At 39.7% G+C, this 238,925-nt stretch overlaps 7 protein-coding genes and 2 long non-coding RNA genes across 14 annotated transcripts; 5 read left to right on the plus strand and 4 right to left on the minus strand.

Annotated features, from left to right (window-relative positions):
* The first annotated feature begins 4,763 nt into the window (after nt 1-4,763).
* palmdb (palmdelphin b) lies at nt 4,764-10,812 on the plus strand. Its single transcript, XM_044338912.1, has 3 exons — nt 4,764-7,060; nt 7,138-7,229; nt 7,602-10,812. Exons 1-3 carry the CDS (start codon nt 4,846-4,848, stop codon nt 7,683-7,685), a joined length of 2,391 nt encoding a protein of 796 aa, XP_044194847.1. The 5' UTR covers nt 4,764-4,845; the 3' UTR covers nt 7,686-10,812.
* Nucleotides 10,813-12,674: 1,862 nt separating this feature from the next.
* Nucleotides 12,675-34,085, minus strand: frrs1b (ferric-chelate reductase 1b). Of its 3 annotated transcripts, none has more exons than XM_044340445.1 (17): nt 33,384-34,085; nt 32,519-32,613; nt 31,700-31,894; nt 31,463-31,614; nt 30,217-30,311; nt 28,869-29,004; nt 27,795-27,983; nt 26,049-26,147; nt 25,799-25,946; nt 24,733-24,846; nt 23,913-24,028; nt 23,668-23,754; nt 15,619-15,716; nt 15,397-15,455; nt 14,403-14,546; nt 13,536-13,603; nt 12,675-13,400 (listed from the first exon to the last, which is right to left on the minus strand). In XM_044340445.1, the coding sequence occupies exons 2-17, from the start codon at nt 32,541-32,543 to the stop codon at nt 13,308-13,310; spliced, it is 1,818 nt and encodes a 605-aa protein (XP_044196380.1). In that variant the 5' UTR covers nt 32,544-32,613; nt 33,384-34,085; the 3' UTR covers nt 12,675-13,307. The 3 variants fall into 3 exon arrangements, with proteins under 3 accessions (XP_044196380.1, XP_044196379.1, XP_044196381.1); XM_044340444.1 differs by having other exon boundaries at nt 32,519-32,668; XM_044340446.1 differs by lacking the exon at nt 33,384-34,085 and adding an exon at nt 33,005-33,246.
* A 1,914-nt stretch (nt 34,086-35,999) lies between these two features.
* Nucleotides 36,000-42,369, plus strand: LOC122972118 (CBY1-interacting BAR domain-containing protein 2-like). The gene is made up of 9 exons (XM_044338890.1): nt 36,000-36,370; nt 36,514-36,748; nt 36,825-36,893; nt 38,334-38,435; nt 39,971-39,976; nt 40,101-40,205; nt 40,309-40,422; nt 40,787-40,993; nt 41,945-42,369. The coding sequence occupies exons 1-9, from the start codon at nt 36,351-36,353 to the stop codon at nt 42,116-42,118; spliced, it is 1,032 nt and encodes a 343-aa protein (XP_044194825.1). The 5' UTR covers nt 36,000-36,350; the 3' UTR covers nt 42,119-42,369.
* LOC122972119 lies at nt 36,656-50,395 on the minus strand. Its single transcript, XR_006399640.1, has 5 exons — nt 50,262-50,395; nt 42,901-43,097; nt 41,932-41,992; nt 40,763-40,891; nt 36,656-36,865 (listed from the first exon to the last, which is right to left on the minus strand). It is a non-coding gene; the product is annotated as an uncharacterized LOC122972119 (long non-coding RNA).
* Nucleotides 50,396-52,843: 2,448 nt separating this feature from the next.
* arhgef4 (Rho guanine nucleotide exchange factor (GEF) 4) lies at nt 52,844-191,794 on the minus strand. 3 transcript variants are annotated; one of them, XM_044339539.1, is made up of 16 exons: nt 191,364-191,794; nt 184,142-184,171; nt 121,153-125,994; nt 120,594-120,671; nt 118,490-118,762; nt 117,960-118,089; nt 73,473-73,624; nt 61,709-61,888; nt 61,072-61,272; nt 59,714-59,893; nt 59,291-59,523; nt 58,138-58,267; nt 57,894-58,025; nt 56,467-56,710; nt 55,594-55,671; nt 52,844-53,026 (listed from the first exon to the last, which is right to left on the minus strand). In XM_044339539.1, exons 1-16 carry the CDS (start codon nt 191,553-191,555, stop codon nt 52,869-52,871), a joined length of 7,233 nt encoding a protein of 2,410 aa, XP_044195474.1. In that variant the 5' UTR covers nt 191,556-191,794; the 3' UTR covers nt 52,844-52,868. The 3 variants fall into 3 exon arrangements, with proteins under 3 accessions (XP_044195474.1, XP_044195475.1, XP_044195476.1); XM_044339540.1 differs by lacking the exons at nt 117,960-118,089; nt 118,490-118,762; nt 120,594-120,671; ... (1 more) ...; nt 184,142-184,171; nt 191,364-191,794 and adding an exon at nt 111,835-112,436; XM_044339541.1 differs by lacking the exons at nt 73,473-73,624; nt 117,960-118,089; nt 118,490-118,762; ... (2 more) ...; nt 184,142-184,171; nt 191,364-191,794 and adding an exon at nt 68,262-68,670.
* Nucleotides 86,388-88,678, plus strand: LOC122972435. Of its 2 annotated transcripts, none has more exons than XR_006399747.1 (3): nt 86,388-86,472; nt 86,889-86,996; nt 88,157-88,678. It is a non-coding gene; the product is annotated as an uncharacterized LOC122972435 (long non-coding RNA). The 2 variants fall into 2 exon arrangements; XR_006399748.1 differs by having other exon boundaries at nt 86,926-86,996.
* Nucleotides 191,795-204,789: 12,995 nt separating the features above from the next.
* Nucleotides 204,790-210,520, minus strand: chchd7 (coiled-coil-helix-coiled-coil-helix domain containing 7). The gene is made up of 4 exons (XM_044340314.1): nt 210,180-210,520; nt 207,644-207,703; nt 207,439-207,537; nt 204,790-205,966 (listed from the first exon to the last, which is right to left on the minus strand). The coding sequence occupies exons 2-4, from the start codon at nt 207,695-207,697 to the stop codon at nt 205,862-205,864; spliced, it is 258 nt and encodes an 85-aa protein (XP_044196249.1). The 5' UTR covers nt 207,698-207,703; nt 210,180-210,520; the 3' UTR covers nt 204,790-205,861.
* Nucleotides 210,521-210,835: 315 nt separating this feature from the next.
* plag1 (pleiomorphic adenoma gene 1) lies at nt 210,836-231,568 on the plus strand. Its single transcript, XM_044339936.1, has 3 exons — nt 210,836-210,967; nt 221,589-221,945; nt 222,155-231,568. The coding sequence occupies exons 2-3, from the start codon at nt 221,698-221,700 to the stop codon at nt 223,344-223,346; spliced, it is 1,440 nt and encodes a 479-aa protein (XP_044195871.1). The 5' UTR covers nt 210,836-210,967; nt 221,589-221,697; the 3' UTR covers nt 223,347-231,568.
* A 2,853-nt stretch (nt 231,569-234,421) lies between these two features.
* On the plus strand, nt 234,422-236,798 carry mos (v-mos Moloney murine sarcoma viral oncogene homolog). The gene has a single exon (XM_044340451.1). The coding sequence runs from the start codon at nt 234,834-234,836 to the stop codon at nt 235,848-235,850; it is 1,017 nt and encodes a 338-aa protein (XP_044196386.1). The 5' UTR covers nt 234,422-234,833; the 3' UTR covers nt 235,851-236,798.
* The last annotated feature ends 2,127 nt before the right edge of the window (nt 236,799-238,925 follow it).

Here is a 238,925-nt window from a genome sequence, read left to right on the forward strand (position 1 = left end):
GAATGTGCCTACTGTGACTGTTCCAAAGAGAGATGTGGAGAAAGAGGAAAGCAAAAGGATTAGAAACTTGGTGGAGAGTGGATGGGTGCTGGCAGTATTTGATGTTTGGAGTCAGCAGCTACGGGTATCCTGTTAAATACTCCCAGCTTTGGAGTGAAAAGAGCCGACAGGCCTAGGGAGCTGCTGGCTGACACTTGGCAGGCAGCAGCACATGACCTCAGCTGCAGGGTGATGTGGATTCAGCCACGTCCTCCATGGAGTGGCACAAAATATCAATACCCAATCCAATGTTTGTGTTGATCAAAGAATATTCAGTATCTACCTCAGAATTTCACAGTCATCATTTAATTGACCCAACAGTAAATCACAAAGAAACTGTCATACAATTTGCATCACTGCTTCAATGCAGTACCAAGGGTGCAAATCACCAGAGCTCCCAATTCCCTCTGCATTAGAGCACTTATATACTCCATTTTAACAATGTGAACAGGTAAACAAGGGCCAGCAATATAAGCGCCATTGTTAACAGTTTCCTGCATACTTTGTATACTGGTAGGATTAAATAGCAAATTCTGTTTTGTTTTGTTCTGTATGTGTATTCCTATTGAGTTGTGTGTATATGTACAGTATAAAGGCCCATCTACTGATGGGTGCTGCATAGCAGCTAAGCTGTGTGTGGTCTATGCTGTGCATTTACCCCTATATAAAAATAAACATTGAAAAGATAAACAACACCAGTATTTCATCCAAGAGAATATCTAACTTTGCATACTGTAAACTATATGTTGTATCACTTAAGGAAGTTAATATATTGTTAACGTTGAGATCACAAAAACAAAAAAAAAACATCAGTGATCAGTCAATCAATCAATCAATTTTTATTTAGATAGCGCCAAATCACAACAAAAGTCATCTCAGAGTACTTTTCACATAGAGCAGGTCAAGACCATACTCTTTAAAACCTCAAGCAGAACCCGGCTCTTGGTGGGCGGCCATCTGCTTTGACCGATTGGGTTGAGAGAGAGAAAGAAAGAGGGAAAGGGGGAGGGTGGGCACAGAATAACAACAATCATAACAATAACAACAACAGCAGCAACAGCAACAGCCAGGGAAGGATGCCAACAGGACTGTGAAGGACCGCGAAGGCTCGGCTCGGAACCCAGGGTTTCCTGTGAGATGAGAAAGTACAAAAAACTCCAAGGAAGAGGCAAAGTTATTGACATGCATTGATGTTACATGAATGCATACAGATGGAGAGGAGGAGGAGGAGGAGGAGGAGCTCAGTGCATCATGGGAAGTCCCCCAGCAGTCTAGGCCTATAGCAGCATAAATAAGGGCTGATCCAAGGTGAGCCTGGTCAGCCCTAATGATGACAAGCTCTGTTAGTTTCACTCCACAGCTTTGCTCCATTTGTTTGCCTCTTATAGATGTAACAGGGTCTATATAGTCATAACTCCAGTAGTGTATATGTTTAATGGCTCACAGGTGCTCTCTCTCAGTTCAAAAAGGAGAGATCAATTGGAGTGTATAACAGTATTTATTGATGTTAGCAATAGAAAGAGTTTTGGCGGTTAGACTCCATTAATGTGAAGAATCTTCATAAAGCGAAGGCCCAAATGAGTATAGGAGATAGGACAGGATCCCTCTGTATGTCTGAAAGTCAGAATGGCAGAATTACAGCAATATTTAAAGAATGACATCTGGGGACTGATTGGTTTGAAGAACGCAGGCAGAAATATCATTGGTCAGGTATGATGATGTCAGAATCGTGAATGAAGGGATTCTGACAGCGTGGGAAAGTGGAAGTGATGGAGAGAAATAGAACAGGGGGAAACAGACATTAACCCATAGTGAAATAAAGGTGGTACGAGGGAGGAGATCTTCCTTCTTGAACTTTCGCCAAAGTTTCATTAGGCACTGGTAGCATTTTTTTTTTAAACTTTTATTCATTCAGGGGAATTTCACTGAGAGCAATGCTCTCTTTTTTAGGACAGCCCTGATCACATTCACACATTCATACCTTGAGGGTGCCCAGTGCAACCACAGTCTGATCTGCTGGCCACTGGAGTAACCTCTACTGGAGTTAAGGTCTTGCTCAAGAGCACCTCAGTGGTGGTAATGAGGGAGGGGCAAGCGCTTCTTCTTCACTTTCCTGACCCAGATTTATCCTGCCGGTCCCGGAGAATGAACTGGCGACCCTCCATTCACAAGCTCACTTCTCTAACCTTTAGGCAACTAAAGGCTGCCTCAAACTGCCTTGAACTCCATCAGGCACTGGTAGCTGTATAACTTATAACTGTATAACCAGCCCAAGGTGCGTTGTTGAGTTGAACATAATTCCTGTCTGGATTATATCGACTGGCAACATTATTTTCAGTCCAGTCATTCTTATAGTGCATGTTGTAGGTCAGAGGTCAGAGTGGATGGTTGGGTTTACAAAGCACAGACCTTTCACTGAGACCATGGTTCACGCCTTGCATTTGATTGGGTTTAGACTACTAGAGCATTTAACTTAGTGTTAAGTAACATTGGTGGTTTTGATTAAACAGTCAACACATCTCCTCCTGAACCAAGTCAACTATCTCCTCACAGATCTACTTTGGCTCCCAGCAGATAATTAGGAGAACATTTTTAGATAAAGCTGTCATGTTTAATTGAGCTGTTGTAAACTCATCATAATCTGCAAGCTTGTGTATGTGTTCCACAGTACCAAACACATCTGCTGTTCTCAAAAGTAAAGGCATGAATGAGGAGAAGTTTGTTATAAAACTGTTTCAACTAAGAACGGTTTTGGAATGCTGATGCAAGCAGCTACCAAAATACTAAATCACAGTATGTGCTGATGAAAACAAAGACCATGTCCAATGTACACATACACATACTGCAAATCAAGAAACGCATATCACTTACTATCCATGTAGTGCTTTATGTTAAAGTGTTTTCACTACTTGACCCTACAAGATAGACCAGATTTCATGCTGCAATCACAGCATTTAGCTTGAATGAAGGTACTGTTCAGCAGCCTTTGTGGAGCTTCTGACTGATTGCTGTCAAAATACCATTTCAGTCTTTACAATGTCTTTGTTGATTGCATAAATAATCATTGAGTTATGGTGGAGAGAGCTTATCAGTTAGGGCATAAATATTGTTCATTTGAATTTGCCTGTATATATGTGGATTATTTTGTCAGTGTCCTGTGAAAACCATGTATCTCCAAAAAAAACACTTTTCATGACCTTAGAAAAACCGTTTTACATACTGTTAAATTTGGAAAATAATTTAATACCAAAAATATCAAAGAGTTCCAATCTTGCTAAGTTTGTTAAAATAATGGATACTTTTAGATATTAATCATATTTATTTATTCAATAATATTATTTCCTTACCATTTTCTTGTTTATTGTGTTGGATTTGTCCAGAGTTTGATTTCAATTACTGGGCATGGGTCACTAACCACTTAATTTATTTGAGTTTCTTTTTATTTTCTTACATTAGTTAGTATCTGTTGGTATGTTGATGTACAGTACCTCCTCCAGGAGTCACTGTGGAATGAAGACAATGACTTTTGCAAGAGGTGTCACTGTAACTGTGGTGCAACTGTGATGCTGTCATGTTAGAGCTATAACATATTAGTGATGCATTAGTAGCATGTTCTGCTGGGTGAAAATTAAACTTCAAGGTATGTAGTCGATGATGGTTTTTATGATGAGTAGTAATAGTAATTTATATATCTGTGTGTGTGTGTGGATCGTGGGACTCAGCTAATCATCTGCAGGGACACTCCGACAGCATGTGGGAGGCAGACCCACTCCTGCAATCTTATATAAGAACAGATATAATGCCATCTAATTCAGCTTTTGATGTGCGTCCTCTCTTTCTGCATATAACCCACTTGGGGAAACATTCACTCAGCACAGCAACGGCAAGCACAAACAACATAGAGACCAACCCCCCCCCCCCCCCACACACACACACACACACACACACACACACACACACTCACCCCATCCTTCCACAGATACATCTGAAGTGTTTCTCCGCCTGGCAAAGAGTATTTAAGTGTTGCCCATGGACAACTTCAAAGTGCTTCTTGCACTTCAAGGGTTGCTTAGGAAGATTTGCCAAAGTCACATTGGTGTGATTACGTTCACAATAACATCCTGGAGTGTTATTGAACCAGTCCAGTGTTCTTGTCTGCAGTGTTGATTATGAAATAGCAAGGATGATTAGCATTGTGACAAGTTCTCTGCTAACAAAAAAACCCCAAAACAATCTGACAATTCAGGGTCTTTTTTGTATGTTTCTGCTATATTCTTTTTGCATTAAATGTACATATAATCAAGCTATAATGTATTGATTCCTCTAATGTGCTGTGTTATATAGAGTGCAATATTGCACACTTATCGAAATAATAGGGTTGTCTTGTGGCTGAGTGCACTTCATCTGCTTCTATCTGTTAACATGATTATGTCTTTTCTGTTTATTTAGAGGGGTGTCACACAAACAAAATATGGATTTGTCATAAGGGAAATAAAAAGACACTGTAAACAGTGAGAGACATCTGAGGAAGGCAAGGTTAAGGAGCCTGCAAATAATGCAGGTTGAAGTAAGGATACTGTGATAAAGCTTATACTGATTCCTATGCACAAAAGTGACCAACTAAGCTATGCATTTAGCAAAGGCACACACTAACAGTTCCCCCTCTTCCTCCCACAAAAATGTCTTTTATGAATTTTCCTTTTTCTCTCTTCTCAGAGAGCTACCTCCTTGGAGAGAGAGGCAGATGGAAAAGAACTGAACGAAGGTTGCACCACAACTGAGAATCACAACTCCTTCACTGTCACCATGGAAACCACTGAACAATCAGAGCTGGCGATGGACTGTGAAGTGGAGGTCGCTGTGGCTGATTCACCTGAGCAGGGGAAGGTTTTCAGTGCATATGATGAACAAGGTTGTTTTGAGACAGATTCATCAGATTCCCTGGGGGAAAAGGGAAAGCTTGGCACATTATTAACTGACCTGCCAACCAACACAACTGAGACTGACAAACCTGACTGCTCTGAGACCAGTGTTTGCACTGAGATGCCTTGTCAGGATCAAAAGGAAGCTTTGATATTAGAGCCAGGGCATGAAGAGCTAAACAGAAATGAGTCAATCAACTCATCTGTGTCTGACACACTCTCCAGTGCTGACAGTGTTTATGAAAATGAGGCTCATCATAAGAAACAGGACACGCCAGAACAAGACCCTGAGCAAGAACAAGACCCTGAGCCAGAACCAGAGCAGTACCCTGTGCCAGAACATGACCCTGAACTAGAGCAATACCCTGAGCCAGAACAAGACCCTGAACTAGAGCAATACTCTGAGCCAGAACAAGACCCTAAACTAGAGCAGTACCCTGAGCAAGAACAAGACCCTGAACTAGAGCAGTACCCTGAACTGGAGCAGTACCCTGAGCCAGAGCAATTCCCTGAGCCAGTGCAAGACCCTGGGCTAGAGATATACCCGGAGCTAGAGCCTGAGGCTGAGGATAATGAGCCCAATCCCGAAGATGTTGGCTATCAAAATCTGGCAATAGACACAGAGGAAGACCCAGAGGTCCCTGAACCACCTATTACAGAGGAGTCGATATTAGAACAGTGCATTAGAGAAGAGGCTATGTCAGATGTGTCCAATGAATCCCACCATGACCTTGACCCTGATGAAATGGACGAATGCCTGAGAGTTGAGATTGCAGCAGCTTCGTCAGATAGTGAGACAGACGAAAAATGGAGAACAATATTTTCCTCTTCTATAAATAGAGAAGATGATGACTCATATCTTGACAGTCTTCAGTTGAGTGCCCAGGAGCTCTTTGTCCAGAAAGTTGAGGTGACAGACTTTGAGGAACAAGACAACAATCACTATGAAGAGGTCCAACTTGAGATTCCACAAGTTGAAGAAGTGCTGGAACAGCCTGATGATATAGTTTCTTTCTCCACCCCACCACAGGATGTTAAATATAACCTTTTAGGCCTTCAAGGCTTGTCCAAAATCTCGGAAGATGAGAGTGAAAATGGGAAAGATGCCAATCATAATGACACCACCCACCAACAGCATTCCCAGCACCTCATCTCTGATCCAAACAAAAAGCTACCTAAAGACTTCTGTGTAATACAGGAGACAAAGAGTGAGAATGTTAGCACAGAGCATGTGGACTTCCAGCTGGCTCGTAAACAGTGGCGGGAAATGGAGGAGCAAACCAAAAACAAGATTATCTTACCTACAACCAAGCAGCCCAGCTTCCATGGCAGCCACAGCTTCATGTACACGCCGGTCCGCAACATTGAAAGAACAAACAAGAAAGCACATGAACTGGAGAGCTTGAATCTGGTTGGAGATTATGCTCACACACAATTCAGCCCTTGTTCAGAAGATTCTGGCCTGGATGATTCCAGTTATAGGTCCCCTTATGATGACCCAGAAACACCAGTTGAACGGGAGATTCGCATATCAATGGAGAGAGAGGAGAACTTAAAGAAAGAGAGAGGTCTCTCCAGGATGGGCAAGTCCACTGATTGTGCTCCATCACGAAGTATCCCCAGATCCATCAGCACTCCACTGACGCCATCATTCATCATCACCTCCTCACCCACAAAGGAACCACTGAAACATGAAGTGTCAGCAAACAATGTTATCATTCTCGACCCTAGCAATGATTTCACCTCCAGCCCCAGACATGGCAAAGACAACATGGCAGCTCGGTCCGATGAGTGGCGTTCTGAGGAGAGCAGCTCCAACCTCATCATCCTAGAGACATCCAATCTGATTATTCGCAGTGCCTCTGAGTTCTCTCTCAACAAAGCCTGTGATCAGCCCCAGGAGAAAATGTTCCTGAACAACCCCTTTTTCAAGCTGCGTTCAAGAAGCCAAATATCACTGGTGGATGAGGAGATTAAGATGGTGAAGCAGAGGGAAGAGGAGCTGAGGAAAGAGAGGGCAAACCTGTACGGCAAAGACAGGTTCAACACTGACAGGATGTTGTCAAACCACATGGACACTTTAGCATTTGACAATTCAGGTATATCTTTGTATATAGTCAGTATATAAAATACTGACCACAGAATACATTATTGACATATTTGTCTTTGTTATTAGTTGATGTACCAGTGAAGTGCAAGTCCTCTCCATCATCACCAATGAAGACAGCCTACAGGATGGATCGTTCTGCTTTATCCTGCGATCACAGAGTACGTTCTAGCTCATTTTTCTTTTCGAACTTCCTTTTCCTATTTCAGTCTAAAGAACTGCAGTATGTTTTGCATGATACTTTATGAAAAATATTTCCATAATAAGTATTTATCATTTAAATTGGTATCTTTCAGTTGTGTGTATCTTGTCTTAATATACAAAAAATGAGGCATTGTGGCACAATGTAGCCTGATAACTCTGAGCTTACCATGCTAAAGAGATTTGCTCATTCCACCCTCAGTCTAATAACCTGAGAGAGGAGGTGGATGTGGAGGTGGAGGTGGAGGTGGAGGAGGAGGAGGAGGAGGAGGAGGAGAAGGCGGTGGAGGAAGTGCTTTGAAAGCAGGTAAACAATCAGCTGTCTTTTTCAGTTTCCAGAGGTCTACACTGGAGGAAGACGCAAGAGTGCCATGGCTCTGCGCTGGGAAGCGGGCGAGTTTACAAAAAATGACTGAAAAGGAACAAGTCAACAGTATGCCATAAAAAGGCATTGATTGTGAGTGTTATACCATTCAAGTTAGATGCAATGTTGCAATTGTTTGTTTCATGTTGTGACATAATCTAAACTCTCTGCTTCTGTGATGCTTTGGGCAAAAATAGCAAGACAATGAGAATGTTTGTAACCCCACTGAAATACTCACATTATTATACCATGCAGATGGATAACACTTGATTCTGGTGGGAGGGTGGTATTATTTTCCCACACAGCTCTCACATGTCCACATCAGCGTTTTAAATCAACATCGATAGCTGGAAGGCTGCTGGTTTCAGCTCTGGCTACAGCTTCTTCTACTCGTTGGAGTAGCAAAGTAATACAGTGCCAACACACTCTTTCCATTTAAAAAGCATATTCCACCAAATAATGAACTAACAATTTGGAATTTGGATCTGTGGCAAGTCACCATGGTTTAAATGAGATAATCCATCCTGATCAGTGCAGTTATAAAAAAATAACGCACTCCACTGTGGCAAACTCAAGTTATCAGCTAATTTGTCATGCAATAATCTTTAATAACTGCATGTATAATTATGGATTATGCTTTTCATATGGATGCATATAACATTTTAAAAAGGTCCAATCCTGAAGCACAGAAAACAAAACAAAAACAAAAAACTGCCAGTAGAATAAAAAGATTTTATAGTCTCTTTATTTCTGATTGGGCCTTAAGTAGGGTACAAGGTTAGTATCAAAGGATAGGTTTTGATTTTTTCAGGTCTATTTTATTACCATATTTACTAGCCATGCATACTGTATGTTGAAAGTGTTATTGGAACATATCATTCTTCTCTCTATACTGGCTGTGAAATGATTCCTTCATAGAATGACTACACTGTAAGAAGTAGGGATCAAGAAGTTCAGCGGAAGCTAATATGTGGCTTTCGTAGTCTGAGATTGACAAATTAAGTGGGTATCTTCAGCCTAGGCAGTCTAATTAATTTTATGATGAACTAAGATTTTACAGTGTGTCCTGGTCTTGTGCAGAAGTTCCCTGCAAGTTCTCTGTGTGCAGAGCTGCCAAGTCTCACACTTTGACCATGAGACTCATGCATATCAACCAGTTCACACACTCACACTGAGAATCCCAAAATAAGTAAAATTGCTTTTTTCTCACCACACATGCCTTTTCATCTTTTTTTTCCTCCAATGTAAAATTTTTGATTTTTACCCTGTGCCTAGACCACAAGCATAGTGTGAGCGGTGCATTTAGCAGAGCAGCAGCAGCAGCAGCAGCAGCGAGTGCTCCGGTGTTCAGGTGCTCAGGCGCTCAGAGCCCAATACACAATGATAAATAGACTTTCAGATAAGACCCCTCCAGACCGGAACAAATTTCACTCCAAGCAGAAGTCAAAACTTGGCAGGCCTGTCTGTGGGTTTATAACTATGAGTGACACCTTTCATATTATTCATAGTCATTTGATCCTTTGCTAATATAAAAATAATGATTGATTAATCAAGCCTTAGGTAACCGACTTTGGAACAACACCAGCAACAAATCTATCTGCAACTGCACACTACAGAAGTATCTCTCGACTCTGGCTCACCAAGGAACAGACTGGGAAATATAAAGCAGGAATTTTGCACCAAAAAAGTCGGCGAAAATATCCCGTTCACTTTTTGTGTTTGGCTGAACTTTAGACTGCATTTTCGCACAGAGTAATGACTGTAGATTTTGTCCTTTACAGTTCTTAAGAGGATAACTTCACAAACAGTACATACAGGAGGAATGATTACAATGACCAATAACTCTTTCAAAATAGATATGGCATGTGGCTGTTGTATGAAATCCAAACTTATCCTTTACATAAAAGCCGACAGTATTCTGACAGTAAACTGAAAGTATTTGTGAGACAGGTTTTTTGCTGATGCCTGAATGTTAGACAAATGTATTGTTGAGTCAACTCTTTGCTAAACCTTTCTTGACATTATAAATGTAAATCAGATTTGAAAACATATTTTGATGTTACTGTATGTCTTTATGAAGCAAATGCTACATTGCTCAGTGTATATTAATTGTATTTTCGTACTATGCTTTTTTGCTGCAAATGATATTTCAGGGTGAGCTGGATGGGCATTAATCAGCACATTATAAAAAAAATAAATTATACTCATACCTCATTACTGTAAAAAAAAAAAAAAAGTCCATCAGGCAACTCGTATGATGAATGTCAAGAATTTATTGAGAATAAAGATAAACACTGATTTCTTTTCTCTGTTTTATCTCTCCCTGACTGATACATAGAAACATTTGAGTTGTCTGCCTGAACTAGTTCCAAATTATTTTCTATGACCGTGGGACAATCCATACCAAGTAAAGGTATTTGTGAACAATGCTGTCACAGTGCTCAAAACTAGTGGACCAATGAGACTATGGGGAATGTGGACTTACATTGTCTGAATTCTCACATCAGTGCTGTGGAAACTCCAAATGATGAAATAGTTTTTACAAATTGATATATTTAATTCTCTATACAATAGCATTATGAATGGCAGTTCAGTTACACTATATAGAGTGAAGCTACAGTATAATACATATTTGAAAATCTGATATACTTCTTGTAAATGTTCAAATTCTGACTTTGTTTTCCAAAATTCAGCAATTATTTCCATTTTTATGTAACATGGCATTTGTAGCCCAGTATTCATTTTGGAACAATTTTCTTTGTGTTTCCCCTTATTATGAGTTTCATGCCCACATACAAGTCATTTCCAAAGGGAATTTTCTTAAGTATAAACACTGGTGTATGCTGATTTTGGTAAAGAAGAAATGTTTATTTACAGCCTTGATAATTCCAGCTACTCTGAAAAGCAGCTTATAAAGAGCTTGGTACTTTCTTGATGTTAGATTCGGCTGATCTTAAACAGCATTGTTTTACATTTCATGTTTGTATGCTTCATTGTTAAAGTATAGCTTACAAATCTCAAGAATTGCTTGCTGATGTTTAAACATCCTGTGAAATGACCTTGCCATGGCGTTTTGGGCTTATTGAGCTCTTTATGACTAAATATGCAGGGACTTTTCACTTTGTATTACTCATGCAAGTACTAAAGAGATAAGTGCAACAATAAAAGATGTATATGAAGAATGTTGGCTAGTTTTATTTGTTTTGGTAAAGGGATTACTTATGTAAAAATGTTAGATAAAAGTAAAATGTAGCTCAGGTGCTGCCTTACATTTTTAAAGGGAGGTGAAGAAAAAGTGTTATATATGATGATGATGTTAGATGATAGAACTATTAAATGAAAGAACAAATTTAGGATACAGAGTAAAGTGCATCAGTAGCAGAGCCCTTAAACTAACAATAAATTACACTTTGCAGCAAGCATTATTAAGTTACATAAAAACATATGCCTATAAACAACATGAACGACACAAAAACACATATTAATGTAATAGGAGTGTCAGTAGAGTTTTTGCACAACGCATACTTCACATGCACACACATACATCCAACAAGTCCTCCAAATTAAATGACCAAATAGGTTGTTTGACCTGCACTTCAGAGCGACACACAGAAGCATTTTCAGAACATTTTCTAACCAGGCACCTCTATCAGCAGTCATCAGCATGACAACATCATCTGTCTGTGTTTTCCAAAACCGTTATATATCACTGTTAAAAAATAATGATGTGACAACGCTGGTTAGGTTAAGGCACAAAAACCACTTGGTTAGGTTTAGGGAAAGATCATGGTTTGGGTTAAAATGATCACTTGAAACATGGTGTGGGTTAAAGTTATTACTTCCTTAAAATTAGGCAACTTTTGTTGTCATGGCAACAGGACACATCATGGCGATCATAGTTATGGTTTTAAAAAAAACTGTCCCAACCATAGATGTATAATAACAGCTGGATAGGGGCGCTGCCGCTCAGCCTTGGAGACAGTTTTTCCCAGTGGTCACTCGCAGTATTGCAGCAAAAAATCCCCCTATGGCCCAAAAAGCATTTTCCCCATAGAATACCATTGTAAAAAAGACGTCGGTAAAACTGACGTCTCGAACACCTCGAACTGCAAACAACGTCAAATATGACCGGGTCATAATTACTACAGCCGCAAGATGGTGTCTGTCACTCAAACATTTTTGGCGACTGACATTATAACCCATTGTGTTGTTTTTTCGGAGAGGACAGTCTCCATACAACACTTTACTGACATTCTCCTCTGCAGAGTTGCAACCATCAGTGAGTTTGTTGTTGTACTCACTGAACCGCATTCTGTGAGTCTGTGCTCTGCAAAGTCCTCCACAATCTGTTCTATGTTCAGCTTCTCCGCTCATTCATTCTCAGTGCATTAGAAACACAGTCCATCAGCCTCTCTGATCCCACTGCACTCCTCAAAGTTTTCAAACAGTTTGATGTGAATGAGCTCATCAGCTGTAACAAGGACTAACAGTCAAAAACAGCTGGCAGGTCACATACCTCACTGATGGTAGAAGATTCACAGCGATCATAGAAGTCACTACAGGAGGATCCACCATGAGCAGGCCAGATAGACCCAGCATGCACCTGTGGGTCACCCAACCCTGTAGGTGTATTTGATTTGGGTGACTTGATATGATGAAGTGAACTAATGGCATCATACTTAATTTTGTTTCATTTTTGTGTATTTTTTAGACAGTCTACTATTAGACAAGATATGTCAGAGAAATCATATAAGGAGAATTTACTGAGTGCAGACAATGAGGATGCTTAAAGTGACTACAAATAAAATAATTGCCAGATTTATTCTTGTTTGTTTGCACCCATGACAAATATAAAAATAAGTAGAAAAAAAGAGGTGTAACATTATTTCAAAAGTTCAAATACAAATAAAAGGCTAAAACACCTCTATTCTCAATGATACTGCTTCATGACCAATGACAGATAACAGAGGCATACTCGGCACTCATCTAGGATCCTCTCTGAACCAACTTAACACACATCTGGAGGTCAAAAGAAATTTTATTAATAGTTTTCATTCTTAAATTTGTGAGTAGCAATTTGATAAATACGGACCTAGACCTGCTCACTGACTAAAGGAACTAGCAGTAATAGTGAATGAACATACTTATTTGGAGACAGTAGGTCAAAGTTAGAACAGGAAGTCTGTATACTGTGATGGATGCTTACAACAGCTTGGTTAGTAATATTACTGTTCACTTTTGTTTTCTCTTCCAAATAAGTTTAGCTAATATGTTTGTTGGACTTCTTTTGAACGTGTCAAAATCAGTGACACACTGTTAGCTCTCAGTAATTAACTGGTAAGTACAGAATAATTATTCACAAGAATGATTGACAAATGTACAAAAATAAGACTCAAACTCCATGAAAGCAAATTTATCCTTTAACTTTGTTAATTCAACCCATGTAAAGTAGCTATTTGTGATCAAACAACACCATGTTATAAATAAGTTAGAAACAGATTTTCATATTGCCACTACATAACACACCATAGTATGATACACATGGACTGAAAAAAAGTAATACGAGGGCAATCTTCATAGTGAAGAAAATATTTTTTAATAACAGAAATATATTCTGTATATACAACAATCACAAAGCATTCTCACAGATGATGATCACATGTAGAGAGAACAATTACACACAGACAATAGCTTTTATAAATGCAGCCAGGAAGCCTGTATTTCCTATTAGGAAAACCACTAACACCATCTTCTTGATTTTAGAAATCTGAAAGAAATTGTATAAAAGAAGCAACAATGAGAGGAGGAGGAGAGATGAAGGAGAGGAAAAAACAACCCCAAAAAACAACACAATGAATAATGCAAGCGGAAATAGAGAGTAAAGTGTGGCTTGTAGTCTCACCTCTTCATGCTGCTGCCTCTCTAACTGAGCAAACAAAATGTTCTCTTTGTCTTCACTGTTGCTTTTTCCTGTGGATACATACACAATAATTAGTCAAATATATTTGTTGGATAGAGAATAAGATACTATAAAAATGACACATATTGGTTTAGAGTCCAAATAAAGCAATTTCAGGAACACTGCAGAGCAGAGAACTTGTGCATCAGTGCACCACTGATAGTGAAAGTACACAGTCTTCCTTCCCACTGCTGTCTGATGGAAGGGTTCATTTTAGGTCTGTCATTAAAACATTCATACAGAGGGTTGACATTTCCAAGCTATTTAGCATTCACATTCACACACACCCACATAAATACACCCACCTCTGTCACACACACACACACACACACACACATACACACACGCATCATATTCATTTGTGGCTTTAGTCATAATGCTTTGGAACAGAACAATTGATTTTCTCGCTGCAGGCAGCAGCAGCACTCACTGCTAATTGAAACAAACATGTAATACCAACTGTTTACTCCAGACATGAAGAACTAATCCACAGCTAACAGGAGAGAAAATTAAACGTATATATTAATAAGCGCACTGGTGGCATGAGTGTATTCCACGAACACTATCAGCGATAAGTGTGGGTGAGAAGCCAGTGAGGGATCATGTCCCCGTACTACCAAGGCTGATTGGAGTGCTTGCATCATCATGTGTTAAAGCCCAGTCACACCATCGTTTAAAACAGCATCGACCAGCGATTAAATCCAAATTGAGTTCAGCTTTGACAGAATGCAACTCAGTCTGACAATCAGACATTTCATTTTGAGTTCATTTCTCAGCCTGACATCGTGCACCAACACTGGCCTGTGGTACCTTTATTCCTGAATTTGCAGGAGGGGATTAGTAGCAGCAGGTCTGCCAGCACAATCCACAGCAGCCATCCAGTTAGCACTGCAGGAGACCAGGGGCTAGGTAACAGCAGCGCCTGCTGAGCAGCACCCAGGAACACACACAACGCTGAGAGGGAGAGAGAAGCAGTCAGTGTTCCACCTGGAATTTCTATTTCAGGCAGGGAGGAAGAATAACATCATGGAACACACTACACATTATACTGTATTGTGTTTCATACAGAAACAGAAACAGACTAAATATATCACGGCATAAAAAATGTTCCATAAAAATAAGTCTTAATGAGACAATCATGACATGATAATTATATTCTATATTTTTCATATTATTAAAAAAATCTCATGTTTGGAGCCAAACCAACAATGAATTAATTAACAGGTATTGTGTGTGTATCAAAGCCTGATATATCTTGTGATATCTTCTCGTGCAACCTCAGTTGTTGTCCAAAAACTATTAAAACACATTAATGAGCTACAGTGATGTTTGCCTTCATTACTATGAACACACACTACAGTTTATTTGACTCAATCCCACACACACCGTCCTGTCCATATTCACTATACTGCAAATATGATAAGCATTTCACCAATACATGTACCTAAGTGGCCATAAATCAGATTTACATGTTATTGTGCATAATTCATCCTTACAAAATGCCAAAACAGACCCTAAAATATAAAACCTCCCAAAATAATTGTATGTGCAACTATGATTGTTGATGTACAGTGTAATGTTTAAGAGGCCTGGCTATTGTTGGACACTTGGGTTTATGTTTGAAATAACTAACATTCATCATTTATAATAAATAAATAATAATTGTGCCAACATATACTCCATGGATATATAACAGATCATGGCAACAAGTCTTCATGTCATCATTGACACTTTGAGCAGCAGCACGTTGCAGCAATCACATACAATGTCTCTAGAAAATAGACTTTCTAATCACTCTCCTTACCAGCAAGTGTCTGGGTAACAGTGCCTGCTCCAAAGTGTAACCAGCTGAAGATGATCCTTCTGCAGATACAAACAGACAGGACCTGACATGATTTCGGTTGCTGTGGATGAATTTAAAAATCCTAACACTGCCTCTCGCAGGACTGAATAACCATAAAATCCACTTATTTGAGACAGTGATGACCAAGTCATGCAGTTATTAAAATCTGGTTTGAGGTCTTACCGGGGGGACTCCGGGGCTGGTCGGAGCATTGCCATAATTGGCTGGAGGACAGACAGAGCCATGACAGTACAGCCTATGTAAGGATGAGAGCCTGCCAGCTGCAGAGTACAGGAAAGACGAGAAAACACAGAGGAAGAGGAGCTGCAGTGAGATCATTAGAGTTGTTTAAGGTGATGTGTGACAAGCAAATACCAACAAATGCTTGATGCACCTGCTGTTTCTACTACATTTACTATTACTGCTACAGCTACTTTAAGAATGATAATTGAAATAGCTGAGATGTGGGAACATGGTGACATTGTGACATAAATCCTATACCGGTCAATAAACACAAGTAATCAGACAATCACACTGGTTTTCTCTTCCAACAATGTGTTGGTTTGTCTCTCAGTACTTTCTGACTTCTTTACCCTGTCTGTCTGTTGCACTCAGCCCCAAGTTCAATAGTTCCTACTGAAGATGTAAATATTTTTTAAAAAAAGCAGCTCACAAATATATAGTTTTATTTTTTAAAAAGGCTCTTTAATTTTCTAAAACAACATTTTTCAAAGAGAAGGAAATAGTACTTTTGATGGGAACTATTTTCAGTGTCAGATGAATCCACATTTGGTGCTCTAGTGAGTATTTGTGGCAGCAGGACGGTGTGTGTGTGATGGAGTCAAAATAAATTACAGAGTGTGTGTGTTCACTGCGATGGAGGAACATGTCACTCAGTGCGACAGTGTGGCTCACTGATGTGTTTTTAATAGTTTTCGGACAACAATGGAGCTCTGTGGCACAGAAGAGTAAGATATATCAGGCTTTGATACACACACATTACTTGTTAGTAGATCAATTAATTGGTGGTGTGTGTCTGCACGAGGGATTCAAACAGGATTTGATAACAGTTAATTTGCTGAAATGGAAACAAAAAGAGAACCAGGCTGGAGCAGGAAGGAAACTATAACAATTAATGTTTGGTATGAGACACAGAAATTTGCGAGTGACATACATTCCCTGCCATGCTTTATCCTGAGAGAAATGATCTGGGTTTCCAACTTTGGGTCAGCATGGGACTAAGGAAAGTTCTAGACTTGTATAAAGATAAGATTTTTATGACATTTGCAGAACTTGTGGTGAAATATGATATTCCTAAAAAAAAAATTATTTTTTTCTTTTTTTAATATTAACAGCTAAGGACCTTCCTCACAGCTGCCCATAACCAAACTTTAACAGAACCCCCTCTGTCCACTTTAGATAAAAATAAATAAGATCTCAACCCATTGTAATGGAAAGGGCAGAATTTCAGCTTTATACAATATGCTAGTGTCTGGCTCAACTGAATCATCTGTGCAGAAACTGAATTGTTGGAGGGAAGACACCCAGGAGGATATATCACTGGATCAATGGAGTAGCATCTGCACTAAGGCTCAGACACAGGCTGTGAACACTTGGTTAAAATTATTACAATGCAACTAGTTAATACGAACATCTGCAACTCCTGCTAAGTTAAATAAGTTTAATAGTGCAAATTCAGATGTGTGCAATCAATCTTAAGGGACTCTGGCCCTGTTTACACCTGGTATTAACATACATCTCCACATGCCTCTTGAGTGACCACTTATGATCAGATCTCACTTCCCTGCTCTATATGCAGATAAAAATCTACATCATTTCTGTTTGCAAAGGTCAAATTCGTTGTTGTCTTTAACCAGCAGGAGGACCGGGGGTCAGTGTACCCTCCGCCCAAAGCTGTGTTCAACTTGTTTGATAACAGGATAAACAAATATACAATGCATTGTGTCCCCTCAAGATAATCAAATCAGGTATCCTATTGATTTGCTAGTAGCATCACGTCTGAACATATATATATGTATGTGTATATATATATACACACATACACGCACGCTGACAGGATGGGTCAGGATCTAATGTTAATGAATGTTCTGTGTTCTACACATTCAATAGGTCAGCTTACACACACACAGTCCAGCTTCATACTGTTTGGAGTAAAGCAGTTTGTCTTATTTGTTTGTCTTATGCTGATGTTGTTTTTCCATGTAATATATTATACATTTTCGATTAAAAAAGAAAAATCAATAAACATATTGTTTAAAAAAAAAAAGGAAACTATGTGGTCAGTTGCAGACTTAGCAAATGATTGGCTAAAAATTCTGAATTATACATTTTGCTCCAGTTATTATTCATCATGATCAAAAATATTTTGTACAGTCACTTAAAAACAAGTCTCAGAAGGTGTGTGCTCACCTGTGTTTCTGTACAGCACTCATCTAGGATCTACTCTAAGTCAACTTCACAGTCCTCTAGAGATCTTCATTCATTTTTAACTATTTTTCAAAAAAGGATAAACGCTTTATTTGTAAATTTGCAAGTGGGAGTAAAATTGATGTAGTTTAATAAATACAGCCCTGGATTCCTGGATATACATACTGTATCTGAATACACTGAGACATGAAGATGGTGGGGAAATTGTAGATAATGAAGAGATCAAGAACAGCAAATGGGTTTTTTAAATGATAGTAATTTGACTTTAAACAGTACATAAGCAACTTTTTCAGACCTAATAAGTTTGCAAAGCTCTGTGAGGAGGAGCAGACACAGCAGGAGGAGAAGCAGCAGGTGGTATGTGAACATCACACTGTCACAGCATCAGAGACAAGACATAACAGAAGAATTAGGAGCAGTGTTTGAGTGAAATCAGTGTCACACACTTGTGGTCATAACCACTTAACAGCCAGTGCCAGTTAGTACAGAATAACAGTCTTATGTCTGAAAAAACACATAATGCACATTTAAAATCTATCTATCTGAACTCCAGAGACAGCAGAACAGCAGGATGACATCATTAACCAAGTCTGTCTCCATGTGCTCTGAGAATCCTCCGTGCTCCTGCAGTCTTTACAGCTACTTAGTTTCTGTTGGTGAACACTGGAAATAAGTAACACAAGTAGGCACTCTGTCCATACACTGCATGTATTTGTATGAAGACAAAGCCAGAAAATGGCACAGACATGAGAATGAACAAACCATGATTCAATGTTTGATTACACAGAATTATTGAATAACTAGAGTCTTCTGTAAAAACACTCTTAGATTTCAGGATCTTTCCAAACATTTAATCATGTTGGAGCAGCAGCTGATGATTTATTGGTACTAGATTTTGTCAGCATTTCCTGATGTTATGTCATGGAAAAAGACAGACACCTAGAGGCCACTGCAAAAAACTGCCAACAGGGTCAGGAACAGAATGATGGACAATCAACAATAAGTGAATGTGGAAATATTATGTACATATCCAGGTCTATGTTTTTAATCTGGGGCGCTACTGGAATATCTTTGCATAATTTACAGTTTAAAACTCTTTATTTAACTCTCTATTTAACTGATACTGGCCCTTTATGCAGACCCTCAGTTCAGCCTCTGTCTGAAACAGGCAGTTTTAGCTCCTGTCTCCTTAAGGCCCCCCTCCTGATGAGCCCACTCTGTTCTGATTGGCCAGCTTATGGAAGTTGCGTCACAGCCTGTCAGGAGGCTACGTCACCAAACCATGGAACAAACAGTAGTAGTAGGATTTCACTACTTTTTCTCATTCTGTACTCAAAATGTTAACCTCTCAAATACATCCATACATCTTCGAGTCAAAATCCAATCCAAAATATGAGAGTGGACAACACAAACAACATATGGATAAACCTTAGCAACAACCATAGCAACCAAGACTACAGAGTATCCCCATAAATAACCACATTTATGGACAACAGCAAGGTAGAAAAAACTGTTGCAAATGAGGCCTTCAGGGCCGGCTGAAGCCGTGACTTTTGACTTGCAAGGAGCATTTCTTCATACATTAACTTCAGGTTTTTGAACTTTGACCATGTTTAACATAGATGACATCATAACAGTATATGAAAACCACAAAAAAGCATAATATGTCCCCTTTATGTGACTGAAATACAGAAGGGATTCAGTGTTCCAGGTACAGACATCATCAAAATCCTAACATGCTAGTATGTATCAAACTGCTGAGAATTACCCTTCAGAATGCTCTGTAGACTCAATTTAGGAGAAAAAATGTATTATAAAATATAAAAAAGATACATTTATCAAGTGTGTGTGTGTGGGTGGCATACCTTTAAAACAACTACTCTGACTAGTTTTACTGGAGTATGTGTAATCCTGACACAAATTATGAATAATGAAATATTAAAATAAAATTAATAAATTCAGAAAGAAAGAGAAGAGAAACAGAGCAAAGGGGGGAGGTGTGGGTGTCTTTGTGCATGTGTGTTAACAGAGAGAGAGAGAGAGAGAGAGAAAGGAAGAGAATGAGAGAGAAAGAGAGAGAGAGTTTGAGGGTAGTTTCTTAATCTGGGTGAATTTCTTTATCCTGATGTAAAAAAAAAAAAATGCATTTCAGTCTCTTAACTGGAGTTCTTTTGCAGTCTCTTTAGGCATTGGACTATTCAGGGTGCTTGGTCTGGCCAGTGTTAATGCTGACACCTTCACTATTGAGAGGTGAAAAAGGTCAGTTTATCCTGAGAGACGTTTTAGAAAAACAAAGTTTGTGACATTTCATTAAAAAACAGCAGGACTTGTACAGTAATCTAAAATGAACTTTTTTGTGTTTTCTTGTGTTTGCATCTCAGTCAGTTAACCTTAAAAGACCTATACCCTGACAAAATCACAATTAAGATTAATAACAATCATAATTCTAATTGACCTCTCTTGTGTGGCCAACAAGGAGGACTATTTCCTTATTATTATATATATCCTCATATGAGTTATATCGGTGGTCATATTTGAGTCATGCACAATAATAATTCATAATTCCCTCTTAAAGCTTTAATATGTAACTATTCCACATTAAAATGTCTAAAAACAATTAGACCTATGTTATATATTTTGTTGAGTTGTGTACTTACATTATCCCAAATGTTTCCAACGATTTTCAAACACAGAGAAATCTGTAATTTTAATCAAGGTATCGGACCGTTTCATTTGGTCGCCTGTCAATGGTGTCATACCTCCTCTACCAAAGAGTAAACACGCACAAGATGCATGCGTCGGCATTGTGTTTGTCCACTACAATGGCATCTACCAAAGAGTAACTTACACACAGGCAAGATAATACATCGGCGTTGTGGTTGTTCGACAGAAACTGTTATAAATTGACTTTTATTCAGTTTTAAGTCACATTTTCATGATAAACGTTTTATTTTTTGGTTGTCTTCACTATATATTTTTACCAGATGAAGGATTTTATTGATCAGACATCTGGATCTTAAGTGGACAGAGAAATAAGCTGGGCAAATGTTAGCAGCAGCTCGGCTAACAGCCCCTCCAGGAAGTCCAGTGCTCGCCGAATATCATCAGAGAAAGATTGATTTTTTAGGTGAAACCGCTTTATTCAGTATTTTTACCGATTTTAATCTGCATGTACGTTTGTTTTTGGAGAGGATGAGATCCCTGCGGATAATTCAGCTGCTGGTAGAAACCTGCCGAACATCTGGATCTTAAGTAATAAGAGAAATAAACCAAACAAATGTCGGCAGCAGCTCAGCTAACAGCCCCTACCGGACGTCCGGTGCCAGCCAAACAGCGTCAGAGAAACACTGATTTTTTAAGTGCAACTGCTTTATTCAGTATATTTACGGTTTAAATCTGTGTGTACATTTGTTTTAGGAGAGGAGAAAACATCCTGAATGATGAACACTGGAGTAATCCTATCCCGGAGAAGCTGGTTGTTTAACAATGAAGACAACAACTCCCATGATCCCTTGCTACTTAACACCGTCATCACACTCCGTCTTTTGTTATTGTTTTGATTGAGAGACGCTTTGTGGCTGAAATTACATACATATTGTGTGTTTAAAATCATAAAACCATGTGTACACAAATTCTTACCGTATCATATTGCTTCAATAAAGAGCTGGAACACAACACAGAATATATATGTGATATTGTCATACAGTGTGGACAATAATTACATTTAAAGGACTCTAATTTAAAATTCAAGGCTATATTTTAGTATATAAGAGATTAGTTCTTGTTTTAGTGCTACCATATTTTTTCAAAAGTAAAGAGCAGTCAGATCTCTAATGCTCAGTATCTCAAAAACCAGCGTCTACATAGAAAGAAATGCATAATACAAAGCTCAAACTTATGTTGAACTTTTGTGCAGCTGCCTTAATGACCCAGATTCTTGAAAGTCTGTATTAATGCTGCGCTTCTGTTACTTTGTCCAATTGCAGTCCGGCACATTTGCAGGATGCATCATCCATCCATACCTAAAACATTCACATCACCTTTATGATGAAGCAGTTGAGCCTGTGGACAAACTAGCAGATAGTGTTGTTTGTGTCCGTCCTGAGAGCTCAGGCTTAGTGGTGAGTCAGAGTGAACAAACTCTTGGATGGCTTCAACACTGTGATGCTCACACTGCAGAACAGCATGGGACTAACGTGGCTGAGTCATTCACACACATACTCACCACAGTGCAGCTTGAGGAACACACAGAAACACTACAGTGTTAGCTACATGTTAGTTCACAGCAGAGGAAGCTGAATTACAGGAAAGCGTTCCTCAAGACAGATAAAGTTTGATGTGTTGAAGGAAGCTAGCTAAAATGACTCTAACTAGCTGGATTATTAGCTAATTTTTTAAAGCAACTATACCCTCAATATGCATCTAAATCTACCTCTAATATTAAAAAACACTTTCATGCAGGCTTCATAGACATTGTAGCTGAAGTATCATGAATAGAAGATGATCCAGATATGGAATGGAACTCACTGTTGTTAATTTCATCTATTTTGATTAAACAAAATCAAACTTAAATAGTTAAACCATTTAAAGTCAAAACAAAGGAGAAGGAGTTCCCCAGTCAAACAATGAGGATTAGTGAATTATTGTTAGGTACGCATATTCACAGCTCATCCACATCTGTCTGGCTGGTGATTGGTCCACTGAATGTGCTGCTGCTCTGTCCTACTCCATGGTCAGTCTAGAGAGCCACTTTAGCTCTTATTCAATGAGAAATATTGGTGACTCCCTCCAAGGAGAAAAGTTAAGGTCTGGTCAAAAAGTTGCTAGATTTGTCGCTAGCCGCGTTTTGAAAGAAGTCACTATAGGGTCTTAAAAGTCGTCAAACCTAGCAAGAAAGTTGCAGAGTTGGCAGCACTGCAGTCAGCCATGGTTCTGTTTTTAATACGTTGTGGGGCAACTGCTACTAGCTGGGAGGGTAAACATACAAAGTAAACCCAGAGTCTTGGCTATTTTGCCAAGGTTAGGGGGCTGCAGAATTTGACTTAACTGAAAATTCAAATCCACATACTAGCAAGTTTTAAGCACAAAAGGCTGTTTTTACAAACAGTATGTGCATTGCTCTATGTGTATGTGTATTGCTCTAAAAATCACCTGTACCATATCAACATGCCAACAACAGTCTCTCTTTAAGAATGTGGTCACGCTGTATGGATGCCATGTGAGCCAGAACACCTTCACCACACCATTAGAGCCCTTAATATCAGGGCTACAAATGTATAGCTTGTCATGAGGGTGGCCTTAGACAAAAGGTAATTTGAGTCATTAATAGCAAAAGGGCTCATCCACTGGGAAATATGAACATGCAAAGCAAATGTTATGACAATTTAGCTGTTCGATAATGAGATATTCTCTGTGCAAAGCTGATCTGGAAAGGTCAGGATGTCACAAAAACCATCAGAAAACTTTTTTTTGTTTTAAATTCCAGCAGGAACCTCCTGCTACTGCAAAGTGTAGTTTAATGTTTTACAACATTTTTTTCTAGTAGTTTCCCTCTATGTAGTAAATGTACTGCCCAAAGCTGTACACAATCACACACACAGCTCCACAGACACAAGAACGAGCCATGATGACACATGATGTGTTTGTGTGGGACTGACACAAAGACACAGAGCAAACAATTTAGAGAAGCTAAGAGCCAGCTAGACAGATGGAGGGACAGGTGGAAAAGCATGAGGGGGTACAGTACACACACACACACACACACACACACACACACAAACTTACCTTACTCCATCCTCTCCTGTATATAAAAGCCAGAGTGATGGCCACAAAAGTTAGGACTACAGCCAAGACCATCATGGTTCGATGGAGCTACAGATATATATAGAGAGAAATAGATAGAAAGTAGAAAAATAAAACAATTGTTTATGAAAATGATGTGACTTATTCCTTTGATAGAGACATTTCAGAGTGTGTCACATGTTTGGACGTCTTAAAATTCACTGTAACTTACATACTGGTCCTCTCACCTGAAACCAGAGCCGGTGTCCCAGCAGAGTTTTTTCAGGCCAGAGGTGTTTGTAGTGGCGAGCAATGAAGACAGCTGTGCTCACCATCCACATCCATGCTGTCAGCATGAACACACCTGAGAGGACAATGGTACACAAAAAAAAAAACCTTAACACTGCGGTCAACACACACAGTGGTATGGATAACTTATCTGTAAGTAAGATGCAGTCTGTTTGATCACATACAACATTCCTCGTAGAATTGGTCAAAGGTGTCATGTTTGTCTGTGGGAAGTTCTTCATTGGAATGTATCCTAATTAGAGACTTTAGATTCCAAACAAGTAAAGAAGAAACTCCACTGATTTCCCATATCATGTCTTTCCAGATGTTGGGGAGTACTACTGCATACATGAACAAAGTAGTTTAAAGACTTATATTTCTCCAGAGGGAGCTGTGTGAAATCTGCTAAATTACCTCAAGTCACTTGAGTCAGCGTTGGTTGGGGCTGACAACTACAAGTTTGAAAATGATAAAAAATCTGAGGGTGTTGAGTTAGAAAGAAGTGAGGTTAGCAGACCTCTGTAGTTCCACCTCTGCTTGAGGCTACATTAACCGCCACTAACATAACACACCCCAGTCTCTGACTGAACCATTAGTTGTCAAGTTGCATTGTGGGTAATGTAGCCACCAGATTTTGACAGGAAAAAGAATGCACGGAATGAAAAACAATGGTATCTCCGGTTCTGCTGCATCAATATTGATCTTCATGAGTCTGAAATGGTAGACTGACCAATACTGGAGCCATTATCAGTCTAATTGTGAGCATGTTTGTCAACCAACCATGGAGCTTGATCAGCAGGGGGGAGTGGGATCCGCCAAGATCCTCTGCAGGTCCGCTGATCACTTTCTGATTGGTGGAGATGAGAGGCTGGCGATCATGTCTGTGGATAAAACCTGTGGAGGACGATGTTTTGTCAACATGGACTTTTCACTATTTACACTAAATTTAATTTTACACACAAAAAGTTGGATAAAATAAGATTCAGGTTCAAATCAGTTCAAGGCATTTCTTTTCAGAAGTTGGTTGAAGACATAGAGGAAACAATGTATGCTATTCACAGCAGTGTGACTCATGCCAGTATTCTCACTGCTGGCATGACTAATCAGACTGAAATACTCATGACCCACAGAGTGAACAAGCAAAACCACCTCAACCTTACTCAAAGTGTCTCTATGAATACAACACCTGAGCAGAGCCAGCAGACCCAGAAATAGAATAGAATAGAATAGAATAGAATTAAAGTGCTTTCAGATGGTCTTTGCTCAATCTGAACAGGTCAACAAATGGGCCTCCAACCTTTAATTTGCAAACCTACACCTAACCTCGGTTGAATATTGGTGCTTGTCCTTGCTGAACAACAATTATTAGGGGTGGGATCTTCATTTAAATTAACGTTAACCACTGAGGCACCATATTAAGTATAGTAGAGTGATTTAGTATTGCACTTCCATAAAGTTGGGGGACTCACAAGAGAAACATTTTTAAAAATAATAGTCAACATTTAGAGCAGCAGAGGGCATTATGCAACCATTTTCACAGGCTGTGTAGTCCTCCTTGTGACTAGTAAATTGATCTCTGTGTGTAAAATATGAGGAGTGTGCACTGTTGTACACTGCATCATGCACTGTATGCAACTGAATACAGTCCATGAATATCATGAGTCAACATTCAAACAAGTGCAGTAGTTATCTCAACAAAAATGAAACATTTAAGTATAAGAGTATGTATTGAAGGGTATGCAGTTCTATTTTTCTGGCCACTCCAATGCATCAGACTGGCTGTTGATATAAATGATTGGCCAATTTTATATCATATCTGCAAATTCAAATATCAGTCTTTTCTTACCCTGGTGGGATCTACCGTGTGCAAGAAACAGGAAGTAGCTCTTGTTTAAGTTGAACCTGTTCTCCAGCTGAGGGAGGAGGATGTTTCTATGGAAACAGCACTGGATGACTCCATCAGCCAGCCTCCAGGCCCGACCCCACAGAGCGTCCTGCAAACAGAGAGGTCAAAACTAGCGACTGACGGTCTGTTAAACCATTCATGCGTTGATGATGATAAGACACATGTCCAGAATAAGTGTTTGAGAATGTACCTCTGTTGTCAGCTCAGGTTGTGTTCGCCCAGAGACATATGCAGCACTGATGGTTACTCTGCTTCCATCCTTCACACACAGATAGACGTCATCATTCCCCTAAAACAGCAACAAAACAAACATATCTGTGAAACCTGCAATGTGGGTAATGCATTTCGACATTTCAGACATTTACTTTTTAGTTCCCAAAAGCTGTTTCTCGTACTGTAAGAAAAAGACCGATCAGTTCATAGTACAGTTACAGTTAACAGCACTGTTCAAAATCACCATGAATTCTTCTGAACATTACAAGAAAAAAACAGAAAGAAAAAACGACCTTGTCCTAATATTGGAGCCTACTATCTATAGTATATAGACAATAATCAATGTAGACAATATGTATTTATATACTTAATAATTGAAAGTGGAGTTTGCTCGGTTTTTACAGAGCTTGGTTGTCATCACATAACCTATGAGCCTTCAGTGTGATAGCAGGTGTTCATATCTAAGTGGAGATGTTGTGCCCTGTCGCTGTTCAAAGGTGGTCTCTGTTAGCCAGAAACTTTTCAGTAACCAGTGGTGGAATGTAACTAAGAATATTTACTCAAGTATTGTACTACAATTTTAAGGCACTTGTATTTTGAGTATTTTCATTTGATGCTACTAGATACTTCCATTCTACTACATTTCAGAGAGAGATATTGTACTTTCTACTCCACTATATTTATTTGACAGCTTTAGTTAGTTTTCAGATAAACATTTCACACAAAATAACATAATGATAAGACTATAAATCACACTGCATTATTTAAGATTAAACTAGTGGTTCCCAAACTTTTTGGCTTGGGGCCCTTATATAAACACTGTGTGTGTATTTATGTCTCTTTGTCATGTTTCAGAATTGTATGAGTTGTTTGCAGTTCCACCAAAGATAAATAAATGTTTGAAGCCCAAAGAGGTAAAACTCGCTAATATTTCACAAAAATTAATCCAAATTTATTTAGCAGAACTTTGTTTTTTCTTCTTTCCTACCCAATCTATCATCAAGACCTCTCAGATTTATTTTATGACCCTTCAAAGTAGTTCAAACTGCCTCCATCTCAAGCTGCTACAATAATAAAATGCTGCTTTTGCACTGACTCATCAGTATTAATAATCTACTTTGTTAAATCATTTAATAGATCATAACTTCATCATAACTTTTACTTTACTATTTTAAGTTAAGTTAGCTGGTAATATTTCTATACTTTTACTTAAGCAGGATATTAAATTCAGGACTTGTAATTAAGTATTTTTACAGTGTGATATTGATACTTTTACTTAAATAAAGGATCTGAGTACTTCTTCCACTACTGCCAGTAACAGTGGTGAACAGTGTAAGACTTTTTATAGATAGTCTCCTCATTTTAAGACAGTGCAGCAGGACAATACTATTAAACATAAAGCCAAGTCTCCTCAAACTGATTTTAATACTGTATTGAAACAAATGACAACCAGTTGTGGCAAGAAGGAAGGAGAAAACACATTTAAAAATCTAAATCACATCTTTGAAAAAAATGTTAGCAGTAATGGAGAGCATGGGTCGCTTGAAATAAAAAGGCAGCAAGATGTAAAAACCCTGGTATGAGTAGTAGCCTATGGTACACTGGACTCTAACATTCAATTTTATGCCTTTTATTGCCCCTCAGTTTGAGACAGCTACCACCATCTAACATTTCTGGTGTGTTCAGTGTTCTTTGAAAAACTACATGTCATGATGAAACCCACCATCCATTTGTCCAGAGACAGAGCGAAGGACACGTAACCTTCGGCAGGCCCACTGAGTTCAAACATCACACTCCTCTCTTCTTCATCAGTGGTGAATGACAGGAAGAAACAGTGGGGGTCAGACTCTGGGTCACAGCCCATTGGGTCTCGGAGGCAAGACTTAGTATGGCCACAACCCTCTGAACTAAACTGAGGAGGAAGAAGACAATAGATGCTTTTAAATGTCAATTTTTAACGAATAAAATTAATTTCACGTCTCTGTGTTGTGGAGGCAAAAATTTCACAGACAGAAATCTAAAAAACCTGGACAAAAACCATCTATCGAAACAAGATAATACAACTACATGGAAGAGAAAATTTGCTTTTTTGTAATTTGGTTGAAGAATTTTCCCTTGGATGTTTAGGTACATGTGGTCAACTGAAAGGCTAAAGCCTCGGTCAGATCTGAAAGTGACGCTACAAGATTCATTCACTTGTTCTCACAAAATAGGTAGTGCTGGAAGTTTAATGATGTGGTGATTACTTGTGGGGCTAGCTAGGTCAGTTGCCATGTTAGTGAGTTGCAAACCTAGGAGAATCCCCTCCCTCAAACCAAAGCCATGTCATGCACCAAACTCATGGCTCAACATGTGTGTGTGTGCTAATGACCAAAGAGAAAGCTCTGTTTTCTTTCTGTGGTCAGCTCCCAGTTCTTCTTTAAAATTTAACAATCTCTGTAGTTCGGTGTGTAGTTTCACACTTTTATTCCAGTTCATACCTCAGGTGTCAGCCTTATTATGATTTAGTGAGCTGTGTTAAGTTACTGCTGATGTAAACCAATCATTTCCTGCTGTTGCTGCTTCACATTAAAGGGTACTCCACCACGTTTCCACATAAGTGTGTGTTTCAGGTGTTGGGGAGAACTACTCCATATGTGAAAAAGAGTTGTATAAATCATTTTGTGTCTAACAAGGTCACTGTGGTGTTTAGGGTTATTATTCCATGCCTTAACATTATTATTTGTTGTCTGAAGCAAACATGCTGGACATAACACCTTTCACAATCATTATTGTTTACTTTCTCTGTGACACTGACCGGTGTGGAAAGAGCAGCAGGGCTGGTGGTTTCAGCAGGAACAGCAGTGGTTGGAACAGCAGTCGCTCCTCTCAGAGACACCACAGGACCTGCAATCTTCACCCAGTACACCTTATACTCATGCACCACAGTCACACTGGAACAACAAAGCAAACACAAACCTTGAGAAACTGAAGTATGAAATAGGGTAGAATATCATCAGACAGACTGTTGTAGTGTGAAGAGAAGTGTAAACTATAGCAACAAACATATATGAAAAAAAAAATTGATTAATGAAATCAGGTTCTTCATCCTCACAAACATCAAGTAGCATTACAACAAAATGTTGCATTTTTGGTTGTTTTAATGAGGTTTAATTCAATTTTAAAAAGTTTTACCTTTAAAATGTAGTTATTGGATACACCTTCATTGTGACTTTGTAAATAGTGTTTGTATCTACTAGTGTTGTATTTTCACAATTAGCAGCATATTTCATTCACGAAAATCATCCACAGCAACATGGTTGACTTGGCATTCCTTTAGCTTCAAAGCTTTCCCTGCCCCTCGGTAAAAATCACTATCAGCAGCATCATATTTAAGAAGAATCTCCATTTCTTCCAACTTCTATTGGTAAGACACAGCTCCTGATCTATAGCGGCTGTGTTACGCAGTTTAAAAGAAAATGGATGTATGCTGTGAAGTAACCTCATTAACATTTGTTTATTTGATGTTATTATATGTAGATTTTTGTATGTGATCATAGTAAGCATCTGTAAAATTATTCAAATAAAACTCTTTGAGTTTTTGTTTGTATAAAACTCTAACAATCTCAGTGAAAATTGGTGCAGTCTGTGTGTTGCTCTCAGTTCATTCATTCTGAGAAAGCAGTGTGCATTGTTGTTGACCACATTGTGTCATTTCTTGTTCTGCCACTCGGTGACACCATAGTAAGGAATTTCAAATCCCAAACACACTATACTGTATTGTAACACTAACACCAACCTTTTACTGACTTATTAGAGCCCCTAAGAGTTCATTCTTTATTTTTTGACCATAAAAACTGAAGCTTAATTCAGATCATATTTGAAAAGTTTGACTTGGATCAATGTTTGTCTTTTATTGCTGATGTAGATCAGTAAGATAGTTAGATAAAAAATATAGGGCTGTTTTACTCCTGTTTACAACCATTACTGATGTAAATAACCATAAGAAAACATTATGAAATTGGAGTCAGCTGTTGTCTAGAATGTATTAAAAGAGCTTCCATTCAATTTGGCAGTGATAGTAGGTCCCAATTTGTTTGAAAATCACTAATGATGCCTTTAAATAAAACGATGGCAGAGGCAGTTAACCCATTCTCAGTACTCACAGAAACTGGACTCTTTGTGGAGGGCTTTTTGGAGACTCCCACACAGCCTGAACTTGAGTCTTTCTGGAGCTTCTTCTATGGCTCACCCCAGATCCCTTCAGCACCACAAACACATAGAACAACACAATGTTCATCCATACTGATGTTGGAAAAACTGTGAAACTGTCCTTTAACAGCAATTTTAAAAATGTAGAAATGTACATTACACTGAATGCCTCATGTGTTTTCAGCAAATTAAAACAGGTGCAAATTATAAAACCAAACAGGGAGGCCTCTTACTAACATATGATGAGATATGCTAATAAAACAGGGGAAATCAGAAGTAAAGGCCCATCTCTAATATAAACCGGTTTCAAATGAAGGCCTGGTGCTCAACTGAGGTAAATAATGGCCCCAGCCACTATCTGGTATTTCTGGTATACTACTTTGTATAACTAGGTGTGCTTGATGTGCAACACCTAAGAACTTAAATAATCCTGCATACTTATGTGCCAGAATAACCCACCAGGTGACCCCAGCTGAAAATGTATCTATGGAACTCTGTTGACCCCTTGTTTGCTTAAAATCTCCCTCTACTCATAAATGTGTTTTTCTTCTTGTTCCTTCAGTTGGATGTTTGAGCTTCACTGTGCAGAATGATGTATATGCAGAGTTTGAAACTAGAAGACTGTTATTACATTCATCTGCTGAAGGAGGAAAGTTTCTCAGAGCCCATTAAATTGAGTTGAGTTTAAGGGGTGGGCCTACAAGCATGACTTGTGACATCACAACTAGTTTGTAGCCAATCATAGTCCAGTATGTAACTTACACATGTGTGATGTAAAAACCTGAAGCCTGCAGTGCACACACTGAGAATGGACTTTGCCATTAAGTATGAGACATCTTGTGTCCAGCAGTTCAACTTTTGAAATTAACAATATTTGCATATTTGTAGATTCTGGACTTTTCAATGGGAGAAGGAGGAGATGGAATTTTAATTTTTTAAAATATGGCTAATTGTGCTTCTTTTGTTTGAAAACATATTAATTAAAGCAAAGTATTTTTTATATATTTAGCTAACATTCTGCTTTAATGGTGCATACTGACAAACATGCAATAAATCTAATTATCACAAAATAACTGACACACAATGCAAAGTGGGGCTTGTGTGTTTTGGGCAGTTGATAGTGTGAAAAAGACTCTTCACTAAATCTCCAAACAGTTAGTGAAAGTAACAAGATGTTTAGGAGGGTAAACTCCTGTGTACCTGAGTGTGGCCACACTGTAGCAGCTGGGACTCATGCAGGTCAGTCAGGATGAAGGACCCCACTGCTGGAGAGTGAGGTTTCCCAGCATCCCGAGCTTCCATCAGGAACCCCCTAAAGAATGTGTGGTTGGAGGAGGCCACTTGTAAAGATACTGTGGATGAGGAACGAGAAGATGAGAGATGACAGCTAACGGGTGAAATGATGTGTCACCGCAGTGGAGTGTAAACCTGGAGTACCTGTGATGTGGTCACCAGGACTGAATGACGATTTATCCACAGTGATGCTGTATGGAGGAGGGTCAGGGCTGGGATCATGGCCATGCTGAGGGACCATATCTCCACAGGCAACACTCACTTTCCCATTACTGTACCCTGTGACTGGGTCTACACACCCAGTCAACACCACCAGCAGAAAGTATGAACGCCACATTGCTAAAGCAAAAGGAGAGAGGAAATACCCACATTTATTAGAGCACCTCTACTCCTCTAAAACAGTCTTCACCAGAAAAACAACATGATTGTTCAAACACTTAAATTAGTTGTTTCCATTTTCCTAAGAACCAACCTCTTTGGGAATAATGACTGTTCTCTGTCAGAAGCAGAAATGGTGATGTTAATATGCTACAAAACTTCTTAGGGATGACATCAGGATGGATGGATGTCCAGCTTATCTTACTTAGCAGCATCCTGGTTGCCTAAGAGTTAAGGTTGTCTCCCTGTGTTTCCTGTCATCTATCTTCTATCCAATGAAAGAATGAAATGCCCCCCACAAGAATAATAATGATAATAATAATAAACAAAACTTTGACACCAGAGTGCACTGTTTGCACACTTCCTACCAACAGTCAACTTTGATTTCAACTTAACCAACCCTGAACCATAAAGGTGGAGGATCAGAAAACATTCATATGGGTCGTTTTGGGGAGCAATTGTTTAGAAGACTTATTAAATCCTTTTTAATTATGAACTGTGTTGAGTTTCATCAACGGGGGGAAACTGAGCCTAAATATTCATTGTTGACCTTAAAACAAATATTATAAGTCAAGGTCCACTTACTACTTAGCTTTCTTGTCGCCTTCATCAGGAGAAAGCTCCGGAAGAAATTAAATGAAGCCTACGAGCTAGTTCAGGCAGTCAGCTTTAGTCCACTGCTACAGTCATGTAAAACAAAGGTTTAGTGCTGACAAATGTGTGTGTTTTAATAACCTATATGAAGAAAGAGTTGCAAGTGTTAAAATTATAGCTCATAAACACAAAGATTAAATGGGATATAACAATATAGAACAGAGGTCCTGTACTAACAAAACAACTATAATATCAATTCTTTCACATGTAAAAATCACATAAAACACAAAAAAGATGAGTGAGTAAATACAATAACCTGGTCCTCTACAATGGCAGTAAGTATAGAATGAAACAGATATAGACTAACTGTATATAATGTATAAGTAATAGTGTATATAATGGGAAAAATAAGAATAATAATATTCAAATACATGTCATAGGAAAAAAGCCTTCAAGGAAAAATTAGTCAGTATGAACCTCCAACATGCAGCTGAGTCACTGACATTATTTCTGTGCAGACAGCAGAGGGAGGCTGGACACAGGCTGACACACTGTCATCAGCTCCACTACAACATAATCAGTAAACTACAGATCAGACCGAGTTCAACAGGCCCCAAAAGATAACAAACCAGTCAAGTCAGAGTCAGTAGCTTCATGTGAAACCAAAAGCTGCTGTTTAGAAAGAAACTGTTAACTGATATCTTTGCTTCCACAGTGAGAGATGAGAGTGGGTGCCAAGAAAGTGAAAATAAGTTAGAAAAAAATAACTAAAAGCAAAGGCATAAAGTTGTTTACTTGTACATGAGTTTCATTTATGGTTGAATAAATAAAAGTAAATAAAAGTGTTTGGGCTTACCTCCACCCTGTGCTGACGGTGTCATAACCCTGAAAGCAGATGGTTGTGTTGGCCCTCAGAGGGCAGGGCTTCCCCACCGTGAGCCTTCTGCTGCCTTCACTTCCCATGGAAGAAAATTGGACATGTGAGTTCTCTACTAGGAAAACATTTTCCTCCAGGTTCCTGATACTTGGGGCAATGATGGAATCAATTTCTCAAACTTTCTGATTTCAAATATATCCAGTAAGTGACACATGAAATAAGTATAGGGAGTGATATATTCATTTCAATACTTTTATGGTGACAACTTAAAAGATCATTGTTGGATACAAGAGCTTGCTACATTTTTGGTAAATGCTTAACATTAGAATGTATGCCTCTCTCAAAAACATGAACTTTAAGGTATCATAATTTATCTCAAGTGAACTAAAAAGTAAAAGACAGAGAAAAAATTATGCTTTTGTAAAGTAGAAGATTTGGAAACACTTGTTGCTGTTGCTATGGTAATGGTTATTAGTAATTCTACTTGATAGACAAATAATGTAAATTGCAGATGAACAGGTTTACGCCAAATTATTTAGACTGACTGTCACAAACTGGCTCAGGAATGTGACAAGGACAGAGTCCACAGAGGAGTTTGTTTAAAACAAATGTTCATTAAAATTAAAGCTAACACAAAACAATAAGGTGTTTAGAACAAAGTGCAAAACCAAAAGAAGATGATACAGGGTGGATATCAGCAGGAAGAAGGGAGAGAAAGAGTGACCACATGGGCCAGTTTTTATAGCTTGGCAGGCCCAGGTGAACCATATTACACTGACAACCCTCTACTGTCAGCCAATATCCAGAGGACAGCCTCTGAGACAGTGGGAGGGGCATCACACTGACATGCAATATAAGTTATGAATATGTAACAGAAGAATAAGCAGCGCTTGTCACATTTCACTGATTTTAAATTACGGGATTCTTACTTTATTCAGCAAAGTTAGTCCCAATGAGACTTGAAGGTAAGGAGAAAAAAGATGCAGTTATGTCTCATTGGGACTAACTTGGCTGAATAAGTAAGAATTACCTTTAATTTAATGTAATTTTTGTGGCTCAGAACCATATGTGACAGACATTGATGGCAGTAACTTCATTTTAGCGATTTTATACTTAGTTTCTGACTAAAAACTGTAAAAAAATAAAAATAAAAAAAAAATCATCATAGATGTTCATATCTCTTGCGTTGAATAATAAAGTGTCTCAATATGAAACATTCATTCAGTTACATTAGGAATAAATGCACTTACAATACCTCAGCTTCATATTTAAACGATTTTAATCTTAAAGAATCATAAATTTGATTCTGTATCGACTCTGGCCTAATATGAAACATTAAAATTGTTAATAAGTATTATTCAACTGTTCCCACCGCATATCATCAATGGTATCAGTCCATTGCAGCCTGGCTGATTACACCTGTTAGCATTCACTGATTACACTAGAGATTACACTGGACTGCACTTGACTGATCATTACAAGGTAAAATCATACATCACACTCATGGTCAGGATATATACAAGTGTAAATATGTAATAGCTTAATATGTGTGAAGCAATTAGTCATTCATTTTCTCGATTCAACTGTAAAACTAGTTCTTTGTACATTTTATTTTCTAGTTGTACCAGTAACAGTATGGCACCAGGGGGAGGTATTGCTATGTTGATAACATGCATGCACTCAACTAACTTGAGTTAGTTTGATATCTGGCAGTAAAGCAGGTGATAGTTGTGTATGTGTATTGTGTTAGCTGACCTTGTGCTGTAAACAACTGTTCAACTTAGAACTATAAGAAAACACATAAAGTTTGTTGTTTCCTGATAAATGGATATCATTTTTTGTGGCTTAAATTACAATGGAGTCCAAATGTGGAAACTCATTTTCACATATTCACATAAGCCTAAATACACAACATGTGTGTCTTGCTGTTGGCCTCCTCAAAGCCCTGCTGCTTTGCAACTTAGTAATATATAGTCATGTATTGGGGCCCGACGATACATCTTTTTCTGCCATGACAGTAGGTCACATCTGAATTCCTTAGTAACCAACTTACTACCATTACCAAGCTAACCACAGCTGCTGTTGTCCCTCAGTGAGGGAGATGCAAACCTTTCACATCTATATTTCAAGCCCACAGATGGAGAGAGTGTCATACCCAAGAGACAAAGATAGATTTATGGTGATTATCGACAATTTCAGCACTGAAGTGTCCTCCATTTCTGTGAGTCACTCTGTTGTATTTCTTGTGCATAATATGCATAATAACTTACTTCTCCAAGGAAATACTTAGAATTTTTGTCTATATTGCTTCCTGCCAAATGCCTGTTTCTGGTGCACTCCTTTTGCTCTGATACATAATTTATATATAGATGGAAATGATGGTGAAAACATTACAAATGTTGGGTGACAATAAAATGCTAACCAGCCCTTAAATAGGTAAATACTTAGAAATTGGTGAGAAAATGATGAAAATGTTGGAGGTGGGGGACACTTTGACAACTAATATAAGATAATATAATATAAGATTCTATATTCACATAAATATTCTACACATAGTGATTTTAATGTAAGTTTGCTTTTTGTTATTAAAACACATAGCTCGTCACATCTGTTGTGTACATAATATGAAGAATGAAGCGACATGGTTGACAGACTGCTTTTCCTTTGTAGCTTTTTTAATGCATAACTTAATGCAATAATTATATTCTTGTGAAGGGAGAAACAGAATGACTCAGAGCATAAGTGCTCCAGGAAATCAATAGATGCTGTACTGATACTCTGCTGCCACTGTGTGGCTAACAGCATCACTTACACTTCCAACATAGGTATTACACCCATCTGTTGTTGGTGCTTCCATGGCAACGGCTCTCTGTTACCTGGTGCAGGTGAAAAGCAGCCGAGGCAAACAACAACAGAGCAGGGGAGCTGTGGAGGAGACGACATAACATGAACAGCCTCTTCTCCAGGTAGGATTTTATATTTCATTGAGGCTTCTTCACATTGAGGACAATAAGAAGTCCTGTGCTCTGTAGCTTTGGCAACAATATTCCTGACAAGCTATAAAGCTACCACCAAGTGCGCCCATATCCTGTTTCCTCTTGCTTTGTAGAGACGTCCAGGTGAAGAGCATGGAGCAGACAGTGAAACATGCTGAGAAGCACCTGGGGAAGATTTGCTCCCTGCTGGCTTCCTACACCAGGAAGACAGCCAAGCTCAGAGACAAGGCCGACCTGCTGGTGGCTCAGCTGTTTGACTTCTCCAGCACAGAGGACCCTGAGCTCCAGGTCGGCCTGAAAAACCTGGCTGAAGACCTGGCCATGGTGCAGGACTACAGGCAGGCTCAGGTTAGGGACACTGCAGTTATCCATGCATAAATGAACTGTATCTTCAAATTTGGTGGCTGTCACTTTGTTGTTGCAGGTGGAGAGACTGGAGACAAGAGTCGTTGTTCCTCTAAAAGCCTATGGAGACATTGTCAAAAATAAAAGGGTGAGTTTGGACAGATATGTTCTTCTTACTAAACACACACAGACATGGCTAAAAAAAACAAGTACAAATACCAACAAAGCCTCCAACACACTATGTTGTGTCCTTGCCCTCTTAAATGAACCATAATGAGTATTTACTGAATATTGGATTTTTGCTGTTGATGTTGATTCAGAGTTTAAAAATATCAAATAGTAATATATTGGTCAACTTAACTTTTTTTTTTTTTTTTTTTTTTTGCTGACTTCGTGGTCTCTTACTGACTTTTTTTCTTGTGTCACCATGAGGTTAATATTTTTGTTTTTTAGTGAGATGTCTCAACATTTCACTTGATGAAATTACTGCTTGATTGCCATGTCATTCATGTTCAGGATGAGCTGTAATTACTTTTGTGATTCCTTAACTTTTCATTGGCCAACATTCTAATTTGTTCAATACTTTGATTGATGACCAAATACTTCATTCCCATCAGCTTCAGCTGTACTTAGTCAGCTATGTTTGGTGATACTTAATATTAGCACGTTTAACTAAGAGGGTGAACATGGTAAACATTATACCCGCTAAACATCAGAATGTTAGCATCGTCTGTTTGAACATGTTAGCATGCTGATGTTAGCATTTAGCTTATATCAGTGCTGTGCCCACATACAAGCTCACAGAGCCACTAGCATGACTGCAGACTCTAAGGGGGATATTTAGTAAACCCTTTTTAAGGCACTGAACAGTCAAATGATGTGTTCTTATTTATTTAAGGATCCAGATTTCGGGCTGGCAAAGTGGCACAGTGGAAAATTGCGTGTTTGATCTCATCTGATGTGTATTTTAAGGTGCAAAACATGGGAGAAGGACGTTGAAATGTATTCAAGTATTTGTTGCACCCTATTCATCACCACAGACTGACCTCTACAGCAGAGAAACTGCGTCTGAAATCTAGCATCTGGGAAAAGCAGGTGTAAAATCTGTGGCATTGTTTTATCAGACACACAAAGTGGGAGAGAGACTATAGCAAAGAGAAACAAAGAATGAGAGAGATGGAGGGGGAGAGAGAGACAGGTGCAAAATAAAAGTTGCATTATATAGTAACTTTACCAGAGCTTTCTGCTCAGCACCATAACAAAGGATCTTAGATCAAGTCTTATTTAGCAGTGGGCCACATTGTAAGGATTCTGGATTGCTCTTGGTCTGGCTCCTTGCCTGGGACCAGCCTTGGGTCACCCCATCAGGAGCTTTTGCCCCAGACTACACACTTGACTATTGTGGAGGGGCTTGTCCACCCTGGCAAACCCCTCCACAAAATTCAAGTGGTGATTCTCAGAGAGGAGGTGAAAGTAAACATACTGTATATCATTTTGGGAATTTTATTAAATGACCAATGCTATCTTTTGTCTTGTCTGGAATGTGTTTTGTGTGTTGTGTAAGCTGACAGTATATCTATCATTCCAGACAGATCTGAAGAATTTCAGCACTGATCTGAACAGAGAGCTGAAGGAGCTGCAGAAACTGGAGAAACTTCGACTAAGGAACCCAGCAGATCGACAGAGCATTGTATCCTTCACATATAAACTCTTTTCACTATTGACTCTTTCCATCACCACATACTTATAAGAAGTTTGTTATTTTATTATCATTATTTTATTCATCAGAGAACGTTTAAAACTCAACAAACCACCAATGGGTCGGTCAGTACACACTCATGCTATGCAGCCAAACATTGTTCAAACTCACAGAATTTTATTTAAAATTTATCATTTAAAACACATCAGGCTGAACTTTTGAGAAAATGTGTCCAAAACATCTAGAATATTTCCACTTGATGAAGTTATAAAAACATGGTCATTTAGTGTAAACATCACATAGGTTCAATGAAGAACTGAAACAAACTGAAACAGAATATATATGACAATGTGGAATGAGATGTTTTTTTCCAAATTTAAAGCCACTTAAGGGAAAATAAAAGCAGAAAACTGTATGTTAAGGGGTTGAGGGAACACTGTAATGATACATGCTGTGGTAGAAGTACAAGTAAAAGTCCTGCATGCAAAGCCTTATTTAGGTAGAAGTTCAGAAGAAGTAGAAAAAATATACTTAAAGTATCAAAGGTAAAAGTTGAGTAATAATGCATGCAAGAGAATGATGCCTGTGAGTAATATATTATTACATATGATGTTATTAGATTGTTAATAACATCATATGTAATAACATCAATTACACTGAGTTAGAGTTAGGGTTAGAGTACCCTTACACAACACACAACACACAAAACAACGGCCAACAAGACAAAAGATAGCATTGGTCATTTAATCAAACGCCTAAAATGACATACAGTATGTTTACTTTTACCTCCTCTCTGAGAATTGTCACCTGAATATTGTGGAGAGGTTTGCATACCCCCATGACCCTAGCAGCTGTGATGTCATGTTGTATAAATGATGACATTTCTCCGGAGTAAAGGTAGAAGTTAAGTGATGTTATGGTGCTGCAAAACCGCAGGGAGTCAGGGTGTGTGGTTTGCCTGTGACTCATGTTTGTATCCTGTTTCCTATCAACAGTCAACACTGGTTTCTTTCATCTATGTTAACCAGCTTTTGGGCTTAAACATATTCAAATCTTAAGTATGACAGTGGCTGTGGCAGTTTTAAAAATAGTCCTTTGTAACATGTTTGGAAGGCACTGACAAATGATGTTGTGCTGATTAAAGCCTGACTGATTAATTGGCTAGGTACCCTAACTCCAACTTCATCAGTGTGTAAGCAGAATTTAAGCTGTTACTGTAAGCAGTCGCTGTTGTAGCTGCTGGAGGTGTAGCTAGTTTGGACAACTTTATATAGAGTTAGCTAGTTTAGTCCAGTGGCTCCCAACCAAGGGGTCGAGGCCCCTCCTAAGGGTCACCAGATGAATCTGAGGGGTGGAGAGATGATAAATGGGATGGAAAAGTCATCGTAAAGCATGAATGTTATTTACTGTTTATGGAACAGTGTAAGTTATATTACTTTCACAATATTTTGGGCATTATACATTAAAAATGTTTCCAACTTATACACACTTATACTTTAGAATATTTTCTTAACAAGATCTCTCAGTCTCAGGTATGTGAATTCTTCCATGAATTTCTTGAATATCATCACATTACTGAGCCTTCAAGCAGCACAAGCAGACTGTGAGGTAAAGCTTTGTGTCCTGTGTTGGCTGTCGATGTGTTTTGATTGACAGGCAGAGGTAAATGCCCAGAAGGCTTCCAACAATGCCCAACGCAGTTGCAGACAACTGGAGGAAACCATCACAGACTTCCAGAGACAGAAACTAGAGGATGTCAAAGTCAGTCACACACAAAAACACATACACGCACATACACACACATTCCTCAGCATTAAAGCGTCAGTGTTGAACTGACAGCAACCATTGCTTTGTTCCTTGCCAGATGATTTTCACAGACTTCATCACAGTGGAGATGCTCTTCCATGCTAAAGCACTGGAGGTCTATACACACACATACCACAACCTGGAGGCAATGAACACTCAAAGGGATCTGGAGGTAGCTTATGCTAATGACAATAATATACATATAATACAACAATATGTGATTACTGATGTAACTGTATTCTTAAAACAGTTCTACAGAATCCAGATTGTCCATCCATTAGAGGTGTATATTTGAACTTTGGACAGAGTCATGCTAGCTGTTTCCCACCATTTCCAGTCTGACAGGCATGAGATTGATATATTTTATTGATAAACAATAAAATACATGTTTTATACAGTTGGTCACAGGGTAAATTATGAAAACAGTCAGAGATCTCAGCATCCAACAATTAAATAAAAGAGAAGATATGGATAGGCTAACAGCCTGAGGATATTGTAGTCATAGGTCTCACTTCCATGATTGCTGACCTCCACAGCTGTTCAGTGGAAGGATCAAGATGTCTGACTCTCTGGCTGGGCGCCTGGAAACTCCTCTGAGCAGTCACTCTGCATCCTTTACGAACCGCTACCCCAGTCCTCCTCTGGCCTCCCCCAAAGGACAAAGTTTCAGGTCAACACTGGCCTCCACCACGAACCCTAACCTCAGACAACAACACATCCAGTACCCAGACACAGCCAGGAGGGTAAGTCCTCATGTCATTTATATGCACACGAGTATCCCGGTTTCAATTCTTATCCGGGTTTTGATCATATTCTGGATATGGCATTTACATGGAACATTAGAAATCTGGTTACTCATATGCCTGTATAGATGATTCCAACAGTATCCAGGTTTTTGATCATCTGCATCCTGTTGTGTCTTGATTCCTGAACATCTCAGCCATTAATTTCTCTACCAGCAAGGAATGTTGAGAAACCTGGATCAGGTGTTTACAGGCCACATTATCCTTGTTTCTATCCATAGACTGTATATTCTGGATGAGTGAGGTGGTATTTCATTGTAGCCGGTTTGAAGCTCCCAGTTTATGGTCGCCATCTTTTCCATTTGGACCGTCCAAATAAGGAGTGCGAGGTGTTGCCTTTCACACTCTGGAAACATGCCCCGCTACCTCGGACCCAAGCTAAAACTATCTTGGGTCACCAATCACTGCACACTTGGGCTAACATTAGTTACTTCAGCTAAATTTTTAACAGGGCAGAAATCATAATCAAGTAACATTAAACTTAGTGAAATATTGCGACAATAGTGCGACCATAATTACTTGTTACAAAAAATTGCTCACTCAGTATTTCTAGAGAGAAGTTGATACTTTTCGAATGGAAGTCAGTTGGATCAGCTAGTGGCTGTCGGTGGCAGTTTAAGGTACTTCAGTACTGGTTTCAGCCTCAAGCTGAGGTAGTTGCCACTTGTTTCTATTGGAGTACTCCAGGTAGCATATCCAGGTTTCTCAAAACTAGGATAAGGTGTTTACATGTGCAACACATAACCTGGATGCTCCAAAAACCTGATAATATCCAGTGCCAATGAGAGTGCTTGTTCCGGAGAAGAAAGATACTGCTCTGATTGAAGGTGAAGCCCTGTCACAAAACTCCATTTTTCAGTGAACCTGACAGTTCTTACCTTTTACTTTCAGTCTCGCAGCACCCTGCAACGCCAGAGAGGCATAGAGGAGGAGGAAGAGCTGGAGGAAGAAGAAGAGGATGAAGAAGAAGATGAAGAGGAAGAGATGTATGAGTCAGAGATAGAGGAGGGTCAGCGAACCAGCAGGCAGTCATATGCTGTTCAATATGCCCAGATGCGCAGATAAAAATAATAAAAGTAACAGATCATGGAGGGACACTAACAGCAATCACAGACACAACTGCAAGCACACAGTGCTGTGAAAGTGTAGAGGAAAACATTGTGTTATTATGCTTCTATTCTGAGATGAATTCTGAAATGTACTAATGATGTTAAAAAAATAAAAATGATGCTTTGTTTATACAGTATTTGACATATATTATATTTGCTTATGGCCTGTGGAGGAGCGGAGTCAGCTACAGAAATAGTAAAATAAACGTGGATGCATCAACTTAATTTGAAGTATGTTTCATTTTTTACATGAAGTCTTGTGAATTGAATGAATGTTTGCCCCATGTACTGCATATCTGACTTTAATGCAGGAGACTGAAGTTTGTGTCCTATTGCCAACCTGCTATTAGTATTTGCTTTTTTCATTATTTGTAGTCACTCTCTCTCTAATATTAACCGTAATGTAGTTGCCATGCATAAAGAGGATTTTAAAAACATTGACATTGGATATAAAAAATGCAGTAACAATGTTCTGTTTATAGTGCATTACCAGATAATGTTGCTGCTACTTTACTTAATTCAAGCAAATGGAACCCAATGGCTGTCCGTAGATAAGGGAAAAATACATCCTTCATTACCATGAACACGCACACTCCTAGTTTTTAGTAGACCCTTTACCCTAATTATATATCATGTTATAAACCCACCTCTTTATGGTTTGTAGTTACACAAATAATATATCCTTTCATCCAGATAATCTTATCAGGAGCTGATGAGCAGTGAATAGTACCAACTTACATCCCAGTGCTGCAAATGAAAGAGTTGTCAAGCCCCATCCCACTGGCCTACTTCTCAGGTGTGTTTGAAGATCTCCAGTTTGCTCCACAACATGAGCAAAGAAATGTCTTTGTCACAACAAACTGCCTATTCCTGTTATCCTCTTGTTATTCAGCTCCAGCTATCAGAATCTGGATGGTGTGGTGAGGAACTCAAGCCTGTCAAGTCTCCAGAGAGAAGGCAGATGATACAGTGTCTCAGTCAGGTATTTTGTGGGGGCTGAATCCTTGTAGATGACGTTTTGGGGGGTTTCTAATTTACATGTAATCAAAGTTGCCTTTTATGACCACTGACTGTATATAAATATGACGAAATGACAGCTCCCCAAAAGTAAAGCTAAAATATCTTGATCGCCCCCTGGTGGCTGGCTACAGTATAGGTCATAAATCCTGCCCCCTCCATGTTAGCGGATGGGACATGAGCCAAACTAAAATATCAAAGTACATGTCAAATACATTTTTCCCAAAGATGGTGTCTGTCATTTTAGATAGTTCTTATCTCGCTGACATTTGTTTAAATGCTCATTTTTCTGTTAAGTTTAATTTTAATTAGTTATTTGATGATATAAAAAAGCATGTGTGCACTGTGCAGATTCTGGCTCCAAATGACATCACACAAGCAAGATGGCAGCTCCCAGAAACTAGGACGTGGAGACGCATTGTCTGTATTTATAAACAATCAATGCTTATGACTAACAAACAGCAAATGTTGCTACTTTTTCCACAATTTGCCCTGAATGTATAATAGCATCATTTTCAACATTCAGAGCAGGGAAAATCACATTTTTATGTGTTTGGGGATTTTTAAAGACCCTCAATCTGAAATTACTCAAAATATCATTTGGTATATAAAGTGGTGTCTTTTGAGGAATCCTTCAACAAAGAGTACAGTCCACTTCAACCTTTAGCCAATGGACTGAAGTTAAGTTAGTTAATGATGTGCCTCATAGCCCTTTAGCTGTATGCAGGACAACAGGAAGTGTGTACAGTAATTTACCGTAGATTAAAGAGCACCTTTGATTTTTATTAATTTAATAAGGTGCATTAACATGCCAACAGCCTACACTGGTGGAACAACATCACGCCACCAAGCCCTTATGCCCAAACCTGCAATAAATCCATTTTCTATAGTCCAGCTCTTAGCAAATATCAACTGGCTTCTTCTAGCCTCACTAGAATCAACCAGAAAATAATACAAAACAGTGAGTGCAACGATCCACATAAATGAAATAACCTGTCACTAATGATCATTAACAGCAGCATCACCAAGGCAACACAGATATGCATAAACAATATAAACTCCACAGTGGCTGCAGCCTACACACATACATATTAAAACAGAAGGAGTCTGCTTACACACTGCGTATAAAACAACACACACACACACACAATGCGTTCTATAGCAACGTACTGATTGTTGACATTCTCCTCTGGAGAGTTGCAACCATCAGTGAGTTTGTTGTTGCTGTACAGAAGACAACAAGATGCTATAAAACAGCAACAAAATAGGCATTCTCAAGACAGTGCACTTAGCATGCTAGCTGGGTGGTGCATAATATCAGTGACTAATGAAGAAAGATGCAACCTTGACACAATAATACTAACCTCAACCCACAAAGACATTATCACATTGTTGTACATTCTTGGTTCTGTTCACCAACTGCTGGGAGGCAGAGCCTTCAGCTATCAGGCTCCTCTCTTGTGGAACCATCTACCAGATTCAGTCCAGGGTGCAGACACCCTCTCTATGTTTAAGAGTAGGCTTAAAACTTTCCTTTTTGATAAAGCTTATAGCTAGGGCTGACCAAGCTCACCTTGGTCCATCCCTTAGTTATGCTGCTATAGGCCTGGACTGCTGGGGGACTTCCATTGATGCACTGAGCTCCTCTCTCCTCTTCTCGATCTGTATGTATTCTTTTACCATTAATGCATGAGCTGGGTTCTGCTTGAGGTTTCTTCCTGTTAAAGGGGACTTTTTCCTTATCGCTGTTGCCAAGTGCTTGGTCATGGAAGAATTGTTGGGTCTCTGTAAATTAAAGAGTACGGTCTAGACCTGCTCTATATGAAAAGTGCCCTGAGATGACTTTTGTTGTGATTTGGTGCTATATAAATAAAATTGAATTGAAAATTGAATGTTTTGCAGATGACTCATGTTAGCTGAGTGCAGAGTGGCACCTTGCTGTTCATGGAGACAAGTCTTCCTGCAGCCACGCACATTAGCAGCTTCCCTTCTGCAGCTGCTGATTTGGGACCTTTCTTTTGTTTCATTCTCATGTGGTTTATATTTCATGTGATGATTATGTTCATACTCTGATGAGACTGGAAGTGTAGTGGAGTACAACACTTGAGATAAAAAACAAGTCTTAAATGATGTATTCATGTTCTAAAACACTAAACACTGAATATATATTTACCAACATGACTTTTTATATTAATTTAAAGTGTTTCTTTAATGTAAAGTATAATCAATTATCATCTGTTAAACCAACATCACTTTTTTATGTAGGACACAGTGCACTACAAGTACACACAGTGTTGTGTTAAATCAACCTAACCTCCTCAGGTAAATCTGACACTACTGAGTTATAAAGCTCTGGCATACTTTGTTTATCCATTTTACATGTCAAACTTATTTTTGTACACAGATTTCTGTTATATAAGTAATGTATTTTGTACATCCCTATACTTGAGCAAACCTAATCTTTTATGTACAACATTTACTACAGTTTTTTTTTAGAAAGCAAATGTGGCAATAAACAAACAAACACATTTCTTCACACATCACAAAATATCTCTATTTGGTCTAACAATATTGCACAACCATTGACTCTAAACTGTGAAACTGTGAGGTTTTGAACAAACTTTGGGTTTTCTTCCCTCCATAATAAACTTTTCCAGAAAAAAAAAAGAATCAGGCAAAAACCCCTCAGTGCGCATATATACAGTAGGGTCCAAAAGTCTGAGACCACATTTAAAATATCTCATATTTCACATAAACCTGGACATAATCAGAAAGTTTAGGGATTCAGAAACATTTTGATTTTTGTTTTTATTATTGATTTGATTTATTGATTGGGAGAGTGTGCAGTTTTAAACATTAAAGATGCACTGCAATGGACTTAGCTCAAAGCTAATTTGCATCCGTAGTCCCCCACAATCAAAACATACGAAAGCACAACAAATAGTACAAAGCAAAAAAACCACACAGAACACACCATACAAAAAACACAAGAAGTTATGTCATGTAAATGACGAAGAAATATTTAGGATTCTGCACTATTTCTAGGTCAGCAATCAAATTTAAGCAAATTTGTGGCACTGACCTACTGAACTCCTACAAAAGGACAGATTTCCTTGAGTTGTATCCCTTCTACTGAAGCATGCGTTCAGATGACACTCAAGTGGATTTGATCTACTCATCAGAGGCTCGTTCAAGTAACAAAATACAATTTTAAAAAAGAATGAATTCAGGACAGGGTTACAATTGATTTAGTTTGGGAGGGGAGCTGCCAAGCAGCCAAATGTTAAGATATGTGGCAACTAAGCTCAACAGTTAGGTTTCATAAAGACAGCTTTGGTTTTAGCTTGTTCATAACATGTCAGTGTGTGGAATTTCATAAATCACATACCTGGCTCACTTCAGAATGCTGGCCATCTTCCCTAGGAGACTCGTATCATTGGTGTGTCATGAACCACTTCATGTCTCCTATATGCACATCTTTTCCATTTCCATTCTCAACACCTCCCTGTTGTTCTTCTTAACATCTGAGAGAAGCTCCACTCTCACTCTAAAAGCTCTTATCAGATTTTCCAGTAGAATAAGAGGGGCAGTAGTTCACTTCAGAGCCTCTTGGTTTGCAGCGCTTGATTTGCCCTCTGGTTTGTGCTTGACCTCATGTGAGGACACCTAAACTTTCTCAGGTAGTGCTGTAGATTGCCAGTTTATTCTTCAAGCTAGTTTTCCATCCAGTATATCCAGTGAGGGAGCCTTTCTCAGTCAGACAAGGATGCTTTGAAATGAGGGCCTCTCCAACTGTTTTAAACTCTTTGTCGGTGAAATAAACTTTGTTCCAAACTATTTCTTGCACCAGGCCTTCAAGAATATTTGACTTCAGTTTAGGATCTGGAGTAAACAGCATACAGCAGAGAATGTTAGGCAAAAACTCTCAGAGTTAACATAGCAGTACAAATACACCCAGAATGTGGAGAGAAAATAGGCATGATGATACACAGGTAACCGGAGTGACAGACTACAAAGACAAATGTCTTGAAAAAATAAAAATCAGCATGTACATTATGTTATATCTTTTTGTATAGCTTCACAACCAAACTTGAAAATATTGCATGTATGTACTCACCACTTTGGTGGTAAACCAACTCTGATGATATGCCTTTTTAAGGTCACCATCTGGCTTGATCCAACCATGTAACAGGCCAGTGGATAGGTGTCAGTGATTTCACTCAGTGCCACAAGTTTTATTTCTCTAGACGGTGACACACTTAATTTAAAGGCTGTGTTCACCGTACCACCCACACAGCACTTTCGCAATGAGGAATCCCAAGGCGTTCCCATGCCAGAAGAGATATGTAATCCCCCCAGCGTGTTCTGGGTCTGCCCTGGGGTCTCCTACTAGTTGGACATACCCAGAACACCTCCAGAAGGAGGCATTCCAGGAGGCATCCTAACCAGGTGCCCAAACCACCTCAGCTGGTTGCTTTTGATGTGAAGGAGCAGCGGTTCTACTCCAAGCTACCTCTGGATGTCCGAGCTCCTCATCCTATCTCTATGGCTGACCCAAGACACTCTCCGTAGGAAACTCATTTCGGCCACTTGTATCCACAATCTCATTCTTTCAGTTATAACCCAAAGCTTGTGACCATAGGTGAGGGCTGGAACATAGATCGACTGGTAAATTGAGAGCTTTGTCTTCTGGTTCAGCTCTTTCTTTGCCACAACGGTCCAGTAAAATGCCTGCATTACTGCTGATGCTGCAGTGATCCGCTTATCAACCTCACGCTCCATCTTACCCTCACTCGTGAATAAGACCCTGAGATACTTGAACTTCTTCACTTTGGGCAACAACTCACTCCCAACCCAGAGGGTGCAGTCCACCTTTTTCTGGCAGATGTGTGTTGATATGAACAAAAAAGTCTTTTATTAACTAAATTCTTGAATGCACATAAGTGACAGCTGAATATGGACATCTCTTTTTGTGTCTGATTATCTTGTATTGAATGCAATCTACTTTGATGTACGAGTCATAATTGTCCTAATTGTGCATGGACATATAGAGTACATACATGGATAGTGGACGGTGTGTCCAAAATGTGGGTGTTTGAATTTTTAATGGATAAGTAACTCAGACCTACTTGCAACAGCTACGCTGTCGTTTGAGGACTTATGGTGACTCATGTTGCAGAGAAACATTCATGGCTGCAAGCATGTAGGCTTACTTGCTTTATGTCAGCACATATAATATATAGTAATCAGTTAATGACCACATGAGACCTCCACACGGGTATCAAAACCAAACATCACAGCATGATACAATACGGCCAAATAAAACACGGCACAGTATACTCTGCACAGTGATGTATTAAAGTATTAGCCTATATTCTATAGTTATAGTTTTATAGTTCTATATTCTATAGTTCTATAGTATTAACACAAATAGGACATGGGTAGGTAAAATAACAAAACAGCCTATAAACACACAAATGTATGAGCATTAAATCAAAAACAGAGAATGCCAGGCTGCCTACAAGGTGTTGAGTCCTCATCAACAACAGTTAAAGTTACCCATCACATACAGATGAGCACAAAAATTTCTCGGTACAATTAAGACATCTAACGCAAGAAACACGAAACAGGAAGTTGTTGTAACTCGACTTTACATTGTCCATTCTGCCCTGAATTTCTCATACTTGATAAGAGTCCAGGCCTGAACATGTCAATATTGACCCTAGTCATAGCACCACCTACTAACAGCAGGACATCAACTTTATGTGACACAAATCATCCGATTTACATTAAATTTTTGTGAGCATTCTCACTTTACTTTTAGTGCCTAAAACTTTTGCACAGTACTGTGTAGCCTATGTATATTCATGTCAGTTTCCCTCTGGTAAATGTATTTGCTGCATTAATATTTGATTTATGTAGTAGTAGTATTGCCTATGGGCCTAAATGACACATGGCATGACACAAAATTTAGAGCTGTGTCAGCTGACCTCGAGTAGTGATAGCATGGCTCCCCCTCACTCCAACGCACGTGAGGTGTGAGGGCCCATTTATCACTGCTGGGGTGTTCAGATTTACAGAGCCAGCCCCAACATTCTGTTTATATGATGAGAAAATCATTTTCTTTTCCAATGTTTTTCCCTACATTGCAACCTGCTGCTGTAATTAATTAAAGCGAAGCAAACTTACAGCAGCAACTGAGCTGAATTAGACAGATTCTGGCACACCCACATTAGCACATTATAGCAGTCTTAACATATTGCCTCACTCATGAAATGTAGGGCTATTGTTGTGTCATAAAACACATCATCTTCCCCTTTCTCTGTAAGGTTGATGTTATATTTCATTAGTATCGTCCTTTTTTCAAAAGGTTAATGTGTGCAGACTATGGATGTGGATGTGGCACATGAAGCCAAAAAAGTTTGAGTATAAAATGACCAGATCTTCCACACAGCTTCCACATGATCTTTGGTGTTATGCGGTCCATAAAGCAAGCACACTAGTGTTTCATTTACCCCCCCTTCCAACCGCATGCACACCAGAGACCGAGCCGGTTCACTACCAGTTTAGCCCTCTGCTAACTTGAAAGGGAATAAACCAGTTCAATCATGCGGCTCTTATAGACTTTCCAAATGTGATTGGACCAAATGGATCAAATTCTGATAGTGAAACGAGTCATTTCACGGGGGTTGTGATGCTCAAAAAACTGTATCCACTGTTTTACAGCTGCTCCTTTTCCCAAAATTGTGTGTGTGATACCTTTAGCTTATCCCTCTCCCCACACTTGTTAGGTTGTTTAGTACGTTTTAAGCCACTACCCTTCAATGCGGATTTGAAAAGAGCAGTTATTCTAAAAATTTTCCAACTCCAAAACACATGCCGTGCACACAGGGTGTTAATACACAGAAAAAGATATTTAAGGACTGCTAACATTAGCATAGCTAGTGAATGATAGTCAGCACTAGCATTAAGATTGACTGCTTTGCATGATATTTCTGGCAAATAAAAACCTAAACCTTTTACACATTGAATGTAAACAGACTACCTCTAACTGTGACTGACATTTGATAGGTTTCACTTACCTTCAACATGTAGAGCACTGTCCAATTTCACAGTAAATCTTCCAAACCAAGGGTAAAGATGGCGGAGTGTGTAATTCCACAGCAACAGTTTTCTGTCTGGAGACTTGATACTCCTATTAATTACCTCTAATCTGACTCTGAATAAAATCTCAAATGATTATTGAGTGAATTTACATGTACACTAGTATCCCTGTATTGGGTCTTATCCTGGTTTTGATCATTTTCTGGATATGACATTTACATGGAACATTAGAAACCTGGTTATTCATCTCCCTGTTCACATGATTCCAACAGTATTCAGGTTTCTGATCATCTGTGTCCAGTTGTTTCTTGACTCCTCAGCGTCTTGGCCTCTGTGTTCTATACCAGTAAAGAAAGTTCAGAAACCTGGATCAGGTGTTTACATGCAACAGTATCCTGGTTTCTATTGGAGTACTCCAGGTAGCATATCCAGGTTTCTCAAAACTAGGAAAAGGTGTTTACATATGCAACACATAACCAGGATACTCCAAAAACCTGATCATAACCAGGATACTAGTGAGGATGTAAACACACTCAACACACTCATTTTTCCTATAGTCATGAAATCTCATGAAAAGACCAAAAGCTACCATGAATTGATCTACTAACAAGTAATGTGTGTGTATCAAAGCCTGATACATCTTATTTCTCTGTGCCACCGAGCTCCATTGTTGTCCAAAAACTATTAAAAACACATCAGTGAGCCACACTGTTGCACTGGGTGACATTACCATGAAGACACACACTATAGTTTATTTAGACTCAATCCCACACACACCATCCTGCTGCCACAACTACTCACTATAGCAGCAGATGTGGATTAATCCACCGTTGAAAATGGTCCCCAGCAAATGCACCATTTCCTCCTGTTCCTCCTAACATTTGTTAAAAACTACAGAGATCAGCAATTAAGGAAATAACTGAGCCATTTTTAAAATTGAAACTATATATTTGTGAGCTTTTTGCAGTAGGAATCAATGGGCTTGGGGCTGAGAGCCACAGATAGGGTAGAGAAGTCAGAAAGTATCGAGAAACAACCTAACACATTGTTGGTTCGGTGCAGTCCCTTAGTTGCATCCTGTGTTAAACCTGCCGCTGAACTGTTGACAGAGCAGCATTCTATTGAGCTGTCTACTTGAAATAAAATGATAAAACAATAATCACCCCAACTGATGGCTGTATTTGTCAGCTTAGGAATGTTTAATATTCCATATCCTCAGAAGCTAAAACATTTGAACATAAAGGTAAAAGGAGTACATTTCACTGAATGCACTTACAGAGCGATACCACTGGGCTGCATTGATCTGAAATGAGATTACTGGAGACCAGATACACAGAGCATGAATACTGGATATCAGAAGTACAGGTAGATAAAAGAATGTGTGTGTGTGTGTGTGTGTGTGTGTGTGTGTGTGTGTGTGTGTGTGTGTGTGTGTGTGTGTGTGTGTGTGTGTGTGTGTGTGTGTGTGTGTGCATGTGTGTGTGTGTGTGTTCATGATGTTGTCAGCCTGGTAGCACAATGAAACCTCAGTTCCTGAATCTGGTTAAATATAGCAGGGTTCTTCAGAGATAAAAAAATAGTCTTCACAGTATTTTTTCATCACATCCATGCATGTCATTGTAAGTCATCCATGACACACTTCAAATGGCACTTCAAAAAAAAAAAAAAAAGAAAAAAAAGAAAAAGGAAAAGAACAAGTTGTTTACTTTCATTGACATGGTAGGTATAAGCAGGAGTCGAGGATCAGACTCGAGGAATGTGTGTTGCCGGAGTGCGTGGGTTGCTGCTGTTTGTTTGGAAGAATAAAGATCCTAATCTGCAATGAGTTGAATCTTCTTTGGGCTGCATTTGATGTCTTTTTATCAAGTGTTTGCACAATACCACAAATGCACCAGAGATATACAGAGAACCAAATCCTGGCGGATGGAGATCACAAAACACTTAAAACCCAGCTGAAATGATCCTAAAATGATTCATCTGCACAGAGAAAAGCACAAGAAACTTAACCCCCCACCACACCCTCCCCTCCCCTCCCCGAATTTTCCCTTTTTTTCATAAGCAGACACAGAACAAACAAATATAAAAACAAATCATCTGGCACTGTGAACAGTTGGCATCTGTCAAATCATAAAACAACAGAACAGTGGAAATAAACGACACGGTCTTGTCGACAGGCAACGTCTTTCACAGAGGCAGCACAGTCAGGAGTCCCACGGTCACTTGCAGCAGTACAGTAGTAGTATTAGTACCAGTCGGCGCTTGATTGAAGGTGTAGTAGTAGTAAGTTAAGCTAGAGTCCACTCTCTCTGTTTGACTCAGTGTCTCCAGGAGACCATTCTCAAGTCTGATTGTTAACCAACCTATAAAGTGCTTTCAAAAAATAACCTCCTCCTCATCATAATCATCCTCATCTATACAATAAATCAGTATATCAATTAATGTTACAAGTAGGAAAGAAAAGAGAGGAAGAATTAAAAAGGGTCTATTCAGGCACGAGCAGAGAGCTCTTCTCTTCCGCCTCCTCTGTTCCTTCTCTCCACAGCTTTTCTCTTCCCTTCTGTTTTTTTTTTTTGTGTGTGTTTTTTTTACTTCTTGAAGGGTGTCAGTCTGCCGATGTTGTGCCAGAAGGTGGAGGTTTTGCGCTTAGGCTCAGCCAACATGAAGACCTGCTGCTGGGGCAAAGCAGTGGGGAGGGAGGGGTGTTTCTGTCGCAGGAGGAAGTCATAGTAGGGTCTGGTCACCGCTGATGAAGAGGAGATAAACAGAGAATATTATTACTAATAACATTCTTATGAGACTTCAGGCACAGCTGCATTCATGATAGTTTTCAGGTGTGTATTTATTAACAGTCTCTGAGAAGGAAATTGGTTGTAAAAGACCGACTTACCACTCTGCTGCTCTCACTTCCTCTTTTTAACACAAAATACTGTTTTCATTGAGTAATTATTTCCAACTGCTTCTATTTTGCTGGGGGGGAAGTTTCAATGAAATGCAACTATTTCTGCTGATGTGGGAGGGAGGGTTGCTTTCTTTTAGCTGCTGGAATGCTTTTAATGTGAAACAGGAAAGATGAAGTTTTGAGCTTCACTGACATAAACCAACAACAACAAAAAACTACAGCAAAGTAGAATTCACTGGAATTAATTATCGAATGAAAACAGTATTTGTGTTCAAAAGAGAATGTGAGAGCAGCAGATTGGTGAGTATGACTCATGATACTCTGCTGCACTGAGGGAATTAGTGCAGTGGAAATAATTTATCAAGAATTTATCAAGACAACAAATAAATAAGTAATAACATTACGAGTACTAAAAGCAGTGTGCATATAGTACATTAAGAGCCTTTTAACACCTGAAAGTCTGAACCAATGTTCATGTTTTTGTTACATTGTATACATTCGCACCAAAGAACTTTACATGAAATACCTACATCCTGTCATCATCACCTATGTGGGCTGCGTCTCCCTATACTTGACTTGATTGGTTTGTAGACGGGCGTTCGTCTGATGTAGACATGTTGTCAATTCGGTGGGTAGCCCTCTATCACAGTTTGAATCATTTTGTTGCCACTATAATAATATTATTATGGCATTACTTCATCTTCACGTGTCCTCTCATATCCTCTCTCTCTCATCTTCCCCAAAAATACCATAGCATTTTTATGAGTTTTTTCTAGCTGACTTTTAATAACTTCATCGGACCATATTTCCATTAAAAACTTGGTCTTCTCCTCTCCCCATATGCTACTGCAGCTTATTTTTCCTTTTTCCCGGTTCTGACGATAGCCTGCTGGAACTTCCTGTGATTGGTCCGAACCATCCAAAAAATATTTTCACACTAGAAATGAACTGAACCATGGTTCAGTTTGATCCGGACCGAAACCACCTCCTTTCGTCAGACCAAGTTTCAGCTGTTTGGTCCGGACCGTGGTCTGGTGGAGGTTTTAATTTTGGTTCAGATCAAACTGAAAAGTCTGAAAGTCCAGACCAAATGAGGTAGTTGTGAAAGGGCCCTAAAATAGAATCACACCAGAAAACAAGGATGCTTCTTACAAAAGAATAGTAAAAAAAAAAAACAAAACCAAACAAACAAAATGTATCACATAAAATATTTTTTTTTCCTTTCAATTTTTAAATCCAATTACTTCTGCTCTGCAGTTTTATGTTTGCTGTTAAGCTTCTATCAGTGAAACGTAACACTTCCTGCAGATGTCTGACGTTAAAAACCAGAAAAGGGGAGGATTATTTCTCTTGAGCTGCTGAAATGCTTCAGTCTGATAATCACACTGAATTGCCATTTTGTTTTCACTTCATTATTCTGTCTGACACTGTGTTGTTGGCCCGTTTCTGTTTAGTCCTGCATCTGTACTGCCTCTGTTGTTTTCAGTCAGCACAAGAACTGCTGGGAAAAACTGAATGCCAACTGAATTCATATGAGTGCAGAAAAGTTATTATTTCTATAAACTGACATACAACAACCTGTATAGCTGCATTAGTTTTATCCTGGCACAGGAAGATGATGCCCTCATACAAAAACTACACCACATCATCATCATCATTTCATTTCATTTTAGATCAGCTTCTCTGAGTTTCTCTTTTTAACAGAAATACTCTTTTGACTCACCGCTTATTTCCAATCGCTTCTCCTTTGCAGTGTTTTCTATCACTTTTAAGCTACTGTCAGTGAAACTCAACACTTCCTGCAGATGCCTCATATTGAAAGTCTACTGGGAAAGAGGAGCATGATTTCCTTTCAGCTGCCGGAGTGCTTTTAATCGTAAATATCAGTGGAAGGAGTGTTGACAGTGATGGAAAAAACAGCAAAGTAGAAGCAGTTAGAACTAGAGAGTGAGTGTCATAAAAAAATGATATTTCATTTTAAAGATGATCTCTTCCTTGCTGAGAGTGTGTAGGAAGCTTCATAAATAACTCTGCTGTCCTGCTCTAAAGGAGGAGGAGTATTTTTAGTCATAGTAGACCCTTTACTGTGATTCCTAGATGCTTGTAGAATACAGGTCCTGGCGACATACAAATTCAATAAAAAGTGCCGCTGTATGCATTATAGATCAGTCCTCATGCATCATACATAGTTGGGTGGTCCAGGCAGAAAAGGAGGACATCTTAAATCTGGTATAACACTGAGACTTTAGATGATCTGAGGGTTATTATATTCCCTGACATGGGAAAATAAAACATATGATACAATACAATAAAGAGGAAGACTCAGGTACAGGTGTTTAATGCTTCATCTGCAACTACTCAAGTCTGTGCAATCCAATGATTTGCCACTCTCTGAATTCTTGGGTGCATACCTTTGGGTTTCCCAGCTGGATGGCTTTTACAGGCATTCAGCATGGCCTGTTTCTTCTGGACCTCTGTGAGTGAGAAGCCTGAGAAGCAAAAAAGAAATATTTTTTTCTTAAACATGGAATCAGTTAGAAATCTGTCATCTGTGGTGATATTTGTCTTAGGGAATTAATTCAAAAACAAGGTTAACATATGATATGAATGATAAATAATAATTTATCAATGTCCTGGTGGTAATATGACATTGTGGCCTTTAGTTTCACAGCAGTAAATTGGCAGTAACAGAGGATAATGCTGTGGTTTTGTGTGCTCTCCAATCAGTGCTGGGTGTGTTAAACCTGATGTAGGTGTGTCATGAATATTCCACCTACTCTTCACAGTTATCTGCAGAGACTCTAGAAAGAACAAACCATATAATTTTAGAGACTGTTTAGCGCTGACTGCCACAGTCTGATAATACAGAACAACAGCACTCAGGACAGAAGCCTGGCCATGTGTAATGAAGGGAGATGAGGTGGAATCACTGATTTTCTGCTTGTCTATTCTTTGGATCAGCATCATAGAAATCCACTGCTGGCAGTCCTACATTTCCTACCACACCGCCAAGTAAGCATGTTTAAGTATTAATGCAGATGTAGTCGAGGGAGCAGAAAAGAGGGTGGAGATCTCATAGTAGTTTATAGAACCAGCTTGGTGGTTTTAAGGGGGGGGGGCGAGGCTGAGAGGTTAGAGACAACTTCAGCTGTAGTATCTTGAAGATCACAGGCTCCAGAAATGTGTGCTGTGACATGCATGTGGGCTTTCACGGTGTTTTTTCATCACTTAACCAAAAAGGGCAAACTATCAAAGCAGTCTTTTTCTGCATAAAGTATTCTGACCTGTCTCGCGGTCATGCTGGACCTGCCTCCTCTCGTCAGCGAAGGCTCTGAGCCAGCGCTGTTTCTGCTCGGGCTTCTTGGCACACAGGAGGTGGACCTCGTCACCGGCTAGTGACCGCAGCTTCAGGGTGTTTTTCACGCTGATGTTGAACTCCTTCTCTTTGCCGTCCTCCACATCTATCACCTCCATGTGGTCCATGTCCATCCGACCCTTGTAGTACAGCATGTCCCGACGCAGCAGGTCCTGTAACGATGAAGGTGGTGGATACACCCATATTAAACACCTGACTGCTTTCAGGTGCTGCAACAATCAACATCGACTGATTGACAGACAATTGATCATGTTAATAATAAATTATCATATGATAAAATATAAAGTTTGGGATCGTAGGCTGGATTACTGACCAGGAACCTGTTTCCCTTGAATGATAAAGTGTTTCCAAAGTTTTGATTGGTACTGTAAAGAGGCTAAGATCATCTCACCCTTACTGTGTGGCAGTTAGTTTGTTGAAATTTGATTGCTTTCTTCCTGAGTTTTACATCAGGTTTTCTTTCAGTTATTTGTTTTCCCTCAATAGATTTATGCGTCACCACAAGCTATGACTGATTGCTGACTAATACACAGTGCACAAAGTTTTGAAGACATGGAGGGATCTTTGGGTTCATTGTTGCTAGTGTGTTAATTCAGCCCTGGCCATTGTGGCTGCTAGTTAAACTAAGACATATTGAAAAAGTGCAGGAGTCCAGGCATGTGTTTATTGGGATACCCAAGCAGATATATAGTACCAGTCACAAGCTTGGACACACTTTCTCATTCATTTGAATGGAAGTGTGTCCAAACCTTTAAAATGAATGTAAAGGTTTGGTACTGTAATGGTACTGTAAAATGAATGTGTTTCATCTGTTTCAGCTCTGAGGTCATGCTGAGGTTTGTTTCATGTCTGCCCAGGTAGCCTAACAAAAGGAATATTTGAGCTACATGCTGTTATACAAAAAAGTAATTTTAGTTCACCACTATGGGCTCTCGTAACTTGTATTCTGTCATTATTTTCACCTTTTTTTGCATAAATGTGGGCACGAATAAAGTCTACATTGATACAAATGTGCGCCTTGCTGCTGTTGGGTGTTCATGTAACTGTGGTTGATTAGCAGTAAATGCTCTGTCTCTCTCCCAACATAGCCACCTTTGTTCATATCTCACAAATGACCTTGTGGCCCCCTCAAAAAGTATTTTGCACACACCTTGAGGGCCCCACCCATCAACTGAGAAATACTACCTTAAACAAGCCTGGGAGGAGTCCAACTGTCTTATTTAAATTAATCAAATATCCACAGTTAAATACTTCAGGGTCTTCCTCCATTGGAGGATGGAGGAAGAGGGCTTCTCCCATCCAGTTATCAGTAAATTGTGTAAAATGCTGAGGTACCTTTTTGCAGTACACCATCTGATGGTCAAAGAGGAAAAACATTCTCTGTTGACTCTTGGCCTGAGGCTGGGACAGTTTGGTCAACTCCCCCGAGAAGATGAGATCAGAGCTCCTGCTGAGCACGTCTTCACCCTGCACACACACACACACACACCGCTGTTACTTGTTATTCAACCCTGTTGCTCTTGTACTGGATGTTACGAACTGAGAAACCGTTTTAGAATAAATATGCCTAGTGCCACACCTCCCAGTCCTCTATGGAGCTCTGCCATTGGGCGATCTTGTCGATGTTCTCAAGGCGCCGTTTCCTCTCGTTGATGAGCCTGGCCACATTCTTCATGGCATTTAAGGCAGCCTCCACATCTTTGTAGTCCCTAAAGGTCAGACAGAGGTATGCAGTTGGTCTAAAGCTGACATTTGAAAGACATTTTGACTTACTATACCTACTTGACTGGCAGGAGAAGTTCAGTTGCTACTAATAACTGAACTAAAGCTAAATGGAATACAGGCATCACTGGTTTTATTATTTATACCTGTTATTTTCTCTGTGTCTTCTGTGAAAAATGCCTATAAAAGTACATTCAACAATCCAACAAACACTTTCAGTGTAGTAACACACTGTAATGAAAGCAGCCTAATAATCTAAACTTCACTTCAACACCAAAATCCATGATACTAATCCTTTATGCTACAACATAAATATGTATATATTATGACTATAATAAGGTCATATTTTGTACCCAAGTTGCTTATATATTATGATAATGGAAGCATCAGGAAGCACAGGAGAGGTTGACCTCTTAAAAACAGAATTTGAACCAACATAAGATTTTTTGTGATACCATAAGATAATTTATTAATGAATGATATATTGATGGAATTTCCCAAATCAAACATAATAAAAGTAGAAAAGTGTTTCCAGATTTTGATTTATTACTTCACTGGAGTACTCCTCCATGAGCCCAGGAATGTATTATTATATTATTATGTAATAATCAGCATTTGGCAAGTAGCTATGCTGGTTATTTTTATTATTATTATGACACATCATAGGTGCTAATTGTATGTTTATAGACAGCAAAACTGTAAATACTTTGAAATATGTGGGCATATACAATGTTTTATATTCGAATATTGAATTATTGAATTCAAACATATCCTCTGAAGTTATATATTCATATTTAGACAAGGTCTACATTACAAAAAATAAATCTTAACTCAAGGTGCACTTTCTTTCTAAAATCTAGAATTTTACACTCAACATTATTGATATCAACTGCATTCATCCATGCTGACCATGATACAGCTAGCTACCTCTAGAGAAAAGAATGAAAATGATCAGCACATGGGTACACCAACTCCCCCCTGCATGAGCAGCTAGAAGAGTTTGCAGTCACCTGTGCTGTGGATTGGTGTATTTAAGCAGCTCAGCCAGCTGCAGTGGGTACTTGCAGATCTTCTGAACTGGGGTGAGCAGGAAGCCATCCAAAGAAATGTCAATCATCTTCTGGAGGAGTCGGCACGCCTCAAAGAAGAACACGTACTTGTTGACCTTCATGAGCTTGGAGAGCTGGACGCAGGCGTTGGGATGGTTGTTGCAATACTCAGAATAGATCTGGAAATCTGTTTGCTACATGTCACAACCAGACATACGAATTGTTATATGCAATTGTTTGGGTAGATTATTCAACCAAGAGTTAAATGTGTGCAATCACAACAATGTATGGTAACACTAACACCCCTGACATCTTCATAAAAAGCACTACTGTAAAATTCCTCCTGTGGATTCAACTTCTTCTGACTTTTAAGACTCTGCTTACATGTTCAAGGAAGCAGCAGCCGATCTCACTGAGGTGCGGCTGCTCCTTGTTGAACTTCTTCTCCAGGCCTTTTAGGAACTTCCTCTGGAACCGGTAGATATCTTCAATGTTGCCAAAGATGGTACGAAGCTGCTCCTCATTGAACATGTCCGTCCTCTTGCGGCACTGTTTGATGTAACCCTGAGAGAAATTCAGGCAGGGTCAGAACCTGCTGCACAAACACTGACTTCTAAGTTTTATTTAGTTTTCTGATTTTTGTAGACAATAGGCAAGAGCATGACAGAACATGACAAATATGCAGATTTTAATAACAATAACAGTACAATGACAGATATGGGGAGGAGACAATGTCCATTATTCTTCCTAAATGAAATCATATATTCTATATGTCCATTACCACAGCTTTCTTGTTGTTGATTGTGTATGTCTTTAAATGTTGCTACAATCTATTTTGAGCAGTGTCATTTTGTTGGCTACTAGCTCAATTGCCAGTAAGTCCATTTCACATTCACTCTTTCAGTTATCCATATCATATTCCGTAACAGTCTTTGTCCAGTTAACTGCTAGAAATGCAGATGTAAGGCACTGTTTGTTTACTTTTGCTTTATATTCTTTTCAAGTTAACATGTAGCTGGACAGAGGAGAATCTGTCCAATTAACCTGAATGCCAGTAGATCTTTCCAGAATCTTTTGACATCAGGGCAAAGTCATATTGAGTGCATGAGTATGCCAACATCAGCCATGCCAGCACATTTCTCATACAGTCTGGTTCATTTTCTTTAATCTACATGGTGTTAGACAAGCTCCATGTACAGATTTGAGTTGCATTATACATCTTACATCTTACACTGAAACTGACTTCTGCATAAACTACCCAATAAGCTGTCCCCAACAAGATGTCCTTCTGGCAGGTCCATTATTTTATACATAACTTGAGGAGTTAGAGTTTACTTACCAAAGGAAGAAAGGAGGCTGTGTTTAAAACAATTAGTGTATTTACATTTAGTTAAAAACCTAAATTGGAAGAGATATAACTAGCCCTCTGTTAGTTATCTGGGATGTTTGGTAGACAGTATGTAGGGGGAGCATGGCAATGAAAAGAGACAGAGAACAACAGAACCAATGTTTTGAATTGTAAAGTTAATTTTTTTGATATTGATATTGGCATTTCTGTGTCTTACTAGTGTAAGTAGAACAGTGGTTTGAGACCTGTCAGCCAATCAGAAAAGAGTATTCTCTGTGGCCATGGTACAGGAGTGGGTTTAATAGAAGTAGTGCATAATAATAATAATAATGAGTACATTCTGTATTTTAGAGAGCAGTGAGTTGCAGTTTTATGTGTATCTTAACAACCAGACCTCGCAGATGTCTTTCAGGTGTTTGATGTAGTCTCTCTCTGTGCTCATAATCTCATTGATGACGTTGGTCCTCATCTGTTCCTTGCAGGGTAAACCAGGTCCCAAGAGCAAGCCTAGGCCTGTCCGGTCCTCCTCTCCAGCCTGCGGCTCCTCCAGGTGAGCTAGATACTCCTCCATGGGCTCATCCTGGTTTACACGCAACTGACAAGGACAAGGACAAGTGTAACATTCATTGTCTGACACAGCTTCACTCCAACAATCAATCCTACACCTCTTATTAATTCTCTCCACAAAAATCTAATGTTAAAGGCAGTTCCTTTTTTGTAATAACCTCTGGCATATAGCTGTGCCAGTGATTTATTAGGAGAAAAAAGCACAAACATTTTGAGAAGCTATATTCTGTCTAGGCTTTTTTCTTTTGTTCTTGAAAGGAAAAGTCAAATTTTAATGAACATCCACAAAAAAAAAGCCAAATCCCTAATTTTGCAGATTACAAAAAGGTTCATAACAGGTTGGCTTCATATAACTCAGTCTGCCAATACTCCACCAGCTGCAGCCATTAATCAAGCAGGGTAATTAAAAACTGTATGACTGTAGTGTGTGTGTGTTCCACTAGCCTGGGCAGAGTTTGTCTCACCCGTACAAAGCTGGCAGGGAACCAGCCCTCGCTGTCCATGATGCGACCCCACCACCACTCCTTGTTGGTGGCATCCACTACTTCGATGACATCACCGGCCTTAAAGCCCAGCTCTTGGTCATCCATGGTGACGTGGTCCCAAAGGGCCTCCGCGTACACCACACTGCCATCGCTGATCAGCTGCAGAGGAAGCACCACAGGAGGAAAAGAGGTCAGGCTTCAGTTCAGATTATTTCTAGTTTCAGCATGTGGAACGACTTTATACCAGATATATATATATATATATATATATATATATATATATATGCTGGCTTCATCTATCTCTTGATGGCTTTTTGTCATTCAGACAGAGGTTTCTTTAACATTCATGTTCTTTAGGGCTTTATTCAGACATTTACAGAAAGAGGCACAATGCTTGCGTGATGTGAGTGGGAGCTGAAAGTCTTAATTAATTATCATAGTTAGCGTGAGGGATGCTCTCCATCGCCCCTCACAGTGAATCCACTGACACATTTTCACATCACTTTCATCATTTAAAGGTGGGTGTGTAGGATTTAGTGGAATCTAGCAGTGAGGTTGCAGATTGCAACCCCCCCTTTTGCATGACAAAAGTGACATGGGAACTTGGACAGTTGGACAACATGGGAAAGGAAAGAAATCAAAAAAATATATCTGAATGGTGTGTTAAAATACATTCTGTATATAAGAAACACTGTTCCATTACTGATGGCTAGCTAATTGGGAAGTTGGCTAAGTGCAACTTGAAGCTGAACATGCTTTTGAAATAAAATTTGCATATATTTAATATCTGCCTGGAGAAAGCTGAAGACTTTGTACCACCTGGAAGATTGAGATGAACCTTCATATATTATATTAAAGGGTGACATCAACATCATACACATAAAGTACTACACAGCCCAGTAATTCTATCACAGCCACAAACATGTAATGCAATGTGTGACAGAAATAAGGGAGCCACCCAAAGTTGGAAAAACGAATGCAATAATCATGCAAGTACTCAGAAAAAACAAACAAAGAAAAAAAGGTTGGTTTGGATGGTGGCATGCTCTGACACAGCAGCTTTGTCTGTCTATTATAGCTTTTACAGTTATTTATTTTACTCTTTAATAAATCTGTCTTCTTTTTTCTTCTTCAGTGTTTCTTTTTAGCAAGTTGCACCATCTTGGAACAAAACTACTGTTTTGTATGAAAGTATATTGACAATAAAGTTGATTTGAATTGAACTGAATTGGAGTAAGCAAAAAATTAGAACATAAGAGAAACATTTTTGTAGTAGTGACATTTTTTTTAAATTTAGTGTTACAACAAAGTTACCAAATTGCTATTAATCAGTGCACATGTCATATGTCTTCTTGGCACAAAGTATTAGTATTCATATTTAGTATTAATATTAGTAAGATTAGTCAGCATACCGCCAGTGCAGTGCCTTGGAATATAGTATTAACTTGTGTTAGTACCAAACCTGGTTTTGGGACAGTGAAGGTCCATTTAATGTCATGAGGTTAAAGGGAAGCCCTCAGTTCAGCACACATATGCTAGCAGCATACTACTGTTCACTGAAACTTTATTATTTAGTTTAACAAGCAGGTTAACAAGCAGGCAGTGGTGAGCAGACACTGATTGCTGTTGAAGTCTGAGTGCAGCATGAGAAATCAATGCGCGGTAGACGAAGACTAGGTAGACTAAGATGGAGACAGAGATAATGTAGCAGGAAGAGGAAGTGGGAGAGACAGAGGAAGAGGAGGCAGAAACAGAGTAAGACCTGGAGGAGATGGAACCAGTGTTATTGATGTAGACAATGCAGTGGTCATATTTCACACTGCCTCATACACACCGCCAGTTGCACTGCGTCAACATGGCCCCAGCCCCCTCAGAGACCATCCATTATACTGTTCAGCCTCTCATTCCTGCAGAGGCAACACTAATCCTGCTGGACCATCAGCCCAGCATCCCTCTGCTCTGCAGGATCTGTTCCTGGAGCTGGATGCCTTTCACAACACCTTACCAGTGTTGTTAAAGACATACAGTCATTTTATTTCTCTCTCTGTGATCTGGTTCTCAGCTCCACTGATCCATCATGGCGATGAGGAAAACAGACGATGTGGCTGTTGCTAAGCAACACACCCACACATCGTGCTTCTCTGCTGTCTTTCTCTCCAGATTGCTCTGTGACTACATGACGCCACAATATCCCGTTATTAAATGTTACGATAGTAAACAACTAAATACATCTTGATGTAAACAGGTCCAAAATCATGACATTGCTCATAGAGCTCGTCCTAAGAGTCACCATGGCAACAGCAATGGTAAATTATCACACACACACACACACACACACACACACACACACACACACACACACACAAGCAGCTGTGTCCCCATCACCTTTCCCCCTGATCCTGATGTGAACAGCTGAGTGGGACATAAACAGGTCTGGCCCTGAGGGGATTGTGCTCAAGAAAGCAGGGCTCATGAACTGGTTTAATTCATATCTTAGTAACGTAAAGTCAACTGATGTATTTAAGTAATGTTCTCAAAATGCTCTTTATAGTAGAATAACTAATGACAAGACAATGTATGACAAGTTGTCCCGTTATGAGACAATAATGCACACAACTGTACTGTAGGGGTGACGAGTGCCATTAACATGAAGAAGCAGAGTGGCGTTTCCTCTGCAGCCACTTACCAAAGGAAAAAAGAAAAGTGTGTACATTTTCTTTCACTTTAAAGCTGCTAAACATTTTATTAACACTAGAAACACAACCATGAGATATCATCAGCTCTCCAGGCTGACCTGGAGCACAGACAATTTTAAGAGACAACTGTCTTTTCTCTTGATTTTAATGTGACTGTTTCCTGTTTGACCAACAAGCAGAAAACTGCTCTTCTCCAGGAATACAATCTCAAGCAACATTAAGCACGTGAACCAGTATGACAGGCATTTGACTTTAACAGCCCTTATTTAGCTAAACTGTCACAACTGTTGCTATTGTTGCTATACTATAACTGCAGTGTATTCTTGGCAGTTTCATTTAGAACATCAGACAAACATCTGTGTGAGAGGTGTGCCATTATACTGTATGTTACAAGAAAATAAAGGAGGACACCAGGCAGTCAATCAGGGTTAAGAATTATCAGTGGCCATAAGTTCAGCATAACATACATTTCCACAGCACTCATTTCATCAGTACAACAAAGTCATGTTATACTCACCACTCACTCTCTCTCCTCAAACAGATATACTGTTTTCATTTGCTTATTATTTCCAAGTGCTTCTATTTGCTGTTTTATGGAATGCTGTTAATCTACTGTCTGAAATCTAACACCTGGAAATGCTTCATATTAAAAAGCCTACCAGGAAAGGGAAGGAAGAATCAAGGAAACAGGTAAACATGAAGGAAGTATTGCAAATTAAACGCCACCCAATCAGAAAACAAGGAGGCTTATTACAAAAGAATGATCAAATATACTAAACAGAGGAAATTATAATAAATGTCTCTGATATAAATCTGCTTCAAATAAGTTCAAATGAAGGTAAATAAAGGTTCTGCCCACAAATAATATCTCTACATGTAAACTTTGAAAAGAACAATTAGTGGTTTATTGATATTCATAAAATGATATTCATTAATCAATAATCAATATTCATTTATCAATAATTTGCCCGATAATATCTCCCATTATGAGCATAATTGATGCATCTGTTATTTAAAAAATGTATTTGTGTTGATGTTATTTATGCTCAAAAATGACACAAAGAAACTATTTTGACACACAAACACACAATATGTAATTTCTGCCACTAGGGGTCTCTCAATCAAAACAGTAACAAAAGACGAAGTGTGATGATGTGTGAGTTAGCGTGGGATCATGGGAGTTGTTGTCTTCATTGTTAAACAACCAGCCTCTCCGGGTTAGGATAGCTTCAGTGTTCATCATTAAGGATGTTTTTACCGAAAGCCGAATTATCTGCAGAGGTCTCCTCCTCTCCAGAAGAAAGAGATCTGGTGATTAAAACAGGTAAAAACACTGAATAAAGCAGTTTCACGTAAAAAAAAAATCTGTATTTCTCGGATGCTGTCTGGTGGACACAGGACGTCCGGTAGGGGCTGTAAGCTGAGCTGATGCTAATGTTTGCTCAGCTTGTTTCTCTGAGCAGGTCTTTACCAGGAGCTGAATTATCCGCAGAGGTCTCCTCCACTCCAAAACATACATACATGGAAATTAAAACTGGTAAAACAGCTGAATAAAGCAGTTTCACATGAAAAAGTTTCTCTGACACTGTTCAGCAGACACAGGGGCTGTTAGCCAAGCTGTTACTAATGTTTGCTCTGCTTGTTTCTCTGATAACTTAAGACACAGACATTCAACATGTTTTTTTATCTGCAGCCGAATTATCCACAGAGGTCTCCTCCTCTCCAAAACAAATGTACATGGGGATTAACACCATAAAAACCCTAAATAAAGCAGTTTCACTTAAAAAATCTGTGTTTCTCCGACGCTGTTTGGCAGAAAGAGGATGTCCGTTAAGGGCTGTTAGCCGAGCTGATGCTAACGTTTGCTCAGCTTGTTTCTCTGATAACTGACTAAAATCCTTAATCTGGTTAAAAGATACAGTTAAAAATAACCGAGATCTAAAAAGTTTAACATAAAAATGTGGCTTACAACTGAATAAAAGTCAATTTATGGCAGGCAACCACAATGGCGATCTATTATCTTATATGTGTATACTCTTCGGTAGACGCCATTGTGGCGAACAACAATAACGCCAATGCATGCACCTTGCGCGTGTATACTCTTTGGTAGACGGGGTATGACACCACTGACAGATGACCAAATGAAATGGACTGTTACCTTGATTAAAATTACAGATTTCTCGGGGTTTGAAAATAGTTGGAAACATTTGTTTTAATGTAAGTCCACAACTCAACAAAGTATATAACATAGGTCTAGTTGTTCTTAGACATTTTAATGCAGAATAGTTACATATGATAGCTTTAAGATAATCCCATCTATCTATCTGTTAGAAGAACCAGGCTGGAGATAGAAGTGTACGGGAGAGGACTGCAGTAGATCCATTCAGTCAAAGTCATCTCGTTTATTTCCACATGGAGGTTACTGTGACAGTAAACTGTCTTGACTTTAGCTCTAGTCTCTCATTTCAAATTCTGTATCCTGAGATATCACCTCTGTTTACCTGAACAAAGTGCTATACTGCAAACTAGTTTAGCAACAGCAGCTAATGTTAAAGTGCAACAACACTAGCTTCTATTACTGTAGTGATGACAACGAGACAGCAATGGTTAGCTGAGCTGGTACTGGTTGGCAAAGTTATTATATTAACTTATATCACATAATATATTACATTTAATTATTATCATGATTATTACACAAGTCAATGAGGAAATGAGCAGGTCAGATCAGCACACAAATCCATCATGTCTATTCAGTTCTGTTGAAACTGTTCAGACCACATTCAGCTAGTTACCTAAGAGCTGAGGAGCTGTAAGAGGGTCGCCACAGAGTGTGTTACATCACCTGAAAGCTCTCTTTATACTAGTGTGGATTTTAAAGGGTCAGTTCGTCCAAATTATGTTTTCATATTCTCACTTTACTCATGTGGTATCTATCCATGCATATACTGGAGTTTTGGTTTTATATGTCGAGGTTTTGGGATATCTGTCTGTGAGATTTCCACCTTCAACCCAATACACAGTAAGAGAATGGAATTTGGTTTGTTACCTAAAGTAGTGGCCCCAACCTTTGTTGCTTACTTGCATTGAGTTATTATCAGTCTAATAAAATTCAATACATTTTCCGATTTTTCCTAATTGTTTCATTTCAATACATTTCAGAGGCCTATAAGACTATACACTACTGTACTACACATTAAGAAGAAAAGGAAGGATTAGAGAAAACTTGAGAAACTAAATGTTATTTTGTAGCAGAATTTTATTTTTACTTGTTTGCTACACCATTAATAACCTCACAACCACTTAGATTCATCTTGTGATTCCTTGGCGGGTTAGGGACCACCTGCTTAAAGCTGCACTCATGAATATTTCCATATTAACAATGGATGAAATGACTCTGCGTAACGTGAAAGGTGTCACTCATAGTGACAAACTCAGAAAATTTTCACAAACTCTGCAGTTCCCCTCAGCTCTACAGAGCCTTTGAGCCTTTTTCCTTTCATTGTTTTGGTTTTACGGCCCACAGCTTCAATGTTTGGTTCAGTTTCAGCAATCTCATCAGCATTGTTTCCAGCAGCAGCAGCAGCAGCAGCAGCAGGCGGCAGCTGTTTTTAGTGAAAAGGCTCTGATAAAGCCACTGTACACTACCTGCCCAGCAGCAAACAGCAGACAGACACAGTAAGAGACTAGCTAGTGAACACAGTGGAGCATTAAGCTGCTAAAGAGACACATATTTTGGATCCTGTGCTCATATAGAGTTTACATGTTTTGATCCACACACATGTACACACATCAGCCCACCTCACACTAAATGATCTTGCCTCTCCTCCTGGTTGTACCTGTGTTCTGCTGCTGCCACGCTGGACACCCATCAATCCCAGCAGCCCCGCTCATCAACAGGGCAGTCCTCCTCTGCTCCGGGTCTCTCTTTGTTTCAGTTTTCAAGTCTTTTCCTCCACTAGAAACATGTGTTATGTGTGTGTGTGTGTGTGTGTGTGTGTGTGTGTTTGTTTGTGTGTGTTTGTGTGTGTGCGTGTGTGTTCTCTACTGGAAGGCCAGAAGGAACATGAGCACCACGTTGATGATGATGAGCAGCATCATGATGAGGAACACCACAACCTTCTGTGTCTCTGGGGGGAGGTTGCAGCGCAGCATGGTGTTGAGGAGTCCCATCCTCTGCCTGCTCCACCTCCCCGAGCCACTGCCACGAGCCATCAGTCCCCTGGCCTCCTCCTCTTCCTCCTCCTCAGCGCCGCCGCCCCTCCCCCGTCTCCTTTCCCTCAACGCGGAGCCTCCACACCAAACCACGTCCCCTCGTCCTCCTCCTCGAGTATCTCCGTCGCTGTTTTCTAGCACTCCTCTCCTCCTCCGCTCGGCTCCGGCGGTCGCCTCCTCTGCTTCTCCTGCCACTTTGCCGATGCCCAGCGGTGCCCCGGCCTGCCCGTGGAGGCTGGGTGCCTATTTGTGTCAGTGTATGTGTATGTGTGTGTGTGTGTGTGTGTGTGTGTGTGTGTGTGTGTGTGAATCTGCGCGTTGTGAAGCTATTTGTGTGTTACGTGCTGTGCATCCCCCCTCCTCCTTCACTCCCTTTCTCCTCTTTGAGAAACAGGCACCTCCCCTCTCTCTTTCTTCTATGTGTCTTCCACCACGTTTAGTCTTTCTTCCCCCTTTCGTTCCTCTTGGCTCTCTCTCGGTCAGGATGTCAGGATGAAAGGCGGAGGACAGGATGCTGCGTCTCTCCTGTTCAGGCTCATGCCTCCCCGTCTTTTCCTCGTCTCTTCTTTTTATTCCTCTGTCCTCTTGTTTTCCGGCCCGCTCTTCTCTTGCTCTACCCTACATACGCTGAGTCGTTTCTACCTTGCATGCAAATCGGCCATTTGTTCTCCCTCTGGCTTGCTTTTCTGTCTTCGTGTCTGCCCACCTTTTCTCTCCGTTAAGAGCTCCTGCTAAAATGGTGCTCGGTGCTCTGCCTGGAGCTGTGCTGCCTCAGCCATCCATCTAACTACCAGGATCGCCCTCTTTTTTTCTTTTTTTTTTTCCCTTCCTTCCCTTCCTTTTTTGTGTGCCCACCCTTGTATAGCCAGCAGCCAATCAGGATGCAGAGTGTGTCAGCGTATCCTGGATACGAGAGTGGTTGAGGCAGGGCCATAGCAACCACTGAGGGGGAGAGGGGGGAGTGGGGGTGGGGTGCTGGAATGAAAGGCATGGGGAGGGGGGGCGGTGGAGACCATGCAGAATAATGGACCGATCCCAAGGGAAATGACTAGTGTGTGTGTGTGTGTGTGTGTGTGTGTGTGCACATGTGCAGGGGTGTAAGGTTGAGGTGGTTTCAGAAGGAGGCAGATAAAGCCATTTCCTCCATTCATATACATTCATATCCATCTCGCAAATAACACATTATGATGAAATTGGTTATTGTGCTTTCCATAATAATAGTAGTCACAAAACATTAAATATGACTTCATGTGTATCTGTCCAATTACGTTTGAACCCTAAACTTTGGGCACTATGTGTTAAAAAGGCTATATCTCCCACATAGTTGTATACACTGATCTCAAATTAAAGCTGAGACTTGTCACTTTAATGTAGTATCAATTACTTTATTTACAATGGAGTGTGCTGAAGCACAGAGCCTGAAGAACAAAAAATGTGTAACTGTCCAAATACTTACTGTCTTGACTATATATTAATGTTTCCTCTATTTTTTCCTTAATGCCTCTCTATTACAGTGGATTATCAGTAGCATTTCCTATGATTATCATACCTGTGTTTCAACTAGCTTGTAGCAACTAACCTGGTGAAGTCAGTGAACCACTGTTTTCCCAGGTTCCACCTCTCCATGGACCTGACCTCAATATGCAGGTGGAATCACCACAACTAATCTACAACACACTCATTCATTTCCACATGAAGCCAAGACAGCATGGAGCTGACAGATGAAAACAGTTGAAAATGCCTATGATTTCCCAGAGCCCGAGGTAACATATTCAAACCACCAGTTTTGTTCTACCAACATCCAAAACTTAACAATATTCAGTGTTCAACAGACATTCAGGAAACAGATCGAAGAAGAAAATCCTCACAACCAACGATCCACACAGATCTCTTTATAAGCTGCTCACATTTCATCAAACCTTTGTGAGTCTCCTGTATGAGGCCAGAATACTGCTCTCTGTGCAGTAAGGACAATCTGCCAGAACCACACAGCACCATTTGCTGACACACATTTTAACCCCTGCTGTCTCTACATAACAGGCAGTACCACACATCAGTCACCCACAGGATGGCGGCAAAGTGCTGACTCTGTCTGCCAAATACTCAAGAAGAAGAAGAAAACTGTGAGGGAGAGTGGGGCAGAGGGAGTGGAAGACAATAACTCTAAGGGCCCTATTTTATGCCCGGCGCAAAGTGGCGCCAAGTGCAGCGCAAGTGTCTTTGTTAGTTTCAGACTGACGCAGTTGTCATTTTCCCGTCCAGCGACCACGTTGTTTAAATAGCAAATGCACTTTCGCCCATCAGAGCACCCATGGGTGTGTTGGTAAAAAAAATGAGGTGTGGTCAGGCTCGTTGTTGGCACATTGCTATCTTGAGGCAGCAGAGAGTGATTGCGCTATTAACCAACAAATACCTGGTCTGAAGTCAATGGCACAGTGTTTCACTGTTATTTTGAGGGCGCATTATCATTATAGTAATATGCACCTATATAGGCAGGTGCACAACATACACTCTGCTTGTTACACACACAGGAGCGCAGCAGCGCACAAACATGCAATCAGCATATTTTAAAAAATACATGTCATCATGGTTAGGCATAATATATATGAGGGAAATACATAACAACCCCTTAAAACCATGCGCCTGGCACATCAACCATTTTTCCTCCATTAAAATAGCAAAAGTGGATTTGGACACACCCTAAATGCACTTGCGCCATGTGCTTCAGACCATGCACTTTAGATCGTTAACATAGGGCCCTAAGTAATTGATTTCATGCCTGAAATCACTGACAGGTTGAAACTAGCATGAAGGTGTATGATTATTTAAAATCAGATGTTGCTGAAAATTAATCAAACCTGCTAAATCACAGTGACAGAAAGCTACATTTTATGTTTAAAATCACCAGATCAAGACTGGATGGGAAATACATGATTTCAGTTTGGTCTATTTGAATCTAAACTTGAAGTCTGGGCAAAATGGATCAATGTGAGTGAGCCAACTCTCCATCTATTGCTTACATTTATCAGACTTCAGATATGGTGGGTAGTGTTTTGTATGAAGGTCCTTAGTGAATATTGCCTTTATAGACCACATGATGGTGTTATAATTAAACCTCCATGAATGGAATTTGTGGCCATTTGGGGGCAGCACAATACACTGTAAACACAACACTGACATATTATCATCTTAATAATATTATCTAATTATTATCTTAAAGTTCTGACAAACAGCTTAGCTAAAAGTTGCCACATCCAGCAAACACAGAGCAACATTAGCTTTATATTATAGCAATACAACATTAGCAAACAGCTCCCTGCTGCTGATGGTAAAGAGGTTAATGAGAACACTGAGACTAAGCCAAAACAGTAAATGTGCTGTAAAACTGAAACAATGAGGTGAAACACAATAAAATGCTCCTTAGAACTGAATGGAACTCCAGAATTGGTGAAAATTCTCAGTTTTCCATTGTTAATGAGACAATATTCATTAGCACAGCTTTAAGCAGTTACATATTTAAATGAATAAATAGTTACCAAATTATTTGGTGATTGTAAACTGAAGGCGGGGCGAGTAGCCTGCAGTCACATAGAGGGACCACACGCATGAAATTGTTAAAATGGGGAAAATGATGCATAGTGTCTTTTCTTGAAGGCATTCATGGTGTTGCATTCGTTGTTGTGTGTTGCATGTAGAATGACAAAAGAGAACTTGAGAGAGAAGTTCAAACCCCACCGTCTTTCACAGCTGGCCAATCCCTGTGTGGAGGGATGTGGTTGTCGGATTGTCACTTCTGGAAAGTTACAATAATTGTCTGACACAGCTGCTGTAATATCAGTAGACTGAACTGATATGGGAAAAACTTGCCACGCTTGTCAAGAAAGAGTAACACAGACATTTCTTGGCCCGAAGAGGTTGCTACAGTATACTGACATCTCAACTATATGGTTGACTGTTGGTCCCGCAGTGCAAATACACCTGTAGATACAGATAGTCAGTGAATTAAGATGCTTTACTGAGGTGCTGTAAGAGTGCATGTATCTTCTCTGTAAATCACATTGCACTGAGCTTGTGCCTCAGCATAATCCAGTGTAGGTATCCATGACAACCAAATAACCCAGCAACCTCAGAGCTTGTTGTTGCCACCCCTCTTAGCCAAAAGGCAATGAGAGCCATTTCCAGCGCTCTGCTGAGGCCGGGCTCTGTTTCACTTGCTACCACTGCATTTGGACTGCATATGCCCAATACAGTATTTCATAGTTAGGCTTCTTACTTTATGTCCTGTCACTTCAGTTCACCTTACCCTGTGACAGTAGTGGTTTAAGGACAAGCTGGTTCATATCTCATATAGAATTTTAACAGTCCTCATTAACAAAGCCCAACATCTGCAGACAGGCAAGTCATTGTTCCCCTACAGTTGGAGAGAGGTTTAGAAGAATTTGTGGTATTTAGTCACAACAATGAATCAATTTATTTTGTTCCCTGGAGGGACTGAGTCCACCAGTTCTGCCCCTCTGTCTCAGTGGAGACTCCAAATTGTTTTTTAAGCTGCAGTAATTGTTTTGGAGGAGCATGTCTTTCTGTTGTCACAGCAACTTTGCCCAACAAGCAGCAAGACGTGCCTCTCTGTGGTAGACTTGATAAAGACACTTATGCCATCAGGATCATTTGAAAAATAATATAATCACACAACGCTACATATAGCTGTTTTAATCTTCAATTTAAACCAAATCCCTCAGGTTTGCAGGCCAATCACACTGTTTCTAACTATAACCCTGGTGAAACGCATTATTTGGTGGTGGGATGGGGAGATTGTAGACTTTAATATTGCCTACCTCATTGATAGCAAGTTGTTCTCCTCCACCTCCTCCTGGATGTCCAAAGCGGTGTCCAGAGCCACGGAACTCTTCATACAACAAATCCTCTTCACTGCCCAGCTCATCCCCAGCCCCCGCCTTCTCCGACGCCCCGTCAGGAACAACCACCGCTGGACGAGACATGGAGGGAGGGGGAGAACATAGGAGAGACAAAGACAAAAAACAGTTTGATGGACTGACTCACATATGTGTTTAATTAAGCCTGGAACCTGGTGCGAAACGAGTTGATATATTGCATTCTCCATCTGAGCGAGTCGCTAAATGAGTAAGCAGGTGGGGGATCAATGCTAGTCGGCATTGTCCTTATGATTACTATATATACTACACTGTTCACATACATAGGATTTAAATTGGACTATTTCCCAAAAATATCAGAAAAAGTACAAAGAGTTAGTACTTTTCCAATTAACATTATTCTTAAAGAGAAATTTACAACAAACTCTCATACAATGACACAATAAAAGCCATAATAAATATCAATAGATGAATCAGTAATGAAAAGAAATGGTAGCAGTGTTCATAAACAGCAAACATAGCTGGGATCAGAGTGAACTTCCATCAAATCAGAGGAGGCATGATTTATAGCTAAAATAAAAAAAATTGGCTTTCACCTAAATAGGCCTCACCATGCTCAATAAAAGTGTGTCATTACTGTCACTCCCTGGCTGCTGGGACAATCAGCTCTGAGTGACAGTGACAGTACAGCTGAGCTTGGGGTGGGGGTAGACACCCAGTGGCTCTATGTTACTGTGCCATCAAATAACCAGAGCACATTGACCTAGTCAGGCACACTGGCTAACACAGGCTGTGACATCATCTCATCATCTGACCACCCCCCTGCTGCTGGACAGGACTTCAGTGTCTTGGTACTGTATGAGCAGGGGTAATGCACCCTCTTAACTTAATTAATATCTATTATTTTTTTGTATTGAACAGACATCAATCACACTTCCCTACCGGTCCTCTCAGGTGACACAGTTTGACCTGAGTGTGACTGAGTGACCAGACTGTGATGGTTGGCTAGCCATGTTTTGGGCACCTTGAGATCATTTTGGCTGCCTTTTGTGTTTGAACTGCATCCCAAAAAATAATCACCCCCTACTCACGTCAAATAAAAACAGGCATGATCGAGATTGAGAGGACACTGAGTACGGTAGACTCATGCAACGACAGATCACTGATGATTGACAAATTCTTACATAAGGACACTGTTCATGTAAGTGAACACTTATATTAATGTAACATTATCCAAAAGACTTGAAGATGATACATTTTTTTAATATAAGTGTACTTTGGGGTTCACCTAAACTTAAGATGATAAAACAGAACACTGTATTTTAGGACTGTTAATAAAGTAAAGTGTTTACTATTGTCTAGAAGCAGACATATTTGCAACCAAGCTGCAGTTGTGTGTGCTACAGTATTTTGATAAATTATCATCATATCCCACTTCAGACTTTATTATTTTATATGAGCATACATTGAACAGACAAAAAACAACTGTCCTAAACAAAAAAGGCTACTTTTATGACAGTTCAGCAGATTTGAGGCTCTGATTGGGCTATTCAAATCTGGCAACACTCATTACATCATAATCAAACAGCATTCAAATCAAGTATGAGGTCAGTTGTGTTGAACATATAGGGGATAAGGATTAAATAATACCAAGTTGGTTCCTGAAAATATTTAGTAACTACTCATCTCTATGTAAGAACTAGTTTGAGCGGTGCAACCTGTTTTAACTGGAAATCTCCACTTAGTAGATAATCACATCTTGACTAGGCTGAGTTCAAACTTGCTAACAGTGCTTACTGACTCTTGAACATCATTCCAGGGATTATAGACATTTATAGTCTTACAGCATTTGTTGCATTGTTGTCAGGGGTCTAAGAGCACCCAGGGGTCAAGCAGCTCCCTGCCATGACTCATACAAATGCTTACAAGTTGTAACCATGGAGATCTTTCCCATCACTACCTTGCCTGGTACATGAACTCATCATGATCCACTAGACTACACAACATACTTTGGACTACGATGACAACAAGGTACAAAACAATACACTTCTTCAGTGTACAGGTTTGATGTCAGATATTATCATCAACATCTACTCCACATATCTACCGTATATGATGGATATAAACTAAATACTTGTGACATAAGAAAAATTTGAGATAATATGGGCATAAATATGAGCGGTCTCATTCCATGATATTATCAGGCTTCCACAGACCAGGCTTTGTGTTTCCTAATCATATTTCTAATCACAGAAACATCCTCTGAAGTGTCTGAACTCACACTTTTTGGCTACCTGGCTGATGAGCTAAAAATACACTCGCTGTCACACCTCATCATAGGCGTCACCCTCAGCTGCCCTGCCGACAGCTGTTGCCAGGGAGGACGTATCCGTGGTGACAAATCACCGTGGAGACAGAGAGACGGATATAATGAGAAAGCACACAGAGCCCCTTGGGCGATGAGGAAAAGATGCTCTTGGAAAACAAGACTCGGCTATTAGAGAGCGCACGTTACATGCGCCGAGGGGGGGGGGGGGGCGTGTTTTAAAAATGAGTCAGACGCTATTTTTTTTCACTTCACTGAACGAGGACAATGAGCAGTGCTCCACAGTCAACATCTGCCACAGCATACTGAAAGTATTGTGCTCTTCTGAACACATACAGCAGCATCATACACATCATATAACACTATACAACATTTCCATCACTGCCAACATCAGGACCATGGAAGTTGCGAATGCTGCCCTCATGGGGGCAGTGTAGGACCCCCTGACTGGTGGTGTATGACGCTGTGGAGGAGACAGAGATGGAGGAGCTCCAGGTATTGGGTGGCCTTTATTCGTGATTTTCTGCAGTCTGGCTTACAGCGGCATGGAGGGGTTAGAGGAGGGACACCACACGAATTCTCTGCTTTAGGGCACCTCAACAGCAATGGCATCATTTAAATATCATTCACTTCAAATTTTATTTGTAAAGCACCATTTCATACAAAAGCAGTTCAAAGTCCTTTACATGATAATAAAACAAAATGAATGAACACACATATATATATATATATATATATATATATAAAACAATATAGAGGCCCAGGTAGATTCCTTTCAGGTAATGCTTTACTGAATAAAATGGTCTTTACTTTGGAGTATGGCTAAGATGAGCAGGCAAACTGTTCCATTCTATTTCTCTCTAACCGGACATTGAAAATGCTCTGGGCACATGGAGGAGATTGGTGCCTTGTGACTGGAGGGATCTGCTGGGATTGTGCACTGAGAGCACTCATATGTACTGTGGAGCTTTGTATACCAAAATGAGGATGTTAAATTGTATTCTGAAAGCAACGGGTAGCAATTGGAGGTTTCAGAGGACCAGAGTGATATTTTTGTCCTGGTTAGAACTTGTGCAGCTGCGTTCTAAATAAGTTGCAATATATGAGTCGGAAGGCCCATAAACAAGGGATTGTCCGGCCTGCTGATGACAAATGCATGCATTTCTCTGAGTTAGATTGGGGAAGAAAATATAGATAGATTTTGAAAATATTTCTTAGTTAGTAAAAAGTGACTATAAGCTTTGTTCATACACACATGCACATTTCTATAGGTACTATAATCTGTGAGTATGTGTACATAAACATGTTCCACACATGCACACCAGAAAACAAGATGACAAGAACATTGTAACATCCATTAAAAGATAGATTTGAGATCAAAATATTTTTTGGCCAGCCTTTAAACATTAAAGGACCACTTTCTCTATCTATCTGAATTAGGGATATAGTGTGAAAAACAACAACAGTTTTTTTTTTAATGTTCCCTGTGTCTCTGGGGCGCAGCTGCAAAATCTGTTGTTACTCCAGCACCAGCACTGTCATTTGACACATACAGTGGCATACAATAGTTAGGGAGGGAAGAACTACAGGCTATTGGGAGTGGTGCCTTCAAGGACGATCAAATGTGGGTCTCCCAAAACACTCCGCCTACCATGTTACACCAGCGAAAGGGAAAAGTAAACACTGAAATATCGTACCACTAAATAATTTTAAATATCAGTATATTTGGAAGAAAACTAGTTTCATAGTACAGGCCAAATATCTAGCTGTGGAATCAGACACAACACAGTGTGGAAGAGGAAGCGACCACCGGACTGGAGCTACGTTGCAGCAGCAGGCACCATTTTCAAAAATAATCGCACATTTCTACAACATAGGTGACCTGGTTTTAAGAGACCATCATATTCACAGCAGTGAATTTTCCCTTTAACTGAGAATCTTCAAAATAACAGTAGATAACAAAAACAGAAACAGCGAAAAAAGACACAAAATACAATTACAAAAACAAAACCTACTGCATAACTACAAAAAACTCTTAAACTCTTCAATCTTCATTCATTCATTCTCACATGTTTTGAAAGTCTCTTTCTGTTTCCAAAGGAACTTGATATCTCTTCCTCTCGATCCAGGATACATAAACTAAAATAATCAAGCTATTAAAAGTACATTGTGACATAAGGCCTGTCTATAAGACAGTAGCACAATATTAACTGACAATGCAGGACCTGCCTTATAGTAGGTGATACTATACTTAGTACTACTTCAGTGCCACAAACTTCCTAAAAAAATCCAATTAATTAAAAGAAGCCTGAAAAAAGAAGAAGTGAAGCTTGGGCTTTAGGGCAGTTGCCAAGACTGAACCACTGATGAATCAACACACTTTATAAAAGAAGTTTAGAAGTTGCCAGTTAATCTACAATTCCATCATAACAAAGCAACACTCAACTAACAGCTGTTGATGACAAGCACAGCTGTTAGATGTTCATGAATTACAACACTTAGTAGTTTTTTCCTGGCACTTTTAAAAATGTTAAGAAATTAACATTTCCAGACATTGCCATTCACCACAGCCCCTTATATTTAAAAATAGAGATGTTTTGCTCTCCAAACTGACAGGGTTACAACATCATTTCTACATTTAACTCATGCCTGAGTGATCTTGTTTTAATATTATATTTCTCATTGTGATTTATTCAGGCTAAACCCTGCCATGTAGCTAAGGCAACTAAACAATTTGATGGAAGGCTTCCTCTCTACTGTACTATCATCCACAGAGAACAAAAGCAATCAGTGTCACCTATTGAACAGCAGCAGCTTCATACAGGCCACCATGTCACTCACAGCAGGGAGGGAGAACTAAATTGCACTGCTTACTGTTTGCTTCTCGCTCGGCTGGTCAGCCTGTCCTTGAGAAATGTGTGTGTGTGTGTGTGTGTGTGTGTTATGACTAAGATGCTGATGTGATCACAGAACAGAGCACTGATTTAAATGGGTTTTGTGTGTGTAACCACAGTGAGCTGAAGCTGAGGCAAAGCATGTTAGTGTGTGAGTTTGGACTGTAGCATTTAATCATCCTGAGCCTCTGGATGTGGGTTAGCCATATTAATGGATCAGATTTGTCTGCATGGAGAACATTCAATACTCACTGGCACGAGTGTGCCTGTGTGTTTGTGTGTGTGTGTTTGTGTGTGTGTGTGTGTGTGTGTGTGTGTGTGGTGAGTTGAGGAATTCAAGCGTAATGGTTGCATTTTCAGTGGTTGTGTGTGTGCTGCTGGCAGCAGCGTGGCACGTGTCTACTGGCAGCACGTGACTGGACAGCCTTGTACGACTGGCTGCCCCCAACCACTTGGCCTGCTAACCGGGACGATGGAGAGAGGGGGAGGGAGGGTGGATGGATGGAAGGTCACAAGGCTACATGTTAGACTAAACTAACTTTGTGCTGTTTTATATCTCTACCTAAAAGGATAAGGCTGACAACATTTATCCTTGTCAACAAATCTCATGCAAAGCTAAATCGACAATGAACTGATCTATTAACAAGTGAAACCACTAATAACACGTCAAAGAATCACACTATTGCACTGGATGACATGTTCCTTCATTACCATTAACATATAAAGTCCTCCAAATGTGGATTACTCTGCCACTGAAAATACTGCAGTTTCCTACAATTGTACCATGTCCTCCTGTTTTGAGTTATGTTTGATAAAAACTACAGTGACCAACTGTTTTGGGAAATTAAAGACCCTTTTTAAAAATGAAAGCATATATTTGTTTTTAAAGATTTCCATCTTCAGGAGGAAACAATGGGCCTAGGGCTGAGAGCCACAGGCAGGATAGGGAAGTCAGACAGTGTTGAGAAATGGACCAAGACCATGTTCAGACACAGATTAAACAAACAAGATACACTATGTGTTAATTAGATGTTGTGTGGGGTTTATGAGTCCACCACCGTATTTGACACACAGATACGTATGAGATTGATATTCATTTCACTCAAATATATCCCCATGTTCTAAAGTAGTCGTTTTCTCATTGGTCTTCACTGGACCTGACTGAGTGAAAGTCCCGGCAGTGAGTTTTCTTTTTCTGCTGCTCTTTCCCTCCCTGTCATTTCATACTACCTCACTCTCTCCATACAGATTTTCTATCACTCTGAAATCCCCTTGTACTGTATCTCATTTCCCACTTTATGCTTTACCCACAGTCATTTGCCTTTCATTGAAAATAAGCATGGAATATGGGCTGGATGGTTGTCAAAACACTGTTACATGCTTATCAGTGCCTGACACATGCTGCATATGTAGTGAAGTGAATGTAATGGGGAGTCAGCCTGGGAGCAGTCCCGGTCCACAATGTTGCTGTTTCAGACACGATCCCCAAAACAACTACAGAAATGCTACTTGATGCATCACAGATCAGACTTTTAAGACGTCTAACCTTGCATGCTACTAAAAGTTAAAAACAAAATGAAAGCAACGTGAATTCCTTCGGTCTGTCATAGCTGTCAGATTTTATGACCATGATCTAAATTCAAATATGCCAGTTTATGACACCATTTGGTAGGTCTCACAAAACAAAGGGCTGTAAACCAACATGCCCTTACACTCATTACTAGATTCTTACTCAGATTTGCTCAGCACAAATCAAACAGGTTAGAAACAACCACCCAGCTTATTTGTTTGGAAGAGAAAAGAAAGGGAAACTAAAATCACGACACAAACTGTCTGTTGTAAACATCCATCTCAGTTCACAGACCGACTCCCTGCTTCACCTTTGACCTGCTGTACTACAGCTCATTTATTATACTTGAATACATTAAATCTAACCTGATGCGCCAGATGGTTTGTTACACAGAACCATCTGAGGAGCCATCGTTGGAAACTGATTGGAAAAGGGTAGGCGATTTCGAAAAACACTTGGCAGGCACGATGACTGTGAATCAGCATCAGCATTGTGAAGTGCATAACTTGAAGCCTGACAAGATGGATTCTCTTGTGATCTCGTAATCTTGTGATCTCGTGAATCCTGCTGCCTCGCAAGGTAACATTAAATCTGATATGTTTAAGAAACAGTTCAGTAGGGAAACTGGGTAAAGTGTTACATGTGTCCTCCACTCAGTGCAGTGTAATACTACCACTGCTTAATACTTCTGTTATAGGGAATGACAGATTGGAGTCAGGCACCTTGCCAAACGTTCCTTCAAGGTGACAGAGATGCCTGCCGGCCAGTGCCTCAGCTGCCACTTCCCTACAGCTGAGTGGGCAGGCTACTCACACTCTTAACACACTCCACACACACACACACACACATTCATAGATGAACTTTTCCCCTTTTACTCAAACAGCAAATCCATCTATCTAAAGTGAGGAGAAGAGGATTCTTTGATACCTCAGGGTTTTAATCTCAAGCTTCAGTTAATGGGAAGGGATGAGGATTTTTTAAGTGCTGAAGGTTGTAAGTTCACCTCTCCACAGGGACCCTGCTGTGCCCTCAGACCCACATGTGCCAACGTGGATAAAATCCAATTAGAAAAATTGATTTTCGCCACCTTGCTCCTCCAGGAGTGCAGTAACAAAGCTGAGCAAATTTGGAATTGGAAAATAAGGTGGCTGAAAATGCAAGAAATTTTTCATCATGCATGGAGATGTGATGAGGTAATGTGTTTACTGTGAGAGCCAGCAGCTGGAACACCTGTGCACAGACAGAGGGAAGAAATACGTGTCTCTGCAGCAGAAGCTATACACACACAAACACACACACACACACACACACACACACACACACATACACACACACACACACACACAGGAGCTGTCACTGGATCCTTCAGGGTGACCTTGAAGTGTTTCTCAACAGTGCAGATAAATTAAAGGTAAAGTTCACTCTTAAACTCTGTTTGTAGCACTGTGCTGTAGCTTCTCACGAGACACCAAAAGCTCCATCATATAAACATAAAATAAACACAAATACAGACATAAAGACCAATGTGTAAAGAAAACTCATTTACATAGACCAGTATCTCAATGTGAGACCAATTAAAAATGACAGGTCAGTTGGGGAGGACCTGCCTGCTGAGAGCATCTTATCAGTGAGGAGGAGGATAGAGAGAGTGGGTGCAGCAGGTTCAGGGAGTACTTGGGGCCAGTGTGTACAAGGAGTGGATGATGAGAATCTCACTCCGACTTCTGACCATAACAGACACTGCTAATGCAACAGAGGTCAAAGGTCACTGACAGGAGTCAGAAGAAAGATCAAGGAGGACATTCACATCTGACACCAGAGAGCATCTTTGAATACAGACAGGAGTTACCATCCCATCTGATAACATCTGAACCATCTCCATAACAAATAAGCAAGCTTCATCTGCTGATAAAGACAGAGAGATACAGTTGAAAGCTCCAGAAAAAGCTGGGAAGTGCTAACATTATTTTGTTGTGTAAAATATGTACTCAATATGGTAAGAAGTATTAAGCACCCCCATTACTAGATGTCTAGTCTCCCACACTGGACTGGAATGACATCTGTACTCAGATATTGAACTAAATAATAATACATCTTAAATGAATAATAAAACTAACTGAAGAGTCTTGGGCAAGGAGGAACTTTTCCTGTATTGATGTGGACACCAACTAGCAGATATTGTTGAAGCAGGCCAGTTTCAGCACCGTTTATAGACAAATACACAAGTCTAACAAGCAAGTGCAGAAACCCAGGAGAGGTAGCAAGGCTTTTAGATAATCACATCTGTGATGTGGAGGTCTGGAGGAGAGACACTATCAAACAGACAAGGAGGGGTCTCACATGGACATTTTCCAATTCCAAATTTCTCCCACTGTGGCCATCTCCTCCTCCATCCAATATTCCCCACATCTCTCAATTTTCTGTCATCCTGCTGCCACCAGCTGGGCCTGACAACCCACTTGTGTTTTAGTCTGTGACTGTTGGTGGTGGTGGGGTGGGGGTAAAGGGTTGTGGGGGTGTAACTGACTAGATCAGACTAAACTAACATCACATTTCAAATTCCTCAAGCATACAATTTTACCTGCAAGTTTTTGGGACAATTTCTCATATCCTTTTCTTGTGAATATTTTGTCCCTTGTTGAGTGTAGCTTTTTATCAGGCAGTAGCCTTCTCTTGCCAGCAACTGATCATTTGAAGCAGCCAAGAGATAAATCAGATCAGTAGCATCCATGAAAATGGACATTTTTTTACTCTAGGAATTCACGGAATTAACACAGATCCAGCTACATGAAGAGACATGTCATAACATGCAATCACCTGTTGCCAGAGCATAGACCACATCTCTATCTGGTATTCACATGTAATGTGTATCTTGATGTGTTACCTGGATATTGAATACTTATCATGTTCCTTTCCATTGACAACTGGTATCAAGAGTTCTTGTTATCTCCACCGAATGACCAGAGCTAAACATGCAAATATAGGTCAACAAACATGGTGCATCTCAGGTCAAGAAAAGTGTAAGGTGAGGGTCACATGACACATAGAGACAGCTTAAGGCTTGCTAAGAGCACTAACATTACTGAAAATAATCAGAGCACTGTACCTGGCTGAGTTCTGAACCCAGTGTACATCAGACCACCTCTAGACAATCCAATCACATTCAGCTTACAACGTATTCTGTGTGCATTTACACCAACATTAAGATGAGTTTTTCCTGATAAGATATAGATATGTAGTATCCTAAATAGTGGTTTTAAACTTTGGGGGAATGCAGGAACAGATCTACTTACCTGCCCTATACACTAATCAAGTTTTTACCATAGCTTACCCTTTGCTAGAATGAGGTTCATTGGGTCGGCCTGTTGCCTCTCACTGAAAAGACTATTTTTTTCTCACAAGTATTCCATGCATGTTTCCACACTTTTTACTCATGGTGGGGAAATGTGGGGAGTGCAGAGGAAATTATTCATAAAAAGTCTGATAGCATTTTCAGAAGCTCATCAGGCTACAAGTACTTACAAACTACTTACAAATTTCATTGCTGAGAAACTGCTATCCTGCCACCAGGACAAATAAATCCCCTTACCAGCAGCACCGCTGTTGGGACACAGGCATATTTCTACATTTCATGCACGTTCCAGAATCCTGCCACAGGTGCAGGGGGGTGCTGAATTAATGATGAGACTGCAGTCTCACAATGTCCACAGACATTTCTCTTCTTTTTCCTGTATGGCCACATGTTTTCAACACTCAGTAAAGTGACAGGAGAATTTCAGGGGTATAAGAATCATGTTGATGTGACGTTCTGAAGCTAAGTCCTGCCAAAACAACAGCAAAAAGCTATTTTGGGGGGTATTTCATCATTCCAATTGCTTTTCTGTTCCTTTTATTCATCTGGGATGAATATGAGTTTAAGCCACCAGGGTTCCCATTATACTTTGGGTGCTGTAAACTGGAATTACAATGTTGCCAAGCAGTCAGTCTGTGTTAGGCTTTGGTAAAGCTTGAGCACAAAGACTATTCTGTTTTGTTGAGGGAAAGATCATGGTCACAGTGAAAAGAAACCAACATTGACTGCTGGTAGGAAAGAAACAAAGCAGTGTCCCATGTCAAAGTTACACATTTTGTTGACTCATCCACTGCAGTGCCATGCTACTTCCAACACATAAACACATGTCAAAATAGAATAAATGACTGAGGCTGTTGTGTCAAAGGTTACTCCACCCTGTAGCATGATTGAGCGTATAAAGCGTACAACCAAAACACAACACAGTAACGTATTCATCAGCTTATGCACTAGGAATTCTGTGATGTGAACTGGTTTCTGGATGGTAAAACTACAGAAGCAGGAGACATGTGGTAGCTCGTCCATCGTACTGTTAGGGGGATGTCAGAGAGGCTGGCTGGAGGAAAGTTAATAGGTTCTCTGTTGTGGCTGGCCACATCAAACAAGTCCTAAATCACAGAGAGTAGGATCAATGAGGATCATCAGCACAGGCACCAGTATTTCTGTGTGTATTGATCTGCACCAAAATGACTTTTGGAGGTGCAGCCACATACACACAGACACCACAGCGAGCTTATCGGCTTCACTGTCGCTGTGTGCACTGAATGTACAACCAACACTGGGATACGCAAACACACTTTCATATTTGGGTTTGGTCCTTTGTAGGCACAATGAGAAGTGAGTGGCTGCATTTTTTATAACTGCAGCTCTGTAACCATATGGTGCAGTACTGATGCCTGGTTGAATATATCCCAGTGGTGCTTATTGAAATTCAAGGCAGACTTTGTATGAATTGTGTTCGGAAGAATTCAGCCAGTCAGGCCTGAGGGGGATGATAGAGGGAGGTGTGAGGAGAGAAAACACACACTCTGCAGTGTAGACAGGTGTGAAGATGTTACTGAAGATAAATATTATACATCATGAGGTCTCTATGCTAAATGCTAAATCTTAATATTGTACTCAGAAGGAAGCAGGATGCCTTTTCACATGCACACATATTATACATGTATTGTAGAATAGTGAGTGACAATCATATGTGCCACTGGCAACATGAACACAGATAAAAGGAAGCCGCATTATGGGGAGAATACCATGTTTTCTATGCTTTTAAAACACTGCAGACATCATCGGTCTATACTCAGCACAGCCTGAGGTGTTATTGGATATGAAAGTGAGGCACTCAGACCAGTGACTCTGACCTCTATAAAACAATAATAATCAACTTTATGTAACTTTCTTCTTTTTTTCCAGACAGAAAACACAAGGGAACAAGACTAAGAGTCTACAGCCATGCTAGCAGCTCTGTGAGACTGCACTTATGCAAAGTGGTGCTTTGAGCTACATGCTAACATGCTACATTTGGCAATGCTAACATACTGATGCTAAGCAGGTATAATGTTTACCATGTTCACCATCTTAGTTTAGTGTGTGTTAGCCTAATAACATTGTTATACACAGTTTGGTGCAGCTGAGGCTGATGGGAATGTCACTAGTTTTGCGGGTATTTGGTCATAAACCAAAGTATTGTACAAATTAAGATTTTGATCACCAGTGATTACAAGGATACATAATTATTAATAACCATGTTATGTTCAATATCATATCCCATCATGATTAAAACCAGACACTGGTGTGTATTTAAACAGACTACCTGACAGATGATGCTGATGACATGACAGACTAGAAGTTAGTGAAACTGATTCATGATTATTAGTTAAGATAAGTTTACTTATAGGTTTCATTGTAGAGACCATTCTCTACACTGCTAAATACATCACAACACCTATTAAGGTATTCAACTGAGCAAATTTTATCTACTGATGAATATAATAAGAATATTTCGACAGCTGTGGGAAAAGCAATGAAGTGGACCTTGTGTTAAGATTATTTTGTCAAAGTATTGAGTAATGTTTCTTACATGTCTGTATCCATAACCTCATGTCACTAACTGATAAAGTCAGTCAAAAGCATATGACTGTGAGAGGTCGTTTTTCTCAGTCTAGTCAGTCTCTTAATGCCTCATGTTCAGAGAGAGAAAACTTGACATGACATGGTCAGATTAACATAAACCAACTTGGCTAACTCGGATTAAGCCCATGGGATGTGGCTGAAACCTCCGGTAAAACATCTATTAAACTGACTGAGTGAGTAATTTTGCGTCACACAACTATTTTCCAGTTAAAGAATGAACCTTTAAGCTCAACTTGGTTAATGTTCTAAATAAAGGTTTAAGTGTTGCACTTGAGTTAGCTTGTTCATCCTGCTTCCAGTCTTAAAGCTAAGCTAGGCTATTCACATCCTGACTCCAGCTCCATACTTAACACACAAACATGAGATTGATGTCAATCTTCTCATCTCACTGCCAGAGAGAAAGAAAATTAGCGTAATTCCCATGTTATATCTAATTTATATTGAACTATAACTTCAACAAAGATATATTGAACATTAACACAAATTAAAAGCTATTACATTTTTCAAAAAATTGTTGGCCTTTGAAAACCACTTCCTGTTGGAAATTCAGTTGTATATTTAGAGTCTCCTGTTTATGCATTTGTTTCAGTTGTTTGTGTCTTGGCATTTCCTTGACTCTGACACAGAGGTCAAGACAAACTTCTGATTCCCTGCGGCTGCTTCACTGTACCCAAGATGGACAAACACAGCTGCAAAGGTCAGATTGTGATTGTAGGATGGAAAAAGATGGTTAACTGTTCAGCTAGTCCTCCCACTGGGAAGGGGTGGGACACAGCGAGCACACCGCGAAAACGCTGACAATAAAATATGAAAATAAAATCTGGGTGGTAGTCTGATGATGGAGAGATGGCCTCATTTTCTGCCGATAACAAACAAGCAGCGGAGAAGCATCTGTGTCAGCATTTTCTGCCTCATTACTGTTTCCCTCTGACTTGTAGGCTAAAACTTAGAAACAATCATCAAACAAGGAACAGAAATAATAGCAGTCCATAGGCTCAATGGCAAACAGACAGCAGATTTATGAGGATATATCAGAGGGTTTTCTTAAGTGATTCATGAAAACAGAGCATATTTATCTCCAGTATCATCTATCTTTAACTCCACTACTGTTTCTTGTGCTAACAGCCATTGTAATGAACAACATGGGTGATACATACCAATAATAGTGTTCCTGCATGGCTGTATCATGGGTTTCAGTATATAACACTTCCTCTAGTTGATGGATTATTGGATTGGTATGTTGGCCCAGAGAGCCAAGATACTCAGTGAGACATTTTACAGTGAAAAACAAACAAAAAACAGAGGCAGACAAACATCTGCTCTCTGTGAACACCATACTGTACCAAAACTGGTCACAGCATCCACTGGGAAGAGTTCAAAGGTCATTGACTAGAGAAAGATCAAGGAGGCTCTATAAAAACTAGTAAGTGGACCTAGAATTCTGATGATACAATTTCCCAGGTCAAGAATTAACTTTTCTGTTCTACTCCCAGTTCCCAGTTTGGCAATGATAGCAGGCCATCATGTGTTGTGAATTTTGGTGGTGCGCTGACTCTTTTCTTTACATTTATTTCATGGATTCCACAGTCAAGTTAGTCAATACAAGGAGTGGATAAGATGGATAGAATTCTCTATCACAGCAGATAGAATCATCTCATGCTTTATATCATCAGATTGCCCAGCCTTGCTTAAAAGTCTTAAATAAAAAGTCTAGATATAATGTGTTTTTGAGACTTTTGTCCATTTGTCTGCCCTGTAGTACAGCTTCATATACATCTGTCAATCATAAAGAGCCCTGAATTCCTCTCATGTCATCTTCACTTGTTTCTCTGCTAATTCATTTCCTTTGCTGGACAGCTAACCAGCTCCTGACCATACATGGCTGCAGTGAGAGGGACAGCTTCTGATACTGTAAGCCTCGCCCAGCGGCTCTGGATTTACCACATACTGATGGGATTGCTCACTCCACCTCCAGACCTGCTGGCTTCTTTGGCCCTGAAATCTCTCTTCCACCTTCTCTGTGCACTGAGCCTCCATCCTCTGCCTGTGTGTCTCCTCCTGTGTGAGCAGTTGTCACTCCTGTCTGACTCACCTTCATATGTTCACTCTTCATAGCAGTCCCTTCTAACTCGCCCCTTTTACTCACTTTGGGGCCTGTGCACCATTTTAGAAACAGCCCAAACACCACCACCATTACCTTTTACAATTCCAGCTACTCAGAGAGGGAGGGCTGTGCTCTGAACACACTGAGCACTCAGCCAGCATTTTCATTTTCTTCTGAAGCCGGAAAAACAAAGGAAACCATATTATATTGGTTCTTTCAGATTATCTTTGTTATGAAGATGCTACAAAATAACAGGAACACCTTACAATTTAATGCAATATCCAATAAAAAACCCTGCAAATGTATATATTGTCTGCTGCTTGTGTTTTGGTTTATTGTAACTTTTATTTGTTTTTAGAAGCTTTTTATGTCCTTTTCAAAGAATGGCATAAATGTATGTATATGCACGTTATTGACATTAAAATACTATATTTTATACAACATACAAAAAATGAAAAACACTATCCCACACATCCAATCACAGTCATTCTATAACACCATATACATTTACATAAAAAATCTGATTAAAACATCAGCTACAATTGTCTCTCCTTCAGTCATGAAGATATTCATTTTCAGATATAAATTTTCATTAATCGATTATTTCCAATCACTTCAACTTTGCTGTTTTTTCCATTGCTGTTGTCAATGAAACTCAACACTTCCTGTACATATTTCAACTTAAAAGCATACCAAGAAAGGAATGGTGGTAAATTCACAGTGGCAGTAGAAAGTTGAACTGAATAAATAAATAAATAGTGAATGAAAACAGTATTCCTCAGAGCAGCAGGATGGTGAGTATATTATGGCATGAGTCTTTTATACTGATGAAATTATTATTATATATTATTATACATTATTATTATTCTCTCCTTCCAGGATTTCACTGAATTTTTTTGTGATTATTGCAGTCACAAATGTTTGATTTTGCAGTGGTTTTTCTCAAAAATTAAATTAAAAGATACAATTTCAATGTTTTGTGAGCTCTTTTCATGGTAAAATTGCAGGAATTCTTCTGACTAATTGAATCAAACCTCATTTGGGAACATTTGGGAATCGGTCTATAGCATCACTTTTGTTGGCAGGTGAGATTTGTCCATCTTCCATGTGCACTTGAATCCTTAATGCAACAATTGGTCCAAAAACCAAGCGGTCTGTAGAATTGGCCATGACATGCGCAAAAGTTTACTGTCGCAAATTACACAGAGATTTCTTGAATTTGTGTTAATTATTGTGATTGCTTTAGAATACACAAGGAGCATACTGGAGTTGGGGTCATCATTAACAGTGCCATTAATCATTATGTAATTTATCAATGAGTGATTATGTTGTGTGATGAAAACATGCTATTTCATTGATTTTGGTACATTTGGTTTGAAGCTTGTTTTTGTGGAAGCTGGAAATACTGACGCTAGTCTAAGCTAAAAGGTTCAGACATGCAGATATAAATCTACATTACATTACACAACAGAGACAGCTGTTTAAATAAAAGTCAGTGCTACTTTCCTTCCTAGAAGAGAAGAAGACACTCCCTGCGCCTTGATGTGCCAACTGTGCTGCTGTTAGTAACACCTGTCAGCTATCCTCAGCTGCTCTGTGGGTGTGTTTCCAGAGGAGATCTAATTAACAGTGAGCGTTTCGCTGTTGATGCCTTACAAATTGTTCATTATTTCCTACTACTGTCACCAAGATATAAACACACTCGTTCATATCAGCATTAATTATATGAACTCACATGGTCCTTAAATAACAGTGACCTGATTCAAAACTCATAACATGCAGGATGTCAGTGACATCACAGAGCTGGTGTTCATCATTCTTGGAAAATACATCTTCACAAAAGTGCAGGTTTATTTCCTGGCAGCCTTTCAGTGGAAGCATTCCAGCTGAATAAATGATAAGGCTGACAAGTGATTACTTCCAGGTCTGAATGCATGCCTTACATGATGAGTCAGTAGCACACACACATAAACACAGAGACAGCAAGAGGATCTCTTTAGCAAACTTTAAGAAAACTGATTAGCCAACCCCACATGTTTATATTACTACACTTGAGAGAACCTCCTCTATTCCTTCATTTTCCAAGCCCTTAACCCTTTCCCTAAACTAAATTAAATCCACATTTCACCCTCAACCCTTAATCCAAATCCTAGTTTAAACTTCTGGAAGTGAGGAACAGCAAAACTTTCTGGATTTTCTAAATCATTTTTGCAAAGATACCAGGACCAAGTAACAAAAATCAGTGTCTGCACACTTTCGACAATTATGGTAACTGTGCTGAAGAGCTACATACACACAGAACAACCAACCACAGGAACCACGGCAGAGGAAGAGAAAGTACTTTTAAGGTCAATTAAGGTAAATTACCAATACACATCAATTTCAACACACTAGGCTTCAATTCTCACTATGATATGTAAAATACATACATTTAAAAAAGAATAACTTAAAAAATACTATACAGTGACATAAGGGAGCCGATATGTACAGAAAACATTATTTCTCATAATGACAATTAATGTCAACAATCCAGTGACCATTCACAGTACAACACAAGAAAAACTTATAAAAATAGAAAAAAAGAAAATGCTCTTTGAGTATAGAAAACCCAATATATATATATTTTTTTTAAGTACAAAGAGCTTATTATAACCAAACTCCAATCTAATGCTAACAGAGACTGTTATCCAAGAGCAAATCAATAAACCAATCAAGAAAGTAACACAATACATTAGATCATAATTCTGGAGACTCGTGTAAATCTTTTGGAAATACAGTGTGAAGGGTGACAATCTAAAAAGCCTCCCTGTATCTGGCTCTCATAAGGACAGACATGTACACACAGGGAAGCTGTGGATGGAACAGCGAGGACACAGATGTGCGCTGGTGGGGAGTCCCTGGTGTGCTAGGTTATTACTGCTTTTATAAATAGAAACAGTGGGACAAGTTGTCCTCCAGAAGTGAAAGAGACCCCCACCCTCTCAGCCTGAAAATCCACCCGGGGGCAGAGGACTGGTGGGAAACCAGGCTGGAATGACCCTTTTACTATCCCCTACCCCCTGGGCCCCGAATCATCCAGCACAGTTTTAGATCGACGTGGTCTGGTGAGATTTCATGAAATGAGCGGAATGTGTTTAAAAAATGCTTCATAGCGTACAGGATGTTTGAAAATTCAATACATTGGACAGTAAAGGGTGAGGAGGTAAGGGACATTGATGAGCAGTCACATTTACTGTATCTCTAACATGGAAGAAAACTCTGAATGGAATTAATATTTTCAGGAAATTCAACACAACACAACCTTCAACAAATGCAGTTTTCAAATTATTTTTCTACATAACAATGATCTCCATGTTAGGGTTTGTGCTCATTTCACAGTCTTTACCATTACCTTGTATACTTTGGTAACTGAGCTCTTTTTTCTGACCTTGTGATCAAACATGTGGTGCCCCGTGTGGAGCTACACATCTCTGAGAGTTCAAATCTGTTGTAAATTGAACTTGACTTATGCTGAATTGATAAAATGTGTTTCTGACTTTATATATACAAGAAATCAGCATGTTGAGACCAAACTATGACATGTTTGCTTGGTACAATATAGATTCAACTACCAGCTCTGTTACAAAAACACTCGCTGAGTCTGTACAGTGATCAAACTACTGTTAGCAATGTTGACATTGTAGCCTTTAGGTCATGCTGCTATAATGTGAATGTTGCTTAAAGGTGTCAAAAAGAAGAACTTATGTATGAACAGAGAGCAGATGCCACAAAAAAAATAAATCACATAGCAACACTAGAGCTAAAGCAGTCTGACCTACAGTATGTAGCAAGGAACAGGTTTCTAGTCTCCATCCTTTGTATGATCAAACGTGTAAGCTCTCTAGCATTTACTCAAGGTGAATCTATGTGTAGTTTATGTGTATATCCTGCATCTGTGTGTATGTGTGCATATGTTAGAGAGTATGGAGATATTATCCCAAAGAGATGAGCCATGAGGGAGACAAACAGACAGAGAATCCTCACGAGAAAGCAGAGTAATGTGTTACTGTGAGCTGTTGTGTCCTCCTTTCTCCTCATATTAACATGCATCTCTAACCAGACTGTACCTACAGAGAATTTACCTGGATTACATTTACAACTGCTAATAAATGCACTTATTATACACATTTTTTGCTTTTCAGTAATAAACATTCACATCCTAACACTTTGACAATATCTATATATTTTAAGTATATTTTGATGTCACAGAGTTTCCAGATCACAGTAATTAACCTGATAAAAGTGACCAAAACCAAGTTGTAAAAACCAGGATGATCCTTTAATGTCAGGAGGAAAGGTCTTCTAAAACAGCCGATAGTGTATCGTTGTCAGGATAGAATGAATAAAGGGAAATGGGTCAGGGTGGAAGCACAGAGGTAAAGAGCTGTGTGTGTGTGTGTGTCTGCCTAATGTGAGAATTATGTGTGCTCTTATTATGTGAGTGGATGTGGAGAGCACGTGGCAGGTCTGATGTTTAGGCAACAGTGGCTGGGTTATCTGAGTGGAGGGGATTTCATCCACGTTGAGCTTAACCTCTCTGCTGAAATAACAGTGTGTGTGTACACATCCTCACATGCACCAGGATTAACAGGCCAAAGAGGAGTAATTACAGCCAGTGAATGACATTATGTTAAAACACTGCAGACTGAAGCAGATCAGCTTCCCAAATAAATGGATGATGATCTTTTCAATGGTTCATGTCTACACCGTCATCTTTTACCGTCCCTCAACTCTGAATGTGATGAGACAGAGACAGAGAGGACTGACTGAACTGACTGAAACTTATATTCCTATCGAAACATCTGGGCATCTATACAAAGAAATTAGTATTTGTAGGAAAGAGTCAAACACATATTTCAATACATTTGCCACCACAGAGCTTCCTTTCTTATGTGAAAACATCACAGTACTTTCTGTACGGTCAATTACAGATTGTGAAAGAATATAACCCTCAGATTAGTCTCTTTACATGCCTTTTGTTTAGTCTTTTTGGTGTGTGCAATGTGGGATGTCTCATGTCTCTCTCTCATGTGACCCACATTATATTTATATGTAGGCTCTCTTCTGTCCACAGGCTCATTAAGGGAAGTAAGCCAAAGTAAACATCATTACTGTGGTGGATTCTCATCTGTAAACTGTGTTATGCTGTTACTGTACAGGATTAGAGCTGCAACTATTAGTCAGTTAGTAGCCAACTATTAAATTAATCGCCAGCTATTCTGATAATCGATTCATCGTTTTTGAGTCATTTTTTAAAAAGAAAATTTCCAAATTCTCTGATTCCAGATACTTAAATGTGAAATATTTTCTGTTTTCTTTAGTCCTCTATGACAGTAAACTGAATATCTTGTGGACTGTTGGTCGGGACAACAGTCCACAACCCAAAGGAGACATTTGAGGACGTCAGCTTGTGCTTTAGGGAAACAGTGACATTTTTCACCCTTTTCTGACATTTTATGGAATTAACAACTGATCTATTAATCGAAAAAAAAAAAGAATCGACAGATTAATCGATAATGAAAATAAGCATTAGTTGCAGCCCTATACAGGATTATCACTTCAAAAATGAGGCCTTTATCTGACAGTTGACAAGGAAGAGAGACAGTAAGTGCGGCGCAGAGATGCAACAGAGACAGAGTGAGCACATTATATGTGTCTTTAACCCTCAGGTTCCCAGGATGGCCAGGATTTCATTTTTCTGAAACACATTTAGTCAAGTTTTGCTGAGAAATATACCCAGTAGATCCTGTTTAACTGCTGCTATTGAAAAAGTCATCAAAATGCATTTGGAACAAAGGTTCTGTATAATCAGCGTCTTAACTGAGCCAAGATTTCACCAAGATTTAGCAGACATCTAAATGTCTTTTCACCTACAAGTTAATACCAGCTGCTCCAACAATAAGCTTCAGCAGCAAAATTCACATGCCTCTGCTCCATGAAGTCATTTTCATTTTAATTCCTCTCCATGAAGACCACATGCTCCATCCAAAAGGAAACTAACTCTCTGCATAGAAGAATATTTGTATTTAATCCGGTATTTCATCCGCTTTTTTAAAAGAAATCATGGACTGCAAGTTGACAAATTCTGAAACGTGATACCACTATGGTTTAATCACTACTGCCTACCTATTTACACAGACTACCTTCACCTGTGATCAATCCAAACATCTGTCCTTTCAGTGTCTAGTCAAACTAGTCCATTGTTTAGTGATGTATAAATTAATCTACAGCCTCTAAACCTGAGCTAGATGCCATATTTGTGTTCTGACAAATCTGACTGCTAAAAGGAAATGTTTGAAGCTGAAATGCTGCAGTTGTTCATTCAGTAAAGGAGAACAATGGACACACAGAGAATACATTAACACCCACACATGAAAGACCATACACGCAGTAGCTAAAGGACAAGACAGGAACATAATCTCATACACCTGGATGTACAGGTTTGCAGAGGAAGCAGTTACCACATGTCTGAATCATCATTAAATCATGGGACTCTAATATAGTGCACACATACACTACACAAATGAGAGCTACGTTTATAGCCACTGTGCTGTAGACACGGGGATGTGTGGACTCTGCAAACATGACTGATCTTCTCTGATGAGGACCAAGTGAAGTGAGGAGGAATGACAAAGATGTAAGAGGGAAGAGAGGGGAGGAGTACAGAGAGCGTGCGGGGAAGTGCCAGGCTGAGCAGAGTTCCTCCTCTGGTCTCTGTGTTTACAGCCATACATGGCCAGTATATGAATGTGAGCATGTATACAGTACAAGGACACCAACACACTGACTGCTACTAATGGAATGAACACACACACACCCCTCTGCAGGTCTGTAAAAACCTTGACGTCCCTCCTCCTCCTCCTTCTCCTCCTGCTGCTGCACACCTTCGTCTGCATTATTATCAGAGAAACTGGAGGCAGGGAGGGAGAAGAGGAGTGAAAGAGGGGGGATGGGCGATTGAAGGACAAGAGGAGGAAGAAAAGGTAGACTAAAGCCCCTCCACACATGGAATCTGTAACACTGCTGGCTTCATCTATCTGTTAAAGTGATGGCATTTGGACTTCAAACACACTGTAGGTCTCTGATGTTGTCTCTGTGTGTTCCTCAAGAGCTTTATTTAAACATTGAAAAACCGTCACAGAAAGAAAGCAGTGAGAAAGTAATGATGCGAAGAAATAAGATTATTAGAGTAGCATCAGCGATGGATTTTAAATCATTTATTTTGCAGTTCAAGCCTTAATCATTGAACATTTTGAGTACCTTGCATCTTGTATCTTGCATTTTGCCTGTATTTGACAGTGACAGTAGAGACACAGACAGGAAATGCTGGGAGAGAGAGAGAGAGCAGTATAACCAGCCAGTGTTAACATGGTCGGCCTCAAACTCTCACTTTACTTGAATCATTTATACCTTACAAAAAAAGCACATATAAAAGTCATGTTTGCACATGAGAAACCTATATGATGCCTGTATGATAATTCACCACATGTGAAATGCTGTTTCACATGAAATATCAAATATAAAATTGATGTTGTCACATGTAAAACATCACAGGTGCTTATAAACTGCACTTATCACATGTGAAATTGTGTTGCTCACAAGCTAATCAAGAAATGTGTGTTCTTTGGCTTTTTGGGTTTAGAATACAGAGTTCAGTTCTACAGCAGCTAAACATCAGTAAAGATGACAAGGTTGGGTTTCTCACTTCATTCCTGTTTGTTCACAAGCTAACAGCTTCAATATGCTTCAAGCCCCTTCAACTTTCTGAAACAGTCATACTAGCCCACCTTACACAGCTTTATCTGACAACTGTCCTTCTCTTTTGTTCACTGTGAAGGAAAAAGTGAATAAATACACTTTTACAGACTGATCTGACATGAAAACAACCTCCTCTACAACTTAACATTTGCTTTGGTTTGTGGATTATTAAATTAAAGATTTTATTTTCTTTTGTGCATAAGAAATGATAATTAAGTAAATTAAGTCATTAGTTTATTAAAGTGCTTTTAAGAGTAGCATGATGAGATCTCTATTGATGCTTTTGTTGCTTTTACATTAATGTTGCAGCATTCAAATCAGGCTGGAGTCTGTTGGATTTGTTATGTCAGTGTTATTAGGTCTAACCTTTGAAACTTTTATAGAAAAGTGAAATGTATTAAAACGTGAGAGTGAGATGTAAAGATGTGTGTCTGAAAGGGACTCAAGACAAGCTGTGAGTAGAGAGACAGAAATGGGAGATGCAGAGAAGTAGAAAGAGTTAAACAATTCCCAAAACCACTCACACTCCTCCATACATTCATCTGCTCTCAGCCTTTGTTTTTCACCTGCTTTGAGTAGCTCTTCCTCCATTCAAGCATCAATGAGCTCTTTCTTCCTGCTGATCAAGAGATACCATCTTATCATGTGGTCTGCTTCTAACATGAAGGATGTTACTTCTCTGACCACAGCTGATGGATATATTTGTATTGTTATTTGTCATACCAGATGGCAGAACAGAGAAACCTGCATTCAAACCTGTGTATGACAGTCTAAGATACCATGTTTCACCTTAAAGGACAGGCTCATAGTTCACATTTTCAAGTGTGTCACCTGACTGTTGTTTTAAGACAGATTTAAATTGTGAACCTGTCCTTTAACAAAAGGACCATGACAATCATTTCTTCAGGATAATGAATACTGAACTTATATCAGCAGAGAGATATCCTGATGTTTAGTCCCTTGTGAAACACTGGAACCTACATGTCCCACAATGAAGCTCAGGGAGGGCAGCTGCTGCTCTCATAACGGTTATCATCATCTTATGATGGTTCAACTTTTTCAACTTGCTGCCATGACCAGCCATGTGACCATGGCAACCACAGATCCCACATTGAAGGCAATGATACAGCAACTGATTTTACTGAGTTTTCTGAACGATACATCTCTGCACCAGCAGAGAGCAGGCAGATTAATAAAGAGAAACAGTTTTGGAGCAACATCAGCTTCAAGGTCTGATGATCCGTTCTGAGCCAATAAACCATGTTTATGACACTAACATAGATGGCAAAACTATATCAAAGTTGTTATATTGCTACCCTGCATTGTGCCCTGTTGCCACTGATTCAAAACACAGGGCATCAACGTAGCCAGGCAGCCACAAGTCTCTGTCTGTAAGCACCTTAAATGTGTAGTCCTCAAGCCCAAGCTGAGATAACTAATGACATCATTATGACATCATCAGTGCTATTTTCTCAGACTTGACAAAGCTCCTCCAGAGCCACAGAAAACATTATACAACTGTTTTCCCAGGCTGCAGGCTCCTCATGGGTAAACTGATCTTCATGTATAATCAGTGGAATTCAGTCCATATTTACAAATGAAAGATTCTCAAGCCAGACTTATCAGTGTTGTGACATCAACCCACAAACAGAAGGCAATGGCCACACTAATACCCATCCAATCAGACAGACACTACTGCCAGACAGGCTGGCCTGGCTAATTTAGTAAGGGTCAGCACCTTGAGGTGTGATCATCTTGAGTCTGACAGGAGCAGGGTCTTATCTTACATACCAAGCATTCTCAAAGTCGGTCTGCCTTCTGTTTTTAGGCAGGAGATCAAATGTTAAGGAGAAGAGTCTGGAGCTATGTGAAGGAGGCCCAGTACACAGCCAGGTGATTCATAAAAACAAAGGCCAAATAAAGAATGATATTCTTAATTAAACAGACCAGATTCTGAAATAAGGCAGAAATGTCACTACACTGTAAAGCTATCACTTATGAAGCCATGGCTTGGACCTAAATTGTAAATGACCTGTTTTCCTCCTCTTTCTCTGAATCTAAAGCAGTTTTATGTGCTCTGTAGTCACCTTAGTGAAATGGCAAATGGTAAAGGCATCAGTATAATTCAAACAAACCACACAACCGATGTATTTGTCATTTTTCATGTGTACAGAGTGTAACACCATGGCTGCCTGTGAGTAGAGACAGTCTGAAAGGGTGCACCATTATCCCTTTTGTAAGATTCATTGCATCTCAGCAATGACAGCACCTTGCAATTGACTGTTGCCTTTTGGAACAAGGATAAACACTTTGCCTTTGGCCATGTTTGGACATCAATGTGTATGAACTTGTTTACTTCAAGCCCACCCCAGTTTTAACATTCATTGTAGATTCATCTGCTGTGAGCAGAGTGTCTGACATGTCATGAAAAGATAACTGACAACATCTTACTTGAGCCATCACAGCCTGGTGTGTCTAAGCAGCTATGAAGCTATATAATAGGTAAAGAATCGCCTATCCCATGAGTTTGTAAAGGAGAGAGACTACAGGCAGGTAAAACAGACTGAGCAGGGACAGAGAGAGCACATTACTGAAAATCTGACTAACAGTGAAACAGAGGCTGCCCTTGTGGCAGGCAGAGAGCAAAAACATTCAATAGCTGAGAGTGATACTGACATTGATCTGTACTTCTTGAGAAGTTTGTCACATCAGCTGTCCCAAGACGAGTAGCAAACCAGAGTATAGTCTATCAATAGGGCTGTAATTGAAGAGCAGACATTAAAAGTGAAACAGGGTCTGAGGGGCCAGGCAGCTAAGGACAAGACAGACAAACAGGCAGAGACATTGAGAGAAATGCCAAATAGATATAGACAACAAAGTACATATACCTGAGTATATGATTGTGTCTATGAAGTAGAAAGTGATTATAAAGTAGGCAGAAGATGGTGGGAGCCAGAAAGGTTACCAAGCATCAGCAAGAAGTTGACTTTTGGCAAAGGAGGCAGCTCAGTGGATGAGACAGAATTAAGGTTGGAAGAACTGAACATTTGCCTTATAGCATTGCAGAGACAGCATTTCAAAAACATCCACTAAAATTTGTCAAATCACCCTTCAGCATGGGGAAGCCAGTACTCTGAATGCAAAGAAGCAAGAAGTAGAAGTCACATGGAGAAGATGCACAGAGGTACAGGAGAGTAGGCTATCTATCAAGAACACTAAAAGGGTGTCATGCTGCAGACATGCAGGAGCCAGAGTAGGCTCCAGATCAGAGAGAAAGCAGCAGGGATGCTCATGTTGTGTCATGTATGCTTTAGTATCCTGCCTTATTCAAACGTGTCTGACCATGAACTCCATGTTCCACTTATGTTGGTGGTATCTAGCCTCACAGTTTCTGCGTGACTAGATACAACTAGAACTAGATTTCCCATGCTTTGAGATATAACAGACCTCACTGTGGACAGTTTTAATGGAATTACTTTCGACAGAAGAAATCATTCTGATAAAAAAATGTTGGCAAAGAGTTCAGTGGATTATCCAGAGTAGCAGGGACACTGGTCCTGTAAATAAATGATGCAGTTGATTTTTTCAATGCTGTGAACACCACACACTGAGTTACATTCACCACCTGCTGGAGATCTCAGACAGAATGTGGAATAATACCAAAACTATCTTTATGGTTGCATACTACTTGGGGTGAGTGATAAAATTGTTTTGTTTTTTGTTCATAATTTGGGTGAACCATACCTTTAATATCCAAACCAAAACTATTCAAACTATGATTTGATATTAACCGTGGAATGGATCATTACAGAGATTTCTCTCCTCTGTTTCAAGAGAGGCGACTGCTCATCTGGACTTTATTACATTATCTACTATCTTACTATCACATCTGTTATCTATCATATTTGAGTCAGTCAATTTAGCTACTGCATATAATTTTAATTTTATTTGTTTATTTTACCTAACTCACTGTTTTTAAATTTTGATTTATGTCAAGTGGCTGCTGTAACACATTATAATTTCCCTTTGGGATGAATAAAGTTCCCTCTCTCTCTCTGTCTCTCTCTATCTCTCTCTATTGCTCTCTCTCTCTCTCTCTCTCTCTCTGCCTTGACTTTGCAACTTTGGTGCTGACTTAACATTTGTTCTGTAAATTGGGTTTTAGCTAGACAAAATGCTTTGGTTAGTCATTGTGTGTCTGACTCTGAAGAAATGAACAACTAAGACATTTCATATACTGTAGTAGCATCTAATGTTGGACTGTCTCCTCCTAATTTTCTGTGCTGGAATGCAGGTTAGAAATCTCTTAAACACCAGTTATGAGGTGTAAACTGCAGCTTTTACACCTCTGTGGTGTTATAATCACATGGTTTTATTGAGGCATTTCAACATCACGTTGTTGACAAACCTGTAAAGATAGCACTCTGATGTCTGCTTTTCCATATTAACTGGAGAGGAAGCAGATTATGACTTCCCATCTGACCAAATACAGTTATAATGTTAAAGTAATTCAAATTCATGCAAGGTTAATAGCACAAAATGCTGAATAATTTAATGTGCTTGTACTTGTACAAGTCTATATGTACAGGTCCAATCTAAACACAAGTACAAGAAGGCACAATGTGAGGAATAATATCTCTAAGTCTTACAAGTGTTGTTTGCAATTGTGGATAATTGATAAAAACTCATAAAAGCTCAGTGGACTCAAAATGTTTGATCCCTAATGAATCTTTCTCTACAGCATGGAAAAAAAACCTTTTAAATATGGGGTCCTTTTTGAACTATCTTGGTCCAGAGAAATATTATTAGAAATATTATTATTCATTGCCTGTCTGGGCTTGCGTGGACAGCCAAGAATGACTGATGTAGTTTATCTACACAAATTCTTTATTGCTATTATTTCATAATTCATAATTTCATAATTTCTACTGTTTGATTAGTCACTGACTTTTATTATTTGGAAAATATAGCTTCTTGTTTAAATGTTTTGTGTTAAGGCTCTCTGCTTCCCATGCAAGTTATCAATATATTGTTATAAACCTGATGAAAACTTCTAAATTACAAAAAAGAAAAAAAAAATCACTGTCTTGGTTAATTTCAGCCATGTGCTGTGAAACATCTGTTCGGCCATTAAAGCTGCAGTAATCAGTACAGTTTATATTAACAGTGCATTAAATGATTATGTGTGATGATGAGAGGAGTCACATATTGGGTTGAACCCACAGAGAATTATCAGCAACTCAGCAGTTTCCCTCAGCTCCAAAGAGCCTTTAAGCCTCTTTTAGCTCTTATTAGTTTTGGCAACTTCACTGTTTTGGTTCGCTCTCATCATCTGCCGTTTCCAGCAGCAGCAGGCAGCTGTTTTGAGTGAAAAATCTCTGATAAACCCACTCTACACTACCTGCCCAGCAGCAAACAGCAGACAGACACAGTTAGAGACTAACTGGTGAAAAAAGTGGAGCATTTAGCAGCTAAAGAGACACATTTTTCTCAAGAGTTGGTGGAGACCAAAACAGAGCTAAAAGGCCAGTGAATATTGGACTTATATTCAGCAGGTGGACACAAACACAACTTGATAATGAATGATTATGTCTGTTGGATGTGTAAATAGGCAACTGTTTGCATGTTCAACATAACGACTTTATAAGGTGTTACATGAATGTTGTGTTTGTCTGATAAATTGCCTCAAGTGATGTCACTTGAGTCAGTGTCAGCTGGGTTTGAAGACTACAAGTTTGAAAATGAAAGAATGTGGTGGAGTTAGAAAGAAGTGAGGTTTCCAGTCCTCTGTAACTGATCCTCATCTCTGCTGGAGGCTACATTAGCCGCTACTAGCATAACACACTGGAATCTGTACGGTAACGTGAACTAAGTTGCATCATGGGTAATCTAGGCGCCAAGTTTTGATGAAGAAGAGGAATGCATGGAATGAAAAAGAAAAGCAATGGACATTAATTTAACCTGTTTCCCCTGATCATTCACAACGACTCACAAAGGCAACACTATTAAATCTTGGCAGTTGATGTTTAGGAATGTAACAAAAAGTCATATAACGAAAGTGTGAAACAAATTAGGCCCTACTGCTCTCAATGAGTACTGCATAATCACTGAAGACAAACATTAGTGATACTATGGAGATGCTTTAGATAGGAAGAAGAAAGAAAACAGGGACAGAGAAGAAGCCTTGCCTTGCTATAAAGCAGACATGAAGGACCAAAAGGACCGTCTAAGTGATGCAGCTGGCAGCTATAGGCATTTGTCAACCTGTAATTTAATTGCTAGCCTCCCCCCATCTTTCCAAACCCAATCCTCTCTCTGCTGTCTCTCTGCCTCCCTGTCATTCAACACGATTGTGAGCAGCCAGCGTGCAGGCAGCTGTACCATCAAACCTTGCATCACCCTGCTCTGCCCTTCCCAGCGGTGACGGGCAGAGTGGCATCGAGGCGAGAGTGAGGGACGGATGCGATGAAGAGAGAGTCGCAGAAAGAGAAAGTACGAGAGAGTTTCAGCCTCAGTTCTTCTCAGCCTGGGGGGGTTGGCTTGCCCTGCCATCAGAGGAAATCTATTTAAAGGAGAAGTCTTCTCACTATACGCCTGCCAATGAGAGAGCAGAGACAGGGAAGCAATCTTTTCTTCCTCCTCTCCTCTTTCTCCAGCAAAGACAAAGAGAAATAATTTTAGCTTTCTGTATAGTTGGGGTGCTGCCAAGCCAGCCACAGGGAGGTGGTTGATTACACATTGTCTGTTAAATAAAGTGTTTTAATGCTGCATTAGATGTATGGAGGCTGTAACATGTGCCACTTAGTAAATGATACACTGGGAATAACTAAAGACTCAAAAGACCAGACTAAAGATTATCTATTAAGTGAAAAGATAAGAGTCAAAAGACAGAAATGACATCTGGTGATCCTTGATCTGATAAAGTTTTAACTTTAAATGCTATGCTGTGAAACTATGGGACATGGGGAGACAATCAAAGTTGGAGGTGCTGAGAGAAAATGATTGTATATGGTGATGTTATATCAAATGCTGCACAACATTCAGATAAAGCAAGGTTTTTTCTGAGTTGCCAAAGCAATAGTACACAACGATGAAGAATGAAAATTGTAAAAAGTATCACGTATCATAGTTCATAAAAATATAGTGTAAAATGAGAATGCAGCCCTACTTCAAAAACATTTCAAGGAAGTAACTGTTGTTATTCTATATTTCTCTCATTGTTAACAAAACAACTAACTACCTAACTAATCTTTCTCTCAGTACTTTCTGACGTCCCTCCTCTCTCTGTGTGACTCTCAGCCACAAGCCCACTGGTTCCTCATCTTTTTAAAAAAAAAAAAAAAAAAAAAAAAAAAAAAGCTCCTAACTCATTTCCTGAAGCAGCTGGTCACTGAAGTTTTTAACAAATGTTGCTCAAATAGGAGCATTTCATGGGGACTTTTTTCAGCAGCGGATGAATCCACATTTGAAGATAACCCTTCAGCTTTTTGGATGAAAGGTTTAATGTTTTCTAGAAATCCAGTTGCCTTTAACTTAGCCCTTGCAGATACAGATTTGATGATAAATGAATAAGAAAAAACTAACATAAAAAATAACATACCTTCCTTCCACAAACACTAGAAGGCATATGCTACCCACAAATTCCCAATTTCTTTTTTTTGTACATAGCAGGGGTGCTGCAACAACTCTTACTTTCCATATCCATGATGCAGACCTGCTTTTGAAATGTAGAAACTGAGTCACAGCGCAACAACTTCAACAGTCCACCACAGGTTAATGGCAAACAATTCACCTTCTAGTACAGCAAGGCCTGTAACATAAAAATATGCATGATCACTGAAATGACTCCACACAGGCATTACCAGCTACTGATGTCATCTGAATGTATTCACATTAGTCCTGACACAGAGAAGGGAAACAGCAAAAGTAAACTGGATACTATACATTTAATCATTAAATCCTATTAATCATAAATCATGAACATTATAAATCAATTTTAAAACAATGCATTGCAGTAATCCATATCCAACAAATTATTCATAATTTTGAAAAGGAAAAAACACTCTTCCAACATTTCCCATATAATTTACTGTTTAATCAATCATCATTGAAAGAAAAACCACAGGAGACCATTGATTTGTGGAAAAACCTCTCACTTCCATTGCAACATGAAATCATGCGCCCCTAAACGACAACCACCACAGCATTCCATCTCTTTTATGGAACACGCTGTGCTCCTCTGACATGACGTAATGGGCTGTTTGGAGACAACAGTGCCATTAAGCCATGCTAATTGCTCCCAGCACTTTAGATCACCCTTCTGTTTTGACACTCAGTGCAGGGACGACTTTAACTCTGGTATATTGATCATTGTCACACACCGGAAGAAGAATACTGTGCAATATGGATTCTGATTGGTCTTCAGAGTGATTCTTAGTGTCAAGCCTGTTGAAAGTTGAGCTGCAATAGCATATTATCAAATTGAGATCCAGCATTGGATCTGATTTGGTTTACCTTTTGACACCTGCCAGAAACTAGTTATAAATCATTTCAACTTAAAGATCTGTATCATCTTTTGTTGTCTGAGAGAACAGAAACACTTTTGAGAGGTGGCCTACTGAATGTTCACAACCTGTGGCTACAACAGGAAAATCAGATGAAGAGCATCTGATTTTTTATTTTTCGAATTTTATTGCTTGGCATCATTATTATTATTATTATTATCATCATCATTTTTTTTTTTTTTAATTCTTGTTTTGATTCTTGTTATGTTATTTAAGTTAAAAAATAAGTACTTGAAAAGTACAAAAAGTACTTGAAGATTCTTTTTGATTAAAAAGATAGAATTCTCTATCTGCCATACAAAACTCAAGTGTTTCACTTTAGTTGACATGCTAGCATTAAAGGTACTTTCACATTGCTCTTGTGAATGCTCACAGCAATTGATGATGGTTGAACATTTTTCAGTGTGTCGACACAACTCGCCGCATGACCATGGCAACCAGGGAAATCACGGAGAAACTACACAGGCGTTGATTTTTACTGGTATCTGACTTCTCTGGAACATAACCAGCAGGGATGTTCCTCCCCAAATAACAGTGTTATGAAAATCTTTCTTTGATGCAGACTGCTGTTGAGTTATGATAATGGGTTTGATGATGAATGTACTTCACAAATGGATAAAACCAAGAGAATTATTGCATGAGTTCTGCTCATCTCAACAAAGTAACTTAAGCAGAGGTAGAGCATGAAGATGCCTCAGGCTTAATGGCTGTTCCACAGCGACCTATTTCCCAGAGAGCCCTGTGCCTCCCTTTTTTGTGATGGATGCTTTCAGACATCCTTCCCTCCTCCCCTCACTGTTTCTTGCCCCACAGATGAGGACAGTTGGCAGTGTGTGTGTGTGTGTGTGTGTGTGTGTGTGTGTGTGTGTGTGTGTGTGTGTGTGTGTGTGTGTGTGTGTGTGTGTGTGTCTGTATGTGTGTCTGTGTGTGTTTGGGTGGCACAGTGTGCTGCACATTTGCCAGCTGGCCTTGCTTTAATTCACACGCCCACACAGAGGCAAGTGTTAATACAAGCATGGACCAGTCACAGACATATTTCCACACACGACCTCATCACGATGGCATCATCTTGATTACTTTTATTGTGATTAGGGCTGTGCAGCACAGCCTCTTAGAGGAGGAAGTAACATGTGTAATGGTGGTTTGGGGTCAGGCAGGACACAACACGCCACTGCTGGGAGAGAGTAGCGTCATGCTGTATGATGGTAAACGAATGAGAATGAAGTCTAACCATGGGGTGAGGAAACAGTTCAAATGTCTGTGGACACCCCAGTCCACATATACTTAAGGGTCTTGGGCTGTTGTTCATGGTGCGGTGTCTTAGTTTCAGTGATATTATGGCTGAAATATTTAGGTCTCAACTTTGTAGACTGTAGTTTGTTCAGTTGTCCACATACATACTAATACTAAATCTGATTCTGAATCTGTAAATCTCAATGCTACAACATACAATGATATTTTACACGATAGTTTTATTCCATCTGTGTGTCAACAGTTTGTGTTTGACCCTTTCCTGTTTCAACATGAATGAAAAAGACAACGGGCCTCATGCAAGAACATTTGCTCGAATGCTCAACTTTTTTTCTGTGAGGTTTTCTCATACAAGTGTTCCAAGTCAAATGTAGGAGACACCAAACAATTAGAAAATATGAATCCAGCTAACATGTCTTCAGAGCAGCTCTGCACTGTGACAGAAATAAAGAGAGAGTGCTTTGACATGAAGTTAGATGCTAAAAAAAACATCTTTATAAAGCAAAGAGCTGCGTGATGAGAGGTGGTCATGTGACAGTCATGTGACAGAGGAGAGAATATTATAGCCTAAAGTAGGTGATGTTACACTGTCAGCTGCAACACAACATGATACTGGACAGAGACCTGCGGAGAGACGCAGGCAGCTGTAGGAGAAGTTTCCTAGCAACTACTGAAATGTAGAAGTTGCTGCACCAAAATATGGCCAAAAAATCATAAAATCTGCAAACCTTTCAGTAAATTGGCAGCCATGATGATGATAATATGGTAAAAAGGAATATTAATTTTTCACTACGTTTGTTCTGATAATTTCTGTATTAGATTTTACAAACCACAAATGTTCTTAAATCACTCATATGTGCATGTTGAGAACAAATCTACTCATACGACTGGTTTGTGCATGAAGCTCAATGTGCACAAAGCCAGCTCTGTAAAAACGGTGTTCCCAGTTTGGTGTGGAAGAACTTGACTGGCCGGCACAGATCACTGACCTGAGTGTTGGATCTCACTGATGCTCTTGTAGCTGAATGGAGCAACTCTCTGCTCAAGAAGTCTGTTGGTTGTGTCTGTTCATGTTCTTAAGAAAACAGTATTTGAATGCTGAGCAGAGTTGCATTCACAAGATGCTTCTGTCATTAAAATTAACCAGCAACACAAATGATAAGCAGACATGGACATTATCGAAAGGTAAAATGCTTCGTAAGAACCCCATCACAACAAAATTTATAATAGTGAAATTTCAAACAAAATCAATTCATCATATTGGAATCATCATGATCAGTGAATTAGCTTGCAGAGGCAAGGTACATGTTTGCAGTGATTTTATGGGGAGTTCAACTGTTTGACGTGAACATTACACCAATTACAAAGCATTTTGACAGTGCTAACCTTTGAGGAAGCTGTCATATTAGTTGTGTTGCACAATCAAATTGTATATAATCCTGCACTGCTCAATGAGCATTCATTTTGCCACAAACAAAACCAGCTGCAACCAACAGCAAGACCTGCAAATAGTTTTGTGAATGTTTAATTTTATGAATTTTGCTTTGACACTTTCTGGTGTGACTAGGCATTAAGGTTGCAGTTGGGCACTTAACAGTGATGACTTGGATATTGGATCTTCGGAGTAGAGAAGTTGTGGTGATTGTTTTGCAACGCCTTCTAGTTGCCAATAGATCACCTGGTGCCCATTTCAATTAAACACTTGAATGCCCAAAACAGATCTGAAAGGCTAAAGGACAGATTTGTTAGTATAGACCCAGGAATGATGAACAGTAGAAGAGCATCCTCAAGACCCATTTTCCTCTAACATGAGCAATGATGAGGTCAACATCAGCAACAGGATAAAATAGTATGTGCTTCTTCCATTTATTTCATGAGTTCAGTAGAGCAGAGTGTATGTGCGTGTGTGTGTGTGTCTGTCACAGGGGCTCAGTGTTGTCCAGGAGACAGATGTGTTCTTGTCACTTTGCCAGCACTAAATGGAAGGACTTTCATTTGCCCCAGCTCCCTCCAAAAGAAGAAAAAAAAACAATCCAACCTAAATCAGATTAAACTTCTCTTCTAATTTCCATCTGAGGAAATCTCAACCCCAAACTCTACTTCACTCCCTCTCCTATCTGTTAAGGGCAAAAACAAGACAGCCCAGTGCTGCTGTCGCTCTCACTCTCTGTATACCCACAATTCTCAGGACATTACGCTTAATTTGTAAAGTTGCACGTGCTGAGGTTAATAAATCACTGTGCTACTTCCTATTCTGATAGATTTGATACAACAGGGATTCAACTCATATTCCATTTCATGATAACAATCATGTCAAAGTTGAAACATGCATCAGTAAGCAATTGCATCACTGTTGATAGCACTGTGACATTACAGTTCTGAATGTCTTCAATTCAGCAGTAAGTTTGTTTGTGGTTTGAACTTTTCAGTTCAATACAAAAGGCCCTAGCCTGTAGAAGTACTGTTTATAAGGCTATTAGCTTAGCTGAGCCACCTCTCTGCAGCAGAGTTATTGCATTGTATTGCATTAATTGTTTATGTGGTACTGTTTCAGTCACTGACACTGATGATTCAGTAAAACCCAGTTCAGCTTGAGGGTTTGATGTTTAAGATTTGTCGTATACAAAATGTACTCAACAATTCTCTAATTTGGGTGACTACTTTAGAATTTACTGTACCTTTCATGGCACAATCTTGGTCATGTTGATCAGGGTTAAACCTTGACATGATGGTGGCACTAGATGAAGTCAGGGAGTCACGAAAATCATTAGGAATCATCCTCTGAGGATCATCCTCTCTGCCAAGATTCTCCTGGACCAATTTGCTGGACTGATGGACCAAATAACTGACCGACCATGCCCTCCTCAAAAGGGACATATTTTGCACATTTCCAGGTCTATATTTATATTTTGGGGCTCTACTGGAAAATCTTTGCATGATTTACAGTTAAAAAATCCTTATTTATCATTATGCTAGCTCTTTATGCAGCCCCTCAGTTCAGCCTCTGTCTGAAACAGGCCATTTTAGCTCCTGTCTCTTTAAAGCTCCCCTCCTAATGAGCCCACTCTGTACTGACTGGCCAGCTCCAGGGGCTGCATAAACAAACAACAGTAGCACTGCTTTTACATCCATACATCCAAATACATCCATACATGTTGGATTCAGAATCAGATCTGGAATATGACAGTGGACAACAGCATAAAGGTTCAGCAACCAAGATTACAGATCAGACAGCTGTTTATGGACATGTGTGTCGAGATGATGTTATTTAAGCTTTGCATTCACTAAGCATTCAGGGCATTGTGAAAGTATGCAGTGTAGCCATTCAGAACAGGTATAAACACTTTGCCTTCAGGCATGGTTGGATGACACATCATACAAACTAGTTTATTTCAATCATACTGAACCCTTTAAGCAATTTGTTTAGTATTAGGGAAAGGTCAAGATCAAAACTGCTGATAAGAGACAGAATGCAAACATTTTTGATGATCCTCCAAGGTTTTATGCTGCTATAACAACATTACACTACTTCTGCCTTTGCTCCACCACAAGAGGTCACATGCCAGGAAAAAGTTTTTGAACAATGACTAATGCTGTTGTTTTTTGGGTAAGAGCAGTCTCCAACCTTGCCATTGGAGGATTACCACTTCAAGCCACAGCTTCAAACACAGCTTTCAGTGTATCATTGATACATCCAAATGGGTAGTTCTAATAGGTAGTCTCTATAGGTTTACAAGGCACTGAGAGCAGATAAAGGTTGCTGTGTGGGAGTGCGTATGTATATGAGAGAGAGAGAGGCAGTGAGAATATGGCTGCCCAGAAAAAATAAGAGAGAAAAATAGAATTGATCAAGGACATATTTGTATATATAGTGTATTGTATGTGACTACACACATTTCTTTTTACTTCCAAGTGTGTGTAATGTTTGTGAATACAACAGCATGCCAGCACATATGCTTCTCCGTCCACTTCTGACTGAGCAACAAACACTTGCTAATGTTCCAATGGCGTTGTATCCGACCCTCCTCCCACTCTACTGTACATTTTCATCCCCCACCCTCCTTTTCTGGAATGTACACACTCCATCCTTTACAACTTCAAAACCACAGCTCAACACACACACACACACACACACACACACACACACACACACACACACACACACACACAGCCTGACTGACAAAGCTGCAACGGCAACAACTGGGAGACATGATAAAGCTAATATGATGCCATTGCAGCGAGGCAGATCCTGGCTAAATGCCACAGTGTTATGAGCTAATATGTCTCCCCTCCACTGATTTTGCTGCTCCAAGCTTTGCATCTTGCAGCGGTACACAGTCCTGAGCTGATGGGTCAGTTTCTCTTCTGTTCATCTCGGTATTAATTCAGCAAGCTGCAGTGAACACAGTCCCATGACAACAAAAATTGGCAGACAGGTAACTCTGGTTAGTAGAAAGTATGCATATCAATTATGAGATGCAAAGGTACATAACCATGTATGTATCCATGTATCCATGTACACAAACAAACAAGATAGATACAAGCAAGAGGACATCATTGTAAGACAATACAACACTCCCAGGCCTGCAGCCAGTGTCCATGAGAAAACACTGCTGCTGATAAACAAACCCGAGGGTGCAGTATTACACATTAGAAAAAAAGTGTTGTCTATTGACCTAAGTAGGGCTGGATGTCCAACCTCATTAATCATTCAAATTATTTATCAAGCAAAAATTTGCAGTTTTTCCAATGTTTGGATGTGCTGCATTTCTCTGTGTTATATCTTTGTAAATGTCATATCTTTTGGTTTTGGACTTTTGGTCAAATTTTATTTATTCTTGAACATTTAATAAACTAATCCATGATGAGAATAATCCTTAGTTGCAGCCCTAGTCCAAAAAATGTTTATAGCACTGAGACTTGAACTGCCAAAAAAGCCAAAATTGAATTTTTGGTCATTATCATAATGTTGTTTACTTGATCTTTGATCAGATAGTTCCTGATTCAAATCAAAATGTTGTTCATTTGAATTATTTTGGCAAAATTCTTGCTAGCTTGTGTACAGACATTTAATGTTTGAGAATGACTGTTGTTAAAAACCCCTTTTGTTAAATTTTTAAATGTTTTATGTTTCTTAAAGTGTGATATTGAAAAAATGTCTCATAGAGGCATCCTGGTGGTCAAGTGGTTTTATACACTGACCATGTAAATGCGATATTGTTGGTTTGAGTCTGCCTACAAACCTTTGTTGCATGTCATCCCTCCTCTCTCTACACTCATTTCCTGTAATGTCATTTTCAAATATGGCAAAATACTTGAAAATATGCTTCAAAAAAACAACAGCATCGATACCAGAAATGATACCCAACCCTTGTCCAGAGAGCTGAGAGAGCTGTTGGTCAGTCAGATTCTGTATATTCTTCCTGAGGGCTAACATGACCACAACCTTGGCAAACAAACGTTTACATGCATAATATAGCCTGTGTGTAGCAGATAAACACACAGATTCGACACTGTAGGAAACTGTGCTGTGAAAGGTGAAGCTGTTGGTATTTTCTGGCTCTTTCTGCATGACTAGAAAGCCGAGCAGCCGGCCCACCCAAACACATCAACACAGCACCTACCCTGTCAGCGGGTGTCAGCTGAATGGATGGCATGACGCACACACACACACACACTGTACATCTAACCCATCCCTGAATAACACACTAACCTCATGGCAACATGTCAGCCTGCTGGTGTGGTCACATACAGTTCAGCGTATGCGCCCATGTGCATGAAAAAAGGAGACATTATATTCGTGTGTGCGGGGTACTTACCTGTGGTGGAGTGCAGACTCTCCAAGCTCCAATAGCGAGATAGGACCCCCCTCAGAGTGCCACCCAAGCTACCTCCTCCACCTCCCCCCATACATCCACCCACCCCAAGACCTCCGTCCACCATGCTGTCCACTACTCCGCCTGTCGGGCTCCCTCCATCCGAGTCGGACCCTGGTGACAGCCCTGAGCTGCAGCTGCCGCTGCTGCCACAGCTGCCCCCGGGCAGGGGCACGCCCCCCTCCGAACCCTGCTGGGTCCGCATCCTGATCCGGACGCACAACAACAAGGGGGGAAATACGAGTGGGCAGTAAAGAGGTGAGTGGAAATGAAGAGGAGGCGAGGCGACTGAGCAGGTGGTTTATTTCCCCGGCTGGGAGAGAGCGCAGAGGAGGAGGAGGAGGAGGAGGAGGAGGTGGCCTCCTATCTGCTGCACTATTCGCTGAGGTAAGCTTCAGCTGTCAACTTGCTGCTTCCTCCTCCCATGCACAGAACAGGAGAGCTGTAGCAAGCGCTTCTCGCCTCCCTTCACCTCTCTGCTCAGGATTGCCTCTCATACAGCGGGCTGCCTCCTCTCTCTCTTCTCCTGTTTCTCTGGGTCTCTCTACCCATTTGCACTGCTTCATTTCCTCACATTAACTCACAGAGTCCATCTCTCCCTCTTTCTCTCTCTCTCTCTCTCTCTCTCGCTCTCTTTCTCTCTCTGTCTCTCTCTCTCCAGGCTGACATCAGTGGGGGTCCTGCAGGGGGTTTCTGCAGCTCGACCATGTCGTTTGCCTGCTAGCAACAGCATGGACAGCTTGCTAACAGTGCAGGATACATTAAGGTGGAGAGTGACAGCAGCCAGCCCTCCATCCTCCCTCAATACAACCCCCCTTCCTCCACCCTCCCAAACACAAGCATGCACACACACACATGCACGCACCTCACGCTGTATGGTTGTTTTCAAATCATCTACAGTGAGTTACAGGGCAGATTTTCAGATTAAATTTCTAGGCATTTTCAGCCATATCCAGTGTGTAACAGCAACGGATGAGGTATATTCTATACGCAGTATATTATGTAGAAGCTGTAAGGTATGCAGCATCAACATAACACATATAATACTGATAATCATGGTTTAACAGGTTTTTTTAAGTCAGATCAGTAGCTGAATTCATATCAGTATCTTTCAGTTTAACTGCTTTTAAAATGTAATGACATGACTATTTGACAGGAGTGAAATGGTCACAACAGTATAGTACAATCCAATCCTCTCTGGTTGACTGTTTGAATTCTGTTTCCCCTTTGACGTGTACTCTGTTGCACCTCTAATCACACCCATCAGTGATGCCACCATGCCACCAATGAAAAGTTAAATATACGGCTCCAGCTGATGAATATTTTCATGATCATTTCTTTGATTTTATATGTCACCAGAAACAGTGTTTCTGGAGGTGCAGCAGCGGCTCCGGTGGGGGGTGGGAGGGCGTCGGGGTCGGCGGGGCCTACCTCCCTCCCTCTTTGAAGGGGAAAAACAAAACAAGTCAGAACAAAACCCAAATAAATAAATAAAACATGAACAATCGTGACAAAGAAAACAAAGAATGTCACTCTCTCCCAAACGGTCTAGGAGCGGTCCAAGGCAGGACAAGGCACAAGATCAGCAATGGGCCAGCACCCTCCTCTTGGCCTCGGTGCAGCTCTAAGCAAGTCTCTCTCATACAAATATCCAAACATGCACACACACTCATTACCCATACATACTCTACTTTATCTAATGTCAACTCCTTGACTCTTATCATATCATCACATACATTGTAACTGCGTCTTGTTATTGTCTGTATGTCTGTCTCTCTGTGATAATGATAATAATAACCTTAATAACTGTACTCCTTGTATTCAGTCTCATGATTGAGTTTTCTGCCGTTAAATCATCCCACACACACGCACACACACACACACACACACACACGTACACACACACACACACACACACACACACAATACAGGGCGCCAAGGATGAAAATGTCACAGTGAAAGGAACAACAGATGGAGTGAAACCAAAAAGGATTGTGACACCAAGGCAGAGACATTAGATATTAGCTACAGCATACACATGCACACACACACACACGCACACACACACACTAGAAGTATGCATGTATACAGACAAACAGTAAATGAATCTGCCCTTCAAGCACAAACTGAAAGTCTGGGAAGTATGCAGAGATGGAGCAATGATATTTCTAACACTAAACACTCAACAATAAACCTCACCAGCCTGAACAAGAAACAGAACAGAACAACACATACTGTAGATGCCATATTTGGAATAAGACAAATCAATTGACCAGAAAACCCTTCACTCCTCACTAAATCAAATGCCTATATACAACTTTATTTAAACCATGTTTAATATGCAGCTCAAAGCCAGTGTCACCCACAAAGTACGTTTAACAAATGATAGTGCAGCACTGAAATAACAAAGTCGTCATAGTTGAGTCACGGTCAATAAACAAACACTAACTATATGTAGAACAGTGAGTCTTAGCTGAGCAGAGCCTGATTAAACAGTTGAATGTATGACTTTATAAGATCAGACCACTATTGTTACTAAGGCTTAATGATACCCCCTTAAAGAAGATTACATGGTAAAAATAGATATATTACTGTACATATGAACTCTGCTTGGCTGAGGATCAGATTGACAATGCATAGCATTGTGTAAAAAGATTAGAGTGGCTTTTATTATGTGTGTGCCGTCCCATTCTCAGTCCCAGACAGCCCAGCACAGAGGGAGTGCAGAGAGGTGGCACTGCACTTGTCTTATGATTCAGCTCACAATTCAATTTAGTCCAATGAATCTAATTACACTGAGGACATCTGCAGCAAGACCACTGACCTCACTGTGAGAGTGTGCAATCTGCTGTCTGACAGATTGGAAGTTCAGACTGTGTGTGTGTGTGTGTGTGTGTGTGTGTGTGTGTATGCAGGCATGTCCTCATGTGCATGAGTGTCCCAGACACTATGATGCTAAGAACCACAACCCAGGTGTGGACTGTCACCGAATGGAGATGATGAGGTTAATCTCATCTCTCAGCAGTACTGCTATGTATGCATGTTCGCCAGTCTGTCACCACTTATGCACCTCTGGAATCTACACTTACCTGTTTCTTAGTTCAACCAAATTAAAACTCTGTCACTGATATAAATGTTGTGGACAAAGTGTTAGAAACACCTCTCAGTGTAATGTAATCCAATGAAAAATGAACAGAAAGTTGAATCTACACCTCTCTAAAACAGTTCCAACAAAAACAGAACATTAGATGTAGGATTTATTGCAGGGCTGTTGGATCAGACTGCATTTGTTTGTGCTAGGTGTAGCTAAAAAACAAGTAACTGAGAATAAACACAAAGTTAGTGACCTAACAGGCATGGACTAAAAATAAAACAGCTCTTTCTGAAAGCCCATTATACTCCTCAAGAAGTGTCTAACAGGAGTCCTTCCTGAAGGTGCTTCTGTCCTGGCCCGGGAAGCTGGAGTGAGAGGATGTGGGACACTCTGATGAGTATGCATGGAGTGAGCAGCATGAGAAAGAAGGGCTGGTTCCCCTTATAGCTCCTCTAAACCAAGACCAACTGCAAATATCTGCCAATCCCTAATGACCAGGCCCCCTGTGTCAGTGGAGCAGATATGGAGGATACAAGATGATACAAAAGGAAAGAATGTCTGTACTGGTTGATGTAGGAATTGTATGCCATAGTGGGCATGTGAATTGTGTGCTGATCTAGTCTGCTTTTTATTGTACTGTATCTGTTTTGTTTTTGTTTTTTTTTGTTTTTGTGTTCTTTATCAAAACACAAATAAAGTTTAAAGTTTAAACAGTAAGAGATAAATGAAGACATGCCAGCAGTGTGTTAAAACGCCCAAGTGATTAGTCAGATTGTTTGATATTTCCTAATATAAATAGAATATAAAAGTAATAAATTATCATTTTAGAATATAAAAGTAACACTGTGTGCTATACTAAATAAAAAAACATTGTTTTGGTGGTTGTATAGAAAGTCAGATAGCATATAAATGAATGTGAAACAAACCCAGCCCTAAATATTTGTTATGTCACATGATTTAAATGTGCTATGGTGTGTTGTTTTTGATGGATTAGCAGGTCTGATGTACTAATTTCATTCTTCTCAGTGTCACAAGAGCCCAATAAAATCAGATCAGATGTCCTAATGTCTCTTTAAATGTTAATAGCAACTGTTTCACTCAGCAAGCTTATAGTGTGAAAGGCAGCTTTCCTGCAGACGTGCACATGGCTGGAAGAATCTCCTCTAAATCCTACGACTGCTGTAATTTATGCAGAGTCTGTGTATGGCAGGAGTTACTTTCTGAGCTTTTAGTTACAGTGAGGACTTACTGCAGCCAGCAGGCTGAATTAGGAACTACACATGTTCTGTTACTGCCTGCCTCACAGACTATCCATATAGGTAGTACAGTGTGTTTATGGTTACAGCACAAGCAGAATGTAAATCAGGGAATCAGAAATAGTTCAGCACAGATTCACTGAGGTGTGAAAGATCAGCATCCATCTGAAATGCTGTGGTATGTCAACTATAGAAAGCAAAGAGTATCTGCATTATCAGTATGTAGTTGTAATAGATACTGATATACATTATGACATTTGACAATTTGCCTCCTCATTTAAGAATGTTGTTTTTGTCTGTGATCTGTTATGCAATGGAAAAATGTGTCTGTTGTTTTATAATATCTTTTTTATGTGGGTTCTAGAGGAAGTGTGGGAAGGTCACTTAAATTCAAGGAACATACACATCTGTCCTGCCCCCTCAGAAGACTAGAAAGATTTATTTAACCAAAATGGACGACAAACTCAAAGAAGTAACCCTTCATCTACTCCAGTACACAGCAGTTTCCTTCCAGCTCCACATGGCTTGCTGAGCTGCACTTTCACATTTCAATAAATGCAACCAACCCCAAAATAAAAGTAGCATTGTTTTTATTTATATAATAAATGATTTTACTTCCCACTGTAGCTCTAAACACCCATAGTGAAACCTGAAATCTTTTGTGAAGCTGGGGGCCTTGATTGACTATCACGGATAAAGTTTACAACAAGAGAAAGTGGGAGATTTGTGTGATTTAAATGGAGATTATAGTCAGGAAAAAGAAAAAGGCACAGGCTGTAAATAACAGAGGGGGTTGTGTGCAGTATACAGTATATAGTCAGTATGTACTGAAACATTTGCAGAAGTAAAAGAGTATCTGTTTTGTGAGACAGTGTCTTAAATGCTCCAGAAAGACCTCAGAAAAGCACTGGCAATGTGGATTATCCTTAAACTGTCCTGTATACTGATATCTATTATTGTAAACTCATTTGGATTAATCCACTCCACATTTTATTATCTTACTTCAGTGAAGAACGTAATTTAGATGAGCTGATTATGTCATTACATTATAATTACACTTTTTAAAGTGAAAACATGGTTAATGAGGCCATGTGCACAAAGCACAATGGTACTTCATTTTGGGAGAGTATGATTTTCCATTTGAACGTTTGAATGTCTTTAATAGTGAAATCAGCAAACCTCAAGCTAATTATACACATTAGGGACATAAATGACTATTTCTCACCAGTAACTCACTTGAATAGATAGAAAGTGGCTGGTCACTTTGCAGCCAGTCACAAAAGTAGAGGGGTAGACTAAGCAAGAGTTGAAACAACAATTAAGCAACCTCTCCACATGGCTACTATTGCTAAAGTTGCATTAACTTGATGGACATTAAAATAAGGAAACTGGGACTAGGTACATCTTGACAGTACACCCAGTCATTTCTCCTTTGTTTTTTTGGGAATGAGCTCTGAATGGTCTACTGTCAGCCAACTGCATTGCTGGACAGCTCAGCCCATTACATAGAGGTTTCGACACCAAACCCTACCAACAGAGGCACACCATGATGAAATAAATAAGCATCCTTTAGTTAGACACATCATCTTGAAACCAAAGTGTCACAGGTTCAAATGTTCCAAAATCCAGTGTACCACTCAATAACCCTGGGTGAATCTGAATAAGAGCACCAGTGGAGTATCTGACATGCAGAAGAGTGAACTAGAGTGGGTACTTACAGGAGTAGGAGATGTGTCTTCTCCAGCCCAGGCAGTCCAGACCGATGGGGGTGCTCTGTGAGAAGCAGTGGGACTTGAGGGGCATCCCTCTGAAGGCCTCGATTGGCCCCAAGGTGACTCCAGCATGAGTCTGTGGGAATGAGAAAGAAAATGGTTCAAATCACATGTGATCAATGACAATAACATCGACTCATGACGGACTGGACATGAACATCTAAAAGACAATCACTTACTGGATGCAACTGAGTGATTTGCAAAGAAATGAATATGAGATGAATGTGCATGCATGCATCAAAGTGTAGAAAAGTGGAGGAAGAGGAGGCCGAGCATAAACAGAAAACAAAGTGAAGTGAGGACAGAGACACCCAGGTTTCCATGACAAACTGTCAGAAGCCACCAGACAGAAGCAGACAATCCATGAAGAACGGAAACTCAGAGGCAAGGCAGAGGAGGAAGAAGAGTAGATTACAAAGACTTCCAAGGTCTGGATCTTTGTTTTGGCAGCTCATGGTGCTGTGGCTACATCTTACTTTGTCCATGTCTTCAGGTAAAAGTGTGTTGAGTTGACCCAGGCTCCCCCTGATGGATTTAGCCAGTTTGCGTTTGTTATTCTTTTGTTCCTCAATCCAGAGATCATCCGAACACTTTCGGCGTTGTCGCTGGCCACCTCCATCATGGCCCGCATCCACCCAGCAGCCAGTCCTCAGCCCGCCAAGGACCACAGAGACCTTCCCTTCGCCCTTCGCCTCCAACAGCTTTCTTGTTCTGGACTGGCTGGCAGGTCGACCACCATTTTCTGTGCCCTTTTGAGTGCACAGTTAACTGGTTAGTCACAGTCACCTTTACCATACCAACTCTACTCCCTTATAGTCATCCAGGTACAGTGCACTACTGTGGCTACTTATAGCTCTAGTTTGTGATTCTAATCCTGCAGTATAAAAGTGAGAAGTTACTTTGGATAGAGGACAAGTGGGCAGCTTACTGTCAATGTAATGTGTTTGCGTGATATGATATGAGGATGGACGGTGAAATGATCACAGGATCTTGTACTTTCATTCATTGAATAGATAAATAGAGCTGGCTAGTCAATCCCAACATCCTCACAGTTTTAGTGTCATTGCTATTCATTTCACATGCAGATAGTGCTCAAACAGGAGGGTTCAGACCTGTGATGACATAAAAACTAATAAGCCAACTGCAATAAACAAATGTGGGTTCATGACTCTCCTCAAATATGCAGTCTTTCCACAAAATGTCCTCTTCGCAATCCTTGTTTGTTTTACACTTATTTCAATAGACATTCATTTGTAGTACCCAGATTTCAGAATTGCTGGTTTCGCACATTTAACCACCCATAAAAAATATGGTGCAAAAGTACTGGAAAACTAAATTGAATTGCATTTTGAAGCTATAACAGAATGAAATGGCAAAAGGTTGAGTACATAACAGATTAAACCCTGAAAAGGACAACAACTTCAGTCCATCTTTTCACTACAGCCCAACTGATACATGTGCATGGCTGATATTATTGGCAGATTTTAGCTTATCACAGTACTGGTGTATATACCGGCCAATGAGCATCAAGATATTGTAGCAGAGAAATGCCAAAAATACTGGACCCTTGAAGTCATCGAGAAACAGTTTCCTCATCACATAGTTTGTCCATAGTGTTTTTTAATAACCAAATTGAAGGGATCCATCAAAATGTTTGTTCAAGTTTTGTATTTATGTTAAATAATGGCCAATACATAGAATATCAAACTGCACGGATTATAGAGATATTTTTTTCTTTTTCCTACCAAAAGAAATTTATTCCATAAAAATAATTTGAAAGATTTATTAATCATTGGTTATGATTATGTGGTTATAACAGTTTTAAATAGTCATTAGATGCCTATATATTTTATGTATTATATATGTTTTTTTAAGTTTCAAGTGTCAAAGGCACTGTATAACATAAAATTTAGAACTGTTGTTCAGTTACAGTATGTCACTAGACTGCTATTTTTAGTGGATGTATAAAATTGGAGGGAATCTAAAGTTTCTGTAGGGAAACAAAGCAGTCTCTGTCTTTTACTGATGTCGCTATAAAGATGTGTTGAGATCTCATAAAGACTGGGGACTCAGGGACAGCCAGAATTAACAGATTATCAATGTTTTTATCTGCCAGTGACTCTGCAGTATGTAGTTTGTATCTCACTGGTCGGTCAATTTAACCTCCATCAACAGTCAAAAGATAAACTGTGTCCTTTTTCAAGTGTCCAGTGCATGTGAATACCACATTTTTGCAATAGAGGTGACAGTGCCTATGTGTGTCAGGCCAATGAGGCTGCTAATGGCATTGGAGAACAAAGAACTAAGAGAGGGTAAGATACCCACACAACTTGTTCTGATTGTGTGATTATTAAACTTGCAGTTGGCAAGGCTTATGGGTATTGTGTACTGAGTGGGTATCTAAATTGGGGAAAACCACATGTCGAAGTAGCCTTCTCTATAGGTCCATTCTATTTTGGACCATGTGAGAGAAAGCCACAAGGGGGGGCTACACCTCAAGCTATCCTGCTCTGGCTGTGTATAACGGGGCTATTGTAAGAACTGGCAGGGAGGTAGGACACCAGTAGCCAGCTAACTCACAGAATGGAAATCTACCACACTGCTGGGGGCCGGGAGAGAGAAAGAGTTGACTCTGCTGTTTCTCTCCTCCTCTTCATCCTGTTCACAGATAGACACAAAGAAAGAGGGACTTGTTCCCTGTCCCAAACTAGACACTGACAGATTAAGATACACTGGCAACCACCCTGAGACACACAAACACACACCATCGACTGCAGAGCAAGAGATAAACTGGTGTTGCCTTTTTCTCTTGTCATTTCAAGCCAGAGTTAGTGTGTGTGAGTTGAAGGCGAGGAGTAAACATTTTTCCCAGGGAGCTGGAGCCCCATTGGCATCTGGACTGAGGCCTGAACAAGGCCTGTTTTATCCACAGAGTTTTATAATGATGTTTAACATCCAGAACGGTAGGACATTTATGACATTTGGACATACACATCAGAAATATGAATATGACTGAAGTAAAACATTTGATTTTGTATTAAGATTAAAGTTTCTATATAAAGATATTCTTTCAAACTACAAATTTCTTTTGCATTTTACAATAATATGCATGGTGCATGACAAACTGACTCTTTCTTACCTCTAATTCATTGATGGAGCCAATGGCATACAGGCTGATGTGTGACTGGCTGTCTATTCTGCCCTCGGCTGCGTCCAGAGGGCTGAGGCTGAGACCCAGAGGGCTAGCTGAGGGTTTCAGGGTCTTAGGTCTCTCTGGGGGGTCTGTCAACCCCTCCACACTGACCGATTGGCCCAGAAGTATAGGAGAGACAGAACTGGCCCTTGTTGAGTGAGGGTAGCGAAAAACTTTGCGCTGAGCTGCTGGCCTAGGGCTGTTAGGTTTAGGGCTCATTGGCCGTAGGGGGCTCTCCACCAAACCCTCATTAGCCCCTGGGTGGGACCTGGTCCAGGATGGCAAATGCTGATGAGTAAAGGTTAGTGAGCAGGGGCTCAAAGGTGAAACAGGACTGATGTGACTGGGCTGTGGGACTGCAGAGTAATCTAAAAATGGTGGTAGGCCAGACACACTCTGTGTGATCGGCAGACCATTTGGTGCAAGTTTTCTTCTCTGGCCCTCAGATTTGCACTCGTGGGGGTTTTCCTTTCCACTCCCCTGTGGAACTCCCCGTTTAGAAATGGGATCAGTGTGGCGAAGGGCTCTGAGGGAAGATGGAGATCCTGGATTGCTGAGCCTGTCCAGGAGTGGAGTGGATGTAAGGTCTCCATGGTCCTGCCCAGAAGCAGTGTTGCTACATTCTCCATCTGTCACTGACGTAGTTCTTTTCAGCAGCTCAGCCTCCCTGGCCTTCTTTAGTTTCCTCCAAGATTGTTTGGCTTTACCAGAATCCCCTTCAATACCCACACTAGCCTGTTCTTCATTCTCCTTGTCCATTGAACGAGACTCGAAAAGACTGGAAAGGGACTTGTGTGCCTGTGCAAAGCGCATGCGGATGTTTAAACTGTCATTGCTCTTGCTTCTCTTGTAGGTCTGCCCATTAGGTGACTGGACTTGCCTAAGGAGGGGATTGTCTGTGTTGGGTCCTCCGTCACCCTCCCCGCTACTCCCTTGGCTGACTAGCTGGCGGACATGGCGAGTGCGGGGGGTAGAGGGGAAGAAGCCACAGTCCTCTTCTTCTATCTCATAACGCACTGAGGAAAATGCTTGGTGGACTGTTTGGTTTAGGATATCGTCTTTGACAAAAACTTCATCATCTGAGTTGTCTCCCTGTGGCCCTTGCTCAGGCAGAAGGCCCTCACCTCCTCCAACTGCTAACTCCTGCGGTACCTCCTCATTTTTTGCACCCTTTGAGCCCTTAGCCTTCCTAAAAGAAGGCATTTTAGTAAAGACGGAAAACTTTGAGCCTTTATTTCCTGTCTGGTTGCCTTTTGTTTTGTTTCTCTTAGTTATTTTGTCAGAGTTGGCATTTCGGTCTGAAACAGCAAATTGAGGATCATCCATCTCATCGAAGTTGCTACTAGTTGAAGTGTAAGACACAGCATCATAGGCAACAGTCATAGGTCTACAGCGCCTTTCACTACTACTTCGTAGGACAGGTGTTGCTGGGTTTAGCTCAGGTTCTAACTCAGCAGTGGTTAAAGACTCTTCTTCCTGCTCAGACAGGAGTTGTGGACTCTTGGAACTGCAGATGTCCCCAGAATGGGTAACAGTATTCCTGACTTCCTCAGCAGGCCTCATGATATTGTGTTCTTTCTTTGTTTCTACTTTTAAATCATCCTCTGCTGTACAACAGTTTTCCAGTGAACGATCAGCCTCCAGAATTGGCTCTAAGCTACCAATAGAAAGCAGGTTCAGGCTGACATCAGGCTGTGAGTACCTTCCTACCCTCACCTTTTGCTGTGAAGCTGGCACAATGACCTGTGTGTGTTCTCTGCACTCCTCAGCCTGAGTATATTCTTCAAATGATTCTGATGAGCTGCTTCTTCCTCTGTTAGGTAAGCTGTGATCCCCTGGCTGGCTACAATAGTGCCTCTCTTCTTTAAATTCACTGTCCACTAACAGGCCTCTATTCTCTGACACTAAGTGCTTAAGGCCTTCATTTCTTTCTGAATTAGAGTACTTTGAATCTAGACTGCTTGCAACAGTGTTCTCCTCAATACTTCTCTCTGTCTTTCGTTTTCTGAGCTCATCTGCATGAGCTAGGCTTAAATGACAGTGATTTTCAAGGTCTTTCACTAACCCAGATTCAGAATCCTCACTGCTCCAGTTAGCTCTGTAATCCAGTGAAGACAGGAACACCCCAGAATCTTCTTGGGGCTTGTCTACATCTTCCAAGGAGTCAGGGGTCACCTTTGTTGATGGCGGAACCAGATGGCAAATTATTTTCTCACTGTTTTCCAAGTTGCTCTGGGCTCCCCCTAAGAAACAGCCTAGGCCTTCCCCTCTCTCCACCCCTTTTATACTGGCCTTGGTGTTATTGTTGGAGTCTGAGAGTAGAGAAAGAGAGGCTTTCAGGCCACAGGGAGATTCAGGGATCTTCGGCTCCCGCTGAACTTGCTTACAAAGACTAGAAACTGTGCTGACAATGGTCTCTATGTCTGTCAGGGAAATGGCCTCTTGAGCAACACCTGGGTGTTCTGTGCTACTGTCCTGAACAGACTCGGTATCAGCAGGACATGTTGATGTTTTTCTTATCTTATTAGGCACATGCTGATTAAAGTAGGCATCTGGATCACTGGCAAATGCTTTGTGAATTACTCTCTGCTCACTTTGCACAGAAAGCTTTGCTGTGCCAAGTTGTAACTGTGCAAGACTGACTTTGCTTACTGCTTCCACATCTTGTTGCTGGTCAAGATAATCATGACTGCCCTCCCCCTCCTGCTCCTTGTTTTGCTGGAGAAGAGAGCAGGGTGATCCTACCCTCTTCCTCTCTCCTCTCAAGTTCTCTGATAACAGAGGGGAGGTATCCTCTACTCCTCGGTTGCTGGAGAAAAACAGCAGATTATTTGAGAAGGGGCGATGAGGCAGACATTCCTCGGACCCCCTAACAGTGTCAGACTGGATTTGAGTTGAATCAGACCCTGGTTCTACAGAGCCTGACTGTACCCTCTCCAAATGCTTGTCCACAGAATAAAGCTGTCTGTGAGTGTTTTTTTCTATTGCAGCATCCCCCTCATCAAAGTGATTAGGGATTAAATCCTTGGTTTGACCAGGTATTTGCCAAGGTTGTAACCTTGCACACTGGGGTTGTTTTTGATCTGGTTGCCTCTCAATGAACTCCTCCCTGTCTGGGCCTGCCAACGGGACAGGTAAGGCTCGTTTAGAAACCTTTGGAACTACAGTCAGCTCAGTAGCGCAGGTATCCAATGGAAAAGAAGCTGTGGTCTCTGTGGAAAATGTGATGGAGGAACAGATTTCATTTACTGTCCCAGGTGGTTTAGTCCTCTCTGTTGTATTGCCAACACATCCACATTGCTCTGCCTGGAAGCAGACACCTGACACCCATGCCTTATCCTGGCGCTTTGTTACACTAGTACAAACCTGAGGGTGGATCTGTGACAGTCCTCTGTTGGGGCTCTCCTCACAAAGAGTTCGTGAACAGCAAACATCCACGTTGCGTGCTAATACATTGATTTGTGTATCAGGTGTGTCTCTGAACTCTGACTTTTTGTTGTGTGATACACTATTTGTCTTTATGCCATGTGCCTCTGTGATGTTTGGACTTGCTACAACAAATTCTGTAATTAACTGAGAGTCTGTGTATTTTGTCTCAGATTTAGAGCTTGCGGCTGTACAGTTATAGTCAGATGTTTGTGCATTTATTACATCATTGAAATGTGTATCAACTATGCATATGCTATCTTTACAGTTACTCTGTATTTTGTAATGTGTTCCATTACAGTATGTCCCCAAACTCTTGCACAAGTCCTTTTTATCCTTGCTCTGCTCTTTTATGGCCTGTATCTTCCTGTCTTCATTGATTATACCCTGATGCTCTACATTTTCTCTCTGTATGTGATGTCCATCATTACAGTCACTGTTGCATCTATGTGAACCTGGGATTTTATCTGTATAGTAAGTGCTGAGCAGTTCTGTATTCTCTACTTCTACATCCTGAACATTACATATTTCTAATCTTTGTCTGTCTGTGCTCTCTACGTGTTTTCTATCTGTGTTTCCTGTCTGTAACCTTGTCTCTTGTTGGTGTGTGCTTTGCCATTGTTGTGTCTCCACTGCCTTGTCATCTATGTTATCTATCTGTACTGTGCATGTTTCTGAGTTAGTAGATTCTCTCAGTATGATGGGATTACTTTCTTCAAGCTGAGTTTGTAACTTTTCTTTCACTTCCTGAGTGTCTGGTGGGCTAGTTACCTTTATGTCAAAGGCGTCTGTTTTATGTTGGCTTTGTACATGTAAACTGTACAGCTCCGTGCTGCTATTGACTTCTGTGTCTGTGCAAACAGCCTCTAAACTGGACTGTTCTCGGTGCAAGTCTAGTTTTAGTGTCTCTGTACTCGTATGGGGTCGGATCTGTGTCGGGCTCAGGTCTCTGGTGCTGAATTTCAAGGGGATATCAGGATCCACAGGATTCTCTGGGCTTTTCCTCCTGTTACAGTTGGATCGTCCAACATAAGTCTCTGTAACATCTCTCTGGCTGTCCTTAGCTGACACTGACTCTCTCCTCCGCGTTTTACTCTGACCAACGTGGAAGCTGCCACATGTTGCTCGCCGACCAACGCAGGTATCCTCCAGCCCCAGCAGCGCATCCAGAGAGTCCTCCCCGTCCGGACTCAAATCTGAGAGGGTGTCGCTGTGCCATGAGTGGGAGTCAAAATACTCATCAGAGGTGTCACCCCCTCCTATGCTTCTCTCGCACCATTCCAAGGAGTCAGCACCCAATTCCCCCTCCTCTAAGCCTAATCCGTCAGAGAGTTGGGGGGAGTCTTCAAGGGCTTCCTGGGGCTGTGGAGACAGTGAAGAAGAGGAGGGAGAGATATAGATCAGTGCGGTGACAACAGGGGGCAGGAGGTTTAGTGAGCTAGTGAGAGTCTTAAAGCTAATCCTCATACAGCCACTCACAAGCTATAGAAGTCACAATCATTACTTAGGCAATATGACAATTATTGATTTTAATCCCAGAGTTAGTCAACCAGATCAACAAATGAACAAGTGCTAAAATTATATACAATATTCACACAACATCTGTTTGAAGCCACTCAGTTTTGGGGTGAACATTCTTTTAAAGCTAGCAAAAATGTCAAACTACATGTTTTATTCTAGTCACTTTTTGTGTTGGAAATATAAAGTACTAATTATACTACAGTTATTATGCATTATGCAGAGAATAAAACTGTTTTTGGATAAGTATGTGAAAACAGCTGCTAAGCCTCGAAGCCCTTGAAAACAAGCAAGCATTGCTAAGAGACATGCTGTCAAGTTATGTGCTGCGCCACCACATGGCTATCCACCTTTAGCAATTTAAGCTGTCCTAACACAGCACTGAACATTTCAGATTCCTGTAGAGTTATCATAGAGGCAACTGTCTTATCTTTCACTGCGACGATTGTAGCAGAAACATGGTGTTCACATTACAAAATTATCCACCAGGAATTTGCGCTTATATCGCATGTATGCGATACGCCTTGCTGGATGATGTTGGGTTGCACTGCAGGGACTTCATGCAGGCATTTTTTTGAGGGGGCAAAGTTTCACAATGCTTATGTTAATGTTCACACCAAACTAAGTTGTTACACGTAATTATCTGCTTTGGCTTCTGTTTATGATCAAACAGTCCCCCTAGCAGTAACTAATGACACTTATTAACAATATATCGTAATCTACAAGAAAATGTAAGGGGATAGGCTTTAAACTTGGATGTAACATTAGCTGGTTAGCTAGCCAGCACTGTCAATCATTAAGTAAAAAAAAAAAAAGCTCACAAATATGTAGCTACTGTTTTACTTAGCATTACACTATTACGCTCTTGACTCTGTAAAAAATTCTCCTTATGTCCATCCTCTGTTTTGTTGGATGTATTTCATTTCTGCAAATTTGTTTCAGCAAAAACAATAATTTAGCTACTAATAATAGCAAAGGACAACAAGCTAACACTCATGTTAATTACTTGTGGGTTATAGCTAAAACCACTGATGGTAAAGTCACTTTAAATAGGGAAATTCTGAGGCTCAAAGTAATTTACCAATTAATTCAAGTCATACTGTGTGAGCTGTGATTGTTAATTCAAACCTCACACTGCTGTTCTAGTCTATGGTTTAACACAACCACAATTTCCAACAATTCTACAGGAATTCCACAACCACAGCCGAACAGTTCCACTAGTAGATCTTTCTATCTGGAAGGAACCAAGTAGCCTAAACAGAGAGGGGTGGTCTGTGTGTAGCAAATATGAATAAAAACATACAGAAAAGCAACTTTTGTTTATGTACTATAATATTAAAGCTAATTAAAAACAATGATTGTGAAAATGGAATTTTCTAAAGTTTCTAAAGTTATCCAATCCCAAATATTTGATTAGAAAGACACCTTTGGTCATGGTTACATCTGTGCAAAAATGAATTTTAATAGAGACAGATTGCAACGTGTCATACTCTGAAAACACGCCCACAGTAGGGGAAAACAATCGGCGCCATAATATGTAACCCAGGGCTGAAACACTAACAAAATGTCGGTAGCTAGCTAAATACATTAGATTTCAGCATATCAAAAGATTATTTCAGCACCCTATGTCTACCAGAGAGGAAAAGGTAGTTTATAGCATGTGCTAAAACCCATTACATTGTATATGCTAAGATGCAATACATGAATGCAAGGGCTGACATCACGTCTACAGTAGAGATAGCACACCTGTATAGCAAACTCCACCACACATTTCACAGCTGATACGGGACTACAGCTTGTAAACACAGGCAGGAAAATTAAACACAAAGACATGCAATCATTTCCCATTCAGGCTGTTTCTACAGTTAGCATTTCAGCTGCATGCAGGTTAGCTATTCTGTGAACATCTATTACAAACACTGCATACCTTTCAATTAAACAGCTGTTCTGTTTTTACTTTCATGTGTGTTCTATGTGACTAGCAGCGTGTCCAGGTATATGTGTCATTTTTACAGAGGATTTTGAGCTGCAGGCTATCCGTGCAGCTCAGGTCGGGTCTGTCTCTTCCACTGCACGGCACACAGCCCTGTATTGTTATCCACTTTTGTCTTCCTAAAGGCTCAGTTTTTTGGTTCGGTAGATTATAAAAAGTTAGTTCAAGGTTCTTCACCCTGTTGGTATAGTCCAGCTTTTAGGCATTTTTCTGTTGTTTGCTAGCAGACAGATGTGACAAGGAGGCACCTTCACTCAATAAAAGTCAATGGAGAGCAATGAATTGTTTTCCTCACCAGAGTGGGCGGGACATAATTGCACTCTGTCTCTATTTCAGTTCAACTTTAAGATTCTTTTTTACTTTTGCATGGTGTTCTATAACATTTCAACATATTGTGATAAATTCTCTGAACAAGAGAAACTGCGCTGCAAACTGCTTTTACCTGCCTTGGATTCATGATAAGAATGGGTTAGGATTTTTCACAGTGCAATTGGTAAATTAGAGCACTCCTAACTTGAAAAAACAAGGGACACATGATATCAAACAAAACTTTTTCTTAACAGGAATAATCAGAAATGTTCTCCATATTTAAGCTTTGAGCAAAAGTTTGTGCTTTGAAGCACCAGGCTGTTCCCCCCTCTCTTTTTGTCTTTATATGAATGCACACACACACACACACACACACACACACACACAAGTACACACGATTCAAACTGCCTCCGGTACATGCACAATTCTTTATGAAATCCAACAAAGTCAGAATTTTACTTACTCTCCAGCGTTTCAGTGCACAAGCTGTATCCAGCACCAGAACACAAAGGCGTGCAGCAAACCAGCTCAGCACAGCTCCCATGGCGTCCCTCACACATACACTCACACACATAACCACACAGTTCATACACACAATCGCAAGATCTCCTCTTTCCTGGTACTACATGCCCTTAGCTTCCCCCTGCACTCTTCTTCTTTTGTCTCTCTGTTTATCTTCCATGATCACCAATCGTGCTTGCTAAGAGCTGCATGTCTTAAATTACAGATCCACCCCTTTTTTCATCTACCTGCAGCGACCAGCCTTTACATAAAGCCCAGCAAGATCACTATAGACACAGGAAGAGGCAAACTCTCTTTTGCCTGCATGTTAAAGATGTGGTCCTTCTACAGCAGCCAGGGCTTAATCCAACCTGAAAACAGCAGGTACACAGTGATCTCTGTGTCTGGATAACAAGGAAAGACACTAAGAAGCCCTGCTATAAATACAGAGCTGCAACTTCAGGCAGTGCAGGGTGCATGACAACTCAACTCAAGGACAAGTAACCTTAATGCAAGCTAACTAAAATCACATTATGAAACAAACAGCCTCATGGGTTGTACATAAATGGCCCTTATCAATGTAAGATCTCTGTCAAACTGCCATACTTGATCATTATAGAAGTTTATATCTTATATCGATTCTTCTAAAATACGCTCAAATCATGAATCAATATGTTAGGATCCTATTACATAGCCCATATGGATTGTTAAAATCTTTTAATATTCAAACATAAATCTCACAGGACTTTAAATGACACAAAACATGCCATTACACTTCAAGGCAAATCAGGGCATAAGGTGGCTTAGCTTCTGGAGTTCTGGAGCTTGTTTAGTCAACTGCTGTCACCGAGGTCAAGAATGAATCAAGCTGAAAAAAGAATGAACTTAATCTTTTTTCTTTATGCAGTTTTAATTATTTGTTTCAATTTGTCACTGTGTACAATAAATGGCTGTCATGTATGTTGTTAATTCACTGCTCATGTAGACTGACTATTAATAACAAACTCACGCAATTAATTACTTGAATCACTTTTTATTACTGTAGTTACTATTGTAGGGATTTCCTATAGGACCACAAAATATGGATTGAAAACTTATACAGATAGCCACTGATTTATTATTGCTGAGAGAATTGTGTCTGTGATTGAAAGTCTGACACACAGGAGTAATGTTTGGTCTTGTAGGAAACATTGTCGGCCTGGCAGGGTGTGTTTGAGTAAGGAGAAACTGTTTCTGAATTGTCAGAAGGATGTGAGAATGTTCAACATGCTCATGTTGTACTCCATTCATAAGATTTGTTTTATTCCATAAATGACCTCATGGTGAGCTGACAGCAGTATTTATCTGCTAATTCATCACATAAATTCTTTCTTGTGGCGGGTAAAGGAGTCTATTTTAACAGTTCAGATATATGTTGATTGGTTTCTTCAACCAACATTTCAAGCTCAGCAGCAGCTCTTTACTGTTTGCAAGAAATCTTGGTCTTAAATAGCAGCACTGCATTCAAGTGAAACCGACTGTTGCCTTCCCCAATTCAAATCATCTGGGTTTGTAAAATAAAAAGCACAGCAACAAAAACTGCCAACAGTCTACAGCAGCTTTTGCACCTGTGACACATATGAGACAAACAGAGTGCATTAAGGATATGTTTCAAACTGTGTCTTTGCCACAACATGTCAACTACAGAGACCCATTCTGATGGGAGAAGTGGTTAAAACAGACAGTAATGATAATTAATTAGCAAAGTCTCTTCAAGTTCACGTTCACTTGGACATGTGGTAGACAAAGTAACAAACATTCCTCACTGACCAGCTGACCACCACGCCCTGAACCCACCTGCCCACCAAAACTTAACCTGTCTTGTGCCCCAGGGGTGGGACATAAACCAGAAAAACTCCAATCATTGGTTAATCCAAACATGCTCCACTCACAGAGTGGCCAGTGTTATTTTCTGCTAATTAATTAGAGTTGAGTGTCTTAAAGAAGCTTAAAGGATTAGCAGAGCTCCCTTTCTAGCAGATAGTGGAGAGGCTGATTGAGTCATAACACTCCGACCCCTCACCACAGTTATCCAACCGTGCACACGGTCCATGTTATTATCCCCAGTATGAGCTAGAGCCTGTACTTCTACCTGAGCACCCAGTTCACTATAAGACCAACCAGCTCACTAAGCTGGAAAACAGAAGTTCTCTCTTTACCTCTGGTCTGTAACAACGTGCATACTGAGGAGTTTCAGAGAACACGGTAGGGTCTTTTTCTTTGCCATTGAAAAATATGATTACACATTGGTGTGAGGCTGATCTTTACTACATTTACTGTTACAATTAACTGCAAGCCCAGTTTCCCACCAATCTGAGTCAGTTATAACATTGAAAACATTGAAAGTGCATGAAAACAAATTGAAATAGACGCGTAAAACCAACAGAAAAGTGGTTAAGTTGTCCATTATCTGCTGCTCTGAGTGTTAATAGTACAAATGCAAACCAACCATGTGATGAAACCAACTGAAAAGAAAAAAAAAGAGCCCAAGTGTAAACATTAACAATTGCAAAATGAATAGGTCTTGTATGAAAAAAAAAATTCAGTTTTATATCATTAATAGTGTTAATTAATAAATAATTTAGAACATGATAAAGTTGTAGTACATCAGACAAACAAATGTTGGGAACCACTGGGTTAAGGCCATTCAACTCCGTTAGGTTCATAAAACCTTTTAGATAATGTCTAAAAGCCGTCATCCTCTGGCTAAACTGTTGACATTACTGTACATGGTTTTCCTCTGAAAACAGTGGTATTTCACACCAAGTTGTGCCTGCATCCTTCTCAGAGTAACTGTAAGAATGTAATCTCCACCCAACAGCCAGCACTAACATCTCCTTTTATCTGTCTCTGTATAAGCCTACAGGTATGAAGAATTTATTTTCAGTGTTCAAAACAAACAGCCATTCTATTTGAATATGTTATTGTCTGTGGCTGTTAACAATCCCATGGGACATTCAGCAGGACAGCAGGGAAAAGTCATTTAAAAAGGTAAAAATCTTTCCAATGTTAACTTTTTGTTCTTCATTCATTAAAATTGTTGACACAGAAGAGTGGATTTATATGGCAGTTGTGACTGCAACATGTTCCATACAGCTGCAATATTTTACACATAAATGATGAGGAGCACCTTGGTTCAACTGAAGTATCTCTCTACTTAAGGAAGGACTCTCTGTATGTCTATATGTCCTTTGTGTATCTCTTGAACTGTTCATCTGATCGACTCCACACTTGGCATACATGGTTGAGCATAGGTCCCCCACTTTTGGAACCAATAACTAACCAGTTAATTTTCAAGAAAAGTTGTGATTTAGCTTTTGTTTGTGAGAGCTGTCCAGCAGTAGGTGATCAGAGCTAACATTAGCTTGACTTTTAGCTCATCCTTCTTCTCCTCAAAGTGTTTTTTAATGCGTTTAGTCAAAGTAGCTCTTGATACAAATATAAATAATAATACAAATATAAGGTGACGCTGATCATAAGAATACTTCCACCCCCTTTTACAACAGCTGTTTTTGGAAAAATAATGTTATCTTCTAATATACCTTTAGTTACATACACACACACTCTCCTCCCGGGCTCTTGGAAGCAGTAAAAAAAAATATTTTCTCTGGCAGTTAGCATTTATAAGACTGCCTGTTTGTGTTTTTGAGCTCCTAATCATCTGTGACAGTGGTATTTGGCAGCTTGACATGTTCCATTTCTGCAGCAGGGACGTCAGGAGATGATTTGGACTCATTTTCACTCGACATGAATTTATTTTCTCCGTGGCAGAAAAACACGTTACTGGAGCCATACCCCTGCAGATTAAACTGGACTAACAAAACACTTTTAGGGCTGACTGACTCTAACACACTCACTATAAACAGACTGTCAGACACTCGCTAGCCTAGCAACATTAATGCTACAATAACCCATAATGCAACACTCTGTGTGGAAGTCGGTTTTAAACCGGTACTTTATCCATTCAGAAAGAATATCTGATGTTGTGAACACATAGTTGTCTAGCCGTTAGCGGAGTGTGTATGCAAATCTATAGACTGATGTGTGTAACCAGTCAAAAATATTCTCAGTGGTTAACGGTTAATTAACAGTTAACTGTTGACATCTCTACTTGGGAGCAAACATACCCACTCAAATCAGAACTGAAGGCAAAGAAAATAAACAATCTAAGAGCTCAATATGATCGATCCACCTAATTTTAGGGTGCACATTATTTTATTTTTAAATGCAGCCCTTATATTGGGCTACTTGAAATTAGAAAAGAACATTTATTTACTAGTACTTATTCTTTATAACATCTGTGCATAATAGAATGTTAGTTTCTTTCATGTTGGTGTATATACTCATTCACACCTCACATCAACTGTATTCATTTTTATATATATTTGAAGCAGCAATACTGGAGGCCAAGCGTGACTCGTTCTGAACAGGCACATTTTGAATGGGCACTGCACTAGTTCTTCCTCATTCACCACAAAACATCAGAGGATCTGAAAAAACTTCTAGATTACATCAAGACATCTTACATGTATTCCAATCTTCAAAATCAGTCATGATATTAAAGTCATGTGCACGGGAAATGGTGGTAAGAGCGGCTGTGTCACTGATAATCATTTGAAGCAGACAGATTTTGATATGACTCTGGAGCAGCAGTTAAAAAACTGCATGACATGTTCAATTTAAGCATCTAGATTAAATGCATGAATTTGAACCAGTAGAAACACTGAAACAGGGCTGATTTTAACACAAAGATTTGTATATCAGTGATCTGAAGTACAGTAATAACCCTTTTCCACTGCATGCTGTAAACAGAACATAATAAAACATGTATCCATTGTCACAGGTTCTGATATTTTTTCTGATACTAAATGCATGTTCCAGGTGCTTTCAGGTTGTGCAGGCAGTGCTGTCGAATGTGACTGACCAAGCAGAAGTGATGTCACATTAAAACAACAGTATTCACTATACTGCATCTGTATAGATCAGGATAATATACACTTTCAAAAAATTTGCATATTCTTGTCCAATGTGACATCTTTAAATGTCTTGTTTTGCCCAAACCAACCGTCCAAAACCCAAAAATATTCAATTTAAGTGAACTTTAGGATGCATGTTCGCACAGAAAGAGGACTGTGGATTTAATCTTCCATCTCTTACGTGAAAATCGCTTTAGGAAAGAATCTCTCCCATACTGATGATGCATATCCAAAGCATTCCAAAAAATACATTAGAAATGCAAGGAAGAATCCTGTACCAAAATCTCACAAGGTTCTTAAATGTTACAATTGGGAGAAGCCCTAGGTTGTTAAGTTCCTGCAGTGGAAAAGGGCATTCCTCATGGAGTGAGTTTGTGGTTGCATTATCAAATTAAAGGACAGGTTCACAGTTTTTCAATTGGCTATTAAAAGATCGCCTTCAAATGTGCTTTCGATGTAAGTGATGGAGGCCAAAATCCACACAGTCACTTTGTGCAAAAATGCATTTAAAAGTCTCTGAGAAGCTTATATGAGGCTTCAGCAGTCTGAGTTAGTCATATAAAGTGGATATCTGACACATTTACAGTCTTTTTAGCATCAAATTCCCTCTTTGTGTTTCCTCAGACAGTGTTTCCCTGTTGAGCTGCAGGTGGAAGAATAGTAACAAAAAGAGGAACTTTGGCACTAAAAAGACTGTAACGTTGAAAGATATCTACTTGATTTGACTCATTTGGATGCTGAAGCTTCATATTAACTTAAGATAAACTTTTAAATACATTTTTGCACAGAAGGAGGACTGTGAATATTGTTCCCCATCACTTCCATTGTAAGGTCATTATGAAGGGATCTTCTAATGGTCAGTATGAACAGGAGGAATGATTACAGCAAGAAAAACATGTTTCAATGTTCATTTGGGCTCCAGACTATTGTTTTAAAATGACACTTTATCACTAATGACCACAAATTGGATTATGTTTCATGAAGCCTACAGACTGAGGGAACCAAAGGCAAATGCTGATCCCATTTCGAAGCTGTTACTGAACCAAGTTCATTATCGGAAATTTCAGATATTTTAAACAATACTTTCAAAACCACCTCCCTTTCCTTTTGAGCAATAAAAGTTATGAGAGAAAGAATAAATTATTTACTGCCGAGCATGCCTTGCCAAAGTCTCCGTGGCAACAGACTGTGTCAAGAATGGCATTACAATAACCCAAGAATTCACAGGCTGTCATTGTGTGTGTGTTTGTGTGTCTACAGTATGTGTGCTTCAAAATGAAAGATGAAACGGTGGCAGACACATGTCACACATATAGTCCGCATGACCACCCGTGATGTCACTCACTCACACACATGCACGCACACACACATGTTTTAACAGTCAGTGACAGCATTGTAAGAGGATATGTTGCCTAACATCACTGATCTGGCAGCACAGTGAATACTTTATACACTGATCTCTAAAGTATATCCTCTTTCTTTAACAATCACTATAACGGTGGCACAGCAGGGCACAAAATGCAGTGTTGCACCGTGAAAACTGCTATTTTCCTGAGGTTAGATCCTCGACTGCACTGGTTTGATATCTTGGTGACTTGTCGTGCACTAGAGTGGGAGGAGAGGTGCAGTAGAGGGTGTGGCGATGCCTATCCAGCAGTGCATCGCAGTCTTGGTGCTGCCTGCCTGCTCAGAGTGGGTCGAAAAGCTTGGTGCAATTATGTAATATTTTGTCACTTTATTTGGTGAAGGCACACATATAAATCTCTCTGAAATCATACAATCTGTTTTGTTCATCCTTCCACTTTCCAGACAGTGTTTTTCCCTGGTTTTGATGAAGGCCTAACAGTTTTCTGACTGTGAGAGATGATTTTCCAAGTGTTGAATTTCAGTGGCATTGCCCTTTAAGATGAACTGAGTCTGACCTCAGGGGGCTGTGTAAGTCTCAGACAGAGTAAAGACAACCCAAACAAACACACACGAGCTTGTAGAGTAATTCTCTATTCCTCTCTCTAGACACATGCACGCACACACACACACACACACACACACACACACACACACACACACAGTTCTTGGAGGATACAGTCAGTTATAGTTCACCACTAGCACAAACCCACACAAAGTGAACTGGATGAATGATTCCACTCAGGTCTGTTGATGTAATAATAATAATAATAATATATATATATATATATATATATATTCTTCATGTAATAACTGCTCAGTGAACAATAAGTTAAGTTTAATGACTGCACAGTCACAATTCTGTTTGTTTGGTGTTATGTATTCATTTATGAGACTGTCCTCCAAAGAACAGCATAAGCATGATTCTTAAAATGACAAATACGACCTACAGCTTACATAATGTGTGAACATACAGTAAGTAATTCCAGTGGAAAACAGAATTAATTGCACAAGTAGTTTGAGATAAAAACTTCCATCACAGTATGCACTCACTGAACACTATTAGGAACACCTGTGCAATCTTAAGCAATCCTATACAACAGCTCTGCCATAAATTCGACTTTCATGAAGCTTATACACTTTCAGTTTTTGGTGATATTGTCAGACATTGTGGTGTATGTAGTGTACATATACTACTGTAAATGTGTACAGTATCTAATATTTCCATAGTGCTGTCCTGACCTTCAGTTAGAAAAAGGCAGACCGAACATAAACACTTTGAAAGCACACTGATTTACTTCTCTCTTTCTATTAAAAAGGAAAGAAAAAAGTGGAGTGGCCATTTGTTTTTACCTGCCCATGCCTGCTTCACCTGTCTCTGTAAATCAAGGACAAAGACAACTGCCATCACTGAAAAAAGCCCCGTATACTGTAGTACAAAAGCAAGTCTAAATCCATTCTCACAGGTCTCATCATCATCAGTTTTAAAAACCGACACTTCTAGGGACACTTTTATTTTCGAAAATCAAACTTAAGACTTTTTAAGACTTTTCAAGGATCAGCAGAGCTTATCATCACTCACAGTAGCTCCACCAGAGGAGGTTCGTCCATAGAGACAGAGGAGGTTGCTCCTCCTCTTTTGAGAGGCAAGAGGGAGGCCAAAATATAAAAAAAACAGTAATTGATTTAAATTAACCATTACCAAATCTCAGTATCATTTATAAAATTATTATTTTTTTCTTTTTTTTGAAAGGGCAGTGTGTGTGAAGTAGGATCTCATATCAATTAAATGTACTTCATTTTTTTTCATGCTAATCTGTTATTGGCCAAAACACGTAAAATGATGCTGCAAAGGAGGACGTCCTCCCTAAAGCAACAGATAAATTCATACAGTAGCATGTCAGAAAAGAAATTATAATGTGCCAGTTGAGAACTACCTTTAAACACATCACTAAAAAAATACATTTTGTTTAGGCCTTTTCAAAAGAGTCCAAATGTCCTTTTTTCAGATTTACATTTCCATTTTTAAATGGAGCAGTATATAGCTACTTACATTAGCCATTAGCCCTGAATGACTGAGCTAAGCTAACAGTGAGAATGGATGCTGCTGCTGCTGCTCTAAAGTGAACTACTCTCATCAACAATAGAAAGTTAACAATATAATTTAAATGAAACAATCAGGAGAGTTAGCTTGATTGACTTGTTTGTCATTGTTGCTAATGATATCAGACTGGTTAAGATGACCAACAGCCACAAATACAGTGGCACATTATGACATGAATACTTCATCTCCATGAAAGAAAGAAGAAAACATCAGATAACGTGAGTCAGATACAGCTTCTCTCTCTCTGTCTCTTTCTTCTCTGATGGTTAAATGTCTCTTTGGCTGTTGTGTGAATTTACCTCCTCAACCAGAATGCAGCAGAGATCATATAATGTGCTGCAGGTAGTTTGCTGGACACTGAAGCTGTTGAAGACTTACAGGGAGCTGTCTGGACTCACATGGAAAGAGTCTGATTCATTTGGAACTGATTTGGTTGTTCAGTCACCTGTTGATGTTGTGTGATTAGTGAATGAGTGTGCAGCAGGTCTGGCTGCTTGCTTGTGAGAATTTCTTCATTTTTAAGATGAGTCGTATATTGAGTAATAAGCTGAGGTAATACTAAAATACTAAAAGTAACTAGAATAACAACAGTGTTAACATGTCAGCTTTGTAGGCTATTTTCTGTATGTCGTGCATATAGATAAGAGTGTGTAAGTCATACATGTGATACATGCATTAATACTTTTTGTTGTGAACCTTCACCTTTAGATCTGTGAATGTTTTTAGTGTTCAGTCTGTCTGGTATTCATAACTGATCTGAACCTGTACCAGATTATAAGCTTTGTGGTACTTTATATATTTCTGTATACTAAGAAAATAAATAAGAAATCATGTGATATGTTTTCTGTTTTTGATGAAAACATAAATCTGTTGTCACAATAAAACAATACTATAAATTTGAAGTTAACTTTGTTTAACTTTGTTGGTAAAATGACACATTCTGAACCACTCCAGGGATAGAATGAGCACTTTCTGTTTAGAAACAATATGTATAAATGTCTTTAAAGAGGCAGCCTTTTCACCACTATAAGGGGTTTTTGTTTTTGAAAGCAAATTGTTTTATATGCCATTCAGTGAATGACATATAAAACTGTCCCCCCGTCTGATTTCATCAAGTGGAAGACAGTGATATAGTATGATGCGGTTTGTCATAATATTCCATGTTACATTCTCTTTAATTCAACAGGTTTTACTATAAATTATGTTGTTGTATGTTTTTTCAAAATCTTGTTTCATGTGCCCCTTTTTAACTTTCAGCACCTGCTCTGCTAAAGGTCTCTGCACGGCCCTGCATTGAACATAAGAACATAACAACTTGAGCATAAGAGCCAACTAGTGTAAAATAACATGAAACTGCAGGCTGGTTTCCCTCCTGTTCTCCCCAATCGTTTGAGTCACCAGCCGCTACTGAGCTCTACATCTCACTGCATTAAAAGCACTTCAGTAAGAATCTGAGCAGAGAAACTTACAGCTATGGACTTCCCCTTCCTCTCCAAACACGCTATTACTTGTACAACTTAACCAGGACAAAACATGCAGACTGGTTTCACTCCTACTAGAAACAACAACTGCTACACAGAGAAGCATACAATCACTCACACATACAGGATACCTGTCGTTAGATGAGTCTTTGATCTAGGTTTTTATCTTCCACTCCCTTGTCTTTCTCTTCTTTCTCTTTCTGTCTCTAGAACCAACTGTTGCCTCGGTATCACTCCACAGAGCCAACGTTTCCTCCTGACGGCCTGGAGACGCCACCCACACCCAGCATGGAGGGAATGTGGACGTGGGTGCTGCAGCCATGCTGATGTGTCAGGGCCCTGGGGACAGCTGGCTATTGTGCCAGCAGGGCTTGAACAAGCTCGCAAACACACACACACACACGCAGCGCACCCGCACACAAAGTGTGAATAAACACACACACATGCACACCCACACACACACAGAAACAAGGCTCATCTTTCTCTTCTGAGATACAATATTGCTCGTTCTGCCTCACTGGCTGCGACCGATCCTTCACCTCACGACACCCGGAGCTGAACCTGACTTCTGCTGCACCCGCTCACATGCAGTGAGTTAACTGTCTGATGTTTTCTGAAAAAACAGACATCTGGGCCACATCAATTATTCACGCTGATACTACGAGCTTTAAAGCAAACCATCTTACCTTTAGCAGTGTGTGACACTCAGTTGGCAGTGTTAGTAGTTACTGCTGGCAGACTCTTCCTGGCTCATTTTCCTCTCCTTCTGTCTTGCCTCCATCTACCATCACCATCACCATCCCTGCCCCTCCCCCCTTCTGCCTGCTATCTGAGGTCATCCCCAAATTGTCGCCTACTGTCTTGAACCTCAGCAGAGAGGAGGAGGAACCTGATCTCTATTGTGGAGGGTACTCGGAGTAAAGGAGGGGATGGTTGGGAGTCCCTGGGGTCAAATGTGATACCTTCATGTACACTAAAGCTCAACAGATATTTCGTGGTCGATAAAAACCTCTTTGGGCTTGGAGCTGCTATGCTGTTAAGCTAACATGAAATAAATATTGAAGGGAAGTTGAGATGTCTTAACCAAGAAGCCAGGAACAGCACTGAGCTGTGCATTGATTTTGGCATAGTGGCCACAGTCAGAACTGCAGATCACATGACACCCTTTAGCAAAAAAACATTTTTTCCATACACATCCATTTCAAAAGCAACAATTGTTCGACATATCAGTATGCTGGTCCAAACAGGGGAGTCACTAAGAACAGTGATGCACTGCATTATTGGCACAGAAAGAAGTAGCACTAAACACTTTTTAACACTGGGTGACAGGCTTTCATTAGAATTAATGGGCTGCCATGTTTGGTGAACTCATCCAGTATCTTGCAGTTCAGAAGTGTTTGGGCAATGAGACATTTCCTGTTTTGATGGCTGAAATGAAACTACGACAAGGAGCATAAATTCCACAGTGTACAGGAGACCTGCTCACACAGACCACTGCCTTCATTTTCACTCCACAAACATTTAAAACATCAGAGATCAGAGGTGAGGACCCTCACACACCCTACACACAGCACAACATCTTATCCTGTTGCAGACAGAAGACCAGGTGTCTGACTTTTACCCTGGAGCAACACACAGCAGATTGGGAATGGATGGGGTGTTATATACAGTAGTGGACAAGCCTAATTTACACCATTAAGGGACACAGATTCTTCATATACACTGCAATAAATGTGTCAAAAATATTTCCATCTTTCAGTGTGTGAGTATCAGTTAAGGCAGGCAGATACTCAATCATAAACCAAGTTTAGGAGGGAAATTTTAAGGGACTTGGGGAGTGTTTTTGGGTGTACAAAATCAGAGAATGTCTTAAATGTCTTTAAGAGCTTTCCACAGACAGGTATTGATCAGTTTGACCATAAATGGGTCATTAAACCAGTGCATCCCATCCTTTTTCACTTGTGACCCCTTAAATAAAAGCAATCAATCAAAATCATTAAAAAAAATAACATTTTTGTATGCATTAAGTTTATCTTCTTCTATACAATTGTATCATGACCCCAAGGCATTTAAAGTCCATATTGTGTTGATGACAGAGGGTAGTGTAATATTCATCAGAGTAGGACAGTGGCCCTGGTTTAAACTGTGCTTCAATCTTGTCAGCAGGAGAGGTGAGCAGCAACTGAATCTGCTGCAAAGAGATAAGGATTGATAGGGAATGAATTTTGTGAAAGTGGTTACACACAGGAAACAAAGTGGACTTAATGGAGGTCTATAGTTACAGCAGCCAGCTGTCTCCGTTTACATCAGTCACTCCATTATTCATGAGAGGAAAAGAGCACACAAGCTGCTGTTCACAGTCACATATGGTGGCAGCCATACTGAGGATACAAACACACCACAGTTTGACCAGGATGGATTTCACCCATTATTGTTTGTGTGGCTTTACTGTCCTTCCAAATAGAGAAACAGACTAACGTTGAATTACATTAACCTCCTTTAAAATGAAATCCTTTATCCACATTAGTTTCACAACCCTATCACCAGAAGAGATGTTAATATCACTTTTGCAAATGCCAACTCCCAAAAAATCCTTGCATGACAGCAACAGTATGGTCAAGGTTAGTGAATGGCGAAGGTATGGTTAGGGTTAGGAGATGAAAACACTAGGTTAAGACAGTGATTATAAATGACCAGGCTATAACCTGGTACTGTTCTGTGCAGCGTTAGCTACCAGGCTGCAAAGATGTTATCTGACAAGAACAAACAGCTATCAGCCACCCCCTCAAATCCTCAACGGACATTTCTTTCACTGTCAACAACAAGCACAGCACTAGGAATGCCGTTAAATGCACGTTCAGTTCAGCAGCCTCTGTTTCAAACTTTTTGCTGAGCATCAAAGCTGAGTATCCATCCACAGTTAAACCTCACAATCTCACAGCTTTAAAAGTGATTCATAAATATATAAGCTATAGTTTATTAAAAAGGTTGAGTCATTCCCTAAAACACTTGGTTACTGTGCACTGAAAATAGTGCATTTGTTGGGGACTGTTTTCAGTGGTGGATAAATCCACATTTGGTGCTCTAGAGAGTATTTGTGGCAGCAGGACGGTGTGTGTGTGGGATTGAGTATAAAATAAACTACAGTGTGTGTGTGTTCATGGTTATGAAGGAACATGTCAGTGCAACAGTGTGGCTCACTAAAAACTATTAAAACTGTTTTAGTTTCTGTTTAGTAATAGTAAAATAGTTCTAGAGGAATGACACGTATCAGGCTTTCATACACAATAATTGTTAGTAGATCATTTTAATGTTGGTTTTGGTCTTTTTTTTCTTTGTTTCATATAATTTTAAATTAAATATGTTTGAATGTTAAAGATAACATACAATATAACATGAGTATCACACTCACATCATTGTGTTAGTCTAATATCAGAATCAATCAATTCAATTTATGTGTGTAATGTTAGCAGTTACAATCTCTCTAATCCTATTTTTCCTCATCCTTTTACATGCAAATTCTAACTCCCTCAATGCCAACAGGCACAGAGAAAAAAACAGAAGCACACAGTGTCTCCCAGCAAAGCATGAGTAACAGCTATTAGCATTCACTTCATACTCTCCTCCCATTCTTTCTGAATACATTTCAGAATGCTCATTACACAGAAAATGAATATACTGAGATTTATTGGATTATGGTCTAATCTGTGGCTGAATTAAAGAGCAGAACAGAATGCAGCACAGAGAAGCTTCTTAACACACTGACAGTGTTTGACTCTGAAAGCTTGAGTGACAGTGCACAGCTAACTGATGATCATTATTTCATATTTAAAAGACAATGCAACTCTTATGATTTGTGGGCAGAGGTGATGTCAGTCAACATGAATCAGTGAAAAGGTCAACATTTATCATTGAGTTTGCCTGAGCACATTTGCTTTGCTAACTGTCCACAGCCTGCAATGAAAACAGAGCACTCCAGTTTATAACAAAGCATCCATTCACTACTCACACAAAGCTGAAGAGGCAATACTCTGTCTTCCCCTGGAGGAATGCCACAAAACCAGCATAGCTAATGAGCTGCAATTCATTCATTTCAAATGTTAGAATACAGTGAAGAAGACTGCTTGTTTAAAAACAGGGTCACCAAAGAGAACATCTGAGGCCTGTATCACAAATTTCAACTAAGTCTGGCTTTCTCTGGGTTACCTGCTTCACTGAGCCTAACACTGATGATCCTGGATAACTGGTATCATGAAGCTGGTTATCAACTAACTCTGTCAACTCTGGCTTTTCCAGGTATGAGCGAAAGAGGCAAAGTCACATCATCCGAATCATGAATGAAGTACTTAATATGATATGAGATGAAACAGTAATATTGGATACCTGTGGGATAATTAGACTTAAAATTATATACATCTTCAGTATAGGGTGAGTATTTTCTGTTTTTTGTCAGATGATGTATAAACTATTCTGAATATTTGATATACAGTTTAAAGTAATGTCAGACTACCAAAGCAGAGAGGAGAGGAACATTAGTTCATTCCTGAGGAAGTCTATCTAACCGAAATGGTGCATTTATAATGATGGGAGTAAATAACAGTCAGCAATCACTCCGAGAACGAAAGAAACTTTGCACAATTAAAATGCAGCCACAATCATCATCATGTGTTAAGTGTTGTTCTCTCTGTTTGTTAGAAGCTCTGGGAATGTAAATCTATAAAAATATATATTGTTCTTTTTTTATTTGTTACGTAATTGTAAACTCAGGACTTTTGTCCATCCTGTAGGAATGATGACTCAATGTTCCCAGGCATCTGATTGGTCAGTGGTTGGGCTGTTGGCAGGTTTTGAGCTGATCCTCTGAAGTTAACCTGCTCCGGTGCAGGACCAATCAGATGCCTCCCTGATGGTACTGCATAATGGAATCTGAACATCTAAAGTGCCGAAAACTTTTGCACAGTACTGTAGTTGTTCAACATGAGGACACTTAGTGAGAATTCCCTGTTTTCATGAGACATTTTTGTGCACACATATGAAAATGAAAAGGTTTACATAATAAAGATGTACCATTCTTCATTGTTGGTATTCTCCCTGCTCTTATGCATGCATGCCACACCGCAGTTTGTGATTGTAGGCTTTGTGTTTGTAGCCCCTCTGTGTCCTGAGTCACTGTTGGACCAGGTCAGCACTGGGCCAACACTGGGTCATGTGATCCAGGAGAGCAACTACAGCCTAACAGCCTGGAATGAGTCATTACAGTTCCAGCAGAGACAGAACATCGCCTTATCCTTCTGAAAAAAGAGCTAGCAGGCTTGCACTCATTTATTAAAGCCATTATGTGCATGATTTGTACATTTCAGACTTTGGCGCCTCCCTGTGGTAGTAAAAAAAAAGACATAACATAATAACATGCTCAACAAAGCAAACAAAACTTCCCCTACTGGTAAAATACTGATTCAAATACACACACACACACACACACACACACACACACACACACACACACACACACACACACACACACTCACACACAGTCCTTTCTCCCCTCCAGAGGACACTACCATGGAAACACAGCACAAAGGGAGGGACAAGTGAAAACAGGCCTCAGAGATCTGGGTTAGAATACCAATAACAAAGTGTGGGAAAGGAGCAGCCAATAATGACATGTGATTCCTGCAGACTGCATTATTCTGGCCAGCATTTCCTCCTGCAACAGCTCATTACACACACACACACACGCATGCACACACGCACACATGCACAATAGTTTTATCAATTTCCACATTACATAGATAATTCTGTAAACTCAGTTTAACACATGATCCGATGGACGTATCCCTGCTAGTAGAATAAGGACCAGACTGGGTGCTGAAGGACTCTCGTGCTATCAGGATTAATGGAGGGAAGAGTTTGTGGTTAAAAATAACTTGTTGGGGAGTATTGCAGCACACTGGAATGCAATAACACTTCCCTCAAGTATGAATTATAATGATGGATAGCTAATACTGCAATATGTTTACTAAAGTGCAAACATCTAATGAAGTCTCAGCTGCATTCATCAGATTACTGCTTTTTCACAAAACATACAAGTCGGTCCTTACTTATATCATTGTCATTTCATTTAATAAAACAACATGTTGCATTAGTGTCTCTTTAATTTGTGTTGGGCAAGTTAGCTGGAAACTGTAACCTATTACTCAATACTTATTATGAGTGATTGACAATGTAATTGCTAATTGCTCTTCAGCAGAAGTAGTTGCTAAATTACATTACTGTCTGTCTGCTGCAACATTCTTGTTTAGTAATAGGGTTGGTATAACAGCCTGGCTGGTTGATTGATCCAGCTCTGGTAGATTGGTTCTTGCCAAAGAAAGGCACTTACTGGGTGTATACGGCAAGAAAGTTCTTGAGGCTTCTGTATTTTTGGGTCCAAAAATCTGCTTCAGCAGCTGAACAGGATGTTCTGGCGTCCCAGAGTCATTACTGTTAATTTACTATTGCTTAAGTGTAAAGGGAAAAAAACCACCATAAAATTAAACATTAAAACAGTGTGGAAAATGTTATGATGTAATTACATGCACCCACACTGGAGTGCAAACAGGATGTTTGTGGACCTCAGCAGGTTTTGACTGATTAAAACATTTCAACACTATCCTTGAATACATCAAATACCATTGATTGATAACTGAGGGTGGACCTTTCCTTCAAGGGCAACTGTCCTTCCAGCAGTCCATAAACCACAGTTACCATCACAACTAGCAAAGAAGCGAAACACATCCAACTGTCATCAGTATATACTGTCTATAACTGCATCTCTTCGACAGCCATGTTTTTCATTTCACCATCAACATTTCTGAGAATTCTAAAAGGATTTTAAAAGACAAAGTGTAGATATTTATCTCAACCAACAAAAAATTAACATGAGTCATGACATGAAAATCCCCAATGAAGTCTGGATGAATAGATGAAGTGTTATAGAAACATCTCTCTGAATGTGCGAATAATATGACTTTCTATGAAACTATGTGAATGACATTGCAGAAAAAGCATAAGGAAGACAAAACTTTACTCTGAACCAGAGAAAATCATTGAGTTGCTCAGAAATGGTAATGATAAATTTACCTCACAGGATGAATGAAGACAGACAAAAAAACACAGGTATGTTTGTTGTTTCGATGAGACTTTTATCTGATAACACTCGAGCAACAGTCTGGAATTTGGAATTCACCTGCAGTGTAATCTGATAGGACCACAAGAGTATTGCTGCAACCACCTGTAATGACAATGAGGGCAGAGCACAGAGGTGGCAGGGAAGGGTGGGAAAGGTTTCAGCCCAGTCTGCAGTTCTCAGCTCATTGTTTAGAAGATATGGATTTTCAAATGCTGGTGGAGCAAACACACCTAACATACCAGAAAATATGATATTTCACAGGTGGATAGAAAAAGGACTGAAATGGCATGCTCATGATATGCTGATTCTGCTTCAAACAGACCTTAGCACTGCATGAAAAACATGTATTCCAGGAATACCTCAACTGGAGTTTACCTGATATAACACAATCTTTCCCTAACCATAACCATCCTATCGTAGCCATGCGCAAATATTAGAGAGAGGTCATTTTTAAAAAGTTGGGATTGGACATTGAAACTATGTGTAACTGAACATAATCCATGGGTTTGCAGAATTGTCCAATATCAAAGTTCTGTCTGGCAATAGGGTTGGAAAAAACATGCATGAAGAAATACACAATGCAATAGGATGTCATCCAATATAGTCTATTCTTTACCTGAAGATCCTTGAGATGGATGATAAAATGATTATCACTTTATTAATGGTTCCTAAAGTCTGCACTGAATAGGGTAAAATAGCTTTTATGTACTATGCTGCTCCCTCTGCCTGGAACCTTCTGCATCTTGATTTAAAATTGTAAAATTTGGTTTGTCTTTGTGAATTTTAATAATTGCTGCACAGATTGTCTGTTCTCTCTTCTGGCTGCCAATGTTTACTATCTAGATGTGTTAGTCTCCTTGAGTTATTGTTTTAGACTGGTCCAATACATTTTATTTCACCTCTAAGATGTAATATTTTATATGACTGTATTAGAAATTGTATTCATGATCCATAACTGCATTGTTTGACTAAGATATTGTGATACATTTTGAGACATATTTTGTGTCATCTGTTTTATGTTGTATGTCTGTACTCATTGTTGCCACCCATCTTGGGCAGTATATTGTTGAAAAAAGAGATTCTTAATCTCAAGGAGGGTTTCCTGCTCAAATTAAAGTTAAATTATGTATATATGGCTATGCAGTGTTTTGGCATTTGGTAAGCCTTCAAACTCATGGATGTTTTTCCTGTTTAGTGCCTGAAACAAAACACCATTAACGTACACATTTTCAACACAGGTCTGCTTTCTGTTTGAATGCCTGGTAAGCCTGCTGCAGTGTTAAGGTTCAAATACTATTAGGGTTGTTTTGGAGCCCCTTAGTAGTCAAAAATCCCTTCATGCTGCTTTAAAACAGATTTATTAATGGAGAAACAGCTGTGCTGTGTCTGTAATAATGTTAGTAAAACACACATTATATCTGATTAGCCTAAGAAAACTTAACATGTGTATTTCCAGTTGTTTAACATTCATGACATACTGCCTGATCTACTTTGATGGTAAAGAGATTGAACAACTTAACAAATCTCTGCATTGTAGCCAAGTGTGTTTTCTGCCTACAGAGTCGCATTATCTGAAGTGCATATGGATGTGCATATGTTATTGACAACCAGGCAAAGTACTCTTTAGTCCAGACTGTGGCAGTACATTCAAACACCTGCTGACCTACTACCAGGTAAATCAATAGCTCTTTTCGGGTCAGGGTCTGGTTTAGCCTCAGAGAAAGACTTCCCAAGCTGACAAGTTGACTTGGTATCTTAGAACTGAATAGATTTCTCTCCTCCTGATATGAATGAGTCTTAAGATGGTGATCCATCAGTACCAACAGGTGATAAAAGCCAGTGAGTGACCTGAGAGCCAGTCTTGGATCAGAGTCACTGAAAGTCTGCCAGAAGCCATCAGACACCCTGGAGCCTCTTGAAAGTTTTTAATCAGTTAGTGTTAACAACAGGGATGGTGTGAACTCCAGGCTCCTTATTGTTTCATTGCATGCTCCCTGACACTCACAATGAAGGAAAGATTTAATAACTGCTGTGTGAGCAGCATGTCCTGCGAGAAAATCACTCACAATGACAAGTGAGCTGTCTGTCAGCCTGAGAGAGCTCTGCTCTCCTGACCCACTCTCACTACCAAACCCATTCCCCCTCCACCACACCAACTAGACACACACTGACTAATAATTCAGACATTCCACCTAAATGTCCTAACTGTGGGAACTCACCACAGGGGTCTGATGAGCCTTGTTGCATCTCCCCTCTCTCTCAGCAGCTTTCCTAAACTTTCATTCATGAGCAAGTTAAATATTTTATAGATTTAATTAATTGAGTTCAGTCAATGCCAGTTCTTTTTACAGAAACCATCAGAATTTGATTACTGTGCAAATGTGTGGAGTTAGGTTAATCTGTGAAAGAAGTCTTTGTGTGAGGTTCAAGCAGTGGGATAAGAGGAGTCTAAGGTTACCAGGGCAAAGGCTGGGTACAGTGTGTTACAATGTGGCTAAGCAATGTGTCCAGCCTGCAGATCTGTTTTAGAGTATGTCCACATTAAACCAGGTTAATTAAAAAAAAACACCTCTTTCATTCTCTTCATGGAATACACAGCCCGATATCCTAGGAACACCTACAATTCTAGACCTCAGGATTTACGTTAATGCCAACGTGCCAGGGTAGGAAGTAATGTACCCTTATAACATGGATATATTATAAGAGCTGGATACGGTGTTGCTGTTCAGCCTTGCTGCCAATTTTGCCCAGCGGCCACTCGTGAATTGCAGCAAAAAAATTCCCCGTGACCCAAAAAGCATTTTCGCCATAGACCACCATTATAAAAGAGACGTAAAACAGGACGCCTCAAACTTCAAAAGTAAATCATTACTCTTTGTATTATGAATTGTTAATCCAAGGGCTGTGTACGGCCATTTCTGTAACTTTTCAAAACCACCAATCGCCAGACATTCACACCCACTTCACATCATGATTGGCCGCTGTGTGGAGGTGACAAAGGAGCCAGGGTTTGAACTTCTCTCTCTAGTTCTCCTTCCAATTCTAGAGGCAACTATCTCTGTCACTTTTCATGTAAACAACCGAGTGCAACTCTGTGAATGCCTGTCTGAAAATATGAGCAGTTATCCCCATTTAAACAATAACCCCCCCCCCCCTCCCCCATCCCTCTGTGAAGGACAAGTTTTTACTCCACCTTCCAGTGTGGCCATTTGGAACATTTTCGTTTCCTGACGTGGTCAGACAACACATCATCAAAACTAGTTCTGATTGAGCATCCCTACGGCAGAGTGGAGTTAGGATCTCATTGCCAACCTGCAGCTAATCTTGGCGCTTTCATTAACTATAACCGAAATCTTTCAATAACATTAGCCACACTGTAGTTGCCATGCACAGATACTGTACTGTAGCAAGAATTTTGCATTGAACTGACGTGTTGCAGGGTTTGTCCACATTGCACCAATGTTTTGAATGAGTGTTTGGAGGAGTGGATGATTTGAGGTGAATGTGCTCTTTGAGAAGATGTTTGTTTACGGGTTAGCAGGTGAGATACAGCAAGAGACTGGTCAAACTCAGCTGCCATGACATAAAACATAAAATATCAAATGAGCACAAATCAAAGCTTCATCCTGATGTTACTTCTCTCTGTCAGACTCTTACTGAAATAATGCAGCAGTTCAGAATTAATTAATTGTGTAAATTCTACTGTATGCATTATTGTCCTCATTGATCACTTGTGCTCCAGGAGCATTTAGTTTCATGTGAGGGAAACGTTAATAAAACTTCTGTTCAAATGTATTGCTGACTTTGTCATAACACTAAAAGAGCATATGCCCACAGCTCATTTTCAAACTCCCTAAAGTAATCAATACACATGAAGAGTGTGTTTATGTGTGTGTGCTGTGCTTCCTGTTCAGGAAAGCTCCAGCCTGGACCGCTGAGCTCTCAGGGGACAGAAGCACAGGGTGTGGATCACTCCCTGGAATCCAGCTCTGAGCTCCACTCACATACCTCAGGCCTGAATCACACTGCTGTAGTATCAGCCCCCAACCATCAACACACAGTCTGTATGCTGAACATGCTGCTGGCTCTGCTGTAAATGGGATGTTTTGGATAATTGCTTTCTAAACTTTGTCATATTTAGAAATCCACTGTGAAAGGCAAGCTGGATTCTGATATACTGTGACTATACATGTGTACTTCAACTAGATTCTCCAGTGATTTAGTATACACTTCCATAAAGTTAGGGGGCTCATGTGGGACAGATTAAGAAAAAAAAAGGATGGTCAAACTCAGTGCAGTGGAGATCGAGATCCTACACTGGAGCCTACATTTCCCATGATGCAACTTCATAGCACCTTTCCTTAAACTCAAATTATATGTCCATGTATAATTTAAGCTTCATAGCATGACAGTCCACTACATTTCATCATGTGCCTATGTGTGCGAGGGTCTGCCTTGACAAAAGTTCAGACCCACAGAAGACATTATACAATCATGTCCAGATTCTGCCACTTACTGATAAGTAAACTGATCATATGTAAAATCAGTGGAGGGCCCATTTAATATATTTAATTTGGTAAATTTTTACAACTTCCATCACTTTTTGTCTGTACAGCTGAGTGCAACACCATGAAAGCCTTCAAGGAGACTGAAAGTGTGTGCTGTTATCCCCATTTAAACAACAAGACACACAAAAGTGTGTGCAGTAGGATGCAGCCAGGATGCAGCAGGGTTTACATCCCACCTTACTGTGTTTCAGAACAGCTGATCTTAGATGTAGTTGGATTACACATTGTACAACTGTTTCAACAACACTGAAGGAAGAATATTACACCATGACAAAGACTCATACATACAGTTCCTTTATTTGAGTAATAACCTGTGAGTTGGATTAGTTTTATTATTATAATTATATTATAATTAGAAGTGAAAGGCAAGCCTGATATATTATCAAATCCATACTTTCACTGTCTGCATCATCACATATAAAGACAACATTCTACCCATTAGCAGCTTCTTCTAATATATCAAAAGCTAAAATCTACTCTATTTCAATCAAAAAATATTCCTACTAAAGCTTAATTAATTTGATATCTGGACATAATGGTGCTAGATGAAAAGTCAGAGATCACCAAAGTCATTACAACTGGGAAACATGAATGTGTGAACCATATTTTTATAGCAATCTATCCAACATTTGTTGAGACATTTCACTCAAAGCCACACACATTAACCTCATGGTGGTGCATGGTGGAGGAAAAGTCAGGGGATCACCAAAGGTATTAGAATATATCCTCTGGGGACCATCAATATCTGTACAAAATGTAATGTCCATCCATCCAGTCTGTAGCCAAGGTGGCTGATATTTAAATTTGGCTTCAAACCTGAACATGCAAAGAAAACACTTTAACTACAGCTGTTTAATAAATGGAGTACAATAATAATAATATATATATATATATGTGTGTGTATGTATATATATATATATATATATATATATATATATATATATATAGCTGAGGTAGAATAGAAGTATAAAATATAAATATTCAAGTAAAGTACCAATACCTCACACTTATAAATCAGTGAAGTTCTTTTTTAAATGCACTGTTACTATAAGCAGTGTTTGATACACAGTGTTCTTTGAAGTTTTCAGTGTGCAGCAGGTGGGAAGCAGCAGATGCTTTAACAGCTGAAGTGTCTACACTGCTGTCAAAGCCTCCATCCTCAGTAAAGCTGATAATACCCTCATGTTCATTTGACATGTCCTCTCTACCGCCATTCACCATGATGAATCACTGAATCAGCTCTCTATGAACATTCAGCTCTTTTCTCACCAGTGAAACAAGCTGCCAGTATGCAACATGAGCTGAGGATGGACAGGAACAGGGATGAGTCAAAGAGCCCTCCTGGACCAGCGTAACCAATCAGACCACATTATAATCATTCAAGCAGTTCTTCAGTGCATGTGATAAAAGCAAACCACGAGAGGCAGCAGCACATGTTATAAAAATTCTCACTGGAGTGTTTAAGCACTGATATCCTGATAACCAACTAACTTGTCACAGCCTGTTACTGCCGTCACACTTTGAATACATGATAGCTGAGACTGTTTCCCAGGCGAACTGTGCCCATGATCACCACAACCAGTAGTTTCACAAAAAAGGAAGTGAGGCAGTAAGTTTTATACAGCATGAAAATGAATTATGTCCCTTTGTCAGCCGCTGAAGTTGAACTAAGACATTCATTTCTATTGTGCAGAATGAAAAGGCTTACCTGGAAGATAGTGCGGAGGAAATACATAACAGTTAGCATTCTTGAAGAATTCAGTCAGAGAGACAGACAGATAGACGTGTTCCCTCTCCCCTCCCCTCCCCAGTTTGCTTCTGCCCGGCTCCTGTACCAGATCTCTGGGTCTGTAGGAGCTCCAGCTTCACAACCTGTTGCTATTTTAAACAGACTTAGCCCTGATCACAGAGAGAGACAGAGAGAGGGAGGGAGGAGGAAGTCCTGCCACAGGCCAGCGCTGACGAGTTACATAACAGTGAGAGCTTAACCAGCATATATATATACATACATAATATATATACACAGGTGTCCCTCAGCCTTGGCATTGATTCTATAGTCTCTGAACTCTTCTGGAGGGATGAACACCATTCTTCAAAAAGATATTCATTTGGTGTTTTGATGATGGTGGTGGAGAGTGCTGTCTAACACATCAGTCCTAAATCTCCCATAGGTGTTCAATTACTTGTGACTGTGAAGGTCATAGCATATGATTCACATCTTTTTCATACTCATCAAACCATTCAGTGACCCCTCATGACCTGTGAATTGGCGCATTGTCATCCTGGAAGAGACCACTCCTATCAGGATAGAAATGTTTCATCATAGGATGAAGGTGATGACTCAGAACAACTTTGTATTGATTTGCAGTGATCCTTCCCTCTAAGGGGACAAGTGGACCCAAACCATGCCAGCAAAATGCCCCCCACAGCATAACAGAGCCACCAGATCCCCTCACTGTAGGGGTCAAGCATTCAGACCTGTACCAGTTTTTCCTTTAATTTGTCACCCATCTGTATATTTATTTATTTATTTATTTATTTATTTATTTAAGAAGCTTGTCTATAGAAGTAGTTCCAGTACTTTGTCATTTAAAGGACCCCTGACTGGGTACATAGCAGATGATGAGACCCTGTTGAATCAGATCATATCAAGCAAACATTGCGTGCAACATTTTTATGCAACCACGTTGCACAACATGTTTGTAATTGTTCTTGTAATCCACTATATAATTGGAAAAATTGTCAGCATGTTGAGGGATCATTGGGGCATCTTGGTTTACAGGGATTGAACTGCTGATCCATGCTAACCTTCATCCATTTTTACACCAATTATAAGTCAAACCGAGAGCAAAACTAAAAGCTGTACTTATCAATTTCTGGCTAATAGTGGCACTCCAAAACAAGCTGACAGGCACTTATTATCACCTCATGAAGTCACTATGGCTAATATGTTGTCTGCTTGCACATCTAGTAATAGTCCTGCAACTAGCCAAACAGCCAAAATAAACAGGTGAAAAGAGGATATAGTGTTGTGAGAACGAGACTCCGGCTGCAAAATGCCTGCTCTGTTTCTTCCCTCTTATTTTCTTATTTTTGCAAGATGCTCTGCTACTCTGAACTCTAGTATTAAATGCTAGCAAAGTTTGCCATATTGATGAATCAGATGCAGTCCAGTGCAATCAGCACTTGGGCTGACAAAGCTGTCAGGAGACACACAGGAGAAGCACTCTTACTGAGCAATGACCAGGACACACACTTTTTATTTCTTTAACTGTGCAAATGTGAGGTTTTACCAGTTTTACAGTCTTAACAAACATGAGACTTGACATGTTAGTTGTTGTTAGTAGTAGTTTAGTCTGGAACAGAGCAGAGGACATGAATAATGAATAGTATTGCATTTCTCACAATTCAAGGTGTCTTAATGAACATAATGTTGAGTATTTTTGTTTTTCGTTTTAAACAAATTTACAGTATATAGATAACAAAAGTGCAGGTTTGACCACACCTCAGGATACTATCAGGATATGGTCAAAACAACCCCTCAATGAAAATTCCCTCATGTATGGACGCTATTGTCATGGACAGACACAACAATATTTCTCAATAGCCAATTAGTGAGACTGTCTCCTACCACAGTATTTCACAACACTCACTCCACAAACAGATATGATCATAAAACATAACTGTATTCAACTTTAGGAGTTGTCTGAACAGCACTGGATTCATACACCATAAACAACACACGATTGTTGTTCAACTGTTCAACTTTAACTGCATGCATACATAAATACATTTTTTAATTGCGTGTAGGCATAAAATACAAAAATCTAGAGCTGCAACGTTAAGGCAATTAATCTTAATTAATTAAGATTAATTGCCTTAGAAATTAATCCTTTGATTAATCTTTGTTTAAAGAATGATGCCAAAATTCTCTGCTTCCAACTTCTTAAATGTGAATAATTTCTTAAATGTGAATAATTCTGGTTTCTTTAGTCCTTTATGATAATAATCTTTAATATCTTTGGGTTGTGGACTGTTGGTCGGGACAAAAAAAGGCATTTTAGGTTGCATCTTGAGCTTGTGATCAACAAGCCAATTCACCATTTTCCGACATTTTGTAAATTAAACAACTAATCGCGAGAATAATCGACAGATTAATCGATAATGAAGATAATCGTTAGTTGCAGCCCTACACAAAACACATGCCTGATCCTCACACATCATTATAAAAAAACACATGAAGAAGAGGAAACAATGATTTCACTGTCTGAATCCAAGGACTTAGAGAGGAAACAAAAGGCCAGCGGGTCCCGTGCTGCACCATCACACCAATATGCAAGTTAAATAATGTGCATCATTCCAGTGAAACCCTCTCAAAGGCTTGCTATGTTAGTGAGGACCCCTTTTACTCCATAATTGTTAATTACACAGGAATGAAGAACAATCCACTGCTGCCAGTTTCTAAGACTGGTTGACTTCAAGTTTTAGATTACTGTATTTTAAACTTTCCTCTTGTCTCTGTGGCCTTTGCAGGAGTACTGAACACAAGAGGACATGGGAGCCAGAATGTCTCCACTGAGAGCAGCATAAACAAGACAGTCAACTGCATCATGAATCAAATGAATCTCAAGAAACAAGTACGCCAACGCATCACTGAATATACAGAGCAGTCACAAATACCTCAGGAAAAACAACGATACAAACACACACAAACAGTCATCAGTGAACGCAGGCGTAAAATGGCACCAGGCAGAGCCGGGCAATGTGCGGTGTCTGCTAAACAACAGATTCTAAATACTTCCTGATTGTGTTGGACACCTGAACACTGAATGGATTTAAAACCTGCTGGAGACTCAGAGAGCAGAATGTGGAAAAATACTAACAGGACAAAGACAAATCACACCCCCTGCTGTGTAAAATATGGAACTACAACGTATTTAGCTTCATCTACCCAAGGAAACTCTGCTAAACACCATGTCTTATCATTTGAACACACTCAACACATCCATACTGAGGTGTCCAGCACTTCCACTGGCACTGCTCTGACCAGCTGTACTGGAGCAGTTTTGGGTGAAGTTCTTGCCTCATCCAGATTTTGTGAATCACTTCTTTAACCTTCATTAAACTCTATACAGTTAGAGGAAATCCTGAGATGTGAGGACACTATCAGACAGAACAAGAATATCAGGATTGTATTTCTGAAGTGAGTTACTGTGATTGGGTTTCATGATAGACACATAGTCATATTTGCTATTGCTCCAAAAGAAATGTATGCTAATGGCATGTTCTGACATGTTTTAATGATATTTTCTGTAAAATACTGACGTTTTGACAGGCTTGTCTTTGTGGGCTGTTCTGTGAAGTTTGAGAGATTTTGTTATTGATAGATCTACAGTAACACTGATGATGTTTTAGAGAGTCTGTTCCTCTCACATCAGAATCTGATGAAGTGGCTGTTTTTTTTAATTTAATATTTTCCTGAATATTATGGACTGTGTTTTTTCAGTGGGTAGAGGTTTAAAGAGACTGTCAGTCCGCCGTGTTTTCATATTGCTATCTCTATTGTAAAGAACTGTAGAAACAAGTTGAAACAAGTTAAGCAGCTGCTTGTTGTTGTTGTGATGGTGGTTATGTGTGTTTTATCAGAGGGCAGAAGTTTAAAAATCGAGTGTGTGATGTTGGATAAGGCCTGCTGCTAGTTACACTGCATTGCTGAACTCTGATATATGGATAAGAACACAACACAACCCGTGATGGATCAGCGTTTATCTGGTTTTTGTTGTGAATGCACTTTGAGACTGTCTAACAACTGAGGGGGAGAGAGACGGAGAGAGAGAGAGCTGCTTTGAGTCGATCTTCATCTCTCTGAAATGAGTGTCTTCAGAGTGTCCTTAGCATCTATGCTAAGGTTGTTGTCACACTTGCAGTATTTTCTGATACAGACTACTGCAGATATTAATCCTCAGTACTCAGCCAATAGCCTACTTGTGCCAGAAAAAACTTGTAAAATCTGAGTCCCTGCCTCAACCCCATACTACACTGACATGCCCAATGTGTGATATAGACGTCATTTGATGCAACGCTTCATGACGCCGCCTACATGTGTTGGCCATGACTCTTACTTACTCTTGTCTTGTCTTTTAACTTCCTGTCTACACCAGAAGTAGGAATGTGTGGCGTTGTGTCAGTTGACTTTTGCTGCTTGTCATCACTTTGCATCATCATAGGATAAGATAAGATTTCAATACTTGAAAAAAATCAGAAACTTTCTTGTCCACCAGTCACGAACATCAAGTGCTATTTACACAGCAGTGCTATTTGGATCATTTGTCCCACACAGCACTGGGATCAGCTGCTCATACTGTTATGAGTCATAGTGAGTGCTTACAAAGTGTTTGTGTTTTATTGCATGTATATAATTATATGATATAATAACAGAAGTTGTGAGTTTGGCCATTCAAAACATGTGCTGATACAATATTTCTTCATCCAAAACACAGTGTGCAAAGTGGAGTTTCATATGGTTAGTTACACTATTTCACTGCACAGCCCATTATTACTGTGTAATTATTGTGATTATTAAAGAATATATACTAGAGGGAGTCACACACATATTTGGTATTCATGTTAACAAATCCACTTCCAATAGTGAAGAATGTGAACTGTGTTAATAACCATCAGACTGAGAGGTCGCCCTCAGAGAAACATGGAGCTGCTGGTGCCACACAAGGTAAGCTATTTGAGCTACTTATAAGCTAGTTAACACTAAAGGTAACTTTGCACCACGGATTGTCTTTTTAATCTAATATCTGTACTCTACTGGATGTGGTGGTGTTGGGTCACATGACCTCCTCAAAAACCTGGATGTGAGACTTTTGTACTACTGTATAGCCAGCAACAGCACCCGGAAGTTAAGAGACAAAACAGGAAAATGAAACAAATTGGTGGGCCACATGAGGACAATAATGTCTTACTTATTTATTGGGACCATGCACAGTGTTAAACATAAATGTTACCATTTGATGTACTGTACCAGAGTTAGCTTATAGCTAATTTTCATCTGCAGTCCCTTCCACAGGTTACAATTAAAACATATAACAGAACAATAACAAATAGTACAAAGCAAAAAAAAAACAGGACACATAATACAAAATACAAAGCTACTCACAATAGCACATCACATACACCGGAAGGCGTACTACTTCAGATGTGCCTTAAAATTGACAACATTCAATGGGTCAACCATCTCCCCCATTGTAGCTGGTGTAACATATACAAGCAACATTTTCCTTGTTACCCTGACAACAGCTTTTACCCCACTTGACATCTACTTGTGGTACTGGTTCATGGACAACACTTTTACCAACTGCACTGCTCCAGTGTTGACAGCTTAATCCAACACATTAATAACATCAGCCCACACATCAAGCTCACTAGTGAACATGAGAATGGCAAGCTGCCGTTCCTCGACACCCGTGTTCATGTGAGGGCTGACAGGAGCAGAAAGACAGGAAACCCACTAACCCAAACCAATAACTCAATCTGAACTCTAACCACCATCTACAACATAGAAAGTTCAGTGGTGAGGACCCTCCTACACAGAGCACATCTTATCAGTGAAGAGGAGGATAGAGAGAGCAGGGGCAGCAGGTCAGAGGAGCATTGAAGGCCAACAACTAGAGGGAGTGGATGATGCCCCAACTTAAGACAAGATCAGGTGCTGCTAAATCAATAGGGACCACCAGCCCCCCAGTGGGACTCCCTCATGAGACTCCCTTATGTGGCTGGACTGTCAAAACATATAATCAGAGTCTTCAAGTCACAAGGCATCACAAGGAGCACCTACCACAAACACCTTCAACATCTTTAGATATCCGCTGGTACACCCTAAAGACAAAACCTAGGGGGGCACTGAACACTCCACTGAATCCCAGGATTATGTACTGTAGACTTCAAAGTCTGAACAAAATGTTGTATGGAATCAGTTCTGATAAAGGTCCTATTACAGACAACCAGGGTGATCCCTGAATGAAATAAAGCCTATGTGAAAATGTGCAGCTGCCTGGTGTCTGTTGCATCCCTAAAACCAGAATTCCCCAGTAAGCTACAGCCATGACTCAGGCTATTCTCTGGCAGCCCAGTCTTTCACTTCCCAGAAGGCCTGAAATAAATGGCTGTGTTCTGGCCAGGTTGCCAGCTGTCTGTCAGGATTACAGAGGAAGAGAAACACTGCTGTGGTTCAAGGACCGAGATTGTCCCATTTGGACATTTGGCACAACAGAAAAAATGGACAAAACAGAACAGGAGTGGACTGATCAGGCAGACAGTGACTGAGAGATTCAACATGTGTCACCAGATAGTCAGCAGTGGAAAAATTCTTTTGAAATTGGGATGAATGATGTGCTCAATTGACTGAACAGCTGGATGTACAATGTTATGTTTATGAGACAAAATGTTCAAATCACAAGAGAATGAATGGACAAAAACAGAGGAAGTCTTACATTCTGCAAAAACCTGATGTTGCTCATCACCTGGCTAATAGCATCACCATGGTGAAGAATGACAGATAGCATGGTGTTGTGAGGATGACTCTCAGCAGCAGCCACAGGGACCCTGATCATGATAGAGTGGTTGATGAAATTAATCAAATACACAGAGCTCCATGAAAAAAGCCTGCTCCTGAGTAAACATGACCTCCAAGTCACCTTCCATCATGACAACCACCTGACCACACAGCCAAGACAACACCACAATGGAATCAGAATAGGTCTCAATATCCCTGAATGGGCCAGCCAAAGGCTGGATTTGGCCCTATTAAAAATCTGTAATCTCATTGTTGACCAACACTCAACCTGATGGAGCTTGAGAGGATCTGTAAGGACAGATGAGATTTTCTGACTATAAGAAAGTGTAACCAAATGCTAAGTCACACTGTCACATTGATCAGACTATAATATATGTCAGACTAGGCAATCACAGTGATAAATTCTTGCATTGCCTCGGCCAAGAGACACAGCAGACTACAAGTTGGACCCTGACCAATCATAGCTTGCTTAATTTCATACAGTGTCGTGCTTGATGCTCATTTAGGTTCAGGGAGCCTCATGTGTGTCAGGTCAAGCCATTATCTGGCTGATATTGGGCATTCTGACCCCAGAATTTGACCCAAGTCATAAGAAAATAATGCATAAAGAAAACCCTTTTGCGTTGCAGTTACATGCATTAAGCATTATATTGCCGATATACAGCTGCATTGATTAAAACTGAAGCGTATCTCTTCTGTCAGATGCATGTGTGATGGATGACTAAGAAACAAAGCCGAAACATGTCCAGTGTAGGTAAGGTGTTAGTCTTCTTTACTCATTCTTTAATCACATATTTCCCCACATAAAGTATAATTTTGTTATCATTATATTGTATTTTTAAGCAAAGTTCTTATATGGAAATAAGCACTGTTGCATTTGAGAGATTTGGGTTTTTAAAACCACAAAAAGAGTTTCAACTAAAAAGCTGGTGACACTCAGTGAACAAAACAGCAAAAAAGCACAGTGTACAGCAAATCTGCAATAGAGAGCAGGGGCTGTGGAAGTCTGGGGGCACTATTTTCTGTTCTAAGAAGAATCAGCAGGTTCATCTTTTATGTGACTGACTTAAGAAAAATGACAAAATTAGTTTCAAAACTATAATATCATACTGGCATTTGATATTTTTCAAATCCTAATCCAGTACAATAACATTGTATTGGAGGATATTGTATTAGAGTGTTAAAACAGCCACACCATGTGAGCTTCTGTTCAATTCTTAATGAGAAACACACAGGCGCACAATTAGGACAATACAGGCTTAAAGCTTTGCCTGCTCACGTAGAGACCTTTCTGCTCTGTGCCAGCCGAACGTCTTAGCCTCCACTGGAACTCGTCAGCCAGAAACGCACCAACAAGCTCACACATTCATGCCTTGTTTTCAGAATATGTTGTGATTCCTGTGGAAAAGAAGGTCTCCAGGAATCTTGATAGGAAATGAAAATGTAAGTGAGCCTTCATGTATCCTGAGAGAATTAAATTAATCTGTGACAGATAAAATTCTGACCAGGCTGAAAAAACACTTAAAGACTTAGGATTTAATTCATTCAAAAATGAAAAGGAACAGATCAATATTTTGGGAAATACGCCTGATTGCCATCAAACCAACAAACGGCCAAATTAGAGGATCCATTATCATTTTAGCTATGTACTATACATACAACATGTCAATTAGACAGCTTTGCCTTTGTAGTGGAGCAAGAATAGCAGTTTCCTCACAGACCTATATCTGACCCCAGGTATGATGAAAAGCAAGTGTGTTCTTTTAAGTCATTGATTACTGAACTAAATAAAATGTCATTATTAGATTTCCACCTGGATTATTAGCTTACTAATATTGTTGTGTTTTTAATCAGATTTTCACTCATTTTGCAATCATAAAAGTAAAGAAATCAATGTTAAGGTATTTTTGGTCACACTCAACACTTAAATTTCAAACCAAAATGTATTAATTTCAGTGTAACTGCTGCAATCGAACCAAATGGCCTAATTTACAAAGGCTAAGTAAAGTCATCCAATATTTTCACTTTGGTGAACTTTGACACATTGAATTTGCAACGAATAGCAAACTGTCTTGACACTACTGACCTCCAGATGATAAGAGTAATATCAGGGTGTTTGTGTGAAAAATGTGTTCATAGTTTTACATCCATCTCTTTTGTCATAAATGCATATGAGGAAAGGTTTTTGTGGGGCCATTAGTTGTCACATGACCTGCAATCCACTTTGCAGCTAGGCACCATTTCTGGGCGTTGGTTGCACCATATAGTTTTATATGACTGCTCTGACAGAAAGTAAATATTTCTCCACAAAAATGATGCAGCATGGCTTGCAGTCAGTTATGAGACAGGAGATACTAATAAGCTACCTTGAATTAGCTGTGTTCCCCTACTGTCCTGTTACTACCCAACAGCACACTGTTGCCAAGCTTCCAGCACCACACATTTCCTAATTAAGAACATGCAAATGAATTAAGCAGTGCTACTTTCTGGTCTGAGTGGGCACAAAGGCTAACTACAAGAGTTACCACCAAGACTTTTTACTGTCCTCATTGGTTTTGAGTCCTACAGCACCAAAACTAAGGTACTAAGCATCTATACTGTTTTAAATAAGGTCATTTTTTGGCCTTACTTGGTAGTACACCACCAGGGGAGTCTGCTTTCAAAAAAACAAACATTTACACACAATTGGAATAGAAGTTGACTTTAACTTAATGATTTTTATTGCACATTGGCATTGAACACCACTGATCATCCACTGCAGTCCTGGCCAGGTATACCAACACTGTGTATCAGCAGCCTTCCTCTTTGGTCACTTGCTAAAAGAGCTGAGGCCTACTCCCTAACCAGGTGTCATCTGAAACACAATGTGACCACAGGTCACAGGTTAAACCTCTGTACAAAGCTTAGGAGACTGTCAACACATGACATCATGGGTTCTGCTTCACTGCAGTAATGCTGCAGCACGTCTGCCAGTTGTAAGGCCCACAGAAACATATTATGCTATGTCTTTCACAGCACTGACAACACCTGTCAAAGGGAGAAGGGCACAAGGTATTTTTTTCTAGAATGTTTTCATTGGTGTACAAGATGGTGGCCTCCACATATACATGACAATGCGCTGTGCTGCTGCAACATGCTAAGCTCACGGGTTCAGGCCATCCATTCAAAATAGAAGAGTTGTGTGCTGACAATGAGTGTTCAAATGGTAACAAGAGTAGTGAGGTGGAGGATGGTGTATAGAGCAGACTTTAATTGACTGTAGAGCATGGGAAAAACACTTCAACCTTCTTATTTGATCCTTGTCACAAACAGAAAAACAAAAGCAACAGATTATTCAGATGAGTGCTTTAATGCTGGAAGAAAGGAGCTAAGACTGATTGAGGTAAAGGAAAGACTGTTTCCCTCTTTCCAGGGAGGAGCCCATCAGTAGTATACATGACACCCAGCCCTGCTGCATGAACAGCAGCCATGAGCTCAATAGCCATTCTGCAGAACGATACAGTTAATGGAGAACACACTGAATGACAAGGCAGACAAGAATTGGCAGACTTGTTTCTACTATGAATTGCATGATTTGAAACCAAACAAGCATGACGAAACCAGTCACAAACTAGTCTACCTTTTCCAAGCCACTGTGAATCTAATTTGAACAAGTCAGAACACTAACAGATAGAAGTTTCATCTCACGTTGCAAGGTTGTTTGTTCTTTGATTTGTCCTGAATTTGTCATTCCGAGGCAGAGAGAACACACTACATGGGTGAGATCATGGATTCACTGCCTGTACAGCCAATCAGACAGCTCTCTCTCACCGACTGCTTCCACCACCAATTCACCATTTTCAATCAACCTAATAGCCACCAGTAAGGTCTAGAGAGCTAACAGTGCTGGACACACTCTATGGCTAATGGTCTTTGACACACTCTCAACTACAGCCCAGCAGCACCTGCCACTGTCAGCTCAGTGTGTCAGGGCTCTGATGACATGTAAATGTCAGTAACATTAAGGCATGAGCTGGCACTCAGATACACTCTGATGTAGTAGACACAGGGGTCCCTCAATCTTTGACTTCATCTCCAGATTAAACTATCATCTGATCCTCCATTGTATAACAGGTGCCCCAACTCTAACACAAATTCATTTCTATAAATAAAGAGCTAAAGATTCCGAATCACTTGATCAACAGTCAAGAGCTGGTTTGATTTATATTTAACAGAATCAAATCAGTTCTAAAGAAATATTTTTTAACACTAGACTATTTAAAAAATAAAACAAAATCCAGGAAGTCTTGCTGAATATTTGTCCTTAAGTGGTGCAGACAGACCAAAAAAAAAAACAAACTCAGGCACTCCGTCTTCAGGTGAAATGATATGATGAATAAATGTATTCTTTGAGCATCTGCAATCAAACAGACCAACTCGTATCAACTAAGTCTTCATCAGGGTCAGCACCTGTCGCATGAGCCATCAGAACCATGCAGCGCTTCGTCCTCCTGTTGTGAAACTAGACTTCTTTATTTAGACAAAGTTTAAGCTTATTTAACACTGATGTATTGAACAGTTTGGCTTATTGTGTTGAATGAAAAAATGGTTCAAACATGCTAATATTCCCACATTGTTATATCAAAAAATATTGTTTTGGTATTGGTATTGAAACATGGGTATGGGTTTTGGCACCAATATGGACAAATTTCAAATAATATGGTTAAATGATGACCTGACGTCTGCAGATAATCACTATACACAACACTGTTTAATCAGACTTAATAGTCATGGAAATGTCTATGGAAGAAACAAAAATGAAATGAGAGTGCAATGTTTGCTGCATTTTTTTTTTTACATCATTACCACTCAGAGAACATATAATCACCAGACCTCCATGCTAATACTAATTCAATCCAAAGAGAATAAGAATAGCACCAATGTGAGTGAAAGACAGCGGGCCCTCCATATTTCCTGGGTAACCAACAGTTACAGGAGGAAATCATCATGCATCCACTCCCTCATTTGCATAACAAGTGTTCCAGAGGCCCGGGCCAACTCCATGAACCTAAAAGAGTGTCACTGCTTGTGCAAAGAGCCCCTCCAGTCTTCTCCACCCCTTCCACTCTCTGCAAGTGGCCACTTAACACTGTGTTTTGTTTTCTCAAACTGAATTATTGATGAGAGCAACATGCAAATCAGCTGTCCAAAGCACTGTGTGTTGATAAGGTTGAGAATGCACCACCAGACCCTTCATTTGGGCCCATTAGCAGGATCTGGGTCGGTGTTTATCAAGCGTTGCAGAGTAGGAAATCAGTTTTAACCAGCCAGAAGTTCTCAGAGTGACACATATTTGATGCTACTTTGAATCCATGAATTTAATTATTTTTTAACCTGATCTTTCCCCTTCACTCAGTGTGCAGTCATTGTTAAAGCAAATCTGCATAGCTTTGTTATAGTAACTGTAAAACAATTAGATTGATCGGGCTGACTTACAGTAGATAATTGCAAGTAGCAAAAGTGAGTCAAATTTCCTACTCTAATCTTATACATTATATACAGTACATTTATTTTCAAAGCCATGTAAGTGACTTGCCAGTATTTACTTAAAGCCTTTACTACAGCCTAGTAAGCAAATGAAATATTGTTATGTGATATGATAAGATTCAAGCAGTTGATTAACTTTGGCAACATATGTTTGCATAGAACTGGTGATGTATAGCTTTGGTCCTTTTTTTCTAGAAGGTTAAAGTCAAGTTTGAAATATTATTACCACTTGAGCTGGCAGAAACTGTTCAGTTCAACCATATAATATCCATTTTGAATTTTGGGTGGAAATTGCTCACTAGTTTCTGTGTGCCCTCAATTGCAACAGTTAGTGTTAAGGTGTTACAGCTGACTCATGTTGGTGAGAATAATACTATAAATACTAAAGATCTGTCTCACAGCAATTGGTGATCCTATCTGTGTTGATTTTCTTCCTATATCAATATGTGGATACATTCATATATTATATCATAATTTCTGTTTTGTTTTGTTTTTCAATTTCCTTTCTAGGTACTCCCTGGTAACTGCATAAGTACCCTCTTGGATACCTCTGAGGAAGCTTCATATAGTACTTAACTCTCAGTCCTACTCTGAGGTAGGAGTATTTTGAGTCTTAGACCCCATTCAGACAAAATTTAATGTTACAGGGGGGTGTGGAATTAAATATCCACTGTGATCCTCGGTTATTAAATGTGTTGTTCCAGATGGCATTTTAACCACATGGAAATGCTGGTATATGATCTGTAATAGTCATGGATGTTCAGCAGGCCAAAAGAGAAACGCAAAAGCCTCCCCAGGGGGATGCCAGAGAGTTGAAGGTGAGGCAAAGATACTGCGTGAAGAAGAGTAAAAAATCGCCCTCCTTCTCAGACTCCAAACCCAGTCAAATCTGAACACAGACGTGAAACACATATTGAATATCGCCAATAAACCTCCATAAATCCACTTAGAAATCAGAGGAAAAAGACGCTTCAGAAAATGCCTGAGAATCATCACATTTTTAAGTTTTCTTCAGTATCAAAATAATCCAGTGATAGTTGTCTACATCCATGGCTACACTGCAAACAGGAGCTGCTAACAGCTAGCAGACTTTTTATGGAGACAATTTGACAAAATGTATAAAAATATCGGCTAAAAACGGGTCTGAAGGAGAACAGCAGTACCTACCTGTAGCTGACATCACAGTTCATCTGATGAGCTTTTATGGAGTCTTGCTCTCTTCATAGTTTTATTTTTCCCTGTTGTCATATTGGTTCCCAAACAGGTCGATATGTTGTTGTTTGCATATTTGCGTCTAGCAGATTAGCAAAAACATTTACGAAAATGACCCATATACAGTACTGTGCAAAAGTTTTCGGCACTTTGCATGTTGAGATTCTTATCCATAATGCAACACCATCAGGGAGCAATCTGATCGGTCCAAAATTTATTCTGCAGCATCACAACGAGTCCAAACATCAGTCAGAGTCATAAAGAACTAACTTCAGCACCAAGAAGAACAAGGAGTCCTGCAACAGATGGTTTGGACCCCACAGAGCCCTGATCTCAACATCATGGAGTCAGTCTGGGATTAACATGAAGAGACAGAAGCAGCTGAGACGCTTAAATCCACAGAAGAAGTGTGGCAACTTCTTCAAGATGCAGGAACAACCGACCTGCCAATCACCTGAAAAACTGTGTGCAGGTGTCCAGAGGAGAACTGCTGCTGTCTTAAAGGCAACGCTACTCACAGCAGATATTGATTTCACTTAAGTTTCTGTTGTTTGCTGAACTTTGTATAAGTTAATTGATCAATAAAAACTACTCATGGCATTATTTTTGAAAGCGTCCTCACTTTACTTTGATGCCTAAAACTAAAATCACAGTACTGTATGTGCTCTGGACTGGATTAAAATCAGACCTGTCATTACCTGACAGGTCAGGTAATGTTAAAATCATCCCACCTCCCCGAGACATGAATCCTGTCTGAATGGGGTGTTAATTTAGATTTTGTGATTCCTTGGAGAGATTCTGATATACTTGACAAAAATATTCCCTTGTATTCTGTCAAACTGATGCTCCTGTTAAAATGTACAGCATATGGAGAAATGCAGACAACTGTAGCAGAATGCAAACACTTGTGTGCTCTCTGCATAGGTCAGATTGTGTGGTCTGAACTCTAATGTGAGCTGACAGTGTGTATCAGCTGGACATTGTCAAGAGCGCCTAGATGGTGAGAGAGGAAGCTCCATCTCTCCGAAGCCAAGCTGAGAGCCAGTGGAGCAGAGCTCATTAACATGGGGTGTAAATCTATGTTCATCTAAAACCATGAAAAATGACTCTCAGTCTGATCTTTCACTGGATTCATTGGACAGGATCCTCCTCAGAGAGGTCTTGTTGCCAACTTGTCAAAAGGATACAAAGGAATCATGTCAGTCATGCTCTGTTCCCTTGACTGTCCCAGACCCGCTCATTTGCTGTCTTCCTATCTCTTTGTCACTCACACACACACTCATACACACACTGAGATGTTGTGCCGGGCCTGGAAGGCCAGAGAAACCTAATGACCGGGCAGACAAACCACAGGTCCAGAAAAAGAAAAGCAGTCAGTCAGTCATTACGCTCCCTCTGGCTCATTTCATCCTCCTTTGTGAGGAATGCTTTCTTTGGCTCTCCCCTTTCTATTCTGCTTGCCTACCAGCCTTCCGACCCCTTTCTCTTCCTCTCTATTTTCAGCTGCAGGAAGAATTTGGGTTAGAGGTGGATCAAAGTAACCCGGTCCTACCCCAAAGCCCTGGCTCACACTCATACAAACAAGTGATGTCATGGTTGAACGTATCTTACTAACATGATAACATGCTGTCAGCTTCCCTCAGTCTTTACCTCCACAGAGTAGACAAAAACATACAAGCCCCCACATATTGGAAAGTAATCCAATACAACAGTCCTGTGATACATTCTGAATTTAATAATTCTATACATAGCAGCAGTAGATATACAATGTTGATTAAATATGGATCTGACACATACATTTGGCACACGTTGTTTTTCAAGAACTACTAGTTCCACACACTGAAGGTCCTGGTTCAACACTGAGAGTTTTACGGGTTTTACTAGAGAAGACGTCTCACTCTGTTGGAGTTGTGGCAACCACAGAAACACTCACTCTGATTGTACAGTAGTGTTACAGAGTGGAGCTTTGTCCATCACAAATTATCTTTGTTCGAGTACAGACACACAAACAAGTTTCATTTTTCATCAAGTTACTCACTGTATTAACACTAATGACACAGCTGATACGACCTGCCGCTAGCGACTTCTGTCATTTTAACCTGTGAGAGTCACCTGTGTGACTAAACATGAGAAGCTGCTACATAGCTGAATGTTTTGTACATTGCTGCTCTTTACTGATAGGAAAGAGAAGGGAGAGCTAAAAGATTCTATGACAACAATTTCATTAACTTTGGAGTAATCTCTATAAACAGATATCTGCATATGAATGCAGAATCCTTAGGCAACAGAACAAGATTTTGGATTTCGGCTAAAACACAATCTCAAAACCCATCAGCTATGCATATATATGTTTACAGAGATGTTGTCTGGACGGCCTCAAGTTGTTAATTGGACTGTAAACAATGACCGGCACATGGAAGAGGAAGTCTTGGCCCGGATATCTGTTAACCGTTGTCAGGATATCCACTTGCTACTCCGGAACCCCTGAAATATTGGCTGTTACATCCAGAGGCTAAATCGTTGTTAGACAGATAGCCGATGGGTTGCGAGATTGACTTTGGAGTGAATCTGTTATTATATATAACTGATCCACTTATGTAACTTAAGTGATCTGACCACTAAACAAGCTAGATCTGAAAGAGTATACTGGCCCCTTAAGGCTGAATTCACACCAAATCCGGCAATCTGGCACTACAACACAGGGGGCTTTGGTGGTGGGGGCGTGTTGTTTGAGGTACCGGAAACTATAGATTGCCATGTCTGTGTATTTTTGGGACAGTAGGGACAGAGCTCAAGGGGGACCTTGCCACTGTCACAAGAACTGCCCATGTTCCCTTCCCAATGTGTCCCTTGCTACACTTGCCAGAGTTCCCACCCAGATGGGCATCTGCACCTGCAAACAAGCCTATACAAAGTAACAAATCAAACCCATCAATTCCCAGGCAACCTACATAGTAGTTGTCCAACATAGCCCCCTATAGTGGAGGGCAGCTTTCATAGGGCTATAAAAAGTACCTGAGTGCTTATTTCACTGATTTGTTGGAGTGGAAGGAGTGATTTGGTGGATCTGTTAATCCAAGATGAAAAAGGAGACAGTGAGAGGAAGAATAAGTATTAGAAGAAGAGGACAACATAGAGAAAATAGAGGAAAGGTCCTTATGATTTCTCTCATGCAAGGGCATCGCCACCTTCCCCACACTGCAGCCACAGCAGCACAATAGTCCAAATACAGCCCTGATCAGTCTGCAGTCCTACAGTCAACTGCCCCTGGGGGACAAAAGAGAGGGAGATGCAACTTCTGCACATCAAAAAAGACTGTGAAAGTAATGTTTTTTGCAGTTTTGTTCGTTTGAAATTTGCAAACCAGTTTGTTGTTTTGTTTTATGACTAAAACACTTAATGCAGAGCTGACAGAAAAGGTGGGCTTTCACTTTGCAAGCAATGTTGTTGATTGATGGTGTTAATGGTTATAATTAAACCTACCACTCACTTTCAATAACACTCATAGAAATAATAATGGCTGTTTTGTTCTCCTGTTTTAGATAACATAAGATCATAATATAGTGTGATTGTGAATATTTTCTCTATAAACCTAAAGAAAACACTCTCACTGAAACATTAACGAGGGATTAATCACCCATTTATTAATGATTGATAAGATTTATATGGATGCAAAATACATTTGTTATTCAAAATTTGGTATAGGGACTAGAAGGGGATACGTGAGCTGGATCAAAAATGATCCGCTCCATACTATGAAGGGTCAGAATGCATAGTGTATGTGAGGGTTAACCGTCCACCTGTGTGTGCTACTAAATTTGTCTTCATGCTACTAAAATCTTTAGCTTGCTAGCACCAGTGCTACCACCTAATAAAGTAAGTGTTCAGCACTGTACAGAGAAACTAGGCCAGCTATAGTGCAGTCTTATCCTCACTGGCACAACCAAAAGATCGAGTTTACGCCCCTCTCTTCAAACTAAAACAGGTTCCACTTCAATCTCATGAAAAGGCCTCAGTCAAGAGGGATATATCACCTGTGGAGTTTTAGATTACACAGCCACTATACTGTCTAAAGACAGTAAGGCAACCAGCGGTGTTTTAGAGAACACTTTTAGGTGAGGGTGACTGCTGAACTCACTGCTGACCATGTTGTTGACATACTGTGTAAAAGAAACCAAAATTGGTGGATGGAGGAGGTGGTTGAGGTGGCATCATTTAAAGCTGTTCAGCTGAATGACAGAGTCTATCCTTCCTACCCACTGCATGCTGCTGCATCGTGTTTCCATCATATCTCTGTCATGGTTTCAGAAGCAGAGCATCTTCAAGCAGTCTGTTCCTCAGCAGCAATATTTCCAATATTATTTTAAGCTGTTTTGGTTGAAATTTTTGTGTTTTATGGGCAAATTGAATACCTGTCTGAAGTAACAAATTAAATTCATTATTAAGTATTAACTTAAAGTCAATTATCAATCATATAGGCATTTATACACATTCACAAGTGATGCAAGCCGTTTAATTATTTCCGAAAGTCAGCAACGGAATGTGATGCAGCCGCAACCAGTAGACATAGGAGGTTAGGCACATGATACGCCCTACTATATGTACAAATATGACTATTTTAGGAAAAGAAACATTAGTGTTTTACCAGTAATACAGCAGTCATGTACTTAATATTAAAATGCCACATTAAAAGCAATACTAATTGAGGTTAAAGACAAGCCAAATGATAGAAAACCCAATCAGTAATGACAAATACTATAATATGTCTTCAGTCAAGCTGCATTATATCAGTCATACTGCAGGTTGACAACACAATCAAGAGCCTGAGTGTAATTAAAAAAAGCTAAATCAGCTGTGTAATCCCAGCAGCATGTCTACAACAACATTCACAGCCTGTTCCTGCATGCATTCACACACAAATAGGTTTGTATCATGTGCTTGACACATGTATGTTATATGTCACACAGTTAATACATGTTCTGCTGCTGAGTTTATCCAGCTGACTATCTGACTGACTGCAGTAAATCCAGGTTTGGGGTCCTGCAGGTCCTGTGGGACCCAGCACAAATATTGAAGATGTATTCAGTCTTATGCACATAGGAGCAGGAGGTCAGCATTATCATCATTTGATGAAAACTCATGAAAAAATATCATTATTACAAAACTCATTGTTGCTAACTTCGGAGCTAACTCCCTTCACTTTTTATAGCAGTTAAGGTAACAGACGTGACTTTTCTTTGTCTTGACAAGCTGCAGCATTTATTAACTGACACACTTTTTCCTCTGCTCCGCTCACATTCACCGTCATTTTTCTGATGCTCACTCTCTCGTCTAACCACTCACGCCCTTACGCACTGCCCTATTCCTTAAAAGGAGTTACGCCACCAGGAGTTTCCCAGGCAACGACACAGACGTTGTCTCATGTTTCGAAACAGCACAGCTCAGAGGCTCCCTAACGCTACTGATTTCTGAATGAATGGATATTTGGCGTTATTTTAGGCATTTAAGAAAATATTTTTTGGCCTGGCGGGGGCATCTTGTTGGCCTGCTGGCCTGCCAGGCTTGTACTATTATAGGGGAAACACTGAAAACAATTGTGCAGACTGCATCACATGGTATAATGTGCTATTTTATGAAAATTACCTCCTCTTTTGATTTCTCTCTAGACATTTTACAGCAGAACATCTGTAGCACCTGTAGAAAAATTGTTTGAGCATCTTTCTCTTAGAAGATCGTTTTATATCTATAGATAGTTGAGATGCATTTTGACATCTGTTGGTCCTTCAAACACAGCATCCAGAAGACACTCTGCACTTGCTTTGGTCAGTTAGTCTATGAACCCATGTATTCAAATGCATACACTGCATTGAATAGTACAGAAGAGTCACTACATACACTATGCTCTGTGAGAAAGTAGGAGTTTTTGTCAGCATGCAAAAGTCAAACAGAAAAGAAATAAGCAGAGGAACTCTGACTCTGTGGTTAGACTGCCACTGGTTGGATTCCATTAGCACAGATGCCACTGAAATAGGACAGGTACAAAATAAGAACGGAGGAGGAAAGGGCCAGGCCCGAGTGTATGCTCTCTGGGCTGACTCTGCTCCTAGTCTGGCTTCACCTTTAACATTTGGTCCTCCCTAATTGTAAGCACTGTTTTTTGCTGGGCCTGTAGACCAGTGAGTCCAAAATTAGTGGTCAGCTGCTGAGAGGAAGCAGAGGAGTCAATTACTGGTATGGCTGGGAAACCACGCACACACACACACACACACACACACACACACACACACCTGAGTTGACTTCCTTCCTGAACTATGACCATAGTTGTCTCCAGGTGCTTTAAAGGACCAGTGTGTAAGATTTAGGGGGATCTATTGGCAGATGGAAAAGTATATCATAAGTATGTTTTAATTAGTGTATAATCAGCTGAAACTAAGAATTGTGTTTTCATTAGCTTAGAATGCACCCTTTATATCTACAGAGGCAGTTGGTCCTCTTCCACAGAGCTCGCCATGTTGCACTGCCATGTTTCTACAGTAGCCCAGAACGGACAAACCAAACATTGGCTCTAGAGAGAGCCTTTTGTGTTTTTCGCAAGTTTTGCGGCCACCACAGGTTCCCCTACATAATTTGAAAGGGAAGGGGGAAGGGTATTCAGTTGGTTGCAATCTACAATCTAACCAATAGATGCCACTAAATCCTACACACTACTCCTTTAAGTGCGTTCTCAATCAACCAAACTTCTACAAATGACATCCACATGCCAATTTTCTACATTAGTACATCCTGTCAAACACAACGGCAGCATGAAATGTGAAGAGGATATTTAAATAATTTACAGACTTCTTTTATAACAATATTCATACCAATGCAGGAAGTAGTGTGACACTGATATAGTCTAGTGAGTATCTGGAGGTCAAGGTAGGGAATGAGTAAAGCACTTAACTCAACAGTGGGGTCCCAGGTTCATGTCCTGTTGTCAACAAGACATTTTTGCAAAAATAATCATGACATAGTTTTCCTAATCTTAACAAAGCAGGTTTAGTTGCTTAAATCTCACCATTCCATAACCATGCTGCATACCTGCGGGAAGTACCTGCACAGTATCCCTGCCACTGGGGGGCTGAGGTAAGCTATTCTATTGTTGTAATATCTTCTTTTTGGATGCATTACAGCCCACTTCTCCCAGCCCCAGAAGCATGACCGTTTCTGTTTAACTGACATCAAGGTGAATAGGTTCAACAGTAACCAGGTTTCTAACATTATTCAGGCGTGTCAATCCAGAGTGTAGAACCCCCAACTCAAAAAATGTTCCTGCGGCTTTGTAGCCTAATTCAAAACAGTGGAACTGAACATGACTCAGATGTATGCAATATAAACTTGGTGTAGAGTATTTTGAATAGTAATTTATAGCCCATATGTGGACACTGTAGAATGAGAAAATATCCAACTTTGGCGGTGATGGTGAAGTGGTAAAATCAAAAAAAGACACATAGACAGCAACGCACCTCACTACTCACCTTTCTGCCAGAGGAATGATCTGAAAGATGCTATAATCATGTAAAAAGTAATTGTGTCTTTAATTCAGCCACCATTAGGTTTTCCCAAAATCTAAAATCTGAAAATTAAATTTTTCATAAGATCTGCTTCTCTTCCATGCTATAATATTATGAATTCACGTATAATAATGATTATGAATGTTATTTTAGCTTCAATATTTAAAAAGCAATACTCCCAAAAGTCAAAAGTCATTGTCAAACTCAAATATCCAAGGATGTGATATTGATGCTCTATGTTGAGTTTTCTCTTGTGCATCAAATCAAGAGTTCCACATTCAGAGGTAAATCGTCCAATCACATCCATTAGCTTTCAGCAAGCTCTGACTCTATTTCAGGAGGCTTTTGAATGGATTGCCCCCAAAGATGAATTGTAATAATTTAAGCGATCACCTGACTTTTCATCTAGCACCACTAGCAGTTCAAAATGTGTCCAATACTTAGTTTTATGGCCAGATACCCCCAAAACTAAGTAATGACATTACGTCAGCCACTGTTGTATTTTATGTTTAGTGCTGATAAGCAAATATTAATATGCTTAAGAGCCTAGTATTCTCATTCAGACATGCCTGTCAGATGGTCAAATACGTAACCCCCTCATTTCTATAACTATCCAATACAGACAAGCCGACATTCACACCCACTTCACACAGTGATTGGTCAGCTGTGCGGGGGTAGGAAGGGTTTGAACTTCTCTCTCTAGCTCTCCTTTTTCTGGCTATACCATCACCACCAAAGTGACACATCTATTTATGTCACTTTTCATGTGACCAACCGAATGCAACACTATGACTGCCTTCCAAGAGAGACTGTCTGAAAATATGTGCTCTGTATTTCTTACAATCTTACAATCTTACAATTTCATTTAGCAAACGTTTTTATCCAAAGCAACATACATCTGAAAGTTGATACAACACAAGCAGGGATCTAGTCAGGAGTGAACAACATGAGAAGTGCTATAAAGCTAAGTTTGAGTCCAATAGGACGTAGATTCCAACAGGCCATGCACAGAGGCAATGCATAGAGTGCATAGATTGCATGGAAGCAGGTTTTTTTCTTTTTGTATTTTTGTTTTTTCTCTTCCTTCAGTCCATCAAGTGCAGAGGTGTTCGCAAAATAGCTGGGTCTTTAGTCTTTTCTTAAAGATTGAGAGGGACTCTGCGGATCAAACAGAGTTTGGTAACCCGTTCCACCACCGGGGAACTACAGAGGAGAAGAGTCTAGCTGGCAACTCAGGGCCCTGTTGTGGTGGAGGTACCAGGCGCCTTTTTCATTGGCAGAGCGTAATGAGCGGGAGGGAGTGTAGACCTGAATGAGAGAGTTCAGGTAGGCGGGAGCAGTTTCAGTTGCTGTTTTGTAAGCGAATGTCAGGGTTTTGAATTTGATGCGGGCAGCAACTGGGAGCCAGTGGAGGGATATGAACAGCGGGGTGACGTGTTGTTTTGGGCTGGTTGAAGACCAGCCATGCCGCCGCATTCTGGATCATCTGTAGATGCTTGAACATACATGTGGGGAGGCCTGCCAGTAAGGAGTTGCATTAGTCAAGGCGTGATATTACAAGAGCCTATACCAGGAGATGTGCTGCATGCTCAGACAGGTAGGGTCTGATCTTCCTGATGTTGTTGTGATGGTTGCGCCAAGTGAGGTAGTGTATATTGAGAAAAGAAGGGGACCAAGCATTGACCCTTAAGGAACCACTGTGGATAAGCGGTGTGGTATGGACACTTCTCCCTTCCAAGATACTCTAAAATATCTCCGTGAGAGGAAGGACATGAACCAGCAGAGGGCGGATCCTGAGATACCAAGCTCAGTGAGTGTGGAGAAGAGGATTTGGTGGTTAACTGTGTCAAAGGCAGCTGACAGATCTAGAATCAAAAGGGCTGAGGATTGACCAGTAGCTCTAGCTGAGCGTAGTGATTCCGTAACCGACAGGAGTGCAGTCTCGGTAGAGTGCCCCCGCCAGACTGATTTGGGTCGTACAGGTTGTTCTCAGAAAGGGAAAGACTTGGGTAAAGACTGTGCGCTCAAGTATTTTTGATAGGTAGGGCAGGAGTGAAACCAGTCTGTAGTCTTCAACCTGGGCTGGGTTGAGTGATGGTTTTTTGAGCAGCGGGGTGATTCGAGCTTGCTTAAATGCAGCGAGGACAACTCCCGTTGTAAGTGTGTGACTGTGGGGTTAGGTGTGGGGGTAGTGGGGCAAGAGTCAATCAAAAGTTTGGAGATTGCCTCCTCGGTCAGAAGGGAGAATAAGGAGAGTGTGGTCCTGTAAGCTGGCAGCTGCAGACTGAGTTGGTCAGATGCAGAGAACTGGTTACTGATGGCAGAGAACCTTGTCAGTATTTAATCGATAAAATGTCTCCCCCGTCCCCCTCCCCTCTCTGTAACAGTTTCACTCTGCCTTCGAGTGAAACCGTTCTGAACAACTATAAACACATTTGATTTCTGACATGGTTGGACAACACATCGTAAGAACCAATTTTGATCGAACGCCTTCATGTCTAAATTAATGTGACAAAGGAATTTACCCGAGCATTTATCACTTATTAAGTTATAATAATAATAATAATAATAATAATAATAAAACAATCATTAATCAAAGGAAGTCTGCAAAATATTCTCCAACAGGAAGTTAAAGGTCACGAAAAAAAAACCCATAGATGGAGAACATGCCAGGACAAAGCCGAGACACTGTAAGTCAAATGTGAAGACTGTAGCTTTTCTCATAACCATGGATACAATGAGGGAGCATGGGAAATGGGACGGCTGAGTGTTTCCTCGCCATCCATTCCCCTTAGCTTGGCTGGATGTGAAATGAGTCAAATTCCTGAGTATCTCTCTTGTGTCAACTGTGTGTTAAAGCTTGGACAACAGCCCGTCACCCCATCACCCCAACAACCCCATTGCAGTCCTACCCCTCTGAGAGGAATGTGACGGCTTCGCCTCTGGACGCTGATTTACTGATGACTATGTGGGTGTGGGTGTGTGTATATGCAGAGTTCTCACACTACTACAAACACATAGGATCTGCACTGAGGAGGGTTTGCAGACGACCTTGTGTGTCTGCTCACATTCTGATTGTGTGCTTGTCAGAAAGAGGCAGAAAGAGAGGAGGAGGGCAAAATGAGGGAAAGAAGGTGGAGAATGAAAAAGAGGACAGCTGTATGTCACCTATGCTTTCTATATAGATGCTCCAAATATTCAAATGGGAAACATTGATGTCTTTGTTTCATTAATTCTTGCCTTTCCTGTGCAGCAAAGGGTCCTTCACAGGAAACACCCACCAGACAGATTATACCATTAGCATGTCTGGGGTCCAGTATGGCAGTGCATGCATGTGTACATTGTAAATAACACTAAGAATCAGACTAAACACTGTGTATCAACTCCAGTCATACTGGTAAGTACAGACACAATTCAGTCTGTACTCAGAAAGTATAGAGTTGCAAAGCGGGAGAGAGTATTTTGGGCATCCATCATTCTGAAAATAAAAGTCCTATGTATTTTATCATAGACAATGTTAGGCAACTGACAGGTGGAGCTCTCCGTAAGGGCATGAGACTGGTTAAATCATTTAGGAAATTTCAACTATGACTTTCAAGGAGCCTTTTGGTGGGAAACATCCAATCAACAAGCTACAGTGTAACGAACAATTTAGAAACTGAAGCAGTCTAAAGAACAGGTGACAAGTGAGGAAGTGATTTTTGGGGGGAATCCACTCCCTTTCTTGCAGACAGTCCCTTTCTTGTGTTGAGTTGCATCACTGTCAGATCCAAGTAGTACTTACTCCTCTGTTTTTATACAATGTCAAAGCATTCTGAATTTACTACACCTCTGATTCACACTGCTGACTTGCTTCTTCTTCATAGCAGAGGCTGATGTAGATATCATGGGTATCACAGTACATAAAACCATCTACTAAACGGAAGGATCCAACAGTATTTCTCAAAAACAAGATCAAAATAATTGAAACTGATGTTAAAAATAAACCTATGCTGTAGTATTGTTAAAGTATCCTAGAGACTCCTGTGTGTCTTTGTTGTGGAACATTCAGGATTTCATTGAAAGAGGCCTTTCAAATGGGAATTTACAGTGGTGAGAAATACTTCCGGAAGCAGCGGGTCTTCCCACTTCGCAGCTCTATTGAGATAGGCTGCCGGCCCTAATCCAGAGTGGCTCACAATGAGTGCAACTGTAGAAAAAGCTTTTAGTCTAATTCCTTGATCCTTAAAAAAATGCAATGCAACCCATAGGAGAAGGTTTAAAGTTCAGAGCCTCAGTGCTATCCCCATATTCTTGTGACTGTGGCGGGTTAAGAAGAGAAGCAGAACATGTGTTTTGCTTTTAGGACTTCAGAGCTCAGCTGGCCATCAGATAGCATGCACGACCCTGTGAAGCCCCAGTTAGACAAAGACAACACAAATCAAACATACTGGAACTAATGAGGCTGGTCGTTACATAACAAACTCCTACTGTTATCACATAAAAAGACTCTACGGACCTGAACTCCTCTTCCTACTCCTTCACAGCCTTTTCCCATGTTCAAATAGAAAGAAACAGCCTCACCTGTGCCATGTTGGGGCTGATATTAACATCCTGTGGTGGCTTGTGTTGGCTGACAGGCAAGCAGAGATACAACTTTCTCCTCATACAAGTATGTTTATCTCCAGAGCAGCCTCAACTCATGCAATCCAACCACACAAGAGAAGCCCACGAGAGAGAGCAGAGGATGGGGGGAGGGCCAGAGGAAGGCAGGGCTGTCCAGCCACCCCATACTGTTTGTAAAGCTGTGTTTGTAATTCTGGCTAACACTTCACTTGAGGTACATGGTGATGCATTACAAACACATTATAATCCCATCAGGGGCACAGAGGAACTCTTCTTACACTAGATCCATCAGACAAAAACTTATGTTGTTCCAATGAAATCTTTTCTCCACAACAGTTTAATGTTTACTATATAATGCTAAACCAATGTTCTTGCAGTGTGATATTAACTCCCTATTCCAAATAAAAAGTTACCCTTATATCATCTCTATGCTGGAGGCTTTTTAAAGAGAAAAGTAGGCATATTCTTTTCTAATCCTAAACTTTACTAAAGGTTGCAGAGTCTAGAAATATGATGGTAAAAGACTTGAAATTTATGGCGCCAGCATATCCTAGAATTCTGTGAAGACCATTGACGACTGTCATAGAAATTATGAGCACTAGTATAGCCCAGTGTGTGCAAGATGACTTCTCTTGCAAACATTCTTTGAATTAGCTACACTGGCAAGCTTGAATCTTGAAGTGTCAGAGTTCAATCCCAGTCTGAAGAGCCACTTGAGGAGCAGCAGCAGCAGCTTCAGTACACATGTATGTTAGGAATGACACTAGACAGTCAGAATTTATGATAGATACCTGAGTTTTCAGTCTCCTTTTCCACCTCCTTAACATTTATTAATTACATGTATTCACTAAGCAAAGCAAATGCAAAGAGGACACCAAGACACCATGTTGTTTCCCCATACAAGAAAACTGGGTCTCATGGGTCTTTATCAGTCATCTGTTATTGGTTTATCACACAGTTCTTCAGACATACTGGAAATGCAAACAGTAATGTGCAGAAGGGACTTTTAGTTCCTGAGTTAAGTTCCTGTGGCTTCTTAGTACAGGGAACAATTTAATTGAAAAGGGGCTCATGACATTTATGACATAATTTTATACACATTGTGATAAGGTACACTTTCAACTGAAAAACCACTTATAGATTAAAAGAAAAGAGTTTGTTTTGGCCAATCGAATGGAATAACTATCTGGCAAATGAAGGTACTTCATCGCAGTGGTGCAAAAAATAAATCAGACTTATTGATTTGCAATGTTGCCTCCAAAGGCCCCATACAACCAGATTACTCTTTGGAGCCATTTCTAAACTCGGGTAACCACCATCTTCAGTGACAAGGAACATGTCACCCAGTGCAGTGTGACTCGGTGATGTATTTTTAATTTAATAATTAATTTGGAAACAACAGAGATCTACAGCACAGAGGAGTACAATATATCAGACTTCAGAGACACAATACTTGTAAGTAGGATAACGTCATTGTTTGTTTGGCTCTGCACATGAGATTTGTTGACAATAGGTAAAACATAGGAAATTGCCAGCCTTACCCTTTAAAACATTAACTGATTAGCTGATATTACTGATTTGAAATCATAAGCAAACACAAAACCACATTACACAGATAAATACTGTGCCAAAATTGTTTGCACAAAAAAAGCTTGAGCTCACCAGCTAGCTGCATGATGTGACCTTGAGTTGATTCTCATTAGAAAAGCTGAAGTCCCACACTAGCCATGAAACTGATAATCTGCTGGGATGGTCTGTGGATGGACACAGATTGAAAAACACACAGGCCCACACTGTGCTCCTTCCTGCTGGCCTATTAAAGTGGCCCAGAGAGAAGGTGGCCGTTAGCGTTTGGCGCCAGTGTCATCCTGGCAGTGTTAAATGCCCAAAGCCCTTTGAGATGCCTTCGGACACAAACGCACTGACTGCAGCACTGTCAGCTATTGCCACTGAAAAGAAGACATACAGTCACCAGGAGAAAAAAGCCCGTCTGTGCAGACTTCTGGATCCGCTGCATAGTTGCTAGGTTTGAGGTTTTTCCTAACCAAACTATTTTTTAACTCCAGCATTGATTCCTAAGTTAAAAAAAAAGAAAAAAAATAGCTGTGGGAAATCGACACACCCACACCATTTTCAGTGGATTTAAAGCAATGGCTTTATATGTTTCCAATATGAATTATTTATTGAAAGGTATTTTCTTACATCTGATGAAGAATGCAAGAAAAAGAGTCTTCAAAAGAGTCTTCACTGTGCTTTACTCATAGGCTGCATTTACACTTGACACAAGGGGTTAACAGCAACCCCTTAATAGCTACTGATATATCCATCGTGACAATGTTATTTTCAGTCAACACAGAAGCTGTGGTAGTAGTTGTTCAGAGCAGTAACTTTATGTTTGACAGGTGGATGAAAAATATGTTAATTTAAGAGTACTTTTTCTCTGAGTCGATTTACAACAACCTGTACAGTTGCAAATACCCCATCCACACAGTTTTATAATATCAGTCAGTTATATGATGTCACCATTCTTAATCCCACCTACAAAGCTCTGATTGTTTTCCCAGCTGGGGAAAAATGAGTACAACACAAGTCCTGTTTGAATTGCTGAAAACAACAAAGATGTTGGCAGCCAATCAGAGGTCTTTATTTTTAACATTCACACACAAACAGCATCATGGTATCTACATATTACTGTTTAGACTCTTGATGTTGATCCCAGTCTGCAATTGTGGGATCCTGAAGAACCAGCTGAACAGCAGCAGTAAAAGCAGCAGGTCCAGACAGACCCACAGTTCTATTACTGTTGTGTTCTGTGGTTTCTGAGCTCCACAGTGAACCAGACTTAACTCCTTGTAAATTACAGAGAGAGCTCCTGGTAGCGTTTCCTCACACTGTGTCCTCAAAGTGTTGAAGGAAGACACAATGAGTTCCACTCCTCTGGGAAACTGCCAGGCGGACCACTGACAGACACACTGTATGAGCTGGGTTATCAAGGTTCAAATGTGGGTCACAGTACTGGAGATTTCATCTGCTTGCACCAACAACACAGAGAGGGGTCGCAAGGGATTTATTCAGGCTTTTGTGGTCAATTCCACCTAACTCTACACTTTGACTCCTATGATATGTGTACTGTATAGCCTACATTATAATGAAGGACTACTTTATGTTGTAGTAGCACGTCGTTACATGCACTATTAGGCACGTATTGATCTGTATGTGTTATGTTATGTTTGGATTCAACCAATAAAGAACCATAAAACTTAGTTCCCATCTTCCATGTTTTCATTAATAACATAGTTGTGTAAATAGGCCACACACACAACAATATGCAACAACACAGTTGACTTGCTAGGATCTTCTGGAAGAGTTAAGTCTCACCTTAGATCAATTATTTCCTCTCCTGACAAAGGGTACCATAACTAACACCAAAGAGTTACAAAGCACCACAACAATATAAGAAGCCTTTGTTGCCATATGGTTTCAACTACTCAGCAGGCAGCTGAAGTCATGTGAGCCTTTGAAAGTCATATAAAAAGTGCATTAGCAGTGATCCAGAAAACATTATAGCAGGTAAATGGTGAACCTCAAAGGCTAGCTCAGTCCTCTGACATACTGTGTAAGGATTTGTTTTAGCATCTGCTGCCAATGTGTGCAATTCTCCATCCTGCTGCTCATAGACTGTTAGTGAGCCTGTAGAATTTGAGGCAGACACCCATTAAACAAGACTGAATCTAGGAACACCATCAGCACCGTTCACACAAATTGTCTCTGTTACATGTTCACCAAGCACATATTTGAACAATCTTCAAAGTGACTGTGTAGTTTGTAATGTAATGCATAAATGTACACACCCAAGGGCCAAGGTGTTCAGACTGAAAACAGCACCGTGTTAAAAAAATGTGTTGTTTCAGGTAACGATGTAAGAATAAATTAAGATACAGGAAGTGCAGTGTGAGAAACAGATCTATGAGTTTGAAGGCCTATCACACCCCAGAGCACTGCATAGTGGTTTATAATACTACAAGACAGGATTTTACTACTCTGTTACGTTATCACAGTGACAATCATTTTATCCTCCATAATCACAAGGTAAGTGGTAGATTAGGCCATTCACATTACAAAATAATCTACCAGAAATGTGCACTTCCATGTCTTACATGCTGTAAGTTATTGCATTGCATTGAAGCAAAGGCTGAGTCAGTCTAAACTGTGCCAACAGTGTTTTTGATGCAGTTATTGTGGGCCTGAACATAGCCTCTGAAGAGATGACCAAGGGCGTGCTTAGCTGTGATTGAGGGAAAGGATCTGTTAATAACAGTGTTTCCCCTATAATAGTAGAGGCCTGGTGGGCCGCCAAGCCAAAGAGAACCCCCGCCAGGCCAAAAAATATTTTTTTAAAATGTCAAAAATAACACCAAATATCCATTAATTTGCAAATCAATAGCTTTTGGGAGCCGCTGAGCAGCGCTGTCTCAAAACATGAGTTAACGTCTATGTCGTTGCTTGGGAAACTACAGGTAGCGTAACTCCTTTAAAGGGATAGAGCAGAGCGTAAGCGAGTTAGTGGTTAAGCGAGAGAGCGAACAGCAAAAAAATAACGGTGAATGCGAGCGGAGCAAAGGAAAAGGTTAGCAGTAAGTGTGGCAGTAAATGTACAGTAAAGACTACAGTGTGTCAGTTAATAAATGCTGCAGCTTGTCAAGACCATGAAAAGTCACGTCTGTTGTTTGCCCAACTGCTGGAAAAGTGAAGGGGTTAGCTCCAAAGTTAGCAACAATGGGTTAGCCTAACCTGATGATGCTAAACCATGGAGCGCTAAACAGATAAACAGAAAATGGAAAAAAGGTGTAGCTGCCTGCTAATTTGAACCCCCCCCCCCCCCCCCCAAAAAAAAACGATCGACAACTCCCCTCAGACATTTTTCAAGGCCAAAGGCGCCAAACAAGCTTAAGCATGTCATTATTCCATCTAAACTTGGAAGTACTTCTGCCACAAGCAAGAAGAGACAACAGAGACTGGGTTACCATGTGCAACTGTCAACCTGAAAGTTCATTCACAAATATATTGACTGTAAACCTGGCTAATTACAGCTGATGGAGGGCACTGAGGCAAAAGCCATTCAGTTGTTAGCTGGTGAAAAGCTTTTAATTTGAAGCAGCTGTAGCAGGAAATTGTAGCAAACTGTAGCAGTTCGCATCAGTCATAACTTTCACAGAAAATACAGATTCAAAAGCAATCAACAAAGAGTAAAAAGGCAGATATGTGAAAGTAGGAACAGGAAAGTAAGAGAGAAACTAAACTCCAAACAACAGAGATTCAGTTAGGAGCTACAAAAGCTACCCATAGTACAACATTTAAAAACAGATATTATGATTTCTCTGTCCCTGCATACACATGTTGAGCCAATCAGTATAGTATGAGACATGGCTTTGGACTGAGGGAGGACACTGTCCCAGGTTAGTCCAGCTCAGCCCTGCTACCAAGCAGGACCATCACAGCTCAGGTCAGTGCAGTTACTCTCTTGGCACAGTGCTGCTAAAGCAGAGCAGTGTAAACATGCCATAACATAAGGGCACATGCTGCGTTACTGAATGTTTCTAGACATTCTTTGAATTTGGATTTTATCGGCTCTAGCACATACTGCGATTGAAATCTGAAAAATAGATGACATGTTGACCTTGTAGGTGTAAGGGATGTTGGGATTTATGGTTTTGAGTGATCTGGTGCTTTGAATGTAAAACTGTCTGTGGCTGTCGACAGTAATGAAACAGGTTTTGCCAAAAGGTTTATACAGAGGTTTAAACTGTAAAGTGTGTGCTATTTCAGGCACAGCTACTGTAGATCCACGGAAAAGAAGGTGGGACATTACAGATTACAGATACCACTCTGATCCCAATAAACTAGCAAGCCAAAGGCTTTAAGATACTGAATTTTAAAGAAGATAATGCACTTTCTTTGGTCTTACCTGTAGCGGAGCTGACTGGCATCGGAGTTTCTGGAGAGAGGAAAAAAAGGAAAACACAGTGATGAATACATAATTTTTGTAAGACATTCATAAGATTAACTATTAAAGAAACAGTGAGATAAAAATCTGTTTTGAATATCAAATGCTTTATTCAATTTGGATTACAGTGAATTTGAATAGTAACCCACTTTCACAGCAATAAAAAGTATCAAAAACATCCATAAAAATTTCTCAAACCACTTCTGCATCACAATCCACTTCTCCTCTGCCCATTATTGTGCTCAAGATGTTGTTCACATTACATCTGTCACTCAAAACTACGCTACACTTGCTTATTCCACGAATTCAAACAGAATACAGCTGTCAGAAGAGCAAGCTACAAATTTTTCAGAGCCAAAACCTATAGAGGTGTTACATTTTCAAAATGCATGTTTTAGCAAGAGTATTCCTTTAATTAACTATGTGGCCTCTTTGTATCACAGCTGCTTTGAAAACACATGGTGACAGTCTCATAATGAACACCGGTCACAGTTTGAAGTTTCAACAGCAGCTAAAGAAACAGTATAGCCTCATAAAAAGGCTTGTTGGCGCTCTTACAAACTGCACTATAAAACACTATACTTTTTTAAGACGCAGCTACTGTAACATATGGTGAGTCTGTGGAGCTTTGATGTTCACAGAAAGCAGAATTCCACATCAGGAAGACTTGCAGCCCCCTGACACAATAAAATGAACACAACACTATATGATGTCTTAAAGTGAGGGTGGTCACAGGCAATAAATTGCTCAAATACTACAGTATTTCTAGGACATGTCTGTATGAAGCATCACTTCAAGCTGGTGCTTATAAAGCCATGCTAGTACTCTTTGCACAGTTTTAAAGGCTATGATATATAGAACAAAAAAGAGCACGGTGGAGAGCCAGGCAATACCAGAATCGATGGGAGAGATGTCAGCAGTGAACTTTAACTATGAAGAACCTCCCCCTTGGTGGGCAATTGAAAAGCTAATACAAATCTGTACTTTTAAGTGTAACCCTTTCATTCATTCCATTGGCTCGTACTGCATTAAATACAGTGAAAGGACCATTAAACACGGGTAACAGGTCTAGGGTGCTTATGATTTGGGTAATACTAAACGCCAAGGGCTGAAGGTTTCATCCAGAGGGATTGAAAATATAGCATTAAATGAGGAAATATCCCTGTGCAAAGATAACATTCACAGCCACCATAAATCAGCCAGACACCCAAATATAAGTTGGCAATTTCAATGTATTTACAAAGCGTTGGCATGTAATGAACAACGGAATGAATTGGGCCCACAAAATGTGTGTGTACAGTATGTGAGAGTCTATGTAGCATATCCGTTGGTACTCAGAGGAGTGAATCCATATGGGAAGAGTTACAACACTGCACCATTCTGTCCAAAGTAAATCCACAGCTGATGCCTCATGAGGTCCTTCTAGAAAAACGTGAATAAATCCAAAAACCAATGCCAAAAAATAACCACGATGTCCTGGAATTTCTACCGAGTCCAGAAGCAATGCAATGACCTCCTCAGTCGTATCCTCCTGTGATCCCTTAACTCAAGCTGCTGAGCTTGCTAGCTGCCAGTGAGTTAAAAGTTTGCACCAGTTATTCAGGGTAAGGCACCTGATAAAAACTCATTTTACAGTCATGCACCGTTACTGAACTAAACCCCTCACTTTGTATATTCCTGTGCCTACAGTCAATCACTACAGATTCAACTTGTGAATATTTATCTTTTAGGAAAAAGACCTCTAATAAGTAAACCCCATCTTCAAAAGAATTTCATAAACAACAACAAAGTAAAATAACTCCCTTTATTGTGTTTTATGGCTTTCAACATTTAAAGGAAAAGTCCTTTTTAAATACATATAAAGGGAAATTTCTGTATTTTTCAACCTGGACCCTATTTTCCCATCTTTTTGTGTCTAAGTGACTAATGGTAACAACAGCTTCAGCCAGCAGACATGAAACGGGCTGCAATGTAATCCAATGGGGCAATAGTGCCGTCAATGTACATCCACTAAAAGTGCTTGTTTTTGCCACTGACAGGCTCGGATTGTTGCCTGACAACATTATGGAAAGAACCATACAGAGAAATAAAACGTTTTTCGTTACCTTTCAAAATCATTGAAATCAGCTAAATATTCAGCCATGACAGAGTTAGAGAGGAGTGCCAGGAGGATTTTGTTGTGCTGGAGAACAGAAAGCATAGCTTACTTTCAAAGTCAACCAAGTTTCCCTTTAAAGAACATTTCAGATTTGTTTCAACTTTACACTTATTTTTGTAGTTTTGTCACCAAGTTAACTAGTAACACTCTAGTAACACTATAACAAAGGCTGACAGGGCAAGAACGCACACCTCCCATCAAACCACTCATTAGCTTTTTGAGAAGCTGTCAACCACGCTGAGGATGGAGTTTATCCAGTTGTCATCACCTGATCTCAGTGTGGAACTTTGGCCACATGATAGCAGGTTGTTGTATATGTGTGACCTCTGTCTCTGGTCTCTGGTGGCAGATCTCCTGAACTTTGACCTCTTCACAGTGGATGCTGTGAGAGGTTTTGGACTGGTGTTCACAGACAGCTAATGTCTGTTTCTGCTGTTCATACAGTCTCTTGTTCATAGTCCTTGCTGTTTCACTGATGTAGTGTTCCTCACAGCTGACACATGTGATGTCATTATGATGTCATACATCACTCCAATCTTCCTCTCAGGGGGGTCCTGTCTTTAGGGTGTACCAGAAAAGATGGTTTATGGTAAGTGGTGACTCCCTGTGAAGTTTCTGGTGGTCTCTGTTGCATTAACAGTGTCTGTCCTGGTCTGAAGTCAGAGTGGGATTCTCATCATGCACTCTTTGTACCCACCCCCCATCTCATCATCCCCCCTCCTCCTCACTGATAAGATGTCGTGCTCTGTGTCGGGGATACCTACTACTGATCTTGTGGTGGTTAGAGTTAGAGAGCACCCATGGGACAGAGCTGGACTACTCCTGAAAAAGCTATGTGGTCACTGCCATGTGGGATCACACCCACAACGATTGTGTTGCCAGCCAGGTAGTGGATAAATGCAAATGAGAAGGTATTGAGATGAACCCCATCTACAGAAACTGGCTCTTGGTACATGGAAAAGTGGGAATCACTGTGATTAATTTTGATTCATGAGTCAATGGCTGGCAAGTTAGTTGAAACGTAATTTGGTAATTTAAATCATGATTCAGATTTTTAACTATGACCTAAACTACATATTGTAAAATGAACTTGCAGTAATGTGACTCTATCTTCTTAATAAAAAATACATTTTCAAAGTTCTAATTCTGTTATCTTATCTCTTGTTATATACCAAATATGCACAGCCAGTATTTTCAGTCAGGTGCTGGTCGGTCACAGGAACATATAAGAAAATCAAAATTAACCACTGCACACTGTAATGACTTTACTGTGACTCCTATACAGCTTTGTTTCTCTCTGCAGTTCTGTATCACTGTATTTGCTTAGCCACGCCCACCTTTTAGCGGTCCAATGAAATCTGAAGGATGTAATTTAAACTCCTCCTCTAATTGCACACCACCCACATACGCCTCACTGGGAGGTGTGTAAGAGTACAGAAGCTAAAAACACTCTAACTTCCATTTGACTGTGAATTTCTGGGCTGAGGAATGCTCAAGTTTATACAACATGTCATCCAAATATGTCTGAAGGCAAAAGTGTAGCTGTTCCCAGCATCCACACTTTTTTTTTCCCTTACATGTTTATGCTTTTTTAAAAAAGCAGATAACCTTAAAGGCAGGGTGAAAAACTTGCCATCTTAGAGAGAGGCAAGATGCAATAATTAATCAAATGGGGATAAATGTGCACACTTTTGCACAATCTTTACTTAAAGGCATTCATGGTGATGCACTCATGAAACTATACTTATATGTGAAGTGACAAGTAGTTGTGAGAAGAATTAAAAGAGAAACTTGAGAGAGAAAATAAAATCCTGCCTATTTTCTCACCTCCACACATCTGACCAATCACCGTGGAAAGCGGGCATAATTTTCAGATTGTCAGTTTCTGAAAGTTACAAAAAGTGCCACACACAGCCCCCCTAATTCCACTATCAGAAAGATGTGCGCAGAGGAGATTTCAGACACTGTTTGATAATTCAACAAGCACTTTCTCTGAAGCATACCAAGACTTTTGTTCTACTACAAGGTGAAAAAACAGAAAAACAACAAAAAACAGCAACAAAAATAGCTCAGTTTAAATGAAGACTGATCGATCTATTCACACTCAAAAACCTAATTGGATATATCAGTGAAGAAAAGAGTACATGCTGCATGCCTGCAGACGTCCATGAGCTGAACCTTGGAATCCGACAGCGTGTGGAGGAGGTGGATCAGTCCGACTAGATGTGAGCCAGAACACCTCTGTAGCTGCTGAACAGAGTGAAGCCTGCAGGCGGATTCAAGACATGACTTTGCTTGTCCCTGCAGTCAGCACAGCAAAGATGAGAACATGAGCCAAGTCCATGGACATTTTTCACCCTGGGGATCAACCCTCAACCTGATACGCCCTTATCTTATTAAGCTTGCTAATGGTTTTGTCAAATCAATGTGCAGTGAGTCATGGCAAACTTTGATGGTGCACTACAGCGCTGACATCACTGAATACAGTGCAATGAAAACACATGACAGATTCTTAAAAACATCCTGCAACAGGCTAATTCAGGTCCTGACCTGAATTAGCAGGATATTCCCAACCCTCGAAGTGAAGATGAATTTGATGGGTCACAAGAGGATTGAAGAAAAAACTCCTGTGAACATCTGCCTACTTTTTCCTTTTTTTCATGTGAAATACTGGACATTTGTATCTCTTCTGTACTGTAAAAATCCTTCATGAAAGAATCTGTGGAAGAAGAATACTTTGTTTGAATGGCTTACAATTTATGTCCACATTAAGGGAATAATCTGTGATGTGAGGGGTAACAAGCAGACATTGGTTCTATTTCAGGGGTTACAAAAAAAGAGGTTGGTAACCACTGTTATACACCTTTCAGCCATCTTTTTTGCACTGGTTTGTAAAAACCAAAATCTCTTCCTCCTGCTTTGCCACTGAAGGCAGCTATTGAATGTATGTAAATCACTAAAAAAAAATAGCTGCATATATAAATAATTTGTTGGAAACAGTTCAGAGAATTCTGTTAACACTCACAGTTATAACAAAGCAGTACCAACTCAACAAAATTCACATTTCTACCACTGTGAAAATGTTGCCTGCTAGATGAGTCTTAGCACCTTAGGTGTGAATATTACTGAGTCCCCACAAGCCCAAAAGATTATACACGTTATTATCTAGATAAATCTAGATAATGACATGTACACACAACATAACTTGTGTGCAATATGGCCTCTGTACAAACAAGATAATTACATGGGTGCGCAAGAAAATGATTTGTGTGAACATGTTATCTTCAAACAAGATTAAAAATGACCTTTCAGAACTTCTGTAGATGGAACACAGGACCTATAAAAACATATTTTTTATCTCTTAGACTCAGTGATTAATTTCATTCATGCTTTGCTGGCCTTGCTGCACATTTGTTTGGAATATTCTTCTTTGAGATTTGGTTTTTGCCACAAAATGACTAAGTTGCTGCTGGACCTTTCAAGTGCCACTGTATAAAATGAATGCTTACGCAATCGATCATTTCGTGTTTCATATATGGGCCCTGTAGCCATGGCAACAGACACACTGCTAATGTTGTGCACACTCTTGAAGACTTCTGACAGATGATCTGATTTGGCCTCTATAACTGGTTTGTCATGATGAGGCTCACTGCCCTAAACTGGTTAATCCACTGAAAAGAGCAACAGTCAGCTATAAAGATCTTATGTGTAAACACATTAAACATTCCATCTGATAACTCCACATGCTGGTTTGTGTCAGGTCAACTACTCCAAACATCTGAAAAGATTTCAACAGAATCTCCTCTTTTCATAGCTATACTCTGGAAGGATCAATATCCATTCTGTACTCATGGAATATAAACTGATGATTTCTGAGTTATGAGTGCACTAGTGTGGCATAAAGTACCTCCAGAAGTCTAATGTGTGTAAATTTGTTTTACACAGTTCTTAACATATAACAGACTCATTCACAAATACCCTAATGCTTTGCAAACTGCTTTGATGTGTTCTGTGTTTCTGTTTGCTATCTTAGCAACACGGTTGCTAGAGTAGAAAACAGACACCAGTCAGCCCTGACTGAGAACATTAGTGCACTCTGTCCTCTTGTCATTATCCTGTAAAACTGTCTGTTTTCTATAAGATCATACAGTTCAGACCACATACCATTTATTTACCAAGTTCTCTCCCGATTCAACTTATGGACTTTTTCATCATCAGGATCATCAAGTTCTATTAACATCTGCTGAAGCAGCAATAAACAATAAGCAGTGGGCCATATGGATAAAATCCTCTATCAATGTATGTGTAATTTTATACTTCTTTATCTTTATATGTATTGTTATATGGTTACTTTGAAGGAAAGTCAATTGAGAATTTGTCTAATGGATTAAATAACCACCAGATAGGAATGTCTCTGTAGCTGACAAATATCATCACACTGATGAAAATCATATAAAAATCCACCATACCATAAATGCTCAGTAATTTGCAGCACAATGGTCCAATACAAACTGATATGAAAAGGGAAGATGCCACAGTGTGGCAAAATCTCTGATATGTTATGGCCACATTGTACAAGAAGCCATAAAAACATGGTAATAATGCGTTTGTTGAGTTAATGTGCTCCTTCAACAACTGGAGTCTGCAGTGCTTCAGTTTGCTGTTTCTAAAAGGTGTTTTATCATTTGAACAGTTGAAACTGAAACTTTGGATTATGTGCAGCCTAGTTGGCCAGATTATTAGATTGTGACCAAAACTGAGCTGAAGACACTAATGAATGTTGGATCTTACTGTACAGGTTATAAGCTGGGCAATATGCATACAATATAAAATCTTTGTTTACTGCAATGAACTGTGTTCCATTGTTACGCGTCTCATCAGACAAAACTAAAACTATAACTACCCATTTGTTAATGTTTTAATTAAAATGTGCTTTAATTAGTCTTGTTTGTGGCATTTGTTATTAAGATTACACTGAAATTCACAGTTAAAATGTCACAGTCAACTTTTAGGAGGAAATGTTACCTTGTACCATCGGAGCAGAGCCCAGCAAAGCAGGTACGCCGCCAGGCTGGACTTGGCGGTCCGGTATCTCTCCGGTAGACAGTTCAGATTGGCGAGCTGCTCCGGCTGCTCTCCGGTCCTCGGCTCGGACTCTGAACGAGCGGCCCCGCTGTGCTGCGCGGACAGGTCCCTGCTGCTCCTCGACTCATCCATCAGGTTACTGGTCCGCTGTGTCAGGTTAGATGTGGCTCAGAAGAGTTCGCAGCTCACCAAGAAGCAACCACTTGTATTAGAGCAGTGTGTGGAAGTTTGAAGAGTCTCCCATACTATCAGATCCCAGAAACTTTGACGTTTCAGCCACTTGACAGAAGCTGGTGATGCCAGCTGAGAGGATTCAACTGACCTGCATCAGTCCGGTACTCTGCCAGTATGAACACATTTCACTTCTCAAATGTAAAGTCCCAGGACTTCCCTCCTAATCACTATCAGCTGCTTGTACTTCCATTTATCATGAGCGTCGGTTTACAGCGCCCCGCTGTGGCAGCATCATTCAACATCTGCCCTCTTCAACAGTTACCTGCCTGATTTTAGGTAACGTTAGCCAGGACTGTAGAGATACTGACAGTGGTGGAATGTAACTGCGTACATTTACTCAAGTACTGTACTTCAGTACAATTTTGAGGCACTTGTACTTGAGTATTTTCATTTGATGCTACTAGATACTTCCATTCTACTACATTTCAGAGAGAGATATTGTACTTTCTACTCCACTATATTTATTTGACAGCTTTAGTTAGTTTTCAGATAAACATTTCACACAAAATAACATAATGATAAGACTATAAATCACACTATATTATTTAAGATTAAACCAGTGGTTCCCAAACTTTTTGGCTTGGGGCCCTTATATAAACACTGTGTGTGTGTGTGTGTGTGTTTATGTCTGTCACTTTTCAGATGTGTATGAATTGTTTGCAGTTCCACCAAAGATAAATAAATGTTTGAAGCCCAAAGAGGTAAAACCCTCCAATATTTTACCAAAATGCAAAGATTAAAGAAACGTTCTGAAAAATGAATCCACATGTATGTAGCAGAACTTTGTTTTTTCTTCTTTCCTACCCAATCTATCATCTCAAGACCTCTCAGATTTATCTTGTAACCCTCACAATGCAGTTCAAACTGGCTCCACCTCAAGCTGCTACAACAATAATGATAATAGTGCTTTTGCACTAACTCATCAGTATTAATAATGTACTTTGTTAAATTCAGTCACAGCCTAAAATGAGTACTTTTATTTCAGTATTTTTAAGTAAATTTAGCTGAAAGTGTAGTAGACACGCACATCCAATAAACATCAAACAGGTGCTGGACCGAAGAAACAAAATGTAAAAAAGAAAAAGAAAGATGAAGGTCTGCACAATGTAGCTTCCTTAGATGCAGTTTAATGAGACATCCACCAGTGACTTTAAGAGCTACATTATGTAATTTTAGCTTGTAATATTTCTATACTTTTACTTAAGTAGGATTTTAGATGCAAGACTTTTACTTGTAATGAAGTATTCTTACAGTGCAGTATTAATACTTTTACTTTAGTAAAGGATCTGAGTACTTCCACTGCTGGATACTGATGTCCTCTGGATAGAGGATTGCAATTATTCTTATTATTCCTCAACTGACTAAGTCAACAGCTGCTTATTACGTCAATACAACTTACTAAACTCCAACTGGTAGGCTACCAAAATTTAAGACAGTCCACACATGTAAGGGAGCTCCATCTCATTGATGATGTTGGAGTGGTGCAGTTTGATGAAAATACCATCCACATACTGGTACCAGATTACAAGTGAGGTACAAGCTGTTGTCAGAGTAATCTGTTCAGAAGGTTCCATGTATGTACTGTATATACATTCTGCATTACCTATTATAATAGAATATAGAAAGAATTCGGTCCCATAATGTCATTTGCACTATCTGTATGGGATGCAGTCAGACAAACTGCAAGCACTCTTGGTATGGCATATGACTAGTCCAGTCTTACAAAACTCTGACCTTGTAACTGGTGGCACACCTTTCAGTGGAGAACAAAAGGATTCATGTTTCATCAGATCTTTGAGATGACAGAGGAATAAGAATGTTCAGTGATTTGTGTAAGGCAACATTTCAGGAACTTCTTGTTTTTTTTATCTTCGTTGAAGACAGACTTTACAAACCAATGGAATAAACGTGTGATTCAGCACTTTGATCTGAACCTCTCCATCACCTGCTTGATATAAAAGGTTTTCTAAACTCATTTTTATTAAAATCAACATGTAGACCTCATAATATTTATTAGTTACGGAGTAGCCTTCTTGATTATAAAACAGAAATACTGATTGACAAAACAGTTTGGATCAAATTGCACAATATTTCTATATTCTGATAATAAATTGATACATTTTAAATGTATACATAGAATTTATTTAACTGTCATGAAACTTGCTTCCTTCCCACTCTCCAATATTTGTGTGAACAACCACTTTGATACTTCCTTACATATGCACAGGGAGTGTCCTGGCATCTTCCACTCTATTCTATTTACTTAACATAAAACTACCTTGTAGCTCAAAACTATTACTATTGAATGATGATTCTTCTTTGTCCTTATCAACCCAAAAACACGTGTTTTATTTGCTGGTTTGACAGTTGCAAAAAAAGTTGTGCAATGGAAATGCCCACATTCTCTTGACCATATCCAATGGTTTTATTTTTTTCTTGATATACTTTGTATTGAAACATAAATAAGAAGAATGTTTGGGACTAAGCAATAAACTATCAATATGTTGACTTCTGTAATTGATGAGGTGACATCTCTTTTGTAAAACAATTGGGGCTGGAGAACAGTGGGAACACTGGAGGAGAAAAGAATTTAATAAAAGCAATAAAAAGTGATTATGAGAAAAATGTTCCATTTACAAGTTAGTGATCGCACAGCGGTTCCTTTGGTTTGTTTGTAAAAAATCTCTTTGTACATGAAATAAATGATGTCAAGACACAACTCTAGTAGTTAGATGATCAAAGTTGAGGTTGGTTGTATCCCTCCTGTATCAGTTGTTGTAAAGAACTTAACCATCTCCTCAGTCTGGATGCTGGTAAACAGTACTGACATCAAATGACACCAGCCTCTGTGAGGGAGTACTGTCAAGTCCTTCATTTTCCCCAAGATCCTCACTATTCTGAATATGATGCTCTGCGCATCCCTCCCAGTGACACTGTCAAGTAATTCAGCTGATTGATGGGACCAGTGCTGAGATTGCAGGTCTGAGGTGTAACCCGGTTTTATTTACCTTTGGCAGTTAATAACATTCATATGATGAAAGAAAGATGAAAGACTGTGAAATGTGGTTGAAAACTCTGGAAAAAAAATAGTAATTAGATCTTGAGTGTCTTTTTTTTACTTGTATACACTACTTTTTTTTTTTGCATTTGGTCACTGCAAGCTGCACACATGTCCAACCTTTGTTTGGTTGACCACATTTAGAGTTGAGATATCTTTATTAGCTATTCTTTAGTCAACCTGACTGAGTCTCCTCTAGCTCTCTGTAGAAGTATGATGGACTCAAAACAAACAGCAGGTGGCACTGTGGTCTTCACTTCAAATGTCTTCCTGCTGAAATTTTAGGGCAAAAAACTATCACTTGACATGTTGCCTGTTTTTGGTGTATTATTCAAAGATAAGCATATTTTGTATATTTCACAGAGCTTATTGAACACATTCTAAATCTAAAAACATGCTCAAGGAATCAGCTAAAATGTCCATTAAAGTAAAGGTGAAACTGCTAATCATTTTTACCAACCGAATGTTGCCATGAAATACAAAGTTTTCTGATGAAAGTCTATTGTCAGTATGATTAATGTTATTACATTGTGTATTTGTTGAAATTATTATATCCGATAATATGATTATACTACTGACATTGATAATAAATTTACAACTGTCAATTTTAAGCACAAAAACAACAGTTGACACTCATGCACAGTTTATTAGTGTGGTTGAATGTATCCATCACCTAAAACTTGTGCTGTTACACCTCAACACAGATGAACAGGTCCGATTTAGTTCTATGCAGAGTGCACTGAATATTATATAATTTTTAAATTTTTATATTACCCTAAAATTTTGTATTTTATTTATTCATCTTTTCATGAACTTTTATACTTATGTATAAAGCCTTATTTCTCAGGTTTTTACACAGTGGTCTTCTTCCAGAAGTGTTATAAAAAAGGTGCCTTTTGATACAGTTTATTAATGGTCACAAATCTTTGCATATTATTGAAAATGCATTTTTGCTGTTAATCACCATCTCAAGTATAATTCCAAACAGTGTGGTGAGTTACCACAAAAATCATTATTTGTTGTTGTTATTGTCCCCAAAAGACTAAGAAATGAAAAAAATCTGTTTCCTTTACTGGAAGAGACCATTAAAGAGTTAAGTATTATTCAAAAGAAGAATTTTCATTTGCGCCGTGACAGCATCACATGACTGTAGACACTGTGTCAGATATTGCACTATGTCGTTCCATCTACTTAACTGTTGTTTGGTATTTTCACAGATGCACACAACGGACAACTGAAATATGCAGCTGAAACACGCCGAGTGATAGTCATACACAGAATATGAACTACTTTTTTATTTTAATTGTTTGTCACATTACAGAGATCTCACTGATGATGAACTAAAAGAAGTGTCTCAGAAAACAAAGTAATGATTCAACCCTGAAACATACATGAGATTGGAATAACATGCTCACAATAAACCCAACAGTGCCTTGAAATAACAGAACAACTCACAAGACAACTCAAGAGACACACACTTCAGTTGGAGGTGATTTTGTGCAGATCTTCAACAGTGACATACACCACCTGAGGAGACACAGACAGTATATATCATTGCATTATGAATATGGAGCATTTATCAGCTCACTTTCCATTACCCACTGTACTGTGGTTCATTTCAACTGGAACATATAGACATTAACTTGTAATTTGGTGCAGTTTTCCATTGAATTTTCTGCTTGTTTTCCACACTGTCAGAGGAAAAAAGTTGCTATTCATTAGAATCAAAACCATATTTGGGGTGATTTGTTTTTATTCTAACAGGAATCCATATAAGTCTTTATTGAGCTCTCAAATGTACTATAAGCAATTGATTTGTCTTCACATGTGTGTTGTCAGAGCCACAGACAAATAATCAATGAAGATGGAAAATGTCAGTATTTTTTTCACAGTGCATATGAGCTAGTACTGGAGTGTGTGAGTGTATGTGTGTGTGTGTGTGTGTGTGTGTGTGTGTGTGTGTGTGTGTGTGTGTGTGTGTGTGTGTGTGTGTGTGTGTGTGTCAGGTCTGTGTAAAGAGTTATGTGGAACTTTTTTTTTTGTATTTCAGAGGGTGTTTATAGATGACAACAAAATCAGAAAGGTTTGTTTTATCGTCTCTGACACAAGTCAGTTGTTCACTGCCATGACTTTATCCCTCATGAATTAAAACCAATAAAAATAAAAGGAAAAACCCAAACATGTGATACAACATGTGAGCTATAGAAGCGTTGGTAGGTGTTTTTACTGTATTTGTGTGTTTATTTTGCAAGCCTTTTCCCTCTACTTCCAAACCTTATGCTAAGCTAGGCTACATGTAACACATCCTGACTCAGCTCAGACTGACATCCATCTTCTCATCTCACTCTCAGAGATAAAGAGATTAAGGTTATTTTCCCATGTTGAGCTATTTCTGGCCCACTGATCATCTAATCTAAATGTATACATAACTGACATGACTCCAGAGCAGAAGTAATTAGTTTCTCAGCTACAGTAAGAGGACACACTCACCTGTCCATGGCAGGGGTCGGGGTAGTCACAGATGTTCTGTGAGAAGACAGAACGGATCAGTATTTTCACTTCTTCAGGGTAAATATAGGTGGGCTGGCACACATCTCCCTCCTTTATACCAACCTTGTGGAACATCTGGAATAAAAGTGAGAAATGCACGAGATGTTCATTTATGGCTGTGAATCAAGGGGTTACAGCGTAGCTACGTGTGTAGGCTGTGCCATAGTTGAGGTACATTTATTTCAACATAAACAAAGTTATTTTATTTATTTGTTCACAAATTTAAACAATACCATTTTATTGAAGAGTTAATGATTTGATATATACACAAAGACATATAAAAAGGCAAAACACATTTTTACCTGCATATACTCAATTATACTTGAATTTAAAGTAAACCAACACTTGTTCTAAAAACTCAAGATAAGATTGACATAATTATGTTAAATACAAATAATAAGGAATGAACATAAAAAATGTATATATATAAAAATCTCATTCCAGTTGTGCAACAGTCAACTTGAATTACCAATGTTTGTTTAACATGTTTTTTTTTTTAAATTCCAACAGTCTCTGTATCTAAATGAAAATGTAGCCACGTTACAGGAACATAAAGGAAGATGAAGATGTTTAGACTGTCTAGTAGAATATGTATGAATGTTTGAATTAGTTTGGAAAAAAATATGAAAAGTGTTAGGTAGCCGTTAGCTGAAATAAAATATTAAATAAACATACAACTCTAAAGTTTGTTGATACTAGGGAAAGTCAAAAGTTTAAGAGCATGAATAAGAGGGGCAGATGATTCATGCCAGTGAGAAGAGGTAGCTAGTCTGACTGATTCCTTTAGAACTATAAACAGTTGTGAAGATGTGAGGAATGTTGGAGAAAGAAGTAGTCCTCAGTAACACTCATCTAACAAAGTCATGCCACTGCAAACCTGCTCACCACCAACACTGTCACTGTGAATGAAACAGCAACTGCATAGAACAGTCTGTTCACTAATGAGACAAGGTGAAATAGAAGTCAACTAGATGTAATTCCACTTATATGTGAGTAGCCCGGTGTCAGACTGACTCACAAAGTAAATCAAATAACATAAATAGAATATAATTAAAGCATGATAAAGCCTGATCATGTGCAACACATCCATCAACGGGCTCCTTTCAACATGTCCCTTAAAGTGAACCCAGACACCCCATGAAGGAAGCTTATTTCAACCTCTGAAATCAGTATTCTAATCTTTCAGTCACTACAAGCTTGTGGCCATAAACAGTGGGGAGTAGTGATGGGAAAGGCTGGAGAAATCCTGCTGTGGGTCTCACTGCATCCCATTCTGTCTCCTATTACAAATACATACAGTGTTATTCTCATTGGTGGAAGAAGTATTCAGATTCTAAAAGTACAAAAGTATTATGAGCTTGATGTAGTTAAAGTATTGCAGTAAAAGTAGTGGTTTGGTCCCTCTGACTGATATATTATTATATATGACATCATTAGATTATTAATACTGAAGCATCAGTGTTTGAGCAGCATGTTACTGTTTGAACTACTTTTTGCACAGTTAGCTAGTTTAGTCCAGTGGTTCCCAACCTAGGGGTCGGGTCCCTCCAAAGGGTCAGCAGATAAATCTGAGGGGTAGTGAGATGATTAATGGGAGAGGAAAGAAGAAAAAACAAAGTTCTGATACACAAATCTGTTTTCAGTTTGTGGACTTTTTCTCTAATCTTTGATTTTTGCTGAAATATTGGATCATTTGAACATTTATTGAAATGAAAGCATGTGAGAAGTTTAGAGGGAAAAATCACTATTTGGTGGAGCTGTTAACAACTCATAGACATGTGAAATGTGACCCCGACTACACACTGCTTTTTGCCAAAAAGGTTGGAAACCACTGGTTTCATCTTTAACAATGTGTTGTATTTTAAGAGCTTGTTATATCATCCATTGTGTCAAATCTTCATCTGAAAAGTAACTTATGTTATCAGATAAATGTACTGGAGTAGAAAGTACAATATTTCCTCAAAATCTTACTTAAGTACAGTATTTGAGTAAATGTACTTAGTTACTTTCCACCACTGGTTATTGTTGTAGGCGAGTCTGCAGTAGGGAAGTAAATCAGCTGCATACCTACAGCAACAAGTCCTCCAAATAACAAAACATTTGTCATATTGAAGGCACAGGGTATGGTTTAAAAAGAGAAATGGTTGTAAAACACATTTACATGTTATCAGAATACTGACCAGTTTCCTCTGCAGAAGCCTGTAGACCTTCTTCCGACGGGCGTGGTCACTTCTCAGTCGTTTGGCAGTGTGGAGCAGAGATGCTATCCACTGAGGAAGCCTGAAGAAGATTTAGACATCTGAAATGTTTCTGTATTCAATTCAAATTGATTATACACTCTATGACTTTGTTTAACTAAGAATTAACTAAGCTATAGTAACGTTACCTCATCCCAGCCAACCAAATATTGAAGTGAACTTTTTTTTTACTCCTTTTCATTTGTATGAGATGCAACTTATCAAGGCACTGTAGCCAGTAGTGTATTGATGTGCATCGATACACTACTGGATACATCTGCATCTTTGGTTTTGACATAGATTTCTACACACCACTGTTATTTGACATGGGTCACCTATCCAGAAACATAGCATTTCTATCACATTCACTCCCCAAATCAACATGACTACAGCTCCTGTGTGTATTGTCCTGGTTCAGACCAAAACACAGAGGAAATGATGCTCTTTAACATAACACAGTTGAAGATGGATGTTTAAACCAACAGTCTGTTGAGGTACACTGAACTGATGCTTCACTTTCTAACAGTTCCACCTCAATGCTCAACTAGTTTTACTTACAACATTGAATCACAAGATCTTTCAACATTTCTGGTATCTGTTTCAGACCAGCTGGTCTATATTCTGTAATTATTTGCACAAAGCCAGTTGTTTAGAAATGTGCACTGCATCTGTAAAACACTGGGAGAGCTGATGGAAACCTTTATCTTACCCAAGTGAATGGCAGAGATCAACATACACATCCATGAGAGGGTTGATGGAGGCAGCGTGCTCTGTGAGTCAACATGAGAAGCAACTGACAGTGATAGTTACAGTGTGAGCCCTGCCTCTCCATTCCAGTCCAATTAAACATAAGAAAGAAATGAAATTCAGATGACAAAGTTGGCAAAGTTACATGATATTTGCACTGATTGTCACTCAACCTCCAAAAACCAGAAAAATAGTGTCTTCAGTGTCTTCCACAGAGTTAATAGATGTGTTACAGAGATGTCTTCTTCAGCACAAACAAGATGATCATCATGATTGTTACATATATCTAGAATGTTACACCACAGTAGGATTTGACTGAGCGTCTTTGTCAGATTTTTCAACATTGTCTTGTGTCACAAGTTCACATACATGACAAGATTTAACAATATCTACAATACCGACAAAGTGCTGCAATGTATTCAGTTTAACTGCACTGACATGCACTGAGAACCTGTATTAGTTAACAATGTGACAGATGGAGGAATAACAGAGTTCTGTGATACTATTTTATATGCTGATTTATATGTGAAAGCTGATATTCCCCCAGATAATGAGAAGGATCTGATGTGATGCAGTTTAAAACAAACATTCAAAAGTCTGACCAACTATCTTTGAGAATGTTCATAACAATCCGAACATAAAGACAGCAGAGGTGGGACAAAGTCATTGTTTGGAACACTTATTGATGACATCATTTTTAGTCTTTGGGTTTAGGGAGGATATTAAGTCATTCCAAATCATAAAACTAAGGTCCATGTAAGGTCACAAATCTTTGGTGTTTAAGTAAAAGTCTTCAGATTCTTGACTTTAGTCTGACTCGAGTCCAAGCCATGTGACTCAAGTCCACACCTCTGCCACGCAGTGATCCCAAACTGTACTGTATCACACTTCATAATCACAAAGTCTGCTCCAAATGACTTCAGTCTCCTGAGAACATGAAATTATATCAACTGGAAGAGGATAAAATATAGATCATTTCATGTGCTTTAATTAGATTAATAATGTGTGAATTCTTCACATCTGTGCAATTATGAATACTCGAATTATGGCTACAACTAGAGCTGCAACAATTAGTCAATTAATCGATTAGTTGCTAACAAGTCATTTTTGAAGAAAAAAATTCTCTGGTTCCCAAAGTCTCTGTTCCTCAAATGGGAATATTTTCTGGTGTCTTTGGTCCTTAATGACAGTAAACTGAATATCTTTCGGTTGTGGACTGTTTGATCTGAACAAAACAAGACAGTTGTTTATTACTGCTTAACTTGTCATTAACTTTTGATAAATTGTTTAGTCTATAAATTCCTAGATGCCTTGTTTTGTTGGACCTACTGTCCAAAATCCAAATATATTCAGTTTAAACTTGAATTCAACACAGACAAGCAGCCAATCTTCATACCTGAGAAACCATTTTTACTTGATCAAACATCTGCAGCAATTATTCGATTTAAAAAATCAATTCAGCAACGAATTGTTTCAGCTTTGGTGTCAATCTCCTATTATCCATCAGTTTTACAGCCATCTGTGTAAAGGATAAACTCACAGCTGATCCTGGCTCAGTGAGAATAGCAGTTGAGTAGCTTTCCTCAGGTGCATCTAACGCTTTACAGTAAACTATATTAATAACTAACAAAACGTAACTTCAATGTGTCGACTTGAACAATCAGCTAGCCTGCAGCATTACCAGGCAAATACAACTGTTAGATGGATTAGCTGTTTAGTTACATTTAACAGATTCATTTGAAACTTCACTTTTCACTGCATCTTACAAGCCGAAGCAGTAACTGTTAATCATCATATTTTGTGGTATGCTTTATTACTCTGTGCACGTGCCTGAAGCTGTCAGGAGTATTATTAACCTGTAGCGCGCGCGCGGGCGCCATATAGAGAGTTAGCGTTAAAATGCAGATGAGATGAGAAGCTCATGATGTTACAGCCTACCTGTAAACGAGAGTTCAGATCCGGTGTGCCGTTACAATCTATCAGCCTGCAGCACGCTCATTAGCTTAACGGGAATGATTGACAGGAAGGGCGGGACCAAACTATCAAGTCTAGGTGTGTAAGATCATTTACTCATTTAAGAGTAGCAGTACCACGGTGTGCATTATAGAGTCAAGTCCTGTATTCAGTATTCATGTTCAATTATTAATGTAAAATAACGTACCACAAATCTTTCTTGTGTGAACCTAGTTACTGTAGGCTGTTTTGCTAGAGGTTGTTAAATCATCTCTTTTTCATTTTGAACAAATCATTTCATCTTAAAGGACAGGTTCACAATTTTTTAAATCTGTCTTATAACAACAGTCAGGTGTCCATATGAACAGTGAAAGAGGTTTTCTTCGCTGTAATCATTCCTCCTGTTCATACTGGATATTAAAAGATCCTTCAAATGTGCTTTCAATGTAAGTGATGGAGGCCAAAATCCACAGTGTGTCCACACAGTCATTTAAAAGTCTCTGTGAAGCTTATATTCAGCTTCAGCAGTCTGTTAGTCATATCAAGTGGATATCTGACACATTTACAGTCTTTTTAGCATCAAATTCCCTCTTTGTGTTTCCTCAGACAGTGTTTCCCTGTTGAGCTGTGGTGGAAGTATAGTAACAGAAAGAGGGACTTTGGCACTAAAAAGACTGTAACATTGAAAGATATCTACTTGATTAAACTCATTTGGACGCTGAAGCTTCATATTAGCTTCAGATAAACTTTCAGATACATTTATGCACAGAAGGAGGACTGTGGATTTACATTGTGAGTGCATTATGAAGGGATCTTCTAATGGTCAGTATGATTACAGCAAGAGGAACAGGTTTCACTGTTTATTTGGGCTTCTGACTGTTGTTTTCAGACAGACTTGAAAAATTGTGAACATATGATTTAACTATCTACCTAAAGAGCAGTAAAAGTTTACTTTACAACTAATCAGTTTATATAATATGTAGCATTTTCACAGATTAAACTAGTCAACAGTCTCTGAAGCAGATGAAAGTGGCTTCACTTCCACTCGCTACAACATTAAAATGCTGCTTACATGTTAATGAATTAGTAATAATAGTCCAATAATACTATATTACATGTAATAATATAACCCTGACAAACCATTCTGCTGCAGAAAGAGTACTTTCATTTTTGATACTTTAAGTATATATTGCTATAAATATGTATAAATGTTTAACTTGGGTAATATTGTGAATGCAGATCTTTTACTTGTAGGGGAGTAGTTTTACTACTTTTATTCACCGTGGAAACTTCTCCCACCACTGACAGTAACGAACAGTAAATGGAATGAGAACCAGAAGAAATCAAATGAAATCTGATCATTGTTCAGTCTGGGTCCTGGTTTTCTTGCTTCAGACATCATGTCTGTCTACAAAGCTGTCACATCACCATGAACTCTGTTCTAAACTCTGCTTCAGCACATTGGATGTGAAATAAAGTAATGGATACTACATTAAAGTGATAAGTCTCAGCTTTGATTTGAGTAGGTTTACATCAACATAGAAAGAAATGTGTGGGAGATATAGGACTTTTAACACATGGTGCCCATCCAATGTAATTGGACAGATACATGAGGTCATCATATTTAATATTAAGTGGAAAATGCTTTACAGTCAGTGACTGGCCAACGTCTTGGAGCCATAGACATCAGTAGATGCTTTGTATCTTCCCTCTCCCAGGATTTCACTACCTACCACTACCCAAGCTCTGCCTTTATTCTGGTGTGAAGCAGGTGGAATGCTGCGCAATGCTCAGTGGGATTGAGATCAGGTGGTTGACTTGGCCAGTTGGGGATATTCCACCTCTTCACCCTGAAAAGCTCTTTGGTTGCTTTGGCCATATGTTTATGATAGGTGTCCTGCTGAAAGATGAAATGTGCTCCAGTTTTGAAGCAACAGGATGAATGCAGAGGTATACAGGAACACACAGAATGCTCCTGCATTCATCAGCTGTGAAATCATCAATAAATGTCAGTGTGCCAGTTCCACTGACAGCCATACATGTTTGACTAAATACCTGTATGTAACTATTTATATACAGTCTATGATGTGTACACATGCACCTATCTCATCACTAGAAACTGACTCTGACTTTTTTGCCTTAAGTGACAACAACATAATCATTCTTCCTGTGCCTGCTGGTGGTGAAGTGATCCCGTGTTAGAATGCCTCCAATGCATGATGGGGGACAAAATACTGAATCTTCATTCTGTGTCTCAATCCAATCTGAAGTTAAACTGGAGCTGATGGAGGCTTCTGCAGTCTGAGTTAGACATTCAGTATAATAAGGATATCTAACAAAGTTAGTCTTTACTATGAAATTCTATCTCTCCATTTCTGCTCAGAATGGACTCATTTTATTCCTCTAACATTTACAGCACATCTGACATCTTTGATCAAAATGAAAAGAGAACTGATCATTTTTGTAACTTTTAGAGTCCAGAATATCAGCACCAAAATAGCAAAAAATGCAAAAAAAAAAAAAAATCACAAGAAATATAGCCATTCAAAAACAGCATGACAAATCCAACATGAACCAAACAACGATGTAGATACAAAACACGTTCTCCTTTTATTTTTTAAAGAACATCACAGTCATTCTGATATTGACCAAACTGTCCAACAGTCTGTTGTCCCACAGATGTCCTTCACAGGTTGCTGAGTTAGATACCAGCTTACTGCAGATGTCATAGATGTGAATTCAGCCCGTCCTCACAAGAAAAAACACAGTATAGGTCTAAAATTCAAGCTGGCAAAAACAAGCTATAGTTACGTTTACACCATCTAGCAGCCGTAGTGATGATGACGTCAACATAAGGTGACTTGATAAGATGATTTTACCTTGTTGTTAGGAGGAGGCCGGTTGGGTGGATGGCTGATGTTGGATGACAAAAAGTGGACTTTGCTGCAGGAGAGCATTGTGCGCTTTCCATTTTCAACCATGAGCATCATGTAAAACTGTAACGTTGTAGTGTTTACTGTTGACATGACAACAAAGGTTGTTAACTTTAAGGAAGTATAAACCACATTTCAAGTGATTATTTTAACTCAAACCATGATCTTTTCTCTAACCCTAACCAAGTTGTTTTTGTGCCTGAACCTCAGCAGACCTCAACCACAGCTCTGTCACATCATAAAACATCAGTATTGTTTAACAGTGATTTGTAACTGTTTTGGAAAGTGGCATATAACGGCGTAAATGTAATTATAGGTTGTTTTTTGGCCGGCTGAACTTTGAGTATGTGTTGTGTGAATAATACAGTTGAACACATGGGTTCAAGCATAACACATCAAAACATACACTTTTTCTTCCAAACAAAAACAGAAAATCTCTTTTATTCCTATCACATTGTGTCCGTTCATGTCATTTCATTATCAAAACTCAAACAGTAATCAATCTCAGGTCTTGCCTTGTGTGCCTCTCCTCTCTTTCCATTGTATTTCAGAACAGAGATAGGCTACAGGCAGTCTCTTCCATGTGACCAGAGCTTGACAACAGGTCAGACCTTGCATTACAGTGTACACTCAGCTCGTGCAGTGTAGTAGCATCACCAGAATGTGTTCACCTGTAGAACACGTCCTCTGGTCTTCACAGTGTCTCTGTGTGACCTTCATGACTCGTCAGTAGGGTTTGCCACCGATGGCAGCCAGCATCTCCTGCCTCTCTGCTGCAGTGGGCATATCAGGGCTCACACCGTCTCTCCTCCTCTGCAGCATGATGTTGTGCTACAAGGAAACAAACACAACAACAATAAATATCTTACACTGACTGGCTGATACCCTGATGGTGTCATTGTGATGTCATCAATGTTTACAGGTTCATTCCCACAACAGGACCATTACAGAAAGCCTGCTGATATTTGGCACCTGGGGCCCAGTTGTTTCAACTCATTTGCAACATGCAAGCTGAGACACATTTATCAAATCCAATCCATCACTATACTTGTGACTCATGCATGAGCACACAAGAGGGAGACTGTAGGGCTTACAAATGTATCTAAAACTTTATTTTATTTTATTTGCTCTCATGAAAGCGGCCACTGGTACACAGAGGGAGCATCACTGGCAACTGTAGATCAGTGGAGTAACACCAAATGGGCTGCAACGATTATTTTTATTATTGATTAATCTACTGATTAATTGTTTTGTCTATATAATGTCAGAAAATAGTGAAAAATGTTAGTTTCATTATAATTATAACAAACTTATAATTTCTCAGAGTCAGTCTTATTTTGTCTGACCAACAGTCCAAAACCCAAAGACAATCATGTTACTACACTGAGTGACAAAGAAAAGCATTACACCATCACATGTGAGAAGCTGAAACCAACAAAGTTTTGGCATATTTGCTTAAAAAATAACTACATCAATTATTTGTCAAAATTAAGATTAATGTTCTGTCGATCAACTAATCAATTCATTGCTGAAGCTCTAAAATAAAACAGGGTCCAACTCCATAGCACTTCTAGTGGACACAAACTACACAGTAGCTCTTTCATTTGATTTTTTTTTTAAATTTCACTTTTGACCTGCAATGAGAAAAAAGACTAATCTGTCATAAGAAGAATCTTCTCAACAAATAAAAATAGTTTCCTGGTTGACTAACCTGATTTTCTTTGTGCATAAGAAATGACAATATAGCAGCATATTGTTATATTGAATCTCTGTGTGATTCTTATTCAGACAGAAGAGACACTTATAACATTACATTGATGGAAGAGCATAGGTTTGGATTCAGATGGACATTTATATGGCAGAGAGCGTCTAATGAAAAGATGCTCTTTGTTGCATTATGGGTAGTATATGTTTCTGGATGTGGACCCATACTTGGAACTACAGCCCTTTAGAGGCAGAGAGTACAAAAATACTAGAGCACATTGAAACTCTACTGTCAGTTTACATATGTCTCTGTGATGATGTTATTGTATGGATCATTATGATGTGGACTGGGCAGGGTGCACTAGACTGTGAATCACGCTGTGCTGCTAAGTTTATGAAAGTAAGAGCCCATAGTGTCACTCACTGCTTCTTCTCACCAACAGTGCAAATACTCCAGCCAACAACCCTCATCGTCTTCCACCTGTCAACAGGTGAGTACTCTCCCATGCACAAATACAACACACTCAATGTCCTGAACACTTGCTGAACTTTTCTCCTGGCAGTCTACTCAGTTTGTTTCCTGGGTAAAACACACTTACCCAGTATTTCCTACAGTCCCTATATCTCTGGAAATAGGCTGAACACATGCTCTTGTCATAGTTGTAGGCATCCAAACACTTCTGGGAGGCAGAAGTTTCCTGAAAAAGAGAAGCAGCAGCATGAGAGAGAGTTAGAGACAGCGTCACATCCCAGCAGCAGGCAGATATGTGACAACATGCAGAAGGTCAATGTTGGTCAGCTTACTTCGATGCATGGATTAATGTCCTGATTCCGAACTTTTCGTGCATTTTTCTCCATTTGAATCTGTGTACAGATGGACAATATGAACAGGTTCAGTTTTTTCTTGAAGGTAACGTGTGTATAGGTCATTGCTTGATATGGTCATGAAGTGAAATATTCCTCTGCTTTGTACGGCTCAGATCATTTTCATATTTCTGAAAGTCAAATATGTTGTTATGAAGGCAACTGCTGAACCAACTGTAATGTGTTATTTTACATTCTAAATATGTCCTCCATACACTAGAGAACGTCTTACTGCTCATCACGCTGATATATGAAGACCTGTGGGTTTATCAGCTTTTTGACAGTAGACTATGAAGAGAACTGACAGATGTAGAGTTTTATTGTAGCACCAAACTGATCAACAATGAGATTCACAGAAAATGAACCTTCATCACTTTTAATGACTGGTTATTTGTTGAAGTCATTTATAAAGCTTGGGATGTGGGATGTACAGCTTTCTGTTTTATATGACTGGAAATCTCTTTGTTGGTCGGACAAAAGAAAACATTTGAAAATGACACCTTGGAATCTGGAAAACTTTATGAGGGTGAAAAGTGCAGCTGACAGGGATGAATCAATGACACAGATTTACTCAGCAGTATGAGTGACAGACTGAGGGGCATCCTGGTGACCTGGGTCCTCCAGCCGTCTCTCTACTATCACTAATAATACAAATGAAAGGAAAAACTACAGCTGTTTCATCATGTTCTGATGGACATGAGATTGTAAAGCACCACATTGACTGAGTTATTATCAGCTCATTTATTGCTCACTTTTTCTTCAGTAATTCATAATTTGTTCTATAAAATGTTCTCAGCAGAACGGCTTGTCAATTATATCATCAAACTGTTAACAGCTAAATATTTGGGCTAAGTGTTCAATTTTGAATCATATTAAATGTTCTTAAAGTCAGGAAACACAACATGCATGATAATAAAACAGTCTATACATGCTTGATCCCTGTGAACTACTGAAAATATATATAATCCATGACACCATGCTTTTTCTATGGTGGTGTCATTTCATTCAATGGACATGTTGTACACATGTTGTGCATCATCTATACAGATTTCTCCCAAACTTCAGCCTGACATGTTTAGTATGTTTGCAAACTTGTGTGTTGGTGCTTCCATCATCTCATTTAGAAATGTCATTAATAACTTGTTTCTGTTTCAGCGTTCTGTCTGGAGCCTGACTGATGCTGGATTTTTTAGGCTAATATCCATATTGATCATCAGACGGCATTCATTATTTAATAAAAACAAAACCTACAGGCTACAAGCATTTCTTGAAAATTCAGTCATATAAAAAAGCATCTTATAAAACCTTAAAAAAATCTGATCTATAATATAATGAAGTAAAATAAAAATGAAATGGAGTAGAAGGTGGAGTTTTATAAAATAACCTGTTGCCTGTGACAAATCATCATCTTCATGCATTAATGTGTCCTTCATTTACCAAAACTCATGAGTTACTTCACACATATTTGTCCTTACTGCAGTTTCTTGTTATTTGTTAGCAGACATGTTGGTACCGATGTATCTTGTGTGAAGATAATATCAGTAGATATTTTCAAACCAGCTGTTATAGCAGTTGGGCTCTATTTTGACTAAGTAAGTCATATTTCAACTCAGATTTATTTGGCATTTTTAATTGCATTTCCATGCAGAAAAAGTAGCAGCAGAAATGATACTGCAATGAACCTCATGGATGATATCACACCAGTAGAAATTCTCTCTTATGAGGTTTTCAGAACGATTTTAGGAAACACGTCCAGATGTAATATTTCTTAAGCTATTTTATGTGTCAAAGAAATCTCTTAAAATGATTTTGACTTTTTAAACTTTCAAAGGTTTTGAAGGAGAACATATAAAAAAGGTGATGTTTTAATGTAGGCCTAACCCTTTCCATTTCTGACAGGGCCCAAAAGAAAACACATCACAATCTATGCAACCAGTTGCAAAAAATACATAAATTCAAAATCAAATATGATCCATCATATTCATAGTCCCAACTGTAACATGTCAAAAATGAGACTCCATGACCCCACAGTCAATTTCAGCAGCAGTCTTATCTTCAGCTTAGGTTTACTAGATATCACTAAGCACACTGTGTTTTGGTGGAATACAAAAGTAAAGTTATAATGAAATTGAAAGTTTTTTGTTCTATTACTATTAAAATGGCTTCAGATTGTATTTAAATTTATGCCGAATTGAAAAGTTGCTCTTTGTCTAGTCGAAAAATATAATAAACCGCATCGACCTGTCATGGACATTTCACAGTGGGCTCGTCTTATGTAAATGCTAGTTTTCTCAACTGAGTTTGGCACGGCTGGCTCCTTCTTGCTATATGTAACACTGCTACAATGTAACATGTTGACCTTCAATGATGTTACCAAACAGCTTACAGGGAAACTAGCGGCTTTTCAAAGCGGTATGACTATATAACGTTAGGTGTGAACGTAGATATGCTGCAGCTTTACGCAGTTAATGCCTACCTTTAACAAAAGCCAACTTATATCCAGCGATAGACTTGTAGGTGCACCTGGTTTCCACACCAGTCAAGGGTATCCAGTCTTTAAAAAGAGACCAAAATAACAGTGGAAAGCCTATTGACGCTTACTAGCTATAAACCAGCAATTACTCTGTCATTTAAATCCGCTTGAAATGCTTGCAAGACTGTTGCTCCTAAACGCAGAACAGCTGGCTATACACGACATGTAACATTATCTAACTGCAGCTACACAAGCTATAAGCTGTAACCTCTCAGTCATGCTCATGTCAACTTTACTCGCTGCTGCAACAGCGCACCAGGAAAAGCACACGCATCGTCACCATGAACTGACAGCAACATTAGCCAATAGAAACCCCAGGATACTAACAACGTAGACTGACAATCTAGTAAACCAATAGGATTTCTTGGCAGACATGTTGGTCTTCCTATCGTTGTAAATAACTCTAAACCAAGTTTAAACGATTGACAGTACATCTAGCAAGTCCAAAAATGGAGTTTTATTGAAAGGGACTGTAAATGACAGTGAAGGGAAAGTGGCAGCGCCGTACACAAATCAAAAAGCACAAGTGGGCGGAACTTCTAATGGGCGTGGCTAAATCCTAGTGCGGTTGCATCGCAGCGCATACACAATGGCTGCTCGAAAGAGGGGAAAGCAAACAATTTTCAGGCCCGCCGCGTCTAGCAAAAAATATGAGAAAAAAATTATTAAAAATTCGGAAAATAGTTGAAAGTCAAGAAAAACTCGACAGAAAGGATGTTAAAGCGTCCGGGGTAAGTTTGATGTAAATTAAGTAAACGGTTACTCAGTTGTTGAATTAAAATATCGGGGTTATTTAAATTATGAGAGAGGGGTGAGCTGGGGAAAAAGTTTGTGTTAATCAGTACCCAGTTTGGGACCACAGAGAAAACCCAGGGAAGGCACAAGTATTGAAAAAAAAATTAAATAAATTATGTCACTGGTGATATTAGTGTGACGGTGCGTGTCCACGAACATTAACGACCACAGAACGAGTAGAATGAAGGAAAGTTGAGTAAAGTTGAACATAGCCTCTTCACTAAGTATATTTTTTAATATAATAACATCGGCAGTGCGATGAGCACCGACAGGCACAGACGCACTTGAATTCAGCAATAATGTCAATTTGTCTGCATTCACATGTATTATTGCCTCACATATAGACTTCATCATAAGCAATGTCAACATATCTTTATCGATTCCAGCATCTCCTGTTCAGAACTCTAACGCTAAATGCAAGCATGTAGCGGCTACAATGACATTTTGTCATGCTATATCTCTTTTAAGCTGAATGCTATATCGCATTTTCACCCACTGCAGGTATTGATAATGATGTCATACAGATGACAGTTCGGCTATGACCCGCTGTAAGGCTACTAAACAAGAAACGGCAAGAAATTGCTTGTCAATAAAGTAGCAAAATGGAGGGAGAACTTAAGGCAAACTAATTAGGCAATGCTTAAGATTTGCTGGTGCAGCCTGTGTCCCAGCATGTCGCAGACAGCCTCTTTAAGACCAAAAAAAATCAACTTGTGTCGAGTTTTATTGGTGTGGCAGGTTGCACTGGGTACATTAGTAATTCGCATTTAGCTCTGGTTCCTATAGCTGCTGATATCACAACAGCAGTCTGTCATTAAACACAAGCTGCTGCCTCTGAAAGCTATATCAGTTGAGAGATCACAATCGTCTTCATCGCATAGATTTGTTGTTGAGTTGAAGTAGCCAGTGTGTTAGTGTCAGTGGTTAGAAAGCTGACACTGAAACAGTTTCTGAGAGGAAGTGTGTTGATGCAGTGTTGTCAGTCTTTGTGCCTGTTTCCACCTGTCCTATACCTTAAAGCAAGACTCTAAACTCTACATCTGACATGGAATTAGACTGTAAATAATGTAGATTGTGGTCTGTTGCATTGCTGTGTACTTCATGGTGTGATGTTCAATAATACAGTCTAGCAGTAGTCTTGATGTGTAATATTTAATGCTGGAGAAGAAGTAGAGAGCTGTGTCATGTCTTTCTGATTCAGCATGCACTTTATCTTTCAATTCTGCTGTGGCTAAAATATACTTTGCTGTATGTTTTATCTTGTTTGTAAAGACAGGAGTGAAAAAATGTTGCAGATCTTGTTACTACTAATCGAGTCTCATAGAAATGAGAGTTTGATCTGAAATGTTTGGTTTTTTTTTTGAGTTTCTTAAAAAGAAATCATTTGTATAAAAATATTCTCTTCTTCTCATCTGTTCACGGATGTTTTAAGAATTTAAATGTGTTGACAATGACACATTAAAATGCGTTGCTGTTGTTGTTTTGGACATAATATAATTCATCTATTACTTGTTATTCTGTCGGGGTTATTTTTTTACATGAATGCAGCCAGTTTGAAGAAGCTTTATTACTTGTCTTGAGATTAGTAACTGCAACTGTGATTAGACTGAAATCTTCAGTTCAATCCTGCTGTTGAAACTTTAGTGTTTGAAGCAGAGAAACTGTGTGTTGTGAAGCTGTGTTTGAAAGCCTGGCCTTTGAAAACATCAAGTATTAGACATAAATCTAAGGAAACACATTAATAGCATGTCAAGAATTTGGTTTTGAAATTGTTTGAACTTTCAGGTAAAGTGCATTTTTACTTCATTGAAAATAATTGTCTAGAATTTGGAGTAAAATATATAATTTGTCAATTTATTTCTGTTCATAAATTAGTATATTTATTAGGTAAAGTTCAGATAAATCTCAGGGAATTCAGTAAAGATACAATATGAATCCAGTGTATAATTATTGTTATTACTGTTCAAAATGAATAAAATGTGTAAGGCTCAGATTTCTTAACAAGACAAAATATGAAAGATAGAATGTTCATTTATGTGATAAATTAGCTTATTTCTAAATGAACAGTCTTTAAATTCTGTTCTTCATAGTATTAGAAATATAAATTCATAGTTGCTGATGCTTTTTGTTTTTTGTTTTTTGCTAAATATTCTAAGACTTTTTTACTGATTAGAAAAAGCGAAATAAGTTCTTCAAATTTCATTCACTCATAAATGATAATTACTGACAAATAGTGAACTATTCTGTGTGTAGTTATTTGCCGTAATTTCTTAATTTCTAGCAGAATTTAGTGAATGACTGCAGACACATGCTTGATTGATTCTTTTAGCAGCTCTCAGCCTTTCAAGTTACAGAAAGCTTTTTTCTTACACTTTACCTTTTAAGATAATTTTTGTTTACAGTAAGAGACACAAATGTCCTTCCTATGATGAAGAGGAGTCAGAGGGAGTGATATGTTATCTTTTTAGATTTCATCTGACATTGTGATGGTTAGAATGCTTTTTGCTGGAGGCTGCATGGAGCGAATTTACTCCTTCAAAAATGTGTAGGAGAATGTTTGGTTGGTAGGTGAGAACGATGGCAGCGGATAGAAACTACCTGGCAGACAGCTGATCAGTTAGTGCTGTATGAAGGCAGATGTGATCTATTTATCTGTTGTTGTTCCTCTCTGCTTATTCTGCACACTTTCATACAAATGTCTTCTCTTCATGCAAATGTTTCTTTCAGATATTGTTTGCTTTAAGGCAGCAGCTACAACAGTTTGAAATGAAAGCTAAAATAATTCAATCTAATTAAGAGGGCAGTAACCAGCCGTTCTTTTTATTATCAATTAATCTGTCGATTATTTTCTCAATTAATCCATCAGTTGTTTGGTCTATAAAATGTAAGAAAGGCCCAAGCTAACATCCTCATACGTCTAGTTTAGTGCCAACCAACAATCCACAAGTCAAAGATCTTCAGTTTACTGTCATAGAGAAGTCAAGAAACATTCAAGAAGCTGGAAGCAGAGAATTGATCCGTTTTCCTCGTAAAAATGACTAATCGATTAATGGATGATCAAAATAGTTGGTGATTAATTTAATCATTGGCAACTAATTGATTAATAGACTAATGGTTGCAGCTCTACTAATGTATTTATATTTCTATGTATTTCTTTTATGGGATCCAGTAATCAGCCAACAGGGGGCTTTAGACTGAGAATGGAACAAGGCGCTGCAGTAACAGCAGAGGAGCTAACCTGTCACACTGCAAGCTTTTTTTGGGAAAAACCATAATATATAAGAGAGATGCATGGAGGTACGAATGATCTTCAACTGGAGCGCTCACGTGTGTGTGTCTCCATGTGATCATGTGATCATGTATGAGCTACCTGCTGCAGGTGCATAGAGGCAGCTTTATGTCATCAATAGTGTATCAGAATGAAAACCAGAGAACATTACACAGCATGACTGTGTTTCATATGTTATAGCTCATTACTTCAAATAATGAACAGTACATTAGAGAGAGTTCAAAAAACTGGACCAACATGAAAGATAAGTTGAAGTTGACTTTGATGGAGACAGCATTTCTTCATGTTATTAGTATCTGTAGTATTACTATACTTGAAATGTCCTGTCTTATTATTATTATTATTACATATACCAGTATGTACCTCTATGTATAAAAGACATACAGTTAGTATTTATCTATGACATATAGCATGTACTACAGTATACCTGTTTTTTTGTAGTATATGTTTTTTAGTTGTATTCTAATAGCGTTTATTGTATGTTGTTCTTTCACCTCGAGCATCCTTTTCTTCTCTTCTCTGTCTCTCAGTCACTGGTGAACATTTTCTCAAGCACACATTCTAAATGCATTTTTTTTTTCTGTCTTTCCGGCACCATATGTTTCTATTCATATCCACACAGTGTGAAATTCAGCTTGCAGAGACATAAAGTAAATGAAAGTAATCCATCACAGTGGATCTGATGGGTTCATCACAGCAGAGTATTGTAAGCAGTGCTGTGACATGTTGGTATTTTCCTGACTCAGAAATGCACATGTTCTGTCTCTTTGGTATTTTTTTTAAAGCCCAGTGCATCATGCAAAATAAGCCAATAGATGAATGGATGACATCACTGGAATGTGTCACTCATCTCCTTCAGTTGTTTTAAATCCTTCCAGCTGTCTGAAGGAAGCAGGACATGTATGTGTTCTGTATGCAGCAGCTCATTTACATGTCATATGATTTGCTGCTTTCACCAGCATCAGACTCTCCTCTCTTGAGAAGCTCACACTTTAAAGTTATCATCTTCAGAACATGAAACATTGATTTATATCTCCTTACTGTAAATCAACATTTGACGTGTGATAAATTGACATAGACGTGGTTTCTGGACAGTTGACATAAGAAATATATTTCATAATTGAAATCAAAACTTGCCACCATGCATGAAAAATGTTTGACATGCATTCTGTGTGTGTTTAAGCTTCATCACGCTTATACATTTCAACCCAAGAATCCATGTTTGCAGTGAACAATTATGGAATAAAACATTCTTCATGTTTTGCACACATTTCCCCAAAATTCATCCCGACATAGTTTGGTGTCATTGGACACTTTTGGAAGCTTGATGTGTGGGTGACTAACCCACTGACTGGAAGAGAGGATGCAGCTCAGTCATAACTCTGACATGATGTTCACTGTGATGGATTATCTGACTCCAGCTTCAAGTCTCTCAAAGTGAATTTTCCTACTTTAATGGCACGACTGGACAAATAGACTCCAGCATGTTTTTGATGGTTCTCAGTCATCCAGATCAGAGACAGATGCAGATACTGAAGTTTCATTCTGGGTTTACTGTTGTGGACGTTTGACCATCATCTCATCCAGCTGCTCCAGTATACTAACCACACTGCCTCCTAAAAATCCTACTTTATATGCTTCTAATTTTCAACAGCAAATATTGTTTAAAGTGTTTTATCAACACAATGAGAAACATTTTTATTGAAAGCATCTGTCAAGTCGCAAAATGTTGATACAGAGCATATCTGCAAAAATCTCTGCTGACAACATATTTCATTTTCCTACAATATCTGTATCTAGCAGCTAAAACATGATTAGTGTTTTTATGGTTCTGCTTAGTCAACTCGTTGGACTTGCTTTAGGTTAGAGAATGATGGTGGTCTTGGTTAAATACTGAAAAAATCCAACACAGGATGCATTAACCTTCTCAATATTGAACCAAAACCAGCATCTTTCCCTCTCCTTCCACAAAGCATTCTAATCACCGTGGGATACTGCTTGTGAACCTGGATCTCCGGTGTCAAACCCCTGCTGTTTGTACGCCCACCATCCAGCCCGACAGAACATGACCAAACTACGTAGGAAAAAAATTCTGCTACTAATAATAATCAAGGCAGCAGAACAGAATATATCAGGCAAAACAATTAAGCAGTAAGTTCAGTTTCAGTCTGAAATCACTTGGAATGCCCTCAAACATTCCACCAGTGGACAGAGAGCATTTCATAGACACGCAAATGACATTGGGACATCACTTCACCCGTCAGTGATGATGTAAAATGATAATCCATGAGTGTCCAAAATCTCAAGTTACTGCTCACTACAGAGTACACCACTGAGATTCTATTAGATGCAGAAGATAGGAGAAGTGAAGGAGTGAAGAAGGAAGTGATTTTTGACACAGTTACAGCCTCTGTGGAGTTTTGCTGCACTCCTACAGTTTGTGTCTGACCTTCATCTAACAGATAGCAGCATCACTGTTATCTGATCAGTCTCCTTGCTCTGTTGTTCAGCTTGTAATGAAATGTGTTGCTGTTAGGTCACTTTTTTTATATTGGACAGTAAAGAGATGACAGGAAAGGAAAGATGAGGGATGACATGCAACAAAGGTCCCTGGCTGAGTGTGAAGCAGGAACCTCTAAGCCATCCTGTGTTCATGGATAGCTGTTCCATCCTCACATAGATGGACTCTGTCACTCATTCAGACCAACTGTCTTGTCTCTATATAGAAACATTTTCAAATGTCCATTGTCCTGTAGATGCAGGTAGACCTGAGGATTTGTTGGGACCTGCACTAATTGAGCAGTTGTGGATCTATACTATATATTGTGACAACAGCAACTCCCTCGACTTCAATGACTGTCATGTGATATGATGGAGGGAAGGACCCACACTCAGACTCTCAATGATGAAACATCTTTAAGACTAAAAGAACAAGACCAGCACAGACACACTGGTATGGTCCTTTAAGTCCAGTGATGACAGATATGTTAGACTCTATAGGAATTGAAAGTATAATTGTGAGAGTCATTTGAAATCGGAATGCAAATAATTTACCTGCATATCAGTATTATTAATGAGCCACACTGTCATCTGTATGACATCATGATCAATATCTGCAGTGGGTGATATACCATTCAGTTTAAAAGAGATATAGCATGACAACCCCCCCCCCCCCCCCCCCTCCCTCCAAAAAAACCCCAACAAAACAAGAAATGCAACTTTTTCCTTGTGAATCCCAAGTGTGTGTGCTGGCTCTGACTGCTGGGCGTGGTGTGTCCATGCTGATGTGGGTGTGTTCTAAATATTCTGACTACTCTCCTTGTTATAGGACACACAGATGCATGGTCCATATTAAAACTGAAGATAAATGTGGATCAAATCACAAGGTATAAACATAGTTGGAATAATTTATTTTGGGGCGCCCAAATAAATTAATCCAACCATGTTGGATTCATTAAGGGGGCCTACCACTCCAACTCTGTGTTGTATATGTCCCCTGTTCCTATTAAGTGCAGACTATACATGGAAGCTTCATTATAAGCCTAGGTACTCAGAGAACAGACAATATACAGTACTTGTGTGTGTGAATAATACTACCTGACCTCAGTTGATGAAACACAACTGTATCAAGGAATATGGACTATGTGAACAATATGAACTCAATGAAAAAGGGGGCTAGGACAGCACACCTAGTAGACTATTTTTAATTTTGAGTTGCCACACGGACGTTTCGGGTCAGGCGCCCTTCCAATTTAATAGATTGCCAGCCCGAAACATCCGTGTGGCAATTAAAAATTAAAAATGGTATACTAGGTGTGCTGTCCTAGCCCCCTTTTTCATTCATTTTCAATACTTCAAGGATTCAGCACCCGGCTTTATGATTATGAGTTGAGCGTGTTGTATTATATAATTTTTAAGAATAATATGAACTAAAATGATAAAGATCTTAAAAGACCAGTGTAGGATTTAGTGGCATCTAGTGATGAGGTTGCAGATTGCCTACCCCTCCCCCTCCCCTACCCCCTTCCCCTTCCAAGCATGTAGGAGAACCTACTGTGGCTATCAAACTCATGGAAAATATGAAAGGCCCTCTCTAGAGCCAGTGTTTGGTTTGTCCATTCTGGGCTACTGTAGGAACATGGTGGTGCAACATGGCGGCCTCCATGGAAGAGGACCTGCTCTCTATGTAGATATAAAGGGGTCATTCTGAGGTAACGAAACACAACAATTCTTATTTTCATGGGGTTCTACACTAATTTAATCATACTTATGAATATTATATTCCATTTCTGCTAAGTCCGTTCTGCTAGATGCCACTAAATTCTACACCTGGACCTTAATAATTACACTGCACATGACAGGGCCATATCATGAGATAATAATGCAAGGCTTGCCTTCACTGACATTGTACTTTAATTACAGATGTAATCGGGGAATGCACTGCTAATCACATTACCAACACCAATTGATGAGGAATTTTTGGGCCCCCTTGGGGTCTGCTGACCCACTGGGCAGTTGACTGCTCTATGCAGTTGGTGATTCAACCTTAAATGTAATACTGACAACAGAGAAATATGATGCAAATATTTTAAAATATGAAAATAGTAACATTAGAAACAACACACAAATCCACGTATGTCAGATATGTTGTAATTTGGAATATTATACAGGTCCTGAAATGATAAATAAGTAAACTTGTACTCCAGATTTATAATGATTGATGATGTTGTTTTTTTTAAAGGGGTCATATTTTGTTTTTTCTTCCAAAGCTTGATGTTAATGTATGTAGAAATACTCCCTGCAAGTCAAAAGCCAGGGCTTCCACCTGTTATACACACATGCCCATAAATGGCCGTCCATTCCATGGCCTTTGCCGCTAAGGTTTTTCCATGTGTCGTTTGCATTGTCCACTCTCATATTTCGGATCGGATTTCAGCTCGAACACGTACAAATGGATTTGAAAAATTAACTTTTTGAATAAAAGAACAAGAAAAAGTAGTGAAATCCTACTACTACTGTTTGTTTCACGTCTGGAAGTTGGCTGAGACGAAGCCTCTGGAACACACGTGTAACCGTTGGTGTGCCTGGATGTGCCTGTGCCATCTAAATCTCAAGCTGGCACACCCAGCGTAACCATAGCAACCTACAACAGGCTGTCAGACAGGCTGCGATGCTTCAACAATGGCTATATGAAGTTTTTAATGTGTTATTTGAAAAAAGACTGCTTTACCCCAAAAAATATGACTGTAAGAAGCTGGACTGTGTGTGTGACATAGACATTAATGTTCTGTAGAAAAACAAAGAACATCAATGAACATTAGATCCTGACTAATCCTGTCGGCATGTCAGGAGATTTAAATAATCAGTGAAGTTATGCTGCTGTGTCTTGTGCATAAATGCACACAGCGTCTCTCTTCATTTGGAGTATTTCATAAACTCAAACTCAGATTTTGTTTTTCATGAGTGAACCGGTACTGAATCCACTCTGGCTGTAGACTATACTGAATGCACCAGGGATATGTTACATGTGCGATTTCTGTCTAAGTTAACACCTTTTCTGCTGTCTGGGTTTATGTTTAGTTTCCACTTTGTGCAATAAAATATTTAATTTAATATAATAATTTAATTTAACAGTAATGTGTACTGTAGAACCAATACACAGCCAATCTTGCTGGTGCAAATATACTGTATTTTAGGCTGGGTGGGCTATAAAAGAGCGCTTTTTGTCTGTACTGTTGTGTACTCTGTTGGTTGGATGTTGGATAGACAGTGTTTTGCTGTTTTTGGCTTTGTGAATCAGAACATTATAAAGAAAACTGGTCACTTGTTTTTGAGTTTGTCTATGTTTGTTCTTTTTTCTTCTAACTTTTTATAAGTCAATTTTTCTGGGAAAAAATGGCCCACCCACTTTTGTATTGGCCCGCCCAAAATACAATTTCTGCCTATGCCACTGTTCTGGAAGCTAACCAATCAGAACAGAGTGGGCTCATCAGGAGGCGGGACTAATAGGGAGACTAAAACGGGGGAGCTAAAACGGCCTGTTTCAGACAGAGGCTGAACTGAGGGGCTGCGTAAAGGGTCAGTTTAAGATAAATAAGGAGTTTTAAACTGTAATTCATGCAAAAATATTCCAGTAGAACCCCAGTATAAAAAAAATGTAGACCTGGAAATGTGCAGAATATGTCCCCTTTAATGTTTCATTACTCAGCTGATGGAGTGAAAGTTTCTCCTCAGATTTCTGTCAGCAGCTGGAGATAAATATCAGTTTGTCTGGAAGCCGATGTATCTCTGTGCTGAACTTAAGTTTGACAGATAAACATCTGTTAAAATGTGATGAAGTTTATGATGTAAGTAGCTGACACAGAGGGACAACCACAGCTCACACACCGCTGGATTTGCATATACCACTGCTGATCTCTCTGACAGCACATACTGCCATAAAACTAGAGGCCAGTGTCTTAAATAAAGTGGCAGTATCTCTTCATCTCACTATAGCTTATCAAGCCAGTAGAGTGATGAAGGCCAGTGTGTCTTGTTTTGTGCAGTTCTTGTTGCCAAAGATGTGGGATTTGGCTCAGTGGGACATAAAACATGTGAAACAACAGTCAAGGTTTGGAGAACTACAGACCAGCATTTTTGTTTGATTTTGTTAGGAACATTAATATAATGTAAAGGTCCACTTATAATTCAGTTAGTGTCTGATATAATTTTTCCACAAAAACCTTCAGTTATCTCATTAAAATTCTTAAATTGCCATCTACTCCTTCTCCCTCATCAAAAAATTCTGAATGTATGAATATGAGTATTTTTCATTTCAAAAGTTTTCCTGTCTCCTCCTTCACTGTAAAGTCCATTCTCAGTGTTTGTGCACCGGAGGCTTCAAGTTTCCACATCACACGTGTGTAAGTTGAATACAGGACCACGATTGGCTCCAAACTAATTGTGATGTCACAAATCATACTGGTAGGCCTGCCCCTTTAAAATCAGATTTCCAGTAAACTCAGAGAAACTTTCCACTCTCAGAAGATGAAAGTGAAAACAAACTCTGCACATCCATCATTCTGTACAGTGAAGCTCAAACATCCGACTGTAGGAACAAGAAGAAAAACACAGATTACTCTGTTATATTATTCAGTTATAGTATTTTTTTGTTGATTCATTTAGATTCAGGTGTCAATGTCTTTTGTGATTCCAGCAGCTCTGTTCACAACCACAAACTGAACTATTCATAGTGATTCTTTTTTCTCTCTGTTCTCTCTCTCTCTCAGGCCCCTGAGTCCGGGCGGTGTTGAGCACATAAAACTGGATAGAGTAATTGCATCAGTACTAGTCGGGCACTGCGCCCCTGTCCATGTAACTGGTCTGCCTTAGGGTGCCATGGCCACGGGAACCCAGGGCCACCGCGACCACGTCCTGGAGAAAGCCAAGCTCGCACCACCCACAGGGAGGCGCAGGAGAGCAGAGGGGAAGCAGAAGAAGAATTTCCCCTGCCAGGAGTGCCAGAAAGCTTTCAACAGTCTGGAGAAGTTGAAGGTGCACTCATACTCTCACACAGGAGAAAGACCCTACCGCTGCTCCCACCCCGACTGCACCAAGGCTTTCGTCTCCAAATACAAGCTGCTACGGTACAGACAAGCAGCAGTGTGTATAGCAGGCTGCAGCATGTTGCTTTTCTCTTTATACATTTGATAACATAGTGCTCTGTAGTAGTCACAGTATGTGTTGATGAATTCTAGTTTTCAGGTTGTTGTGTTTAAGTGTAATATAAAGCATGCCTACTTAAAACATGATTGCAACAATTCTGAGTGCTCATAGAATGTGTCTGTGTTCCAAGGCATATGGCAACTCACTCGCCAGAAAAAAACCACAAGTGTTCATACTGTGAGAAAATGTTCCACCGCAAGGATCACTTAAAGAATCACCTACACACTCACGACCCATACAAGGAGGCGTTCACCTGTCAGGAGTGTGGCAAGAGCTATAACACCAAGCTGGGCTTCAAGCGCCACCTCGCCCTCCATGCCGCCAACAGTGGAGACCTCACCTGCCAAGTGTGCCTGCAGCCGTTCCCCAGCACCGGAGTGCTTCTGGAACACCTCAAAACACACGCTGGGAAGTCCTCTGGCGGGACCAAAGAGAAAAAGCATCGCTGTGAGCATTGCGAGCGGCGATTTTACACCCGTAAAGATGTGCGGCGCCACATGGTGGTGCACACGGGACGCAAGGACTTCCTTTGTCAGTACTGTGCCCAGCGGTTTGGTAGGAAGGACCACCTGACACGTCACGTGAAGAAGAGCCACGCCCGGGAGCTGCTGAGGGTAAAAACTGAGCCAGCTGATTTGCTGGAGCCCGTTGTCTATGACTTGGCGTCTGGGGGCATCAAGGGTGAGCTCCCGGGCATGCTGACACCGAGGCCACACCAGCTCAACATGTACACAGGCCCCGTCCTGGACACAGAGCCCTTCCCTAACCCTGCACACCCCTTCTCTTTAAAGTACCCGCTGGGCTCCAACTTTACCTCATACACCGTCTCCTCACAGGAACGGGAGCAGAATCTAAAGGGAGAACTGGAGACCTACCTGATGGAGCTGCAGAGCAGCATGCCCTCCTCATCCTCTGCAGCCCAAGAACCCCAACTCTCCACCTCCAAACTTGAGTTGGAGTCTCATGTGGGCGTGCTGGAAGAAGCGAACGAGGAAGTGTCCTTGTCCAAAATTTCCACATCAGTGGCGGCAGCCTCTGCGGCAGGCGACTCGCTGGCCTCATCTTCCTCTCTGATGGACTTCTCACAGCTTTTCAACTTCCTGCCGCTGAACGGGCCGCCGTACAACCAGGCAGGGGGGAGTGGGGGTCAGGGTGTCGCTTACCCACCCAATGAAGAGTCCACACCTCTTGTCCAGCTGCCCCCCCAGCCCCCCGAAGGCCCAGAGGTTGCAGAGAGTCCACTTCAAGGGCTCCCCTCCTCCTTCATATCCAACCTGAGCACACCCACCACACTGCCCCGCTTCCATCAGGCTTTTCAGTGATCCAGTATGTACTGCGCCTGGCACACATGCACTCTTAACACACACACATACTGACACACATGTCCAGCTACATGTCCACAACAGCCTCAACAAGATGCCAGCAACATATGTTTGAAGATATTAGCACCTCTGTCTTTTCAGTATGACAACATGATGATCAGCGCACACACAGCAGCAACACACACACACACACACACACACACACACACACACACACACACGATTTGGCTCAGTCAGATTTGTAACGGCTGCTGTTGGGATGTCTTCTTCACTTATCAGGCCTTTTTATTCAAATTTGGCAAATCATCACCTCCACTATTCACTAAAGCTGTGTTCACATTGTAATAGAGAAACAAGCTCTCGCACTGTTTGTGCATTGTTGCTCAGCGCAGGATTCTTGGGGGGGGAGTGGTCTGTGGAAAATAACTTTTTTTTGGCAATTTTCAAATACTTAGTGTTAGTTTCTTGCACTTTGCAATTTTTTATAACCTCTCATGTCCTCCTCTGATTCCCCACACAAAATGACTTTCCTACAGGCTTCAGTGTCCATCACAGTGTGTCTTTAATTGCAGCACAATCAGTAGAACGAGCACAGCTTGTGTTCACAGTGCAACGAAAATGAGAATTTCAGTGCAGCCCTGCTCTGTGCACTGCGCCCCATACATCAACACAGGGCAGTCACCAAGAAGAGAAAAAACACACACACACCGCCACACAATATAATGGAGCAACAGCAGTTTTTCCACAGTAATGTGAACAGAGCTATTGATGACAGCCAGAGCTGTGTCAGTTTATAAATTAATTTGTTTTTTTTTTTTTGGGATTTGGAGAGTTTTAGATGAATTCTAACAGTAATGAGATTGCAGTGACATTTCCTTTTCATACCTAACCCCCCATTTTTTGGAATAGATTGACCTTAGTATGCAGAATTTGCGATGTATATTGTTATTCTTATAGCACTTTGAACTTTTGTAATGTTGTCTTGCATCACAGTTGACCTATATTTTATGTTGGTAATTTTTGGTAGGATTTTAAAGGACCAATCTGTAGTTTTTAGATGTTTTAGCCCATTTACAACAATTTAGCAGGTCATGTACTCTAAATGACTGCTGACCATTTTCCAAAGCATACCAGATTGTTGAATGAATTTTCTCGGCAGGTTTTTCATTCATTTCTAATCCATATGGAAGTCAACTAACCTGAGTAACAGAATCCATTACAGAGATCATGTCTGCTGTATTTTTGTCAATGACATCACTGTAACGCATGCGCTTACAGCTGCATCACCATGCAGTACAGTAACGTCACCTGTCAGCGGTAAGAGCAGACCTGATGTTTACTGTGTTGGATTACATAAGTCTCAGCAAGTTTATTTCCATTACATAGAGAAATGATTGGAAACCAACAGCTTCACAGAAGGTGGAAAACTCAATTAAAACATCTCAAACATGTTATAAATGAAAGTCTATGTGATTAGTGGTAAATAGACTAAAACATGCAAAAACAGCGGCGTGGTCCTTTTTGATCAAAACACAAATTCGAGAGTTAATCCACTTTATTACAGACAAAGTACTGAGCAGGAACTACTGAGCAACAGTATTACAATTTTACATTTCATTTTGGTCGGTAGTTTTTCTGCTGGTTTGATCTTAACTCTCCAACAGTGGGGACATTTTCATCACAACTGAAATGCATCTTTTATGGAGCTTTTTAGTTCTCCAACCAAACCAAAGTCCACCAAACACAGACAGAGCTGCCTGCTAGCAGCTGAAACATTACTTTAGACTGTTCAGGTAGCTGAAATACACATATCTCTCTAATCTCATCAGTGCAACAACCACATAGAGAAAGTTTCCCGCCCTTAGTGCTGTCTCCACCACACACACACACACACACACACAGCATCCCCAGTTTAGAGAGTTAAGATCAAGCATGTATCTGGGTCAACAGGCAGTAGTTTCCACAAAGAAAACTGACAAATTACGCTCTTTACCATGACACACAAACACACATAGCCGTTCACTGTCTCTGTGCCACAGGCTTATCCAGTTGGAAAGGATCATATCAACTACCCTATTGGTCTTGTTGTAGGAGTTGAATACCACAGAGCTACAGCACACACAAGTTAAACCAGGCTCAGTGAGTCATCGCTGATGGTTTTGAACATGTCCACTGAGCTCTTCCACTCTCCCCTTGTCGGTGCTTTATTTCTCTAAGGTTATAAAAAAAAAAGTTGCAAAAATGCATAATCGCACGGATCGTGATCGTGTTGCTTCCCTGTCTTCACTCAAGCACCTGTGTATTTAGATTTAGACTTCTAAGAAGTGTAGTGCCAAAACAACTCAGAGAGCCTCTGATACAAAGGCTGGCCATTGATGATTCATTTCATGCTTAAGGCTGTAAAGAGTTAGATTGATTTGTTTGTGAATGTTGGACTGAAATTTCTCTTAAGTAGTGACAGGATGAGAAAGCAAGTAATAATCTTAAAGTGTTTCTATATGGTACATAGTACCATAGTTTTTTACGTATCATAAAAGATCACTGCACAGGGTGGTATGCAAAAATAAACCATATCAATGCAAATTAGAGACTGTGCAGAAATGATTGGGTCGGAGAAGGAGGCTGAACCTAATGTTTGTTTTTTTTCAAAAAGCAGCCTCCCCAGAGTTATTCATATTTCATTTGACCTTCCCCTTGACTTAGAAAAAAATGTCACATCCTCCGAATTTAAGATGATGTACCCCACTTTAAACATGACATATCTTAAGAAAACTTTAATTAATCTCAATGTGCACCACCAATATGCACATATCAGCAATTGCCTAATTTATGGCAAATATTACAAAATAGTGTCCTGTTCAGCAAATATTCCAGCCACAATCTTTGAACTCACTTCGATCTAGAATATAAATATAAAATAAGCAAATTCTGTTCTTTCTCATCCAGTGTGGAACTCCTCAGTAGTAAATGAAGTCATTGTAATGCGATGTGGAACTGCCACAGTTTGCTGCTATTTTGGTTATTTAGCCAAAAGAATGGGATGTGAAACAAATACTCCAAAATGTTGACAGAACATCGTTTCTGAGTGACTTTGCCACATCTTTTGTAGTCATTTCCATTTACAGCGAGGCTTCTGCTGCCATTAAAACTCAGAACGCAGGTCCCCCCCGAAGCACAGGCAGAAACAATGCAAACGCTCCAAAATACTTCACAGTTCAGCATCAGTTCACCGGTTTGATGGTGAAAATAAATGTGCACAGCCACGTGTTCTGACTTCCTCTGGCAGGGCTCCACTTTGTGTTTAGATTTAAGAGGAAGTCACCCAGTAAAAGAGAAAACACATGTTAGCTCTATAAGCTTTGACTATAAGCTTTATAACATGAACTCTCTGAAAGCTAAAAACATGACATCGTTAACAACAGAGCTAGGAGAAACAATGCTGTAATGCTGTTTACACTTACATAGTCATTGAAATACAAAATTAGGACAAAGGGAATAGCTCTAGTTCTAGTTACATGCAAATTTATGCAGAGATTTAATATGTAATTGACCCTGCAGCCCCCAAAACCTCAGGCTATATGCAACATTCTTCATGAACTGCAGTCATGTGGCTTCATATTTGATTTCCCAGAATATATCCAGAGTTGATACTCAAGTTAAAGAGTAACTGAACAGTGCGTTTCACCTCCGACCCAGCCAGCATTACTGACGGGCATGGTCAGAAGTATGCTTTGTTGCATGTGTAACCTCACCCAACAGTGATGTTATGGTGTTCTGACACACCCTGCAGTACACTTCTACGTCACTGCAGCAGGGCAGACAAATGAAACCACTGGAGGTCAACATCAAGATCTTTTTCAGCTGCTGTCAAGTTGCTCTTTAATGATAACAGCTATTAAATATTAGCATCTCACAGTACGTAGACAAATGTTGCAACCTATTCCACTGGAGAATGGTATTTCCAACAATGTGATGAGTAGTTCCGAAGTTCAGAGCATACATATATATGTGTGTGTGTGTGTGTGTGTGTGTGTGTGTGTGTTAGTGTGTGTGTGTGTGTAAAATATATTTTCATTACCTTCAAATGTTACGTTGGCTTGCATGGCATTATTTTTCATCTACTATATTAAGTTAGAATAGATATTCCAGTCAAATTCTTTGTGTGTCACTACTGCACTCTAACATGATGGAAGCTCATAATTCTTAGATATCGGCCTGTCTTACTAACTACAGACATCACAGTGTTCATCCTAAAGCTTCTCTGAAAGGTTGTTAGTACCATATTCCTACATACAAAATGTAAAGATAAAATATTTTAAGATCAAAGCGTTAATATGTAAGATAGCAGAACCCATTCTATCTCCCAGAAAACGTAGCCATAAAAATCCCTGTAAGCTCACAATCAGCAGTCTACTATTCATTGTCTCTTACCTCAATGTTTATATATTCAGCTCTCAGCACTGTGGTTTCTAGCTTTAGAGGAGACTGAAATGTTAAAGATGGTAGATTGTTTTAGGGGCATGTGGCCAGAGAGCTGAAAATGTGGGCAGGAATAATCGACCTTGTCCCTTCCTTCCCTGTAGTGGTCCTGGGCTTCTGAAGCAACACTCGTAGTATAAAGAACAACTTGACTTTTAAATTTTAAGACCTGGGCTCCTCCCCAGGTGTGAATGTGAAGCAGGGCAGTGCTGGAAGAGAGCACAGATGCACAGCGAAATGAAATCCATTAGGCCAAAGTATGGTAGATTTATACCATTACTTCTTGAAACTTTAAAGGACTGTGTGTAAATTAGCTGAAATCAGTGCAGAGGGCTCCAAGCTAAACTGGGAACCCCAGAGTGTAAGGGTCTGGATGTTTATAGATTGTTTAACATGGTGGAGGAATGTTCCAACTGCTTTGGGAACAGTAATACACGGACGTGCCTAAAGGCTCAGGCCAGACCCTTGAAAGGGTCACTTCTCTCAAATCACATAAACATATTTTCTCAGGTGTCCCGCAAATTGTATCTAATCATGCAGATAATTTGAGGTGGTTTTGCTGAGTTTTTGGGATATCTGCCTCTGGGACTTCTACCTCCCCCCCCAATACAGTATAGAGGTGAATGGAATTAGTTTTGTGCTGCTGAAACCACTGAAAAATGACCTGTGATAACCCATAACCTAACTGAGGTCTGTGGATCACCCTCACCCTAACTTTTCATTGATGAATTTTTCAAATGAAGTTGAATTTCTGTATTCTTTGAGCTCAGTGAGCATAAGACCATTCATCTCCATGATATCAGAGTGGAGGCAGAGACACATATCTCAGAATATGGACAAATCAAACCTAAACTATCTGTATTGATAGATGCCACTTAAGGGAAGAAAGAAAATATGTTTGTTTTTAACCTTTTAATTCCAAAAATATCAAATTGAGATGAAATCTATATCTTTTGAACCTTAACCTTTTCAATCCTTGAGATGGTGTTTTTATTATTTTCTGCAGTCAAATCAGGGCTTCCACTCTCTGACCAATCAAGAGGGGTGTGTGACAACAAAACCTCTACCAGATAACATATTGCACACATGAATCTACATTAGAATATTCTTAACATTTCTTCAATGTAAAAGTGGGAGAATCAGAAGCAAAAAGGGTTAGCTTCCTCAGGATTGTCTGAGGCTTTTGTTAACTGAGAGATGAAGCTGCACCCAGCATGGTATTTACTGCAAATGAAACCGAGGTTGATGTTTGGACATGAATAGTGAAGAGAATCGGTGAGCAGTAGCTGCATTTCTCCTCAGATTGACAGGCAGTAACAGCAGAGTCCTCAATGAGTCCACACAGATAGAAATGTCCTCTTCCACCTCATCCTCTGTCAACATGAAGTCATGAACAGTAGCTGCAGCGCTCAGTCACCAGTACAAACACTATCATATTTTGAACCCGTACATTGTAAGCAGAAGTTGTGCCTTATTTCACGCCATACTTTAACTTATCAGCTTATTGCTGTGATTCCAAAATAATATGGAAAATATGAAAGGGCGTTTTTAAAAATGGCACAAATAATGGCTCTGTCAGAACAGATGCAAAATGCATATATATATTTTTATACGTCATTTCCCACAGGGAGCCAATACATACATTTTTATACATTGTTTCCCATTACAGTAACGTCCACCAGCATCACTTGTCACTTACAAACCTCTAAATTCTATGAAAGAACCCAGCATTTCCACTGATATGTGTCATGCTGGAAATGTGTCCAGTCTCAGTGTACATGCCATATGTACCTTCAATGAAGTGTTGGAACAAGCAGATCCAGAATATATATGTGATATTAAGTGGATCTTTTATGTGGAAGATTGAGGTTTTTGATAACAAACTGTTATCAGAATCAGAGAGTAGACTACAGTTTAGCTCTGATCATTGCTTTGACATGTTAGTAACAGCCATTACCTGTGTTGTACATTCAGATTTTTCGTTTTGCATTCAGTAGTTACTCCAGCTGTTGCTGCTCATATAATGCTGCTTAGTATGAGTTTGTTGTTAGTCTAAATCCAGCTATGTGTTTTTTTTAGCTGTTGCTAGATAGACTAGTGACTGTAGTCGCCTTTCTCTTACAGTTACCATTTTGCTAGCAGTCACTACCCAACAAAGTAGGGCTGGGTATCAAAGCTCAGTACTCGGTGCTGCTTGTGTTTGTAGCGCACACTATTGAAAACTGTCAAGTACTGAAAGCTGGTATCAAACATCTGATCAGATTCATGTCGTTCACTTATTCTTTGATCAGATAGATCATGATTTAAATCAAATAACTGCCAATTTAAGACTTAAAGTTCTGTATGGCTACTTGTGTTTCAAATGTCACATCTATCACATGACTGAAGTTTCACACTTAGTCAAGTGATGACTACTAAACAAACTCCATTTGCTGATAAACCAGTTTTATATATTTTTAAGGAAGACATCAAAATCTATGTAGTTTTGGTATTGGTACCAAACTGTACCCAGCCCTAAAACAAAGTAACTGAGCAACAAAAAGAATACGTGTGGAACAGACATATTTACGTCTTTCAGTAGACATTGGACTGCACGCTATATGGCAAAAATGTGAACTTAACAGGCTGCAAAAAATGACGTCCAACTTTGACTCTTCCCTGTAGTCAACAACAGTAAACTGATGGTGCATCTTAGCTCTATGAGCTCTATGAGATGCTCGACGCATAAATAACCCAATAGTGTTATCATTTACCTCACATACTCATCTTGTTTTTGTACTCGGAGATTCAAAAATGATGACGAACTAGAAGTGTTAAGTCGCCCTGTTGCCTCCTCTTTCCTTCCTGAATGACAGGATTGGGTGAGACCTGAATGGAGACAATATTTTCTGGGTTGTGTGAAATGTAGAGTTGAATGTGTAATGTTTCAAAGCATTTATGGAAGTTTGCTATTTGTATCTTGTGAAGGTTGTGGTTTTACAAGAGATGTTAGCAAGCCGCTACTTTTTTTTTTTTTGTAATCATAGCACTTTTTGTAAATTGAATGCCTTTATTTCCTCCAATACCTTATGTTTAAAACCTTTATTACAAATGTATAGATGATATATTTAGCTCTTTTAGAGAACAATAACATGTAAATACAATATAAAATGTTTTATTTTTACAGGTACAATTTTGCCAGTGTTTTTCCTATCAAAGTGTCATTTTTGCTTTACTTGCACAAGTGTTCTGTGTATCTCATTGAGGGGTCTTTTAACAAATAATGTACCTTAAACACAGATATTTTTTTGGGCAAGGTTTTGCATAAGGCCTTCTTTGACTATTCAACCGCTGGTTTAGATGAGAGCACAGGCAATAATGAAGCTTAAATGGACTGTTATATAGCACTTACTTAAATCCTCTGGTCATGGGTTGTTTAATTAGTTTTTAAAAAGACAAACAGGATATATGTTTCACAGGATGGTGTCTGTTCTATTCAGTCATCCTCTGACCTCAGTGTGACATCTTGAAAAAAAATACTACTTGATTTCGTATTGGTTACTGTCTGAAAGCTGTTGAACACAACTTTTTTTCCAATCAGCTAAATTTAACTTGATGTATAACTTATATGGACTATATGACAGAATCCAGAGATTTAATGGGAGAATAAAAGCAACAAACTGTGGATCAAAGGTGAAAGAGAAAAAAAAAAAAAAGCTCATTGAAGAAAGTTGATCCAAATTTGGAGTGTGGTATCAGATCAAGTTCATAACTAAAGCTAATCTAAAGTGTTCTGGGATGAACAGCAAAAAACAGAATGTCTCCCACAGTCATGTGGTGAACAGGAGATGCTCTTCAGTGAGAGGCACAGACCTTCAGCAATTCATGTCAAACTTCTTTATAAGCTTCAGTGGTACCAGTGAACTTTATTGAATGTGTATGTAAGAAACACTGCAATACTGCAATATATTTTGGTATTGGATCAAGCTGCTAACATACTTCTAAAGCTCCTTAAGGTGCTACAGACCTCTTTTCTAGTTCTTAAATGTATCGTTTGTACAAACAAAGTATCCAGTTTAGCTGAACAGTTGGCATGTGTGTGCCTGGTTGTACTATATAGCTACATATATTTTTATTGTACTGTGACTTTTGTAGTCTTTTTACAGACTTGCCTGTAATATCACATCCCCCCATCCCCTCCCACCCCCTCCCACCCCTGCCCCCACCTGTGTGTTGTGATATTGGGAAACTGAGTCATGGTGGGAGAAAGCTCTGAGTGAAGTCACTCAGCGGAGATGAAGACGTCGGGCGCTGACGCTGCCGACTAACGTGACTCCAACGTGATGCCATTCAAAATGAGCTGAGGAAGTTCAGAGACGAACTGCATTCCAGCCATGTTGGTTTTGTTATTCGTTGCATTTCAACAATGCCATCCTGTGACAATGATGGACTCATTGCTAATTCTCAACATTTTACTTCAAATCTATTTTACAAACTACTGTTGTATTTTTATAAATATAGGCAAAGTAATTCACATACACATATATATAAGTAAATATATATATGTATATGTTTATAGGTTGTGTAAAATAAAAACAAATGCTGCAGCTTTTATCTGTTGTTTTTTTAAACATTGACATCATCCAAAGAGGCAGATTATTTATTGTCTGGCAGAATAACCTGATTTGATTTACATACCTTGCTGCTATAAGAGAGAAGAGCTGCAGTCGTCAACTCCAGTGTTTTTACGCAATGTACTGAAAGTTCAATAAACATAAGAGAAGGATCCAACTGCGAGTCTTGTTTGGTGATGACTTTGCATCTGTGTGTCTGTGTCAGAGGTTCTTTGAAGGCATCTGAAAGGGTCGCGTCTCTTATCACAGAAGAGGATATATACATATTAGAACTTGTAAGTAAATACAACAATGAAAGTGCTCGTAACATTCAATTTATGAGTTTGTGGCTAGGACTGTGGAAAACTGTGCAGCCTTGAACAATGTGATGAGTGTGAATGCTGCTCAAACTCATAAATGCATACAAACCGCTTCTACTAAAAGACGCAAATCTTTAACGCCTCATAAATAGATGCTTTTGTTTTCTTAAAACCTCAGTCATTTCCTAAAACAGCTGCTCACTGTAGAGTTTAACAAATGTTACTCAAACAGGAGGAAATAGTGCATCTGTTGGGGGGGACTACTTTCCATGGCGGATGAATCCACATTTGCTGCTCTAGTGAGTATTTGTGGCAGCAGGATGGTGTGCGTGTGTGTGTGTGTGTGTGTGTGTGGGATTGAGTCAAAATAAACTACAGTGTGTGTGTGTGTGTGTGTGTGTTCACTGCGATGAAGGAACATGTCAACCAGTGCAACAGTGTGGTTCACTGATGTGTTTTTAATAGTTTTTGGAGCTCTATGACACAGAAGAATCAAACTGATCAGGCTTTGATACACACACAATACTTGTTAGTAGATCAGTTTATTGTTGGTTTGGCTCTGCACATGAAATTGGATGAGTATAAGAAAAATGTATAGAATATCACAAGTCTCATTGTTAAAGTCAGAACTTGATATTTTGCAAGAACTGGAGGTGCACAACATGTCTTATGTCCATATATCCATTCACTACAGCCATAAGATACCAAACTTCACTCCAAAAACTTCCCATTCAGTGTCACCATGGACATCTGGCAACATGATTTCTGAACGTACTGTTCAGCTAAATGTAGCATAATAATAATGATTCTGATAATGAGCTGCTTATTTAACTGAAATGTTTGAGTTCATACAGACCGTCGTTGACAGTCGTTCTTGCTTCTCATGAGATTGTTTTTTAGTTGTACATTTTTGTGACAGTTCAGAAGTATGCATGCATATCACAACTCTCCGATGTGAGCAAGGCAGCCTACACTTGGCAGATGTTGGTTTTAAGTTTGGTTTCCTATCCCACTGGAGTCAACGGTTTCATCTCTGGCACATACACATTTATAGTGCTCAGGAAGTGTTGATGCAAATATGATGTGGTTACACCAGGATGTGAGCTAGTGATTATTTTTATGCTGTTGTTCTCATTTGATGCTGAGTTTATTTAATCTACTGGTAATGCTAAACAATACAATCAAAAAGGCAAAAGAATTTCCATTGAAATTTCATCTTACAATATTTGGATATATTTCACTCTATGCTACTTAATCCTTGAGTCCTGCTCTCACTGCTGTCTGCACCTTCATTCATGCTTCTCACACTTAACCATGATGTCTGTTTGCTTGAAATCCCTTTGTGGGGGTTCTGGAAAATTCAGAATTCATTCACAACTGGCCACAAGGTCAGTTTTCAGGCAGTCTTGGAAAAAGACACTGCAGATGATGTCAAAAGCCTATTTGAAGTTCCAAGTATCAGCAAAACTTGATCAGTTGCAGGGGAACAGAACTAAAGAGTAGCCCTGAGTAACACAGTATACCATCAATGGGTGATGCAGCACGCTGTGGTGCTGTCATGTTATCATCACCACCTTATACTGAACTAGTTGTTAGAATGTGATTGTCTGTTCCTGCATGCTGGAAAGGTCTCGGTGGAAAGACTGAAAAGGACAAACACAGGCTCTGAGCTGTAACATATCGCTCAGTGCAGCTCCCTCCCCCAGCCTCATGCTGAAGCTACCAGCTCAAATTTGTCAGTGTTCACTTCTGAAACTGCTACACTACAGAAAACTGCTGCTGATCACGTCCATGTCATATACACACACATGGTGGTTACTTTTTAACACACGTGCACGTGAATGTGCTTTCCTAACATCAAATACTAAATGTAGCTCATTTTGCCCTGTTCTCCCCTACTGTCGGTAGAGTAAACTGAGTTGAACCATCTAAACGAACCCGTTGAACCCAAAAAGAAAGCATTTCATACTCCTCAACACTAAGCGGCGGTGTGGCTGTCTGTGTCTGCGTGTGCTGAAAAGCCCTGAGGCTGCAGAGCTGCTGTTCAGTCAGCAGCACACTTCAGACTGTGCGGGACTAATAGAACGACGCGCATCATGCCCTCTCCGATCCCCGTGACCCGCCTGCTGCCCAAAGACATCTATCCCTCTGTGGACATTGGGACCTGCAGCAGCCCGCTGACCAAACACCCTCACGGCTCCTTTTTACAGGTGCCTGCTCAGCGGCTCCACGGCAGAGTCGCCAGTCGGCTCTGGTCCTCTGTGATCTACTGGAAGGAGCTGCGCTCCGTGCAGCCTGTGGGTTCCGGAGGGTTCGGCTCGGTCTACAAGGCGGAGTACCTTGGGGAGACCGTCGCACTGAAGAAAGTCAAAAAGTGCGCCAAGAACAAACTGGCGTCTCGACAGAGCTTCTGGGCCGAGCTGAACGCTGCACACCTGCGGCACAAAAACATCGTTCGCGTCATCGCGGCGACCACCTGCGTACCGGCGGATTTTGGAGATGAAAGCAGCATCGGAACGATACTGATGGAGTTGGTCGGGAGCAGAAATCTGCAGCAGACTATTTACGGCTGTGCAGAGCCGCTGGAGGCAGACAGGTGGCTCAGGTACTCCTCAGACATTGTTCACGGATTGCGGTTCCTTCACTCCCACAGTATTGTGCATCTGGACATAAAACCAGCCAACGTGTTGGTGTCCAGTGAGGACGTCTGCAAAATCGCCGATTTCGGCTGTTCTCTGAAACTGGACCGCGGGTGCGAGGATACCGCCATCAGCCCCTATCTGAGCCACGTAGGCGGCACGTACACGCACAGAGCCCCGGAGCTGCTGAAAGGAGAAGGGGTGTCTGTCAAAGCGGATATCTTCTCCTTCGGGATCACTCTGTGGCAGCTGATCACCAGAGAGCAGCCCTACACCGGCGACAGGCAGCACGTGCTCTACGCGGTTGTGGCACACCATCTGCGGCCGTCGGTTCAGGACCAAGAAGTGTTCCGGTCGCAGCAGGGGCAGCTGTGCAGGACTCTGCTGAGCCGGTGCTGGAGTGGAGAGCCCCGCTGCAGACCCAGCGCCCAGGAGCTGCTGCCTGACCTGGAGCAGCTGCGCTCCCACATATGACTGTTTTTACAGCTGTGGCTTTAGTCAAATGGACTCGTTTTAGGAGCGTTTTAGTGGGTTCTGTCCTGCAGCGTCAGCTTTACCGGACAGTGGACTAACAATTTTCTTGTATGGTCCTTCATGTCGAATCCTGTTCAGAAAGTATGCAGTTAAATGGCGTCTTGTTGATCGGCGAAAATACAATGTGTGCCTCAAAATCAAAATTTCTAGGACGCCATATCCGGATGCACTTTACAATTCGGCACATATAAAACCCAGCACCAAGCACCACTTGTACTAAAATCCAGCTTTGTGGTTGTTTCCTGTCGCTCACTCTAACCGGATTGATGTTTGTTTTTTTTTCTTCAAGTAAATGTGGTTCACTTATTTGTGTGCCTAATTGAACAGTTGCTGCTAATGATCAACCAAGGACATTGCACAGTAGTGTTGTCGGCAGTGTGAGGCTTCTTGGCTGTGCCATGTTGGAGGGTATCTTTAAAATGCTGTACGATTGAAGGCAACACAGTCCTCTGAAACAGTCACTACAGCTTGCAAACTGCTACACCTAAAATTCTTCATTTATTCTCCCTTTTTAGTTGTACAGATTTATTTGCATGAATACCGTCAGACTGATGTATTTGCACTTGTGTTTCCAAAGAAGTTTGACTTGAGTCATCTGCTATCAATGTCTCTGCTAGAGGCATCACTCCTGGAATATCAAGACAACAAACTTTGCTTTATGTAGATGTGTCATTATTTCAGCCCACTGACAGAAGTTCTTAACACATGTCATTAACACATCATTGTTTCACCTCACCTCAGGTTATTGTGAGAGTTGACAGTTTTAGCCATTTTTTTTTCTTAACCTGTGAAATCAAATGTGTTGTGAGTTGAATTTTATTTACTATGATGAGTTTGTAAAATGAGATTTAAGAGTGATAGGTTTTCATTAAAATTATTTTTATACTATATTAGTGTTTTGCTTCTCAGCTCCTCCTCACATTGTGTTTACAGGTCAGCACACATTTACACCAACAGGCATTTTAGAGCTGCCAGTCAAACCAACACGGAGAACAGAGACTCCATATAGAAAGAGCCCAGCAGGCTCAACCCTCCTCACATCATGGTGACGGACAGTGAACACAATGACATCAACAGTGGGATATTTACAGAGTTACCTGTTATCCGAGGATTACTTTGCTGAGATTAGAGCCCCCTCTAATCTGGAAAAAGACTGACCAGCACCAAATTTCACTCAGCAAAGTTATCTAAAATAAGCTGCTTGTTGGAGCAGGCGTTGTATAGCAAATGACCATGCATGATAATCATATATGTTTAATTGTTAGACTTGTGCTGTAACACAGCCACCTGCTGGTCACTGCTAACTGACCTCTCAAGCTCTCTGAAATGATTTGAGAACTGAGACCAAGATCTCTTAACATTTATATGGCCACACAAGTTGATGACGTGTAGCTGTGATGTACCATGACACATTATCCTGAAGGCTCGCTACTTGCTGATTCAGTGCTTGAGGGGGCATTGTGGGTAGACATGACTGTGGTCCAACACTGAGGAGACGCTGCAGCCAGTACAGGAATCACACTGAGCCAACTCAGTGACTCTGTATACAGTACAAAGCTCCTCAGTTTGATTTCACTAAGAATGTTTTGACTGATAAATTAAAATTAAACATGTATTAACACATATAGAAATACTTTGCTCAGAACAATAATGTTTGTCTCATATGGTTTTTCCACAAAAAAAGTACAATTACCACTGTAAAATATTTAAAATGTCATCTCCTCAGTCTTCCTCTTTAAAAGTTCCAGAATCTATAAATATGCAAATACATTTCATTTCAGGAGTTTTCTTGCTGGATACTAGATGTCTCCTACTTCACTGTGAAGTCCATTCTCAGTGTTTGTGCGCTGGAGGCTTTAAGTTTCCACATCACACTTGTGTAAGTAGATTTTTGGACCAGGATTGACTTCCAATCTAGTCAAATCAAAATCATACTGAAATACTTCACATTGTACAAAAGGACAAAGAAAAGAAACCAGAACATACAGAACAGAATGAGAAGCCAATTGGGAGTAATGCTGTTCTCTCACCTCATACATGTGGGCGTACCGGGGCCAGTGATGAAACCTGTATCTTCTCCATTCTACCAGTATATGTAAAGAGCGAGGGAAACACAGAGTTGGAAACATATGCATTTTTGACAGCTTGATTAGAAGGCTGAACATAACAGGTCAAAAGACCAATATTCTTTCTCATCCCATGAATCAAGTGAAGCCTGTGAGCAGTCATCATATCTCAGGTCTGGGAATACCTAGCCTGGACAAAGACCATTTCATTCAACTATCTGATGTGTTCACACATAAGACCATGTCTGTTTCCCAGCTCAACATTCCCAGACAAGAAGACCTGACACCATGGCCATACTTGAAGGATATCAAGACTCATGAAATAGACTCCTGCATCCATTACGAAGATTTATCTGTTGACGAGGTCATGTTTCATTTTTAAGATCAGACAATGCAACAACTTAATGGAACAGAGTCAGGAGTCAGGACAAAATCCAGAGTGCTATGCTTCAGCAAGGGATGAAGTAGTACCTTCACCCCCCAGCAGGATCCCATCATGGCGGTGTTTGGGAGTGACTGATCTGCATGGTTGGAAATGTGCTGCGCTCTGTTCTTAAACAACAAGTTTTGGACGATGAAGAATGGCAAACTTTAATTTGTGAAGTTGAAGCAAATTTAAATGTTCGACCCATTACCAATACTTCTGATGATCCAATGGACCTGGAAGCACTCACACCAAACCATCGTCTTCTGTTGAAAACCAAGCCAATACCACCACCTGCATTCATTTTAAAAGAAGACTTGTACATCAAACACAGTGGAGACAAGTGCAATACATGGCACATCTCTTTTGGAAACAGTGGATACAAGAATTGCCTTGCCTCTATTACAAGAACAACAACAATGATCAAAGGTAAAAAGAAGCTTTACTCCAGGTGCTGCTGTGGTGGTTGATTCCACTGCACCGCAAGGCTGCTGGTTAATGGGCAGAATACTGGAGATTAAACCA

This window comes from Thunnus albacares, chromosome 21 (assembly GCF_914725855.1).
Source record: "Thunnus albacares chromosome 21, fThuAlb1.1, whole genome shotgun sequence".
Taxonomy (NCBI): domain Eukaryota; kingdom Metazoa; phylum Chordata; class Actinopteri; order Scombriformes; family Scombridae; genus Thunnus; species Thunnus albacares.

What these genes read in the sequence shown, in the direction of transcription:
- palmdb (XM_044338912.1), top strand. Translation starts at nt 4,846, where the DNA reads ATGGAAACCACTGAACAATCAGAGCTGGCGATGGACTGTGAAGTGGAG. An exon ending in TTTAGCATTTGACAATTCAG is followed by an intron (nt 7,061 to 7,137) that starts GTATATCTTTGT and finishes CTTTGTTATTAG; the next exon opens with TTGATGTACCAGTGAAGTGC. An exon ending in CTTTATCCTGCGATCACAGA is followed by an intron (nt 7,230 to 7,601) that starts GTACGTTCTAGC and finishes TGTCTTTTTCAG; the next exon opens with TTTCCAGAGGTCTACACTGG.
- frrs1b (XM_044340445.1), bottom strand. Translation starts at nt 32,543, where the DNA reads ATGAAGGCGACAAGAAAGCTAAGTA. An exon ending in TACAGTGTGGCCACACTCAG is followed by an intron (nt 30,312 to 31,462) that starts GTACACAGGAGT and finishes GTGGTGCTGAAG; the next exon opens with GGATCTGGGGTGAGCCATAG. An exon ending in AGAGGCAGCAGCATGAAGAG is followed by an intron (nt 13,401 to 13,535) that starts GTGAGACTACAA and finishes AATTTCTTTCAG; the next exon opens with ATTTCTAAAATCAAGAAGAT.
- LOC122972118 (XM_044338890.1), top strand. Translation starts at nt 36,351, where the DNA reads ATGAACAGCCTCTTCTCCAG. An exon ending in ATGAACAGCCTCTTCTCCAG is followed by an intron (nt 36,371 to 36,513) that starts GTAGGATTTTAT and finishes CTTGCTTTGTAG; the next exon opens with AGACGTCCAGGTGAAGAGCA. An exon ending in AGGACTACAGGCAGGCTCAG is followed by an intron (nt 36,749 to 36,824) that starts GTTAGGGACACT and finishes TTGTTGTTGCAG; the next exon opens with GTGGAGAGACTGGAGACAAG.
- arhgef4 (XM_044339539.1), bottom strand. Translation starts at nt 191,555, where the DNA reads ATGGATGAGTCGAGGAGCAGCAGGGACCTGTCCGCGCAGCACAGCGGG. An exon ending in TACCTGAAGACATGGACAAA is followed by an intron (nt 118,090 to 118,489) that starts GTAAGATGTAGC and finishes TCATTCCCACAG; the next exon opens with ACTCATGCTGGAGTCACCTT. An exon ending in GCTCCATAGAGGACTGGGAG is followed by an intron (nt 58,026 to 58,137) that starts GTGTGGCACTAG and finishes GTGTGTGTGCAG; the next exon opens with GGTGAAGACGTGCTCAGCAG.
- chchd7 (XM_044340314.1), bottom strand. Translation starts at nt 207,697, where the DNA reads ATGGAGAAAAATGCACGAAAAGTTCGGAATCAGGACATTAATCCATGC. An exon ending in ACATTAATCCATGCATCGAA is followed by an intron (nt 207,538 to 207,643) that starts GTAAGCTGACCA and finishes TCTCTTTTTCAG; the next exon opens with GAAACTTCTGCCTCCCAGAA. An exon ending in GGGACTGTAGGAAATACTGG is followed by an intron (nt 205,967 to 207,438) that starts GTAAGTGTGTTT and finishes GTTTCCTTGTAG; the next exon opens with CACAACATCATGCTGCAGAG.
- plag1 (XM_044339936.1), top strand. Translation starts at nt 221,698, where the DNA reads ATGGCCACGGGAACCCAGGGCCACCGCGACCACGTCCTGGAGAAAGCC. An exon ending in TCCAAATACAAGCTGCTACG is followed by an intron (nt 221,946 to 222,154) that starts GTACAGACAAGC and finishes CTGTGTTCCAAG; the next exon opens with GCATATGGCAACTCACTCGC.
- mos (XM_044340451.1), top strand. Translation starts at nt 234,834, where the DNA reads ATGCCCTCTCCGATCCCCGTGACCCGCCTGCTGCCCAAAGACATCTAT.